Here is a 253,473-nt window from a genome sequence, read left to right as displayed (position 1 = left end):
ATTTGGTACTCTGCTTACTATATGTATGCTAATATCTTTGTTCTCTAAAGTATTAGGCTGGAAATAAATTGGACAGGTATTATTATCCAGACCCATGTTGAAGAAGAAATAAACAGAAGCATAAAATGGAGTAGATAGAACACTGAGCTGACCAAAAAAAAAAATCCTTTCTAGTCCCAAATTTCAAAATATTGTTTATTATGTATATGAGATTGATGAATTGCACATTAAACAATGAGTTTGTTGCCTGAATGCAAAAAACCTCTGCAACAAAGAAGAATCTGAATACTCTCCAGAAGTTTAGCTTGGACGAGATCTTCATCAAGCTGAAGCTCACTTCAGTTTTCTTACCTATGGAACAAAGGAACCAAAGTAGATCCCCATAAGATTGGGAACACCTAAAAATTAAACAATTTTATGAATTGTCCAAGACACGCTGTGATACTGAGGATCCAAAAAACTGCATTCCTCAGAGCTTTTCACTGAGATTTTCTTACCCTGATTAAAGTGACTGGTGATTCTATCTAATAAATAAGTTGTCTGGAGTAATTTATACTTCTCATAATGCTGCTTGTTATTCTATAAGGGCTTGAGTTTGTCTCATATTAGACTTACTGGTTGTCTTAGTTATCTAGTGCTACGGATTGAATTGTGTCCGCAAAAATGTGTGTCAACTTGGCTAAACCATGATCCCCAATGTTGTGTGATTGTCCACCATTTTGTCATCTGATGTGATTTTCCTGTGTTGTAAATTTCGCCTCTATGATGTTAATGAGGCAGGATCAGAGGCTGTTATGCTAGTGAGCAGGACTCGGTCTACTAGATTAGGTTGTGTCTAAAATCAAACTCTTTTGAGATAAAAGAGAGAAGTGAGCAAAGAGGGAGACCTCATACCACCAAGAAAGCAGTGCCAGGAGCAGAGCACGTCCTTTGGACCTGGGATTCATGCGGGGAGAAGCTCCTAGACCAAGAGAAGATTGATGACAAGGAAATTCCTCCAGAACTGACAGAGAGAGAAAGTCTTCACTGGAGCTGGCACCCTGAATTCAGACTTCTAGCTTCCTAGGTTGTAAGACAATAAATTTCTCTTTGTTAAAGCCATCCACGTGTAGTATTATAGCAGCACTAGATGACTAAGACACTAGTGCTTCCGTAACTGAACTAGAACAAATTGTTGGTTTTAAAGAACAGAAATTTATTTTCTCACAATTTTGGAGGCTAAAAGTCTAAATCGGGGTCTTGTCCACGTCAATGCCTTCCGCGAGCCTCTCTCCTAGTTTCTGATGTCTGCATTCTTGGCATTCCTTTGCTTGTAGATGATCCTCACATGTCGTCTGCCTTCCCCTCCGTGTGTGTGCGCGCATGTGTGTGCATTCGTGTGCCTGTGTGTGTGTGTGTCTACTCTGGCCTTTTTATAACTCAGAGTGGTTTATGATCTATCCTACACTGGTATGACCTCAGCTGATTGATCAATTCCATTATATTAGATTGCTTTATAGAAAGCAATTATATCACATGTAAATAATTATATTGCATTATGGAAGGTAATCTACTCCACACAAAGCCAACTGATTTAATTACATGTAACTACTCCATGACAGCAACTAGACAAGCGTTTGGCCAAACAACTGTGAGCCATAACCTAACCAAGCCGAGTATACAGTTAACCAGCACACTGCTCTTTGATTTCTTAGATTATTTAAGAAAAATTTAGAAAAGCATAGGGCTCCATATCCATAACTAGCCCCTTTATCCCAGCCACCACCATCTCGTATCTCAACCTCTGTAATGGACTCCTACTTGGTCTTTTTCCACTTTTGCTTCATTTTGCCTCCTTCTTTACATAGCCCCCAGGGTGATCTTTTAAAACAAGTTAGATTCCATCAGTCCTGGCTTAAAGTCTTCTAGTTACTTCTTTTCACATTTAGAGTAAAATCCAAACCCCTTACTCTTGTCTCTAAGGCCCCCACGATACCTGATCTAGTCCCTAACTTCTGTTCGATTTACTCACCTACCACCCTCCCTCTGATATGATATGCTCCAGCCAGACTGACCTGCTGCTTCTTCCTTGCATGTACCAAACTTATTCCCACCTTGAGTCTTTCACAAGCCATCCCCTCTGCCTGGACTGCTCTGCGTAGCAGGTACAGCAATTGTGTTTAAGTCTAGTAAACTCCATATACATCATTGACACAGCTGTAGGCTTCTGGAAACCGTCACCTTCTAACTGGAAGAGGGCCTGAGAAATGGGAACACCCCTTTTTCTAATCTCTTAGGCTTCATAATTAAAGTTTCACTTGACATTCTTCCCTAGACTTGGAGATAACAGATTAAATTTGTTTGCTTGGCCCAGTTCTTAAAGAGTCTTTGTAAATATTTTGTCCTTTTCTGATATTCCCAATAAACGCTGGCAAGGATGCTGTTTTTTTTGTTGTTGTTTGTTTTTTTTTTTTGATATAAATCCAGGCATAGATCCTGCAAATTCTTTAAAGAGAAGCAAATATGAAGAGAGAAAAGTCATGTTACTTACCGTTACCTCAGAACAGGTGTCCCTTTCTAGAAACTAATCTGAGCCAGCAAACTATTTCAACCCATTCTGATTCAAAAAGAGGATCAAATTAGAGAGGCTACAGGAGAAAATTGATGGGTGAGGAGTTCGAGAAGTTTGTAGGGAGCACTGGTGGTACAAACTATTAAGCTCTTGGCTGGTTGGCAGTTCAAACCCACCCAGCAGCTCTGAGGGAGAAAGACCTAATGATTTGCTTCCATGAAGTTTACAGCTAAGAAAACCCTCTGGGACAGTTCTACTCTATTATATGGGGTCACTATGAGTCGAAAGCAACTCCAGGGCACCTAACAACAACAAAGGTATTTAGGAAAATGTGCCTAAAGGGATTTTTAGCAGAAACCAGGGGGATAGTTCTCTCTTCCACATAAATAAATTTTATCACATATTCTTTTGCTATTGTTGTTGTTGTTAGTTGCCAGCGAGTTGATTCTGACTAAGGGTGATCCCATGCATGTGGAGTAGAACTGGTCCATAGGGTCTTCAAGGCTATGACCTCTTGAAAAACCAGGCCTGTCTTCCAAGGCGTCTCTGGGTAGGTTCAAACTGCCAACCCTTCAGCCAGTAGTCAAGCGTTTCACCATTTGTGCCACCCAGGGACCCCACTAACTTACTGTTGTTATTGGTGGCAAATTTTTGTAAATATCTCTTGACTGAATATTTTGCGATAGCAAGCAAACCAGTTTACCAATATATATTGAGAGTTTAATACACTGCTTAGGAAAATTTGATACCACAGAACCTTAGAGTTGTAGAAATTTTAGAGATTAGTCAATTAGACCTTACGCAGGAATTAATTCTGAAAAGTGGTTATATAGTTAATTCAGGCAACTTACCCCATCACCGGATGCTTTGTATTGTTAGCTGCAATGGCTGGATAAGTATGTAACCCTTTAATGATATGGTTTGATTCAAAGATAAAATTGATTCTACTTTAGTCACCCTCTCCCTGCTCCTCAGTGCCAGCACTTATTGAACTGTATATGCCAGACAGCGTGCTAAAGGCTTTTTCAAAAGTCTCATTTAATCTTCACAAGAACCCTATGAGATAGTTATTAATTTCATCCCAATTTCATAAGTGACAAAGTTGAAGCACAGATAGACTGAGTACTTTGCTTAGGCCATACAATGTATAAATTGTGGAGCTGGCATTCAAAATCAGGTAATCAAAGTCCTAGCTCAGAAGCACTGTACTCTACAGCCTCATCACGCTCTCACCTCTATACCCAGTGCTTCCTTGCTCAGTCCCTGGCACGTGGTGGACACTTCATGAATATTTATCAAGTGAATCAATGATTTGTGGTTATTTCCCTCTGTGTGACACCATTTATCAATTCCCACCTTAAAATGTGATGCCCAGTATTGAAAATGCTTTTCCAATCACGCAACAGTTAATTTTATGTGTCAACTTGACTAGGCTATGGTGCGCATTTGTTTGGTCAAACACTAGTCTAAATGTTGCAATGAGGTATTTACAGAAGTAATTCAATCACTAAAGGACAAGTATTGTACGATTCCACTTACGTGAAATACCTAGAGTAGGTGAGTATATAGAGACCAAAGTTTATTGGTAGTTTCAGAGAAAGGAGGGAGGGGGAAATGGGAAGTCATTGTTTAGGAAGCAGTGAGTATCTGTTTACAGTGATGGATAACTTGGCAACAGATACTGGTGTTGACTGAGCAATACGATGTGATCGATGTCACTAAACTCTATGTGTAAAAAATGTTGAATTGGCAAATGTTATCTTTTGTATATATATATATATAAAACAGCAATAAAAAAAGTGAGGAAAAAATGAAGTATTTACATGTGATTGGCATTTAAGTCAGTTGGCCCTAAGTAAAGCAGATTACTCTCCATAGTGTGGGTGTGTCTCATCCAATCAGTTGAAGGCCTTAAAAGTAAAACCAGAGGATTCCTCTAGAAAGGATTCTGCCTCTAGCCTACAAATACAGTAGAAATCTGCTAGAATCCCCCTTCTTCCTCACTGCCAGATCTACTGATCTGGCACACAAGACTGCTGAAAATTCCAGCTCATCAACAGATAAATAACATACAAAGTCGTTCTAGGGCAGAATCTTAAGGATGAGTTGTCAGAATTGGTTTTTGAGGTTTCTGGAATTGGTTTTCCAATCTAGTTTAGATTTAAAGACACTAATGACTCTATTTCCAGTAGAAGAGGACGCTGTCAGTCCCTGGCATGGTGTAGCAGTACGGAGAAGCAAAATATCACCACTGGATTCTCCTAATCAAATACTTGCAAGAGACAAGGTTCTGGGTGGTCATATATTTGAAACCTTAGAACATTTTTTAATAATGAAGAGTGTAATGACATTGGCTGGTTGCTCCTACTTTCCTGGGCAAAGTAGGGAAACAAAGGATGAGCTCCAGGCTTCAAATTCCCAGCTCAAGCACCACATAAATAACATGAAAGTTGTTATGTGTGCCCCGAAAGAAAGTCTTATATCCTGTAGGCACAGAGCTGAAATTGCTGAAAACCAAACCGAGAGTTTCAACCTATGAATGGCTAAATTATAATACAAACTGAATTCCCAGCCTCACAAGGTGTCTGATGTTGGGTGACATCGAGTGGGAAGAAAAGTGATCTTAAAAATTGGAATGTGGACATATGGGCAGATACTGATGAAGCTGAGGACATTGAACCTCTAAATTCTACTGACTCTTTTTTGCCAGTAGAAGCAATCTTCCACCCCTGACTAACGAAATTAACCCAGGTTTGCCTGAGGAACTTGTAATGATCTCCGCTGGTATACATGGAAGGCCGAATAGTAACCCTCAAAGATGTCCACATCCTATTTCCCTGAACCTTCAAAAATATTGCATTATGTAATAAGAAGCACTTTGCAGATACAGTTAAATTAAGGATTTTGAGATGAGGAGATTATCCAGGATTATCTAGGTAGGCCCAATATAATTGCTAGGATCCTTATAAGTGGGATATAGGAGGGTCACAGTCAGGCAAGGAGAAGTGATGACAGAAACAAAGGTCATAGGCAGAGAGAGAGAAAAATAGATTTAAGATGCTACATTACTAACCTTGAAGATAGAAGAAGGTAGCCATGAGCCAAGGAATGCCAGCAGCCACTAGAAATGAGAAAAGACAAGAAAATGGGTTCTCCCCTAGAGGCTCAAGAAGGAATGCAGCCCTACTGACACCTTGATGCCAGACTTTTGACCTCCAGAACTGTAAGAAAATAAATCTGTATTGTTTTTAAACCATTAGGGTTGTGGTAAGCTGTTACAATAGCAGTAGGAGACTAATATAACATATGGCGTTTTCTACATCTGGTTATTATGTTTCTATTAATAACTCAGCCTCACAGTGTAGCTCTCACCCTATTAGGCATGTTGGGCTGTAGGCTGCTAGTACATACATTGGAAAATATAAATTCTCTCCACTCTCATTTTGGTTTTCTTTTTTAAAGCCTCTTATTTGACATCTGTCCGTTCAGGTTGCTAACTCCTTTTCTTGAATTTTCACCAACATCCTCCTCCTGTTGTTTGCTCTCATTGATGCTACATTAGAAGTCTGCCTCCCAAGATCAAGGAAGGCAGCAGCCTTGAGACCATTCATAAGAAATATCAAATTCTCCCACATCCTTGGAACTGCTTTCCCATCACAGTGGCTTACATTATACTGCTTGTAACAGGCATTATTAGAACTTTTTTTTCAAATCTATATTTCCAAAACATCTGCTTTGAGGAGAGGTGGAAAAAAAGAGTTATTTCAAGTCAAATAATAAAACATCTCAACTCCAAAGTATTAAAAATCCTGATAATCAGTGATAGAAGGAGGTTCCTGCTTCAAGTTAATAGAATCCTGCATTTATAACCAAACCTCCCCCCCCCAAAAAAAACAAACACCAAAAACCAAAACTATTGCCATCAAGTTGATTCTGAATCATGACAACCCATGTGTTACAGAGTAGAACATAGCGTTTTCTTGGGTGTGATTATTATGGAAACAGATCGCCACACCTTTCTTCTGGTGCCACTGGGTGGATTTGAACCACCAACCTTTCAGTTAGTAGTCAAGTGCAAACCATTTGTGTCACCCAGACACCTTGCATTTACAACATGATATGTATATTCTTTTATGTATTTTTGCCTATCTACTTGTATTGTTGCATGTTATTAAAAAAAACCCTGTGCCTTACTATTCCTCCTTGATAATTAACCAGAGAAAACGATCTGTCCCATGGTCATTTAATAATGATTTTAACTTGGGAAGTTGCCCTATTTAATCCCATAAGCTGTGGTTATTAGAGTGTGGGCCCTGGGCCAGCAAACCCTGAAAACGTTGGTGGCAATACAAACTCTCAAGCCACACCCTAGATCTACAGAATCAGAAACTCTGGCGTTGGGCTGTCTGTGTTTTACAATCACCAGGTGGTTCGGTGCACTTTAAAGGCCGAAGAAGACTTGACCTTTGAATTATGGTGTTGGCGAAGAATACTGAATATACATACCATGGACTGCCAGAAGAACGAACAAGTATGTCTTGGAAGAAGTAGAGCCAGAGTGCTCCCTGGAAGCAAGGATGGAGAGACTTCGTCTCCAATACTTTGAGCATGTTATCAGGAGGAACCACTCCCTAGAGAAGGATGTCATACTTGGTAAAGTGGAGGGTCAGAGAAAAAGAGGAAGGCCCTCGATGAGATGGATCGACACCGTGGCTGCAGCAATGAACTCAAACATAGCAATGATTGTGAGGATGATGGGCAGCGTTTTGGTCTGCCATTGTACACAGAGTTGCTCTGAGTTGGAACCAACTCCATGGCACCTAACAACAAGTAAACATGGGTTGGTGCCAAAGAAATTTCTGTTGCACTAAAACTTTGAAAAAATATTTGATGTTGCAACATTTCTATTGCCCAAGCTACTTCTGTGGAGATTAAGAAAAGCCAGTTGGCAAAGAGCAAACTTTTCCAGAAATTAACCTGCATTTTGATGTCTGAACCAAAGCACATACATTTTAAAATAATGACTAATCATATTAACTAGCTATATAATAGAATATAAGGACATTCTGATAATCATATGGTTCCAAAAATAATACGGTGATTATTTTACATTAAGCCTGTCACTGCAAGTTGGCAGCGGCATTTTTTCGAAATATATTTCTAACGAAGAAAGTAATGTCCATTTCCAATCTTTTTGTGTGTGTGTGTGCTTTAGGTGAAAGCTTACAGCACAAATTAGTTTCTCCCATCTCCTGCCTTTTGTATTCATGGTCGATTTAATTAAAAAACAAAACAAAAAACACCAGACTTCAGCTCTTTAAGTAGATATATAGAGAATCAAATCTACAGTAATTTTGTTTTTTGTCTTAACAGACTTTGGAAGATAAAAAAAAAGAGGAGTACGTTTTGATAGCATGTTGAGAAAAGACTTTCCCCCATAAAAATTAGCTTGTTTAACTTTGTTTAGGAGTCCCTGGATGATGCTCAGCTGCTAACCAAAAGGTTGGCGGCTGGGGTCCACCCAGAGGTACGTCAGAAGAAAGGCCTGATGATCTATTTTCAAAATCAGTCATTGAAAATCCTGTGGAACACCATTCCACTCTAATACACATGGGGTCTGTATGAGTCAGAACCCACTGGAAGGCAAGTAGTTCTAAATTTATCTAACCATATTCAATATTCTTCGCCAACACCACAGTTTGAACACATCAGTTCTTCTTCTGTCTTCCTTTTTTTTTTTTTTTTTTGACCAGCTTTTGCATGCATATAAGGCAACTGAGAAACCACGGATTGGGTCAAGCACACCTTAGTCATCAAAGAGATATATTTGCTTTTTAAAACATTAAAGGGATCTTTTGCAGCAGATTTGCCCAATGCAATATGTCGTTTGACTTCTTGACTGCTGCCTCCATGGATGTTGATTGTGGATCTAAGTGGAATGAAATCACTGACAATGTCCATTTCTTCTTCATTTATCATGATGCTGTTTATTGGTCTGGTTGTGAGGATTTTTGTTTTCTTCACATTCAGTTGGAATCCATACTGAAGGCTGTAGTCTTTGACCTTTATCAGTAACTGCTTAAAGACGCCTTCACTTTCAGCAAGCAAGGTTGTGTTATCTACATATTACAGGTTGTTAACGAGTCTCCAGTTCTGATGCTGTGTTCTTCTTCAAAGAGTCCGGCTTCTCTGATTATTCGATCAGCATTACAGGCAGTACAAAAACCAAAACCAAACCTATTGCCCTTGAGTCAAATTCTGACTCATAACAATGCTATAGGATAGAGTAGAACTGCCCCATAGGGTTTCCAAGTCTGTAAATCTTTAAGAAAGCAGACTGTCGCTTCTTACTCCCATGGAGTGTCTTGTGGGTTTGAACCACCGATCTTTCAGTTAGCAGCAGAGTGCTTAACCACTGCACCATCAGGGCTCCTGGTGCTAATAAATACATGTTGAACTGAATGCTCAGCAAGCAGTTGGAGGTACAAGACTGAGATTTAAGAAACAGAGCTAGAAATAGAAGACTCCCAAGTCCCTCTATAAAAGCAGTGGGCGAATTCCTGAGAGATCTCAGAGATAGAGGGAATAAAGAGAGAGAGAGCTAAACTTTAGGGGACATGTACATTTTCTGAAACAATCTGCCAGTGATCCCAGAGTTAAGTAAAATTTAGGGAAAATCTTACAAATGTTTAGCATTGGGGTTTTATTGTTTTCCAGCCTATGAACTTGAATTTGTCTACCTGAGAGATTCTCAATGGCAGGACTCTTAGCTATAAAAGGTGCAGGAATATTCAGTTACAGTTAGTAAAAAAATTACAGCCAGTAAAAATTTTCATTAAACCCAAAAACCTAACTGATTGCCATCGAGTTGATTCTGACTCATGGCAACCCTATGGGACAGAGTAGAACTGTCCCCCAGGGTTTCTAAAGCTAGTGGTTAAGGGCTACGGATGCTAACCCAAAGGTCAGCAGTTTGAATCCCCCCAGGCACTCCTTGGAAACCCTATGGGGGCAGTCCTACTCTGTCCTTTAGGGTCGTTAGGAGTCAGAATCAACTCGAAGGTAATGGGTTTGGTTTTGGGTAAATCTTCATGGAAGCAGTCTGCCACATCTTTTTCTTGTGAAGCAACTGGTAGGTTCAAACCACTGACCTTTCAGTTAGCAGCCGAGTGTTGAACCACTGCACTACCAGGGCTCCACTGAGAAGTTCCATTAGATACACAAAGTTTTGCGGAACTATTCAACTTGGTTAAATGAAGTGGTTAATGGATAAGCACAAAGTCATACAATTAAATCTTGCCAACTCACACCCCACTCTAAGCAAAAACAAAATTATTCATGTCTCCTTTTAGTCCCTGTTATGAATTGAGTTGCATCCAAAACTTTGTGCTTAAATCCTAACCCCTCCTCCTGAACTATGAGAAAATAAATTTCTGTTCTTTAAAGCCACCCACTTGTGATATTTCTGTTACAGCAGCACTAGACTAAGATAGTCCCTTAGGCAGGAATTTAGATGACCTTCCATTTTATGGGATAACAATAAAATCATGAAGATTGAGGATAACAGTATTTATCACTTTTGAAGCCCTGCAGAGCTGCTCGAATGGTCAGTATATCACCAGATAGTTAACACAATGGTCACGGTGAACAGTTACTGTCACGGAGTGCAAGATTTGGAAAAACTGCGGCCAATATGCCACTTGGGGCTTAAAAAAGGGGGGGGGAGGGACTTGTAAAAAGAGACAGTGAAAATAAAATAAAATAAGCTATAAAGCAGATTACAGTCATGCATTGCTTAACTTCCACAACATGTTCTGTGAAATAGGACATTATGTGATTTGGATGTTGTGCGAACACCATATTATATACAGGTAGTCCCCAGGTCATGAACGAGTTCCATTCCTAAATCTGTCTTTACGCCAAATTTGTACATAAGTTGAAACAGGTACGGCTGGTATCTAAGGAATGTTTGTCCTAGTATATAGTGTACATTTCTATGCATAAAAAGCATTAAAGAAACACTTCCAGATTCACTAAAACATCTTTAACATAATAATACAATTATAATAATGTTTTGACGTGCATCACAAAGCAGAACCCTTTTGCATGAATGAGGTATGAACCATTGTATGTACCTCAAATTTTTAATATAATAGGCTTTACGGGCGTTAGTTCATTACGTAAGCCGGACATTTGTAACCTGGGGACTACGGACATATACGGACATGTACGCTGTTGGATGTTGTCCAGCCAAATGTCACATGGCACATGACTGTACTAGTTTAAATCATGGGACACAGTTGCCAAATTTAATTATTAAATTTCCTTCTACTTCAGATATTCATAGGCAATGACTCTGATGAACCTGTTTCTAAGGCTCTTTATTACTGATGCTGGTTCTCTTGTATTTATAATACTCTGTAGTATAACTAACAGTTCCCAATGAGGAGCGGAAAAAAAAAATTTGAAGGACTTACGTGCTCCTGGGAAGCTGTTGGACAGAATGTTTTCTCTATGATGAGTCTGATGTCATCATGGCTATTGCTTCTGCTACTATGGTAATACAAAAAGTGAGTTCAAGTTTGAGAGAGAGAGAGCAGAATCACTGAAGGGGAATGATGACTGGGGTCCCTGGAGAAAGGTTTCACTAACCTGCATTCTATGCGTCCCCCTAGAATACCCTTTGGTATACTCAACGAAGGCTAAAAGGGAGTAAGTTAACAATGGGAACCAGAAACAACTGCAGTTCCGTTTCAGTTGACAGCTTAGTAACCATGCCCAAAACGTTAATTAAGGCTCCACGAGATTCCCACTCAATTTACCGTGATTGTAAACATTTTCCTGAAATGTCACACTTGAGAATAATAGTCACTCATTTTTCTCACATCCTTCATTTCCTAAATTGAAAGGCACCATGTCATGGTTGTTCAAAGAGGGCTTTGGAGTTTAATCATCGTTCAAATTCCAGCTTTGACATGAATAATTGGGCTGTTGGGCAAATTAACTAGCTTCTTTCTGCCTTTGATTCCTCCTGGAGAAGTGGAGATAATCACATTTAGCACACAGTGTTGCTGGGTGTTATAAACAATGTAATCTGTGTAAAACCACTCAGCATCTGACAGGAGTGTAATAACCCTGAGCTCAGCTTGCAGTTCTCTTTTCCCTACCCTCTTGGTGCCCCTTTGCTTCTCTTCAGGTGTGCCGGCAGAAAGCTGGAGAGAGCCCCAACTATGCATAAGCAGTGGTTCCTCGTGGACTGTCCAGCACCAACTTTGTATCCCATTGAATACATGTCACCTGCTTATAAATATCCTTATAGTGATGCGAGAAGTTCTTGCAAGTTCAGGAGTAGATGAATCCCTTTAACTCTGAGGCTGAGAATAATAGAAACCCCAAACACTATCGCTGTCAACCTTCAGGTTATAATGGTGCAGAATCACTCCATTTACAATGTCAGCTTTTGTCGCTCCTTCTCAGAAAACCCATTGAATCTGACCCCTTGGAATGCCTAAGCCCGAACAACTAAAACTAAAGGCGATATGTCTCAAAGCAATTGCACGTAAAAAACTCCTAGAGTATAAAATACTTGAAAATTCCATCTTTTTTTCAGTTACAAAGTTAACAGGTGCTTAGTGTGAAAGTCAAACATTTAGAAATGTGTAATTTAAAAGTAACTCCTTCCCGTGAACACATCCTTCATATACTTTCTATTTGTGCACTAATATAAGTTGCATTATAACTATATTTCTATTATTTTTTATATTTAACAGTAACAGGATCTTACTAGGCCCCTTGTTTTATAATTTGTTTGTTTAAATTTAATTATACTTTGGACACCTTTTCAAGTCAATATATATAGGACCAACTCATGCATTTAGTGACTGTAAAGAATTCTAGCATATACATGTACCCTATAATTTCAATCCCTTACTAATGGCTACTTGTTCTAGTGTCTCTCCATTATAAGCAATATCTCAGACTATAATGCTTACCTACAGTTTTGTACAGCTGTGCAAGAATTTCTTAAAAGAAGTTCTCGATCAGAGGAATTTTTCATGAAAGTTATGTACGTGTTTAAAACAGTGAGAGTTTTTGCTAAAATATCCTCCAAGAAGGCTGTACCAGTTCACACTCCCACCAACAGCGTAGGAGGATGCCCTGAATCTCCATACTGTTTTATTAGTCACGATTTTTGCCAATAAATGAAAATTATACATAATTTTTACCTTCACTTGATTATAGAGGTTAAGCATCTTTCTAATTCAATGTGTTTGGAATGTAAGCTCCATGGGGGAAGGAAATCTTGTCTGTGTCTTTCACTGTTATATACCTAGCGCTTAGAACAGCGACTGGCATCAAGTAGACATTCCATACATATTTGTTTAATTAAGCAATGTTAGTTTTATTTTTCTTTTCAGAGAGCTGCCTTTCATGGCCTTTTGCCTGTTTCTCTGTTGAGTTCTTGGTCTTTCCTAAGAGCTCATTTGCCCCGCGTTGCAAATATTTTTCCCCAGCTTGCCTTTTTAACTCCTTAGTGTGTTTTGCAAGTCAGATTCTACACGTTTTCATGAGGTCAAACATATTGATCTTTTTCTTCCGGCTTCCCTCAGGCCTAGATTTTTCCCACTACGAAAGAGTCACACAAGTTTTCTTTCTACAATGCGCCTCTAAGGTGCATTTGTTTTTTTTTCATATAATATTTGTATTTTGGTCTCTACTTTTTGGGAAAAAGAAAAAAAAAAAAAAGGTTTATCGGATGAAGAGCCCACAGGTATTGGATCACCAAGATAGGGGTATTTATATGGGCTTAATTTACAAATTCATGCCAAAACACATGCATTTTCATTTTGGATTTTTACTCTCCTTTGCCAAACATGTAAATAATACCTTTGTTTGTATCTTTTAAGAAAATGACCAATGTGAATCATGTGCATTGTAAAAAGTTCAAGCTATCAAAATTATTTAGAGTCAAAAGCAAAAATTCTTTTACTTTCTCACCCCGCCCCTATAATTCCACTCTCCAGAAGAAATCTCTGTCAACATTTTGGTATATAGCCTTCTAGATCTTTTCCTATGTATACACAACTATATACACACGTATTTGTGGTCCTTTGTTTTTCTTCTTGATATAAGTGAATCATACAATGTGAGTTATCTAAGTGTAGAACTTTTAAAACCAATATACTATAGCTATTATCACATTAGTGTATGCGTATATACATTTATATTTCTTTTCTTTATAATAGAACCAAACCAAACCCATTGCCATCGAGTCAATTCTGACTCAGAGTGACCCTATAGGACAGAGTAGAACTGCCCCATGGGATTTCCAAGGAGTGGCTGGTGGATTCAAACAGCCAACCTTTTGGTTAGCAGCCAAGCTCTTAATCACTGCACCATCAGGGCTCCTTTCTTTGTAATAGCTGCAGTTAATAGTCTGATACATGTACCCTAATTTAGCCATTTTCTATTGCCAGACACTATGCCCTTGTTTTAAAAATGTTACAATTAATGTTGTTGTGACCATTCCAGATGTATTTTTTGTTCATATGTCAGTAGTTCTGTAGGTTGGAGTCCTAGAAAATGGAATTGTTGGGTTGAAAGATGCACACATTCATGGTAGACTGGGGTTTGAGGAAGGAGTAGAAGCTGTTTGTACCACTCACACACAGCTCATTGGAATGACTCCACCTCTGCCCTGTGCTTCAGGAATGTTTTGAGTGGTTTTTTTGTGTTGTTGTTGGTTGGTTGATTTGTTTTTTTATAGGATGAACGCCTAAAAATGGAATTTCTGGGACATAATATAAGGATATACACACTCAACTATGTTCCTATTTCATATCTTCATTCTCAGAAATACATGCTAAAAACAAAACAAAAACCACTTACTTGCAGTGAAATAGCATGAGTTCAGCTCTCTAAACCACCTAAGATGACAAAGGCGTTAGCTTAAAAATTCCAAGTATAATTAATGTGCTAAGTGTGTGCCCAAAGTTACCTAGTAATACTTAGAATTATAATTCAGAGACTGGAATAGAAATTAGGAGAGGATTCACCTACAGATGGGGTCCCATCAGCTGGGACAGTAGCCCAGGCTTCTAACACTTCTCATGATTGAATGAGAAAAAAAAAAAAAAAAAAAAACCCAAGCCCATTGTGTCAAGTCAATTCCAGCTCATAGTAACCCTATAGGGCAGAGTAGAACCATAGGGTTTCCAAAGAGCAGTTGGTGGATTCAAACTGCTGACCTTTTGGCTGACAACCAAGCTCTTAACCACCGCACCACGAGGGCTCTGAGTAGGTAAGAGCCCTGTGCAAATTGATCTAAGAGGCAGCAGCTTGCTATCCTGCTTCACCACACAACTCTAGCAGGAGGCCCTGCTGGCTCTGCATCTGTTTTGGAAGCTGCTCAGCAACAGGAGTGGCTCCTCCCTGTGCTGACTAGAGCTAGGAGCCAGCTAAGAGATCTTGTGTCTTTTCCCTCCCCCTCTCTTTCCTAGGTCGGGTGCTCACTTAAGGCCAAAAGTCTTTTAAGGAGGAAAGCTGTTCTTTTATTAGTTGCTGTAAAGTCAGCCCTGACTCAAGGAGACCCCATATGTAATAGAACTAAACGTTGCACAGTCCTGCTCCATCTTCATGATTCTTGGTACAGTTGAGAGCATTGTTGGAGCCACTATGTGTTTTGAGTGCCTTCAATGTGGGCCTCATCTTCCAGCACTATATTGGACAATATTCTGTTGTGATCCACAGGGTTTTCATTGGTTAATTTTTTTTTTTTTTTAATTGTGCTTCAGGTGAATGTTTACAGAGCAAGTTAGTTTCTCATTCAACAATTTATACACAAATTGTTTTGTGACATTGGTGGCAATCCCTGCGATGTGTCAACACTCTCCTCTACACTGAGTTCCCCATTTCCATTTATCTTGTTTTCCTGCCCCTTTCTGCCTTTCTCTCCTTGCTTTTGGGCAGGTGTTGCCCTTTTGGTCTCATTTACATGAAGAACTAAAAAGCCCGTTCCGCACGTGTGTTATCGTTTGTTTTATACACCTGTGTAATCTTTGGCTGAAGGGTGAACTTCAGAAGTGACTTCAGTTCTGAGTTACAAGGGTGTTCAGGGGCGTTAGTCTCAGGGTTTCTCCAGTCTCAGTCAGGCCAGTAAGTCTGGTCTTTGTGTGTGTGTGAGTGAGTTTGAATTTTTTCTACATTTTTTTCCGCTCTGTCAGGGACCCTCTATTGTGATCCCTGTCAGAAAGGTCGGTGGTGGTAACAGGACACCATCTAGTTGTCCTGCGCTCAGGCTGGTGGAGGCTGTGGTACTCGTGATGCATTAGTTCTTTGGATTAACATTTCCTATCTTTGGTTTTCTTCACTCTCCCTTGCTCCAGACAGGATAGGACTAATAGATGTATCTTACTTGGCCACTCACAAGCTTTTAAGACTTCAGATGCTACTCACCAAAGTCAGACGTAGAACATTTTCTTCAAGAACTGTGTTATGCCTATTGACCTAGGTGTCCACCAAGACCATGGTCCCCAGACCCCAGCCCAGCAACTCGGTCCCTCAAGGTGTTTGGATGTGTCTGTGAAGCTTCTATGACTTTGCCTTGGTCACATTGTGTTATCTTCCCCTATAATATGCACTGTCATTTCCTTCACCAAAGCTACCACTTCTCTACTATCTAGTTAGTGATTTCCTCTCCCCACCCCATCCATCCCTCCTAACCATCAAATATTGTTTCTTTCTGTGTGTAAACTTTTACTTGAGCTTTTATAATAGTGGTCTCATACAGTATTTGTCCTTTTGTGATTGACTTATTTCAGTCAGCATAATGTCCTCCAGATTCCTCCACGTTGTGAGATACTCCAAGGATTCACCATTATTCTTTATCATTGCCTAGTATTCCACTGTGTGTATGTGCCATAATTTGTTCATCTACTCATCTGCTGATGGGCATTAGGTGGTTTCCATCTTTTTGGTATTGCGAATAATGTTGCAATGAACATGGGTAAGCATATGTCTATTTGCGTGACAGCACTTATTTCTCTAGGATATAGACCTAGGACTGGGGTTGCTGGGTCATATGGTATTTCTATTTCTAGCTTTTTAAGGAGGTGCCATATCATTTTCCATAGTGGTTGTACCATTTTACGTTCCACCAGAAGTCCATAAATATTTCAATCTCCCCACAGCCTCTCCAACATTTGTTATTTTCTGTTTTTTTTATTAGTGCCAGTAATGTTAAAGTGAGATGGTAACCCATCGTAGTTCCGATTTGATTTTTCTAATGGCTAATGATCGAGAGCATTTCCTCATGTGTCTATTAGCTGCCACAATGTCTTCTTTAGTGAAGTATCTGTTTATACCCATTCCCCATTTTTTAATTGGATTATTTGTCTTTTTATTGTTGTGATGTTACAGTATCTTATAGATTTTAGAAATTGGACCCTTGTTGGATATGTTGTAGCCAAAATTTTTTTCCTAGTCTGTTGGTTCTCTTTTTACTCTTTTGGTAAAGTCTTTTGATGAGCATAAGTGTTTAATTTTAGGAGATCCTAGTAATCTAGTTTATCTTCTGGTGTTCGAGCATTGTTAGTTATGGTTTATGAGAAGAACACATTCAGCATTTCTCAAGCTGAAAGAAAAAATTCAACCCCTGAGCTACAATATCAAAGAATTCTATGGGCAAAATATTGAACAACCCAGGAAGCTTGAAAAGAAGATGGAAGGAGTACACGGAGTCGCTGTACCAAAGAGAATTGATTTATGTTCAACTATTTTTTTTTTCTTATTTCAGGATGCAGCATATAATCAAGAACTGATGGTACTCAGTGAAGAAGTCCAAGCTGCACTGAAGGCATTGGTGAAAACAAGGCTCCAGGAATTGAGAGAATACCAATTGGGTTGTTTCAACAAATGGATGCAGTGCTGGAGGTGCTCACTCATATGTGCCAAGAAATTTGGAAGACAGCTACCTGGCCACCAATTGGAAGAGATCCGTATTTGTGCCCATTTCAAAGAAAGGCGATCCAACAGAATGTGGGAATTATCGAGCAATGTCATTAATATCACATGCAAGTAAAATTTTGCTGAAGATCATTCAAAAGTGGTCGAGCAGTACATCAATATGGAGCTATCAGAAATTCAAGCCAGATTCAGAAGAGGATGTGGAACAAAGGATATCGTTGCTGATGTCAAATGGATCTTGACTAAAAGCAGAGAATATCAGAAAGATGCTTATCTGTGTTTTATTGACTATGCAAAGGCATTAGACTGTGTGTATCATAACAAATTATGGATAATGTTGGGAAGAACAGAAATTCCAGAACACTTAATTGTGCTCATGAGGAAACTGTACAAAGACCAAGAAGCAGTCATTTGAACATAACAAGAGGGTACCGTGTGTTTTAAAATTAGGAAAGATGCATGTAATAGTTGTATCTTTCACCATACTTACTCAACCTGTATGCTGAGCAAAAAATCCAAGAAATTGGACTATGTGAAGCAGAACGCGGCATCAGGATTGGAGGAAGACTCATAAATGACCTGCGATATGCAGATGACACAACCTTGCTTGTGGAAAGCAAAGAGGACTTGAAGCACTTACTGATGAAGATCAAACAGACCACAGCCTTCAGTATGGATTACACCTCAATATAAAGAAAACAAAAATCCTCACAACTGGACCAGTAAGCAACATCACGATAAATGGAGAAAATATTAAAGGTGTCAAAGATTTCATTTTACTTAGATCCACAATCAACATCCATGGAGGCAGCAGTCAAGAAATCAAACGACACATTGCATTGGGCAAATCTGCTGCAAAAGGCCTCTTTAAAGTGTTGAAAAGCAAAGATGTCCCTTTGAGGACTAAAGCGCACCTGACCCAAACCATGTTATTTTCATATGCATGTGAAAGCTGAACAATGAATAAGGAAGATCAAAGAAGAATTGATGTTTTTGAGTTATGGTGTTGGCAAAGAACACTGAATGTATCATTGACTGCCAAAAGAATAAACAAATCTGTTTTGGAAGAAGTATAGCCAGGGTGCTCCTTGGAAGTTGGGAGACTTCACCTCGCCAACTTTGGACATGCTATTAGGAGGGACCAAGCCCTTGAGAAGGACATCATGCTTGGTAAGTTAGACGGTCAGCAAAAAAGAGGTAGACCGTCAATGAGATGGATTGGCACAGTGGCTGCAACAATGGCATCAAACACAGCAAGGATTGTGAGTGTGGTGCAGGACCAGGCAGTGTTTTATTCTGTTGTACATGGGGTCACTATGAGTCAGAGTCAACTTCAGGGCACCTAACAACAGAAACAAGAAATTACGGTTTGTACCGTATTTATGCCATGTATTAGGTCCCCCAGTGTTGTTCCTATTTTTAATTCCATGATCTTTATCGTTTCAGGTTTTATATTTAAGTCTTTGATCCATTTTGAGTTAGTGGTTGTATATGGTGTGAGGTATGGGTCTTGCTTCATTTTTTTTACAGATGGACATCCAGTTTTGCCAGCACCGTTTGTTAAATAGACTGTCTTTTTCCCATTTAATAGATTTTGGGCCTTTGTCAAAGGTCGGCAGACTGTAGGTAGATGAATTTTCATCTGGGTTCTCAATTCTATTCCATTGGTCTGTGTGTCTGTCATTATACCATATACATTATATGGTCTGTTTTGACTACCATCACTGTACAGTAGGTTCTGAGATCAGGTAGTGTGAGGCCACCTACTTCGTTCTTTTTCTTCAGTAATGCTTTACTTACCTGGTGCCTCTTTCCCTAGCATATAAAACTGATTATTACTTTTTCCATCTTGTTAAAGAATGCTGTCAAATTTGGATAGGAATTACATTATATCTGTAGATTGCTATGGAGTTGACATTTTTACACTGTTGAGTCTTCCTATTCATTAGCATGGTATGTTTTTCCATTTTGTAGGTCTCTTTTGGTTTCTTGCAATAGTGTTTTGTAGTTTTCTTTGTACAGGTCTTTTATGTCCCTGGTTAGATTTATTTCTAAGTTTTTTGTCTTTTTTTTTAGTGGCTATTATAAATGGCACTGGGTTTATAAATGGCATTGTTTTTCTGATTTTCTTTTCATAGTTTTCTTTGTTGGTGTATAGGAATACAACTGAGTTTTGCATGTTGATTCTATTCTGCTACTCCGCTAAATCTTTCTATTAATTCCAGCAGTTTTCTTGTGGAATCTTTAGAGTTTTCTATTATAGTAACATATCATCTGCAAATAGTGATAGTTTTATTTCTTCCTTACCAATTTGGATGCCCTTTATTTCTTTTTCTTGCCTTATTGCTCTAGCTAGGGTTTCCAGCACAATGTTAAATAGGAGTGGTGATAAAAGACATCCTTGTCTTGTTCCCATTCTCAGGGGGAATGTTTTCGGCCTCTCTCCATAAAGAATGATGTTGGCTGTTGGTTTTGTATAGATGCCTTTTATTGTACTGAGGAATTTCCCTTCTATTCCTATTTTATTGAGAGTTTTTTTAATCAGGAATGGGTGTTGGACTTTATCAAATGCCTTTTCTGCATCGATTGAGAAGATCATGTGATTCTTTTCTTTTGTTCTGTTTATGAGGTGGACTATGTTGATTGATTTTCTAATGTTGAACCGTTCTTGCATACATGGTATGAACCCCATTTGGTCATGGTGTATTTTTTTTTTTTTTTTATAATGCTGAATTCTACGGGCTATAATTTGTTAAGAATTTTTGCATCTATATTCATGAGAGATAAAACCCACTGCCGTCGAGTTGATTCCGACTCATAGCGACCCTACAGGACAGAGAAGAACTGCCCAACAGAGTTTCCAAGAAGCGCCTGGAGGATTCGAACTGCCAACCTCTGGGTTAGCAGCCGTAGCACTTAACCACTATGCCACCAGGGTTTCCTTCGTGAGAGATACTGATCTGTAATTTTCTTTTTTTGCGGTGTCTTTGCCTGGATTGTTGGCTTCATAGAATGAATTCGGGCGTATCTCTTAATTTTCTATGGTTTGAAATAGTTTGATTAGTACTAGTGTGAGCTTCTCTCTGAATGTTTGTTAGAATTCCCCAGTGAAACCATCCAAACCATGGCTTTTTTCTATTTGGAGTTTTTTTATTATTACCTTTTCAAACTTTTGTTACAGGTCTGTCCAGATTTTCTGCTTCAGTTTGTGTTAGTTTAGGTAAGTAGTGTGTTTCTAGAAATTTGTCCATCTCCTCTAGGTTTTCAAATTTGTCGGAGTACAGTTTTTCCTAGTACACTGTTGTGATCCTTTTTATTTCAGTTGGGTCTGTTGTCACGTCCATCATCTCATTTCTTGTTTGGGTTATTTGCTTGCTCTCCTGTTTTTCTTTTGTCAGTTTGGCCAGTGGTTTGTCAATGTTTTTGATCTTTTCAAAGAACCAACTTTTGATTGCATTGATTCTTTCTATTGTTTTTCTCTTCTCTAATTTATTTCTGCTCTGATCTGCACTATTTCCTTTCTTCTGGTGACTATAGGCTTCTGGTGATTGTGGGCTTCTCCTTCTATTTCTTTGAGTTGCAGGACTAATGTTTTGATTTTGTCCCTTTCTTCTTTTTTGATGTATGCATTTACTGCTATAAATTGACCTCTGAGCACTGCCTTTGCTCTGTCCCAAAGGTTTTGATTTGATGTGTTCTCATTCTCATTTGATTCCAGAAGCTTTTATTCTATCTTTGATTTCTTCTATTACCCAGTGGTTTTTAAGCAAGTTGTTATTCGGTTTCCATGTTTTTGATTGCTTTTTTTCTTGCTCTTCCTTTTATTAGTTTTTTTACTTTTATGGTGTTGTGATCAGAGAAAATGCTTTGTATTATTTCAGTGTTTTGGATTTTACTGAGGGTTGCTTTGTGGTCTAAAATGTGGTCTATTCTGGAGAATGTTCGATGTGTGTTGGAAAAAAATGCATATTTTGCTGCTGTTGGGAGGAGTGTTGTATGTATGTCTATGAGGTCAAGTTGGTTGATTGTGGCCTTTAGATCTCCTCTATCTTTGTTGAGTTTGTTTCTAAATGTTCTGTCCTTTACTGAGAGGTAGTGTGTTGAAGTCTCCTACTATTATTATGGAACTGTCTGTTTCTCTTTTCAGTGTTGTTAGAGTTTGTTTTATGTATTTTGGAGCCCTGTCATTGGGTGCATAGATATTTATTAAGATTATGGCTTCTTGGTGGATTGTCCCTTTGATCATTATATAATGTTCTTCTTTGTCTTTTATAGTAGATTTTGCCTTAAAATCTATTTTATCTGAGATTAGTATTGCCACTCCTGCTCTTTTTTGTTTGCTATTTGCTTGATACATATTTTTTCCATCCTTCCGTTTTTAATGTGTTTATGTCTTTATGTCTTAGGTATGTCTCTTGTAGACAGCCTATTGATAAGTCGTGTTTTTTTATTCACTCTCTGCCTCTTTATGGATGAATTTAAGCTGTTTGCGTTCAGTGTGATTATTGATAGTTGTGAGTTTATTGCTGTCATTTTGCTATGCTTCCTTTTGTGGTTTTGATGTTTTCTTTGTTCCTCTTACTTTCCTGTGCTGCGTTCCTTTTGTTTATGGAATTTTTCATTTCTTTCATTATTATGGATACTGCCATTTATTGAGTCTTTATGTTTTTCTTCTTTTTTATTTTAATGAGTAGGTTTGTTACCTATCTTTGTGATCACCTTGAAATTTACACTTATCTTCCTACATTTAAACCAGTCTTTTATTACTTGATATCTCCATTTGAAAGTTCTACACCTACACCATTTGTTCCCCCTTTTCTTGTATTGTCGCTGTCATCATTTACAGATTGACGCCTCTGTTTCCCTGTTTCAAAACTTTTAGTTTTATTATTGAAAGTTCTTTACCTAGTGTTATCTGGTTGACTCATTCACTGTTTTCAAACAATTTCTTCTTTGTAGTGGCTTCCAATCTAGTATTCTATCCCTTCCTTTAAATTTCAGGGTTCCAGGATTGATGTCTACATCTGTTCTACTTGGTTTTTCAGGTCTTTGTTGCAGAGGGATGGCTTGGCTTAGTTTGCCATCTTGGCTATGCCTGTTCATTGGCTAATTTTCAGAAGCAGATTACCAGGCCTTTTTTCCTAGTTGGTCTTAGTCTGGAAGCTCTGCTGAAACCTGTCTACCATGGATGAGTGACCCTGCTGGTATTTGAAAAACCAGTGGCATAGCTTCCAGCATCATAACAACACTTAAGCCAGCACAGTATGACAAACTTACAGATGGGTGGTTGTCTTAGTTATCTAACACTGCTATAACAGAAATACCATAAGTGGATGGCTTCAACAAACAGAGATCTATTCTCTCATAGTCTAGGAGGCTAGAAGTCAGAATTCAAGGTGCTAGCTTCAAGGGCAGGCTTTGTCTGTCAGTTCTGGGGGAAGGTCTTTGTCATCAATCTTTTGCTGGTCTAGGAATTTCTCAGCACAGGGACCCCATGTCCAAAGGACGCATGTGCTCCTGGCTCTTCTTGTTTGGTGATAATGAGGTCCCTCTCCTCTCTGCTTAATTCTCTCTTTCATATCTCAAAAGAGATTGACTCAAGATACAACCTAATCCTATGGACTGAGTCCTGCTTTATTAACATAACTGCCTCTAATTTTGCCTCATTAACATTACAGTTGTTAGGATTTACAACACATAGGATAATTACACCAGATCACAAAATGGTGGACAACCACACAATTCTGGAAACATGGCCTAAGTTGATACACATTTTGGGGGGACACAATGCAATTCATAACATTCCACCCTTTGGCTCCCCAAAATTCATGTCCTTGCCACATGTAAAACACTTTCACCCCATCATATCATTCCAAAAACCTTAAATCAACTCCAGTCTAAATTCCAAAAATTCTTCTTCATCTGTGAAATCTAGAATACAAGTTATCTGTTTCCAAAGTACAAAGGTGTAAGAGGCACAAGCTAGACATTTCTATTACGAATGGGAGAAATTGAAGGGAAAGGAGGGATAACAGGCTCCAAGCAGTCAGCAGAACACAGTACATTAGCTATCAGGCCTTGAAAATAATCCTCTGTTCTCTGAGCCCTCCAGACTCTGGGCGTTGGCCACACTGTCTGGATTCTGGGTGGAGGCCCCTTGGCTCTGGACTTCAGCTCTGCCTTCCGGGCCCACTGGAACAACAACTCTGCTCCTTTGCCTTTGGACAGCCCCATTTTCCTAGTCCATCTGAGTGGTGACCCTACCCACTCAGCCCTGGCAGGCCCTGTTCTGCCCCTTGTGCATGGCAGTCCCACCCCTTTAGCTTTGGATAGTGGATCTGGCCCCATCCTGGTGGCATTCATGAAAGGCATCCCCATACCCTGGAACCAAGTTGGTGAAGATCTGATTCTTTGAAAACCAGGAGGCTGTGGCCCCATCCTTTGAAACCCCAGAGGCCATGGCTCCACCCTTGGAGACCAGAGATGTCATGGCCACACCCTTTGAGACTGAGGCAGCTCTATTTCCTGTGTTCCTTGTCTCTTCAGTTTCTGCTTCCTGGTTCCTTGTCCTCTTGGTCCTCACCAACTGCATCTGCCCTGCTGGGGCAAATGTTCCAAAGCTTTTTAGCTCCAACGATAAGTGCCTAGGGGCATTCCACTCTGCCAGTAAGCTTCGGCTGGAAGGCACTCAACTCTTCTGCTCAATGGGTCAGCACGCCTAGCTCAACCGGTAAGTGCCTGGAGGTATTCCACTCTGCCAGGGAGCCTCCTGTGCAAATTCTTTATATTTTCAGAATATTAACCCATTTTATAATATATTGTAATTGTTTTCTGTCAGTTGTCTTAATTGTGGCTTTCTCCATATAGAGGTTTACAGGTTCATGTGCTTAGAACATGCTTACCATGACTGCTTCCTATCCTCCATGCAGTCCCTCCACTTGAAATCAAGCCACTAAGACCTCTGAACCTCTTCTGGATTGGTAGAATATGGAGACACTCTCATTTACAAGACCCTGTGGGGCAGTTCTACTCTGTGCTATAAGGTCACTAAGCGTCAGAATCGACTCAATGGCAGTGGGTTTGGTTTTGGTTTTTTAGTCATGTACAAAATTGTAGCTTATCTTTCTGGTAGACTTGAATTCCCCTTTTGTGCAGTCACACTACTGGGAAAGTTGCCATATTGGTTATTATTTACATATGCAAATATATAGCCTGACCTTGCTCTGACTGGAGATGCTGGAGGATTTATGCCTCTGCCTAAAAGGACTAAACTGTTTTTTGCTAATACAGTAGTTTTCCACACTGTAGGCAGTTATAGCTGTAAGTTAGGATTTAAAATGCTTGGGCACTGTGGTTTACTCTTTTTGAGATGCACATGTTCTTTAAACAATTGTTTATAGGCTATAAAACCACAAGATAGCTAGACAACCTGCTGGCAGGATTTCTCCCCAGAGTTGGAGGAGGGATTGTATGCAAAAAGGTTTAGCTTGGTTAAATTCCATCTTGAGTCAGATTTTAAGAGTGAACAACTCAAACCTTGAGAAATATTACAAAAAGAAAACTTCTATTATTAACTTATAAGGGCATGTCATAAGAAAGTGGCCTCTTGCAACTTCATGAGTCTCTCAGTCCTGGTGTTCAACAATCTGATGTGACTGTCCTGCTGAGAACACACCCCTATGAATAAGCCTCCCCAGAAATGGCTATACTTGGGACAGGACATAAGAATTCAGAGACAGGCTCTACCTTGGGACTGAGGAAGAAATACAACTTTCTTTGCCCTTACTCTTAGACTGTGGAGACTAAAAAAAACAGTTGCCACTGAGTCAGTTCAGACTCATGGTAACCACCTGTGTCAGAGTAGACCTGTGCTCCATAAAGTTTTTAATGGCTGACTTTTCAGAACTAGATCACCCGGCCTTTTTTCTAAGGTACTTCTGGGTACACTCAACCCTTCAACTTTTTAGTTAATAGCTGAGCACCTTATAGACGCTGAATGCACCCTACGGTAGTGCAGGAAGCCTGACTTCTGTATATTCCTGGGTACGCAGAAGCCCCATTGCCATGAAACGACATAATTTTAATTCAAAGAGATTGCACCATCCATAATTGAAAAACACACCAAGCAAACAGGGCCAGCCCTATATGTATAATGCCTTGATAGTATGACTTCAGGGCTTTTAAAAGGCCCTGCATGTCCTCAAAGCCCTTTCCTACTCCCTGGCCCCTTCCCTTTCATCTTATTAGAATAAATCTTCTACAAGACAGCTGAGTTACAAATCTTTACATTGTGAAGATGTTTTCCCCAAAACAAATACCAAAAACACTGATCCAGAGAGGGTTAAACACCTATAATCTCATCTCCCTGCTTAATACTTTGTCAACATCCACAGAAATCCTCAAATTTTCCACAGTGTCCAATGACGTGCCCATACAATGTGTCCTGCATTCAAAAAAACAAACGTTAACACTGATCAAGTGCCTCCCCCCTCACATACTGACATATTGGTGTGGCATCCTGGAAAGAAAGCTGAGTTTGGTCACATAAGACTTTCATTTGAATCACAGCACCAATAGGTGACATGACCTTGGGCACATTATTTAACCTTCTGAGTCTATTTCTTCATTTCTACCAATTTGCAGGGGGAACAAGAGGAAGAAATTTGATGCATGGAAAACAGCTGACCCATGGTGGACAATGAATAGTACTTAACGTTTAGTTATTATTTTTACAGGCTGTATTAGACTTCTTTGAGTGGATAATTTTATGCCATCTACTGTGCTGCATTCTTTACGTCATCACTATTTTAATCCTTCTAACAACTCTTCAAGATAGGTAGTAAGATCTCATTTTAAGATGACAAAAAGGAAGTACACTGAGGTTAAGTTGCTCAAGTTCTTAAATAGGTCATTGTAGGAGGTTGACTTTGAACCAGCTCAGGTGAAGAGTTGGCTTCATGACCACTATTGAATTGAAGAAGTGCAGAGGTCACCTAACAACAGCAGAAGGCATTATCCTGCCATAGCCTCCCCTCTCAGCTTATGGTTTTGCAGGTTCAAAGAACCTGAGAAGGTCAGAGAGGATGAGGTGTAGCACAGATTTCATTTTGTAGATCACCAACAAGAGGTCAAAAACAAACTCAGGACAAATTAAAAGAGCAAAGTAAGCTTCAAGGAAACTTAGCTCATATAGGCAACTTCCCGAAATACCTTTCATTACCCTGATATCTCACGAGTCATCTAAAATTACGAAATTGGTGTGGGTTAGGTCAAAGGCAAGCTGGGCTATATGAAGAAGAATGCAGTATCAGGATTGGAGGAAGATTCATTAACAACCTCTGATAGGCAGATGACACAACCCTGCTTGCTGAAAGTGAAGAGGACTTGAAGCACTTACTGATGAAGTTCAAAGACTGCGGCCTTCAGTATGGATTATACCTTAACATAAAAAAAAAAAATTGTCACAACTGGACCAATAAGCAACATCATGATAAATGGAGAAAATATTGAAGTTGTCAAGGATTTCATTTTACTTGGATCTACAGTCAACACTCACGGAAAAAAAAAAATTTGCAGTAGTCAAAAAATCAAAAGACACTTTGCGTTGGGCAAATCTGCTCCAAAAGATCTCTTTAAAGTGCTATAAAGCAAAGATGCCACCTTGAGAACTAAGGTGCACCTGACCCAAGCCATGGTGTTTTCAATCACCTTATATGCATGAGAAAGCTGGACAATGAATAAGGAAGATCAAAGAAGAATTGATGCATTTGAATTATAATGTTCGTGAAGAATATTGAATATGCCATGGACTGCCAGAAGAATGAACAAACCTGTCTTGGAAAAGGTACAGCCAGAATGCTCCTTAGAAGCCAGGATGGCAAGACTTCACCTTACTTACTTTGGACATGTTATCAGGAGGGACTAGTCCCTGGAGAAGGACATCATGCTTAGTAAAGTGGAGAGTCACGGAAAAAAGGAAGACCCTCGACCAGACGGATTGACACAATGGCTGCAGCAATGAGCTCAAACATAGCCTCGATTCTGAGTATGGTACAGGACCGGGCAGTCTTTCCTTCTGTTGTGCATGAGGTGGCTATAAGTTGGAACTGGCTCTAGGGCAGGGCACCTAACAACAACAATGTCAACAGCAATTTGTAGAAAGAGCAAAGGATACAGATTTTCTGGCCTTCCCTCTTTTAGCTGAACCCTTTCAGTTTTTTGATTAGGAAAACTGGTAAAATAAAAAAGTGCTACTTTCTAGGGCTGTTATTATAATTAAGGCAACTATCAGGAGGCCCATCACAGATAACGGACTTTATTCTAGTGATTGACACGTGGTGAGCTTTGAATTAGATCCCAGTCTGAGGCTCTCTGGGGTCATCTGATGGCATGTGATTATACTCCTCAGTGCCTACAGGCTGCAGCTATTAACTGAATCTGCTAGACAATGAATTATTTGAACAACTGAAATTGTACAAACTATTCAGAGCTGTCGAAGTATGAGGACACTATTAATGTTTTTTCCCCAGAGAGGGTTACTATTACCAGCGCTACTTTAAAAAGAAAAGAAAGAATGTACGTCCCACATTTGTTCTCCAAAAACCAAAAACACAAACCCATTGCGTGGTGTCGATTCCAATTCATAGCAACCCTGTGGGACTGCCCGATAGCATTTTCAAGGAGCGCCTGGTGGACTCGAACAACTGACCTCTTGGTTAGCAGCCCTAGCTCTTAACCACTACGCCACCAGGGTTACCGAAATGTATTGTTCTTGACCGGCAGAGCCGAGGAATTATGGATCACTCTGAGCACCCCTTTCTTCTGGTAGGAACCAATCGCCTCCTGTCGCACTCCGTCCCTGGTGCGCCAAACCTCTGCGTTTACTTCTGCCACACGCCAGCCCAGGGGGAAGGGATGGTTGGGGCGGGGACTGGGAGCACCCGGGCCGCTTCTCACTTCGCTCCTGCAGCTTTCCAAACAAATCAGGGCGGGATGGCAGGGCAGTGTCTTTTTGGCTAAGCAAATCGATACTCCTACCTTGTCCGGAAGCCACCCGCCGCCTTCCTCGGCCCTCCCTCCCCAGTGATTTTCCTGTCCCGGACGCCCGGCGAGGGCGCGCGCTTGGTGTCCGCCCCCCACCCCGAAAGGTAGGGGCTCAGCTGCGCTCCTGCCTTACGGCCCCGGGGGATGGGGATCCCAGCAGCCTCCCCCGGCATTGCACCTTCCTCCGCGAACTTGAGGAGGCCGCGACCACTGCGCATCTGGCGCCAGCCCCTGAGCAGGAGGAGCTTCCCCGTACTCCCGGGGCGCTCGGCGCAGTCGCCTCGGCTTTGGTCCCGGGTGCGGCGGGCAGCGCGCAGGCTAGTGGGCGCCTCGGGCTGCGGGCGGCGCTGCGCCCTTCCCGTCCCCCTCCCCGCCCTGCCCCAGGTGAATGAATCGTGCCCACGCCGCCCCTGACCCACGCCACCTTCCTCCGGTTCCCGCCAGACCCGGGCTTGGGCGGCCCGATGCGACAAGCGCCGCAGGAGAGGCAGCAGCCGGCTGGAGCGGGCGGGCGGAGAGCGGCGGGCTAGCAGCGCGCAGAAGGCGGCCGTCCTCGGCCGCGGACCCCGGGACGCCTCTGTGGTCTTCACGCCTGGGCCTCGGCGGGTAACTCCCAGCACTGGCTTCGCAACGGGTTTGCATCGCGAGGGTGGAAGGTTGGGGTTCCGGAGCCGGGCCAGGGAGGGTCGGGGTGGCCTGGGGTCTGTGTGCCCAGACCCACGGGCTTTACCGCCTCCGAGGCTGCAGGCTGGCGGGCTGGCAGGGGGCCGCACTAAGCTGCCCGCCGCGCCGCACACCCTTGCAGCCTCAGGAATCGCCCTCTGCGCTCTGCCCCAGCGGCACCCCTGGGTTTAGGAGGTGGAGGGCAGAGGCGGGGGGCGGTGGGACCCTTGTGCCAGCCCGGGTGCGGTGGCTGGAGGTCCCGGAGCCGCCTGGAGGGCCAGAACGAGATGGGGAGCCCCAGTGGGAGCCGACAAGAGCCTGCTCGCGGACCCTCTTAAGTCAAAGAGAAGGCTGCGAGCTGGAGAAACCGACCAGGCTGACGAACTGCAGGCTCCCTCTTGTTTTCTTCTGGAAGGGTCTGTACGCAGGCGAGGGGTCGGGAATGTTCTTGGCTTTTACCGTAGAAAGTTTTCGGAGAACCCCTCTTCCCGCCACCGTAGAACTATACCTAACAAAACAGGCACCGACGCAGTTTGGGGGGAATGTAATGGGTGGCACTAAGAAAATTGCAATGTTTGGGTTGCAGTTAATTTTCAAGATAAAAAAGAAGAAACTTGTCGTTTTGTGGCCGCTGGCTCTGGAGATCAACTCCATTGCTGTGTGCTGTTATTTTAGCGTAAAACAACATCTAGAAAAAGCGGTGTCCAAGAACAAACTCAAAGCACTTTCTCTTAGGGTCTTCAGTAGATCACGGGGGTGGGGGTGAGGGGAGGGTAGGATGGTGGTGGAGATTGCTGTTCAAAGGTAATGTTTAAAAATAGTGAGTGAGAGGTGGAGGGGGGAGGATAACATCCTAAATACCAGAAACCAAACTCCCAAATTCTCAACTAAGCAGTCATATTTGCTTTACGAGGAGCGTCTGAGTACTGCGATTAGATAGGTGGTTAAGGAAACCTTGCAGATGGGCCTCTGTGGCCGAGGGCCCCGGCAGCCTCGTACATGTGCTGGCCACCTCCACCCTGACCTTCTGGTAGCTTAATTCCTCTCCAGGTCTCTGATGGCCACCTCTATTACGCTATTGGGATATTTGACTTTGCCGTCTTCCAACTTCCTCTCCCAGCTACAAACCATGAAACTGTCTTTTTATTTACATGGAGGTGCTAAATATTTGGGACTATCTGGCCAGACTGCCAGGATATTTTCCATTGAAGTCATGCTGATTTGACATTTGTAGATTCATTCCTGTGGCTCCTTAATTGCTCTCACTGAAGATGGCTTTTCATACCAAGATCTCCAAAACAGATACCCTGAGGTAATGTTGGTTAGTTTGTCCTCTCTGACTAAGGCTAAGTTCCTCAGCAGCACTTTAAATAATGGCAACTTTGGTTTATAAGGACAACTTTTCTAGAAAGTGCTTGTATTACCTTGACCTGGCTTCTTAATGTGCTCTTGTTCATTGGTGTGCTGGAGTGTGACTTCATTCACTGCGTGATGGCCCTTTCCTTGAACAGTTATTTTTACTGTAGCCCCTGAGTGTCCTAGTCTCAGATTGTACCATGTGTTGTTCTAATGGCTTGGTAAAATGGATGTGCTGTTTTGATTACATTTCACTAGTTTTGTTGGAAATATCCTATTTGCACTTAGAACCCAAAATTAGTAGCAATCTTGGAAAAATCTTTCAGAAAGGGGCAGACAGTATTGCAGAAGAGTGCCATCCAGACACACAGCGTTAGAAAACATCAGTCGGTCAAGAAAACCCTATGGGGCCATTCTCAAGTTTTCTCACCCCAGAGCTCAGTGTCACAGGACTGAATTTCGCAGCCATTCTCTCCCGTTGGAGATTTCTCAGTGTCTGCATCATGTGGGACCTTTTGGGAGGAGAAGTGAAATAACGCAGTGTTTCCCACATCTCCCTGATAGGCATCATCTGTTAACCATGCGGATTGCCAGATGGCTTTCATAGACTTTATGATTCCATCTGGGCTGGAACCCGGAGATCTAACATGCGTTCTAGGCAATGCTTAACAGGAAGGTGAGGGAACTACAACACATGTGTGGCACCCTTTATGAGCCCGGTGTGTTCACATATGCCATTTCATTTAATCTTCCCAGGGACCCTATGAGACAGATTTTTTTTTTTTTTTTTGCTCCATTTTATAGTTTAAAAAACTGAGACAGCCCTAGTTAGGTGATTTATGATAGATCGTATAATGGTCTGAATCGCCTCTGCTTTATACTATCCCAGGAAGCCTCCCTATCATGCTGTTGTTGGGTGCTGTCCAGTTGATTCTGACTCAGAACGACCCCATGTTACAAAGTCAAACTGCTCTGTAGGGTTTTCTTGGCTGTATTTTCTACAGAAGCAGATCACCAAGTTTTTCTCCCACGCAATGGTTTAACACTCCATAGCATACATTCTTTAAAAAGTCTTCAGTTCCTTATGCACCTCTTTCTCCTTTGCCTTGTGCACTCTCAGTTGATATATACATCTTAATCTGAATATACCTTCCTAATTACCCCTAAGACTGGGTTTTTAAACAGGTAATCAACATTCTTGCCTTTCTTTTCCTTTTTACCCCTTCTGACTTTCACCAATTAGGTGTCTTCTGTCTTCAGATCTTTCATGTAACCAATTACGTGTGCCGTGTCTGACCAAATCCAGGACGTTGTGTTATTTCCGATGTTTTGTATTCCAAAAGTTCTTTTTATTCTGAATATATTGTCACTGAAGTTCTTATTCATCCTCCCAGCTGCACACCATGAAATTGTCTTTTTATTCACAATGGAGATGCTAAATAAGCTCATGTCTTGCCTGGAAGAAGACTTTTCAGGGCCACATCTCCACCCTCACAGTTGAAATTAACCTCTATCTCCTGTCTTTCCCAGCTATAATGTGTAACAGCACACATCACAGTTCCCAAGCTAACCCTTATGGGTTAAAAACATATTTGATTTGCAGTGAGCTTAATGTATAGAATGGAATGTGTTCATAGGCCATGAGAGTGTTCAAGTAGGGAATTCTAAATATGGTTCCATATCAGGGAGTCAGAAGCATCATTCCTGCACCGTGGTGGGGTAGCAGAAGTCACCTGTGTGGTGACTTCTCAGCAATGAATAAGCAGTAATGTCTCCGACTTGGTAAGGAACTCGGCTGTCATCCAGCTGGGCTAAGAAGGAATGAGATTCTGTGAGTAAGGTTATGAGGATAAGTGAGAGGAAGGAACAGTGGGAGCTAGGGTGCCTCCCTATGTCCATGTTTCTTTTTTCCTGGAGAGTGTTTGGTTATCCAGGTGGGAATGGCCAGCTTCTGTTTCTGCTACCACAGCCTTCTGCATCTGACCAGGGACTTTCCCCTTCCTGGACCACTGCAAAAGGGAAGTGTCGTGGATTGAATTATGTCCCTCCCCAAAAATGTGTGTATCAACTTGGTTAGGCCGTGATTCCCAGTATCGTGTGGTTGTCCTCCATTTTGTGATTGTAATTTTATGTCGAGAGGATTAGGGTGGGATTGTAATGCCACCCGCACACTCAGGTCACCTCCCTGATCCAAGGCAAAGGGAGTTTCCCTGGGGTGTGGCCCATACCACCTTTTCTCTCTCAAGGGATGAAAGGGAAGCAAGCAGAGAGTTGGGGACCACATACCACCAAGAAAACAGCACCAGGAGCAGAGCGCCTCCTTTGGACCTGGGGTCCCTGCGCCCGAGAAGCTCCTCGACCATGGGAAAATTGAGGACAACGACCTTCTTCCAGAGCTGACAGAGAGAGAAAGTCTTCGCTGGGAGCTGATGCCTTGAATTTGGACTTTTAGGCTACTTTACTGTGAGGAAATAAATTTCTCTTTGTTAAAGCTGTCCACTTTTGGTGTTTCTGTTTTGGCAGCACTAGATGACTCAGACAGCATTTGGTAGAGAATGGGTTGCTGCTGTAACAGATACCTAAAATGTGGAAGGGGTTTTGAAACTGAATGGATAGAGTTGCGACAGCGGCAGAGTGTCAGCACAGCAGAGAACCTGCAGCCACAGAGAAGTGGCAACAGTAGAGAACTAACAGCAGCAGAACCAGGTGACCAGCGTGAGATGGTGCTGGAGCAGACCCATGGAGCTAGAGAGCTGAGTGCCGCTGCGCAGGAGGCTTCCTAGCGGAGTAGGGTGCCTCTAGGCGCTTATCGGTGGAGCTACAGAGCTTTGGAACACTTGCCCCAGTAGGGCAGATGTGGGCACGAGGCCCCAGGGGCCAAGAGGCCAAGAAACCAGGAAGCAGAATCTGAAGAGACAACACAAGAAGCCTAGCTGCCTCAGTCTCAAAAAGGTATGGTCATGACCTCAGGGGTTTCAAAGGGTGGAGCCATGACCTCTGGTGTTTCTAAGGGTGGAGTTGCCACTCAGATGGACTGGGAGTATAGTGGGTCTAAAGCTGACGGAGCAGAGTTGCTGTCCCAGTGGGCCTGGAAGGCGGAGCTGAAGCCCAGGGCCCCAGGGGCAGGGGAGTGGGATGGGGCTCCACTCAAAATCCAGAGCGTGTGGCCAATACCTAGAGGCTGGAGAGCAGGGTTATTGTGTAAATTGTCTCGGAGAACAAAGGATTATTTTCAAAGCTTGGAGGGCTACTATACGGTGTTCTGCTGACTTGCTTGATGCCTGTTTGGCCTCCTTTCCCTTCAGTTTCTCCCATTTGTAATGGAAATGTCTAGCTTGTGCCTCTTCTACCCTTATTCTAGACTTCACAGATGAGGAAGAATTTTTGGATTTTGGATTCAGAGTTAAGACTTTTGCTATGATATGATGGGGTGAATATATTTTGCATGTTGCAAGGATGTGACTTTTGGGGGGCCAAAGGGTGGAATGTCACGGATTGAATTATGTCCCCCCTAAAAATGTGTGTATCAACGTGGTTAGGCCATGATTCCTGGTATTGTGTGGTTGTCCTCCACTTTTTTTTTTTTTTTTTTTTATTGTTCTTTAGAAGTTTACAGATCAAGTCAGTCTTTCATACAAAAATTCATATACACCTTGCTATATACTCCTAGCTGTTCTCCCCCTCATGAGAGAGCACACTCCTTCTCTCTACCCTCTTTTTCAGTGTCCACTCAGCCAGCTTCTGTCCCCTTCTGCCTTCTCACCTCCCCTCCAGGCAGGAGCTGCCCACATACTCTCATGAGTCTACTTGATCCAAGAAGCCCACTCCTCACCAGTGTCTTTTCCTATCTTATAGTCCAGTCCAATCCCTGTCTGAGGAGTTGGCTTTGGGATTGGTTCCTGTCCTGGGCTAACAGAAGGTCTGGGGAACATACCTCTGGAGTACTTCTAGTCTCAGTCTGGTCTTTATACGAGAATTTGAGGTCTGCATCCCGCTGCTTTCCTGCTCCTTCAAGGGTTCTCTGTTGTGTACCCTGTCAAGGCAGTCATTGGTTGTAGCTGGACACCATCTAGTTCTTCTGGTCTCAGGCTGATGTAGTCTCTGATTTATGTGGCCCTTTTTGTCTTTTGGGCTCATAATTACTTTGTGTCCTTGGTGGTCTTCATTTTCCTTTGCTCCAGGTGGCTTGAGACCAATTGATGCATCTTAGACGGCCGCTTGTTAGCATTTAGGCTAGGTTAGGTTGTTAGCATTTAAGACCCCAGATGCTACTTTCCAGAGCAGGATGCAGAATGTTTTATTAATAGATTTTATTATGCCAAAGGTCTAGCTGTCCCCTGAAACCATGGTCTCCAAACCCCCGCCCTTGGTACGCTGGCCTTCGAAGCGTTCAGTTAATTCAGGAAACTGCTTTTGGTTTAGTCCAGTTGTGCTGACCTCTCCTGTATTGTGTATCGTCTTTCCATTCACCTAAAATAGTTCTTGTCTACCATCTAATTCGTGAATACCCGACTCCCTCCCTACCTCCCTCCCACTCTCGTAACCATAAAAGAATATTTTCTTCTGCGTTTAAACTATTTCTTGAGTTCTTATAATAGTGGTCTCATACAATATTTGTCCTTTTGCAATTGACTAATTTCACTCAGTGTGATGCTTTCCAGATTCCTCCATGTTATCAAATGTTTCACGGATTCATCATTGTTCTTTATCGATGCATAGTATTCATTGTGTGAATATACCGTAATTTATTCATTCATCCATTGATGGGCACCTTGGTTGCTTCCATCTTTTTGCTATTGTAAACAGTGCTGCAGTGAACATGGGTGTGCATATATCTATTAGTGTAAAGGCTCTTATTTCTCTAGGATATATTCCAAGGAGTGGGATTGCTGGATCTTATGGTAGTTCTATTTCTAACTTTTTAAGGAAGTGCCAAATCAATTTCCAAAGTGTTTGTACCATTTTACATTCCCGCCAGCAGTGTTTAAGTGTTCCAGTCTCTCCACAACCTCTCCACCATTTATTATTTTGTGTTTTTTGGATTAATGCCAGCCTTGTTGGAGGGAGATGGAATCTCATTATAGTTTTGATTTGCGTTTCTGTAATGGCTGATGATCGTGAGCATTTCCTCATGTACCTGTTAGCCACCTGAATGTCTTCTTTAGTGAAGTGCCTGTTCATATCCTTTGCCCATTTTTTAATTGGGTTATTTGTCTTTTTGTTGTTGAGCTTTTGCAGTATCACGTATCTTTTAGAGATCCGACGCTGATTGGAAATGTCATAGCTAAAAACTTTATCCCAGTCAGTAGGTAATCTTTTTACTCTTTTGGTGAAGTCTTTGGATGAGCATAGGTGTTTGATTTTTAGGAGCTCCCAGTTACCTAGTTTCCTCTCTGGTGTTTGAGCATTGTTAGTAATGTTTTGTATACTGTTTATGCCATGTGTTAGGGCTCCTAGCATTGTCTCTATTTTTTCTTCAATGACCTTTATTGTTTTAGATTTTATATTTAGATCTTTGATCCATTTTGAGTTAGTTTTTGTGCATGGTGTGAGGTATGGGTCTTGTTTCATTTTTTTGTAGATGGGTATCCAGTTATGCCAGCACCATTTGTTAAAGAGACTGTTTTTTCCCCATTTAACCGATTTTGGGCCTTTGTCAAATATCAGCTGCTCATATGTGGATGGCTTTACATCTGAATTCTCAATTCTGTTCCATTGGTCTATGTATCTGTTGTACCAGTACCAGGCTCTTTTGACTACTGTGGCGATATAATAGGTTCTAAAATCGGGTAGTGTGAGACTCCCCGCTCCGTGTTCTTTTTTTTCAGTAATGCTTTACTTATCCAGGGCCTCTTTCCCTTCCGTATGAAGTTGGTGATTTGTTTCTCTGTCTCATTAAAAAATGTCATTGGAGTTTGGATCGGAATTCCATTGTATCTATAGATCGTTTTGGGAAGAATAGACATTTTTACAATGTTGAGTCTTTCTATCCATGAGTGAGGTACGGTTTTCCACTTATGTGGGTCTCTTTTGATTTCTTGCAGAAGTGTATTGTAGTTTTCTTTGTACAGGTTTTTTACGTCTCTGGTAAGATTTATTCCTATTTTACCTATTTTATCTTCTTGGGGGCTACCGTAAATGGTATTGATTTGGTGATTTCCTCTTCGATGTTCTTTTTGTTGGTGTAGAGGAATCCAACTGATTTTTGTATGTTTACCTTGTATTCTGATACTCTGCTGAACTTTTCTATTAGTTTCAGTGGTTTTCTTGAGGAGTCTTTAGGGTTTTCTGTGTATAAGATCATGTCATCTGCAAATAGAGATACTTTTATTTCTTCCTTGCCAATCTGGATGCCCTTTCTTTCTTTATCTAGCCTAATTACTCTGGCTAGGACCTCCAGCACAATGTTGAATAAGAGCAGTGATAAGGGGCATCCTTGTCTGGTTTCCGTTTTCAAGGGGAATGCTTTCAGACTCTCTCCATTTAGGATGATGTTGGCTTTGTATAAATGCCCTTTATTATGTTGAGGAATTTTCCTTCTATTCCTATTTTGCTGAGAGTTTTTATCATGAATTAGTGTTGGACTTTGTCAAATGCCTTTTCGCATCAATTGATATGATCATGTGGTTCTTGCCATTTGCTTTATTTATATGATAACCCCCCCCCCCAAAAAAACCCCATTTTTCTAATGTTAAACCATTCCTGCATACCTGGTGTGAATCCCACTTGGTTATGGTGAATTATTTTTTTGATATGTTGTTGAATTCTGTTAGCTAGAATTTTGTTGAGGTATTTTGCATCTAAGTTTATGAGGGATATAGGTCTGTAATTTTCTTTTTTTGTGGTGTCTTTACCTGGTTTTGGTATCATGGATATGCTAGCTTCGTAGAATGAGTTTGGGAGTATTCCAACTTTTCTATGCTCTGAAATGCCTTCAATAGTACTGGTGTTAACTCTTCTCTTGAAGTTTGATAGAAGCCTTCTGGGCCAGGGCTTTTTTTTCTTGGGAGTTTTTATATTACCTTTTCAGTCTCTTCTTTTGTTATGGGTTTATTTAGTTGTTCTGCCTCTGTTTGTGTTAGTTTAGGTAGGTAGCGTGTTTCTAGAAATTCATCCTTTTCTTCTGGGTTTTCAAATTTGTTAGAGTACAATTTTTCGTAGTAATTGGATATGATTCTTTTAATTTCATTGGGTCTGTTGTGACATTGCGCATCTCATTTCTTATTCAGGTTGTTTGCATCCTTCATGTTTTTCTTCTGTCAGTTTGTCCAATGGTTTATCAATTTTATTAATTTTTTCAAAGAACCAGCTTTTGGTCTTGTTAACTCTTTCAGTTTTTCTGTTCTCTATTTCATTTAATTTTGCTCTGATTTTTATTATTTACTTTCTTCACATGCCTGAGGTTTTCTTTTGTTGCTGTCTTTCTGTTTGTTCAAGTTATAGGGATAATTCTTTGATTTTGGCTCTTTCTTCATTTTGTACGTGTGTATTTATTGACTCGACGGCATTGGGATTTATTGATATAAATTGACCTGTGAGCACTGCTTTCACTGTGTCCCAAAGGTTCTGATAGGAAGTGTTTTCATTCTCATTGGGTTCTATGAATTTCTTTATTCCTTCCTTAATGTCTTCTATAACCCAGTCTTTTTTGAGCAGGGTGTTGTTCAGTTTCCAAGTGTTTGATTTCTTTTCCCTGCTTTTTCTGATATTGATTTCTACTTTTATGGCCTTATAGTCAGAGAAGATGCTTTGTAATAGTTCAGTGTTTTGGATTCTGTTAAGGCTTGCCGTGTAACCTAATGTATGGCCTATCTAGAGAATGTTTCATATGTGGTGGAAAAGAAAGTATACTTGGCTGCTGTTGGGTAGAATGTTCTATTTATGACTATGAGGTCAAGTTGTTTGATTGTGGCATGTAGATCTTCTGTGTCTTTATTGAGGTTCTTTCTGAATGTTCTGTCCTTCACTGAAAGTGGTGTGTTGAAGTCTCCTACTATTATTGTGGAGGTGTCTATCTCACTTTTCAATGCTGTCAGAGTTTGTTTTATGTATCTTGAAGCCCTATCATTGGGTACATAAATATTTAATATGTTTATATCCTCCTGGTATATTGTTCCTTTAATCACTATATAGTATCCTTTCTTGTCCTTTGTGGTGGATTTAACTTTAAAGTCTCTTTGGTCGGAGATTAATATTACCATTCCTCCTCTTTTTTGATTGTTGTTTGCTTGATATATTTTTTACATCCTTTGAGTTTTAGCTTGTTTGTGTCTAAGTCTAAGGTGTGCCTATTGTAGGCAGCATATAGACAGATCATTTTTTTTTTTTTAATCTATTCTGACCCGTCTGTGTCTTTCTTGGTGCATTTAGTCCATTTACATGCAGCATAATTATGGATAGGTATATTAGTGTACTGCTGTCATTTTGATGTCTTCTTTTGTGTGTTGTTGACAGTTTCTTTTCCCACTTAATTTTTTGTGCCGAGGAGTTTATATATTGTCTTTTCATCTCATTTGTTGTTGTTGATTTTGTTTTTACTGAGTCTTTATTTTTTTCTTGTATTTTATTTTGATAAGTAGGATTGTTAGTCTGCTTTGTGGTTACCTTAATATTTACCCCATTTTTCTACGTTTAAACCTAACTTTTATTTCTTTATATCGCCTTGACGTCCTCTGCATATGAAAGATTTGTGACTACTTAGTCCATCTTTATTGTTTAATTTTGTCTTCGTTTACATAATGACATCACTGTTTCCCTGTTTTGGGCGTTTTTTAAAATCTGGATTTATTTTTGTGATTTCCCTATCTGCGCTGACATCTGGTTGCTCTGTCCTGTGTTCTAGTCTTAGGTCGATATCTGATATTATTGATTTTCTAACCAAAGAACTCCCTTTCGTATTTCTTCTGGTTTTGGTTTGTTTTTTACGAATTCCTAAAATTCTGTTTATACGGAAATCTCCTAATTTCACCTTCATATTTGAGAGATAGTTTTTAAAAAAAAATTTTATTGTGCTTTAAGTGAAAGTTTACAAATCAAGTCAGTCTCTCACACAAAAACTTATGTACACCTTGCTACATACTCCCAATTGCTCTCCCCCTAATGAGATAGCCTGCTCCCTCCCTCCACTCTCTCTTTTCGTGTCCATTTTGCCAGCTTCTAACCCCCTCTACCCTCTCATCTCCCCTCCAGGGAGGAGATGCTAACATACTGTCAAGTGTCCACCTGATCCAAGAAGCTCACGCCTCACCAGCATCCGTCTCCAACCCATTGTCCAGTCTAATCCCTGTCTGAAGAGTTGGCTTCGGGAATGGTTCCTGTCCTGGGCCAACAGAAGCTCAGGGGGGCATATGCTTCTAGCCTCAGTCAGACCATTAAGTCTGGTCTTTTTGTGAGAATTTGGGGTCTGCATCCCACTGCTCTCCTGCTCCCTCGGGGGTTCTCTGTTGCGTTCCCTGTAGGGCAGTCACCAGTTGTAGCCAGGCACCATCTAGCTCTTCTGGTCTCAGGCTGATGTAGTCTCTCGTTTATGTGGCCCTTTCTGTCTCTTGGGCTCGCAGTTACCTTGTGTCCTTGGTGTTCTTCATTCTCCTTTGACCCAGGCGGGTTGAGACCAATTGATGCATCTTAGATGGCCCTTGCTAGCATTTAAGACCCCAGACGCCTATTGAGAGACAGTTTTGCTGGTTATATGATTCTTGGCTGGCAGTTTTTTCCTTCAGTGCTTTATATACGTCATCTCATTTCCTTCTTGCCTTCATGGTTTCTGCTGAGTAGTCCAAGCTTATTCTTACTGACTCTCCTTTGTAGGTGACTTTTTGTTTATTCCTAGCTGCTTTTAAAATTCTCACTTTGATTTTGGCAGGTTTGATTATAATATTTCTTGTTGACTTTCTTTTGAGATCTACCTTATATGGAGTTCGATGAGCATCTTGGATAGATGTCTTCTCATCTTTCACAATATCAGGGAAATTTTCTGCCAACAAATCTTCAACATTTCTCTCTGTATTTCCTGTTATCCCTCCCTGTTGTGGTACTCCAATCACTTGTAAGTTATTTTTCTTGATAGAGTCCCACATGATTCTTAGGGTTTCTTCATTTTTTTTTTAATTCTTTTATCTGATTTTTCTTCAAGTATATTGGTGCCAAGTGTTTTTTCTTCAGTCTCAGTAGCTTTGCTTTCCAGTTCCTCAGTTCTGCTCCTCTGACTTTCTGTTGAGTTATCTAATTCTGTTATTTTATTGTTAATCTTCTGGATTTCTGATTGGTGACTCTATGGAACCTTACAGCTTATTGAATTTTTCTTTATGTTCTTGAATAACCTTTTTAAGTTCTTCAACTGCTTTATCTGTGTTTTCCTTGGCTTGTTCTGCGTTTTGCCTGATCTTGTTCCTGATGTCTTGAGGAGTTCTGTATCTTAATCTTTTGTATCCTACATCTGGTATTTCCAGGAAGATACCTTCATCCAGAAGATTCCTTGATTCTTGGTTTTGAGAGCTTGTTGGAGCAATCGTGGTTTGCTTCTTTATGTGGTCTCATACTGACTGTTGTCTCCAACCCATCTATAAATTATTGTATTAGTTAATTTTATGTTTGCTCATTGTATCCTAGCTTCTTGTTTGTTTTGTTTTGATATACCCAAATAGGCTGCTTGAGTGAGCTAGCTCGATTATTTTTTGCATTTGAAGCTCTAACGTCCTGTCATGAGGTGGCTAGAGGTGTTACCTTGTATGGATTCAGCTCAGGTGTCTAGGTCGTTGGTCATCAAGTGTGTGTGGTACAGGCTCTGTCCTACACTCTTAGAGGGGCAGGGGTGATTGGTGTAGGTACAGGTGTCCGAATGCAGCAGGGTGGTCATGCTGTGAACAAGGCAGGGGGCTGACAACCATCCCCTGAATGTGAGACAAGCTTGTCCCTGTTCCCTAGAGTGCATGGGTGGGTTCTGAAGCTCTACTATAGGCATCCAATGCTTTTGGTTGTAGGGACTGGGAGGCACCTCTTATCTTGGGACCCTGTTTTGGGAGGCTCTGTGACGCACGTAGAGCCACCAGTCCTTAGGCCTGCTATGTGGGTAGATGAGGACCCTGTTTAATAGGCAAAGTGGTGTCAAACTTCAGACATCCACCTCTACACTGCACGGCTGGAACAGTTGCAGTCTGCCAACAAGGGCCTGTTCTGTTCTCCTGAAATGGGCCTACACAGGTCCATCCAAGGGTGAAAGTACATGGACCGTTTGTGCCTAGAGAGGTGCTGTTTCTGTCCTGAGCACTCCAGCTTAGTGGAACTGGCAGATTATCTTTTCCCCCAGCTGTTAATTTATTCCTTCTCCAAGGCTGGAAGAATGGCTCAAGACATGCAGCAGGGCCTATCTCAGGCCCAAGAAAATCGACAGCCACTGAAGACATCTTGGGGGCTGGGGGTGCAGTAAAATAAACCAAGTACTTAGTTTTTGCTGAAAGTGCCGTTCTCTCTGGTTCTGGAGTTGTGAGTAGGCTGTGGGGCTCGCTGTCTCTCCCTGAAGAAACTGTGTCCAGCATGCTACTGCCAGCTCCACCGTGGTTGCTCCACGGAATGGGCCCAGAAGGTTCCCGGTGATTCAAGTCTGGCAACCCCTCACCGCTTCTGAACCGTCTCTCCCTCCCCCTGTAGCTCAGTCTGTTTTCTAACTTTGCCTTTGATGTTCAGGGCTACTAGCTTGTCATATATATAATTATTTAACTCATTTTTTTCAGGTCTTTGTTGTAAGAGGGATAGCCGGAAGTGCCTGACTACTTAGTCGCCTTAGCCCTTCCTCCTGTCCTCTGTTTTGTGAGTGTAATTCTATGTTTAGAGGATTAAGGTGGGATTATAACACCATCCTTACTCAGGTCACCTCTCTAATCCAAGGGAAAGGGAATTTCCCTGGAGTATGGCCTGTACCACCTTTTCTCTCTCAAGACATGAAAGAGAAGCAAGCAGAGACTTAGGGACCTCATACCATCAAGAGAGCAGCACCAGGAGCAGAACATGTCCTTTGACCCAGGGTCCCAGTGCCTGAGAAGCTCCTCAACCATGGGAAGATTGAGGACAAAGACCTTCCATAGCTGACAGAGCAAGAAAACCTTCCCCTGGAGCTAACACCTTGAATTTGAACTTTTAGCCTAATTTACCTTGAGGAAATAAATTTCTCTTTGTTAAAGCCATCCATTCATGGTATTTCTGTTATTGCAGCACTAGAAGACTAAGACAGGAAGAATGAATGTGTCCTCAGCATGTTCCCACTCATTGGTTATTAGGAAAGCACCCAGCCCATGGGGAATTTTCTCATCATAAGCACTGAGAAGCTGTTTATGTGAAAAGGTTCTTTTCCCCATCCCACCCCCACACCTGGATGCAGATGGCATCATTTTGTTCAGTTGCATCTAATGCTGGTCTTTGAAGGATTCTTTAAACATTATTTACTGTTTATTCATTAGGAACGAAAAGCTCTTTAGGAGATAAGAAGACTAAATGCTCTAGATGAGGAGATCGGAAAGAAGTTGAATGTTCCTCCAAAGGTGCTGGGGTCACTCTAACCTTCCACAGGTTGTAGGAGCAGACTTGGAGTTGCTGTGGCTGTGGGCCATGGGTCATTGTGCCCAGGGGACAGAGGCAACAAGGGAGCAGAGAATGATTTGGCAGTGAATGTTTGGTGAGTTCCTGCACGGTCACCCCTAAATTGAGACTTTCAAGTTCAACTAATATTTACTAAGTATCCACCATGTAACAGAAGGTGTTGCATTGAATAGGATGTAGCATTGAACAGGACAAACCCCCTACTGTTTGTTATAGAGCATATGTTTTTGAGGGCAAGACAGTCAATAAACAAGTAAGGACATTTCAGATAGAATAGGTGTTGCAAAGACAATACAACGGGGGTGTGGCAGAGAGGGGAAGGGGGAGACTACTTTAGCTCAGTCAGAGAAAGCTTCTCTGAGGAAGGGATATTTGAACTAAGATATGTGAATGAAAAAGAGCCAGTCAAGTGAAGATCAGGAGGAAGAGTGAATTGAAGATTAGCCAGGAGAGGAAACAGCAGCTGTAAAGACCCTGAGACAGGCATGAATGTGGAGTGTTTAAGACAATGAAGGAAACTCAATGTGAGAAGAGTGTGGTTAGTTGGAAAACTGGTAGTTGGAGAAGAGGGCACGGGGGAGTAGGAGGAGATGAAGTCAGGAGGTAGGCAGGAGGGAGATTATGTAAAGCCTTCAAGTTTTAGAAAGGAGTTTGGATTGCATTTCAATTAGAATGGGATGCCACAGGAGGTTTTTAAGCAAGGAGTAACTTGGTCTTCATGGGGGTAGTGGTAGTTCAGTGGTAGACTCTTCGCCTTCCATTCGGGAGACTGAGTTTGATTCCCAGACAATGCACCTTATGTAGCCACCACCCATCTATCAGGGGAGGCTTGGGTGTTACTGTGATGCAGAACAGACTTAGATGGACTTCCAGACTAAGATGAACTAAGAAAGGCCTGGTGATCTGCTTTTGAAAATCAGCCTATGAAAACCCTATGGATCACAGTGGTCTAATATGCAACCATGAGTCGGGGAACAACTCCATGACAGCTAACAACTCAGCCTTCACTCAGTGGGCAGTAGGATTTCATTCTCTTGGGTGACTGGCCATCCCTGATTTCCCCCACTTTTCCTTAGGCTAGGACACCAACCAGGCCCCACAGAGAGGCAGAACGCAGAGGACCCTAGACAGTATCCCTTTTATTCTCTGAAATAAATCCATATTCTCCTTTATTTTCACCTTTATGAACAAACCTCTTTCCATCAGTAGTTCTGATTTCTCAACCTCTCTTCAGACTGGATATCTAGTGGTCTCTAAGAAGTTTATAAGTTGGCTGGTGATATCCGGAACCAGATATTAAAAGTTAAATTATCTAGTCAAATTAAATCTCAGTTGATAACCTTTTGCAAGGCAATTCTTGTTGTAAGAGGTAATATTCTAAAATAACCCAAAGGTGTTGCCTTTCCTTTCGCTTAGCTTCTCGTGGCCTGCCATCTGTACCGTCTGCTAAGCGGGGGGCTCATGCTGTGTTAGAGTACAGTCTGAGTGAAAATGTACAGAATTCTTATAATGTTTGTCATGGGAATAGACCATGCCTGAGAAAATTCATTTTTATTTGTTTTATATATGATCTTGGAAGTCTTAGAGTAAAGCTGAAATCATAAAAGTTTATGTCCAAGTTGATATTTCCTAGTTTAAAAGAAAAAAACAAAACAAAACTGTTGTATCAGACGTTAACAGAAGGTCCCAGCATTTTATCAGTTATCCTTTGATTCCAGAGTGTTTCATTGCCAGTATATGACTCTCTGTAACTTGACATAATTGTTAAGAGTTTCTTAGTTCCTAGTGCTCCTGTAACACAAATACCGGAAATGGATGGCTTTAAAGAACAGAAATTAATTTTTTCATAGTTCAGGAGGCTAGAAGTCAAAATTCAAGGCTTGGCTCTAGGGGGAGGTCCTTCCTTGTCTGTTTCAGCTTCTTGTAGCTGCCAGCAATCCATCTGTCTCTCTCCTCTGTCTTCCTCTTCTCCTTGTATGTGTGTGTCTCTGTCTGTTTTGCTCTTTCTTTAGCTCAGAAGTGAGTAGATTTAGAACTCAACTACTTGCGTATGATCTGGTTAACATAGCAAAGAAAACCCTATTTCCAAACAGGATTACATCCACGGGTATAGGGGTTAGGATTCCAACACATGTTTTGGGAGGATACAATTTAATCTGTAACAGAGAGAAAATTTTTTGAAATCCTTTAGCCAGATGCTGTGCTTATTTGGTAGTTTACATACTTAACTACAACTCACCCATTTCTCCTTTTGTCTGTTTCTTTATGGTTGATGTATTGGCCTAAAATCTAGAACATATTTCTATTTGCAGGGGCAGCAACTGTGTCTGTACCTGTTAACAGTGTCTAGCATATTATAGATGCATCAAAGATTTGACAAATGACTGTGCACTGATTAAGTCACAGTGTTAATATACTAGCTGAGTTTAAACATCTTTATAACTAATACGATTGATCTTTACAGTGTCATCAGTTTGCCATCTCAAAAGTTTTCCCCAGTGGATAGAATGGGCTAAAGGTGAATTCAACCGTGTGGAATGTTTGTATGTCGTTGTTATTGTGGTTCGTTGCCATTGAGTTGGTTCTGACCCACGGTGACGCCATGTGTGCAGAGGAGAGCTGGTGTGTAAGGTTCTCACGAGTGACCTTTTGGAAGCAGATTGCCAGGTCCATCTTCCGAGGCACTACTGAGTGTGTCTGAACCCTGAACCTTTTGCCTGGTAGTTGAGTGCTTAACACGTGCGCCACCCAGGGACTCCTAATAAAAATGCCCCTTTTTTTCTTTCTAAAAATAGCGTACCTATGCTAACAATGAAGGTACTTGTATACCACTAGATGGATATATTTCTTTTAAATATGTTTTCATTTATAGTAAAATGTTACTAGTGTTTCATAATTCATAATTTATGATAATTTGAGTTGGGCTAATCAGGCCTGTGGCTACATTACTGAGGAAATAAGCATGGCAAGGACTTAATAACAGAAAATCATTTTTCTTTTTAATAGTACAATGTCTTTAATTTTGTTAGTACATTTTTTCTTCTTTTTTTTCGATAGCATGTGTTTTCAGTATTGGAATGCATGTTTACTAATTTGAGTGTATTTAACTTTTGGGTTGGTAATATGGATATTGGAGCCCTGGTGATGAAGTGTTTAAGAGCCGTGACTGTTAACCAAAAGGTCGGCAGCTCAAATCCACCAGTTGCTCCTTGGAAACCCTTTGGAAATCCACCAGTTCTACTCTGTCCTGTAGGGTTACTATGACTCAAAATCAACTTGCGGCAAAAGGTTTGTTTTGTTTTTTTGTTTGTTTTAATCTGGATCTTGAGAAATGTGATCTGGTAATACAAGCCAAAAATGAGGCCAGTGGCACTCTGGCACCACCGACCTGTGGTATGACAATGTAACAATAAGAGCTATATAAATAATTGATCACAGGTGCCTTTCCATTAGGTTACATGGGGAACCTCTCGTTTTCTAAATATGACACAGAAAAACCAAAACAAGCCCTTCAGGCCTCCCTAACTATCACACAGGAAAGCCGGAGTTATGCTTGCAGGCCTTATCTCACAGAAGTAAAGGAAAAAAAGGCAAAAGTTTATAAAACTAACATATCCAGGAATCACTACCTGATAGAATGCTCAACCTACAGGACGGTGAGGCTCCAGCTCCTCCGATGAGCTTTACACATTTCCAAAGGGACCCACCTGATGCTCGATGCCTTAGATCCTGAATAATACACTGCCTCTGAGGGCCAGAGGCATAAAATGTGAGTGGCATACTGTCTATGCCAATGGTAACAAAAGAGTTAAGTCCCCTACTTTAGATGTAGTTTCAAACCCTTGAGTAAACAGAGATTTTAGTGCTTAAATTACACTACTTACTATGATTTTTTTTTAGATTTCCGTTAGGTATCACTTAACCTAGTTTGAGACACAAACAAGTATCCTGGGGGGAAATGCCCTCTTCCTCAAGATTGCCAGAGCTGGGAGGAGAGAGGGAGGAACTCCCAGCAGAGGGAACTGAGAAGGAGGCGTTGGCACAAGGTAGGTGACAGGATGGGCTCCTAGTAACAAAGCTTCTCATAAAGAATGATGTCTACAGTGGGTAGCCCCTTGATTAATAGAGATATTCAGTATTGCAGTGTTTAAAATCTAAAGATATAAAAGTTCTGCCTTTTAGGTTTGTTTTCTCATTTTCCACGAGAACATGATGCTATGTACACACAGCCTTCCTGCCTTTGAGCTGATTTTATGGAGTCCCCTCTCCCCTACCCCCGACAGATTCCTGGGTAGTGCAAACAGTTAATGTGCTAGGCTGCCAAATCAGAGGTTGGAGGTTGAAGTCCACCACGAGGTATCTTGGAAGAAAGGCCTGGTGATCTGCTTCTGGGAAAAAAAAAAAATCAGCCATTGAAAACTCTATGGAGCACAGTTCTACTCTGACACACAGGAAGTCACCATGAGTCAGAATCAACCTGATGACAACTGGTCCTCCCCTCAGCCCTTTCAGATTCTAGTCCTTGGAAAGGTTATCAACCCAGTCTCTGAGAGCTTGGTGGAGTTTGCTTCTTAGGAAATATTGTGTTACAAATGTTTAGGCAAATATCATAACTGAAGGAAGTCACAGGCACATTATTAAAATCTTGTGCAATTCTTTGATATATAAAAGTCCTTGATGGTTTTTTTTTTTTTTTTTTTTTGATGGGTGGAGGGTGTAGAGATAAGGGCTGTGTACATTTTCTATGTTTGGCATAGAGTCAAAGGATAAAAAGAGATCAGAGTTTTTTGTTTTTTAATTCCCTGATTTCTTTTTAAGGATGATTTATGACTGCATCTAAAAATTGCATCTAAATGCATTTAGGTGTAATGAGATGCTAATCCAGGCGTTGGAGTTAGTCTGTGAATGGATTTGTAACTCCTTTTCATCAACAGCAAATCATTTAACCTAGAATTTTATTTAATTGGTAGATTCTGAAAGTTAAACGAGCCTATTTTTTAAAAACATAAATGATCTTTGTGAACCAATATTTCAGGTAAATGTCAAAGTAATTTACCTCATTACCCTCGTTTGACCCCAACTATGCTATAAATAAGGTAGCCCTGATAGCGAAAATGGTTTGCACTCATCGGTGGTTCAAACCCACCCAGTGGCTCTACAGAAAAAAGGCCTGACAATCTACTTCTGAAAAGTCACGCACTGAGAGTCCTATGGAGCACAATTCTACTCTGACATACAACGGGTGGCCGTGGGTCACAGGTGACTCTGCAGCAAATAGTTAAACAGTGGGGGCGGTTCTTATGCTTCAATCACGCCCCGGTGACTTAGGGAAATCTACCCAAGCTCTCCACCCCGACCACCAATATTCTTGTACGTGTACCTTTCATGAAAACATTCCTTAAGCATGGTCTTTGTTATGAAAATTTTCTTCTGCTTAAAAATCCAGGAAATTTCTTTGGATTGATGCTTCCCGCCACCTCATGGTGCTAACTTTTGGTCACTCTCTTATTTGAACCTTTAGCCAAGACGAGCCTCCTGGTGTTTTAGCTTGTGCTGTTCTTTTGGCACCCACGGCCTTTCTTCTTCCATTCCACACTTCTGCATCCAACCGAGGTCATATAACCCGGGCTCATTTTCCAGCTTCATGGCCTGTATCCGTGTGGCTTTGAGCAAGTTGCCTTAACTTCTCTGAACCTCATTTTCCTTATCTATAAATATGAAATAATGTCTACATACAGTTTTTATAACAACAATAAAAACTCACAGATAAATAGTATAGCATGGTTTCTGCCAAATAGCAAACATTTCATAAAATGTTATCTGCCATTATTACAACCCTACGATTGTAGCTATTACTATAACTCTATTCTTTAAATAGATAAAAATTAACTTTCTCTATTTTTTTAGAAGGTCTTTCTGACTGATCTTATCTAGCTTTAGTATCTACTCAAGGCTGTTTCTTACCTGTCTTTGTTTTGGACTGTTTTATTCTATCTATGTTGTTCTATTTCTTTATTTTTCATTGAAAAGGAACACATATTTGGGCATCTATCATGTGCCAGGTGCTGTGCTATTATATAGGGATCTATGGGTACACAATGGAGGGACCCAACCAGTGTGATTATCGGTGAGTGTGAGTGTCTGTGAGTGTGAGTATGCCCATGCACTTGTGTTTTTAGTTCAGTTGGGGCAAGACAGCCTGTTGGTTGAACAGGGCTATGAGTTTTTCAGGATAAACTAGGGCTAAGAGGTAAAATGGAGCCCTGGTGGTGCAGTGGTTAAGAGCATGGCTGCTAGCCAAAAGGTTGGCAGTTCGAATCCACCAACTACTCCTTGGAAACCCTTTGAGGCATTCTACTCTGTCCTACAGGGTCTCTATGAGTCAGAATCAGTTCAATGGAGGTGGATTAAGAAGTAAAAACTACTCTTTCTAGATGTTCATTTAAAAACTTTTAGTCTGGGTCTTTGTGGTTTTAAAATGCCTGTTCTTGAAACAACTTTACATACGCTTTTTTTCTTAGGCTTTCCTCTATCCTCGTCCAAATGCAGGGTGGGGGATAGAAAGGGAAGCTCTCCTTGAAGAGAGATGATTCCAGCTTATTGGGAGGAGGGGGAAAACGGGGAGAGGAAAAGCATTCCAGACAGTAAGAGCAGCGTGATCAAAGGCACCGAGGCATGGAACCGTGTCAGTATGATCGAGGCTGCACAAAGATTGGTGTTAGTAGAGCATAACGTTCAAAAGTCAGTTTGAGGAGATGAGGTGGGAGAGGCCGTAGAAGTCTGTTCCAATAGACTCAGAGGCTTACGGCCTATATAGTTTCATCTCCCTGCAAGGCTGTGCACTTAGGGAGGGAGGTTTGTGTAAATGAATTACAGCAAATACAATCTGCACATTGCTTCCAAGGCTGTGAATCTTTATGGAAGCAGACTGCCACATCTTTCTCCTGTGGGTCGGCTGGTGGGTTAGAACCACGGACCCTTCTAAAGTTAGACTTGGATCTTACATATGGTGTGTAGTACATCTCTTTGATTTGTTCTTTTCATAAGAAAATGATGAAAACATTAGTTAAAGTAATACATAAATGATTATAAGAGCTCTCATTTTTAATAACCCAAGTACCTAAAGGGTAAAAATGTTAAATATCATTTGTGACTTCTGAAGCATAAGATTCTGTATGAAATTTTATAATAGAGCTAGAATTCAGACAGAATGGAGACATCCAGTGGGAAGAGTCAAGAGGATCACTACAAATTCATGGCCGTGGAACTTTTAGTTTCTCCCACATACATTTACCTACTGCCATAGAGTCAATTCTGACTCACAAGGACCCCATAGGGTTTCCAAGGCTGTAAATCTTTATAGAAGCAAACTCCCTCATCTTTCTCTCACAGAGCCACTGGTGATTTGCAACTGCTGACCTTTCAATAGAAAGTCAAGTGCTTCTTCTATTCACAGCTTCATTATCGTGCACTTACGTGTTTTATAATTTGTATGTAAAGTTAGATCACTATTTCATTTTCATTTCTTTGTTTGTATTGCTATTAAGTTTTGACTTCTCCTTTCCACTCACATTTCATACGCACCATTCAGTTCTTAATATATTAATGTTATTCATAGCTTATGTGATATCTGATAGTAGCTGTCTGAAGCACATTTAACTCTAGAAAACCTAATGTGTTTTTGCTCAAGAACTAGGTTTCCCACAAAGTCTAGGAGTTGGCCTGAGATTTTAACTCTGTTTTTCGGTGGTGATTTTCCTTGCTTGGAAACTAAGCAATTGGACCTAAAACATCCTGACCACAGGAGCTTAAAATTCTCAGAGAAGAATTCCATGTGAAAGAAAAAACACTGGAACTTGCTTGAACTGTAATTAGCCTGAAAATGGAATGTGCGGGAGAGGTCTGCAAGGAGGCTGGCAAAACAGAACGTAAAGAAAAGGGTGTCTTGGTGTCTTTGCTGCACTCTGCAGGGAAGAATGTGCCTTTATCACAGGGTCTGTGCTTATCAAACAACTTTTTAAATTATAACCTGTAGACTTGCTTATAGAAGTTGCCAATCTACTGGTTCGGACCTCCTGGCACTGACATTTTTCTAATTATAAATGAATTTCTTTGGCATCTCCATTTATATATCAGCCTTTAAGGAGCTGGGCTCCTGTGAGTCAGGGCTCCAGAGGCTGACCGTCTCAGGTGAACTGACAACTCAGGGCTGAGGCTCCGATTCCTGGCGGTGGGACTCCTCTGGATACTGCCCCTCTCTGGGCTGCTTCCTGAACTGGCAAGACCTCTGTTTCTTGGATAGTTGCATCTTCTCTACTCTTTCTTAAAGTTTCTGTGGAAATGTATCAGACATAGAAGAGTACACAAAGCATGAAAGTACAGCTTGATGTGTTTTCCCACACTGAACATACCCATATAGCCTGCCTTCAAGGATTATCAGACCCCTTAGAAGTACAGTTTGTGATCCTACCCAGTCACCACACCCTCCTCAGCTGTAATCACTAGTCTGCTGTTTACTACCATAGATGATTTTTGTTTCTCTTTAACCTTAATGAGTACCCAGGTATTCTAGATGGCTCTGCAGCATCCAGGTCCTTCTGACTGAGGTTAAGGACTGGGTATCTCAAGAAGGGTCTGTGATGGGACTGGCACTGACCCCCTCCTCTCTGCATACCCCAGAGCACTGTGGCCCTTGGCTCTGGAGTTGCCTGGCTGAGTGGCCATTACCCCCTGTCCAGGATGCTCCTTGCTGCACTGACTCATAGACTGCCCTCTCTTGCTCCTGGTTGCTCTGTCTTTGATGTGCCCCATAAAAAAAAAAAAATAGGTAGACAAAAATTCCCTTACCCTTATGTGGCTTTTTCTTGATTTCTTGACTGTGTTCTTCTCTTGCCCTTTCAGACTATGCCATTTTGGCTTCCTGATATGGCCCAACCCAAGCCTGGTGGGTCGGCCCTTCTGCACCTTGCCATTCTTGCTCATCTGGGTCTCTCCTGAAGTATCCTCACCCATCCTCCCAGACCCAGATGGGGGACACATCCTCTGTGCAGTTTTCCCCAGTTGCTGTGATCTGGAATCATCTTTGGTTAAGAAAAAAAAAAAAAATCAGCTTACTTTGATTTCTCTCTTTCTCAAATCACATAATATATTGCAAATAAATGCTTCATTTTTGCTGTACTTAGGCCCAGCAAAGGTCAGTTCTCACTTGAGAAATTAGAACAAAAAAGCCCTCAGATTGAAAAGCAGCCCAACAATTAGCCTTTAGTTAGTAATAAGGAACTACACAGAGCATACTGGACAACAGAAATGTACTTTTGGCAGCAAACCATTGGTGTGTAAGCTACCTTACAACTTATCCATTTTCTATTCCGGGTTGAGTTTCTGGTGTTTGGGGAATCACAAGGACTGTACTGTCGTCAGGTCCCCAGGATGACTCCACGGACTCAGGCCACTTCCTGCACTCTGCTTTGCGCCCGTGTATCGGGACCTAGGGACTTCACTGGCTGTTTTCCTCTTAAATGCTCTCAGCATTCGGCTTCTGAAGTCCTTAGCCGAGAGTGACCACCGCAGAGTGAATGTACACTCCTCAACTGCTCTGCCTTTCTGTTCAGAAGCCAAGGGAAGTTAACTGCTAGGTTGACACAGAGAAATTTCAAATGTTTATGTAATCTTAGTTTTGTTTTTGTTTTTCTCTTTATGGTTCCTTACTCTCTGGCTAAGCCTATTTCAACTTCTGTTTTCTACTGGTTATGCAGCCTTTTATTTGGCAAGTATTTTGCCCTTTGAGGGGAGGGGAATGCAAAGAAGATGCATGTTTTAGGCTAATCGTATATGTTTAATATGTGTGTTATGTAACAGAAAAATAATAAAATAGTGTATGTTGAGCCGGCAGTTAAGAGGTTACCACCACCACCATGAGCTGCTGTAGCGTTGCCTCTGACTCGTGGAGACCCCATGCGTGTCAGAAGTAGAAGTGGGCTCCATAGGGGTTTCAATGGCTATGATCTTTTGGGAAGCCCTGGTGGTGCAGTGGTTAAGAAGAGCTCAGGCTGCTAACCAAAAGGTCAGCTGTTCAAATCCACCATCCGCTCCTTGGAAACCCTGTGGGGCAGTTCTACTCTGTCCTGTAGGATCGCTATGAGTCAGAATTAACTCGACAGCAACTTTTTTTTTTTTTTTTTAATGGTCTTTTAGAAGTAGTCCAACCTTTTAGTTAGCAGCCAAGCATGCTAAATGTTTGGACCACGCAGTGCTCCATAGTTAAGTCGGAGTTGGACAAAAGTGACTGCTTATATAATGTTTAATTGTTTGTGCTTAAAGGTATGACTGTATGGACTTGCCTTTAGTATGTCCGTGTTCTCTCAACTCAGACAGCCCTCTCACCGTGAGACTCAGTGGAACATGATAAATAGGTAATAAATGTCTGTGTTGGATGGATGGAGAGTGGGTGGATGGATGGAGGGAAAGATTCCATATGCTTGGCCAGTTAACGCACTGAACTACTACTGGGATGAGTTTCAGTTGAGTTTAGGGGTTTCTTGTGAAGCGGGGGAGGGTTTTCCTAAGGGAGGATTCCTTGGGCTTGAACCAGGGATCTAGAAAGAAAAGTGATACCTCCTTTGTTTGCTGATGAAATGTGCTAAACCATTGGCTAGTTGTTTGAGAAAGTGGGGCTCCAGTGAGCTGGAGTTTCTTCTTTCATTGGGAACCCCGCTTTCTTTTTTATTTATCTTCTTGGGGATGGTTTACACTTCTAGGGAAATCTGTTAAGAGAAGAGATCCCCCGCCCCACTCCCCCAGAAGAAAAGGGCCCACTTCAATTTTCTTATTGCATTTTCTAGACTGGGTTATTTATAGTGTGAAGAATGCAGTCATTATTAAGTAGTTTATCGATACATTTTTAGGATCTACCTCCTAAGGTTTTCTCAGACACTCCTTTATAGAAAGAACACTCTAGGTAAAGGGTTCCAGTAGGTTGCCTTCACCATATTTGTGGACTTGACTTCATTTTACACTTGATAATAAACCTTGTTACTATGTCCTTGAGTTAAAAATTGCCTTTAATATAAATGGTCTATAAGTAGACCATTGTTTATAGTCACACTGTTCATGGGTATAACAGCTTCAAGATCAAAGACCAGGCATTTTATATCTTTGTTTAATCATCCATTTTGGCAAACATTGTCTCTGGAAGATAGGCTTTTCACAATCCCTGGATTCTAAAGAAAAATTTGGTTATCATTCTGTAAGTTTGTACCTTGGATTATTTTCTGGCCAGGACATAGAACAAAGCATTCCAGAGAAAATTTAGGTTTATTTATCTAAGTACTTTCTCAAACGCCTTGATTTTTCTGCCCAGTCATTGTGGTTATCAGGAAGAGAGAGTGGTTGTAAGAAGACGGTTTTCTTTTTTTTTTTTCTCTTCTGTGAATTTTGTTTTTATTGGAAGATGGGTTGGGAAGTCACCTTGGGTTTACCCCCCAGGGAATATCCATTGTCCTTTCTAATCTTTCTGGGATGTTTCCTTGAATTTTGTCTCTTTCTTGGAGCTTCCGCTTTTGCTGCTAGTGGCCTCTTCAGGTCCACTGCTGACTGGCTCCTCCTTGGAAGAAGGTTTCTTCTTTTTCCTTGCAACACTCCTGCTGATACCTGCCTCTTCAGGATCACTAGCTGGTTCCTCTTTGGGAAAAGATTTCTGCCTCTTGGGGAAGCTTGTGCTGACAGCCATCTCTTCGAGATCACTACTAACCAACTCCTCCTTGGAAAAAAAGATTTATTTTTTTCTTGGGGTTCAGGAAAACAGAGCTAGATGGGTCTTCCATTCCATTTTCCTGTGGATCCTCCCGGGGTCTTTGCACTTTCTTCCTTTTGGGCCTTTCACCCATCCCTCACACTCTTCAGAGGAGTATACCTGCTGTTTTCTGAGAGGGCCGTTTTCTGCATCTGCTTTCTCTTCAGTGTGTTTATTCAGAATTGACTCGACAGCAAGTAACAACAACAAAAATATTATAAATTCACCTTAATTAGAAGTATTTTCTCATTGAAAATACTAATTACTTTCCTTTTTCAGAGATTGATAACATATGAAATATCTAGGTATTTTTCTATGATTTGAAGTATCAAAGATGTATGTCTTAGAGATAACATTATTTAAAAGTGAAATTTCGATATTAAAGTATTTTTACCAATTTGTATGATTTGCTGATTTTGTAAACTGTTTTACTAGATTGATAAAAAGAGGTTTGGCTCCAAAATTACATTTAGGTAACTAGTTCTCTGAAAACAATGTAAATGTCTAATAGGAGGGAACGGATGACGTTGGGACATATTTGGGTGATGGAATACTCTACAGCATTTAAAGGAAATGAACCAGACCTTTAGGCATCACTATGGATAGACCTCAAAACCAAAAGCATAGCATGAAAAACGCAAATTTCAGAATATTATGTAGGCTATGATAACGTTATGTAAATGTTAAAAAGCACATAAAATAATATCATATGCCATACAGTGTTTATAAATATATCTGTTTGTATCTGTGTGGGGGTGTTTATATTTGTGTATGAATAAAAAGTAGGCTGGCTACCTGTCAAATTTATGATAGTACTTGCCCCTAGGAAAAGAGGAGCAAGGGCAGGGAGGGGGAATATAATGCTATATATTAAAAAAAAAAATCCCTGGGGCAGATAATGACTATTTTGGTTAATGGGTTCATAGGCATTTGTTTTATTAACCTTTGTGCTTTTCTGTGCTAAAAATTTTTGTAGTAAAAAATTCTGTGTAATATTTCCTGAGGAAATAGACTTTCACTAGGAATCATACATTTATCAAACTGAAGCTCTTGTCTAACATGTTTTCATGATATATTCCATGAAAAATGAAAGTTGACAGAATGAATCTTGGACATGAGGAAAACTCCAAGTTGGCCTGGCCCCTGGGAAGCTGTAATAGTTTACAGGTTAAGAACAAAAACTCTGGCATTAGACTGCCTAGGCCCAAACCCTGGCTTCATAGCTACGAGCTTTGAGACCTTGAGCAAGTCACTTAATTTCTCTAAGCCTCACTTATCTGAAGAATGAGAACAAGAGCAGTGCCTATCTCAACACTGTTGTGAGAATTATAGGGGTTCATTCTTGGGATGCCTGGAAGGAACATAGTAGGTGTGCAAAAAAGATTGGGCTATTTTCATCATCACCAGCAGCCTCAGTACTTCCAGTGTGCCATTTCCATTCTCACCTCAGCGTCTTCGCCAATGCTGTTTCCTCTGCCTGTCACGTTCTTCCTCTCAACCCTTGCTTGGTCAGGCTAACTCGTCATCCTTCAGATGAGCTTCCCACTCCTCACAGATTAGGTTAAGTCCGAGTCACAGCACAATTCCAATTCAATAATTACTTGTGAACTACTTGCTGGTATCTACCTCTCCTGCAGGATTGTAAAACTGTTTTCTTTTTCACAACTGAATCTCCTGTACCTAAAACAGTATCTAATAAGAATAGGCACTGAGTAATTATTTACAGAGTAAATCCAGAAAGTAACCCTAGAGAGTGAAAATTTTCAGAAGCTAATTTTATCAGGAATTGAACTTGACTTAATGCACTTTGCCATAAGGATTAAGTAGGAAACCCTGGTGGTATAGTAGTTAATTGCTCCAGCTGCTTACCAAAAGGTCAACGGTTTGAAGCCACCAGGCACTCCTTGGAAACTCTGTGGGGCAGTTCTACTCTGTCCTATAAGGTCACTATGAGTCGGAATGACTCGATGGCAACAGGTTTGGTTTTTTTTTTTTTTAATTAGGAAGTAAGAACCCTGGTGCCACAGTGGTTAAGAGCTCAGCTGCTAACCAAAAGGCCAGTGGTTGGAATTCACTAGCCGCACCTCAGAAACCCTGTGGGGCAGCAGTTCTACTCTGTTCTGTAGGGTTGCTGTGAGTCGGAATTGACTTGACGGCAACGGGTTTGGGTTGTTCTGTTTTGTTTTATTAGGTAGTAAGAGGCCTCTGGGTGACTGCTAACCTAAAGGCTGGTGGTTTGAGCCCACCCAGCGGCACCAAGGAAAAAAAGCCTGGTGATCTGCTTCTGTAAAGATCACAGCCAAGAAAACCCTATGAGCAGCTCTACTCTGCAACACACAGGGTCTCTGTAAGTCAGAATCGACTCTGCAAAAATGGTTTTATTAGGAAGTAAATCCATTATTATGATTTCATTAAAAATATATATCGTATGTACTGGTTTATTTGTAATAATACATTATACAAACAAAAAAATTATAATACACCCAAAATATTCTCATATTTCTAACTTGGCTTTAGGAAATCTACATTGTGAGGATTCTTGGGATGGATACCGTGATGTGTATTGCCACATGTTCATTTGCTGTAAAAGCAGGATGGTTTCCAACACTGTAATCTTTAATACGCTCACCTGATTGTTTGCCCTCAAACTAACTCGATTCTTTCTTTTAAAAACAGGAGAAGAAGTAAAGAAAAAAAAAAAAACTAGCAAACAGGAGGTGATACTTCCCAAGGGCCAGAATAATATAGATTCATTCAGAGTAAGCTGATGTAATAAGTAGTTTGAAAAACGGCATTTGTAACTCAGATGGAATGTAACTTGTAACTTTTAAGCAAACTGGAACAGTCAATCCTTTGGGAAGGGAATTTTCAGAGGCACAGGAAAGACAGGAAACGGGTTCCCCCTTAATTGCTGGTTTATTTACTCTAGGAGAGAAAACTTAAGAATGTTTTCAAATTTGAGGAAGAGTTAAGTATTACAATATCAGGACACTCGTCCAGGAGAGTCATCATCTAGGATTCTGAACTGATTGAAAGTCCCAATTTATTACATCAGTAGAGGAGCAGAGCAAAATGTGAGTAAGCAAGAAACGGAATTTCAAAGCATTGAAGGAATTCTTATGATCCAGATGTGGGTGGTCAGCCTAAACCAAATCCATTGCCATTGAGTTGATTCTCAGATGGGTGGTAAAAAAAAAAAAAAGTAGGGAGGAGAAATTCCAGGGCTAGGAAGATACTGCAAACCCTGCATTGAAAACCAAAGCCCAAATCTGTTGCCGTGGAGTCAGTTCTGACTCGCAGTAACCCTATAGAACAGAGTAGAACTGTCCCATAGGGTTTTCAAGGAGTGGCTGGTGAATTTGAACTGCTGACCTTTTGGTTAGCAGTCGAACGCTTAACCACTGTGCCACCACAGATTAGTAGACTATAAATTGTGGTCTTGGAAGACTTTTGCCCCTTTGGAGACACATAATTTTATAATAAAAATTACTGGAGAAAATTGTTTTTTAGCCTTTTTTTTTTTTTTTTTTTTTGCATGCTACTTTTCCATTAACTGGAGTGTGCCGAAATCATAAAAACCTGCATTTTTTTAAATATTGAGCATATATTCACTCGTTCATTCATTTATTCACTCATCAGAGCACCATTTCTTTTCTGGAAGTGAAACATCTTTAATTATGCAAAATTAATTATTGCTCAAAAGTATGGCTTTGAGAGTGCTGCAAGATATCCCAGAGCCTTCTGCAATATAGAAGAAATAATGAACTGTGCTTGGTACCATTGGTGTTTCATGACTTCTTGATAATAGAGAATATGTGTATGCAAATCCGGTTAAATGAACATTCTGGTCAATACAGTCAAATATATATGAAAAAAAAAAAACATATGGGATGAGAATATTTAAATATCCGGAATACCCTATTTCTTTTCCTGTTTTGTAGAAGAGTAATTATAAAATGTTTATTATGTACTGGCTACTGATAGACACTTTACATCTGTTTTCTCAGTCCCACCACGACTTTGCAAGGAAGGCTAACATATTTACAGAGAGTCATTGTTGGTTTTGTTGGTTACAAAGGGAATTAAATAACAGTGCGGGTAGTTCAGTGATAACATATCACTTGGAAACAAAAGTCAACTCTTCCTGGTATGGGGCCAATAGCATTTTCATATTTTTAAATGTTCTAGACAGCCATATTTCAATTTTTTTTTTTTTTTGCATGTTTATATACTGTAGCCGACTTGCTTTCTTAAACAGTGGACAATTATCTTTGGGAGAATTTGTGCGTGTGTGTGTGTGTGTGTGTGTGTGAGAGAGAGAGAGAGATAGGTAGGCTGAAGGGTTATTTGAGCATATCTGCAGGAAATTATTAGTAGGAAATTTATGCCTAGTATTGTGAACTCAAATTTGACAGCAAGAGATCTAAAGAATCTTAAACTGGGCAGGTGCCCCCGGGTGGCTGCATGTGAGCACCTGGGGGATAGAAAGAATGTTGTCACCTGGGCTAAAAGGGTAATGGGAATAGTGTCTCTGGCGGGGACTTCGTCTTCACAAATAAATGCCAAAGCCTCTTTCACAGATTTTATTCTTCCAGTTTAAGTTGTGGGAGTCATCCTATAGTGTATTTTCTAAAAAGTATTATTGCATTTAATACTGATTTGTTCCTTACTCTAGACTCAATGGCACTGGGTTTTTTTTATATACTAGGCTTTGGTTGGGCTGTGTTTGGAAAATGTCTTAGGTTGGTTCTTTTTTAAAAAGGGGATGGGAGATTGGGGTTTATGATGAGCTAGTGTATGTGAATGTTCCTAGCACGTCAGCATATGGCACGTGCCCCATCAGTGCTGGTGCCTGTAGGCATTGGAAAGCTACCAAAAAAAAAAGAAAAAAATCCGAATCTGGTACCATCAATTCTGACTCATAGCCACCCTGTAGGACAGAGTAGAACTGCCCCATAGAGCTTCCAGGGAACACCTGGTGGATTCAAACTGCCCACCTTTTAGTTAGCAGCCAAGCTCTTAACCAGTGCACCACCAGGGCTCTACTGGAAAGCTAAGGTCCTTTCTAACTTTAAGATTTCATGGTTCTTGAATAAGGAACATAAATTAAAAACAAACAACTTAATGGAATCAAATTAAATATATTGAATGTATGTAATTCTAATACATTGTGTTTTTATTTATTTCCTTATAGTCTTTGTCCACAAATACATGATGTAAAAACATATGGTTGAAATCACAGTGAGAAATTTTCTTAAGGATTTATAAAAATTTTTATCAATCTCTTAAAAATCCTGCCCAAAGTAACTGTTATCAAATGCTTTGTTCTATAAATTATCATTAACAATGTTTTGGGGGTATACATAATAGAAATATGTGTATATATACATATATGTATATATGCATATGTGTGTATATATGTACACACATAATCATCAGAAGACCAAGATTGCTTTGCCAGAGCTCTGTGTTTTGACACAGCCTTTCAATATGTGTGTTACTCATTAGTATTTCTTCCTCTTGCCCCCCACCACACACCCCCACTGCCCTGGCTTCGATTCTGACTCATAGCAACTCTACGGGGCTGAGCAGAACTTCCCCATAGTTTTGATGGCTGTATATCTTTACAGAAACATACTGCCACATCCTTTTCCCAGGGAGCTACTAGTGGGTTCGAACTGCTGACCTTTTTGGTTAGCAGCTGAGTGCTTTAACCACTGTGCCACCAGGGCTCTAAAGTTGGATTTTGAAAGCAGAAGACTTCTCTGGAAACTCCCCAACAGTCATAGGAGTTACAACACTTTTTTGGAAATTTGAATGATGGATTTGCAAAACTCTGTTAAATACCACTCAACCTGTTTCTCAATCATCTGCTCCATCAGCAGAGCTGGAGAGATCTTTCGAGGTCATTTGGTTAGATGACTCTGAGGAGCGACCACACTTTGGGAAAAACTGGGTTAAATAACATTCTAAAGCTCTTATTTGTTCTACAGTTGCCACTCAAAGCGTGGTCCACTGTCAGGTGATTCCAATGGACAATAAAGTTTGTTAAGCACTGTGCTACAAAACCCTGTCAAGTGGTCTGTAGAACCCTGCTTGAATATCTGTGATAACAGTGACTCATTGTCTCAGTCATCTAGGGCTGCTATAACAGAAATACCATAAGTGGATGGCTTTAACAAACAGAAACTTATTTTCTCAGCCTGGGAGTTTAGAAGTCCGAATTTAGGGTGCCAGCTCCAGGGGAAGGCTTTCTCTCTCCATCTGCTCTGGGGAAAGGTCCTTGTCATCAATCTTCCCATGGTCTAGGAGCTTCTCAGTGCAGGGACCCTGGGTCCAAAGGATAAGTTCCCCTCCTGATTCTTCATTCTTGGTGGCCTGAGGTCCCCCTGTCTCTCTGCTGGCTTCTCTCTTTTATGTTTCAAAAGAGAAGGACTCAAGATACAACCTAATCTTATAGATTGAGTCCTGCCTCAATAACATCATAGAGGTAGGATTTATAACACAGGAAAATCACATTGAATGACAAAATGGTGGACAATCACATAATACTGGGAATCTTGGCCTAGCGAAGTTGACACACACTTTTGGGGGACACAATTTAATCCATAACACTCACTATCCAACAATCAACCTACATCACCTTTGTTGTTGTTCGTAGTTGCTGTTGAGTTGGCCCTGACACGTGGCAACCCATTACACAATGGAACAAAACACTGCTGGTGCTGAGTCATTCCCATGATAGTTGAGGATCTGACTGTTGTGATCCATAGCGTTTTCATTGGCTGATTTTCAGAAGTATATCACGAGGCCAGTTTAGTCTGGAAGCTCCGCCGAAACCTGTTCAGCATCATAGCAACATGTAAGCCTCCACTGATGGAGGCGAGGCGGCTGTGCTTGAGGAGCATTGGCCAGGAAAACCTGGTCTCCCACGTGAAAGGCGAGAATTCTACCATTGAACCACACTGCTCCCATATTATCTTTAACCCACTGCCCATCGAGTCGATTCTGACCCATAGCAACCGCATAGGACAGAGTAGAACTGCCCCATAGAGTTCCAAGGAGCGCCTGGCAGATTCAAACTGCCGACCCTTTGGTTAGCAGCCGTGGCACTTAACCACTACGCCACCAGGGCTTCCGTATTATCTTTAGGTAGTTTAAATATTAGTGGGTTCTTCATAGCACTGAGCTCACACCTAACTCCTTGAGTTTTATATTCCCTGGCCTTGGCTGAATCCCCTGGTAGCCTTCAGAACCAGGTTACTTTATCTTTTTCATGAAGGCCCTTCAGACACGTGACTTGGATCTATTGTTTTGTCCCTTGACTGGAGCGTCTTCAGGTTTAACGTAGTCCCCATCCCCTCAGCTGTTCCTGGCATGACATTGGTGGAGCTTTCTTTACCATCCTGTTCAGACTAGACCTTTCCACAATCAACATTGTGATTGATCCTTTACTCCAGCTGGCAACACCTAGTAGTGAGTAGAAGAAGGTAGCAACCCATGACCTGTACTTTCCATGCACTTGGGGAGAATGATTCTGAGGAGCAAATTTATCATCATCTGTAACTTCTTTAGGTTCAAGCTTCTGTCTCGTTGTGGAGACCTCTCCTCTGTTACAACAGTGGCCTCTAACGAGCATCACTTTGCCTTTCTTCAAGTTTGTAAAGGGGTCAACTTCTTAGCATTTTGAAAGTGAGTGTACTTAAGAAGAAATGAAAAAAAGTTTTGTTTCTTTCCAAAACAAGAAAAGAAATTTTAAGACCCATGTACTTTTAGAAACAAATTCCCTGTAACCGACAGCTGAGCACATCAGCTGATTTCATTTTTCTCTGCTGCATTTCAGTAATAGGTTACACATGCGTTCATCCAACACCGAGAAATAACCTTAGCATACTCAACTTTCAAAAGCTTCCTTTCTTTGTAGAATCTAAATATTTTTTCATGTTACTCCTTGATTCTCATAATTCTCATAATTGAGCGTAATTATTTACTTGTTAAAAGACATTGGAGTTCATAAGTGGCTTCTGAAATTAAATAGTCACTTTTTTTTGATAGTTTTTTTTTTTTTTTTGTTACCTAAGAAAACAGAGATCGTGGAGGATTCTTTTATTTTTGTGTCAGCATTTCTCTTACATATATAAAAAAAAAGCCATAGCAGGAGCAGTTTGAGATCTTTTTCAGTATTCTTTTGTCAAAGTGGCCTACAACACATCGTTCAACTAGTTCCTCTTCTAGCTAATTTCCTGTGCATTTTCTTCTATTTTTATTCTTCTCTCTACCTCCTCATTCTCTTCTTCATCTCTTCACTTCCTCTTCTGAGAGTTTTGAGAGCAATAGCATCTTTTCTCACCTCTGCATTTAACAATAGCGCTGTGTGTGTGTGTGTGTGTGTGTGTGTGTGTGTGGAGAGAGAAAAGCTGAAAACTGAGACAGATGATTCTTTCATACCAGATTGCTTTGGGTTGAGCTGGATATGTTATTTTTTTCAAGGAGACTAAACTGGATCCTTTGGATAACCAGTCATGAACTACAGGAATGTAATAGGTGCTACTGGTTTTACTGTTGGATTTTTTTTTGTTTTGTTTTTGTAATTTAATCATCCAGCAGAGGATTTTATGAGGATCAGAACTAAGTTTACTAAAAAAGTGTGTTGGTTAAAATTTTTTAATTGGCTTTAAACTTTCCTTGGTTAGGAGAGCCATTCTTATGAGTGATATCTTTGTGTTTTATTTCAGTACTTGCAAGCAAAGAAGCCTCACAGCCCTCCATCTTGGATTAGTTCTAGTAGAGAGGCCCTAACAATTAAGCAGACAGTCTCCTGAGCCTCCAGTCTCCTGATCCTAATTTACTACATCCTTTCCCTTCAGGAACAGAGGGCCACTGGGAAACAGATCCCTAAAAGTGCAGGTAAGCCAAGGCAACACCCTGTCATCATTGTCTCTGACTCCTTAGATATATGTCTGAACACTTGAAGTTCTTGTACAATGTTTCTATCTCTAACTAGTAGCCTTAAAAATGCCGTCTTCTTCTATGTATAGAACTGTCAATTTCTCCCTTACTAGCCTTACAGGTAGCCATATACCAAAGTCAAGTTAAGGAAGTTTTTATTCTCATTTTGGACAGCCCTTGTTTGGAATGGTTCTAAGCCAGTATGAAACCAAGAGTGAGAAAGTTCGCAAAGTTAAAGCCAGGATGTTGCACACATCAGACATATAGAGGTTCTACTGTTCGTTCTGATGTGCAACATCGTGGCTTTAACTTTGGGAACTTTCTCACTCTTAGTGTCATATTGGCTTAGAACCATTTCTACTGTTCAGGGAAACCCTGGTGGTGTAGTGGTTAAGTGCTGCGGTTGCTAACCAAAGGGTCGGCAGTTCGAGTCCACCAGGCGCTCCTTGGAAACTATGGGGCAGTTCTACTCTGTCCTATAGGGTCGCTATGAGTCGGAATCGACTCGACAGCACTGGGTTTGGGTTTTTTTTGGTTACTGTTTGTTCAGCTGTGTCGCCCTAGGCAAGAGGCTTGCCCTCCCTGGGGCTTACTTCCTCAATAAAATTAATTCTATTTCTCTCTCTGTCTTAATAATATCATTAATAATAATATCATTAAATTACCTTAATATAATGTTTAGAGTAATTCTCTTACTATTCCTGGATCTGATGTACATATTTTAGACACCAACCTCTAACTTCCTTCTGAGAAAGCTCTAGAGATCAAATGTCCACCAGGAATCAGCTACATGTTTTACCCATGAATCCATACAATCTTTCTGATTGGTTAAGGTTCGTCAGAGAACAATTGTTCTGCTAGCACATTTCTTACATTACAGTTTTGTTCAGAGATCTTTTTGTGAAAAACACTTACTTAGAAAACTATTAAGGAACATTAAGGAAGACCTAAGAAGAATTGATGCATTTGAACTGTGGTGTTGGCAAAGAATATTGAATATACCATGGGCTGCCAAAAGAACGAATGAATCTGTCTTGGAAGAAGTGCAACCAGAGTGCTCCTTAGAAGCTAGGATGGCGAGACTGTGTCTTTCATACTTTGGACATGTTGTCAGGAGGGATCAGTCCCTGGAGAAGGACATCATGCTTGGCAAAGTACAGAGTCAGCGGAAAAGAGGAAGACCTTCAATGAGGTGGATTGACACAGAGGCTACAACAATGAGCTCAAGCATAACGACGATTGTAAGGATGGCGCAGGACCGGGCAGTGTTTCGTTCTGTTGTGCACAGGGTCACTGTGAGTTGGAACCAATGCCATGGCACCTAACAGCAACAACAACAACATTATGTTTTAGTGATCCTGGAAAATACGGACATTCACAATCGTTTTGGGATTTAGTCTTTGGGAGTCTCTTGATCCCTTGATTGTTCACACTAAGATTATTCATGGTGGTTAGAGAGCCTGTCATGAGTCCCCAGGTAGTACAAAAGGTTAATGTTCTCAATTGCTAACCAAAGGTTGGAGGTTCAAGTCCACCCTAACGTGTCTTGGAAGAAAGGCCTGGTGATCTACTTTTGAAAAACAGCCGTTGAAAACCCTGTGGTTCTACACTGACACACGTGGGGTCACAGGAACTGAAATCAACTTGCCAATGCCTGGTTTTTTGGTCCCTGTCGTAGTCCTGAGCCACTGGGCTTGGAGAACTCTTAGGTGCTGTGATGCTAGCCTGAAGGTAGGACTAGACCCTCAGGTTTCTTACTGCCCGTAACATTTTAATATAATGTTATCCTCATTTGAATAATCTCGGTGGTTTTTGGCACTATCTTTCCTGGCAGCCTTTAACATTTCCTGGAATTAATAAGGCAGAAAAAATTTGAGAGTCCTTGTAGCGCAATGATGAGGAGCACGGTGGATGCTGGTGTGTGCCTGGGGTCAAATCCCGGCTCTGTCACTTACTGCCTCGGTATCGTTGGGCAAGTTACTTACTTCTCTGTGCTTTAGTGTCTTCACCTGTAATAATAGGATAACAGTAGTACCTATCTCAAAGGGTGGTTATGTATATTTAAGATAATTATACCTCTAGCGCGTTTAGAACATTTTTGCTACATAAATGTCCAGTAAGTATTAACCATCTTTATTGCCATCTGTCATGTGGTGTTTATTTTTCTGCAACCATTCTCTAGTTTAGGACTAACAAATATTCAAGTTTCCATCCTTACCTTGCTGGATATTGCTCATCGACCATAGTATTCTTTGCTTCTGAGCTTAGGACCCAATATCTGAATCCTTTTTCAACACCATAATGGATCCAAATTAGAGTGTAAGATGGAACCTATTTACCAACTCAGATTATTCTCCTGATTTTATTCCTTACCTCAAGACATAAATTTGATACGCTGATCATAAATCTTGTGGATTTTTTTGTTGTTGTTTGTTTTTACTAAGCCACAGTGCAGCTTTATTATGAAAAGCATAAAAAACTTTTGGTTTCTATAGCCAGAAATAGAGTCTCTTCTCAAATTCTGAGATGAATTTTGCTGACTGCTGTTTTGAATTCCTTTACTTTTACATTCGGAAGGAGATGAGTAAGGCTTCCTGTCACTTGTAACTGTGAAATGTTAAAATGAACATAAGGAGTAACTGCTAGCACAGGTTGTTATGAGTTCTTAGGATCTCTGCTGGTATGCTATGAAGTTAGTTCATTCGTGAGGGCTCAGCGTGTGGGCAGCTAATACTTCACTAGCTTTCAAGGAAAAATGACCATATGTCACACACTTCTAAGTGCTTTATATTTACTCCTCACAGTAGCGCTATTAGGTAGGTATCATTATGCCCCATTTTACAGATAAGGAAATTGAGGTATAAAGAGGTTAAACAACTGCCCAAGGACATACAGCTAGTAAAAGGTAGAGCAGAGATTCAAACCCAGGGAGTCTGGTTGCCAAGCAGGCCATCTTGACCCCTAATTATGCTGTCCTGCCACGCACAGAGAATAAATCGGGTAAAGTGAGACGCAGATAGGAAGGACCACATTATAAAAAGTCTCCAATGCCAAGCTAAGCAATTTCATTTTCATCTGTCAGATGATGGAGAGTTTTTTTGTGGAGTGAGTGACCGCATGAGACCTGGACTTTGAGAAGCTGATGTCAGGTACGGCAAATGGGTGGACTTCAAGGGACGGAAGATTAGAGATGCTGGTAGCTGAGGTGAGAAGTAGTGGGAATGTGGGCTTAGGAAACAGGATTAAGAGAAGAGCATGAGGACACCTAACTTAGGTGGCTAGAGGAGGAAGACAGTTGGAAGCGCAGGCAGAGAAGTTAGAGGAACTAAGGAAGCCTAGGACAGTGCAGTGCACACGGCAGGCAGAGGTTCAACAACTAAAAACCACAGAGGTCAGAGAGGATTGGAACCAAACAAAAATGAGTGGATTTAGAGATATTAACTCATTCATTCCTTTATTTACTTGGTCATCATTGAGTACGTTATGTTATTGTGTACCTGTGATGAGACAGGAATAGTGCTGGAGGGGGATTCACAGAAATGTTTTCCTCTGCTACTGACTCAGCTACTTGTTAGCTAGGTGGCCTTTGATAAGTGTTTTTTTTTTTTTTTTTTTTTTTACCGTTTTAAATCCTGGCTGCCTCTTCCATAATTTGATGACATAAGACCTTACTCTAAAAGTCCCGAACTCTTGCGATCTTTCCAGCTCTAAGATCTGGAATTCTTGGGTCCAAGGAAGGTGTGACGAGCAATAATTAGAATCATGGTTTGTCATGGATTGAATTATGTCCCCCTCAAAATGTGTATATCAACTTGATTAAGCCATGATTTCCAGTGCTGTGTGGTTCTCCATTTTGTGGTTGTAATTTTATGTTAGAGAGGATTAGGGTGGGATTGTAACACCCTTACCAGGTCACATCCCTGATCCAATAAAAAGGGAGTTTCCCTAGCGTATGGTCTGCACCACCTTTTCTCTCTCAAGAGATAAAAGGCAAGGGAAGTAAGAAGAGAGTTGGGGACCTCATACCACCAAGAAAGCAGCACTGGGAGCAGCGTGCGTCCTTTGGACCTGGGGTCCCTGCGCCTGAGAAGCTACTTGATCAGGGGAAGAGCTAACAGAGAGAGAAAGCCTTCCCCTGGAGCTGATGCCCTGAATTTGGACTTTTAGTGTACTTTACTGTGAGGAAATAATTTTTTCTTTGTTGAAGCCATCTGCTTGTGGTATTTCTGTTATAGCAGCACTAGATGACTAAGGCACCTTTGTAAGGTGTGGCTGGTGATTCACTTGGCACTTTGAGGGGACCCAGGAGGTGATACAGAATGAAGTGTGTGTGTCCTATAGAAGTAATCTAAAGAGAGGAATTTTATATCCTTCCTCTCAAGAAGGTGGTAAATGGAAGGATAAGACTGAAAACAGTACAGGAGGGAAGGTGTCCAGGGAATTTACGTAGAAAAACACAAACATTCACCAGAATGGTAAGGGAGATTTTTCTCACAGACACTTATTCTCAGAGAAAGTTTTTGTTTATTTTCAAATCCTGTTGATTGGAAAATTTAAAAGATCAAGAGTAGAAGACTTTTAAAAGAGGCAGCAAGAAACTTAGGCTAAGCTTCAAGTTCCCCTCAAACACTGTTTTCTGGGAAGCTCTGATCCTCTCAGTGGGATATAATCCCTAAATCCCTTCTAGAGAAATAAAAAGTCATTTCTCTGCTTTTTACAGTTTTTGCAGTGAGCACACCCAGTGTTCAGGGGAGGCTTGCCATCTGCTTTGGCGGTTAGGACTTAGGTTTAATTTGGCGGAAAGATCCGTCCATGTATGCTAGGGGGAATGTCTGGAAGCCTCTGACCTTCTCCTGCAGTGCTTCTCACTCATATCGCTGGGGATCTTGTTAAAATGCAGATTCTGACTCAGTACAGGGAGGGGTGGGGACCAAGATTTTCCTTTTCTAAAGAGTTCCCAGTCCCTGGATGGCACAAACGGTAAGTGCTATCGACTATTGGCTGAAAGGTTGGTGGTTCGAACCCATCCAGAGGCTTCTCAGAAGTAATGCCTGACAATCTGTTTTCGAAAGGTCACAGCTTTAAAAACGCTATGGAGCAGTCCTGCTCTGCGTACACCGGGTCGCCTGAGTCAGAACTGACACAACGGCAACTAACAACTACGAGTTCCCAAGTGTTTCAAAACTACTGGTCCATGGACCGCACTTTGAGGAGTAAACCTGTTCCTGTCAAGTCAATTCTGACTCATAGTGACTCTATAAGACAGAGTAGAACTGCCCGATAGTGTTGCCAAGGCCGTAAATCTTTATGGAAGCAGACTGCTACATCGTTCTCCTGCAAGTGGCTGGATTCCAACTGCCGACCTTTTGGTTAGCAGCCAAGTACTTAACCACAGTGCCACCAGGGCTCCTGATACGCGCAACCATGTGGGCAGATGTTTCAAAAGCATTATGCTAATGGGAAGCCAGAGATAAGGTACGTACTTTTTTATTCCATTTATATGAAATTTTAGAAAAAGCAAAACTATGATAACAGAAAGCAGATTAGGTCGCTAGAGGTGGGGAGTGAGGGGTGTTGATTGCAAATGAAAATAAAGGAACTTTTTTGGGTTGGTGGTATTTGATATCATGATTTTGGTGGTTGTTACATGACTGTATACATTTTTGAAAATTCATCAAATTATACATTTAAAAGTATTGACTTATTGCATACAATTTTTATCTCAATAAATTTAAAGAATTAGCCATAAAGCCAATTTAAAGAATTAGCTACAATCATGAATCTGTTAACAGTATCGAATACTCCTTGGAGGCTGCAGTCTTATCAGTGGGATCTTAATATAAGGAAATAGAGAAAATTTCCACTCTGGGAAAAGAAATGGGCCCGGGAGAAAATATGAATAAACAGTAGACATATAAAAGGCGTCCTTGTGCTTTTGCAATGGACCCTAGTCTAAAGAAAGAGATCTTGAAAACAGGAACTCCAGCTCATTTATTTTTAGCATCCGGTATAGTATGCTGTTAGCTGAATGACTTCAGTGTGTCTTACTATTTGCTATTAAAAAGCAAAACCCTGCTGAAAAGTCTTTTTTCTCCTTTTTATATTCTTTGCAGTGAGTACACCCAATTTTCAGGGGAGGAATTGCCAGCTGCTTTGGCGCTTAGGCCTTAGCTTTAATTAAGTGAAAAGATCTGTCCACGTATGCTAAGCAGGAAGTCTGGAAAAAGCATCGGCTTCTCCAGGAGGCAGTCCTGAGGTTTTCCTCCGATGTGTTTCTTGAAAGACTAAAAGAGAAGGGTGTGTGTGTGTATGTGCGTGTGTGTCTAGGAACTAGTTACATATCAGAAGAATTGCGGGGTGGGGGAGAAAGATAAATGTAAATGTTCCCTTTCTGCTTTGCCGAAAGAAAAACCTATGCGTTTAGAAATCCACCAGAATTTACACAACTGGCCCAATTTGAAACTACAAGAATGGTTGTTTACTCTGCCCTTTTTGGGGGGGGCGCAGGGTGGGCATAATCGAATTATATTTTTCTACTGCTTTACTGAGTAATTTTTCAAAGCTTTTCTTTTTCTTAATTTGTATAAAGTGGCAAATACTCATAACTTCATATTTAAATTTAATCTTTTCAGGGGTGATTTTGAATGTTGTTTTATTGTGCATGTGTTAGTCTATATTTCTTTAATTATGGCCTGTTGAGAATTGTTCAGGCCTTTCTAGCAGAAAACCTTATTATCCAGACAACTGATTCCTTAAGATTTACCTCTAATTGTGAAAGGAACAGCTTTGCACATTATAAAATTTCTAAATGTGAAGTTTGTAATAAATAAAAAAAAAAATGTTTATTGCTTATCATTCTTTTGCTTTACTATAAAAAACTAGTAAGTTCATATGTTAATAAGTTCACAATGTTATGGTTAAAAATACAGCAATTAGTGTTTTCCATAATGAACAACTTAAAAGGATGGGCCTTGAAATCACACAGATCTGGGTTTGCATCTCGGCCCCTGCTCTGCTTATTAAACATCTCTAACATGGGGGTGATTAATACCCCTGTTTTTATCACCATGTGTGAAAAGGGCTTACCTGTTGCTGTCAAGTTGATTACAACCCATAGTGACCCTATAGGACAGAGTAGAACTGCCCCCACAGAATTTTCAAGGAGTGTCTGGTGAATTCGAACTGCTGACCTTTTGGTTAACAGCCGTAGCTGTTAAGCTGTACGCCACCAGGGTTTCTGAAAAGGGCTTAGGACAGAGCTAATCATTTAGTAAGTGCATAGTAAACTGTGCTGTTATTAACATGATCATCACCTTCAAAGGGTGGAGGTCCTTGGCATGTAAATGAGGATACCCAGACACACTTGGACCGTCCAATTAGCAGTGAGAACCGTACTTAAAAGAGAGTAGAAAAATGAGTTGAGAGGACTGAGGCCTTTACATCTGTCACTGCTGTGTCCTGTGTGTCTCCTGTCAAGGCCTGAGCTACATGGACATGGTCAGGTCTAAAAGTCTAAGGGACACACAGGGCTGGACCAGAAACTCTAGACATTAGCACATGGCTTGAGGTGGAGGGGAGTCCCTGTGAGGTGCAAACAGTTAACATGCTCAGCTGTTAACCAAAAGGTTGGTGGTTTAAGTCTATCCAGAGGTACCTGGGAAGAAAGGCCTGATGGTCTGTGTCCAAAAATCAGCCACTGAAAACCCTATGGAGCACAACTCTACTCTAATACACATGGACATGGGGTTACCATGAGTCAGAATCCACTCGATGGCAGCTGGAGGGCCTGTTGTTCTTCTAGACTTGTTCATGTGGGCAAGTGATTGCAGAGAATGATCCCAAGCTGAGCAGTAAATACAAAGAGGAAGCAAGAACATGCAAGATCTTCTAGTCAATCCCAGACAGCCTCGGTGTGTGCCAGTGAGAGCTGGGGGTTGGTGGAGATCTGAATAGAGTGTCTTCTTAAGGGCTCAGCAGACGTGACTCTCAGCAGGGCCACCTGGTAAGGTCATGAAGGTGAGCCAGGATGAACAAGAGCAGCTGGCTAAGGGGAAAGGTGTGCCTGAAGTCCAGCCACACCAAGCCTTGTGCCCACAAGATTTGCATCCATGGGTCTTTTTCTGATTTTCACAAAGGTACAAGTCATTGGGTATTATTATTGAGTGGTCACATGCTGCACATGAGAGGAGATCCAGTAGCAGAAGAGCAGGACATGTCACTGAGGAAGCAGAGAGCATAAGGGGACTTGGCTTAGGATCCTAGTTACTAGAAAACTGAAAGTTTGGCAGAGCTGCTGAGGTAGCTGAGAAAGAGAAGAATGCAGACACTGGAAAACTAGGGTATAATTCACCAGTGAGAACACTGGTCTGGTAGATGAGATGTCCAAGGTCAGCATGGGACCAGCAGGCACCTGAGCAAGCCGTTGAGCTGCTAGCAGAGTGCTCCTCAGGCCCCCTTCCCTTGGGCCAGGATTAGTCTCAGTGCTTGCGGTGGGGCTCAGTCTACACAGGAAGCATCTGCACCCAGGGCTAAGGGAAACGGGGTGGGGGCAGAGAGGTCAGGCAGGCTGGCTATGCCCATGCTGGAGAAATGAACAATGAAAGTGTTTCTTGGTGTTGAGGGATATTTGTTGAGTAACATATCCACAGAGTTGATGTACTTGGTGAATAGAAGATATTTCCAGAATTATTGCTGAAAATGCTGTTTATCTATCTAGCTGGTTGTGGAAAAACAAGCTCCTTTGGGCTTTAAAAAAAAAAAAACCCACAGTCATCAAGTCGATTCTGACTCATAGCGACCTTATAGGACAGAGTGGAACTGCCCCATACGGTTTCCAAGGAACACCTGGTAGATTCAAACTTTTGATTAGCAGCTGTAGCTCTTAACCACCATGCCACCAGGGTTTCCCCTTTAGGTTGAGAAAGCATTAAACCCAAAAAAAAACCCATTGCCGTCGCTTCACTTTTGACTTCCAGCGACCCTAAAGGACAGAACAGAACTGCTCCATAGAGTTTCCAAGGAGCACCTGGCGAATTCGAACTGCCAACCTTTTGGTTAGCAGCTGTGGCTCTTAACCACTACACCACCAGGGTTTCCAAGAAAACATTAGAAGAGTCTAAAAATAAAGATCTGACCATTTTCCAAGTGTCACCCCATAGGGTTGGTGTTATTATTATAAACAATGCTGGCATGCTTGGGAGGAACGGGGGGTGGGAGGAACAGGGTTTAATTCCAGCAGAGTCTGCATTGCAAAGACTGCAGACTTTCTCTCCAGTTCCCCAGTTTCTAGAACTGATACTGCTTAGGGAACTGGTGGGGCTGATAAGAGAAACAGTCGGTGATGTTCAGTCTCCCATCACGATGCTGGGCCTGTGGCCATTTGTAAGAGCTCGTAACTGCAGAGAGGCAGTACAAGGCCTTACTCTGGTCATAGATAAGCATTTGAGTGCTGGTTCTGCTACTTATCTACCAGCTTGGGAAAGTCGCTGTGCCTCTCAGAGCCTCAGTTTCCCCCTCTGTAAAATAGGGATTGTAAATTTACTGTTCACCTCACATGGTGGTTGTGGGGTGACATGTGATAATGTACCTAAACTATTTATTATTACACGCCTTGGCATGTACTAAGTACCCATATAGAGGGCAGTGGTGGTTCGTTGGTAGAATTCTTGCCTTTCTTATGGGAAACCCTGATTTGATTCTTGGCCAGTGCACTTCACATACAGCCACAGCCTGCCTGTCATTGGAGGCTTGTGTGTTGCTATGATACTGAACAGGTTTCAGTGGACCTTCTAGACTGAGACCAACTAACTTAGAAAGAAAGGCCCAGTGATCTATCTGCTCCTGGAAATCAGCCAGCGAAAACCCTATGGATCACAAAGGTCTGATCTGTAAGCAATCATGGGGATGGTGCAGAACAGGAAAGCCCATGGAAATTGGGCAGTATTTTGTTCAGTTTTGCATGGGGTCACCATGAGTCAGGGGCTGACTCAGCAGCAGCTTAACAAACAACAACAAGCATTCATACATGTTAATGATTATATTGTTTCTGTGTGCCTTCAAGTAGATTAGACTCGTAGAGACCCTACAGGACAGAGTAGAACTGCCCCACAGGGCTTCCTAGGCTCTACTCACTATAAAAGCAGACTTGCAGTTCTTTTCTGCCACAGAGCCTCTGCTGGATTCGAACTGCCGACCTTTCGGTTAACAGCCAAGTGCTTAACCATTGTGCTACCAGGGCTCCGATGATTATAATCAACCATTATTCACTGGGCATTTACCTCGTGTTAAGCATTTAGGAGGAGCCCTGGTGGTCCAGTGGTTAAGTGCTCAGCTGTGAACTGAAAGATTGACGGTTTGAACCTACCAGCACTCTGTGGGAGAAAGATGGGGCAGCCTGTAAAGATTACAGTCTTGGAAACCCTATGGGGCAGTTCTCCTCTGTCCTGTAGGTCACTATGAGTCGGTAGGCATTTGGTTTGGCAGGCATTTAGGACGGAGCCCTGGTGACACAACAGTTAAGCACTTGGCTGCTAACCAAAAGTTTGCAGGTTTGAACCCACCCAGCTGTTCCACGGGAAAAAGAACTGGCAGTCTGCTCCTATAAAGATTTACAGCCTACGAAAACTTATGGGGCAGTTCTGTTTGTCACATGGGGTTGCTATCAGTCAAAAATTGACACAACAGGACCCAACAACAACAGCAACAGGCATTTAGGGTAAAAAATTGACACAAAGCATCCAGTTATGGGATCTATAACTACATTCAACAACTTCTTTGAGCATCTTCTCTGTGACAGGTATTGTTAGAAGTGGTGGAAATGAAGTGATAAGACAGAGGAGATCCCTGTTCTCGTGGAGCTTGCAGTCTAGTCAGGATATCTGCTGTGGAATCTGTTATGGTCAGTATTCAGTAAATCCTTTTTTTTTTTTTTTCCTCTACGGTCTTATTGAGTACCCCTGGAATACCACCAGTTGTCACGAAGTTGGTTCCAACTCATGGCAACCCTGCGTATGTCAGGGTAGAATTGTGCTTCATAAGGTTTTCAGTGGCTGATGTTTCTGGAAGTAGATTGCTACGCCTTTCTTCTGAGGCACTCCTGGGTAGACTTGAACTGCCAACCATTCGGTTAGCAGGTTAGCAGCTGAGCCCTTTGCTTTTGCACCACCCAGGGACTCGCATCCCTAGAATATAAAAAAAATAGCACTTGTTTAATATGTACCTTCGTAAGCCCAAGGGATTCAGGTCAAACGGGCTCAGGAATATGCTGGCTAACCAGCCTCCAGCTGATTCTCATCCTTGGACCTGCTGAGTCACTATGGGACATACTGCCCTAGAGCTACCTCCCCTTTCCGGAACTCTAAACTCCAAAGGAGCACCGAGGGGAAATTTCAGATTAGACTCTCTCTTTGGTGTTCCCCTCATGCCTTTTATCTTAAGAGGCAGGATGTTGCCAGGAATAGAGATCTGAGAAAGAAATGGTTAACCCAAAGTTTGTGACCTCGGGCGAGTCAGAAATCTTCAGTTCTCTTATTTATCAAAAGAAGAAGAATAAGACCTTTGCACCCATTTAACGCGCTTGTTGTGAGCCTTAAACGAAGTGATGCATATACAAGCTTTTTAGGGACTTTAAGGAAAAACGGTCAGCCCAGAGTCTATTTTTGCCAGAGGTTGAGCTCACTTTGGCATAAGTAGCTTACTCATACTGGGTTACATATATACTAGTAATTCAAAAATAAATGAACATTTGATCTCCACCAGTGAGTCCTGTTCTCCTTCACTGCTCTCTCCCCGTACTTTAAATGAATAATTGTTGTGTGTCTTAAGCTTTGTAAAGGATGTTTTAGGGATCCTGGTTTTAAGAGCAGCTATAGTCTGGTGTAGTGGTTAAGAGCTACGGCTGCTAACCAAAAGCTTGGCAGTTCGAATCCACCAGGCACTCCTCGGAACCTCTATAGGGCAGTTCTACTTTGTCCTATAGGGTCACCATGAGTCGAAATTGACTTGATGGCAACGGGTTATAGTCAAAAGGAGCCCTTGTGGTGCAGTGGTTAAACGTTTGGCTGCTAACCAAAAGGTCAGCAGTCCAAATTAACCAGCCAGCCGGCCACTCCTTGGAAACCCTATGGGGCAGTTCTACTCTGTCGTATGGGTTCGCTAGGAGTCAGAATCCACTCAATAGCAACAGGTTTGTTTTGTTTTGTTTTGTTTTGTTTTGTTTTGTTTTGTTTTTTGGCTAATAGTCAAGAAACTGGTGTCTGTTATGTTTAATGTTAAGATCTTGACATTTGTTTGTTTTGGTATTTGAAGCTGTTTTGCAGGCACAAAATGTTAAACACTTGACTACTAGCTGAAAAGTTGGTGGTTTGAACGCACCCAGAAGTTCCTCACAAGTAAAGCCATTAAAGATCTGCTTTCAAAAGGTCACAGCCCTTTCTTGAATCAAGTAGACACATGAGACTATGCGGGCAGCTCCTGTCTGCAGGGGAGATGAGAAGATAGAGGGGGTCAGAAGCTGGCTGAATGGACATGAAAATAGAGGGTGGAGAGAAGGAGTGTGCTGTCTCATTGGGGGGAGAGAAACTAGGAGTATATTGCAAGGTGTATATAAATTTTTGTATGAGAGACTGACTTGATTTGTAAACTTTCACTTAAAGCCCAATAAAAATTAAAAAAAAAAATGCAAACAAAAAAGGTCGCAGCCTTGAAAACCCTATGGAGCAGTTCTACTCTGTACACATGGGGTTGCCTTGAGTCGGAATGGACTCAGTGACAACCAACAATAACAACATGATTTTTTTTTTTTACTGTGTTTAAGTGAAAGTTTACAGTTCAAGTTAGTTTCTCATACAAAAATTTATACACCCATTGTTACCCTAGTTACTCTCTCTATAATGTAACAAAACACTCCTCCTTTCCACCTGGGTTTTCCCGTGTCCATTCAACTCCCTCCTGTCCCTTTCTGCCTTCTCATCTTGCCTCTGGACAGGAGCTGCCCATTTAGTCTCAAGTATCTACTTGAATTAAGAAGCATACTCTTCACAAGTATCATTTTGTATCTTATAGTCTAGTCTAATGTTTGTCTGAAGAGTCAGCTTCGGGGATGGTTTTAGTTTTGGGCTCATAGAGAGTCCAGGGGCCATGTCTTTTGGGGTCCCTCCAGTCTCAGTCAGACAATTAAGTCTGGTCTTTTTACATGAACTTAAATTCTGCACCCCGCTTTTCTCCTGCTCTGTCAGGGACTGTCTGTTGTGTTCTCTGTCAGGGTGGTCATTGGTGGTAGCCAGGCACCATCTAGTTCTTCTGATCTCAGGCTGATGGAGTCTCTGGTTTATATGGCCCTTTCTGTCTGTTGGGCTCATATATTCCTTGTATCTTTGGTTTCCTTCATTATTCCTTGTTCCAGGTGGGTTGGGACCAATTGATGCATCTTAGATGGCCGCTCGCTAGTTTTAAGACCCCAGACGCCACTCACCAAAGTGGGATGCAGAACATTTTCTTAATAAACTTTGTTGTGCCAGTTTACCTAGAAGTCCCCTGAAACCACAGTCCCCAGACCCCTGCCCCTGCTATTTTGTCCCTCAAAGTGTTTTGTTGTATCCAGGAAAACGTCTTAGCTTTTGGTTTAGTCCATTTGTGCTGACATCCCCTTATTGTATGTTGTCCTTCCTGTTACCTAAGATAATTCTTGTCTACTATCTAGTTAGTGAATACCCCTTCCTCCCTCCCCACCCTCATAACCAACAAATAATATTTTCTTCTGTGTTTAAACCTTTCCTTGAGTTCTTATAATAGTGGTCTCATACAATATTCATCCATTTGCTACTGGCTAATTTCACTCAGCATAATGCCTTCTAGATTCCTCCATGTTGTGGTTTGCGGATTTATCCTTGTTTTTTCTCGTTGCATGGTATTCCATTGACAACATGATTTTTAAAAGTTGGTGCCCCAGGGGTTTTCCTTTGAAGGCTTTTGCTCAACGCCTGCATGGTCATTCCATTTATAGAATTAATTAGAGAAATTTGTTTATTTGTGGAAACTTTTTCCTGTGACCAAGCAGAGAAACTCTGCATGTTTATCACAAAGATATTCTGGCTGACCCAGTGTACTTTGCAACTTGAATATGGAAGCTTTGGATTGCCGATGAAATACAAGACAGTGGATAAGCTTCCTGAGTTTGTCTCAGGTGGTGTATAAATTGGCTCTTCAAGAGTGGGTTCATTTTACTTTTTGAAGGGAAAAGAACGTTCTCTCACGCTTCTTTGTTTTCAGCTAAGCCACATATTAGTCAATGAAAAACAACAAAACAATAACAAAAATCTCACTGACGCACACTTCTTGATCTGTAAAATAATTCAGGCAGTCCCCAGGTTACTAATGTCTGATTTACCGTACAACCTGTTAGTTACGAACCATCTCTGTAAAGCCTATTATATTAAAAATTCAAGGTACATACAATGGTTCCTAAATAACAAATAGATGCTATTTTGTGGCTGGCACCAAAACATTATTATTATAATTGCTGTATTATTATATAAAGACCTTTTAGTGTATCTGAAGGTGTTACTTTAATTTTTTATGCATAGAAAGGTACACATGTACTATATACTAAGACAAGCATTTGACTAACTGATGTTAGATATGAACCATACCTAACTGTTCCGATGTATGTACAAATTTGACTTAAAGACAGATTTAGGAATGGAACTCATTTGTAATCCGGGAACTGCCTTACGTAAATTTCTCCAAGAATATGTTCGGGGGATAGACAAGCAAATTGAATTGTAACACTGAGTTCTTTCTCTAGCCCTTCATACACTGTCTTAGCTGAGGTATAAATATATTAAAAAAAAAAAAAATGCTGCCCTGGGTAAGTTACATCCTCGCTGGGTGTTGTTTGCATGGATGATGTTAATTTTTAGTGGAATTTACCTTAAGTATTTAGCAGGTTGCTTCGTAACTGTTTTGGCCCATGACAAACTGCCTTCTAGGACAGTCTCAAACATGGTATCAGCAGTTTCTAAAACTGACTTGGCACAAAACTGACCTGGGATTCCCAGAGCTGCTGAACACTGCTGATGTCTGAGACTGTCAGCTTATAGACCAGAAAAGGCCTAATTACAATGTCTTTCAAAGGATTCACAGGGTATAGAAATAACGCCACTGTGTTTTTAGAGTCCTTTATATTTATCCTAAGGAGCTCTGGTGGCACAATGGTTAAGTGCTCATCTCCTAACTGAAAGGTCAACAGTTTTAGCTCACCAGCCACTCCACAGGAGAAAAGACCTGGCAATCTGCTCCCATAAGGATTACAGCCTAAGAAACCCTACAGGAAAGTTCTACTCTGCCCTGTAGGGTTGCTATGAGTCGAATCAGCTTGATGGCAATGGTTTTTTTTTTTTTTTGATGCCTAACTTCGGCATCAAAACCCAAGCATTTTACTGTGTAGGAAAAAAAGTACAACTGGCTTTAGGTTAAAAAAAAAACCAAAAACAAAATATGTAATAACAGAAAATAAAATACACAAGCTTATTCAGCCTATATTTTTTGCACACGCTGTGCCAGACTTCCATCATTTCGGTTAATCTTTCTAACACCCAATGAAGTAGGTTGTGTGCTCTTGCTTTTAAACACAAAAGGATACTCAGGCCAAAAGAGGTCTTTTGATGTACCCAAGATTCCCCAAAGGCAGGAATTAAGTGGAGCTGGCCTGTGAATCATGTCCTCTGGTATCCGACCAGTGTGACTCTTCGCAGGGATTCTGTATACGAAATTAGAAGTATGTGTAAACTGACCTTTGCTCATTAACTCACTTGTTTATTTTCTTTCAAGTGACATAGCCTTCACTTCTAACTAATTTATAATGGTGGCCTGTAGAGGTGGTGACTGCTTTCACAGCAGTTAGACTGCTTTCACAGCTGACAGCTAATCCTTAGGTTTGAGCCACTGTATACAGTTCATCTGTGCACCAACCTTGCCTCTCTTTTGTACTAGTCTGTGCATCATTTCATTCTTTGTGTTTCAGGTGGGCCAGCCATGAGAGGGTACCTTGTGGCCATATTCCTGAGTGCTGTCTTCCTCTACTATGTGCTGCACTGTATCTTATGGGGAACAAATGTCTATTGGTAAGTTTTGTTTGTGTTATTTAAAAATAACTCCCCACGTCATCTTCCACACCCATAAAATACGATATTAGAGGAACCCCTAAAAAATCCTGAAACATTGTAACATTTTACCTTTTCTGGCTTTCAGTTATAAATTGAGGTTTTACCATTCCAGTATCCTGAAGATTGTATCTCTAACAGTTTAAAAAATAATAAACGACACCCTAGCCTAACCTCAGAGTGTTCTCCTCACTGTTCTTCGAATCACTTCTGGTTCACTAGTCACCTCAGCCTTTTCCCTTGCCTCACAACCATAAAACCTAAAGTGTGTGTAGGATTTGAAAAAAGTACTGTCAAATTTCAGGGGCTGATGACAGATTTTTATTCCCTGACTGTGAAGCTGCTCACTGGAGGCAGAATCCATTGTCAGGGCATTTGTTTCCCTTCAGGTGCGCTACCCAGTTCTGGTTTCTGACTGATGCTATTTTTGTCTTATAGGGTACCACCTGTGGAAATGAAACGGAGGAATAAGATCCAGCCTTGTTTATCAAAGCCAGCTTTTGCCTCTCTCTTGAGGTAAAAAAAAAAAAAAAAGTATATATATAAGAAACTGTGATGTATGAATGTTCAAAATTTGTCTTGTAGCCATTTTCCACACTTGTTTACCTTTTTCATACAAATCTTAGCAGCATAAAGTACTGTATTTAAGGAAGAACTTGAATATCCTGTCTCTTTTTGTGGTTTTAGTCAGAGCCCTGCATATATTTAAAGAAAAGGCTTTGAAGAACTCAATCAAACCGGTGTTCTTTTCACACAGGTGAAATTCAAGAGATCTGTTTGTGTCTGATCATAAAAAAGGGAACTGTTCTTTGGAGTTTTATTTTCCTTCTTATTCCTGTGTTATTTTACGCTTTAATTTTGTAGCTTCTTCTCCCTTGCCTCTAAGTTAGACACTAGGGTTAGAAAATTTCCCCGACTTTCACTGAAATTCATAGAAGGCAAGTAATGATTAGCCTGCCCAAAGGCACCGACAGTGTCCATTATGGTCTCAGGACTTGTAAAGAATTTACTCTCTCATCTACAGATGTCATTTTCCTCTTGTCACCTCGACTTTGACAGACTGTTGGTCAAGGTGCTTCTGGATAAATAGAAATAAGTGAGGGTCTGGTCTGGGCATGTTTAATTGTAAAAAAAACAGGCACAAGCTTTTCAGTGTTTTATCCACGAAGGATCAAGAATTCATATTCTCTTTTATTACATTATTGCACCATTCTATTACTGGTTCTTAATGTTTTGGAGTTGGAGTCCTTTAAAAACAGTCCACTCTCTGGAAAACTGCAGATATATAAAACATTTTTACATGTGATTACAGGTATTTCACGGCCACTTGTAGCCTACCCATGGGTATGTGTCAAGTTAAGAACACTTGCAAAAACAGAAGAGTGTTTTTAAACTTTTTTGACCATATGACCCATGCTAAGAAACACATCTTACGTGAGGACCTAGGACACATGTGTATTTATAGTAAGAAGAAAATAATAATTTTTACGCTTACTATTCCAGATGCGTCATTTTCTGTTCTATGCGCTTTTTTAAGGTCTGCTGATCGTAACTCACAAAACTGATTTTATGAGGCACCTATGAGTTGCAGACCGCAGGTTTAAAATGCTGTTCTGCAAGTTGAATTAAGGTCCTCTTCAACTTTAGCAAAAGAAATATTTTTGCCTTTCTGAGAAAACCCAAAAGGTTAAGGTGCTGAGGTCACGTGCTCAGAAATACAGGAGAGCCAGTAAGTAGTCAGGAGAAGTTCACTTTGCCACACTGGAGGTGTCATCTGTAGTATTGTGAAGAGGACACCTGCTTTAGAGTTGGGCCTAATTGTGGATTTAAGTTTGTCACTTGTGGGTTAGTAATCCTAGACAAGTTACTTCACTTCTTAAAGCTTCAGTTTCTTCATCTAAATTGAAGAATACACCTAGCTTACTTTTCCAGGCTTGTCTAAGAGTAGCAACAAGCAGAAATGCAACACAGTGTAATGTGATACAGTGTATTATAATACAATGTAATATAATAATTATTACAGATAGGAACTGATACTTATTGAGCACCTACTATGCGTGCGGCATGGTGCAAAATTTTAAACAATTATTTCATTTAGAACTAAAATGTAAGTCACGTAGCACAAGGTCTGACTGGCAATGGGTGTTAGTCATAGTATTAATCGCCATCATTTTTATCCCTGCCAACTCCAAACAATAGAGCCCTTTATTGTCTTGCCCTTGGGGTGCAAAGTCAGCCATGGTTCAAACCCTCCAGGGGAGATGAGGAAGATCTTAAGTGTTCTTAAGGCAGCCGACGTGCTACTTTCTCTTCCCCATGGACTTAGGAATCAACCGTGATCTAGAAATGACCCTTGTAGGTTGACTGGACCCTGAGGCTGCTGTCACTGTCAGCCACAGCTGAAACTGGGTCATACATGATATCTCAGGCAGGCAGGGCCGGGCTCTCAAGTCCCTTCCTTAGTCAGAAGGAGGTGAGTTCTCAACTCAGCTCTGGAGATATTAAGCAACTATGACTTGCCCGAGTGCACGTGGCTCCTGAGTTGCAAAGCCAGGCCAACGCTGCAGCTGTTTCACTCCTGTTCTACCGCTTTTTATTTCCATTTTGCCATGCAGCCTCAGAAACCCCCAGGGGCACTCTGGTCTCATTGTAGCTTTTAGGCTAAGGAAGTGCAAAGCTGATCTGGGTCTTCTTCAGAGGCAGGAAGGGCAGGCCACGTTTGGGGCTGAAGTGAGAATTAGTTCCGTTTGCCTGGCAGCGTGTGAACAGCAAGCAGTTCTTTGGGTGGCTGAAAATAGCCTTTTAAGATGAACTTTAAGGCGTATTCCTTTAATAATGATAAAAACTTTTTTTTTTTTTTTAACTTCATAATGGCCTTGTAGAGATTTGGAGTTGAAATACATTGAATCATTTGTTAAATATGTATGGGCTGCCTGCTCTGTGTTACGTGCTGAAAGTGGGAAAAAACAAGAGGCTATTCCTGCTGTTACCCAGCTCTCTTATTTTCCGGGCCTGAGGGTAGGGCAGGGCAGGCAGTAAAAAGATAAATGCCTGTAGTGTAGTTTTTGTTCTTCAGTATATCTTTTTATTTTATTTTTGGTGGCAATATACACAACCAAAGGAGCTCTGGTGGCGCAGCAATTGAACACTTGGCTGCTATGCAAAAGGTTGGTGACTCAAACCCACCAGGCACTCCGCAGGAGAAAGATGTGGCTGTCTGCTTCCACAAAGCTTACCTTAGAAACCCTACAGGGCAGTGCTGCTCTGTCCTATAGAATTGCTATGAGTCAGAATCAACTTGATGGCAGTGGGTTTTGGGTTTGGTTGTCAGTTTACACCCATAAAGATAATTCTTTGCACGAGCGCTATGCTGGAGGCAAACATTCTTTATTAATTGAGCTAAACTGTAGTTCAACAATGGCTTTGTTTAAAATTTATTTAAACATTATTTCTGGGCATTGGATTGGGGGGTTCCCCAGTGTCAATGGATCCAGTAAATTTCTTCAGTAAGTCTTAATCTAACAAAATAATTTAGTCCTACCTGCATCTAACTTTTAATGTATTTTCATTTCTACAGCTAATACACTTTGATACATGGGTACTTTTTAATTTGGAAGTGGCTTAGCATCAACTTTTATTTTTCCGTATTACTTCCTTTGTTTCTTCCTATATATGGCTATCATTTTATCATCTGAGGTTTTATTGTTTTTAAATTTAAATTTTATTTTCACCTCCAAGCTGTAACTTAATTTCAGTTCCAGTACCTGGAAGTTTTTCTATTCTGGCTGTATAGTTCCATTCCATATCCGCTGTATTTCATATTCGAATACTATTTAGAACAACTTTTAAAGAATTTCAAAAATAATTATACAGTTATATATGGTCAGTATAGCAGTATGGATCCTATGCTGCAGTGACTTTCAATTGTGATTTTAAAAGCCTGAACATGTTACAGGCATTTGGCAAATAATTCTTTATCCTTTCCTTCCAGGTATCATCAGTTTCATCCTTTTCTGTGTGCATCGGACTTTAAAAAGATTGCTTCCTTGTATGGTAGCGATAAGTTTGATTTGCCCTATGGGATAAAAACATCAGGTCAGTAGTGCTATTCTATACTAAATTTGAGTGGTGTTTGAGGAGCAGTGCACATTTATATTATTGTTAAGGCCTTTTAATTTTTCTGCTTCATAATGATCCCTGAAGGGTATGATTTTGTGGTGGGATGAGGGGGATTAATTTTCAGAAAGTGAATTTCCAACCCAGGAAATGGACTGTAGGTCTGAATACCTCCAGGAACTACGATGTCCTTTGCCATGCAACCAGAAGAGCAGGATAGTGCCCAGCTACCCTACTGAATGTTTTGATCAAGGACCCAGTAGGTGGACCCTGATCAAAAAGAGAAAAATTATAGCACAGGATTTTAAATGCTTAAAGAAACCAGACTTACAGACCCATTGGGACTGGAGGAACCCCAAACCTATTGCCTTGAGATGATCTTTAAGCCTTGAACTGAAACTATCTCATAAAGTCATCTTTAAACAACAGTTTCTTTCAACTAGTAAAGAATGGTCGCCTTGAGCAGTGTACTCTTTCAAAGAATTATCTATAAGAAATCAGATTGACAACAGTAATTCTAAAATACAGAGGAGAAGTTTGGGGGACAGAGAGTCTAAGTCAATGGTGGCAAGACAGTATGGGTAGAGACGGAGAATGGTAACACAATGTGGAGAATGTAAGCAGTGTGACTGAACGGCACGTCTAGAAAATGTTGCATGGCTGTATGTTTTGTTATGTATATTTTCACACACACACAAAAGTAAATCCCCACCCCTTTTGAAGCAGTGTGAAATAAAAGAATAAAAACAGTAAATTTTTTTTATTGAGAAACTGCTTTTTACTTTTGTTCTGCCACTGTTGATGTAAATGAACTCTCATGACTTACTTTTTTTTTTTATTTAGAATTAACAGGATAACCCTCTGGGTTAACTTCCTCACTCTCTCCCCATTTCACCTTCATACCTGTTAGTTTTATTTCATCAGCAACTTCTAGATCCTTGATCTGTCTTAATTCAAACAATGCATATTTTAGTTTTGCTAAATTTAGAGAGAGTAACTCCATCTGTAATCACAAAACACTTTTGCCTCTGCTGGTTAACAGCAGATTGGCCTTACACCGCTTTCCAGTCTCGATTTTAGAGAGACCTTGAAAACCCAAGAGGTGACAGGTGCACAATATTCTGAATTAGAATTTGTTTGTTCAATTAATCAGTTTTTGTTTTTTCATTTTGAAAATATTTGACAGAAAATTTGGTAGTTTAAGAAGTTTAAACTCATGGAATATTGATTTCTGACTAACATATCAGCTTCAGAACCATCCGATATTGCTAACTTTGGGCTTACTTTTCTAAGATTGTTTTCAGATTAAGCATCCCATTTTCCTAGCATTTTTGGAAAGCGTTCTTGGAGAATTCACCATTTTGAGTTATACCTTTTTGGTAGTGTTGGCTAATTGTAGATATACAGTTAATTAATGTTTCACCTCAGAGTATATTCAGTGTGGCCATACCAGTTGGAAATGGAGGTGGGGAGGAGGGCAAGATGGCTTGCTATGTGTCTCAAAATCCATGATTAGCGTTTTATTCATAATGCTCCATTTGTCTTCTAGGGGAATATTTTCGAGTTGCTCTTTCAAAACTGCAGAGTTGTGATCTCTTTGATGAGTTTGACAAGTGAGTCTATTTCCTTGCTTCTGTCTGACTTTTACCTTTAGCTAAGATGGTTCAAAATATGCCCCCCAGGAAATGTAAAATGTATTTCACCAGGAAAATCCCATAGCATTTGTGTATAACTAAAACTTCTAGGAGTTATTTCTGTTACATTTGAAATAAATGAACTCAGAAATTAATGTAGTATAATTGGCTCCAAAGTTTGCAAAGCCTTGATGATGAGCAAAGCTGGTCCCAAGTTAGCCCATTCTTAACCCACATTCATCTTTTCTAAGTTGTTATCATTACAGTTTAATTACCCCCACTCCCATTAATCAGCTCACAGCCTCTCTTCAAGGGCCGTTTCCCATACCTCTAAACTACTCATGAGGATCCTTTCTGCTTCACTTGTTAAGGACGTTGAATGTTGCTTTTCTGAGGCAGCTCTCTTCATGTTATTTTAGATTTGAGGGAAGCAGCAGCTTGCTTAGATACAAATTTTCTGACTACAAAGGTAATTTAGTGTTTAGAAAATTTTGGTGTCGAGTTAACCCCCTGAGGAATTGAACTGTCAAAGGTAGACTTCTTGGGTCCTTATTTCACGAAGTTTAAGCTACCCTTTAGAATTTGGCCAGCGGTCCAACGGGATGATGTGGGTAGTCTACACACTTCAGGTCTCCATTAAAAAAGAAAATAGCAGAATTTCCCCTCTTGCCCAGTGCAACAGAGGTGCTATCTGGTGGGTATGGAAGGTAGCGGTTGTGGACAGAAGTGAGAAAGCGGAGATAGAGTTTACAGAATGGAGCCAGAGGAAAAGTGTCAAAGATTTTGTCTGAATTTTATCCCATTTCTTTGTCTGGAACCCAGCTTTTTGAAGTACAAACTCTGTAATGGTATGTTGATTCATCATTATAATTTAGAACTATGCCATCAACCTAATCAATTCCTATTTTGATTATATATCCACAGCGACCATATATTTTTTCTAACTTAAAAGTTTGTAGGGCTCTCATTCACAGAGTATTGTTGTATGCAGACATTTACCATATGTGTTTTACCTCAGTTTTCTCTCATTTTTACAACCTCCCTGCAAGGTATGCTCGTTGATCTCAGTCTTACACATGGCAAAATCGAGGCTGGGCAAACATCTGCAATTTGTTACAGCTGGTACTTGCAGCAAGTATCTGCAAGTATTTATAAAGATTCTTGACCCTGTAAATGTGAGCTACTGTTGGGATTGTTGAATATATTTTGCTAGAAGTTTCCTTTTGCCTAGCTTTTATCTTAGAACTAGACTGTGCTTTATTTACCTCTATAACCCTTCCTCGTAGGTGTTCATCCATCTGTATGTGCCTTGGCCAGGCTGTTTCCTCTCTTCTTGCTGACTTAGACTTGCTGTTCCCTATCCTTTCCCGCTTAGAGTGTCGCCATCCCGCACCATCAATCTAGGACAGTTCTTAGCATCACCTGTATTGGGGGAGGCGTAGGGGGTGGCTGGTGAGGGAGGCTTGAAAATCATGCTGACCACACAAGAGTCCTTTAATCTGAAGGTAAAAAGAGACTGATGTAGAGTAAATATAAATCAGAGACCCTATAGCTATAGAGTGAATGAAATTTTCTTTGTAGGGTCCCCGCAAAGTGAGTGCTGCGATGTGTAAGTTTAATAACATCACAGATGGCCAATCAGCATTGCTGAATTTCAAACCTGTTGCCGAGAGACTTCAGAAAGGGTATTAGATAAGAATGTGTACTTATAGCCCTGTTGGCACAGTGGTTAACAGATTGCCTGCTAACCAAAAGTCAGCAGTTCAAATCCACCAGCCACTCCTTGGAAACCCTATGGGGCAGTTCTACTTTGTCTTTTAGGGTTGCTGGAGTCGACTAGACAGCAATGGGTTTGCTTTTTCGGTATGCTGATATGTACTTACGTCACTATTATCTTCTATTTGAATAGCGTTCAACTTTTGGGAGGGGTTCGTATGGAAAGTTTAACTTTATCTATATTCTAAGTAAGTTAGTCTATGTTTGCTGGGTACCCACTGTACAACACAAAGAAGAGGCCAGCCTACGCCTGAACAATGCATTTGAAATAAACTTCAGAAAGGCAGAATATGCTAAAATGCCTTATTGCGGCTCCTGAGTCAACTCAGTTTTTCTTCCAAGTGACCTTATGTGTCTCCCATTTGTTCTCTTGGCCTGGGAAAAATGCACTGGAAGAGAAAGGTCTGGAAATGATCTTTCTTTTTCAAGCAGAGCATTTGGACTACCCTTGGCAGGAGAGTCCTCCCTGAGCCCTGGTCGTGGATTTGGGAGCTGCCCCCATGTACAAGGATCTAGGCTAACTACTTTGTCATGGGCCTGGAGGTCAGAGGGAAGGGACTGACATAGAGAGCAGCCAGCCCAACCCTTCAAGTCCCTTTCTCCCTTTTGCTGCTCTCTTCACTGATAAGTCGGAATCGACTCGACGGCAGTGGGTTTTGGGGGTTTTCACTGATGTTTACCTAGCTGCTGGCCTAGTTCTCTGCTTATTCTTTCCTCACCTGTATTCTGGAAGATAATTGACATATTTTGGGCCATTCATCTTCTCCCTACCTTTTATTCTTCTTCTGTCCTCTTTGTCCTTTCCAGAAAGGTTCAGGCATTTTCTCTTGCTTCCAACCTGAATCCTTTAAGATTCTACCAGATTTAAGTCCTAGTTTTGTTCAGATATCTTGTTTGGCATGAGTGTTACCATCAGTTGGGATGGATTCTGCTGTGAGGAGGAAAACTCAAAATCTTAGTTGCTTTTACAAGACAGAAGTTTTCCTCTTTTTCATAGACATCCCGTAAATGAAGTCTGCAGGCGAACATACCCATGCTGGCACAATGGTGCTGTGATCATAGGTACCAAGGCTGCTTCTTTGTTGCAACTCTGCCATTCCTCATTACGTGGCTTCCTCATTATCGTCCATCGTGTTTGCTTGAGTTCCAACAATCACATCTACTTTTCTGCCAGCAGAGAGGAAGAAGGGGAGAAGGGTCCCCACCGCTTAAGACTTGCCTTCTTCTTTAAGGACGTTCCCAGAAATCCCATATGGTACATCCATTATATCTAGTTATGTACTCGAGTGTGTTTGTGCCAACTTGCGAGAGCAGTAGCTCTTCCCAGCTCTTTGTTCAAGGCCATAAATGTGGCTTGAAATAGCCATGGTGGCAGTATTTATACCATGGAAATTGGCAAACACTATGAACCAGGGCTCCCCCAACCCCTGTCCACTCAGACCCAGTTGTTAAACATTTCCTAGCAACCACCGATACATCCCATTGGCTGGAACTCAGCCAGGGCACACCTTGCTGGAAGGTGGACTGGAAAATGTAGCTTTTATTCCAAATGGCTGTGTGCCCACCTTAAAAAAAAATGGGTCCTATTTTAAGGGACTAAGCAGCATGATTAAAAAAAAAATTTTTTTTTCTTTTTTTCTTTTTTTTTTTTTTTACTGGGGGACAACTCTCTGTATGAGTATTCTCCATCATTTCCTTTGTCACCACCGGTTGTTTCTGTGTCTGGTAACTTCCAGGATTCTGAAGTTAGTTATGTAAGTCTGTTGTATGAGAACCTAGTTCAGTGCTTCACAACTTTAGCACCAACCATGGCTTCTCTTGTGAAAGATCAATATGTGGAAGCTATTGAGGCCTATTGGTCTTATTTCTATCATCTTTTTAGTAATATTAGTAAAGTAATTCTGAAGCAGAGGGAGTCTTTTTCTAAAGTTGCTTACCAACCACTAAATTTTATTCTTTAAAAGGTCTGGAGTGAGAGAGATCTAGACCCAACTGCATTTCTTGTTGGCTGCCTGACTTTGGGCAAATTATTTGACCTCCGTAAGCTTTCAGCGTATACCTTCTCCTCGCTCACTGGTATCTCTTTATCCAACATTTGACATTTACAACAACAGTAAAAAATCTACTATCTGACTAATTTAAGCATTAACGACATACGTATGGCAGTAACAAATGCTGAGGTGCAAGGCAGAGTAACGCTGGCTCTGATAATTAATGTTAGGGGTTAACTTCGCTGGGCCCTGATTCTCAGTGGTTTGAAGTTACATGATGTAAATTAGCAGTTATGTAATAATGTAATTTGGCAGCTATGTAATGATGTAATTTGGAAACTATGTAATGATGTAGTCATTCTCCATTTTGTGATATGTGATCATCCTTCATTTTTGTATAACATGATTTTTGCATAACAACCTGGTCTTTGGAACCTAACCATGTTGATAAGTGAGGAGAGGGTGTAGTATCATCAATACCTGCCTTAGGGCTTGAGAAGATCTGGCAAGCTCACTAATGTAAGGTACCCATGGTTTGGTTTAAACCTCCATCAATTAGAGTGATTTGATCTTCCAAAAGAGCAGATAACTCTGGAGAACTGGGGACTGGTAGTCTTTCGCAGAAGAGTCTGATGGAGCTGAGCTGGATCATTGCTAACGAGAATGGGGGAAATGATGGAAGAGATGAACCGGATAGACACATGTCAAGGTAGGACTGGTAGGGTAGTTACCCAGAATAGGGGCTAAGGTGGCCAATGGGCAGAGGAAGGTAGAGAGGGCTATAGAAAGGACGTAAAAGGCTAAATAGTGTCCATATCCGGTCCTGCACCCAGGGTAAAGAAAGGAAATGGCTTCCTTTTGGGATTAGCATTAGTTGGAATTTCTATTTTATCAACTCACCCCATGAATCTTTTTGCATCAGCTGCTCTTAATATACTGTTATCTGGTTTATAGGAAACAGACCCTTTCTACTCTTTAAGGGTATATAGTTGATCTTGTGTGTTGTTGAGTCGAGTCTGACTCATAGTGACCCATTGTGACAGAGCAGAACTGCTCTCACAGAGTTTCCTAGGATGTAGATATTTATGGAGGCAGATTGCCACATCTTTCTCCCATGAAATGTCTGGTGGGTTTGAACTGCCAACCTTTTGGTTAACAACTGAGCTCTTAACCATTGCACCACCAGGGCTTCTATCTTTAAGGCTATACTGACCTCAAATTGAAAGAACATTTTACACATTGCTATTGTTCTATGTAATTCATTGCAAGTTTAAAAAATTACAGTTGACTTGAAATGGACCCTTCCCCATCCTTCCCTACCTCTCTATTCCAGCTCTCAGAATAAGCCCTGTGAGTCCTAGAGGCCAGAAGCTGTGGGCAAAGCAGGCTTTGTAGGGAAGGCCTGGAGATTCACCACCTTTTCAGCAGGTATTCCTGCTTAGATTTCCCTTAGTACCATTAACTATAGCCTAGGCCTTCCATCCTCTAGGAAGGAAGTCTGGTATCTTTATAAGGATATAATAAAATCCCCACTTACCCACTTCACTGTTCACTTCTGACACCAGCTGCCTTACAACACTATGCAGCACTTCTCTGAACCTAGGGAGCTGGGTCAGATCTCACACGTTAAAAGGACATCGTCCTTCAGGCTGCCAAATGCACACACAGATGCTAACTGCAAGTTTGGGAGTCCGCACAACACCCTCACTTCTGACCTGCTGGCTACAAATTCAGGGGTTCCCTCTAACCCTTTAGGATACCAGTCATACACTCAGAGGTTCCCAACCCCTCTCACTGACCTACTGGCTCCCACAGGTTTGATAATTTCCTGGAATAATTCACAGAACTCATGGAAAAAGAATACAAAGAGACATATAAGCTGAGGTTTGGGAGGGTTCCCAGTGAGAAGCTTCTAAGTCCCAAAAAGGGACACGCTGCCCTCCCAGTACATGGATGTCTTTCACCAACCAAGAAGCCCATGGAGCGGCAGTGTCCAGAGCTAATATTGGGATCTCATTATGTAATGTGAACTCCAGCCCTTCTTTCCTGAAGTCAGGCAATATCATGAAGTAATCATGAGGTGGGTCTTTCTGGCCTGGCCAGCCCCAACCCCAGAGTTACTTTATCACCTTGCTGGCATAACCTGTTAGTTAGGTGTGGTCTGGAGCCCTTACTGAAGATACTTAAATTCCAAGGGTATTTTTGGTGGGATTCTCTCTCAGGAGGAGCCCTGGTGGTACAGTGGTTAAGAACTCAGGCTGCTAACCAAAAGATCAGCAATTCGAATCCTCCAGCCACTCCTTGGAAATCCTATGGGGCCCTTCTACTCCTCTGTCCTATAGGGTTGCTCTGAGTTGGAATCAACTCGACAGCAGTGGGTTAGTTAATTTGTTTGTTTTGGTATATCTCTCAGGAACTGAAGACAAAGACCAAATTCCTTGGATAAAGTTATTGTAAACCCCAGAGGCTTCAAAAGTGTTTTGAGAAACCTGAGGGGACAAATCCACCCCAACTGCTGCCTGTCTTCTCTCAGGCTCCTTCCTTGGGCAACTCTAGCTCCTTTGCAATCCTCTCTATAGGCTGCTGCTATTGATTTCTCCTGGACTCTGGTTCCTCTCCTATTCTCGGCTGCCATGTTTAATAAACTTCATTAAATGATGAGGGTATTTTAAGGAAGTTCCATCAAAGAAAATCAAAAACCAAACCCGTTGCCGTTGAGTTAACCCCAACTCGAGGAATACTTAAAATATGCCCACATTCCAAGGCCCTAGCCCTTCTTGGGGGCCCCTGACTGTTCATGTAGCTCTGAACACTGGCCTGCTCCCTCATCCTGGGACTTGCTCCTCTCTCCTTATTCTTCCACAGCCAGAAGGAGCAAAAATAATGTACAGACAAGCTGCTGGCTCCAACCACCAACGGCATTCCGAAAGCATGCCAGATTTTAGAAGATCATTTTAGTACTGCATGGATGGTTATATAGTTGTTGTTGTTAGTTGCTATCAAGTCAGCTCGGTTATATAGTGTTGTTGTTGTTGTTAGTTGCCATTGAGTTGGTTCCAACTCATAACGACCCTACGTGCAATATAACAAAACATTACCTGGTCCTGCACCATCCTCACAATTGCTGTTATGCTTGAGCCCATTGTTGCAGCTACTGTGTCCCTCCATCTTGTTGAGGGTCTTCCTCTTTTCTTCTGACCCTCTACTCTACCAAGCATAATGTCCTTCTCCAGGGACTGATCCCTTCTAATAGCATGTCCAAAGTATGTAAGACGAAGTCTCATCATCCTCGCTTCTAATGAGCATTCTGGCTATACTTCTTCCAAGACAGATTTGTTCGTTCTTCTGGCAGTCCATAGTATGTTCAATATTCTTCACCAACACCATAATTCAAAGACATCAATTCTTATTCCATCTTTCTTAGTCACTTTCCAGCTTTCATATGCATTTGAGGTGATTGAAAACACCATGGCTTGGGTCAGGCATACTTTAGTCCTTAAAGTGACATCTTTACTTTTTAACACTTTAAAGAGATCATTTACAGCAGATTTGTCCAATGCAATGCATCATTTGATTTCTTGACTGCTGCTTCGACGTGTGTTAATTGTGGATCCAAGTAAAGTGAAATCCTTGACAACTTCAATATTTTTTCCATTTATCATGATGTGTTGCTTATTGGTCAAATTGTGATGATTTTTGTTTTATATTGAGGTGTAATCTATTATGACAGCTGTGGTCTTTGATCTTCATCAGTAACCGTCTCACATCCTCTTCACTTTCAGCAAGCAAGGTTGTATCATCTGCATTTCACGGGTTGTTAATGGGTATATAGTAGCTGCACATAAATATCTCACTCAAAGGAAACACCTGCATCAAGTCAGTTGCTTGCCAAATGGATAGAAATTTGTGAAAGCTGCCTCATTCAAGCAGAATCCATTATGTCAGCACCATCTGAGCTGGGTTAGATTGGCAACCAGTCAGGGCAGGTGCGTGACCTAGAATACTTACAAAAAAAGGAGTTTAGCAGCATATTTATTTAAAAAAAAAAAAAAAACTCCTAACAAATAAGGGATATCAAGGTCTGCATCAGTGTTCTAGACAACCTGCTGTCAGGCAGGATTTCTCTACATTGCAGCCTTTTCAGCGGGGAGATCTTGAACATGAGGAGAAGTTATGACTCTGCATCAACAGATTGAGTCATGTGTGGTAAAGAGCAAGAGGAGTTATGATCTGTTTCATAGCAACTGCTAGGTTCAGATGTTGGGCAGAGATATGGAAATCATGGTAGACATGCCAGAGGAAATGGTCACATGCCACATAGAATAACGATGACATCTTAGCACCAGAGAAGACCTCAGTGATTCTCTCAGGGCTTCAAATGCTGAGAATTTGCATTTCTACCCTAGATAAACTGAGTCAGAATCTACAGTTTGAAAAGATCCCCAGGTGAGTCATGTATAATGAATTTTGAGAACCACTGCTCAGAATTCTCAGAATTGGTTCTCAGAATTGGTCCCTAATCAGTGGTATTAGCATCGCCTGGGAACTTGTTAGAAACGCAAGTTATCAGCGGGAGTTTGAATGGAATGCACTGATGGGAAGCCCTGGATTCTTTTTACCAGGGCTCATGTGCTAAATGGCGGAGTCAGAACTAGTAGTCAGGACCTCACTAACAGTCCATTGCACATGTTTTAGTATTTTCTGGTTGGAAATAACTACTCCTGTTGTTGCTGTTGGTTGCCGTCAGGTCGATGCCGACTCATGGCGACCCCATGTGTGCAGAGTAGAACTGCTCCATAGGATTTTGAAGGTTGTGATCTTTCAGACACAGATCACCAGGCCTGTCTCCCGAGGGTGATTGGGCTCAAACCACCAACCTTTTGGCTAGTAATTGGGCACTTAACCATTTTTTGCTACCAGGAAGTCCTAACAGTCCCTAAGAGTAGTTTAAGCAATGTGGACATTTATCTCTGTAACGACACATTTGTGGCGTCATCTGTAGGTTTGTGGTTCCAGTTTGCAGGGCTGGCTGCTTATGGCTGCACAGACTGTGAATTGCACAAATCCAGGTGTTGCCATTCATACACGTAGCTGTCTGATAGTGCTCCCTGAAGTTGGACAGTGGACAATTGCAGGATTGGATCAGTGGCTTGATGGTGTCAGACCCCTGGGCAGCTTCTCTGTGGATTTTTCTGCTTTTCTCTCTTAGTTGTAAGATGGCTGCAGCTGTTCTTTGTATCATCACATATAAGTGTCCAGTTTCTACACAAAAAGGAATAGGTGGGTGTCATGGATTCAATCATGTCCCCCCAAAGACGTGTGTAATAACTTGGTTTTAGGCCATGATTCCCGGTATTGTGTGACTTTCCTACATGTTGTAAATCCTGCCTCTGTGATGTTGTTGAGGGAGGATGGGTGGCAGTTGTGTTAGTGAAGCAGGACTCAATCTGCAAGATTGGATGGTGTCTTGAGGCAACCTCTTGAGATATAGGAGAGAAGTGAGCAGAGAGACGGGGAACCTCATACCATCAAGAAAGTGGTGCTGAGAGCAGAGCACGTCCTTTGGACCCGGGGTCCTTGTGCAAAGAAGCTCCTAGTCTGGGGGAACATTGTTGAGAATGGCGACAGAGAGAGAAAGCCTTCCCCTGGAGCTGACTTCCTGAACTTGGACTTTCAGCCTACTTTACAGTGAGAAAATAAACTTCTCTTTGTTGAAGCCATCTACTTGTGGTATTTCTGTTATAGCAACACTGGATAACTAGGACAGTGGGTAAAATATTTTTTTTTTTGAAAAAGAGGTGTTTTACTCACATTATTCTCTTGAAAAAAAAAAGTTGCCATTGAGTTGATTCTGACTGCTTGCAACCCCATGTGTTCCTGAGTAGAACTGCTCCATGGGGTTTTCAAGGCTGTGACCATTCAGAAGCAGATTGCTAGGCTTTTCTTCTGAGGTACCTCTGGATGGGTTCAAACCACGGACCTTTCACTTAGTAGTTGAGCACTTAGCCATTTACACCACTATTCTCTTAAAAACCCATTGCCACCAAGTCGATTCCAACTCATAGTGACCCTGTCGGACAGAGTAGAACTGCCCCATAGAGTTGTAAATCTTTATGAAAGCAGACTGCCACATCTTTCTCCCATGGAGTGGCTCGTGGGTTCGAATCACTGACGTTTTGATTAGCAGCTTAGCGCTTTAACCACTGTGCCACCAGGGTCCCTTACTATTCTCTTAAAAAAAAAAATTTTTTTTTTTTTTTCTCTTAAACCAGGGGCAAAATCTTTTCCAGAATCGTTTTAACAGGTTTCTCCCAATATCTTTTTGTCCAAAGATGGGTCACAGGGCCCTCTCTAGACCAATCATCAGCTGAGGGAAATGGCTCAGTATTGTAGGCTTACTAAAGAAGGGCCCCACTAGCAAGGCACCCAGGGTAACAGGTGTTGGGAGTGTCACCAGGAGGGTCTGCCATAGATGGTTACATGGAAGATGGAGTAATATGTTTAAATGTGTATGATGCTGCTGAAGGGAAAAATGAGTGTCAAACAGCGCTCAGAAAAGAAGAAGACACATCACAGATTGTTTGAGAAGGTCAACTGAAGTTTCTTTTCTCTATGTTTATGATGTTGACATTTCCCTCTGCTTAGGGTGTCAACTCTTCTGGCTTTGCCTGGCTTTACAAAAAATATGCGTTTCACGTGGGGTGGTGTAATCTCTCACCACCACTGTTTCAGCAGCTTTCCAGATTTTCTATTAACAGGTTCAGTCAGTCTGGAGTGGTTTTGTTTTCTGGGTGAGCAGCTGGAGGCATGTGCCTTTCCCTACCTTTTTCCAGAGTGGGGGAAGGAATAACAGGTACCTGTTTCTTCAGAAACAAAATAGGAAAATGACCTTCTCCACACTTAAGGCAAAACAGAGCCAACTTCCAAAATGCACAGCCTCTGAATCAGGAAGCGTTTTAGAATGTGGGGATGTAAAATGGTACTTACTCCTGACCTCAAGGGACTCCCAATGACTGAAGCTGTTTATGCATCAAAATTGGGCTAATTAAAGATGGTGAAATTATGTAATCCCCCAAAGGACATTGGAAGCCATTGTTTCACACCTAAGGAAATAGGGGAAGCTGGGAGCCAAGGCCAAGTGGATGAAGCCAAGGCGAGGATGAATCACTCCTTCAGTAGTATGTGGGTGCCTGCTGAGGAGAGAGGAAACCAGTGTTACAAGGTGCTGCCAAGAGTCATGGGGGCACTGTGAGTACTAGCTGTAGATAAGAAGTTATTGCCAAAAAAATAGTCCTAGGAACTCCTCCAAAGAGTTTCTAGTGTTAGATATGATCCTCCAAAAAATGTGTGGACCTTAGCAATATATCTTACTAGGAAGAAAGGTGAATTTTCATTGACAAGATTTCCTTTCAAAAGCATTGATAATCTTTTCCTACGTAAAGCAACTTCCCTCCCTACACCCCCACCCCTACCCCAAACAGGAAGAGAAGAAAAATAGAAAGTGAAATTCTTAAAAATATGGTAACATTGAACTGCTGAATGTTTGAAATTGGCATTCTCTCTTTTTTAAAAAATAATATTGTGTTTTAGGTGAAAGTTTATACAGCAAATTAAGTTCCCATTTAACAAGTTTTATAAAAATTTTTCCGTGCCATTAGGTACAATTTTTGCAATGTGTCAGCATTCTCATTATCTCCATACTGTTTGTTCTGTTTCCATTGATCTATATTCTCTTCTGCTCCTTGCCTTCTCATCTTTGCTTTTGGGTAAATGTTGACTGTTCGGCCTCACAGTTGATTTGTTTAAGGGAGCCAGGGATGAATTACCCAATAAGCAAGGTAAGCATGTACTTAGGGTATCAACGAAACAGGGGCATCAGTTGTCCAAAGCAAAGTCCCATAGATGCCAAGCAGACAGGACACAAGGAAAAGTGAGTGCTGCAGTGGAAGGAAACTGGCAATGCACTAAATGAAATTGATACCAGCTCCAATGCTGGCCGGAAATAAAGGTCATGCAGGTCATATGGGCACCCATATGCAAGGTTGTTTAAGCTATGAGGCCCCTACCACTTCAGCACCTTCATTGACATCTGTCTCCTACCATCCCCTCCTGTGCAATTGAAACTCCTTATCTTGGTGGGTCTCTTGGGAGCATACTATTTCTTTCTAATATACAAGAGGCTTGGGTGGGCTGTCAGGTTTAACTCTTGCTACATTCAGCCAAAATGCAGCTGGATCCAACATGAGCAGTTACTGAGCAGGGACTGACTATATTGGTAGATAACAGGTCTCTGATCCGTCTTGAGAGAACCGTCTTGTACATCCACATCTGCTGATCCAGCAACTCCAGCCAGGAGAGCCGGCAATGCTCTTTGCCATGATACAAACACAAGGGTATGCTGTTGTGCACATCCTGGTAAACAACCAATGGGAACTTCAGTCCCAGATGGTGTGCAAAAGTGAGGGAACTAAAATAAGTCAACCACTGCAATGAATTCAATCAAGTTACTTTTTAACTGTATAGCATATACATATGTCCTATGTTTTATAAACAATAATATTTACCACTTTAATTTTAAAATGTGCTTGGAATACATGCAGATGCAATCTACCATATGTTTAATATAATTTAACTTGGGTAATAATTTAATATAATACTAACATAGCAAACATCCAAAAAATACTGGAAACATTAATATTTATCTAACACAAAAGTTTTAATTTATATATCAAGTGAGTTTTGTTTTTTATCTGTCCTGCAGAACCCAGTGCTTGATGTTACTCTATATATACTAATATGCAAAATTCAATATTTATTTATTGTGCAAAATATGTTTCTGTTTTGCAAGAATGAGTGTGTTTCTAAATTCATCCTCCAAGAAAGCAACAAAGGGCATTTATCAGAGCGTTACATTTATATTTTATCAGAATATGTATCTCTGTGTAAGGAAATTGAACAATTTCTCAAGGAAATGAATATTTAGATAAGAAAAGTTATATAAATGTATTTTATTTTCTATTTCCTTTCAGACTTTTTTTTTTAACTGTGCTTTAGGTGAAAGTTTACAGCTCAAGTTAATTTCTCATACAAAAATTGTTGCATCAATTATGTATGTATCACCAAATATGGGAGTTGAACAATTTCACAAAGAAATAAAATGTACGTTTTATAAATCTTGTATAGAATAACAATTATACTTTCCTTTTCATTTTGGACTGATTGGGTATAACCTCACATTCAGTTCTCTCCTGTCAACCTCATAAGAACGTGCTGGTGACACTATAATCACGTGGCTCATGACGTATCTGATCCTGTACTGGGCAAAGTGAACCGAAGTGCAACTTCGGACTGATCATACCCTTGTATATGTATCATGCTCTTTGTAATCACTTTTCTCCTGTCGAGTGTCAGCAGTAGTCCAACAAACCATGAAGACACAGCATGAAAGGATGGAAAGTGAATGCACAAGTTCTTAAGTATTATTTCAAAATGAAAAACACTCGTGAAGATCTGCGAAAGTGTCTTACAACAAACGAATGAAATTGTTTCTACCATGCTCGTGGATATGTAGACTCAACATTGTGAAAATGACAATTCTACCCAAAGCAATTTACAAATACAATGTAATACCGATCCAAATACCAACAAAATTCTTTAAAGAGATGGAAAAACTTATCATTAACTTTATACGGAAAGGGAAGAAGCCCTGGATAAGTGATGTACTACCGAAGAAGAATAAAGTAGGAAGACTCAAGCTACCTGACCTCAGAACCTACTGCGCAGCTACAGTAGTCAAAACAGCCTGGTATTGGTACAAGGACAGATACAATGACCAACGGAACAGAATTGAGAACCCAGATATAGATTCATCCACCTATGGTCACCTGATCTTTGACAAGGGCCCAAAGTCCATCAAATGGGGAAAAGACAGTCTTTTTAACAAATGGTGCTGGAAAAACTGGATATCCATCTGCAGAACAATGAAACAGGACCCATACATCACACCATATACAAAAACTAACTCAAAATGGATCAAAGACCTAAATATAAAGCCAAAAATTATGAAGTTCATAGAAGAAAAAATAAGATCAACACTAGAGGCCCTAATACATGGCATTAACAGGATAGAAAACACAGCCAACAACACACAAGCTCCCAGAGGATAAACTAGATAACTGGGATCTTCTAAAAATTAAACACTTATGTTCATTAAAAGACTTCACCAAAAGAGTAAAAGGAGAACTTACAGACTGGGGGGGGGGGGGGGGGAGGAATTTTGGCTATTACAAATCAAACAAAGGTCTAATCTCTAAAATCTACAAGAAAATCCAACACCTCTACAACAAAAAGACAATCCAGTTAAGAAATGGGCAAAGGAAATGAACAGACACTTCACCAGAGAAGACATTCAAGCAGCCAACAGACACGTGAGGAAATGCTCACAATCTCTAGCCGTTAGAGAAATGCAAATCAAAACCACAATGAGATACTGTCTCACCCTGGCATTACTGGCACGAATCAATAAAACAGGGGATAACAAATATTGGAGAGGCTTCGGGGAAATTGGAACTCTTATGCACTGCTGGTGGGAGTGCAAAATGATACAACCATTTTGGAAAACAATATGGCACTTCCTTAGAAAGCTAGAAATAGAAATACCATAGGATCCAGCAATCCCACTCCTAGGAATATATCCTACAGAAACAAGAGTTGTCATACGAATAGACATATGCACACCCATGTTCACTGCAGCATTGTTCACGATAGCAAAAGATGGAAAAACCTAGATGCCCATCAACAGATGAATAGATAACAAACTGTAGCACATATACACAATGGAGTATTACACAATGATAAAGAACAACGATAAATCTGTGAAGCATCTCATAACATGGATGCATCTGGAGGGCATTATGCTGAGTGAAATATGTCATTCACAAAAGGACAAATATCGTATGAGGCCACTACTGTAAATATTCAAGAAAAGGTATATATACAAAAAGAAATAATTTTTGATGGTTACAAGGGAGGGGAGAGTGGGGATGGAAAAACACTTAATAGACAATAGATAAGTGGAAACTCTGGTGAAGGGTAAGACAGTACACAATACTGGGGGAGCCAGCACAACCTGTTCAAGGCAAGGCCATGGTAGCTCCATAGACACATCCAAACTCCCTGAGGGACCGGATTGCTGGGCTGAGGGCTTGTGGGGACCATGATCTCAGGGAATATCTAGCTGAATTGGTGTAACATAGTTTATAAAGAAAATGTTTTACATTCTACTTTGGTAGTGTCTGGGGTCTTAAAAGCCTGTGAGCAGCCACATAGGATACTCCACTGGTCTCACCCCTTCAGGAACAAGGAATAATGAAGAAAACTATACATACAGGGGAAAGATTACTTCACAGGACTAATGGACCACATCTACCACGGCCTCCACCAGACTGAGTCTAGTACAACTAGATGGTGCCTGGCCACCACCACTGACTGCTCTGACAGGGATCACAATAAGAGGGTCCCAGACAGAGCTGGAGAAAAAAGTAGAACAAAATTCTAACTAAAAAAGAAAGACCAGACTTGCTGGCCTGACAGAGACTGGAGAAACCCTGAGAGTATGGCCCCCGGACACCCTCTCAGCTCAGTAATGAGGTCATTCCTGAGGTTCACTCTTCAGCGAAACATTGAATAGGCTCATGGAACAGAACAAGACTAAAGGGACACACCAGGCTTGGGGCAGGGACTGGAAGGCAGGAGGGAACAGGAAAGCTGGTAATAGGGAACCGAGGGTTGAGAAAGGATAGTGTTGACATGTTGTGGGGTTGTTAAGCAATGTTACAGGACAATGTTTGTAGTAACTGTCTGATGAGAAACTAGTTTGTTCTGTAAACCTTCATCTAAAGTACAATTAAAAAAAAATTTATTTCCAAAAAAAAAAAATTTTTTTTTATAAGTACTATATCTTTTGACTATCTCAGACCTCAAGAAGAAAATTACATGTTCCAAATCAAGTTGTTTTACTTACTAATTTTCAAATATAAATTTTTGTGTTAACATCCAACTTTGAATGTAAAGTATATTTTATGAATTTTACTTGTTTATAAATTTTACTTTCAGTTATTCAAATTTATTTGCTACAGTAGAACCAAATTTAAAAAGTGACATAATTTTGTATCCAGGTAAAATGACATGGCAACAACTAAGTGGAGCACAAAAATGAAAGCTCACAGAAGACAAAAAGAAAAGGATTTGTGCATCTCTAAGGAGAATTCCAAAATTAACTTTCTTTTTAAAATGTAATGAATCAGAAGAGATTTCTCCTGTTGAACACTTGAGTTGAATGAGTGCAAATTGTTCATTGTACTAGTACCACTAGTGCTGAAATTACTAATAAATAGCAATACAAATATAAGAATTTGTTCCATATTCAGCATCCTTCCTTGCTGTAGTAAGAAAATTAATAGTGGTGTAGAAAGTGAAACTATTTTCGAATCTGAAATTGCTGCATCTGCAGACCACATAAATACCAGAAGTACAGATCCTGCGTTGTGAGATAATTTTTCTTCTGACGATGTAAATTACTGGGTTGAAAGAGGGCCAAGTGATTATCAGCATCGCAGTGGAAAATTTGAAATTCATGTCAAAAATTTCTGGGTGGTAAACAAACAAGGTTCTGTAGCCAAAATATGTTTTTATGATGCAAAGCTAATTGTGAAAATTTTAAGAGGGAGTGACTACTGTATTCTCCATCAGTCCACTCTGTATATTGTTTTGTTTGAAAACTATCCAGTCCTAAATCATTTAATTCTTGATTTGCTATGAATGGGTTTAGTGATTGGCACAACTCAAATATGATTGGTAAACATGAAAACAGTTCAATTCACAGAGTTTGTATGTCATCATATTTAAACCAAAAACGTGGTTTTGGCTAAACTATGAACTGGAAACAGAAACTAATGAAGAACGTCAGTTTTGGAAAGCTATTTTGCAGCATATTGTTGCTCAACATGGACTATCTTTTTGAGGAAGAAATGAAGTGTTTGGGTTTACTTGAACTTGTTCAGTTTGATCCATTTTTAGCAGGGCACATCTCAAAATATGGTAAAACAGGAAAGGCCAACCCATTGGATATGTCTAAAAATTAGACATTAATTTATTATTATTGTTATAATTATTAATAAGCTTAATAAGTGATAAAGTTCAATCAACTATTTTCAGTGAAATAAGTATAGCTCGATATTTCAGTTTGTCTGTAGATTCTACTCCTGAGCTTTCTCATACAGATCAGCTAAGTGTTGTTTTAAGAAACAGACCATCAAGAGGTTTATCACATTTACTAGCTTAAAAAGTCATACAGGGAAGAAATCACAGATCAAGAACTTCACTATGTGAAGTTTGCAAAATTGATTTTTTTGAATGCGGAGGCCAGTCCTATGACAATGCTGCCAATGTGTCAGGGCATTATAAAGGCATGCAACAGAAGATTTTAGAACGGAATGAATATGCAGTCTTCATACCACGTGCTGCACATCCACTTAATCTTGTAGGACATTGCCCAGTAGATAGTTGTCTGGAAGCAGTTGATTTTTTTTCTAGTGCCCAGTTACTCTACACATTTTTTGCCACCTTTACTCACTAATGGGCAGTTCTAAAAACATACTTAGGCAATGATAAAGTATTAAAATGTCTCCCTAATAAACTTTGGGAAATGCATGCTGTAGCAAGGAGTGTAATCCTGAAATTGTACACTCAGATTCTATATGCCTTAGAAAATATTGCTGAAGATCAGATAAAAAAAAGGAGGTACTGAAAGAGAAGCTGAAAACATCACCAAGAAAATGCAAATGCTCGAGTCTGGAACTATATTGGTTATGTGGAATAATATATTGCAGTGTTTTCATGAGTCAAGCGCTCCAAAATTCAGAAACAAATGTAAAGACATGCACAGATCTCTACCAGTCATTAATAATTTATTATTAATAATTTAGGAGAATATTTTGAAATTTTTGAAAACACAACAAAACAAGATACTGCCAAACACTGATTATCAAGCAGTTCACCATCACAGAAGCATTAGAAAGAAACAAGTAAATGACAGAAGTGCTCCAGAACTGTTGAGTGCCAGAGATAAAACTTCGCGTAACGGCATAATACACCATCGTTGACACACTTCAATCTTGCATGAAAAGGAGGGTGAGAGTGTATGAAGTTCTTTCAAATGGATTTTCCTTCTTAAACAATGTGGATACACCTAATGAAGAATGCATGAAGGTATCCAAGAAATTAGTGCAGGCTTATCCCAACGACTTAAATAGAAACCTTTCTGGAGAAGTGTGACAATTTCATTCTTTACTTGAGAATGAAGTTTACAGAATCAGAAAAGACAAATTTTATGCATGTAGATATGTCTGATTCCATAATAGAAAACAAAATACAATGCATATTTCCCAATGTTGAAATTGCTTTACGCATATTCCTGACTAATGATCACAAACTGTACAACAGAATGCTCATTTTTGTTCCCAAAGAGACTCAAAAACCTTCAGTGTACAATGATTCAAGATAGACTTGATTCATTATCCTTATTATGTATGGAAGTAGACATTGTTTGGCAACTTAATTGTGATGAAATCACTGAAGAATTTGTAAGAGCAAAGAGTAGAAAAATGTTTTTAATTATAACATGTTAGAGATGAAAGATCTATCTAAAAATAAAATATGGTAATTTGCTGTAGTATTTGTTTTCTGATCATTAAATTTTCTTTTATGACATCTTTTCATTGTTCATTTATAATTATAGTATTTATTATGAAACAAGCATCAAAATTGAAGTATGAGCCATTTAAAGCAAAATTGGAAATCATCAATTTTTTGTTGTGGGAGATTGACAGAATTTTACATTGATTGTTGAAACGACAGTTCACTGACTCATTTTCTTTATTGTAGGATATATTGGATGTTCTTTTTGTAGAAAATATGGTACACAGTAATAATCGTAGTACCCCGCATCCATGAGAAATTTGATAATTCAGTTCATCTCATTCCATTAAAATGGCATACACCACTTTTGTATTCAATCGCTAATATTATCAAAAAAAAAAAAAAAAAAACCAGACCCAGTGCCGTTGAGTCAATTCCGACTCAGAGAGCCTGTAGGACAGAGTAGAACTGCCCTGTAGAGTTTCCAGGGAGCACCTGGCAGATTCGAACTGCCGACCCTTTGATTAGCAGCCGTAGCACTTAACCACTACACCACCAGGGTTTCTGCTAATATTATAAAAAACTAAAAAACTAGTTGCATTATAAAAATGTTACAACATGGATAGCTGAGACACACTCACACGTATACACACACACATAATACATATATCCTGTTCAAAGGCGTGAATAAGCAGAGGAGGGGGTGCTACAGATTATCAGTGTTTAGGGCTCTCACATGCCTTAATGCAGCCCTGAAGGGAGCACATCACTCATGGGTGATATTGTTTATTCTATAAGCCAATCTATTATTTGGCTGAAAGGTGACCTCCAGAAATAGCTTCAGTTCCAAGTTCAAAGGGTACCGGTCCTCGGCTGGGTTCCTTAGAGGAGTAAAACCAGTGAAGCACATATTCAATAGAGAGAGAGTGATTTACTTCAAGGAAATAGCTCATGCAGTCGTGGAGGCTGGCAAGTTCCAAATCTGTGGGTCAAGCATCAGGCTGGAGGTTTCTTCGGACTCACATGGTTGCAGGGGCTGATGAGCCCAAAATTGACGGGTCGGGCAGCAGGCTGCTGGTTCACGTCCCAAGAACTGGAGGTCAGAGGATGACACGTCAGATGTAGGATTGAGAGTGAGTGAGCTTTGCCAGAACATCCATATATATTGGATGCAGGCCACACCCCCAAGGAAACACCCCTTTCAACTGATTAGCTGCTTACATCAAATCACATAATGGAGCATGATTTACATAATATCTACCAAACCAGTGAGAATCATGGCCTGCCCAACCTTAACCATCACAATATCTTAGGGAGATAGTCTAGGGGGTTCCTCTAGCCTCTGTTGGCCCAGTAGGCCTGACCTTTTTTAGGAATTTGTAATTTGTTCCACATTTTCTCCCATTCTGTCCTGGACCTTCTATTGTGTCCTTGGTCAGAATGGTCAGTATTGGTAGCCAGGCACCATCTAGTTCTTTTGGTCTCAGGTTAGAAGTGGCCATGGTTATTCGTGTGGGCTATTAGTCCTGTGGACTAGTTTCTTCTTTGAGCCTTTGCTTTCTTTCATTCTTTTTTGCTCCATATGACTAGAGACTGGAATTGGCATTCTTTTGAGTGAGGTAATGTCTATATTATTTATTTCCATTGTTTTCGATATGCTTGAACCTGCTGGAACCATAAACAGGAGTCACCTCAGGAGGAGGTTGGAGAGGCTGGGCTCAAGGAATGACTGTCTCTTTGTAGGTAATCCTTGAGGATACTATAGAAGAGATCTACCTGGAGCCTCCATATGCCCCCTTTCTTCTTGGCTGGAAGGCTCAGTAGGAAAAGCTTGCCAATGCCTTTGAAAGGAAATCTCATTAATGAAAATTTGCTTTTCTTCCTAGTAAGGTATATTGCAAAGGTCCACACATTTTTCTAAGGAGCATATATAATACTAGAAAGTCTTTTGGTGGTGTTCCTAGGAGTACTCTTGAGCTTGAATAGGGACCCCTGATATGACATATGTGTATGACACATGGTAGCTATTCTTACCGTGATGCCATTTTGGGTGGCACATGATCTAGGACTTGATGATCAACTGCAATCCAGCCTGATATAGATAACAGGAAATTCCATGAATACTAACTTGTCATTTCATTGCTAATGCTTTTCAGAAGTAGACTGCCAGGTCCTTCTTCCTAGTCTGTCTTAGTCTGGAAGCTCAGCTGAAACCTGTCCTGCATGGGTGACCCTGCTGGTATCTGAATACCGGTGGCATAGCTTACAGCATCACAGCAACACACAAGCCCCCACAGTATGACAAACTGACAGACGCGTGGGGGATGTTCTGCTGCTATTCATAAGGCTTTCACTGGCCAGTGAAAGCCTTATGAATAGCAGCAGAATGTTGTCTGATACAGTGCTGGAAGATGAGCCCCCCAGGTTGGAAGGCACTCAAAAGATGACTGGGGAAGAGCTGCCTCCTCAAAGTAGAGTCGACCTTAATGACGTGGATGGAGTAAAGCTTCCGGGACCTTCATTGGCAGACGTGGCACGACTCAAAATGAGAAGAAACAGCTGCAAACATCCATTAATAATCGGAACCTGGAATGTACGAAGTATGAATCTAGGAAAATTGGAAATCATCAAAAATGAAATGGAACACATAAACACTGATATCCTAGGCATTAGTATAGGGTCGCTATGAGTCGGAATCGACTCGACGGCACTGGGTTTGGTTTTTGGTTAGTGAGCTGAAATGGACTGGTATTGGCCATTTTAAATTGGACAATCATGTAGTATACTATGCTGGGAATGACAACTTGAAGAGGAATGGTGTTGCAGTCATCATCAAAAAGAACGTTTCAAAATCTATCCTGAAGTACAACACTGTCAGTGATAGGATAATATCCATACGCCTACATGGAAGACCAGTTAATACGACTGTTATTCAAATTTACGCACCAACCACTATGGCCAAAGATGAAGAGACAGAAGATTTTTATCAGCTGCTACAGTCTGAAATTGATAGAACATGCAATCAAGATGCATTGATAATTACTGGTGATTGGAATGCGAAAGTTGGAAACGAAGAAGGATCAGTAGTTGGAAAATACGGCCTTAGTGATAGAAACAATGCCAGAGATCAAATGATAGAATTTTGCAAGACCAACAACTTCTTCATTGCAAATATCTTCTTTCACCAACATAAACAGTGACTATACACATGGACCTCGCCAGATGGAACACACAGAAATCAAATTGACTACATCTGTGGAAAGAGACGATGGAAAGGCTCAATATCATCAGTCAGAACAAGGCCAGGGACCGACTGTGGAACACACCATCAATTGCTCATATGCAAGTTCAAGCTGAAACTAAAGAAAATCAGAGTAAGTCCACGAGAGCCAAAATATGACCTTGAGTATATCCCACCTGAATTTAGAGACCATCTCAAGAATAGATTTGACACATTGAACACTAGTGACTGAAGACCAGACGAGTTGTGGAATGACATCAAGGACATCACCCATGAAGAAAGCAAGAGGTCACTGAAAAGACAGGAAAGAAAGAAAAGACCAAGATGGATGTCAGAGGAGACTCTGAAACTTGCTCTTGAGCGTCGAGCACCTAAAGCAAAAGGAAGAATTCATGAAGTAAAAGACCTGAGCAGAAGATTTCAAAGGGCCTCTGGAGAAGACAAAGTAAAGTATTATAATGACATGTGCAAAGAGCTGGAGATGGAAAACCAAAAGGGAACAACATGCTCGGCGTTTCTCAAGCTGAAAGAACTGAAGAAAAAATTAAAGCCTCGAGTTGCAATAGTGAAGGATTCATGGGGAAAATATTAAATGACGCAGGAAGCATCAAAAGAAGATGAAAGGAATACACAGAGTCATTATACCAAAAAGAATTAGTCGATATTCAACCATTTTAAGAGGTGTCATATGATCAGGAACCAATGGTACTGAAGGAAGAAGTCCAAGCTGCTCTGAAGGCATTGGCGAAAAACAAGGCTCCAGAAACTGATGAAATATGAATTGAGATGTTTCAACAAACAGATGCAGCACTGGAGGTGCTTACTCGTCTATGCCAAGAAATACGGAAGACAGCTTCCTGGTCAACTGACTGGAAGAGATCCATATTTATGCCTATTCCCAAGAAGGGTGATCCAACCGAATGTGGAAATTATAGAACAATATCATTAATATCACACACAAGCAAAATTTTGCTGAAGATCATTCAAAAACGGCTGCAGCGGTATATCGACGGGGAACTGCCAGAAATTCAGGCTGGTTTCAGAAGAGGACGTGGAACCAGGGATATCATTGCTGATGTCAGATGGATCCTGGCTGAAAGCAGAGAATACCAGAAGGATGTTTACCTGTGTTTTATTGACTGTGCAAAGGCATTCAACTGTGTGGATCATAACGAACTATGGATAACACTGAGAAGAATGGGAATTCCAGAACACTTAATTGTGCTCGTGAGGAACCTTTACATGGATCAAGAGGCAGTTGTTGGGACAGAACAAGGGGATACTGATTGGTTTAAAGTTAGGAAAGGTGTGCGTCAGGGTTGTATTCTTTCACCATACTTATTTAATCAGTATCCTGAACAAATATTACGAGAAGCTGGACTATATGAAGAAGAACGGGGCATCAGGATTGGAGCAAGACTCATTAACAACCTGTGTTATGCAGACGACACTACCTTGCTTGCTGAAAGTGAAGAGGACTTGAAGCACTTACTAATGAAGATCAAAGACCACAGTCTTCAGTATGGATTACACCTCAACATAAAGAAGACAAAAATCCTCACAACTGGACCAATGAGCAACATCATGATAAACGGAGAAAAGATTGACGTCAAGGATTTCATTTTACTTGGATCCACAATCAACACCCACGGAAGCAGCAGTCAAGAAATCAAAAGACGCATTGCATTGGGCAAATCTGCTGCAAAGGACCTCTTCAAAGTGTGGAAGAGCAAAGATGTCACCCTGAAGACTAAGGTGCGCCTGACCCAAGCCATGGTATTTGCAATCACACCATATGCATGTGAAAGCTGGACAATGAATAAGGAAGACCAAAGAGGAGTTGACACCTTTGAATTGTGGGGTTGGCGAAGAATATTGAATATACTATGGACTGCCAAAGGAACGAACACATCTGTCTTGGAAGAATGCTCCTTAGAGGCAAGGAAGGCGAAACTGCGTCTTACATATTTTGGACATGTTGTCAGGAGGGATCAGTCCCTGGAGAAGGACATCGTGCTTGGTAGAGTAGGGTCATCAGAAAAGAGGAAGACCCTCAACGAGGTGGATTGACACAGTGGCTGCAACAATGAGCTCAAGCATAACAACGATTGTAAGGATGGCGCAGGACCGGGCAGTGTTTCGTTCTGTTGTGCACAGGGTTGCTGAGTCGGAACTGACTTGACAGCACCTAACAACAACAACATTTCATTGCTGAGCAGTGATTATGGAACTGGCTGTGCCTGGGACTGAGCTGAGTTACCTCTTTCTGGGATCCCTTCAGAGATTAGATTTGTGGGTCAGGAGTACTTCGTTGAGGTTCCAGGATGAGAACCTTGGGGACATGGTAGCCTGTCCTCATGGCTCTGCCCCTGCATGTTTTGTGTCCTTGGAGTCAGAGAGCATGGTGTCAGGCTGGGGATCCTGAGCCAGGATGAATGCTGTGGCCCCTGGGGTACCTGGGCTCAGGGCAAGACCACCCCTTCCCTTGACATGGGACTGGCCTCCAGCCTTCATTTGAGGAGGGGTTAGGCTAGGTGTGCTTAAACCAGTTATCATCAGGTACCATAATTATAGATATTCCTCCTTCACCCACATGCAGGTTACGTTGCAGGAGCTGTTATTTCAACTCTGTTTCTAGCCACCCTCTCCCCAGTGCCCAGGCTTGCTTCACGTTCCAGGTGAGGAGATGGAGGTTTAGCCTCTGATTTTTTCGTTAACCTGACCCTGAGGTTATGGAAAGGTCAGGCAAGCTGTGCGTGTGGGTATTGTTCATGTTGTAGAGCATTCATGGGCTGGATCTGGTGAGGATAATGGTAACACATATACCCTGGGAGGAACAGGAAGGACTTTCAGGGTTTTGAATGTTCATCAAGGCACATATCTCGATCATGCTGCCTGGCCCTAAGCAAAGCACCTTTGATAAAGTTGGCTGTTTGGAATTGAGATTGAGGTCAGACTTCCATATAAAAACATCCAAAGATATGTTAGTTTCTTAGTTAAAAATGAAACAAAATAAAAAACAGATGTAAAGAAACCAGCGAAGCCCTTCTAGAACCCATGGTGACATGTCCATGATGTGAGGCTGAGGAGAACATCCTCAGGGAGCATGTGTTGGGCATGGTTCTACTCCAGTCCCTGCCACCCATGCAGCTCTGGTGCTTTTTGTTCTTGTAACACCATGGGCCTCGGTTTAGGTGAGCCTTTTTAATATCTGAGAGCTAAGAACCCCCAATTAAAAAATGTTTTTTTGAGGGTTAAAATGTTTTAAAAAAGTAAACTTCTGAGTACAGACATGTATACATGGTTTCTTCTTAACCTGATGGATGCAGTACTTGGCTTTTTTTTCAGTGCTTCTCATATTCCTGCAATCTCTCTGCTTAACTTTTCTACAGCATTTGCACAATTTTGCTGCTCATTAATTTCCTAAGGGAGTCCCTGGGTGGCGCAAACAGTTAAGTGCTTGACTACTAACCAAAAGGTTGGCGGTTCAAACCTACGCAGAGGCACCTCAGAAGACAGGCCTAGGGATCTGCTTTCAAAAGGTCAGTCTTGAAAACCCTATGGAGCAGTTCTACTCTGCACACACGGGGTCACCATGAGTTGGAATTGACCCCACAGCAACTATCAACAACAGAATTTCCTAAGAGCCTTAAGGTCTTAGTTCATCTGCCTGCTATTTTCTTGGTTCCTAGAGGAAAAACTTTCTTTAGACTTTCCATGTAATGAAGGCCCTGGTGGGACAGCCTACACTGCCTTCCTTTCTGAAGTTTTGTCTCCTAGAGTGGAAGGACACCATTCATTTTCTTACTTCTTCAGGCCTGGCCCAGTGCGTAAGAGCTGAGAGACCATGTTTGGTTCAGGGCCATGTTTGCTGAGAGGTGACTGTGCAAGTTGTTCTAGGCTGATCACAGCCAGCTACAGGGAGTCCACTTTCATGTCCTACCCTAAAGCTCTTTGCTAGAAACAGAGTGAAATTTTTGTTTGTATTAGTTAAGCTCCAAGGACCAGTACATGTTTGTGGGCTTGAAGTAAGCACACCCACCGAATTCCAGCTATCCGGGTCTACACTGACAGAATGCGACAGAGACCCAGATGCAGAATCTCAGGGGAATGGATGACACTGATGAAAAATGTATACATATGTAATATAAAACATACTTGTATCAATATGAGCATGCAGAATTCTCTGTCGGAGGGCATTTTTGTAGTCCAAAGGTCTGGAACCAGATCATAGTTGCACTGTTTTTGGAGTAATGACTTTGAAATGTTACCTAACAGTTTTCTGAACCTCTCTTGTTATTTGTAAAATGTACAGTGAGGGTGATACAGGAGTACTTATCTCGGTGGGTGGCTATGAAAATCAAATGAGAGAATTTACATGGGCTTAAAGAGTTAATAGGCACTGACAATGATGATATACTTTTACTATGGAATGGCATTTCTTGAATCTTATATCTTTCTGATACATACCTAGACCCATAAATCACAGCTAGTTGTTTTTCTACTTGCGCAACAAATGAAATTTGGCATTGAGTTCCTGAAAGAATGAAGTTCTTGGAATGATCCAGTTTTGTAAAAGATAACTCAGTCTCTCACTTGTTTATTTATCCAACAGCGTGCCATGTAAAAGATGTGTGGTGGTTGGTAATGGAGGCATTTTAAAGAATAAGACGTTAGGGGAAAAAATCGACTCCTATGATGTAATAATAAGGTAAATGTATTTCTTACTTTCTAAACTAGAATTGTTTCAAAAGAACGTAGTTTCCTACTGTATTAGAGCTGTGTTTTAAAAGGAAGTTGCTTAGATTTGCTAATATACTTGATTACACAACATTTTCTCTCAGTTGTTGGCTATAGATTTCACGTCATTCATTCAGCAAATATCTTATTAAGCCCCCTTAATATGCCAGGCACAGTTCTAGGCACAGGAGATACAAGGCATAGTAAGAACAATGTTCCTGCTCTCTGTGGAGCTTACATTCTAATACAGGGAAGAAAAGTGATAAATAAGAAAATGTAGTAATAAATGCCATACGAACAATTTAAAAAATGGTATAGAATGATTGAGTGGCCACTTTAGAATGGATGACCACCTTGAGGAGGTATTTAAGCTGGGCCTAAGGGACCATACAGTGCCAGCCAAGTGAAGATTAGAGTGAACAGTCCAGGCAGAGGGAACGTTCACTGCAGTTCCTAAGGAGGACCTGATCCTTGGCTTGAGAGGAGCAGCAAGGACACCTGTGAGGTGGGAGGCGCAGGCTGGGAGAGTAGGGCAGCCTGAAGCTGAACAGGTAGGCAAGCAGCAGGCTGTGCAGTTCTTTGTAAGCCACACGAGAAGCTTGGATTTCATTTCAGGTACAACATGATTTGAAGATTTTTAAGCAAGAGGGGAATGAGATCTGATTTATGTCTTTGAGATATTCTGGCTGAGGTGTGGAGAACGGAATATGAGGGGCAAAAGTGGGAATGCAGAGGCCAGTTAGGTTGCTGTATTCAGGTAGGAGATGATAGTGGCTTGAACAGGTTTGTCATGGCAGAGCAGGAGATACGTGGACAGACTAGAGATGATATTAGAAGGATCGTTAACAGGATTTAATTGATGTATTAGATGTGAGGAGTGTAGGGAATAACAAAACCAGGGTGCTTCTCCCTAGGATTTCAGCTAAAGGGATTGATGGGAGGGCAGTTTCATTTATTGAGTTGAGGAATACTGGGCTGGAGCAGGTTTAGAGGAAAATCATGAATTCTCTATGAACATGTTAAGTTTGAGATACTTATTACACTTGTAGTAGACATGTCAAGTAGGCAGTTGGATAAACAGGTAAAATCTTGATGGTCAACAGTCTATGTGGTATATTAAAGCCATAGAACTAGATCAGATTTCCTATGGAAAGACTCCAAGAGAGAAGAGGGCCCACGACTAAGCCTTGGAGCCTTCAACACTCAGAGGTTGAGCAAAGAAAGAGGTGTAAGAGATGGAGAGGATCCATAAGTAAGGGAGGAAGGAAATCAGGAGGTGATCACAGAAACCAAGAGGACGAAACGTTATAGGACTGAGGAAGAGGTAACTATGTCCAGTGCTGCCGAGAAGTCATTGACGTTAAGGACAGAGCAGTCCCCTTTGGATTGGCAGCCTGAAATGCACTGACACTCTTGAAAAAAGTGGGCTGGGAGACATGCGGGGAGACGGCCAAATGGAGTGAGTGGAGGGGAGAATGGCAGGAGAGGAAGTGGAGAAACTGGTAGAGGTTTCTCGGGAGGTTTTACTGTGAAGTGAAGTTGAGAAATGAGATGGTAGCTGGAGATGGAACAAGGGAAGATTTTTTCTGTTTTGTTTAGTGAAGATAGGAAATGAGACTGGTGTGGTATAGAGAGAAGGGGGTGAAGTCCAGAATCCAAGTGTGGTCCATCCCTCTAAAATGGAAGCAGGGATCGTGGGCACAACTAGAAGGAGTCCTGTAGGTGCAGTGGTGGGAAAATGAGGACATCTCTATCTCTGTTTTCTCAATACCAGTTCGAGGCAAGATCATCTCGGGTAAGTGCGTGTGTTGGGAGTGGTATAGATAACTTTTTTGAAGCATGGGAAAGCTAGCACACTGGGGCAATGCATTAGGATCACCTGACAAGTTTTTGGACTCACTAAGGAGAGGTCTTGCTGGGTTCCAAGCTGCGTAGCATCTCTGCAGAACAAGGCCATTTGCCAGGAATACAGAATTTTCTGTTTATTATCCATTTTGGGAAGGAGCTGTGATAATTTATCCACAAAAAAATTTTGAAGCTATCACAAATTTCTCTACCCATAATTGCCTAAAATCTGATCACTTAGAACCAAAGCAAACCCTTGTGGGAAAACGTCCCTGGTGTAACATTGGGAAAGCCATTTCAAGTATTACTAAGGCTGTCTTAAATTACACAGAGTCAGTGACAAAGGGTAAAACAGTATTTATCCTCCTAGGGGACACAGTTTTGGAAACAAAGCATCCCTTGTTTACAACAAGCCTCCTTGGTGTGTGTATAAATAGTGCATGTCTAACTTTGACTTTGAGCACAGACGAGCCCAACAGTAGATTCTTTGTGGTCCTTTAGTTCACTCTAGCAATAGGATTTCATTTGCTTGTGCTCGAGTCTAACACAGCAATTTTATATTGTTAGTTTATTTTAGAATACAACAATTTTGAATATGTCTGCAAAGCACCTCAAAGGTGATTCTTCTTGCCAGTCAGTCACTTAAACACACATCCGTGTGTTGGCAAGTAATCCTCTCTCTGGACCTCAGGGCCCTTGCTTTAACTTTAGTATTCTGTGGTCCCATTTCTTTTATTTAGTCTTCAGTTTTCCTGGAAATAAGACTGAATTAGCTATCATGGGCTCCCCAATTAACTTTCTAATACAAATGAATGTTTCTCCCTTTGATCAAGCAGCTGTTTCATGAAACGGAATGATTTCACTGGCTAGTATTTGAGAAAGATTGCCCAGTCGCTTTATGGCTTTGAGCACAGGGCTGATACTGGAAAGTCCCACTCTAAACCCTTGAGAATTGTGACGGAAATGGTTCATACTGCACTTGGTCTACATTTCTTGTGTGTTTTACTACCCACAGAATGAATAATGGTCCTGTTTTAGGACACGAAGAGGAAGTTGGGAGAAGGACAACCCTCCGACTTTTTTATCCAGAATCCGTTTTTTCAGATCCCATTCACAATGACCCTAATACTACGGCGATTCTCACCACTTTTAAGCCACTTGATTTAAAATGGCTGTGGGAATTGTTGGCAGGTGGCAAAATAGTAAGTTGGCAAAATTGATCTGCCTTCGGAGTACCTTCAGGTTTTTTTTTTCTTTCCCCCTTAAAAAACAAACCAACCACAATGTACTATTTTCTATATTGTTACTTTATTTCAGAACAGTCACGGTTTTTGGAAGAAACCAGCCTCAAACCTGATCTATAAACCGTATCAAATCAGGATATTAGATCCTTTCATTACCAGAACAGCAGCTTATGAACTGCTTCATTTCCCTAAAGTGTTCCCCAAAAATCAGGTATGTGTGTTTCTTTCCAGTTTCAATATAAAGATGTCATTAGGGGAGGATAGAGGGTCTCTGTCTGGGACTCAGACTGTAAGAAAACCACCACTCCTGAGGTGGCTTCTGAGGGCCACATCAGAGTTAGGGTAGCTAGTTATCTGTGGATATTATCATTGTTTTACAGGTTGCAAGGAAAAGCACCTCAAGTAGACAGGCTTTTTCTGCGTGCCCCCGTAGCCCGTCTTTATGAGCTGCATGAAGCTCGTACCTTTCGCGTTCTGTAGCCAGGAGAGCCTGGCTGGGCGGCTGGGCTGATGGGCAGACTTGTGCTCCCGGTAGAGGGCTGGGTTCAGGACAAATGCATGGCTCTTCAAGCTTAAAAGAACAGTCTGAGAAGCACTCTGTGTAACAAAAACATCAGAGGACAGCCAGAGGGAAAGGGAGGAAGGACACACATTTCTGGGGTTATAGAGTACTTTGGACTAATTTCTCAGGAAATGGTAGTTACAGCAATACTGAGAGTTCTTGAGACCCCACATTAGTTAGTTAAAAGCAGTCTCCTTGACTTTGACCCTTGTAGCCTTGTGTGTGTATACTCCCTAGAAAAGAATACAATCTAGGTCCACAGTGGCATAGAGGTTTTCATTTAGAACTTGAGGAACTGTGTGACATGATCCCACAGCTGAAATAAGGTTTTCACTCGCTGTAATGCAGAGAAAATCCAAAGAAATAAACACACGACATGAGGCTTCTCTTCAGCATGACAAAAATTGTGATTAAAAAATGAGATAGTAGTACAGGCTTGAAATCACAGAACTTAAAAAGGAATGTTTAAGGAAAAGGAAATCCTCCTCCTGCTCTCCCTCCATAATCCATGTCACCTCCTGCCCCTGCTGTCCTCCCGGTCTGTTCTCTAGCCCTTTACAAACCCTTTTGTTAGGTCACTACAATTGGGATTATACCACAGGTGTTTTTCTATTTGCCTTTTCCCTCTGTTTAATGAATTCTTCCTCTATTTATGGATGTTCAGGTTTGTATCCAGCTTTTTCACATCTATAAATAATTCAGCAATGCACACAAATGTAGATTTCCTGAAGTGCAATTCCCAAGTCAAAACCCATAGATATTTTAAATTAAAATCCCCCTTCTTAGTGATTCTGAGGAGAAAGAACAGCTTTAGAACGCAGAGTTTATAACTTTGCAGCTTCTGGTGTTTTTTCCCCTAAGTACGAACAGGTATTTCCCTTGCTTTTTGTTTGGGATAGTATCTTTTATGTGCGTGCATAGGAAGACACTGATCATGCTTGGAGACGATACCAGGCCTGGTTGTAACTAAAGTCTGTAGAACACGGTGTCCCAGAAGCCAAGTGAGGACACTATTTCAGGAGACTCGGTCAGCCATGTTGTATGCTGTCCTGAGGTTGAGCACAAATAAGTAAACCCTGATTTTGGAAACCTGGAAGCCGTATTAGTAATATTGATGAGGACAGGAAAGAGAAAGAAAGCTGACTGAATTGGGTTAAAGAGAATGAGGGGACATGACCAAGCAGAGACAAATCTTTAATGGAGTTTTGCTGTAAACAGCAGAGAAATGGGGCAATAGTTGGAACATAGGATCAAGGAAGCAAGGAAGTTTTTTGTTTTTTTTTTTAAGAGAGATGATATGTGCATGCTGAAGAGAATGATTCAACAGAGGAAAATGTTGATAAGGGGGAGAAACTGGGTAATTGTAGAAGCAAAGTTGCTGAAAGTAGAGATGGGCTAAGATAGTACAACGGTGAAAAGCTTGGCTGTAGGTAGGAAGAGGGACATGCCACCCACTGCAAGGAGTGAACACTGAATATATGGGTGAAGATGCAGGCAGGAAGGTAGATTTGGAGTTGGGAAGATGATATTGTTCATCTGTTTGCTCAGAAAAATAAGGGTTAATTTGTCAATTTCAGCTAGGAAGGAGGCTAGGGTTTTGGGAGATAGGAGACAAAATCATCATCTTGGCAGAGTGGGAATGGACATTCAGTAGGGGACTGTAATTGGATGGCTGGACATACTTAATGCCTATTTGAGACTGAACAGTCATTTAAAGTGCAACCAGGCAGCATGTTGTTCTCTTGCCATATCCTGCTGGTTGGTTACAGGTGCAGAGTAACTAGAGAATTGGGTTCAAGCAGGGTTACGATTCTGCCAGGTAGATATAGATGCTGTGGGTGACGGGTGAAGAAGGTTGAAGGCCTACGTAAGGGAAAGATTGCAGTGATGAATCTTGAAATCTAAGGCGTGAAGTAGTGGACACGATGCAGAGGAAGGACAGGAAAAAGTGACGGAATCAAAGATACTGAATGACTCCTAGGTTTTTAACTTAACCATTAACTTCCTTCTCTAGCAGACTGTAAAGACTTGTGGTGGTCATGATGGGGCATGGGATGAAGAAAAGCTTATGCTAAATGCTGTTATGCTTTCAGACAAGTTTGTACTCCTGGAGTACATTTTATTTTCCTAGAAATAATAACCGTATGTGATTTTCATAGGATTCCTAAGATACATTTAATTGAAAGGAAATTTCCTTGAATTGCTATTACGAAATGTTTAAGATAAATTTTGTGTTTGCCTTTGAAAGCTATCCCAGGGACAATTAAAACTCTGAATGCCAAGACCCTCCTGGCAAACATCTGTTACAGTGGTTTTCAGGAGTGTATATATGACGAGTGTGTTTGGTTTTAACTAATGATCCTGTTGAGATTGTGACATTGCTGTCCATCTAGAATGTTTATTTTTGAGTCAGATACTATTACACTTTATCTCTGAAGATGGTTGATTAAAGATAGTCTTTCCCTGGAGCTACTTTAAATTCCCAGGATTATCATCAGGACAATGGAGCTATTTTAAGGCTGTTCATTTATATGAAGCTTTTTACCAGGATTCTATCCATTGGTGAATTGAGCTGTCTTTGTTTCATACACGTGTTCAAAATTCCTAGGCTTTGCTTTTTCCACAAGGAAGCCTGACTCTGCGTGTGTTTTTAAGCTAGCAAGCATCCTTTTCCTTGAGCCTCACAGTATCTGTTCATTTCATAGTTGTCCACAGGGCTGATCATCAGTACCAGCTGCTGTCGAGTTGACTTCAACTCATGGCAATGCCATGCGTGTCAGAGTAGAACTGTGCTCCATAGGGTTTTCGAAGGCTGATCTTTTGGAAGTAGATCGCCAAGCCTTTCTTCCAAGGCACCTCTGGGCTGACTCGAACCTCCAACCTTTCGGTTAGCAGACAAGTGCTTAAATCTTTGTGCCACCCAAGGATTTCACAGGGCTAATTCCATAGCTAAATTCTATCTGAAAGACTTTCCCATATTTCAGTCACACTATATTCTCTTCAGAGTTGAGGGCATAAAATGTGTACCACGTATCTTGGGCTTGAGCCTTAGGCATGGTGAGGGTTTAATTACATATGATGATTCCACTCAAATATGCACTAGACACAAGTAGCTTGTTTGGAATTTTTTCAGTTTGTTAAAATTTTCTTTTAATTTTTCTTCCCAGAAACCCAAACATCCGACGACAGGAATTATTGCCATCACACTGGCATTTCATATATGTCATGAAGTTCACATAGCTGGTTTTAAATACAATTTTTCTGACCTCAGGAGTCCTTTGCACTATTATGGGAATGCCACCATGTCTTTGATGAATAAGGTAATATATATGTACGTTATATACATACATACATACACACACACACACACACTTTGGAGTGACCTTTGATCTTTAGCGTTGGAAAGCTTATATTCTTTTTGCCCTCTTATTTTACTAAGGAAACAGATTGAGAGATTGATGGCTTGAAAGGGGTTACAGAGCTACTAAGTGCTGGATTAGGACTCAAGTCCAAGGGTCCTTTTACTAGAGCAGCAAGTCCCAATCTGTGGGCCTCAGAACCCTAGGAGAACCCCACTGCCCTCCCACCCCAGAAAAAAAAGAAATGAACATTTGAGTAGTTCAAAAGGAAGATGCCTGGGACGGACTCTTGTTGCGTGCCATCAAGTTAATTCCAACTCATAGTGCCCCTCTAGGGCAGAGTAGAACTGTCCCATATGGGTTCCTAGGCTATAATCTTTATGGGAGCAGAACGCCAGGCCTTTTCTCCTGCAGAGCAGCTGGTGGTTTACAGTCATCAACCTTTTGGTTAGCCAGATGCTTAACCATTGTGCCACCAGGGCTCCTTCTGGGTAGACTCTAGACTGGGCTTATTTCTCCTCAGCCCTGACCTCTCCTTTAGCACTTGTGGTATTTCACATGTCATCGAAACAGAACATTAAAACAACCCTGGGCAGAGCAGTTCCTTTAAATAAGTTAGATGTTAAAGAAAAACAATAAGTGCCTGAGGAAAGTTAGGATAGCCATTGACAGAGCAGAATTATTTTTTTAAAGCACATCTTAAACTGAATCATGCTTTAATAGTAGTTTCTTATCTCCAGGACTTTTTTTTTTTTTTTTTCCCCTCCTAATATAAGAATTTCAGTTACTGCTTTTACAAAAGTGGTCAACCCACTCGGACTTGCAATTTTGGCCTCTAGACTTAGACCGTGATTGAGTAAATGTGATGTCAGGATGATGAGAGCGGTGAGCCTCACGCGCATGGTGGCTTAAGTGGGAAGAGTGGGCTTTAGGGAAAGCTCTGGCCTGAGACTAAGCAAAAGAAATTAGAAAGGTGACAAAAATTAAAAGTCCCATGCCACTTGTTACTTAACATCCTAGTGTTTTCTTGGTAAACTTTTAAGATGCAGCATATTTTCTGTTGCTGGTCTGTCAACATCTTGAGATTGGGGACGATGGTTAATTTTGTTTGTTTTTTTCTTTTTTAGAATGCATATCACAATGTGACCGCAGAGCAGCTCTTTTTGAAGGACATTATAGAAAAGAATTATGTAATCAATTTGACTCAAGAATGACCCTGAAGACTTACGAGATGATGCTAACAGTATTGGTTTTATTTTTATACTCCAATTGTTAGTTTATTTTTAAATACGCTGGACACACTCGTCAAAGAGTATGTATATTGTTTGTTGCTACCTGGTGATTCATAACCAGCAGTTTAATGTCTGTGAATATATTTAATTTATGAAAACCAAGAAAAGTTTAGTTATCAGGGAAATAATTAAACTTTTGACTGCATCATTTTTAAAATAAGCTAGTTTTCTGAGGTATTTTTAAATGTCTTTTTCTAACTATTTTATGTCAGGCTTTTGAAGGGATGTAACTTCCATCATAGTAAGTATGGGGATTGGGTTTATTGCAACCAAGTCTTAGGAGAACCTGCCATTTTGAGATACACATTTGGCGACCATAAACCCGTCTCCTGGGGAACCGGCACGTGGTTGTGCCTTGATCAACAAACTGGAACCGCTTCAGGCTTGTGTTTAGAAAAATGTTTAATTCTTATTTGTTCTACCTGAAGAACCTGATTTGAATCTTAAATCAGCCCTGATTACATTAGGAATATAAAACTATGGAAATCTCAGTTCATACTGGTTTAATTAAGGCTCTTTTCTGTAATTAATTAAACCAAAAGGGTATAATGAGCAATCTGGTAGAATGAAGATAGCTTTTTTAAAATTTGAGTTACAGGACATAGGGTAAATGTGAAATTATCAGTAAACAACCAAATATTCAATTACTAAACTCCGGTTGGCTCTGCATTATTTTAAAGAAATAAAAGTTTAACTTTATACAAGTAAGTGGAACTAAGCTAGCTAAGCTCAAGAAGAAGAGAACCCTTATGCGTTATTTTTTTGTCTGGCTTAATTTATTCATTAAATTTTGGAAGCTGAATACCTGAAGTAAATTAGGAGAGACGAGGAAGACAGCCGAGTAAGTAACCCTTCAGTAGAGTCAGGCTCTGTTTTGGATTTTAAATGGTACTTTTTCATGAAACAAGTTTCAATTTTTCTTATGATTAAATCTAATCTTCAAATGGAAAGCTTAGTTGGCTGCCTTCCTTTAGAGTAGAAGTCGTCTTGGGATCTACCAGAAAGGAACTCTATGTTCCAAACAAGCCAGTTCTACAGATGTGGTGAGCTAGTCTCCCTTCCCAAATATTAAGAAATAAAAACAAAGGATATCTGGAAAGAGATGTGGGATAAAAGACGAAGGAAGAGAAGTGTAGGGTTATAAAAAGGATGGCACCCAAAGCTATCAGCAGCGGTAGGAGTCAAAGAATTAATATATTTCGAATAATAAGTATTATTGGGAGACATGGACGATGGTCCTGACAACCAACCTGCCTCCCTAAAGACAGCGTGTGAAAGGAGAAGCGTTAGGTCAGGGTCAGAAACAGGAATAGGTGAAATACTGGAAAGCGGTGTAAGGGCTATTTAACCTGGCCTACACTCATTCAGGGACGATGTTCTGTTAATACCAGCATACCTTTGCACTGCACTGTGGTTTCATTCGACTGTTTGATTACCCTGAGGTAAAAAGTTTGGTAGTGGACTAGAATCCACATGGGTTCAGTGTGATTGGTGGTTCCTTCACACCCTCAGGGCCACAGGCTGCAGCTGGGCTGCTGAAGTCCCGTTTGACCTAAAGCAAATCGGGCTTCAGAAAGGATAATGCTGACCACAGGAAAACGGAACGTCCAAGTCAAAATCCTTCAGGGACATTTTCAAGTGTTGCTGTAAGCAACTGTAACGTTGGTCATAAAACTTCTGACTGACGTTAAAATTGAGGAGGCTGGCATTTATATAGTATGAGAAAAGGCTACAAACCTCAAGGTTGTTTTATTTAAGCCAAATAATCTGAGCAAGACACTTATATACAATTAAACACATGAAACACATTAAAACTCTATTTATACAATCTAAATTCTAGCAACATATACAAATACTGAGTAACTACAGTACATGCCGAGGTAAGAAAAGTACATTCTGGGAGAATATCACTGACACACAAGCCATTTTATTTCCAATATGTGTTTCAATAAACGTTTTTTTCTGCCATTCTCAGTGCCAAAAAAAAATAAAGAGGAAGAAGAGGGAAATACTAGTTATAAGTTGGACTAAATGAAAATTGGTGCCAGAGTGGACATAAAAAGCATTTTAATAACCATCAAACCCTTATTTATATTTTGCAGTTTAGGGACTTCAAGTTCAGAACTGAAAGGCAGCGCTAATAAGGTACTATTATTTTTTAGGTCGAGCTTCAGGGATTTAAGAGGGTTTGAAAAGCTTTCTATCCCCCCACATAATCTATTGGTTCTTTCTAATTGTATTTATCTGACACGGTGTTTCCATAACCCTCTTGCTCTCCAGGTTACAATGTAGAGTAGTCCAAGGCAAAGAAGTGCGGGCGTTATCACTTTCTATAGCATTGTGACCACATTCGTATTAGATGAACTAGCATTGTACTCTCCCCTAGAAGGCGGGAGAGTAAGCATATCCATAATATCATAATTTCAATTCCTGTATAAATTCTCTACTCGAACCATTTTCATCAGTGAATAAACCCATTGTTAAATGCAAAGTGCAAATAGTGAAATGTGAACTTAAATAACTGGACTAGACCCTGCACATATGATAGGATCGTTTTAGATTTACAGCCTTTGATAAAATATAAATCAGAATTCAAAATATCTTTAACTGTGCTGGTTTATAAGATCAAGTAACGGCAAAGTCAGTGTAATTTTATGAAACCTATAATGGCCACCCTTGCTGCAGCCATAGTCTGATTGTTTCTACAACTGTGTTAACAGGAAAAAAAAAAAAAAAAAAAACACTCTGATAAACCACAGTGACTTAAGGCTTTTCAATGTTTCAAGCAAAGAATAAAAATTCAAGGGAATTTTGTCAAAAACGGTTACTTTCACATTTTCAGTTGTTACTTGATTGTCTCCAAAGCTGTATATGTAACAGATGTATAAACTTAGATCAAAAAAAGAACAACTAAGATGAAAACGAATGAATTAAAAGAAAATAGTACAAAACCAGAAAAACCCTTTGAATCAGGCTCAGCTAGTCATCGGGAAAGTAAAATATACCCAAGTGGTTAAAACTAGATATTTTATAAAAATCATTGGTAGGTCAAGGACAGCACAGAGCAGTGTGAATCAAGTCTTAAAGGATGCATCATTAAGACAACACTCGCCTCTAATCAGAAAGCAAAAAAGTTCCAGCAGAAAAAAACAATAAAAACAATCAGATGTGCACAATTACACAAAAAACAGCAAGCACCTTTGGGAAAATGAAGTCATTATCGACAACCTCTCTCTTAAAGCTTCAGACAGGTGTATGATTTGAGGAAAAGTATATTCTCTGTGTGGGAAGGATGATTAAAACAAATGATCTGTTTACTTTCTTCTCGCCTGAACAGAGATGCCTGCATTCACACATGTGCTTTACCTATTCACGAGTGCTTTAATAGAACGTTCACCATCTGTGCTTTTTGTTTCAAGCGTTTTGAAACAAAACATGGATTGGCTCTCCCCTGAATAAAACTGTGCCTCAAAGTCTGTCTGAAAAGGAAAAGCAAATGAAAAGAAAAACAACTCAAGCTTACCACAGGAGGGCAAGGAGGCCATGGAAATAATTCTACTTGGGAAGCAGTGTTTTGGAATACAGATAGACTTGAGCAATCAAGCAAAATAAATACTGGTCATCTTTATTCAAATTCAGTAAATTTCTGACAGTATCATAATCTGGTGGCACAAGCCAGCAGAAGTGACGACAATGTGATGGGAAAGCTGACAAACTAAGGTGGTATGGAAGAGGGGTTGTCAAATTTATATGTGTCTATCATGATCAACTTCGCAGGTCATCTTGCCAGTCTCAAGGCTTTTAGAGATGTTTTTACACTATGTTGTTGTTGGGTGCAGTCAAGTTGATTTTCGACTCACAGCGACTCTGTGTGACAGAGTAGAACTGCCACATAGGGTTTTCTAGGCTGTAGTCTTTATGGAAGCAGATCACCATGGCTTTCTCCCGCAGAGCCTCTGGGTGGGTTCAAACCGTCAACCTTTCGGACAGCAGCTGAGTACTTAACCATTGCACCACCACTGTAGAGTAATAAATTACAGATGATTTCTATTTCACCCAATCTAAATCTAATTCAGGGGCCAGTCATGAACTGTGACAAAGCAGCCGCTAGGAGGTATCAAACACAAGTCACGACTACTAAAACAGGGTCCTTTTGCCCGGACGCTGTAATCTGTTCCCTTAAAGCATGACGTGACAGACTCCTCGTGCCTCTCGCCACACAGACGTAGGGCAGAATCAGGCAGAACTGAAGAATACATGTTTAATTTATATTCCTTGCAATAGTTTCTGTAGAAAACGGCAATTAAAAATTATTTTATTCAACTAAAAGTTAAAAAACACTCTGAGATTCAAAGAAAACTTTATATATAAAACCAAAGACAGCCAACTCTGGCTGTTATTTTTTCTATTATTTCTGAATGATCTTGGCTTTCATTGTGATAAACATGAATGGGTCATAGTCACAAGCAGTCACTTAATTCACTTTTCACAACTCGTCTAGGAAAAATCCCATTGCAAATAAATTTGGGGTGGGGTGGGGGGAAAATCCCCTTTATGGTGTTTCTAAATTAAATTTGTTCATGTTTTCACATAGAGAAGTATGCTTTAAGATATTACTCAAGACCACTGCCATCGAGTTGACTCCAACTCATAGCGACCCTGTAAGACAGAGTAGGACTGCCTCACAGGAAGCAGATGGCCAGGTCTTCCTCCCACAAAGCCACTGGGTGGGTTCGAACCACCAACCTTTATTAAACCACCAAAAAACCAAACCTGTTGCCGTAGAGTCTATTCTGACTCATAGCGGCCCTAAAAGACAGAGCAGAACTGCCCCATAAGGTTTCCAAGGAGCGCCTGGTGGATTCAAATTGCCGGCCTTTTGGTTAGCAGCTGTAGCTCTTAACCACTGCACCACCAGGGTTAGAGGATCTGAATTCATGAGACTGAGCAAGTTGATAAAATCAAGCATCAATTTCAAAACAAGTATTTTATAAACACATGAATGGTTCTTGCCACCGAGTGCCCCAGGCAGAATGAGCAGGGATGAAACCAGATCATGTACCATGAAGTGTTAAAGCTCTTAAGAGTGTCAAGAAGTGAAAAATCAATCACCCTGCTCATTATAAGCCAGAAGCTCCCAGCTTGTTAATGAAAAATGGAGAATTCTATATGATTGCCGAGAAAACAATGATATCACAAATTCTAGTTCTTTAAAAAAATAAATCCAGAAAGCAATCTAGGAATAGAAAAGGAGAAAATCATGATAGTACCCACCTTTCACAAAGAGCAGAATTTCAAGCCTTTAGATAGTTCAAGAACAGTACCATGCATTACCACCAGACAGGCTTAGCGCCATCTCTGGAGTTCACAACGTACCTGCAGCACTGGTAATAAATACTTTCTCTCAGTGATTCTTAATTTCTTTGAAGTGCATTACAGAGAGCTTTTTCTGTATTAAAAATAATGTTTTACAGTAGTAACAAACATGATGTTTGGAATTTAACAGGCAAGCAGTAACTGTGCCACAGATATACCTTCAAAGCAAGATGGCAAGGTTAGTAGTTTCCTGTACCTCGGTTATCACATTTTCCTTAACCCCTTCAGTGACAGATAACGTGATACATTCTATATATTACTACCACTAATACAAAAAAGGCCATGTGCTTTAAAACGATGCTTTGTAAAAAGCAGCATCACCTTCAAAGGATTTCTTTAAAAACATCACATTCACCCTCCCTCCCTGCTCCTGATACTTCCTGCGTGCTCTGTGGCACCTGGTACACCAACTCATCTGGGGCACTTGGACCTGGCTTCCCACCTTTTGGGGTGTCATACTGGGCCCTGGCAGAGGAGCAGCTGTCCGTCCTGGAGAGAAGGGCGTTGTAAGTTCCCACTAAAGGAGGAGGCTGGTTCCCTGTAGCTTTGAAAGTGGACGTTGAAGGCAGACCAACTGAGGCTGCAGGGTGCCCGGACATATCCATGACAATTGGGGTTGCATACTCGGGCCCAGTAATGGGGAGAGGTTCAGCGTAGGCATGGTAAACCTCTTGCACTGGTGAGTTGTAAGGATCCAGGTCAGCATAGCCTGCTTCCTTCCCTTCTTCTGGTTTAAAGGTAGATCTCTGATGAAGTGTGCCAACTATTCCTCCCACAAGCGGTTGTGCATACTCTGCAGATATCACAAAACACGAGAGAAGGTTATCTTACTAACACACAGATCACACAACTAAGGTGGTAGCTGCGGGCTTACACCAAAAGCAAACACTTCTTTACAGCACTGTTCTTGCTATCAACACAGACGCTATGGATTTCCTAACTGCAAGAACCAACTTCAGAAATTAAAATTATGTCATCTAGTATATGCCAGGAGCTCTGGTGGCACGGTGGCTAAGAGCTCGGCTGCTTACCAACAGGTCAGCAGTTCAAATCCACGGGGCACTCTTTGGAAACCCTATGAGGCAGTTCTACTCTGCCCTACAGGGTCACTCTGAGTCGGAATCGACTTGACAGCAACGGACAGTATATGCTAGAAAGCCTCAGTTGTGTAACTTTGCATAAAGACCTTGTATATGTTCTTCAGGTTTACAGACAGGTTTTCATTAGAAGAGAAATATTCTATTATTGGAATAATCTTAGTCTTGGAAAAATCAGTTTTTTTTTTTTTTTTTCAAATATTAGGAAATGTTTAAAATAAGTAAGTCCTAGGCTAATAAGGTAAATAGTAAGGAACAGCCACTGTATGTCTCTCCTGTTCTCTTCCTAACTTCCTCAAATAAAACTAAAACAGAAAAACACAGGTGAACATCAAAACGCTTGGAGTTTTCACAAACGAATGCTCCAACTTTGTGGACAGAACATCCAAGATGCAGAAATGACTCACTCAAGTTATCTTTTTAAAAAGTGCTTCCACTTTTAGAAATTAGCTCATCTCTTAAACATGAAAAGGAAAAAGTAAACTCCAACACACTTCACAGCAGGCACAGCCTCCCCGGCCCGTGCCCGAGGTAGTGACGGCTCACCTGCGGCGTCGGTCTGCAGCACCGTGGTGACTTCTCTCGGGCTCAAGTGATTAACTTCGCTACTGCTGTAGTGAACTGGGGTTTCCTCGTGTTCCACTGATTTGGCAGGGAGAAACTGCTTCATTCCTTTCCACCATCCTTTATGGGGGTTGCAAGAACAAAAAGGCCAGGAACTAAAAACCTATGTCTCATCAAGGGAGAGAACCTGTTGCATTTAAGCCACTTCTCTAACGAACAAATATCTGGGACAAAGTAGCCTTCACGTTCAAGTTTATTTTCTGCTTTGATGGAAGAGTATCTAGTGCAAAGCAGAACATGGTAGAAATCTCTATCAAAAGGATAGGGAGAAGACAATCCTGCTATTAAGCTGCAGCCAGATACACTTGTCTGTGTAGGGGTAGTTTCTAATAAGTTTTCCTCAAAACATACTGAGTTTCACACTGGGGGACTAGCAGCCCCCATGACCAAGACCACTGCCCATGTCTACCCTGGCCCCAGCAGAGAAGTCTCTTTGCTCCCGACCAGAGTTCCAGAAATGAGGCTGGGAAGTGGGAGGCCTGTGCTGGCTCTGCTGCATTTGTAGCAACTACCACCTGCCAGGGAGTAGGAATTCAGAAGATGCCAACCAGCCACGGAGAGATGGCAGCCCTCACGGATTCCAAACCTGCTGCCCTCCACCTGGTAAAGAACCACAGCAAAGGGGCCACAATCGTTGTTTCTCACGCAGTGTTCACCTACATCAGAACGCTGGTCTCCTTCGGAGAACCAGATACACAGGAGAAAACCAGACACATTTCCCAAAAGTAAAAAGAACAGAATGTGTGCAGTCAGAAATAAATTACTCTCCACTGCGTCACTTATTAACTAGGAGAGATTTTGCAGAAGGGTGAAAATGGTCAGAACAGAGGAGGAACGCCACTTTTCCAAAGGTGTTGGGAGTTCGAATGGGCCTAAGAATGACTTTCTTTCACTACTGCCACCTGGAGGGCAGGGTGACGCTTCCCTCTGATGCAAAAAACATAGAAGTTACCTGCCCGGTCCCAGTAAGGTAAGTCATAGGTGCCTTCAGTTTTTTTCTTTCTGGAAAAATACAGGGGGGAGGGGGGGAGAGTTGGCAAATAGAGTGAATTCACTGGTAAGAGACCTCTAAAACTGCTGAATAAACTCCAAAGTTAATAATTAATCAAGAGTACACATTTCTACTTGCTAATCTACCCAGGGGAGACCTCTATTTCATTTGACTTTCAAAGTTGCCACTGCTTAGGTGCATAAACTCTGGGCTCTTGATAAATATTAAACAACTATCTCCTCAGAAAGTCACTTTACCCACTGACAAGGGATAATGGGGTAAAAAAGGCAAGGTCGATACACTGAAAAGATGGCATCAAACCAGAGACCCAGATCTGAGGTGTGGGTTATTATGGGCAAGCTGGTGAAAACTGTGTTAGGTCTGTTAGTTTTCAAATAAAATCATAAAAATCAATCAATTCACAAAGTTCACAGAAGAAAAACTAACACTTTTTCCTGGTTTTCTATTCTGGACTGTTCTTTTTCCAACTTCCTACCTTTCTGCTCTCCTCTGCCCCAGAGAAGATTAAAGTGTCACGTACTTTAACGGTACAGACTAGCTCTCCCAGCCATCCAGGATAAGGCGATGCTATCGCTAACAGTGACAAATAGCGGAGGGAGGGGAAAACATTATGTTCTAGGCTGAGAAGTGCACCGGAGTCTCTGGTGAGGTGGGAGCCAAGTACGCAACCAAGAGGATTCTCCCCACCCCAATTTCTTAGAATTCTGACACAGCCTCCTCAGGAGAAGTTGCTCTCCCTTGGTGGCACAGTGGTTGAGCACTCGGTCAGCATTTCTAACCCAGCAGTGGCTCTGTTGGAGGAACGGCGGGGTGATCTGCTCCCACAAAGATCACCATAGGAAACCATAGGGGGGAAGTTCTAGTCTGCCCCGTAGGTTGCTCTGAGTCGAATCGACTTGATGACAAGTTTGGTTTTGGTTGGTTTCTGTTAAGAATTACTGTCTAACAACTGCCTTTTACAAAGAAAAAACAAGCCAATGAAAGGACATTTTCCGATTCAAGAGTGTAAATCCAACCTAATTAAAATCAGTGGTTTTCAAAATAAACAGAAAGCAGGCGAATTATTCTCGTCTACCAATGAAGGCAAGATGGCTACGTGGTTTGCTGAAGATGACAAATGTGGCTTCCACAGATAACCCTTAGGAGAACATACTTCTCCAGCATTACAATATGTGTTTAATATCAGTATTAAATGCGCCCTCATTTTAAAGTCTGTACATAAAAAATAACATTTCACTATTTCAAGGTAAAGTATAATGCAAAATCTGTGGAAGATATGGTAAGTTTCAAAGCTGTTAATTAAAAACTGGAATGGAAAAGAAACATAATAAAATGCTGGCTTATTAATTAATAACTACCTTTTCTCCTCCAAGATCTTCTAATTATCATAAGATTTAAAAGTAAAAGCAAATCAATAATCCTTTCAAAACAGAAGATGGATGCTCTATATTGCTAAGACGACAATTTGATGTTATATACTTAGTCTCAAGTGACCAAGCTTTAGGTTATGTATTCGTTACATGTCAAGTGCCTGGCACGGGTTAAGGATTCACCAAGTGGCCACTGTTTTTATGGTTATTCCCTTCCTCCCTACTTTCCACAACCTCTTAATGACATCTCCTCCTCCACTGCTCCTCCTGAAGCCATCGTCAGCAATTTCAACTGCATTCTTAGTGGGAATTCAATTCTCCAGCTCAGACCTTTTTTTCCTGAATGCCAGACACGTATTCCAGCTACCTCTTGGGAGTCTGAATGTCCACAAGGTCCCTGAAATATCAGCCCAAACTGATCTTGGGATGTTACTCCTGCTACCCTCCAACCCTATTCCCTGATCTCCCCCTCACATCCCCGTGCTTTACATGCACTGACTTGTACTTTCAGCTGTAGCAATGGTGGGAGCATGGGCCCTGAAGCCAGACTGCCTGGTCTAGCTCTCCACTCTGCCATTTACTGTTTGGAGCATTAAATGAGTTAATACACATAAAGCATTTAGAATAATGCCTAAAAGTAGCATTTAATTTTCACTCAAAAGTAGCTATTGCTGTTACTCTCATTATTACTATTGTTCAGTTCCCTGAATGCATCATGAACTTTCCTCTCGGGGACTTTCCTAAGGTACTTTTCCCCTCCTCCTTTCCCTATTGCCCTCCTTGGGTCTTTGCTCAGATAGCCAGGAGCCTCCCCCAATGCCATGAGTGTGGGATCCAGGTGCACCTCCAGCTTGCCCCATGGCATATATTCTGTGGTTGGTACCATGGCTTATAGTGCTCTGCTTTGTATCTTCTCCCAGTTTAAGCTTTGAGGTTCAGCAGTGGATTGCCCAGCATATGGCACAGTAGTTGACACCGGGTGGTTGTTGTTGTTAGGTGCCGTTGAGCCAGCTCCAAGTCATAGCTCCTTACCTATCATAGAACAAAACACTGTCTGGCCCTGTGCCATCCTCACAATCATTGCTATGTTTAAGCCCATTGTTGTAGCCAGGATAGGTGCTCAAATATTTGATGAATGGCTGAACAAATGAAATCATTCTTTGTCCACCAAATCTGTTCCTCCTTCTCTGTTATATCAACTCATGACATCTCTACTGGTCCCGTAGCACAAGCCACAACCTCACATCATCCCAGATCCCTCCTTCTCCTTCTTCCTTAGCAGATATCCTGTCTATGTTCTGAAACACCTCCCCCTCCAACTCTTCTCCTTCCACTGGTGTCAGGTGCGTTCAGTTCCTGCCTGGACCTAATATACTATTTCCCAACTCCTCTCACAGCCTCTTCCTGTCTCTCTCCTCTCCAGTCCACCCTTCACACTCCTGCCACTACCTTTCCACAACTATCTGATAATATCACCCTTCTGTTTAACATTCTTCAATGATTTCCCTATCTACAGAATAAAATCTAAATTCTTTTGTCCCAGAAAGCCTCTCCTGACCAGACCTAGACTGCATTTCTGTGGCTATCTCTGTCCCCCATCACGTCACACCCACGTAGGGTGGGCTCACTAGTCTGCCTGCATTCCACGTCTCTGTGCCTTTGCTCACACAAGCCTCCCAGGTCCGGGCCATGCTTAACCTTCTGCTTTCTGGCCAAGTTCAACCTTGAAGATTGCCTTTTCCCTGAAGAAAAGGTCCCTGCATCTATGTTCACTTCATAAACAGCTCATCAAACCATATCACAGTTCTTTATTTTGAGTCAGTCTACTCTGCTAAACTACGAACACTTTGGAGACAGGGATTGTGTCTTTTATTCTTTTAGTAAATAATACTAAGCTCTCATTCCGTGCCAGAAATTTTTATTTATCTATATATACCAGTGCTTGGCACAGAATTTGATACTATAAAAGTACCCAGTAACTGACTGTCAAATTGAACTGACTTGCTTTTCATGGGAATAAAGGATAAATTTGTCATTTTTATTCTAATGACTACTTTAACTTTCCTCAAAAAGGTGAACTGTACTTCATCATCTACATTTAGTCTCTATTCCGCATCTGGTAGTTTTTGAACACGCCCCCTCTATGGCCACTCAGGTGAATGAGCTCTGCACTAACCTGTTTCTCCAATGCCAAGCACACACTAGAATGAGAATGAGAGTGGTGAGCACCATGACTAACACAGGGACAAGGACTGCTGCCAACGCTACATCTGAAAGGATGAAAAAAACGACGTTAACACCAAAGGCAGAAATCACGAGGAAACAGATTCAAAGCTCTTACCATATCATCTCATCATTCAAACTAGATAATATATTTTCTGGTCATATATATAAGCTGGGAAAATACATTTTCTGAGTATGCGATAAAGGATTAATATAACTAATATATCATACAGCTTTATCAGTTAAAAAAAAAAACAACAGAAAAATCAGCAAAGTAGGTGAACCAACAATACATTAAAAAATACACATGAACATGAAACTTACTGGCCTCACTAGTAATATAAAAAAAAAAAAAAAGTTAAAACAAGAATAAGGTGCTGTTTTTGCTGATGAAATAGGTAAATATTAAAAAAGCAACAACAACTAACTGTTAAAGAGGATGTCAGAAAACAAGTGTTTTCATGGGAATATAAGTTGCTACTAATTTTCTGGTTGGCATCTTGGGGAAATATGTATAAAAACCTGTTACTTGGCAATTCCATATCTAAGATTTATTCTTAGGAAAAAATTAAGAAGACATGCAAAGATGTATCTTTAAAATGTTCATATCCTGTACCTGAGTAAATGTGAAAAACCAGAAGTAATCCAAATGCCCAACACTGAGAGGGACTAAATCAATCATGGTGTCCTCCTTACAGTGGAACACAATCTAGCAATGAAAAACGGTGTAGCAACAACTAGTGACAAAATATTTATAGAAATGGGAAGGTTAACAATGTAGGTGTTAAGCATAGAAAGCGGACTGCGAGTGTGTGCCTGCACTGTGTGTGAACAGGTCAGAAATCAACAGGATGCTAGAGCTGTCACAGTCTAAGAAATAATGTACTCCCTACATCTCACTCCACGGATAAGGAATCCTGGGCCCAGGTGTAGAACGTGTCTGCTGAGGTCAATCGTGACAAGAGCTTCTCCTTCATCCCTTCTTCCTACTTCACATTTACAGATAATATCCACGAGGATGGAAAGATCAACGGCTGACATTCACTGGGGCTAAATGCCAGATGCTGCACGATGGGCCTGATCTGCCGCATCTTATTTACCTGCCTGACGATTTTATCGGAAAGACAGGATGACACTATAGCAGAGTAGAGGACAATCAATAACATCAGCCTTCTGAGAAGTTCAATGGGTCAGGAACCAAGCCTCAGGTAGGCAATCGGACTTGGGCAATACAAGGAACCTTCTTTTCCATTGCAGTGGACAAAATAGGAGCCCTGGGGGCACACTAGTTAAAGTGCTCAGTTGCTCACTGAAAGTTTGGCAATTTGAACCCAGTAGCTGCTCCGCAGGAGAAAAATGTAACAGTCTGCTTCCATAAAGATTACAGCCTTGGAAACCTGACAGGGCAGTTCTGCTCTGCCTTTAATAGGTCGCTATGAGTCAGAATCGACTCAACAGCAGTGGGTTTGGTTTTGTGGGACAGAAGGATACAGGTAAGTTTGTAGGCTCCACAGAAATGGGGTTTCCTCCTAATGGTTTCTGCTTTCTTGGTCTGAGAGGTAACTGAGAGTGAGGGAAGGTCTCTGGGTCAAGGGTTTGAAAAATATGGATAAGATTTAAAATAGTTATTGTTGAAACCGCCAGGAGAGCCAACTAGGGAAACACAGAAAGACAGCCAGCCAGGGGTGAGGGCCCCACTGGGGGAGCACCTGGAAATTACAGACATACAAATTTGACCATTACGTGATTTTCACCTGCATCACTCTCAGCCTGGTTGTGAAAATGGAGCAAGAACTGCATAAAAACAAAAATAACAACTCAGGCTAGCACATACACAGAATTCCAAACAGTAAATGTGCTTTTCCCCTAGAATTTATGAGAGTGGAGAGAACAACCAGGTTCAGATGTATGCAGCAAAATTTAATCAGAGGCTTTTAGACAAATGCCTAAACAACTGTTCAGTTATGAAAAATAATAGTCTATACGCCACCATCCCAAAGAAAAGGGCACTGGAGGTTTTCAATCGAAAAGGCCCACATATTCTTTGTTACTCTCTTTTTAAACTTAGAGGAATCCAGCTCTGGAAGAAAAGACTTTAAGAAAATTTTTCAGTCCTGAGATTCTAAGATTCTACAGTCCAATTTTAAGATGAACAATACTTGTAAACGACTGTTCTTCCATCCAGGGATGTGGTCTGAGATTCCGCCCAAACACATGCCTTCTGGTAAGAAGCTTTTTATGGGACACTGAGCCTCCTGCCTCTGAGAACTCCTGCTTCTCTCTAGCTTCTGTTTCTAGCTTCTCCTGCGTCATGTGAAAGAAAGTAGTCTGTTTGGAAATACCTCACAACATAGCAAAGAAATTGATATATGAAAACTTGGAGCAAGTTTCCTGAATCCAGGCAAATTTTCAGTTTTTAAAAGAAACGAAAAGAGCTAAGAGCTGAGAGCTCAGAAAATGAGAATGATTAAAGTTCTACGTGGCACAAGTTATGCTAAATGAATTGCTTTCTCTTCTTTGTGCTTTCCTGAAAGTGAGTGTGCTCTTTACCTGCCAGCATTGACACTAATCCACTGTGACATTGATGCTTTTTTCTGAAAGTAATTAAAATGTTTTTCAGTAACAAGCTGGATGGAAAAGCTACTACGTTTCATATAATTTTACAACTTACTAAACCCACTGCCATGGAGTTGACTCCGACTCCTGGCGACCCCACAGGGCAGAGTAGAACTGCCCCCACAGGATTTCCGGGGAGTGGCTGGCAGAATCGAACTGTCAACCTTTTGTTTACCAGTCTGAGTGCCTAACCCACTGTGCCACCAGGGCTTCAAGTTAACAACTTATTTACCATTAATAACAAAATCTGAAAATAAATTCTATTAATAAATTTGTATTTACAATCTGAAAAAATTATAATTGTAAACATTTAAAAAACAGAGACCAAAGTTTTTATGAGCATGTCAGAGTATTTTGAAAAAAATTTAGTTTCCACTAAAACTTGTTTTCATTTTTTTTCCTCTTCCCTTTTTGCTAACCATAAATTAATATTTATGTCTAGGGGGAAAAAAAAGTTCATTTCCTTCTATGGTTTTTAGTTATTTCTAGAAATAGTCTATTTCTAAGCCTGGGACATCACATGTTTAGCTCCAAGGGTTAAAAAAAAAAATCAGAAGAGGAAGCTTCCTGCAAACCAGTAAGAAGCTCTTTACGAGACACTGAGTCTCTTGCCTCTGAGAACTCTTGCTTCTGCTTCTAGCTTCTCCCACTACGTGTGAAATATCTGAAGAAAAGCCATCTTTAAATATTAGAAGAAGAAAACTTAGATCAGTAAAGTCAGTCTTTTCCCTAAGAGAGTCAATTTTTTTGTTGTTGTTATAATTAAAGAATATAGCAGCACAGTGGTTAAGCGCTTGGCTGCTAACCGAAAGGTCGGCTATTCGAACCCACCATCTGCTCCACAGGATAAAAGACCTGAAAATCTCCTCCCATAATTATTACATCTCGGGAAACCCTATAGGGCAGTTCTACTCTGTCCTATAGGATCTTTACGAGTCGGAATTGACTCGACAGCACCTAACAACAAACACGGTCTGAGGAAAAGAAACCGTAGGTCAAACTGGAAATACACCTGGAAACTCATGTTAGAAAAACCCAAAATACTCCCATGTGACAGGTGTGAGCCTGGGATGTGCATACCTTTGGTTACATTTGGAGTTACAGTAGTGTTTTTGATATCAGGAGTGGCAGTTGTTTGCTCCGTCTGTGCGGGGAATTCGTTGCTACTGCGAGGTTGTAGCGGTTGAGTAAATTTGGGGGCACGACCTTGAAAACAATTTTAAAAACTCTTTATTCTTTCCTCCTCACCAATTTGAGTAAGAAAAACTTAAGATATCGAATTCTCACATTTAAAGCAGGCCCACCTTTGGCTATTTTTGGAGGGGCTGTAGTATTTTTGAGGTCCTTACTGTTCCGAGGAGGTGGAGCTTGAGTAAGTTTTGGTGGACGACCTTGAAAAATGGTTTAGGAAAGTTTACACATTTTGCTGATAAAATCATAATTAAAAATGTAATTTTAAATGTCTTCAAAATTTCCTAGAGTTTTTAGTTCTGCAGAGTAATTTTAAATTTCAGAGAGAAATATACTGGAAGGATAAATATTATATTCTGTAGAAATATACTCAGATTCATTAGTTTTTAAATAATTATGTTGTCTACAAAAATCTCAGGAAGGAGAACAAAGGGGTATGGGATGATGTGGGACTCTAAAACTATAAAGGTGTTGCCACAATTTGATATATTATTCACTCATTTAGCAGGTATTTATGGAGGGTCCATTCTGTATCATGCATTGCGGTAGGCTTCAGTGATACAAGAGTGAACACAGTATTAAAATACTATACAATATTCAACGAAGTTATTCCCTTTTTAACTTATTCAAAATAAAAGGCGCTTAAGCTAAGTTTACTGCTATAATCATCAGTGCTTATATGACACAAACATTATACTAGACACAAACATTATACTAGAGCTGGGAAGCAATCTCATTACATTATCTCCTGAATGATGCTATCCTTTATTCCACTTGTAATTTTGGAAACCACCCTGATACCTGATAACTGTTTTTTTTTTAATCCCTTTAAGAAGATATTGTAACTAGAATTTACACACAAAAAATTCACATTATTCTTAATTATGTTCTCTGAGAACAAAACAATGTTTAATTAACAACCCAGTGAAAATAACATGTCTTAAAAGACGCAGTTGCTTTACCTTTAGGAATAAACTGACATCCAAGCAGTTCCATTTTCATGGCAATTTTCTGCCGCCATTGGGTAGGGTTCACTCTAATAAAACGTGCAATAATTGGTGGCAAAAAGTTATTACGCACATCCTGGTGATAATCTTTGTTTCCTTGAAATATCTTAAAAAAAAAAAAAATTGGTACTTTAAATCAACAGAGGTCAGGATTAAATTCTTTCACTTAATACATTTTTGGTGTTTTTTTTTTTTTTTTCTCGCTCTCGGCCTTAAATGAGATCTGCAAAGAATGCCGATAAGCAAGAAATAATTTTTAAGTAAATAAATTAATCGTAATTTGGAATAACTATTAAGAAGCTGCACATTCTTCATAAAAATTTATAAAAGAAAAATACTGAATATGGAAATAACTGAAGATAATTTAAGAATTTAACAAGAGTGCTAAGTTGGCAGTTTCAGAAGGTTTCAGTTGTAATGAGGCACTGTATTAACAAACTAGTAACTCTAGTCCTGTGGAATTACCAACGATTTAAACGTATTAATTTTCAAAGTACAGCATAACTGAACAGAAGCGGTCTCTAAAGGAAACGCTTTGCTTGCATACTTTTCGTAATTTTTCTCTCAGTAAATAGACTGAAGGTGAACATACACTAATGAACACATAACAGGTATATACCGCCACCTACTGGATATAAACTACATAAAAACAGCTCCTATATTATAACTGGAAACCCTGGTGCCGCAGTGGCTAAGAGCTACGGCAGCTAAGCAAAAAGGTCAGCAGTTCGAATCCGCCAGACGCTCCTTGGAAGTCCGATAGGGCAGTTCTACTTTATCCTATAGAGTCGCTACAGGAGCTACGAGTCAGAACGGACTCAAAAGCAATGTTTTGTTTTTTTTATAACTCCAATTTTATTTGACATTACCCCGCATACATACGACATATTTAACAAGTAATGTATTTCATTCATTGTTGATACGTGAACCAGGAAAGTGAAACAGTGTTCTATGCCTAATTTAATGATTAAATAAGAAGCGCATTATATAAATAATCCCAGGAGCTCTGGTGGCACAGTGGTTAAGTGCTTAGCTGCTAACTGAAAGATTGGTCATTCAAACCCACCAAGCAATCCACAGGAGACAAGGGTGGCAGTCTGCTTCCATAAAGACTACAGCCTAGGGAACCCTATGGGGCAGTTCTACTCTGTCTTACAGGGTCACTGAGCCAGAGTTGACTCAAGGGCAATGGGTTTAGTTTGGGTATAAAGAATCCTTAGGTAACAATATTAAGTGACTATGTCATTCCCTCAACTACTTCAAACAAATACTGAACTGTTCTTCAAAATTTACAAAACATTTTCATGTTAGTTTTGCTCTTCCTAACAACCACATGACATAGCAGAGCACAGGGCTCAGGGAACACAAGTGGAATGCACAGCGAGGTGATGACAGAGTGGGGACACGAATCTGGGTCTTCTGACTTAGTCTAGGGCTCCAGACTAAACCACCTAGGTGGTTTCTGAAGGCCATTAATAAGCAGACACCAGCCTACAATCAAAGTGAATTATTTTTTATCAGCTAAAGTGAGAGTAAGTAAATGTTTAATTTCTCAATCAAGTTATTTCAAATCATTATGGCCATTTTATTCCTGGCTGATTCCCATGACGTTAGATTAGAAATTTCTAAAAACACGTTAATACTCTACATTTTCTAAAAGGCTTGTTTTGAAGTTATAATACTCTCCAAACTAGTAAGCTTCCCTTATTTCTTCAGATATTACACAGAAAATAAATGAAGACAATTTATTTATAATCTTCATTAGTAGAACAGGGAACAACGGCTAAACATCATTTTAGGACATGAAAATGGTCTCTGAGATCTTACTCCCTACTGCAGTCAAACTTTTATAAAAACTTAGCGAAAAAAAAGTTTATAAAAACTGAGTAAAATGATCTGCTATCGTCGGCCTGTGAGCATCTGTGGAGAATCCCTGTGTCCTGGAGGGTCTGCGAGGTGTCAAGAGGACAAAATGAAAGTGGAAGTCAAAGTGTCACTCTCATGGAAGTTCATTTTATGGACATTACCACACAGAAATAAGACGTATTTAACAAGTAATATATAATGAAGCAAGTTGTGTCTGTCCATCCATTCATCCATCTAGCCTGCTTTTGGGCAACAAATCCAAAGCTGTCTCTTTGTGCGTGGGTGTGTGGTCAGTCAGGTATGCATGCTTAGAAATGGTGTGAAAATGGAGACATCAGAGTGTCAGTGGCAATTATCCTTGGGGAGCTGGGGATATATGAGGCACAGATGGGCAAGTATCAATGACGGAAAAGATGTCATTTCATATAATTCAATGCAAAGACTTCTGCTTCTGTCCATGACAGAGTAACTAGCAGGGACTGGACTTACCCTCCTGCCTCAAGCATATGAAAAATCAGATAAAATATATAAAACAATGGCTTTCAGATACCGAACAAAAGGCAGCACAGGACAATAATACCTGAGGGAAGGGAAACAAATGAAGCAAGCCGCATTACTGTCCCCATACTGTCTCTGGAGATAGCTTCCAAGCTGCCATGCAAGAAGATCCCAAACTGAGCTTGGTGACCTCCCTGAGTTAAGGAGATGGAGCTCAGAGATCAGGAATATAAGGCAGCTAGAACTTGCAGGACAGAGTGTAGGAGAAAGAGAGCTAAAGGGAGGGACAGACTGAAACTCTAGAGAGCTGCAGGGGGCTTCCGTTAAATCCTTGGCTGCGTTTAAGATAACTACCTGTGGCTAGAGAAAGAACCACTGGGAGGGAGTCAGTACAACAACTCTCGGAGTTCACACAGGGCTGCGATCAGCTCACAAGTCCAACAACCAGAGTGGAGGAGCCTCATAAAACATGGGACATAGGATTGAGAACTCAGAAGACCACGACTCAGTGGTGGAGGAAAATTAGCCCTATACTACAGGCTGTTCAGGTCCTGCCTAACAAAGCTTGAAAGCAAGCCTTAAAAAGAGTAAAACTGTTCCCAAGTAACTTAATTGCATCCCAGAATAAAAACTAAAATATAAAAAAAAAAAAAAAAGCCAGCACCAAACAACTAACAATGTAAAGTTCACAATGTCTGGCATTCTACCAAAAATTACTAGGCTTGCAAAATATGACCCATAATGAGAACTATCAATCAACAGAAAACACCCAGATTTAACACATATGATAGAATTAGACTGGGACAGCAAAAGAGTTATTATAAACATAATGCATATGCTCCAGAAGATAGAGAAAAGCATGAATATGTGAAGGAGTGATATGGAAAAATTAAAAACAAAAAACCTTAAAACTGAAAATCTACAGGTGAAAAATAACAATATTTGAGACAAAAATACACTTCAAAAAAAAAACACAAACCTGTTGCCATTGAGTCAATTCCAACTCATGGCACCCCATGTATTACAGAGTAAAGCTGCTCCACAGAGTTTTAGCTGTAAATTTACAGAAACAGATTGCAGGACTTTTCCTCTATGGTACCACTAGGTAGGTCTGAACTGCTACCTTTTAGGTGAGTAGTCCAGTGTACACTGTTTGCACCACCCAGGGACTAGATAGTATTAATAGCAGATTAAACATTGCAGAATAGATTACTGAGCTTCAAGACAAAGGAACACAAATTCTAAAAAAAAAAAAAAAAAACAGAGGAAAAAATTGATAAAAACAAAAACAGCATCAGTGAACTTTGGGACATTTTCAACGGTCATAATATTTGTGTAATTAGAATGGGGGGGATATCTGATGAATAAATGGCATAGTTTCCCAAATTGATGAAAACTATAACCCACAGACCCAAGAAGCTAGAAGAACCCCAAGTAGAAGAAACATGAAAGCTATACAAAGGCACATCATAACCGAATTGCTTAAAACAAATGATATAAAGAAAACTTTAAAAGTAGCCTAAGAAAAAAGACACAGTACACAGAAAGGAATGAAGAACAATAGCAGAACTCGTACTGAAAACAATGCAAGCCAGAAAACAATGCACTAACATATTTAAAGTACTGAAAGAAAAAAAACCATCAAGGTAGAATTCTTTATGCAGTGAAATTATCTTTCAAAAAAGGGAAGGAAAAGTTTTCTTCAGAAATACAACTCAATGCTGTTAGACGTTTTTACAATATAAGCATGGATAATTCTTGTAATTTCAAAAAACTAACTGCATTCCAAAAGTGTAACAGATATTATACGAATAAATATTGGTGCACTAAAAATAAAGAGTAGTCAAATCGGGGAGGGGGGATGAAGCAGAAGTAGGCTAGGTATGGAGACAGTATTGTTATTTGCTTCAACAGGTAGAGGCTCACCAAAGATGAAGTTCATGTGAAATCAAGAAGGAAGGAAAGAAGGCCTTGAATAACAGCAGAAGAGTTTAGATCCATATAAAAGATAACAGGGGGCCCCTGGAAAGTTTTGAACAGAGAGATGAAAAAAAGTGGTAACTGAAGATATATTAGCAAATCATACATAACAGAGAAATGACAGTATATTATTAAAACAAAGTTCACAGGGAATTTTCATTGAAAAAAACGTGCCCATAATTACAATTCTACATATGAGGCATCTATCTTGGGGACAGGGACTTCCCTAGTTACAAGATCCTTTGTGGTGGCTCATGGGCCAGGACCTGGTGAAAGGAATAAAGATCAGGATGAGATCCTCCTCTGCCTATCCTCTATCCCTTATCATCCGGTCTGGCTTATTATAGCATCTTCATAATTTTTTGCTAAGTAAAACAATTTCATAATGACCACAGAAAAACAACAAAAAAAAACCCACTGCCGTCGAGTCAATTCCGACTCATGGCGACCCTATAATAATGACCACAGAAGTTAAGGAATTCTTTAGGTAGTAATTTTCTAAGATGGAAGCTGATAGAATAATCTTGAAATGGCATTCCAATTTCATAACATTCTATAACTTACTGTACACTTCAGCCTTTAGTGATTTTGTCCCCCCCTCCGCCGCCCCAACCCGCATTGCCTACAGAGTAAAAAACTGGGCAACAAATTAGGCTCTCTGTTATTCTGTGGGATAAGAAAAGCTTTATAAAGGCAAGAAATTACAAGTTCTGTTTTTAACCTTTAAACTTAATAGAGTGTCTGAACAACCCGTTAAAAATACAGTTAGCAAAAATCAGGAAAATACTACCCCTTAAAATTACCAAAAGGGACCTGTTATCATTGAGAATCTTCTAACTGTAGTTGGAAGGGACTAACACTACCTAAAATAACCAGAAGAGGGCAGAGTTAAGACAAAATGGTTTTTAACTTTTCTATTAGGAATTTTTTTTATTAGGAAACCCTGGTGGCATAATGGTTAAGAGCTACGGCTGCTAACCAAAACATCGGCAGTTCGAATTCACCAGGCGCTCCTTGGAAACTCTACGGGGCAGTTCTACTCTGTCCTATAGGGTCACTGTAAGTTGGTATCGACTTGATGGCATCAGGGTAGGTTAGGTTTACTCAGTCTGTGACCTTTGGAAAAGGTCCATTTTTTGAAAGTTTTGTAAAATACCTTCGTAATCATTTTACCTTATCTTGCTCCACCCCAGGCTCTCTGTACACCGTCCATCTCTGCCCATCATCACTGTAGAGAATTCTGTAGGCAGACACATAGTAATTGTGCTCTACCATGGTGGATCCAGTGGTTATGATGCCTGGGGAAGGAAGAGTTGCTGTCATTAGCCCACAGAGGCCCATCTCCACAACGTGTTCAGCATCAAAGCCTAAATTCCTGAGATGCATTGTTCAAAAATTTCTCTTCATGACACATTTCCATATATAAGTACATGGTTTCATTATAATAGTTGCTAAATCCATGGCTTTCTTCCCTTTCAAAGACAGAAGGAATTACAGGCTCGTATAAGGAAACGGCTATTTCATTTTCGGCAGCCTGTGTTCATATCATTGTGAAATGTATTTCAACTACTAAGAATGGCTTCCCAGGAATTAGCAGATTAAAGGTGGTCACTGGTGTTACCTAAGTACTAAAGCAAAATAGATCTTTTAACAAAATCATCTAAGTGAGTACGAACCAATTATCCTAAAAAAAAAAACCAAACCCAGTGCCGTCGAGTCGATTCCAACTCATAGTGACCCTATAAGACAGAGTAGAACTGCCCCATAGTTTCCAAGGAGCGCCTGGCGGATTCGAACTGCCGACCCTTTGGTTAGCAGCCGTAGCTCTTAACCACTATGCCACCAGGGTTTCCAATCATTTGCTAAGGTCCCCTAAACACGTTTATATTGAGCACATGTGGAACATGACTTATAGCACTTGAAATGACCTCCTCTGAAGATAGACGTCTCTCAATGACTGTTACAGGTGGTTATTTCAGATGCGTCAACACCACTTTACTGAGACACTGCCTTAAAAGATCTTGTTACTATGAAATAAAAAAGTTAGCAAGAATTAAATACCACCTCCGCCCCTTTGTCATGCTGTATCAAACTATCTCTAACAATGGGAATAACAGTGAAGAAAACCTAAAACAATTAAATTTGCAGTGATTTTCTATGGATATCTTAGATGTCACCAGGCTTCAAATAAAATTACAATTACAAATTGTTCTTAACCTGTTATCTTCTTTTCCTTATTCAGATCTATTTGCAGCCACTGATATTCGTCAGTGGCAAAAGAAGCCCAAGGGGGTCCAGGTTTTTTCAGCCTGGCTTTTTCGGGTTTCCAGCTGTTCTCTTGCCCTGTGTGGTCAGTCCACTCCAGCACCGATGATGCAGTGATCTGAGAGTCGGCGATCACACCAGATTCCATCCCCAACGTTCCATAGCAACCTAAAATAAAGAATGTAATCTGGTTTCCAGATATAAATTCAAAATGCATATAAACCTGCCCACTGCAAACTTTCTATGCACTTTTATTTAGTATACCATACTAATAATGGGGTCCTGGCAGCGCAGTGGTTAAGAGCTACAGCTACTAACCAAAAGGTTGGCAATTTGAATCCACCAGCTGCTCCCTGGAAAGCCTATGGGGCAGTTCTACTGCCCTGTAGGGTCTCTATGAATCAGAACTGACCCGACAGCAACGGGTTTATGCTAATAATGTACTGTAACAGAAAAACTTCATAGCTAGGCAAGTGTTTCTTGGACAAGTGTCCATCTCTGTGTCTTGTTTAGGAACCTGCAAACATATTTACCCACAGGCAATATTCATCAGTCAAACGGAGACACACTGTCCCCTCCCGGGAACACACTCCTGCAGGTAAGCAGATGACTCAACTCGCTCCCTCACCTCGGTCACAGTTTTGTTCCCAGGCACACTTGCCATGAGGCCCTCCCTGACTATTTAAAATGTCAGAGCAGGGTCTCCTGCATTCCCTGCAGTTTTTTCCTACGTCTTTTTTTTTTTTTTTATCCTACCGACCCGACCATGAAGAGCACACTGTAAACAATTACTGACTTATTCATTTGGCTCTTGTCAACCTCTCACCACCAGGACACAAGCTCCAGGAGGGCACTATGGAATTTCTAGCACCAGCATGGTGCCTGGCAAATACAAGGCACTCAATGAATACTTTCTATTGAATGCATTAATTACTTCTGACAAATTGCTAAGGAACCTTCCTCCTTCCTTACATGATCATTGTTCGATTACTATAAAAACCTTCAATTTATTCTATTCATTACATGATTAAGGACTTCCCTTACCTCACAGTGCTGTTGTGGTGGCTAAGTGAGTAAGTACAAAGAAAAAAAAAAAAAAGCAACTGGCATAGTGCCTGGCCTACAGTCAGTGTTCAAATAATACGAGCTATTAAACAAATTATATGTTAAAAAGTCTATGAAAGGCTTACCGCTTGTCTTAAACGTAAAAAGACTTGTAGATAAGTGTCCCCTGAAAGAGAGAGAGGATTTTTTGGTGACCTTCACATAATACATGACGGTCCCACAATTGTCTTACAACTCTTGCTTTTGTTTTTATTTTACTACTTAAAGAACTAAGAATATTCCATGGCTGAAAATTAGACAACTGAAATTGATTCTTCCTCAACGCCCCCCCCCCAAAAAGGTCTCATTTCTAGGCAGAACAACTTCTGAAATCAGCATGAACAACTTTCTCTTCAAGTATCTAGTACCCAGCTTCACACTTGACCATGTAAATGTGTCCACAACACCTTTAAAATAAACACTTCTTTTTCATGAAATAAATTAACTCTGTGGCAACTACGTTTGGTGAAAGCACATTAAAAGGTGTAATTCTCAGAGAACAAGGCCCAGGTTTCTTGGGGTCGACAGACAAAAAGCTGTAACAGAGATTACATCTACTCACAGAGACTACATTCGCGTAAAGAGACAACAGAGAAGCTCAGCATCATCAGTCAGAACAAGACCAGGGTCTCACTGCGGAAGAGACCATCAATTGCTCATATTCAAGTTCAAGTTGAAGCTGAAGAAAATTAAAACGAGCCCCGAGAGTCAAAATACAACCTTGAGAATATCCCACCTGAATTTAGAGACAGTCTCAAGAACAGATATCACACACTGAACATTAATGACTGAGAAAGAGCTGTGGCATGACATCAAGGACATCATACACAAAGAAAGCAAAAAGGTCATTAAAAAGACAGGAAAGAGAGCAAAGACTAAAATGCATGTCAGAAGAGACTCTGAAACTTGCTGTGGAACCCAGCACAGCTAAAGCAAATAGAAGAAATGATAGAGTAAAAGAGCTGAACAGATTTCAAAGGGCAACTCGGTAAGACAAAGCATTACAATGAAATGTGCAAATCCCTGGAGTTAGAAAACCAAAAGCTAAGAACACATTTGACATTTTTTAAGCTGAAAGAACTGAAGAAAAAATTCAAGCCTTGAGTTGCAATACTGAAGAATTCTATGGGCAAAATATTGAATGCTGCAGGAAGCATAAAAAGATGGAAGGAATACACACAGTCACTGGAGCAAAAAGAATTGGTCGACATTCATCCATTTCTGGAGGCAGCATATGATAAACAACCAATGGCACTGAAAGAAGAAGTCCAAGCTTCACTAACGGCATTGGCAAAAAACAAGGCTACAAGAATTTACAGAATAACAATTGAGATGTTTCAACAAATGGATGCAACACTGGAACCGCTCACCTGTCTATGCCAAGAAATTCAGAAGGCAGCTACCTGGCCAACCAACTGGAAGAGATTCTTGTGTGCCCATTCCAAAGAAAGGTGACCCAACAGAATGCAGCAATTATCAAACACTAACATTAATATCACACGCAAGTAAAATTTTGCTTATTTCAAAAGCAGTTGCAGCAGTACATGGACAAGGAACTGCCAGAAATTCAATCCGGATTCAGAAGAAGATATGGAATGAGGAATACCATTGCTGATGTCAGAGGGATCTTGGCTGAAAGCAGAGAATGCCAGAAAGATGTTTACCTGTGTTTTATTGACTATGTAAAGCCATTCGACTGTGTGGATCAAAAACAAATAACATTAGAAAAAAAGGGAATTCCGGAATACTTAATTGTGGTCATGAGGAACCTGTACACAGCCCAAGAGGCAATTGTTCAAATAGAACAAAGGGATACTAAAACCACACCAAACCCATTGCCGTCGTTGAGTTGACTTCAAGTTACAGCGAGCCATAGGACAGACGAGAACTTCGCCACAGGGTTTCCAAAGAGCAGCTGGCTGGTGGAATTGAACTGCCTACCTTTTGGTTAGCAGCCAAGCTCTTAACCACTGTGCCACCATGGCTCCAAGGAGATACTGCATGGTTTGAAATCAAAAAAGGTGTGTGTCAGGGTTGTATCCTTTCACCATTCTTATTCAATCAGTATGCTGAGCAAATAATTCCAGAAGCTGGACTATATGAAGAAGAATGTAGCAAATCAGGACTGGAGGAAGACTCATTCACAACCTGCAATGCAGATGACACAACTTTCCTTGCTTAAAGTGAAGAGGACTTGAAGCACTTACTGATGAAGATCAAAGACTACATCCTTCAGTATGGACTACACTTCAACATAAAGAAAACAAAAATCCTCACAACTGGACCAATAAGCAACATAATGATAAACAGAGAAAATATTAAAGTTGTCAAGGATTTCTTCTATTTGGATCCACAATCAACACCCAGGTAGGCAGAAGTCAGGAAATCAAATGATCTATTGCATTGGGCAAATCTGCCACAAAAGACTTCTTTAATGTGTTAAAAAGCAAGGATATCACTTGAGGACTAAGGTGCACCTGACCCAAGCCATGGTATTTTCACACGCATGTGAAAGCTGGACAATGAAGAAGAAACACCAAAGAAGAACTGATGCCTTTGAATTATGGTGGTGGCAAAGAATATTGAATATATCATGGACTGTAAGGAGAAGGAACAAATATGTCTTGGAAAAAGTACAGCCAGAATGCTCCTTGGACGTGAGGATGGCAAAACTTCACCTCATTTATTTTTACATATTATCAGAAGGAACCAGTCCCTGGAGAAGAACATGATGCTTGATAAAGTAGAGGATCAGTGAAAAAGAGGAAGATCCTCAATGAGATGGATCCACACAGTGGCTGCAACAAGGGGCTCAAACACAGCAACAATCGTGAGGATGGCGCAGGGCCACCAGTGTTTCGTTCTATTGTATGTAGGGTCACTAGCAACAACAGAGATTGAATTTTTGAAAGGAAATGAATATTCTGAAAATAAATCTCAGTATTAGAATGAAGCATTGGATTTAGATTTCAAAGTAATGGGTGCAGAGTGTAAGTTGGGCAGAGTGTAGGGGTGGGACAAGGCATAGGACTTCAGGAACTTGACAGAGAATATCCTCAGTGTGTGCTCTTGTCCTTTAGTGCAACACTCACACCAACATAAGAGAATGCAATGTTTTTTTTTTTCTTTTTTAACCTGAAAGAGTGTCCCCTCAAAGTATTTTTTTCCTGAGGCAGAACAGGAGAAAGGAATAAAAGGATTTGCATAAAATCATCTAGAAGAAACCACAAGAAGAAAAGGTAGTTGATTCTACACCAGGGGCAGGCAAACAGCCCGCGCATGGCCTATTTTTCATGGTCAGGGAGTAAAGACTGGTTTTTACAATGCTTAATAGACTGTAAATAAAAAAAGCAGAATAAGTAACACAGACATATGTGGCCTGTAGCCCTTTACAGAGAAAGTGTGCTGAGTCCTGCTTTTCAATGTATAGATCATGTTCTTGTCTTCCCAATGAGAGCTATGAACTATAAACAGAAGCTGGTTTCAAGTAGGTTTAGTACTGTCTTCATGACTTAGCATAGCTAAGAGACAAGGTTTATCAAAAGAGATAGCTAATATCATATTTCTACTTAATGTTTAATGATCTATTATCACGTGTTAAAAAGCAAAGCTATTGCTGGAGGACTAAGGTGCACCTGCTGCTTTTGATGCTCAGTCTACACTTGTAAAACAGAAGGACACCACAGATGCAATAAAAATACATTCTTAAAGTATTCTCTGGGGATGAGAAGGAGATTCATAATACCATTTCTGATATATGTCAAAATTTAATTTATATTCAAAGTATTTCAATTATCCTCAATACATCTCGATCACATGGGCTATAATACAGAACATTTATCTTCTGATCTCTCTACAGGGAAGCATGGATTTAGCTAAAAACTTCTAGGCTCATTCCTCAGGCCTTTGCAACACTTAGAAAAGAAAGGAAAGACATACATTGTCCATCCAAATAACTAGCTTTTTGAAGTAAAAAAATAATGTAGAACACGTTAAAGTTGTACCACACTGCCCATACTCAGAAAACTAACTCTCCAATGGACTCAGGCATTGAGCATACACAAATGTGAATATTTAGTATACACAGCCAGCCCTCTGTATCTGCAGGTTCTACATCCGCAGATTCAACCAACCACTGATCAAAAATATTTGGGGGTGTGCGGGGGGGAGACTTTTCCTGTCATTATGCCTGGAACAATACCACTTAACTAGTAACGTAGCATTTATATTGTATTAAGGCCCTAGTGGCACAACGGTTAAGAGCTCAGCTGCTAACTAAAAAGGTCAGCAGTTTGAATCCACCAGCCACTCCTTGGAAACCCCATGTGGCATTTCTACTCTGTCCTATAGGGTCGCTATGAGCTGAAATTGACTTGATGGCAACGAGTTTGACTTTTTGGTCAAAGATGATTTAAAGTATACAGAAGGATACATGTAGGTTATATGCAAATACTATGCTACTTTATATAAGGGACTTGAGGGTCTGCAGATTTTGGTATGGGGGGGTACCCTGGAACCAACCCCCACAGATACTGAGGGAGGACTGAGTCAGTGCTATTTCATGACCACCATGGACAGTGATATTGGTTATGCCTATCTAGTCCGTAGCCCACCTTTACCCAGCACGCATACTTACACCACAGATGTGACGTTGTTAGCTAAAGAACTTTCATAGTACGGGATGCCTTTACTAATTACAACACTGATCTGACCGCCCAAAACATTCGACACCACTCCTGCGTGCACACCAGCCATGCACAATGGCGATGACTTGAGGGAAGGAAAACAAAGAAAAGATTAGTATGTAATTTTCTTTTGATAATTCATTAAACAAGACACTTATGCTTCCTCTAGAAATTAGTTGATCTGGGCAGTTTTCTCAATGAACATGGGGCAGATTATTAATGCTTTAACATAGAACAGCTTTTTCACAAAAGAAAAAAATATTACATGTTGCTAAAAAGAAACAACTCCTGGAAAATAAAAACCAAGATAAAGATATACAATAGCTATATATATATATATATAAAAATATCTCCTATTCTGGAGCTGGAAACCCTGGTGGTGCAGTGGTTAAGTGCTATAGCTGCTAACCAAAAGGTCAACAGTTCGAATCCACTAGGTGCTCCTTCGAAATTCTATGGGGCAGTTCTACTCTGTCCTATACGGTCACTATGAGTCAGAATTGACTCGATGGCGATGGGTTTAGGTTTTTTTGGGTTTATTCTGGAGTTAAAAAAGTTATATCACAACTTTAACATTAGTCTATATCCAACTTACATCTCTGTAGCCATGAGGAATTGTTCCAGATATCTCAGCAAAAGGAAGCAGACAACCAGCTGGGCAGTACTTACTGAAAGATGAAAACAAGTAAAAGGGGATATAACACTGCTTTCCAGGGAAAAAAGACCAAAAAACATCAGACATCCTTTTTTCAGTTCAAAGTAAATGGCATTTGTGGGCCTGTCTTAAATTTTCTTTACTTCTATTTATAACCTCCTATATAACTCTTTTTTTTTTTTTTATATAACTCATGTCGTGACTTTTACTAAAAATGTGTAAGATAAAATTTAGACTTTTTATTTAGTGCTTTCTGCTGCTCTCCATTACAAAAGTAATCTTAGGAGTTTTTTCCTTCAAATCTCATTTATTGGCTTGTAATTTATAAAAATTCAGATACATTCAGGATACATGAAAAAGTATACATCACCCATAATCTCACCACCCTAAGAACTACTGCTTCTAAAAAGCCCTTTCAGACCTTTTTCCATCTTTTTTCTTTCACAATAAATGGTAGATGCATTTCTACTGCAAGTTCTATTTCATCATTTTTAATAGCTGTATGACCACATGGAGTCTCCATGAATAAGAACCACCTTGATGATGACCAACAACAACCCTTTACTGATCACATTTAAGTTGTATTTAAAAATGTTTGGCATTCATTCGTTCATTCATTTACTCACTCACCCACCTACCCACTCATTCATCCACTCAACGTATTTAGCTGGATGTCTATGTGGTGCGTGTTTAGTGCTGTGACAAGTATTGGGTTCACGAAGGTCCATTAAACAAATATGGCCCTTGTCCTCATTGAGCTTACATTCCAGACGTTAAACGGATACCCACACAAATCATTACCAGTTTAGATACTGTCGTGAAGAACAGGCACTCTATGAAATAACTGGGAGGAATCTAACTCAATAAAAGTAACATAAACCTTCAGTAAACATACTATGCACTAGGCAGTGTTCTAAGTGCTTCAGGTACCACTCACAAGAACTCTATGTGGTACGTACTATTTTTACCTCACTTTACAGATGAGGAAACTGATGCCCAGCTCACACTGATGGCAAGAGGCAGATGGGCACCAGTCTGTGCTCTTACACATGGCTCCACACTGCCTCAGTCAGGAAATAGGGCTGTGAGGAAGGGATGTCTCCATGGAGACCTAACTGCTGTCACTGGACCAAGTGGAGGGAAACACACGCCCATCAGGAAGAAGCGCACGCCCGTGAGGCAGGGTGGTCTGGTGTGAGTCTGGAACTGAAGACAACCGACCAGTGCAGGCAGAGTGCAGTGAGCAAAGAATAAGGTTAGTTTGAGAGGAAGATGGAGAGATGGGTGAGGGCTGGATCACGTAGAGGACTTGTGGGCTATTTCAAGGAGTCTGGATTATATTTCTAAGTGAAACAGGAGGTCACTAATTGATTCTGACAGCTTACACACGTAATTTGATTTATATTTTTAAAAAGATTATTCTGGCTCCTGGGGAGGGAAGAGAGTGTAAGGAAACATGAGTAGATTCTGAGACACCATTAATCAGAGAGTAGAGCAGTCCAGCGAGAGGTGATTAACACTGGAGATGGGGAGTGGAGGGTACAAGACAGTGACCAGGATAGTCCTTCCTCTTGCAGGGCTGTCTGCCATGACCCAATGCCAGGGTTACCTCTGCTGACCTACAGCCACTGTGAGTTCTCCTTCAACCCAACACCTGTCTGAAGAAGGTGCCCTTCCCGGATAGAGAGACCATCCTTAAAGATAAAATTAAGGTTCTTTGTGGAGTGGAAGAAAGTAGGGGGGAGTCTTGAAAGATGAGAATAATTTTGTTAAGGAGAGAGGAGTAAAGGAGATGCCAAAGGTTCTGAAAGCTCAGAGCAGTGGAAATAATCCAGAGCTGCTTCAGCATGGAGCAAGTAAGGGAAAACGGCAAGGGATGAGACTGGAAAAATGGGCCAAGGGCTACCTGTGAAGGATCCTGGAGAGCAGGCTAAAGTATTTAGACTTCTTTTTGCTATAATACGTAGGGAAATGATCAGATACCTATTTAAAAAAAAACTTGACAGCAATGTGAAAGGTAGAATAAAGCCAGCAAAGGTTAGAAATGGAGGCTCAATTAGAAATTAATCCTGGTCTAGACAAGAGACAACGACATGAGGCCAGGAAATAATGGTATAAATGCTACTTGGGAAAGAACAATGAAGAATTCTGTAATAGCCTAAATTGGTCCCCTTTCCTTTTTTTAAGAAAAAATAAATAGCTCTCCTACCTTTACTAGCAGTTTTGCCAGATTTTGAAGAACAACTAGTTTTACTTTTAAAGCTCATTAAAATGATACTTCCATTGTGGAGATGATCCAAATGCTACAATTAAAGCAAACTTTAAACATGGAGACTAAATGGCTTTCAATGGGCTGTAATTTATGGAAGCCTTGGAACAACGATGCGCCACACGATATACACCGATCTTCAGTGAACACAGAATACAACGAGGAAGTAGATGAAAAGTGCGTTCGCTTCCTCAGGATGCTGCCGCAAACATGGCGGCGTAAGATAACAAATCTATTCTCTCACAGTTCTGGATGTTAGAAGTCTGAAATCAAGTTGTCGGCAGGGCCACGCTCCCTCAGGAGGCTCTAGGGGAGACTCCTCCCTTGCTTCTTTCAGTTTCTGGGGCTCCTGGCAACCCTTGGCTTGTGGCAATATAACCAATCGCTGACTCTACCTTCGCATGGCCTTTTCCCCTGTGTCTGTCTCTCTCTCCTTTGTCTCATAGAGAAAACAGTCACTGGAGATAGGGGCAGTCAATCCAGGAAAATCTCACCTCAACGTCCTTAATTACATCTGCAAAGAGTCTATTTCCAAATAAGGTCATGTTTGTTCACAGGCACTGGAGGCTGGGACTTGGACAATCTTTTTGGGTAACACGATTCCATGCTACAGAGTTACATTTAAGCAAAAAAAAAAAAAAAAAAAGCCACAAATATGGTCATACCTGAACTCAGGTTCCAAAAAATTGGATGCAGTGTCCAAACATGTAATTAGATCTAGAAAAACAAACATAAAAACCTGATTCAATATGCACAGATTTACTCTCACTAAAACAGTATTTGTGAATACCAAATCCTACTGTTCTACATTTAAAAATCTCAGTAGCAGATTAAGGCGGTAATCACACCTTTTGACAAATTTTTATTAATCATAATTGCTTCCTCGTTTCAAGTACGTTGATTTCTGGAGCTCTGTCTTCCCAATACTGTTTACCACCACGCCACTTCAGAGCCGGGTATCATATACACAGAAGACACGCAAACGAGCAAAATTTATAACCTTAAAACGCACTCTTGAAATATAGCTTCCAAAATGCAAAGAAAATATTTCTTAGTTATTATGTGAATAAAAATGATCTTTCATTGGTTACACACATGGAAGAAAAATGACACAAGAGAGCTGAGTTAATTCCGTGACTCTGAATAACCTACTCAAAATCTGGTCCACAGCCAGGACCAACACCTTCAGTATCTCCTGAAAACATATTAGAAATTCAAATTCGGCAGCAGCAATAACAACCAAAAAATATGCGCGTGGTTACACAGGTAGCTATGTATACTTATCTATGTACAGACAAGCACATGTATAGGTGTTTCTGTGGCAAATGCATAAACATTTCTGTGGGTGCTGCATGTATACTCATATATAAAATAAAGCTCACGGGCGAACAGTTACGGATACTTTCTAGATAGAACCAAATACCTCGTGGGGCTGGGTTACTGGGTTTGAGGCCTTAGGACCATAGTCTCGTGGGGGTAACTCAGTCAACTGGCATAACAGAGCCCATAAAGATAATGTTCTACATCCTTGTTTGCTAAGTAGCGTCTGGGGTCTTAAAAGCTTGCAAACAGCCACCTAAGATACAACTCTTGGTCTCCAGGCGTCTGGAGCAAAAGAGAAAGAAGAAAACCAAAGACTCAAAGGAGAAACTAGTCTACAGGACTAATAGCCTCATCTACCTTTAGACCGTAAGAACTAGATGATGCCCGGCTACAACTACCGACTGTTCAGACCTGAGACACAACAGATGGTCATTGACAGAATGAGAAAGAGGTAGGACAAAACTCAAATTCCTAAAAAGGCCAGACTTACTGGACCAGCAGAAACTAGAGGAAGCCCCGAGACTATCATCCTGGGATACTCTTTAAACCTGGAACTCAAACCACTCCCAGCGGTCACCTACCAGACAAAAGACAGAGTGGCTCATAAAATAAATAATATAACCCAAAAAGTACTGCGGTCCTCTGAACAATCATCTAAATGAGATGCAAAAGTCAACACTTACCCTAGACCAAAGATGACAGGTAAGGGGTACAAGAAAGCTGATCAATGGAAACAGAACCAGAATGGCAATAATGAGAATGCTGGCACTTCATGAAAAGGGTAACCAATGTCAGTGAATAATATGCACAGAAATTGTTCAATGAGAATCTAATTTGCTATGTAAATTTTGTTCAAAAACACAATAAAATATTTAAAAAAAGAAAGTCAAATCCTTACACCCCACCCAGGCTTTTCAGATCAGAATGTCTAAGGGTGGGGCCCAAACATCTGCTTTAATTAACAAGCCCTCCAAGTGATTCTAACGTACACTAAGTTGGAGAAGCACTGCTCTAGGTAAGACAGAACTGTTAAAATTTAATATCTTCTATGTAGAAATCAACAAATCTTAGTAAGAGATAACCTGCCTCACAGGCTGTGCACAAGATGGCTTTTGGTTAAAACATTTTAATGGCTTCCCTCTGCTCTTAGGTTGGAAATCGAATTCCTCAACATAGCCTACAAGGTCTTGAAGAGCCTGGTCCTGCCTTACTCTCTCACCTCATCCTGAACAGCTCTGGGCTTCCCGCCACACTGGCCTTCCTTCTGTTCCTCTGGCACATGCTGCTCTCTTGGCCTGGAAGCCTTCTGCACTACCTCTCAGCCTCGCTGACTCCTCTCTAGGATCTCAGCCAACCTGTTGCTTCCTCCAGGAGCTGTTCCTGAGCTTCCCAGGTCAAACCACCTTAGAACATAGCAGCCAATAAACTTTGTTTTCGTTTTTAATGAATGAATGACTATTACACATAGTTCCTGACTTACGACGTATTCAAGTTACAACTGACCACACTTAAGAACAATTGGGCTTTTTTTTTTTTTTACATCTTATCATAGTAATATGTACTATATACAATGTTGTAGCATGTAATTTGCTGATGTTACCGTTCTCAGATGGACACTCACAGATATTCAAAGATCAGATTTATAAAGACACTGATAATAAAATGCAATAATAATGACAACTAAAAAAAAAAAAGAACTATTTGACTTATTTAAGAACAAACTTACAATTGAGGCCTCTGAATGGAACCCCGTCGTAAGTCGGAGACTAACTACCTGTATATGTTCTCACAGTACCATGTGTTATGCACGACTGCTCCGTTGTTGCAAGTATGGACTTATTAGTAGCATCATTTCATAATGTCCAGTCCATGGACAACCATTAGGCTGCTTGTCCTCACCTCTGTATTGCCAGCTGCTATCACAGCATGTGCACACAGTAGGCCCTCAAATGGACATTTACTGAATAAAATTTCCTAATGGTTAGCCCGCTTGGTGAAGTCAAGGCGATGAAAAAGGTAACTGATTTCACATACAGATGCTTGGTTAAAAAACTGGGTTGAGGGAAACAGAGTGAAGGAGCTAGAACGCAGCATGTTCCTGGCACAATGAGTATGTTAAATCAGTGACCACCACAGCAAGCTCAGGATGATCAATCATGCCACTTTACAATTCTGAAGAAATTACATATTTATTATTCAAATGGCACATGCCCTGAACAAAATTAGAACTTAAAATAACTGTGGTATACCGACCAGAAAGTGGTATTTTGCGAGTGATTGTATGGATTAGTATTCTCCATACCATAGGTTCAGCTTTTCCATGCGTGCTGGACAACGAATAAGTAAGCCCTAAGAACTGACGAGAAAGGTGCACAATGAATAAGGAAGACCAAAGAAAAAGTGATGCATTTGAGTTATGGTGTTGGTGAAGCATAAGGACTGCCAGAAAAACAGAAAAATCTGTACTTGGAAGAAGTGCAGCCAGAATGCTCCTTAGAAGTGAGGATGTCAAGACTTCATCTCATGTACTTTAGACATGTTGTCAGGAAGGACCAGTCCCTGGAGAAGGGCATCATGCTTGGTAGAGAGTCAGTGAAAAAGAAGAAGACCCTCAACAAGATGGACTGACACAGTGGCTACAACAATGGGATCAGACACAGCCATGACTGTGAAGATGGCTCAGGACCAGGTAGCATTTCGTTCAGTCGTACACAGGGTTGCTATGAGTTGGAATTCACTCAAAAGCACCTAACAAACAACAACATATCACAGGTATTCAATATGTAGTTGAATAAAGATTAAGTTAAATCTCTGTTTTTGGAGTTTAAGAGAATATTTGCCTAGATCGGAGCTCACTCCTACCTGGTTTACTGACTGGGAAAAGGAAACAAAAAACTGAATTACCTACACTCTACTTATCCCTGACCATCTTTACACAGGATCAATAAAAAACTGATTTTCCACTTTCTTGCTGCACCAAAAGAATTTTCAACTTCTAAGACTAGAAGTTGAACTTCTGAGATTAGTAGCCTGGGATATAAAGAAAGGTACTTCTGTGGTCTACCACGGCATTCAAGCCACAGGAGACCACTAGTGACAGCTGGCCACATTATCTTTGGGTCACATGCCAGAAGGCTGCTCAGTTATAGACAGACTTGATCAGAACAAGGCTTTGGTTACAAGTCCACACTATGCTGAAAATCCAAATTACGCCAAGCAAAGGTGTAACTCATTGATCTTGTTCTCAAATTCCATGAGGGCTCAGAAGAGCTCCCTATGAGGAAAACAGAAAGTGAAAATGGACAGTCACAAAGACAGCCAAGAAGACTGAAACCAGAGAAAGAAAGCAATGATTACAGACTTTGACCTTTATAATTGTATGGAAGCAAAGAAAATAAAAGATAAATTGAACAGGGAATTAAGCTTTAATATGTGTCTTTCTTGAAGGCTACTCCCAAGAAAACAGCCTCCCAGCTATTATTGCGAGGCTCTCAGATAAGACCATGAGCTCGGGCAGGATGAACAGTGGTCAGAAGTAACCACCTGCTTCAGACTTATACAGCAATGTATACGACGCTACCACAATCAATGGAATAGAATTGAGAGTCTACAAATAAACCTTCACATTTATAGTTAAGTGATTTTCAAAATTTAATGGAGGAAAGAATAGTCTTTTCAACAAATGTCACCAGGATAACTGGATAGTCACACGCAAAAGAATGAAGTTGCACCCCTACCTCACTTACTATATACAAAAATGAACTCAAAATGGATCTAAATATAAGAGCTAAAACAGAAAACCTTTAGAAGAAAACATAAGAGTAAATCTCTGTGACCTTGGATTAGAGAAATGTTTCTTAGAGAGGACACTAAAAGTACAAGTAACCAAAGAAAAAATAAATTGAAATTTATCAAAATTAAAAAATTGTGCTTCAAAGGACAGTATCAAGAGAGTAAAAGATAACCCACAGAATAGGAGAAAATATTTACGATTAATTTATCTGATAAGAGTCTGTTGTTGTTAGGTGCTGTCAAGTTGGTTTCGACTCATAGCGACCCTATAGGACAGGGCAAAACTGCTCCACAGGGTTTCTAAGGTGCAGCTAGTGGATTTGAACTGCTGGCTTTTTGGTTAGCAGCCAAGCTCGTAATCACTACATTACCAAGGCTCTTGATAAGAGTCCGAATCCAACCCGTGAAACATTTCTTAACATGGAGGAACCTGGAAGACATTATGCTAAGTGAAATTAGTCCGTTGCAAAAGGACAAATATCGTATGAAACCACTATTATAAGAACTCAAAAAATAGTTTAAACAGAGAAGAAAATATTCTTTGACGGTTATGAGAGTGAGGAGGGAGGGAGGGAGTGGGGTATTCACCAATTAGATAGTAGGCAAGAACTATTTTAGGTGATGGGAAAGACAACACACAACACAGGAGGGGTCAGCACAACTGGACTAAGCCAAAAGCAAAGAAGTTTCCTGAATAAACTGAATGCTTCGAAGGCCAGTGTAGCAGAGGCAGGGGTTTGGGGACCATGGTTTCAGGGGACATCTAGATCAAATGGCATAATAAAATCTATTAAGAAAACATCTGCATCACACTTTAGAGAGGGACATCTGGGGTCTTAAACGCTAGCAAGCAGCCATCTAAAATTCATCAATTGGTCTCAACCCACTGGGAGCAAAGGAGAACGAAGAACACCAATGACACAAGATAATTATAAGCCCAAGAGACAGAAAAGGCCACATAAACCAGAGACTACATCAGCCTGAGACCAGAAGAACTAGATGGTGCCTGGCTACAACCGATGACTGCCCTGACAAGGAACACGACAGAGAACCCCTGAGAGAAAAGGGTAACAGTGGGATGCAAACTCAAATTCTTATAAAAAGACCAGACTTAATGGTCTGGCTGAGACTAGAAGGACCCCAGAGGTCATGGTCCCCAGACCTTCTGTTAGCCCAAGACAGGAACCATTCCCAAAACCAACTCTTCAGACAGGGATTGGACTGGACTATCGGATAGAAAATGATACTGGTGAGGAGTGAGCTTCTTCGATCAAGTAGACACATGAGCCTAGGTGGGCAGCTCCTGTCTGGAGGGGAGCTGAAAAGGCAGAGGGGGTCAGAAGCTGGCTGAGTGGACACAGAAATAGAGGGTGGAAAGAAGGAGTGTGCTGTCTCATTAGGGGGAGAACAGCTAGGAATATATAGCAACGTATATATAAATTTTTGTCTGAGGGACTGACTTGATTTGTAAAGTTTCACTTAAAGCATAATAAAAATAAAGAGTCCAGAATCCAGAATACATAATAATTAACAATAAAAAGACAAACAATTCAATCAGAAATGGGCAAAGGATCTGAACATTTTTTTAAAAAAAAAAAAATAAAGAAGATGAAAAAATGCTCAACATCATTAGCCATCAGGATAATGCAAATCAAAACCACAAAGAGCTACCCACTGGGTATCACTGTACCCAGTTCCTTTGTTTATTCATTTGTTCACTCATTCATTGGACAAATATTTAATAAGCATGTATTATGACCAGGTGTTCTCTAGGTGCTAGAGATAAAAGGACAAATCAGATACAAATCCCCGTGTACTGGGAGTGTACTTCCAGTTGGAAGAAAAAAGAAAATATGCATATTAGTAAAAAAATATATATAGAGTATGTTAAAAGGTGACAGGTACAGGAAAATGAAGCAAGGAAGGAAGTTAGGAAAAGTTGGGGGGGTTGCAATTTTAGATGCAGTGGCTAGCATAGGCCTTACTGAGATGGTGACAACTGACTAAAACTCTAAAATACGTACGGGAGCAGGGTACGAGGTGTATGGCACCAACAGTTAATCGCTTGACTACTAACCGAAAGGCTGGCAGTTTGAACCCACCCAGAGGCACCTCAAAACACAGGCCTGGCAATCTGCTTCAGAAAGGTCACAGCTTTGAAAATCCTTCGAAGCAGTTCCATGCTGCACACATGGGGTCGCCATGAGTGGGAGACAAATTGACGGCAACTAACAATACAATACCCGAAAATTGAAGATACACTCAAAGAGCAGGGTAATATTTAATTCACTACATACTTAACTGAGAAGCTACGCACAGGATTTAAAAATTTATTAATCAAACATTTAATACGTATCAAAGAATATTTGTAACACAGATGTTCCAAACCAAAAACTCGTTGCCGTGAAGTCGATTCCGACTCATAGCGACACTATAGGACAGAGTAGAACTGCCCCCATAGAGTTTCCAAGGAGTGCCTGGTGTATTCGAACTGCCAGCCTTCTTAGTTAGCAGCTGTAGCACTTAACCACTACGCCACCAGGGTTTCCAACACAGATGTTACTACCAAAAAACCCAAACCAAACCCACTGCCACTGAGTCGATTCTGACTCATAGCAACCCTAGAGGACAGAGTAGAATTGCCCCATAGTTTCCAAGGAGCACCTGGTGGATCTGAACTGCCGACCTGTTGGTTAGCAGCCGTAGCACTTAACCACTACATCACCAGGGTTTCCAGATGTTACTACACAAAATATTAAACACATGATGTACTTCCTCTGAGGCACTGGTGGTTCAGTGGTGGAACTGTCACACCCCATACATGAGGTCTGGGTTTGACTCCCGGCCAGTGCAGCTCATACACAGCCACCACCCGTCTGTCCGCGGTGGACTGCGTGTTCCTGTGATGCTGAACAGGTTTCGGCAGAGCTTCCAGGCTGGGATAATCTAGGAAGAAAGGCCTGGTGACCTACTTTCAAAAATCAGCCAAGGAAAACCCAGTGGACCACAACGATCTGATCCACAGCTGATCGTGGGGATGTCTTGTTCTGGTGTACGTGGGGTCGCCACAAATCAGGGGTGACTAACATTTACTGAACATGTACTAAGTGGCAGATACTATACTAGGTATTTTTACGTGATCTCCTCGTACATACCAAGAGTGGTGATTACATCTTATGTTTCTCTTAACAAATATGACAAGGTCGTTCATCCATGGAAGCAGCTAACAACAGCCACCAATAACATACGCCATTTGGTGCTGTAAGTAAGACTTACAGAGCAGCAGAGGGCAGCCTGACCAAGCATCCCCTCTTCCTTGTGCAGCCCAAGGTGGAGTCAGCATCTACAGTGTAGACTCTACACTCATCTTAACAGTCAAGTCCAACTCAGAATGAGTGCAATCACAGTCCTTACAAAGAGAACCTCTGTGTTTCTCCAATATCTACCTTCTGGAACCCGCTGGTTTGGTTTTAACCCTAGAAGGCTTTCTAGAGGAGGTAAGCCTCATGAAGGGCCCCGAAGGTAGGAATATACAGAACCCGACAGTGAGGAAAAGTATCAAGAGAATACAAAAAGAAAGGTAAGCCAATCACTGACAACACGGTGAAAGATTTCACGATACTAATGCTGGATTTTCTGAGAGAGCTTAGTCAGCAGTATTACTAGGCACCATAATCGATATCCTATATATATTTTTTCTGTTTTTTAATTTAAGTATAATTTCAAACGTTTCCAGCATATAATAATTCCAAAGGTTGAAGAACTTTATAACTATTTCTCGGAGTATTTATTTAAACATGAAATGTTAGGTAGACCCATACACAATATCATACATAATATAATACTTCATAAGTTAACAAATCGATCAAAAAATATCAGCAAATTGGATGCTAAGATATATTTTCGATTGACAGCACTGGTTATTTCTGAGATCAAAGGAGTGTGAAATATATTATTTTACATGTTCCTCAATACCCTCAACTTTGTGTTTATGACTGAACTGAAGACACTCACACAGCGATAGCACGCATCACTCACGACAGTGGGACACCACTGACTGAACTGAAGACTCTCACACAGCGATAGCACGCATCACTCACGACAGTGGGACACCACTGACTGAACTGAAGACTCTCACACAGCGATAGCACGCATCACTCACGACAGTGGGACACCACTGACTGAACTGAAGACTCTCACACAGTGACAGCACGCATCACTCACGACAGTGGGACACCACTGACTGAACTGAAGACTCTCACACAGTGACAGCACGCATCACTCACGACAGTGGGACACCACTGACTGAACTGAAGACTCTCACACAGTGACAGCACGCATCACTCACGACAGTGGGACACCACTGACTGAACTGAAGACTCTCACACAGCGACAGCACGCATCACTCACGACAGTGGGACACCACTGACTGAACTGAAGACTCTCACACAGTGATAGCACGCATCACTCACGACAGTGGGACACCACTGACTGAACTGAAGACTCTCACACAGTGACAGCACGCATCACTCACGACAGTGGGACACCACTGACTGAACTGAAGACTCTCACACAGTGACAGCACGCATCACTCACGACAGTGGGACACCACTGACTGAACTGAAGACTCTCACACAGTGACAGCACGCATCACTCACAACAGTGGGACACCACTGACTGAACTGAAGACTCTCACACAGTGACAGCACGCATCACTCACGACAGTGGGACACCACTGACTGAACTGAAGACTCTCATACAGCGATAGCACGCATCACTCACGACAGTGGGACACCACTGACTGAACTGAAGACTCTCACACAGTGACAGCACGCATCACTCACGACAGTGGGACACCACTGACTGAATTGAAGACTCTCACACAGCGATAGCACGCATCACTCACGACAGTGGGACACCACTGACTGAACTGAAGACTCTCATACAGCGATAGCACGCATCACTCACGACAGTGGGACACCACTGACTGAACTGAAGACTCTCACACAGCGATAGCACGCATCACTCACGACAGTGGGACACCACTGACTGAACTGAAGACTCTCATACAGCGATAGCACGCATCACTCACGACAGTGGGACACCACTGACTGAACTGAAGACTCTCACACAGCGATAGCACGCATCACTCACGACAGTGGGACACCACTGACTGAACTGAAGACTCTCACACAGCGATAGCACGCATCACTCACGACAATGGGACACCACTGACTGAACTGAAGACTCTCATACAGCGATAGCACGCATCACTCACGACAGTGGGACACCACTGACTGAAGACTCTCACACAGTGACAGCATGCATCACTCACGACAGTGGGACACCACTGACTGAAGACTCTCACACAGTGACAGCACGCATCACTCACGACAGTGGGACACCACTGACTGAACTGAAGACTCTCACACAGTGATAGCACGCATCACTCACGACAGTGGGACACCACTGACTGAACTGAAGACTCTCACACAGTGACAGCACGCATCACTCACGACAGTGGGACACCACTGACTGAACTGAAGACTCTCACACAGTGACAGCACGCATCACTCACGACAGTGGGACACCACTGACTGAACTGAAGACTCTCACACAGTGATAGCACGCATCACTCACGACAGTGGGACACCAATGACTGAACTGAAGACTCTCACACGGTGACAGCACGCATCACTCACGACAGTGGGACACCACTGACTGAACTGAAGACTCTCACACAGTGACAGCACGCATCACTCACGACAGTGGGACACCACTGACTGAACTGAAGACTCTCACACAGTGATAGCACGCATCACTCACGACAGTGGGACACCACTGACTGAACTGAAGACTCTCACACAGTGATAGCACGCATCACTCACGACAGTGGGACACCACTGACTGAACTGAAGACTCTCACACAGTGACAGCACGCATCACTCATGACAGTGGGACACCACTGACTGAAGACTCTCACACAGTGACAGCACGCATCACTCACGACAGTGGGACACCACTGACTGAACTGAAGACTCTCACACAGTGATAGCACGCATCACTCACGACAGTGGGACACCACTGACTGAACTGAAGACTCTCACACAGTGACAGCACGCATCACTCATGACAGTGGGACACCACTGACTGAACTGAAGACTCTCACACAGTGACAGCACGCATCACTCACAACAGTGGGACACCACTGACTGAACTGAAGACTCTCACACAGTGACAGCACGCATCACTCATGACAGTGGGACACCACCTACTGAACTGAAGACTCTCACACAGTGACAGCACGCATCACTCATGACAGTGGGACACCACAGCAGCAGGGTGTAATTTTCACCCAGCTGAAGCCGCCCATTTACTTCTGCAGGAAGCAGAGCCTGAGTGCCTGCACTTATTCTAACTCAGGAAAGTACAAAGCACTACTTCTAAAGGTTACTGTATTTATTTACCAGAAAGAAAAAAACAGGAAGAAGCAAGACAATGGATACCTACAATAAACTCCCCTATTTGTTCTAAATTTCTTTAAATAACCAATTTCCCCGAGCCTAAAGGGGAATGAAGTCTTGTTTCCATAATTCACACCTTGTTTGTAATTTTATGACTGGGTGTGTGGAGAGCTACTCTGTTCAAGTGCTAGAGGATGTGGGATAAGGCTCGTCTTGCTGCCAAATTCTCCTGACAATATTTCTTTGTGACCTTGTTTCCAGGATAGGAACCCAGCATTGATTTATACAGTCAGCCATTTTGTTAAGGGAAATTTACATATATAATGTAATCTGCTGTGATTCAGAGTCAACTAACATTTATTGAACATATACTGACTGGCAGATACTATTCTAGGTATTTTTACATGATCTCCTTTTCCATACTAAGAGTGGATTATGTCTTACACTTCTGTTACTAAGATTACAATGTCATCCATGGAAGCTGAGTACACAGAAGGAGCTCAGGAAATTTCTTCTGAGTGAAAATAAACCAATGCTTTCTTACGGATGGTATAGGTATGGCTCTGTAGCCCCAATAATAAGCTATGAAGTGTGATGGGCTATCAGGTACATGTGGTTAACTAGGTCAAATCAAACCCTCTCTAAGCCTAAATTCCTATATATTAAAATAATGGATATAAGACATAACAACAGATTGCATACTTTGTGACCTACTCAGTATCCAGGACACTAATAAATACATTCACATTAATAAGCAACTGTGAATAAATACAGCCACTGAATAGCACAAGATAACACGAACACAAACCTAGTCCCTTCACAGTATTCCTGAAAACTGAAACCAAACCCGCTGCCACTGAGTCAATTCTGAGTCAACGACCCTATAGGACGGAGTAGAACTGCTCCATAGTTTCTAAGGAGTGCCTGGTGGATTTGAACTGCCAACCTTTCGGTTAACAGCTGTAGCACTTAACCACTATACCACCAGGATTTCCTAAGTAACTAAAAAATTAAACACGAAAATCATTAAGGTGCTCTTCAAGGTTGTTTATCTGCCACCTTGGAAGAAATGCTATCCCATAAAAGTTTAAATGTCTCTTGTGTCAGCCATCTTAACAAGTTAATTTTTTTTTAATACACACCTTCTCTGCAAAACCGGTAACACTCATTAGAACCTTTGTTCTACAAACTGACACCAAATACAGATATTTTTCTGTAGGTATATTATATCACATACACACACATATATATTCATTTTTGTGTGTAAACAAAGATACATCTAGAGATATTAATGTGAACTGAGAATTAATAAAATTCTACTAAATGGCTTAAGACTTGAAAAGTGTTTGCTAGATACAACAATAAGAAAAATCAGGAACACAATACAAAAACTTAAAAAAATCCAAACCTAGACAGTCAAGCACTCGGCTGCTAAACGAAAGGTTAGCGGTTTGAACCCACCGAGTGGCTCTGCAGGAGAAAGATCTGGGGTCTGCTTCTGTAAAGATGACAGCCAAGAAAACCTAATGGGACAGTTTTACTCCTTCACATGAGGTCATATGAGTTGGAATCAACACGATGGCACCCAGCAACAAGAACAACAAAAAAAACGAAACCCGTTGCCATCAAATTGATTCCGACTCATAGTGATGCTACAAGATGGAGTAGAACTGGCCCACAGGGTATACAAGGAGCAGCTGGTGGATTTGAACTGCTGACCTTTTGGTTAGCAGCTGAGCTCTTAAGCACTGTGCCACCAGGGCTTCAAAAAGAACTAAGTGTAAAACAAAACAAAAAGGAGTCTATAAAATTATTGTACAATTTCGGTGGTAAACGATCTCAGGAATTCATGCCCTAATTTCAAAACCAAGAATATTCTCTAGAAAAAAACTAACCAGATACAGAAATTTGGACTTCATTAGAAATGAGTTCTTTATTTTGCCTTGTTTCATTGACAAGTTGATGTACTCGGTATAAACAGAAGCAATGCAAAATATTTGCAAAAAATGTGGTTAAAGAATGTAGCAATCAGAAAAATTTTATACTATTGGTGTTCTTTAATTCCAAAAATAATCTATCATATAGCAATAAGAACCTGTCAAACAGGACTATTTTCCAGGTTCAGCTGTTCGCAGGCCTTAAGCACACTGTTATCAGAGTCTAAGGGGTCAATACGCAAGGAATGAACAAGTGCTTATGAATTTCAGTTAGAAAGCATGTTAACATACACATTTAGTGTTTTTATTTACATGGCATTTTTTTAAATATATTTTTGGTGAAAGCGTACACAGCAAAACAGGTTCCCATTCAACAATTTCTACACATACGTTGCTCGGTGACAATGGTTACAATCTTCACATTGTGTCAACATTCCCATTATTTCCCATCTAGATGTTCCATTCCCAGTAACTTAGCTTCACTGCCCTCCCCCCCCAACCTACTCATCCATGTTTTAGAGTAACGACCATCTGGTCTCACAAGAATAATTTTTTACAAAAGCACAGTACTCAAGGGTGACCTTAACTTTTTGAGCTAACCTATTAAAAAAAAAAAAAAACCCTTTTTTTTTTTTATTTAGTTAAAAGATGACTTCAAGGGATAGTTTCAGTTCAAGTTTCACATGATGTTTTATTTATTATTTTTTCTACACAAAAATAAAGGTAAACTTTAGATCAGGCTGACCATGACAGAATTCTGGATTGGTGAAATCTAAAGTAACGAAGCACAGTATTTCCTAGGAAACAATGATTTATTTTCTACAATATCAGGACAACCACTATCCAACTGCACAGGCACATATACGCACCAGCTTAGGGTACACAGAAAACAGATGCTGCCTCGAAGGGCTGGAAGCTTTCAATGCAAATACAGGTATGGCTTCTGAGCTCAATGTTCTGTAATGAAACTTCCTTAATCAATCAATCAACGCTCAGAATCATCCCAGGAATCTAAGCTCTTCCTAGAAATCAGCCAATTTTTTTTTTTTTTAATGTTCAAGTAGAGACTCAAAACTAGGAATTTAGATTATTCATCTACTTTATTTTTCAGGTCCAAGGGTAAATACTACGGTTTTAATTTACTTTGTAGAATGAAAATATCAGGACCTCTGAATGGCTGGTGTTATGGACTGAACTGCGTCCCCACCCCCCCCAAAATACGTGTTGTAAATCCCAACTTGTATGCCTGCGGTTATAATCCCATTTGAGAATGGGTTGTCTTGTTATGCTAATGAGGCAGGATCAGTGTGGGGTGTTACCTTGAGTCAATCTCTTTTGAGATATAAGAGTTTAAACAAGCAATCAAAGTAGAGATGGGGGAAGAGGGATGGCAAGTCAGGTTAAGATCACCCAGGAACAGAAGCTCAGAGACAAGGACCTTCTTCCACATCTGACAGAGAGAGAAAGCCTTCCCCTGGAGCCAGCACCCTAAATTCAGACTTCTAGCCTCCTAAACTGTGAGAAAACAAATTTCTGTTTATTAAAGCTACCCACTTGTGGTATCTGTTACAGCAGCACTAGATAAGTAAGTCGGTTCTGCCTCTCTCAGTAAGACTAGCAGTAACTTGGGAGTTTCTCTCTGTAGAACTTCTAAACAGATGTTGCTAATATGATGTCCAGGATCCCTGTAGGGTTCACAAACATTTTTTAATTTTTCAGGAAGTCTGGTTGGAATTTACTGGAATTATGCCAGCTCAGAGTAGACTATCAGTCCTCTCACAATGACTGAAGTGTCAGTGTTTATTTATTACTACTCAACAGTAAACTTCTCCTTTCACTGGTAGACACAATCTTTCGAAAATGAGGTACATAGGTAAAAATTAAGAGAGATAAAAAATAGGTAAAAATTAAGAGAGATAGCTGGTAGTAAAAAAAAAAAAAAAAAGGTTGGAAATTACTACGCAAAATCATTAAAAATAACAGAGAGGGATAAAACCATAAAGGTCACAAAAACTAGAAACCACAATGGAAGAGGAACCCATGGGCAGTTCCCTAGATACAGCTGGGGGATTAGTAGTTTAGAGCTTCATCCAAGAGGATTTCCTCATGTCCACAGGCTCCTTGCTACAATTTAAACTCAGGCAGGACAAATCCTAACTTTTTGAAATATTTCCTTTCTGAAGAAATGTCTAATTCTTAAATCTTTAAAAACCGATATAACTCTAGAACTGCATGTGTCAGACCTCATAGTTCAATCATGTCTGATCTGGTCTCCTCTAATCGCCTCTCTACTGGTCTCCCTGCGTTTACTCCTACCTCTCCTCCACCCACTTTCCACAGATCAGGAAAGGGCATAAGCACAAACAAAAATGTAAATCCAGTCATATCACTACTCTCCTTTGACTGCTTCCACGCACGCACTCGTAGGAAAAAGCCCAACCTTCCTATTTTCTCTGAGGCCCTGACTACTGTCACCTACTCACCCACACTCACTCCACTTCAGCTCTGCTGGCTCTTTCTCTAGTTCCCCCGAAGCTTCTTCCCACCAGAAGGCCTTTGCACCTGCCGTTCCCTTCCCTATAATGTCTCTCTTCCTTGTCTACTTGGAATCTCCATCTTATCCTTGAGTTCTCAGCTTAAAGGTGGCTTCCTCAGAAAGCCTTCACTCTTTCTTAATCTCCCATTCCTCATACCCCTCTGGCCTCCTGAACTCTTCCTTTACCGTGCAAATCATAGTTGTAATTAAGTAACCACTTGTTTAATGTCTTTTTTTTACCCCCAGCCCTGAACTATAAACCTCATGAAGTTGGGATTGTGTCTGTTTTATTACCAAATTCTCAGTGCCAGGCAGATAGCAGGAAATAAGGGATTGAAGAGAGTATAATTTTACAATGGGCTCTTTCACAAAGTAACAAAAATTAGTCTATCTCACAAAAAATCATAACTTTACCAGCCAGAGTTTTATAAGGTTAAGAAACTTTCATGAGAGTGTAACAAATAAAGAAGCTGTTGAAGTAAGATTTTTCAATCTTTTCATTCCCAAAATACTCTAAACCTTGAACTAGGTTGCTAAGCTGGTGACAAGGAGTAATGTTCCTTGAAAATATTCAAGGAATTCAGTGTGGCAGCTAAGTTTTCTGGGTGGAACCAAACTGGGACTCTCAACCAAAGCCAACTTAGCCTTCAAATGAATGAATCAATCCAAGAAATTGTGACCGAAAGGCCACCCAAGAAGTAATAAGAAACCCAACCAGTGTTCTCTGGAATATAGTTTAGCCAAATCACTCCATGTCAAAACAAACGCTTGATGGATGAGGCAAAGCCATGCAACAAAGTAAGAACTCAAGAGACTCCTGGGTAACAACCTTGGAAGCTGTTACAACAATGAGGTTGCTGGTTAAAGTCTGGAAGCTACAATTTATCTGAAATAGTGACGTAGCTAATAGAAATTTGGCACAGAAGTATGTAAGTCTACAACATACTGATTCTGCTATCCGAGATCATTGTCAATTCTTAAGTAACTTTAATGCAGGCAATTCGGGCTTCTGTGGATTAGATAGCTCCATAACTTAAATACCCAAATTAGGACTTTTTTTTTTTTTTAATAATTTTTGTTGTGCTTCAAGTGAAAGATTACAAATCAAGCCAGTCTCTCACATATAAGCTTATATACACCTTACTACATACTCCCATTTACTCTCCCCCTAATGAGTCAGTCCGCTCCCTTCTTCCAGTCTCTCCTTTCGTGACCATTTTGCCAGTTTCTAATCCTCTCTACCCTCCCATCTCCCCTCCAGACAGGAGATGCCAACACGGTCTCAAGTGTCCACCTGATACAAGTAGCTCACTCTTCATCAGCATCTCTCTCCAACCCATTGTCCACTCCCTTCCCATGTCTGATGAGTTGTCTTCGGGAATGGTTCTTGTCCTGGGCCAACAGAAGGTTTGGGGACCATGACTGCTGGGATTCTTCTAGTTTCAGTCAGACCATTAAGTCTGGTCTTTTTATGAGAATTTGGGGTCTGCATCCCACTGATCTCCTGCTCCCTCAGGGGTTCTCTGTTCGGCTCCCTGTCAGGGCAGTCATCAGTTGTGGCCAGGCACCATCTAGTTCTTCTAGTCTCAGGATGATGTAAGTCTCTAGTTCATGTGGCCCCTTCTGTCTCGGGCTCATAGTTATCATGTGACCTTGGTGTTCTTCATTCTCCTTTGATCCAGGTGGGTTGAGACCAGTTGATGCATATTAGATGGCCGCTTGTTGGCATTTAAGACCCCAAACGCCACAGTTCAAAGTGGGATGCAGAATGTTTTCATAATAGAGTTTATTATGCCAATTGACTTAGAAGTCCCCTTGAGCCATAGTCCCCAAACCCCCCGCCCTTGCACCACTGACCTTCGAAGCATTCAGTTTATCCCGGAAACTTCTCTGCTTTTGGCCCAGTAGGACTATTTTCTGAAGGGAGGAAAATACTTATTTTCCAGAAACCATGAACTCAATGATTAATAACAAAGACAAAAAGAGGAAAACTATCAATCAAAATAAGTAATTAAACTTGACATTAAGACAAAGAAACGTAAGCAGAGTAAGAAGCAAGTTGTTTATTTTTTACCCTTTCATCATTCAACCTAAGACTTTCAGGAAGTAAAACTGAAAGGATGGTAATCCATCATCATTTCACTTGTGTTCTTTACCTTACTGGTCTCTCCCCCTTTGAGGCTGAGGCTGGGGAAAAATGAGAACACATGCATATGTACCTGGTAATGTCATCTTTAACACAGTACTATGTGACAGTGAGCTGTGGACAATAAAGCTTTAAACTGAGATGATACATTTCAATAATTGACAGATATTTAAAAGTCACTATAAGTTTATGTTCCAATCTTCTAAAAGTAAAGATTCAGTATTTCCACTCCTAAGGAAAGAGAAGTTTATAGATTTTATGTAAACGTTTATACACTTTTAACTTTTGGAATTGTGAAACTGATCTAATTTTGTCAAATTTATGTATGTGTTGTTAATTGGTCAGTCTTTCTGCTCTCTTCAAATCTCAGATAGACAGGTCTTTGGAGAAATATTTCGTTTTAGTTTTCAAAAATAAAAAATGCGGGAAACACTGTAAAATGTAAAAATTACCTTGTTTATCTATAACCGAGTATGAAGCCAAAAATCCTCGTCCAGAAACATGGATTCCACTCATGAATAGCACTGTAATTTCATTGCTTTTTGATTCAATTGTATGGTTCATTTGCAAGCCCAGACCACAATATTTGCCTAGGAAGGAAAGAAAAACAGGTATTTGATGTGATTCTCATGAAATCTATGATAATTAGAATGTAGATAATAACAGAATTAGAATAATATTCCAAATTGGGTATTAAATTCGTATAAAAAGATGGCTAAAATTAGAAACCTAGTAACAATTAAAAATCACATTACTCTGGAGAAAAAAATTAAATGCCAAGTAATAGCTATCCAAGTAACTCAAACAAAAAAACCATACAGGTATCACTGACTTTATGAAGATTCAACTTCCTGTGAAAAATCCATGTAGTCTTTTAAACAAGAAATTTTTACAAAATTACCTTATAAAGCATTTCTAGCAGGCAGGTGACTCACAAGCAAACTGACAGACAACCAGCATTCTTAACATACTTGTCATTGGGCTCCCCTAGATCCCTGATCTCAGGAAGTCCTTTTTCAGAATTCTTGGACTTTTGGCCAACTCTTTTAGGTGACTGTCCAGTACCACAGCTTTAACTATGATCTGAAAACTCACACCTCTATCCAGAGCCTTTTCCTTGAACTTCAGATGCACATATCCACTGCCTATACCATTTCTACCCTATAATGTCTAGTCAAAACCAAACTCACTGCTGTTGATTCCGACTCAAAGCGGCCCTACAGGACAGAGTAGAACTGCCCCCACAGGGTTTTCCCACGGCTATGATCTTTATAAAAGCAGGCTGCCACATCTTTCTCCCACAGAGCAGCTGATGGGTTGAAACTGCTGAACTTTTTGGTTAGCAGCTAAACGCTTAGCCACTATGCCACCAGGGCTTCTTAATGTCTAGTAGGCATGTCAAAACTAACATGGCCCCAGTACAGATCTAAATTTAATAGGATAAAAGGGGAAGAAGAAAAATAGAGTAAGATATCCACTGATAAACAATAAAAATGGATTTTCTTATGTGATTGGTAACTTGTCTGACAAATTCTAAACACGGAATTTCAAAAATATTTTAAGCTGTGGCAGCATCACTTGAATTGTATTGTGGACATTCAGGGGTAATATTTTCAAGGACAATACTTGACCTTGTAAGTAGAAAATTCCAAGGCATGTACAAAAAAACTACCATAACTAGTAAGAGTCTCCATATACTACAAACAATATGAAATGAAACGCCATTTAAAATAGTACCAAAAAGATTAATATACTCAGAGATAAAATTTTAAAAACAAATTCAAAACCAGTACACTAAAAAAATACAAAATACTGCTTAGAAAAATTAAAGAACTAAATAAATTAAGAGATAAACCATGTTCATGGACTGGAAGACTCATTATTGTTAAGATGTCAGTTGTCCCAAATTGACCTATTGGTTAGATGCAATCACTTCCTACAAAAATCTTAGTGCTTTGTTTATAGAAATTGACAAGTTAATCATAAAATTTATAGAGAAATGCAAAGGACCTAGAACTGCCAAAACAATTTGAGTAAAGAAGAAAACTGAAGACTTAGATCACACCTGAGTTTGAAATTACTTAATAAAGCTACAGTAACAATCAAGATAGTATAATATTGTTACATACATGTATAAACATATATAGGAATATATATAAATAAACACAAATATATACATGTATCTCTCAACGGAGCAGGCTAGGGTCCAGAGATAAACCCATGTACACGGTCAACTGATTTTTGACAAAGGTGCCAGGGCTACTCAGTAAGGAAAGGAGAGTCCTTTTCAACTAGACCAACCAGTTATAAGTACGCAAAAAAAAAAAAAAAAGAATCTACGACTTTACTTCATAACATACACAAAAATAAGGTCAAGACTGATCGCAGACCTAAAAGTAAGAGCTAAAATTATAAAACTCTTATAAGATAGGAAAAATTTTTGTGGCTTTGGGTTAAAACAGCAAGATTTCTGTGACTCAACACCAAAAGCAAAATCCATTAAAAAAAAAAAAAAAAGCTGATAATCTGGATTTCACCAAAATTTTGCTCTTCAACAGATACCATTATGAAAATGAAAAGACAAGCCACAGACGGGGAGAAAGCATTTGCAAATAATATTACGGCTATTTTGGGAAAAGTTTAGCAGTTTCTTAAGCTTTTTAAGAAACTGCTAAACTTTTCCCACACGACTCAAAAGCAATGGAGTTAAGGATGCTTCCTACGGGGCTGCAAACAGAAGCGTTTAATGATGGCAGGACCGTCTCTGCCCAGTGAGCGGGAGATCCATGGTAGCACTTGGGGGAGGGGTTCCACCGGGTTAGCAGAAGTCTAGCTGCTCTCTTCCTTTCACAGCTGCAACTACCCTTTCAGTTTCTCTGTCATCATACCACGGGGTGTCTCATGCCCTAACTAAATTAGAAAATATTTCAGTTAGTATTTTGTATTTTGGTATAAATCATCTAGAACTCTTACAGCGCTACTTTTGCCCTCAAATGTTGCTTAAATCTCCGCCATCATCATTTTAAGATAACTATTTGCAGAGACTGACCTGTATTTTTCCACCCACCCTCCAAAACAGGTATTTTTCTTTAAATAGCGAAACTATTTATAATTGAGTCACCATTTCCAAAACATAAAAAATAAATTTTTTTTAATTCAGTCAGAATTTTTTAAGATAAGTGATTCCCTAAAATTATTTTTTTTCTTCCCACTGAAAAAGTACTGTATTTATTTTAAATGTATTTTATATTTTAGGCAGATACATCTGAAACTAAGACTCCCCGGTGGCAGAGTGGTTAAGAGTTCAGCTGCTAATCATAAGGTCGGCAGTTTGCATCCACCAAGCACTCCCTGGAAACCCTATAAGGCAGTTATACTCTGTCCTATGGGGTCACTATGAGTACGAATCAACTCAACAGGAATAGGTTTACACCTAAAATAGCTACTTCTTCCCCCTCCCCAAATAATGAGAATAATTTAACCAGAGCCACAATGACAGCTGTCAGTGAAAGCAAAATCCAGATTCTGAAATGTTCAACACTGTCCATAAGATTTCATACATAAGGCTTTTCTTCCAAGATGTAATTCTCTAAAGCATTATAATTTTCCATTATTAATCAATCTTATGCATAAGTGACAATTCTGTCAGAAAGTTAAGAGTGAAGAAACTATTTCAGTTGAGAATAATTTCAGACCTACATTTCAATTAAATAACATATAGAGATAAAAATTATGTTCTATTCTATGTAACACTGTGTTTCAAACCTTTCTGTTTTTTAAACTCTTCTCTTTAGTATTCTAAGTTCAGTATTTCTGTCCTGCAGTCAGATTGGTCTTACATAAATTGATGGAAAAAAGCCCTTCAAGTTAATTTTTATCCGTATAAGGCACAGAGAACAACTGTTATGCAGAGAACTATATCCATAATCTTAAAATTGACAGTATTACCCTTTGATCATTACAGAAAACTTTTAGGAAAACATTTAAAGAAAAATAATCTAAAAGGATCTTAAGAAACTGTAACGGGTTGTCTTTGTTATGTAAATGAGACAGAATTAGTGTAGAGTGTGTTTTAAGTCAATCTCTTTTGAGATAGAAAAGAGATTAAGCAGACAAGCAAGTGAAGCAGAGATGGGGGAGGAGAGATGCCAAAGCATGTGGAGATTGCTGAAGAAGAGACAGGGACCTTCCTGCAGAGCCCACAGAGAGGGTGTTCCCGTGAGGCCAGCACCCTGAGTTTGGACTTCTAGCCTCCGAAGCTGTGAGAGGATAAATTTCTATTTGTTAAAGCCACCCTCTTATGGTATTTCTGTTACAGCAGCACCAGGTAATTAAAACAGCAATGTACAATTTTAGTGAAATAAAAATCTCAATGCAAAAGCAAAGAACTTATTGATTTATTTAGTATTTAATAAAGAAATACCAAACAAGGCACACACTTGACCTAGGTGCTCAATATAAACTATACGTCTTGCTCATCCTTTTCTTTTTAAAAAATATCTCATATGAAAAAAAGGCACCTTCTATTTCTAAATATTGAATGCAATTTAAATATAACTATCAATATTGTTAACATTCAAGCATACTATCAAAGAACCCTACAACAGCCATTATCTGAATATACAAGAAGAAAGATAATTAAATCCTCAGACTAGTTTCCTGATACTAAGTAACTCAGAAATAACTGGTAAACATAAGAGAAATATTATTCAATACTGTATTATTTACAAATATTAAATATTTAAAAATAGCCTAATATTAAAAACAAGTAATATTTCACATTATTACAAATACTATTTCAAAGATTGAATATATTATCAGAAGCTAAGTAATTTATTAGTTTGTTGTTAGGTGCTGTCAAGTCAGTTCCGACTCACAGCAACCCCACGTACAACAGAACAAAACACTGCCTGGTCCTGCGCCATCCTCACAGTTGTTGTTATGGTTGAGCCCACTGTTGCAGTCACTGTGTCCATCCATCTCATTGGGGAACTTCCTCTTTTTCGCTGACCTTCCACTTTACCAAGCATGGTGACCTTCTCCAGGGACTGGTCCCTCCTGATAACATGTCCAAAGTATATGCGAAGCCCAAATGCATGCAGAGCCACTGTCTATTACATTAAATCTTCAGGCCATTGGGGATAGGTAATGGCAAGAGAAAATATATAAAGAAAATATTTACACGAGCCAGTTGACTTAAAAAAGTGAATAACAGTTTCATCTGGGTTCATCAGCACTAGCTGTGCTTTGCCATTTAAGGATCTACATGTGTGATTTTATTATAAGCCCAAATAAGGTGCTTAGTACAAATACTGTCTTTTCAGACACTTTTAGGTACAAATCGAAAAGATCATTTTTAAAGACTACTTACCATGCCATTCAAAGGGGTTTTTACTTTATAAATGTTCACCATGTACACTGATACTAGGGAATTCCAAATTATTAGACTGAAAAGGTACTCTAACAAAATAAGTAATTTGACAAAAATACATTCTTGAAGTGAAACAAATCTCTAAGTTGGCTTTTTTTATCTTTTCAATAGGTAAAGAAACAAAGTATTTTCTATTGGCATTGTAATTTCACTTCGTATTTATTGGCTTATTTGGAGTTACCTTGCCCTCTAAAATATGAATAAAACGCAATCTATGGAAGAAACACCACCCCCCCCCCAAACACACACAACTACTCTTCTGTGAAACTAAAAAGGCAGTGCTAAAGCCTGGGTCATCTTTCAAAAGAGAGACAGAAAACAAGAAATGAACGAAAGGACCGAGTGAAGGGGAGAGAAGAAGGCAGGAAGGAAAGAAAAACAGTAAAGTGCAATACAGCTGACCTTTCCTAGGTGCTTGGGTGAATTCAATCTGTATTATATACGTATCTGTCCTCTGCCTTATTTCCAACCAAGATGACTGGCCTTCTCCTCCCCTGGTTCTTCTTTCAGCAAAGTTTCCCCTCCCCCCATTATATAAGTAATGAAGCACTTGGCAAAAAAAAAAAAAATGGGGGAAATAAAGGAAAAATAATCCTAATCTAGGCAACGCACTAATTTGTTAATCTCATTTCCCCAGTTTGGCCATTGAAAGGTACTAATAAATCAACATAAAGCATTTAATTGCCAACAACTACCAGTGCCACAGTGGCTAAAGGGATAGACTGTTAAATGAAAGGTCGGCAGTTCTATACCACCATTGGCTCCACCGAAGGAAGATGTGGCAGTCTGCTTCCATAGAGATTTACAGCCTTGGAAACCCTACAGGGTTGCTATGAGTCGGCATCAACTAGATGGCGGTGGGTTTGGCTTTTGGTCTTTTATATAGGCTCTGAGAGAAATCCTGGGTGATGCAAAGGGTTAAGCGATTGACTCCCAGCAAAAGGCTGCTGGTTAAACCCACCCAGCGGTCCTTGGAAGAAAGGCCTGATGATTTACTTCTGAAAGGTCACAGCCTCGAAAACCCTATGGAGCAGTTCTACTCTGTACACATGGGGTCATAAGTTGGAATCTACTCAAAAGCAACTAACAACAACTGGCTCTGATGCTGGCTCTCAGAGACAGCTAAAATCACTAACGGATTCTTATGAATAAACAAAAGAGCTTTCCAGAAAATAGTGTATGGGGAGACAGCCCGAGATGGTGGCTTAGTCACACACACCATTACCCAAAACCCAGTGCCGTCGAGTCGATTCCGACTCATAGCGACCCTATAGGACAGAGTAGAACTACCCATAGAGTTTCCACAGAGCACCTGGCGGATTCGAACTTCTGACCCTTTGGTTTAGCAGTCATAGCACTTAACCACTACGCCACCAGGGTTTCCACACACACCATTAAGTCCCCCTATAAGCAAAGAGCCGAGAAACCAAGTGAAACAGATACAGATAATCTGGGAACCCAGAACAACAAATGGAAGGATGAAGAATTTCACTGAACACTGAAGAGAGGGAGAAACTGAATGAAAACAGTGAACAAGGAGACTTACAGACCATATATGCCCTGCCAGCGGGCCTGGCGCAGTGTGGCCATCTTGAGACAACGTGAGCAGTGTTCCTGGGTCAGGAGCACAAGAAGGTAACTTCACGGAATCCCCAAGAGGAGACAGGGAAACCGTGTACACAAACCCGGAGCTAAGCAAGGTGAGCAGACTATGAACTGAGCCTGAGGAGAAAAAGTGCAGGAAGGCAGGCAAGAGCCCTAGGGATCCAAGCGATCGTAGAGCAGGGATGGAGCTAGAAAAACGGGGACAAAACTACTCACCAGCAGCAGTCCCTGATCATTTGGGTAGTGGCACTCGAGGAGTGGAGGCTCCTTGGAGTGATGGCTAGAGATTCTCCAACCAACCAGACTCTGGACAGTCCCCCCCTCTCATATTTGGTTGGAACCAGGTGCTGACTGTTGACTACACTCTGGGCAGTACCCTGGTACCCATGCCAGAGACTGGGGGTACATGCTCCCCCCTCCCCCCTTCACCTTCCAAGTGACCAGCAACATGCTCCCCTCACCCTTGCCCAATGATCCACCGTGCATGCTCCCATGCCATCAAACCGGCGACTGAAGGTTTGTGCCCACCCTGCCCACCTCCATGCCACCCCACTCACTCGTCAATTCATGGTACACCACCCCACACCATTGGGACCTGTGGTCAGAGGCTCGTGCCTACACCACTCACCACCGCCTGATGATGGGTGACATGTACTCCCACCACCAGATCTGCGACTGGAGGTGCAAGACCTCCCCTCCTGCACCTACCTGGCGACCATCAGTGCGAACTCCAATGTCACCCACTCAGCAACTGGTGACTTGTGCACCCTCATCCCAATCACCCAGCAACTGGCAGTGCACACACAGAGGCCAATACAGTGACCAGCGAGAACACTCCCTGCACCCTCACCCAGACACTAGCTGGACAGACACACATCACCTCATCAGCAACACCAGCCACATCCTGACAGGTGCCATCTGGACCTCTGCCAAAAGACGAGCACGAGATCCTAGTGCCCTCATGCAACCTCCACCAGGCTACGATGTCATACACCCCACACCCAGACGGTTCCTGCAAGCCATCTACACATGCACCGAAACCCCGTGATACCCAACCACTTACTGAGATGCAAATTTGTGCACAGACAGCAGGCTTATTCCATCCATTTGGGCAGCTTTCCCTCACAGCTGATATGAGGGTGCCCTGCCCTGACCTCCAGAGAACATACCAACTGCTAGCACCAACCTGGAAGGACCTCATGGTCCCACAGGTCTGAGAGGGACCCTGACCACCCAACACTTGCCACCCAATATCAGGGAAAGAACCTGCTCTCTCACCTCCAGGAAGACATATAAGCCTAACCACAGAGGACTCATACATGGGTGTTACCCAGCATACCCACTAGTGAGAGGGAATCACGCCCAGCCAAGAGACACCACCAAAGTGACACACAGACCAGAGCCACAAAACAATTAAAATAATACAAAGGAAGAAAGATATTCTAAGGACAAAGAGACGAACCAAAGCTTCTGATACATTAAAACAAAACAAAAAAATCAGCCAATGTACACAAAATCAATAGATATATAAATGAATTAACACTTTAATGCCTCAGAGACAACAGACAGTAACAAATCATGTGAAGAAACAGGATAAGATGGATGAAATAAGTGGTCAAAATAAGGAGGCAGAAAACCTTCCTGAGGAAGAAATGGTAATAGAACTACCTGATACAGAATTCAAAAGGCATACATAGGGTCCTCAAAGAGATCAAGGAAAACACAGACAAAACCCTAGAAGAATTTAGGAAAACAACACCAGAACAAAATGATAAATTAAATAGACAATTAGAAATCACATAAAAACAGCAACTACAAATCCAGAAGATTAACAATATCAGAAATAGATAGTTCAGTGGAAGGACACAGAAGAAGAACTGAATGAACAGAAGAAAGGAGCAAAATAGAAGACAAATTCCTTGATAGTAATTTGTTTGAGGAGCAATCAGAAAAAAGAATTAAAAAAAAAATGGTGAAAGCCTAAGAGTTACATGGGACACTATTTACACATAATAGGAATAATTCACACACACTAGGAATAATTTATGTATAACAGTAATTCCGGAACATGAACAGAAAAAATTTTTAAAAAGTACAAAGAGAATTTTTGAAGACTTACTGGCAGAAAACTTCCCTAATATCATGAAAGAAAAGGTTTCTATCCAAGAAGCTCAACAAATCCCATACAGGATAGATCCCAAAAGAAAGTCACCAAGACATATAATCAAATTTTCCAAAACCAAAGACAAAGAATTCTAACAGCAGCTCCTGAAAAATGAAATATCACTTAAAAGGGGGCAGCAGTAAGACTAACTACTGATTTCTTGGCAGAAACCATGCAGGTAAGAAAGCAATGGGATGGCATATAAAACACTATGAAAGAACTGCTAACCAAGAATCACATATCCAGCAAAATTGTCCTTCAAGTATAATAGCAAAACTAGGACATTCTCAAATAAACAGAAATTAAGGGAATTTGTAAAAACCACACCAACCTTACAAGAAAATATTAAAGGGAGCCCTTCGGAAAGAGAACCTATGACATCAGAGTTTAAGACATGTGACAGCATCTCCCAGATACTATCCCAGATAAAGAATGATCAAAAGTAAAATAAAGCCACCAAACTGAAAACAGGGAAACAGAGATGTCAATCTGTAAATGATGACAACTTCAAATCAAAAAGCAGGAATAAACATACTTACAGAACTTACATATGGAGAGGAAGTCAAAGCAATATCAAGATATAACAGACTGTTTTCAACAGGAAGATGAAGGTAAATTTCAGAGTAAACACAAAGAAAATTAATAAATCTACTCACCAAAATGGAGCCCTGGTGGCACAGTGGTTAAGAGCTTGGCTGCTAACGAAAAGGTCAGCAGTTTGAATCCACCAGCCACTCCTTGGAAACACTATGGGACAGTCCTATTCTGTCCTATAGAGTCACTATGAGTCGGAATCAACTTAACGGCAACAGGTTTGGTTTGTGGTTTTTAGTCACCAAAATGAAGAAAAAATAAACTCAGTAAATACAAAATCAACAACGAATGATACAAAAAGAAATTCCAGGAAAAAAACTCTCAGCAACGAAAATTAAACAGAACAAAGAAATCATTAACACCACACACACACACACACACACAAAGTATAACAAAATGGCAGCAGTAAATTCACGTCTACTGATAATCACACTGAACGTAAACGGTTTAATTACACCAGTCAAGAGGCAGAGAGTGGCAGAATGGATTAAAAAACATAACCCATCAAGATGTTGCATAAAGGAGATGCACTTTAGACACAGAAATATAAATAGGTTAAAAATCAAAGAATGGAAAAATATATAAATATCAATTAGTAACCAAAAGAGAACACGGTTGGCAAAAATAATCTCTGAAAACATACACTTTAAGTCAAAGTCCATTGTAAGAGACAAAGAAGGGCACTATATAACGGTTAAAGGCTCAGCTCACCAAGAGGACATACCTGTGGCCATCAGGTCCACGCAGACTCACAGCAACCCTACAGGACAGAGAAGGGCTGCCCCATACAGCTTCCAAGGGGTACCTGGTGTATTTGAACTGCTGACCTTTTGGTTAGGAGCCAAAGCTCTTAACCACTACACTACCAGGGTTGCCAAAAGGGCATAACCATAATAAATATTTACACACCCAATGGCAGAGGTCCAAAGTACATAAAACGAACTCTATCAGAACTGAAAAAAGAAAAAATTTCTACAATAATAATAATAGAAATCCTATAATAAAATAATAGTAATATAAAGCATTGGTGAAAAACAAGGCTCCAGGATTGATGAAATACAAATTGAGATGTTTCAACAAACGGATGCAGTGCTGGAAGAGCTCTCTCGTCTATGCCAAGAAATCTGGAAGACAGCTACCTGGCCAGTTGACTGGAACAGATCCATATCTGTACGCATCCCAAAGAAAGGTGATCCAACAGAATGTGGAAATTACTGAACAATATCATTAATATCACACACACGTAAAATTTGCTGAAGATCATTCAAAAGCGGTTGCAGCAGTACATCGACAGGGAACTGCCGGGAATTAAGCTGGATTCAGAAGAGGACTTGAAACAAGGGAAATCGTTGCTGATGTCAGATGGATCCCGGGTGAAATTAGAGAATACCAGGGAGAGATTTACCTGTGTTTTGCTGACTGTGCAAAAGCATCGAACTATGTGAATCATAACAAATTACAGATAACATTGTGAAGAATGGGAATTTCAAAACACTTAATTTTGTTCATGAGGAACTTGTGCTTAGACCAAGAAGCAGTTGCAAGAATAGAACAAGGCGATACTGCATGGTTCAAAGTCAGGAAAGGTGTGTGTCAGGGTTGGCTCATTTCACCATACTCATTCAACGTGTATGCTGAGTAAATAGTCCAAGAAGCTGGACTATATGAACAAGAATGGAGCAATCAGGATTGGGGAAGACTCACTGACAACCTGCGATAAGCAGATGACACAAATTTGCTTGCTGAAAGTGAAGAGAGCTTGAAGCACTTACTGATGAAGATCAGAGACCACAGCCTTCAGTATGTATATATTCAGTATACCTCAATACAAAGAAAACAAAAATCCTCAAAACTGGACCAATTAGCAACATCATGATAAATAAAGAAAAAGTTTAAACTGTCAAGGATTTCATTTTACTTGGATCCACAATCAACACCCATGGAAGCAGGAGCCCAGAAATCAAAGACACATTGTATTGGGCAAATCTGATGTGAAAAAATCTCTTTAAAAGTATGAAAAAGCAAAGATGTCACTTTATGGACTAAGGTGCACCTGACCCAAGCCATGGTGTTTTCAATTGCCTCATATGCATGGGAAACCTGGACAATGAATAAGGAAGACAGAAAGAGATTTGATGCCTTTGAATTATGGTATTAGTGAAGAATATTGACTATATCATGGGCTGCGAGAAGAATGAACAAATCTATCTTGGAAGAAGCACAGCCAGAATGCTCCACTTCATCTCATGTACTCTGTACATGTTTTCAAGAAGTACCAGTCCCTGGATTGGAGGGCCAGCGAAAAAGAGTAGGCCTTCAACCACATGGACTGACACAGTGACTGCAACAATGGGCTCAAGCATAACAACAATTGTGAGGATGGCGCAGGACTGGGCAGTGTCTTGTTCTGTTGTACACAGGGTCACTATGAGTCAGAACTGATTCGATGGTACCTAACAACAACAACATATTATAGTAGGAGACTTTAGCACACCATTTTCAATGCTAAACAGAACTAGAAAGAAACTCAAAAAATACACAGAAGATCTAAATAACACAATCAACCAATTTGACCTCACAGAGCACGCCACCCAGTAGCAGCGCAGTACACCTTCTTCCCCAGGGCACACGGGTCATTCTCCAGAACAGACCATATTTTAGACCACAAAGCAAGCCTCATTTCAAAAATATTGAAATAATATAAGGCATGTTCTCTGATGATAATACTATAAAATTAAAAATCAGTAACAGAAAGGACAAGGAAAAAAGTCAAGTACCTGGAAACTCAAAAAAAAAAAAAAAAAACCTTATTTTAAAACTACTGGGTAAGTGAAGAAATTGAATACGAAATTTTTAAAAATTCTTAGAATCAAATAAGAATCGAAACACAACATACCAAAAGCTTTGTAATACAGCAAAAGCAGTGCTCAGGGGAGAATTTATAGCAATAAATGCACACATCTACAAAGAAAAAAAGGCCAAAATCAACAGCTTAACCCAACAGCAAACAGGAGAAAGGAAATAATAAAGATCAGAGCAGAAATACATGAAATAGAAAACAGAAAAATAATTCAAAGTATTAACAAGACTAGAAGTCAGCTCTTTGAGAGGATCAATAAAATTGACAAACCACTGGCCAAAGTGACAGAGGAAAAAAATGAGAAAATGCAAATAACCAAAATAAGAAATGAGATGGATGATATTACAACAGAATCAACTTACATAAAAGGATTATAATAGAATATTATGAAGAACTGTACTCTAACAAATTTGAAAACCCAGAAGAAATGGACAAATTTCAAGAAACACACTATCTACATAAACTAACACAAATAAAGGTAGAAAATGTGAACAGACCCATAACAAAAGAAGACAATGAAGAGGTCATTAAAAAAAAAAAAAAAAACTCCCAACAAAAAGAAGCCCAGGCCCAGGAGGCTTCACTGGAGAATTCTACCAAACATTCAGAGAACAGTTGACACCAATTCTACTCAAATTACTTTAGAACACAGAATAATTACCTCATTCTGTGAAGCCAGCATAACCCTGATACCAAAGCTAGGCAAAGATGCCACTAAAAAGAAAATTACAGACCAATATCCCTCATGAATACAGTCACAAAAATTCTAGCCGCAGCAGCATATCAAAAAAAAAAAACAGTGCATCATGATCAAGTGAGATACATTATCAGGGTTGCAAGGATGGTTCAACATTAGAAAATCAATCAACATAATTCACCACATAAATAAAACAAAAGGAAAAGAATCACACCATCACCTCAAACAACACAGAAAAGGCATTTGATAAAATCCAACACTCTTTTCCTGATAAAACCTCTCAAGAGAATAGGAATAGAAGGGAAATTCTCCAACATAATTAAGGGCATACATGCAAAACCAACAGCCACATCATTCCCAACACAGAAAGATTGAGAGCGATCCCCTTGAGAACAGGAATGAGACAAAGGTGTTCTTTCTCACCATCCTTATTCAATACTGTGCTGGAAGTCTCAGCTAGGACAATAAGGCAAGAAATGGAAATAAAAGGTGGGCAAATCTGCTGCAAAAGACCTCTTTAAAGTGTTGAAAAGTGAAGATCGTCATTTTGAGGACTAAAGTGTGCCTGACCCAAACCCACTGCCATCAAGTGGGGTCCAACTCATAGCGACCCTATAGGACAGAGCAGAACTGCCCTTATAGGGTTTCCAAGCAATGCCTGGTGTTCAAACTGCTGACTTTTTGGTTAACAGCTGTAGCACTTAACCATTGTACCACCAGGGCGCCACAGAGTCCAAATCAGGGGACCTGATTTTTGGCATAGTCTATCAAACAAAACTTCAGTTGCATAAACAACAGTAGATAAATTAAATAACTGGGATCTCCTAAAAATTAAATACTTGTGCCCATCAAAAGACTCTACCAAGAGAATAAAAAGAGAACCTACAGACTGGGAAAAAAAAATTTAGCAATGACATAGCGGGTAAAAGGTCTAATCTCTAAAATATGTAGGAAAATTCAACAACTCAACAACAAAAAGGCAAACAATCCATTCAAAAAATGGGCAAAGGACATGAACAGTCACGTCACCAAAGAGGACATTCAGGAGGCCAACAAATAACTTGAAAAGATCCTCACAATTATTAGCCATTAGAGAGATGCAAATCAAAACTACAACAAGATACCATCTTACCCTGCAAAAATGGCAATGATCAAAAAAAACAAACTAAAAAAATGCTGGTGAGGCTGTTGGGGGATTGGAACTCTTACACATTGCTGGTCGGATTGTAAAATGGTACAACCACTATGGAAAATGATATGTCGCTTCCTAAAAAATCTAGAAATAGAAATATTTTATGATCTAACAATCCCATACCTACGTATGTATCCTAAAGATATGAGTAGTGACACAAATAGACATATGCACACCTATGTTCACTGCAGCATTATTCGTAATAGCAAAAAGATGGAAACAACCTAAGTGCCCATCAACAGACAAATGGATAAACAAATTGTGGTACACACAAACAATGAAATACTATGCAGCTAGAAAGAACAATGAGGAGTCTGCGGAGCATCTTGTAACATGGATGAATCTGCAGGATATAATGCTGAGTGAAATAAGTCAATCACAAAAAGACAAATACTGCATAGCCCCACTACCATAAAAAGTCAAGACCAGATATACGTACAGAAAGCAAAGTTCTTTGATGGTTACCAGGGATGGAAGGAAGAGGAATGGACAATCGCTTGTTACTTTTGGTGATGGGAAAGGCAATCCCAAATATGGGTGAAGTCAGCACAACGTGACGAATATAAATAAAGACACTAAGAAGTACATGAGAAAAAGGGACAATTTTCATAAATATACCATTTTGCAACAAAAGTGAAAACAAGCAAAAACTATGGGTATGGTTACATAAATGTGTAAAGAAAAGCATATGTGAGTAAATGTATGCGCACATATTCGTCTATCTGTAGGCATATGTACATACACGTTTGTGTGAGCTGCATATATATCCACATATATAACAACTCACATGGGGGCACAGTTATGGAGGCTTCCGAGACATCCAAACAACTTGCAGGACTGGCTTACTGGGTTAAAAGGCTTGGGACTATAGTCTCAGGGGACAACTTAATTGGCATAACATAGTTTACAAAGATAATGTTTTACATCCTAGTTTAGTGAGTAGCATCCAGGGTCTTAAAAGCTTGCGAGCGCCCATCTAAGATATAACTACTGGTCTCTACTCACATGGAGCAAAAGAGAATGAAGGAAATTGAAGGCTCAAAGAAAAACCAGTCCACGGGACTAATAGCCTACAAGACCCACAGCCTCTTCTAACCTGAGGCCAGAAGAGCTAGATGGTGCCCGACTACCAATGCCAACCATTCTGACCAGGGACACAAGAGAAGGTGTTGGATCCAAAACCAAAACCAAACTCGTCATTGAGTCAATTCTGACTCACATCGATTGTATAGGAGAGAGTAGAACTGCCTCATAAGGTTTCCAAGGAGTGGATGGTGGATTTGAACTGTCAACCTTCTGATCAGCAACCGAGTTCTTAACCACTGTATCACCATGGGAAAAAAATGTAAAACAAAACTCAAATTCCTAAAAAAAGGCCAGACCTACTGGACCAATAGAGACTAGAGGCGCCCGGAGAATACTGCCCTAAGATACCCTTTGAACTTGGAAGTGAAGCTATTTCTGCATGTCACATTTCAGCCAAATAATAGATTGGCATATAAAATAAAACAATATCAACCATAATTAATGTACTTCCTTGAATAATGAACAACATTTACGGAAAAGCAAAGATGAGAAGGCAAGAAGGGGAAGTCAAAGTTCGATCAACAGAAAGGGAAGAAACAGAATGCTGATGTGTTGTAAAAACTGTAACCAATGGCATGAAACAATTTGTATAAAAATTTTTAAAGGGGAACCTCATTTGTTGTGTAAACTTTCACCTAAAGCACAATAAAACATTATTAAAATAAAAAATAGTGTATGGGTACAAGTAGAAATTTACAAATCAAGTATTGCAATTACCATGAAACCCATGAAACACTGGTTTAGAGTCTAAAAGAATCCATGCTCCAGGCAAATAACAATGTTTTAAAAAATCCTTAGCCATCAGGGAAACGCAAATCAAAACCACCATGAGATACCACTTCACAGCCACTAGGATGGCTAGAATCAAAAAGATAACATGCATTGGCAAAGATGTGGAGAAACTGTAACTCTCACACACTGCAGGTGGGACTGTAAAACGGTGCAGTCAATTTAGAAAGCAGGCTGGCCTTCCTCAAAAGGTTAAAAATAGGATTACTATAAACCGGTTGCAGTCGAGTTGATTCTGACTCACAGCGACCCTATAGGGCAGAGTGGAAATGGTTCGAACTGCCCACTTTTTTGGTTAGCAGTCAAAGGCTTAACCACTGTATCACCGGGGGACCCAGTAATTTCATTCCTTGATATACACCCAAGAAGAATGAACACTAATGTCCACTGGAAAACTTGTATATGAATGCTCACAGCAGCATTACTCATAATAGCCCAAGAGTGCAAAGAACCCAAAGGTCCATCAACTGACAAATGGATAAATAAAATATGGTAGGTATGTCCTTGCAAGGGAATATTATTAGTCCATAAAAAGCAATGAAGTACCAACAGATGCTACAATAGGGATGAACCTTGAAAACATGTTAAGCGGAAGAATCCAGGCACAAATGACCAGATATTGTATAATTCCATTTATATGAAAAGCCCAAAACAGGTAAATCTATAGACCAGAAAATAGGTCAGTGGTTGTCTGTGGCTGAGAGTGGCGGGTAGGGATGATGGGGAGTGGCTGATAACGGGTATGGAGTTTCTTAGCAGGGTGATGAAAACGTTTTCAAATTAGATCATGATCATCTGTGAATCGACTAAAAACCACTGAACTGTATGGTGAATTTTACAGTATATGAATTGTCTCAGTAAAGCCATTAAAAAAAATTAAGGACATGATAAAGAGGTAACTTGCACCTCCTGCTTTTCTAAGGAGCTAGGATCAACACGGCACCTCATCTGCAAATGTTCTTCAGAAGCTCTGGGATGTCAAGTTGGCAGCCAGAGATCCCTAGGCGTCCCTGAGGAAACCTGAAAGAGGCTCACAGGCTCATGCTCGGTTTCCTGGACACCAGTAACAAGAGTTAAAGGAGGAAAATACAGCCTGTCATTCAACCACGGAAAAAACATGCCCCCATCCAGCAGGAAATCGACCTGCAAGTGAGGAATTCAATGCTCAGTACCCTGCTTCAGGAGAACGGCTGAAACGACCGTAGAAGGGTTCAAGCTTGCCATGGGGAGATGCCAGGCTAACAATTTACCAGCCTGCATCCTGGGGGACCAGGCGTACATGCCTACCGAGAAGGCGATCAACCTGAAAGTACGATACTATCTTCTGGAAACAGCGAAAGGAGTGAGAACCAAGAAGATGGCCTACTCATAGTCGGCTAAAAGAGGAAACACAAGTCTCTTGCCATTTGGGGAAGGAAAGACCGTAACTCTCCATGAGAAGCGATACAAAATATAGCTGTGTCAACTGGAGAGGTGGTATGCAGGGTTGTCAATAACACAGGAGACTTGAAGAGTGTCTACCTCAAAGGCAGCCTTATTACCATTTTTGTTTGTTTATAAATAAATGCTTTTAAAAATCTATAACTTTTATAAAAACTATAACCTTTAGAAAAAAAATCTATAACCTTTACAAGCAACTAGGGTCACATAACAATGTGTATATAAGTTTTTGGATGAGAAACCGATTTGAATTGTAAACTTTTACTTAGAACATAATACAAAATCTATTAACTTTAAAAAAATTTAGAAAACAATAATCATTTTTACGGAATTTCATAAGAGCCCTGGTGGCACAATGGTTAAAACGTTCAGATGCTAACCAAAAGGTCAGTGGTTCAAATCCAACAGCTACTTCAAAACATGTGGCAGTCTGCTCCAGTAGAGATTTACAGCCTTGGAAACTATATGGGGCAGTTCTACTCTGTCCTGTAGGATCGCTATGAGTTGGAATCCACTCAACAGCAATGGGTTATAGGATTTCCATTACATGGAAATAACCACTATATGTCACTCATGGGGGAACCTCTCTGTGCTGAGCTCCTTTTAGCTGTAAAATGAGAATAACAGTATTTACCTGACGGGACTGCAGTCATCACTCAATGAATGCACACACATACATACACATAAAGTGCTCAGAACAGGGTTAGACACCACCCACTGCCGGAGAGTCGATTCCAACTCATAGCGACCCTATGGGACAGAGTAGGACTGCCCCACAGAGTTTCTAAGGAGCACCTGGCGGATTCAAACCGCCGACCTCTTGGTTAACAGCCATAGCATTTAACCACTATGCCACCAGAGTTTCCAACACACAGTAGCGCTCATTATCTGATCATTCATCCACTCATACACACCCTCTCTCTGACTTGACATATAAGCTACTAAACTGCTTAGAAAGGCTGCACCAATTTACCCTCTCCTGGCAGTAACCAAAAAAAAAAAAAAAAAACCTGTTGCCGTCTAATCGATTCTGACTCATAGCGACCCTATAGGCCAGAGTAGAACTACCCTATAGAGTTTCCAAGGAGCACCCAGTGGATTTAAACTGCTGACCTTTTGGTTAGCAGCTGTAGCACTTAACCACTACGCCAGCAGGGTTGTCTCCCCCGCCCTCCCCAAGCAGTACTGGAGACATAAGAAGCTAGTAACTTGTTTTCTTAATTAGTGAAGTTGAACTTTTCTAAAGTGTGTTAACCTCCAAAATTCCCTCTGATATGGAATCTTCTTATGTCTTCTGAGTATTTCCTTCCCAGGACCTCCTGTTTTTTGTTTTGTTTTTTAAACTACTTGTATGTTACATATGAGGAGCCCTGGTGGCACGGTGATTAAGCACTTGGTTGCTAACCGAAAGGTCAGTGGTTCTAACCCACCAGCCGCTCTTCAGGAGAAAGACATGGCAATCTGCTTCTGTAAAGATTACAGCCTTGGAAACCCCATGGGGCAGTTCTACTCTGTCCTATAGGGTCGCTATGAGCCGGAACCAAGTCGACGGGCGACGGGTTTGGTTTTGGTTTTTTTGGATGTTACACATACGGCAAAGGGAGACCTCCTTGGATGATCCTGGGTTAATCAGGTGATCCTTTTAATTAAGACAGAGAGCTTTCTCCTATTTGTCCCCCCCCCACCCCGCCCCCCCGAAAAAAAAAGGAAATCGGAGAGACACTAGTTGCCCTGGGAGAATGCAAACACCGGTGTTGTGAAATGCCTATCCGGGCCACTGCAGGTGGCCTCTAGGAATGAACTAAGAGCAGTCCCAGGACAACAGTTAGTGGGAAAATGGGGCCCTCAGTCTTACAACAGCAAGGAAATGAATTCTGTCAACAATCAGTGAGCTCAGAAGAGAATCCTGAGTCTCAGAAGAGAATCCTGATTCTCTGACGAGAACCATAGTCAGTGCTGACACCTTGATTTCAGCCTGGTGAGACCTTGAGCAGAGAAGCCAACCGTGCTATGCCCAGATATCTGGTCTACAGAAAATGTGAAGCAATAAATTTGTGTTGTTTTAAACTGCTAAGTTTGTGGTGGTCTGTTATGAAGCAACAGAAAACTAATATAACCAGAAATTTAGTGTATAATAAAAACACCCCATTTCTGGAAAATCGAATCTGATATAAGTACAGAGCAGAAGTTGGAAACTATGGTTTAGGGCCTGCATCTACCCATAGATGCATTTTACCTGGCCCCTTGGCCCATACAGTTTAAGCTATATTCTATTTCAAAAATGTCTGAATTAGTGGCCATGATTTAAAAAATTTGGAAAGTTGACATAAATCCTGAATTTCTGGCTTCTCTTGAAAATTGTAAGATAATGAAAAATAGGCCAGTTTCCCGTATGGTTCTAGGTAAGAAGTGGTTGGCTTCTTTAAAGGAGAAAGTCACACTTCAGTTTGCCACAAGCTCCACCACTCCCTAATGTCTCCAATTCTGAAAGTCAGTTACCATTCATCATCATGGTCACGCTCTTATTTTGTTTATGCTCAGTCCATTTCACTCATTTGTTTTACCTGTCTGGCCCCTGTTGACAGGGAGTTTGTAATCACTTATATAGAGCTCAGAGGCCTTAAAGTTATCATGCTTCTTCTCATGTCCACATCAACCATAATTTTTTGCTAGATGAACAGCAATAGATAAAACTCTAGAAGATGTTAAATGGAAATATCACATCTTTATGCAAATACCGCGTACCTTCTACGTTTGTTTGCCAACCTCGCCTTCTCCCCATGAGGTAGTTACATGATGATATAAGAAAAATTAGCATAGTGCATTTACAAAAATACCTTGTGGGGGAAGGGCGCAATTGGCAAACAAACATAGAAAGTGAGCATTATTTGCATAAAAAATGGTATTCTGTATTTTAAAGAGATGAGAGATCTATGTTATTCAGATAAACAAGAAGTAATTTTAGTACTGTCATGAAATTGAAGAAACCTGATTTATGTTCTCAACTCAATGAAAGATCATTCCGCCTGTCGAGACACGAGCTATGGAACAACGCTCCTCTTAGAAATTTGTAACTTACAAAGATTGGGTAGGGGTGGGGAGCTGGGTGCTGGAGTAAAAGCATACTGACTCTGTCCACCGCCAATAAATAGAGGTGGAGGTTGATTAGAAAGCATCGCTTTTAATTCATGCACACAAAAAATTAAGAGCAGTTTTTTAGAACCTAAGTACAGGAGCACTTCCGATCTCAAAAACAAAGCATGGAATTCTCAAAGGAATTTACACACTGAACATACATTATGGAGCCCCTGGATATTCAGGCACTGAGCTAAACAGTTGCTGGGAATACAGTGATGGAGCAGACAGGCACAGTGTTGCCCTTAGGAAGCATGGTGTCATGCGACAGGGAAAAATCGTAACTGAAATGTCTAACGTACAGAATAGGCCATTATAGTGGCGGAAAAACTTCAGAGTAGATGCTTATCATAAAATAACCCACCAAAACCCACCGCCGTCGAGTCGATTCCAACTCATAGCAACTCTGTAGGACAGGGTGGAACTGCACCATAGAGTTTCCAAGGAGCGCCTGGTGGATGTGAACTGCTGACCTCTTGGTTAGCAGCTGTAGCTCTTAACCACTATGCCACCAGGGTTTCCAGCATAAAGTAACATCCAGCAATACAGTTTCTTTAGAAAGTCAGGTTTTGAGGCTCATTGCCTTATGCTTGGTGGGCCAGAGTGAGCTGCAGTTGTAAAATTTAACCTCCTGACTTGGAATGATCCAGCGCTCTCTTTCTGAATGACTAACATGTCTTTTCAGAATGATTAACAGGATGTCCATAGCAGGCTATTATAAAAGCCGTAAACTGGGTATATGGTGAATGTACCGTGATTTACTCACCCATGCCCTTACTGCTGGAAACTTAGATTGCTTCCAACTCCTCTCTATAGTGAATAATGTTGCATAAACATCGTCCTAACACAGCTTCTATCTTCTGAAACATTTCCTCAGGGGTCATTTTCTTTAACAGCATTAGGAGGTCAATTAAAATGAACATTCTCATGATTTTTAATACTTCCAGACTACCACCCAAGTGAGCTATACCAAGTAATGTATCCTAAATTTTTAAAAAGAACCAGTTTCACCATATCCATGCCAAGCCCCATCCCCATCCACTGCCATCGAGTCAGTTCTGACTCCTAGCCACCCTACAGGACAAAGCACAACTGCCCCATCGGGTTTCCCAGGCTGTAAATCTTTACAGAAGCAGACTGCTACAGGTTCTCTCACGGCGCGGCCGATGGGCTCCAACTGCCGACCTTCGGTTAGCAGCCAAGTGCTTTAACCACTGTACCACAAGGGCTCCTTCACACCAAGACAAAACATTACAAATTTTATATTTTTTTACTAATCGAAACATCAGGGAGGGAAAGTACTTAAGTTTTAAAAATTTACATTTCTTTGGTATAATAAGCATAGTTCCCTTCTCCAATACCCTTTTTCAGGATAGCAGCTTGAACAAAATAGTACGTAAGCTCTTATCACTGTCCATGATGGTGACCAAAGAGTCTTGAATTAAAAATATTAAATAACATTCATATGGAGCAAAATACCTACAAAGTAATACAAACCCTTCCCATCAAATCTTTCTGAGTGGGCTTTCCTTCTCTCTGTCATAAGTGAAACTTCTTTTTTAATTGAGACTTATCTTCTGGAAAACCAGAAAATTTTCTGGGTAGAAGACAGCTTCATATTTTGCTCATATTTCTTAATAAAACCTCTTGAAAAGGTGGTGATTCAAGGTTCTGGCTCTTATTAACTTGACAGCTTCTTTCAGGACAGCTGGCAAGGTCTCGGATGCCAAGTATGCTGATGTAAAAAGCAATGAGTCACAACAGTACGTGTAGACTTCAGCAAAACAGTAAAACCAGATGTGTTGCCAAGCATCACAGGTGTGCCATACATAGCATACTAAGATCTTCCTTTCAAAGCTTTTGTGGAAAAAATAAACTTTTCACCATTTAGGAGATGCCAAAGGCTTTTAATACTTTCTATAACGGCTCACAAACAGGAATTCATTGATGGTAGCTGGATCACGTAGTATAGAGAGTTTCAACAAGTTGCATGCTGATGAGAAATAGGACAACTGTCAATTTCTCACTGACCTGCCTCAAAACATTCAGAGGAAACATTTTGGAGCAATGACATCATTCAACAGAGACAAAACTTCAATATTCTTTCTCTGTTCTGGCCACAAACCAGCCCGACCATTCCTGCTCAACCATTCCAAGACACAAAGATTTACCAAGGTCTATCAAATTGTGTGTGTTAAATTTTCATAATGAACAGGTTTCAGAGACTCCTTCAGCCTTCCCGGCTTCATGTTTTAATAACTAAGACCTTATCTCGCATCAAACTTTGGCTCTTGCATCCCATCACACAAGATACCTATCATCATTAAGATCAGGTAAAAAAATTAATTTTTTTTTTTTTACATTTGTTTAATTCCTACCTAAGGAAAATTACTCTAAATGTAAAATGTTAACAATGATGATCATACTGTAATATCCTTTACTTCATTTAATGAAACAATAATTTGATATAAAATAATTATTTTACACAAAGATAAGTTTAAAACAAACAAGAAGAAATCTGAAGAACAAAAATCTATTTTGTTTTTACCCAGTTCACAGATCCCTAAGACATATCGACAGAATTCATGGTGTCTAAGCATCACTTATGTGTTACAAGTTAATGAAAGACCCATTAGGCCGGAGACAGACGATCAAGATGTCCAGGGCACAGCCAGAAAATACAGAAAAAATCCACTGGTAGATGACAGCACTGACTATACGGGAGAATATAAAGGAGTACACAGGACCTGAGTGCAGCAATTTGGAAAGGAAACTCTTCAGTGAGAGAAAGGAATTAAAACTAATAGAGAGGCATACCTTAGAAACTGCAAGGTGAAAAAAAAAATAAGTAACATGGAAATTTAGAATTCTGCAAAGCAATAAAGAAAAAAAAAGGACACACACACACACACAAACCCCAAATAGTAAAGATACCATACTTCACTGCACTGACAGGAGAACCATCACAAACTGCAACACTTGGAAAGTGCCGCTAATCGCCAGCCTTGTCCACAGAAATTCAGGAGTGTAATAGTCATCTGTTTTTAAAAAAGTATACAAAATACTCAAAATATGAGAATCCCAACCATTCAGTTTATGACCCACCTCCCCCCAACAAAAAAAACAAAAAACAGCAGCGCAGAAGAAAATTGTAGCACAACGCTCCAAACATAATGAAATATCCAAAAATAAGCATTTGGGAATATGCTAAAATACTTTAAATCAGAAATTCAAAAACTAAGAGTAGAAAAGGACAAAAAAGCAGAAAGAAATGAAATGAGAGTTGGTAGATTTCAGAAACGAAACACAAGTAAAACACAAGATCACATCAGAAATGAAGACCCCATTACAAGGTCCCCAAGGAGTAATAAATCCTAATGAAAACGCAATAGGGAAAGCTGAAGAAAAAGATGAAAATGATCAAGAGAATGAAAAAGAAAGCAGAAAGCAAAAAGGATCGGACAAAGGTTGAACTGAAAGTGAGTGGAATGGCATAGAAGATCCAACTTACGTACAGGTTGCTATGAGTTGGAATCACCTTAACAGTGATGGGTTGAGTGGTCTGAAGGAGCCCTGGTGGTGCAGTGGTTAAAGCACTCAGCTGCTAAGCGAAAGGTCGGTGTTTCCAACCCACCAGCCACTCCGAGGGAGAAAGATGTGACTGTCTGCTTCTGTAAAGATATACCTTTAGCTTCAGAAATCCTATGGGGGCAGTTCTCCTCTGTCCTACAGGGTTACTACGAGTCAGAATCGACTCAACAGCAATGGGTTTGGTTTTATTTTTTTGGTTTAAGGAGTCTGAAAAGAATACGCAGAACAGTAAAACAGGAACAATATTTAAAACTATAATCTAAGAAAATTTTCTGGAATAAAGGCAGACCTGAATTTACAAAACTGGGAATCTACATACTAGGGAAAACTAACCCACAGCTATCTCATAAAACTATTAGACTTTAAAAATAAAGAAAAAATCCTTACGGGATCAAATACCTTATAAGAGCAAGAGAATTCAATTAGCATCAGGCTTTTCAGAGACAACATAAAAAGCAAGGCAACACTGGAGAAGCATTAAAACAAAAACTCAAAGAACACGGGGACCAAGGATTTATATCCAATCAAGCTATCCCCCAAATATTAAGGCCAAAAAATAAAATAAAAAAACAGTTTTAAATGTGTAAGAAACTTTACACCCATAAGACCGTCTTAAGGAATTGATCTATTCAAAGATGAGCTTCATCCAATTGAGACATAACTTTTTATATATTTTATATAAGTTATGAGTTATTGCATATTTTTATATCTGATACTGGCTATAAGTTATGGGGAGCCCTGGTGGCACACTGGTTAAAAGCTTGGCTGCTAACCAAAAGGTCAGCAGTTCAAATTCACCAGTCACTCCTTGGAAACCCTATGGGGCAGTTGTACACTGTACCGGGTCACTATGACTTGGAATCAACTTGACGGTAACAGGTTTGCTTTTTGGTTTTGGTGTACTTTACGAGTTTATGTTCTAACAGTAGACATGAGAAAGAAAAGGAAGAGGAAAGTAAAGTAGTTCACTGACTCCTATGAAGGCAACAGATAGGAGTTAAAGGACACTATTAAACATGAACAAATAAGATAGGAAAAGATTAAACAATAGAGGATGACAGGCGTTAAAGCAAAATGGTATATCCCTTGTGGAAAACAGTGTCGCAGTACCTCAAAAAACTAAAAACAGAACCACCACAAATCCATTGCTGTCAAGCCGATTCCAACTCATAGTGACCCTATAGGACAGAGCAGAATGCCCCCCGGGGTTTCCAAGCAGTGGCTGATGGATCCAAAACGCTGACCCTTCAATTAGCTCTTAACCACTACACCGCCAGGGCTCCAGAACTACCCTATGATCCAGCAATTCCACTGGCAGGTGTATGCCAAAGCAGCAATGTGAACAGACATACATACACCAGCGTTCACTGCAGCACCATTTACAACAGCCCTAAGGTAGAAACAACCTAACTGCCCATCAATGAATGAAAGGACAAATAAAATGTGGTGGTACGTAAACACAATGGAATACTACTCAGCGAGAAAGTGTAATGAAGTCCTGATACATGCTTCAAAATGGATGCTGCTTAAAGACATTATGCTACATGAAATAAGTCAATCACAAAAAGCAAATATTCTATGGCCTCACATAAAAAAGACAAGAAAAGGCAGATGTATAGACACCAAGGTTTATTAGTGGTTACCAGGGGCAGGTGAGAGGTGGAAAGGGGAAGTTATTATTTATGGAACACTGACTTTTTGTTTACGGTGATGGAAAATCTGCATTGATTAAGAGGAATGGTTGCACAGCCAATTAATGTAATTAATTCACTAACTTATACACCTGTAAAAAGCTGAACTGGCAAATGCTGTGATATATATTTTTACAACAATAATAAGAACAACAAAAAAGAACATAAGGTTACTTATGTACAACTGAACACCTCAAGGGATTAGGTTTTTTGGTTTGGAGGTTTAGAGTCATGGTTTCGTGGGACACTCCAGTTAACTGGCCTAATAAAATTTTTAGTGCTTTTGTTCTACCTCCTAGTTCACTGTGTAATAGCTAGTGTCTTAAAAGCTTGGCAAAGCAGTCAATAAAGGTACAACAAATGGTCTCTACTCACCCAGAGCAGAAGAGGAAGGAGAGTTGGAAACTGGAGAAAATGGAAATGTGAGGCTAATTGCCTGCAGGAACAACTGTCTCCTTTGCCATGAGCTCAGAAGAACTAGATGGTGCCCAGCTACCAATACTGAAAGTCTGACTGACGATTCTATAGAAGAATCCTGATTAAAACAGGGAAACTGCAGAACAGAATTTCACATTTTCATGGAGTCCAGACTTTCTGGAGCAATTGAGGCTGTATGAACCCCTAAACTATTGCCCAGAGGTAATCTTTAAACCTTAAACCAAAATATCCCTTGAAGTCTTATTTAAATCAAACAATATTTTAGCTCAACTGGTTTTTTTTTTTTTTTAGTAAAGAATATTTGCTTTGAGTATCATGCTCTTTTAAGAACTATCTATATGAGATCAAACTGACAACAGCAACTTTAATGTTTATTAAAATTGAACCCACTAGATAGAAAGACTAAACAGACCAATTTCCCTAGAATGAATAAAGTTATTAAGGAACTGCCCTGTCAAAATAGCACCGGATCCACCAAAGCAAAGCAAAGCGAAAGCTAATAAGTCTCCTGGACACATCCAAACACTTTGAGGGACAGAGTAGCTAGGGCTGGGGCTTGGGGACCATAGAAAAAAGAAAAAGAAAAAAAAAAAAGCACCAGACCCAGACGGTTTCATGGAGTGAAATCTTCAAAGTTCCAATGTTTCATAAATTGTTCCGAAGAATTGAAAAGGAAGGAAAGCCTCCTAATTCTTTTTATAAATCAAGTATAATATCGTTTAAGTAAAACCTGCTAAAAGACAATGCAAGAAAACTTAGACTAGGAAACAGAACCAATGACACACATTGACAGAACGATCCAGTACGACCATGCAGTATTTGTTGCAGAAATGCAGAGTTGACTCAATATTAGAGAATCCACTAATATACCATACTACCAGATGTAAGGAGAAAAATCATTTATCTCCACAGATGCTCAAACAGTCTTCCAACAAAATTCAACACCCCTTCCTGATGAAATGACTCACGAATACAGAAGCCTTAGATTGTCTTCTAAGGAAGAAAGTAGATAACATTTCCACTAAGATCAGAAACAAGAAAAGGATGCCAATAACTATACTACTGGACTGGAAGTATTAGCCAACACAATTAGATTTTTTTTTTAAAAATCAACCACAGGCCTAACAATTGGAAAAGAAGAAAGTAAAACAACTTCTATTTGCAGATGTGATTGTGTATCTGGAAATCCCTAGAAAGTTAATGGCAAAACTAACTGAAATACTAATAAATTAAAAAGAACTCAGCAATGTAGCAATGTAAAGTCAACATACAGAGATCAATCATCTTCATTTTCAAACTAGTAACCAGCTAGAGGATAAAAAGGTTAAAAAAAAAGTCTCCACTTCACTTAGCAACAACAGCAACAAAGAAGATACTTAGAAACAATCTGAATAACAATAAAAAAAAGTAAAACCTGTATGAGAAAAGTTAAAAAAGCTCCTGAAAGACATCAAAAATAGATTCGAATAAATTTTTGTTCTTGAACAGGATGACTCAATGTCATAAAATTAATTTATAAACTTAACACAATTACAATAGAAATACCAATAAGCTTTTTTATGACGCTAAACAAGTCAATACTAAACTCCATATGGATAAATAAACAGGCACGAATAGCCAGAAAAGTACTAACAAACCTACAAGGGCAGACTGGCTCTATCAGACACTGAAACACTACACCCAATCCTCACTTATCAACATGGTTAGTTTCCAAAGACCAGGTTGTTACATGAAAATTAGCATTATGTGAAATGGAGAATGATTACATCAGATCACAAAAATGGAGGATGACTACATCATTACATAACCACTAAATTACATCATTACACAACTGCCAAACCACTGAGAATCATGGGCTAGTCAAGGTGACACACAACCTTAACCATCACGGCCAGCGTTATTCTCAACTTGCACCTTGGTGTTCCGTACTACCAGATGTGTACTATTAATGCACAAAACAAGAGGATAGTAGATTTTTTTATTATTGTCATAAATGTGAAATGTCAGATAACGAGATAGTCAAGTAAGGAGTAGGTGTATAACCAAACCAAACCCTGCCATCCAGGCAATCCCAACTCATAGCAACGCTGTAAGACAGAGTAGAGCTGCCTCATAGAGTTTCCAAGGCTATAATCTTTACAGAAACAGATTGCCACGCCTTTCTACTGTGGAGCAGACTGTGGTTTGAACTGCCGACTTTTTGGTTAGCAGCTGAGCACTTAACCACTGTACCATCAGCATTCCCTAACATACTATAAAGCCTCCATAATTTAAACCATGTGGTTCTGATACATGAATAGCACTAATGCATGAAAAAAGCAACGGAATAAAATACAAGACCAAGAGATAGACCCAGGTACCATAAAGAGCTTTGGTGTATGATAAAGGCAGTAATTCAAATTACTGGCGCAAAAACAGGCTTTAAAATGCATAGTGCTGGGATACTATGCATTTTATTCTGCATGGTTTAAACGGGGATACACATAGGAGGATACAGCGTTGCCTAAAGTCAGAAAAGATGTATGTCAGGGTCATATCCTTTCACCAAACTTATTCGATCTGTATATTGAACAAATAATCGAGAAGCTGGACTATATGAAAAAGAAGGCAGCATCAGGACTGGAGGAAGACTCATTAATGACCTGCCACATGCAGATGACACAATCTTGCTTGCTGAAAGTAAAGACGACTTGAAGCACGTGCTGATGAAGATCAAAGACAACAATATGGATTACACCTTAATAGAAAGAAAACAAAACTCCTCACAGCTGGATCAATAAGCAACATCATGCTGAACTGAGAAAACACTGAAGCTGTCAAGGACTTCATTTTACTTGGATGCACAATCAATGCCCATGGAAGCAATACTCAAGAAATCAAACGACGTATCGAACTGGGCAAATCTACGGCAAAAGACCTCTTTAAAGTGTTACAAAGCAAAGATGCCACTTTGAGGACCAAGGTGCACCTGACTCAAGCCATGATAGTTTTAACCACCTCATATGCATGCAAAAGCTGAACAATGAATAAGGAAGAGCAAAGAAGAATTGATGCCTTTGAATTATGGTGTTGGAGAAGAATATTGAATATACCATGGACTGTCAGAAGAATCTATTAATCTGCCTTGGACAAAGTACAGCCAGAACGCTCCTCAGAAGTAAGGATGCTGAGACCTCATCTCACTTACTTTGGACATGTTATCTGGAGGGGCTGGTCTCTGCAGAAGAGCATCATGCTTGGCAAGTAGAAGGTCAGTGAAAGAGAGGAAGACCCTTAGAGGAGATGCACTGACACTGTGACTGCAACGGTGGGCTCAAGCATAACAACGATGGTGAGGATGGCACAGGACTGGCAGTGTTTCATTCTGTTGCACACAGGGTAGCTATATGGGTCAGGAGTGACTCGAGCACACCTAACAACAACAACAGTGCTGGAACAAGTGGTTATTCACCCAGAAAAGGTACAATCAAATTCACACTTCATGCCATACAAAAGAGTAAATCCCAAAAGGACCAAGTACAGAAATGTAAAAAAAGAAATCACAAATATGTACTAAAAGAAAACATGGGCACAGAAAAAAAGCATTTTTCATGTTCACAAGGGTGGGGGAGGGGGCAGGGGAAATCATTAATCAGATAGTAGACAAGGGTCAACTTCAGTGGAGGGAAGGACAACACACAAGACAGGGAAAATCAGCACAACTGGACCAAAGCGAAAGCAAAGCAGCTTCCTAGACACATCCAAACACCTTGAAGGACAGAGTATCTGTAACTGGGGCCCAAGGACCACAGTTTCAGGGGACATCTAGGTCAATCGGTACAGCATAGGTTATCAAGTGTATGTTCTACATCCCACTCTGGTGAGTAGCGTCTGGGGTCTTAAAAGCTTGGGAGCAACCATCCAAGGTACATCTGTTGGCCCCATCCCACTCGGAGCAAAGGAAAATGAAGAAAACCAAAGACACAAGGAAAATACTAGCCCAAAGGACTAAAAGGACCAAATGAACCAGAGACTCCACCAGTCTGAGACCAGAAGAACTAGATGGTGCCCACTACCACCAATGACTGCCCTGACAGGGAACACAACAGAGTCCCAGACAGAGCACGAAAAAATGTAGAACAGAACTCAAATTCATGTAAAAAGATCAGACTTAATGGTCAGAGACTGGAGGAACCCCCGAAACTATGGCCCCCTGACACTCTGCTAAACTAGAACTAAAACCATTCCCAAAGCCCACTCTTCAGTCAAAGATTACACAGGCCTATAAAATAAACAAACAAATACATGTGAGGAATGATCAATCAAATATATGAAACCTGGAAGACACACCCTAGCCAAGAGATCAAAGTTAACATCACCTATGATAGGACAACTGGTATCACGAGCCTCCTGAGACGATGCAATGAGAACTCAACATCACTTCTGTGGTGTTCCTGACTACAGTCCATAACCTGAATCTAATCACAAGGAAACAACGAACAAAACCAAATAAAGAGTTTTCTACAAAAATAACTGGCCCATCTTATATACCTCAAAAGGAAAAAAGTCTTGGTGATCTACTTCCAAAAATCAGCCAGTGAAAACCCTATGGATCATAATGGTCCAATCCACAACTGCGTATGAGGATGGTGCAGGACTAACCGCAATTGTGCATGAGGTCACCTTGAGTCAGGAACCGACTTGATGGCAGTGAACAAAAACGAGACACTTCCAAAATATCTCTACCGTGAAACAAAAAGACAGACCAAGGAACTGTCCTCTCTTTTACTTCCCAGAGTAATGGAACACTGGAGGAATTTGAAGAAGCTCCATAACTCAATGCTGTATCAACATGAATATCTTTTAGTTTGATAACTACTCTGTGGTCATGTAAAAAAGAATGTCCTTATTTTTAGGAAAAAATAAATCATGTCTGTAACTTACTTTTTAAAAGTTTAAGGAAAAAAACATGTGTGTGTGTGTCATCTGCGTGAGAGGGGGAAGAAAAAAGGAGAAGGGATAAAACCAAGTGGTAAAATGTTAACACTGGGGAAATCCAGGTGAAATTTATATGGAAATTCTCTATACCATTCTTGCAAGTTTTTTATAAATCTGAAACTATGTCAAAATAAACAGCTAAAGTAAAAAAGTTAAGTTTACTAAAAAGTTGCCAGTTTCAACAGTTCGGGGTGGGGGCAGGGCCAGATTAAGGCACTTGAGGGCCCTAAACACTGATAAGTTGCGGTGCCCCCTCCTCTGCTTACTCACGCATTTGAACAGGATATGAGTTATACACATACACGTATACATATACGTATGTGTGTGTATTAGCTAGCCATGATGTAACTTCTTTTTAAATGACTATAATATTAGTCATTGTCATGGACTGAATTATGTCCCCCAAAAAATATGTATATCAACTTGGTTAGGACATGATACCCAGTATTCTGTGATTGTCCTCCATTTTGTGACTGTAATTTTATGTTAGAGTGGGATTGTAACACCTTACGAGGTCAAATCCCTGATCCAACGTACAGGGAGTTTCCCTAGGGTGTGGTCTGCACCACCTCTTATATCTCAAGAGATAAAAGATAATGAAGCAAGCAGAGAGTTAGGGACCTCATACCACCAAGAAAGAAGCACCAGGAACAGAGCGCGTCCTTTAGGTCCCTGAGCCTGAGAAGCTCCTTGACCAGGGAAGACTTGAGGACAAGAACCTTCCTTCAGAGCTGACAGAGAAAGAAAGCCTTCTTCCCTGGAGTCAAGGCCCTGAATTTGAACTTGTAACCTACTAGACTGTGAGAAAATAAATTTCTCTTTGTTAAAGCCATCTACTTGTGGTATTTCCGTTATGGTAGCTCTAGATAACCAAGACAGTCACTGAATGCAGAAGTATGCTATTGTAGCAGAATGAAATGAACTGAATTATAAATTTTGCGTGGATTCACGGTACTAAGATTTTTACTGTGTACCACATTTTCCACAAAAGGAATACTCCACATATTCTACAACTAAGAAAATGAGCCAGTGAATTTAGTTGTTTCATCAATGTAAAATTCTACTGTAAAACAGAAACATATTTTGCACCATAAATACTGAATTTTGAGTTCTCAATGTGTCTAAGGCATCGTTTATTAGCATATATAGAGTAATATCAAGCACTGTGTTCCCCACGCAACAAACGACCTTCCGCATGTGTGTCTTTGTGACCCTGCGTGAACTTTACTTCCGGCCGGCACATTCTCACTCACTGGAGCTGGTATCAGTTCCACTTAGTGCCCTGCCAGTTCTCTTCTACTGTGGCACTTGTTTTTCCTTGTATCCTGTCTCCTTAGCATCTACGGGTCTTTGCTTTGGACAACTGGTACTCCTGTTTTGTTGATGCCTTAAGCACGTGCTTACCTTGCTTACTGGGTAATCCATCCCTGGGTGGGGGAAACATATTGGAAGAGATTAAGAAATAAGGAGCTGTTCACCCAGTTGTCATTCAGTCAGTCCTGAACCATGGCAACCCCACGTCTGTCAGAGTAGAGCTGTGTTCCACAGGGTTTTCAATAGCTGATTTTTTTGGAAGTAGATCGCTAGGCCTTTCTTCCAGGATGCTTCTAGCTGGACTAGAACTGCCAACCTTGCAGTGTTTGTACCACTCAGGGACTCCAAATAGCTAGTAATGTATTTATTACTCTATGAGGCCTGGTAGTTAAGATTATGAATTTTGCTATTGACCAGAGTTCAGTTCAAGTCCCAGCTTTGCCTACATGACTTTGGGCAATTGCTTATCTTCTCTGATCTTTTGTTTCTTTATCATTTTATGGAAATAATCTGTAGCATTCAATGAAATCAAGCACATCAAGGACTTCAACTGAGGGACACCAATTCTGGAGCTAGACTGCTTAGGTGTGAATCTCAGCTTAACCATTTTACTAGCTGGGTGACCTTGGGCAAGCTACTTAACCTCTCTGTGCCTCAGTTTTCTCACCATTTCTCAGTGAAAGGCAGTAATACGTCAAGGATTCTTAGAAGGACTAAATAAGGGATAAAAGTAGTTTCGATCGTACCTGGCACATATGTAAGAAGCACTGCATGTGTATTAGTTGTTTTTATTATTAGCTAGAGCCTCTACAGGCTATCATCATTACTTATGAAATATTATTATCACTACAGCTTGTTCAAGAGATTTTCTGGTAGAGAAAAAAAAATTTTTTCTCTTAAAATAGGAAGATGATAAATTATTTAAAAGGGTACCGTGGACAATGGTACAAGACAATGTCTTTCTTTAACTGTAACTTTGAACATACATACACATACACACACGTACACACTACATTTTTCTCCTATAGAATGCATTTTCCTATAATAACTACTTGGCTTTAAAATACTTAGCTTCCTCTTTAGAAACTTACAGGTAACCTTCCTCCTCCTCCCAAAAAAGTTCATTTAAAATGGAAATTTTAAGTGAAAAGCAGGAAAAAAAGTATACAGAGTAGAAAAAATTACAAATAAGCACGGTTTTTTTTTTTTTTTTCCTTTTAATTGCTTGCTTTTGCTTCAACTGAAATAATTAGCAATAATAGCCACAGGGGAAAGATGCTGGTGACTGTCTATGGATGAATATGGACAGATAACTAAATACTGAGAGAGAGAGAGAGAGGAAAAAACAGCAGCAACAAGAACCAAAAAAAAAAAAAAAAAAACAGCAGTAAAGTTAAGGTTAATAATAAACACATTTTTAACTTCAATTTCTACCTTTATAGAACACTACTATGCCTCAGGTACAAGGGATTAAACACTAACAAAAAGGTAGAGTAAAAGCCAAGTCACAAAGGGATGCTTTCATTCCAAGACTATCAGCCGGAAAAGGCAGAAGATTCAGAATTAGGGAGTCAACGTAACAATATCGTCACACACATCCGCTCTGTCAGTGTCTCCAGGTGAAATGAGCACTGCTACACAGTTCTCTCACAAAAATTTCTGGGCAGTTTAGTAATTTAGAAAGCAAAGTTATATAAAACCATAATAAACTGATACTATTAATATATTATATGTTATTATCCCTTTCTAAAAAAATTTTTTTTTTTAAGAGAACAGGAAGTAACTGTCCTACTGCCAAGTAAACCAAGTGCCTCAATGGTTAAGACACATGCTAATAAGTTTATGAAAGACAAAGAAAATAGCTCTTTAGAAACCATTCTCCCTTTCATTTCCACTGATTATTCCATAATATCACTCAGGGAAAAAGTCCCTAATTATTATTAACACCTACATACATAAAACCAAAAAAGCTAAGATTTATAACAAAATAGGAATTATTTTTATACGGAAATGCAGGTCTATTTGGGTCGGGGTTTTTTTTCTGAAGGGGAAAAGATGATACAGGAAAAAGGGATTCTATACCTTTATCACTGAAAACCTGATGCCCGTACTCAGCTGGGACTAGAACCCAGTGAGTGATTTAAAACTTGAGCGCAAACATTGTCCCATGTTACTCTTGCTCTCTAGCAACACTGTCGTGATTTATTGAACTAACAAATAGTGCTTTTACCTTCTTTCATGAAAAAAAAAAAACCTTTCATTATGGAAAATTTCAAAGACACATAAAAGTAGAGAGAAGACGGTGTAACAATTTCCACATGTCCATTACTCAACACCACTAATATGCCATTGGCAATCTGTCAATAAGCCATTTGCCTATCCCTCTCCTCACCTTTTTTCCTGAAATATTTTAAAATATCTCCTAGACATCATTTAAATGAACTTCAGAATGAATAGCTAAAAAAATCAGCACTTACAAAAAAAATTAGAGTAACATTACCACACCTAAAACAATCATTCTTTACTATCACTGAATGCCCTATTTCTGTTAAAATTTCTCTGATTGTCCTGAAAAATCAGTCTTTTTTATAGTCAGTTAGTTTGAATTGAGATCTAAACAAGGTCCACACATTTCAAAATATATCTCTTAATCTGTAACAGTTCCCTCCTCCGCCTCCTTTTTTCTACCCAGTGCTATTCATATGTTGAAGAAACTAGGTCATTTGTTCTGTAGTGTCTCACATTCTTAACATGGCTCACTGAGTCCTTCTGGCTCATGTAATGTGTTTATCGCCTTTACTTCCTGTGACTTGCTAGAGGCTTGATGTGACTGTGGGTCACCTTATTTTTGCTGTTGGGTGAACGCTCAACAGGTGGTGCTCTCTACTGCCTACTGCATCACTGCAGGGACCACTCAATACCCAGTTTCCTCTATCAGAGTAACAGTGATTCTACATCCTCAGGAGTTTTGAGTTCCTGTAAGTTTCTCTGGCACAATATATTCATGGCAGGATGCGCGTGGTGATCAAGCTACCAGGTTAATCAAGAGCTGATTGAGAGACACCAATCAGCAGCCAGGACAGCAGGCCAGGGATCTGTCCTGTGGTAGATAAGGGGCCAAAAAACAGAGACAGGGCAACGGTTTGGCTAAAGCATGGAGAGGAGACCAGAGGATGAAAAGAGTATGGTACTTAGTTAAATACAGGTAGTTCTCGACTTAAGATGGGGTTCCATTCTGAGGACTCCATTGTAAATCGGTTCTGACGTAAGTAGAATACCTTTTTTTTTTTTTTAGTTTTTATTATTATTACCTTTTATTATCAGTATCATCATAAATCATAACATTGAACATCTGCAAGTGAACATCTGAGAATGATAACATCAGCAAATCACGTGCTGCAGCACTGCAGTACATATTACTAACGATGAGATGTACAAAAAAGAAAAAAACAGACGGTCGTTAAGTACAGTTCCACCTAACTCGAACACGTCCTAAGTCAAGGGCTGCCTTAACAGGATAATGGGTTCTGATTATAGTCCTGAAAGATGCTGTGTGCAGTAGTGCCAATAAATGTTTCCAAACGAATTCTGACAGAATTCCAGAGTTCTTCATTTTATGGCGTTAGCTCACCAGAACAGTCTTTTTCCCCCTAAGTTTTCCATCTTTCTTGTTTAACAGAAAGGTGCTGATTTCTAAAGGTTCTCAGCCTTCAGTGCACTACAGATTCTCCTGCGAAGCTTTTAAATTAATGAGGCCTGCGTTATACCCAATCAAGCTTGATTCAACTGGTCCAGTACAGGGACCAGGTATAGCATTTTTTAAAACTCTTTCTAGGTAACTCTAATACACAGCCACAGTTGGGAACCACGGCTCTCTATAACCACCACCTATCTGTCAGTGTGTTGTACCATGGTGACTTTCATATTGCTATGATACTGGAAGCTATGCCACTGGTATTTCAGATGCCAGCAGGGTCACCCATCATGAACAGGTTTCATCAGAGCTTGCAGACTAAGACAGACTAGGAAGAAAGGCCTGGTGACCTGCTTCTAAAAATTAGCCAATGAACATCCTATGGATGACAACAGAATAACATCTGATATGGTGCTGGAAGATGAGCCCCTGGGTTGGAAGGCACCCAAAATACACAGTGGTTACAATAACGGACTCGAGTATATGATTCAGAAGATGGTGCAGGACCAGGTAACATTTTGTTCTGTTGTACATGGGGTCGCATGAATCGAGTCAACTCGACGGCCACTAACAACAAGCTCTTGCAAAGAATAACTGCAGTAGCAGTTAACATTTACTGAACATACATCACGTGTCGGTATAGTTCTACACATCCTACCCATACCAGTTCATTCCCTATTTTACAAATGATGAGACATAAAACCTGATAACCTGCCCTAGGTCACACAGCAAGCTAACAGTAGAGCTGGGATTCAATCCGAGGCAGTATAAATCCAGAGCCTACGTTCTTACTCACCACGCTACACTGCCTTCTAAGCATAAATTATTCTTGTATTCTTCAAATGAAATACAATAAGCAAAGTACAAAAAATAAGATACTTAACTTCTTCCTCTTTAGAAGTTCAGTAGTACTATGACAAAACAGGTTTATTTGAAAAGTCAATAAAATAAACAGACAACATTCTCTTCCTGAGTCAAATTCGAAATTCTCACATTTTCAATAATTTCCCACATATCACTTTATATGGCAGAGTTATTAAATGTTAAGTATCAAAAACTGCTTTAGTTTTAAAATTCAGGGCAATGACGTATCATGTGTATTTATAAAGAAAGAAATCTCCTACCTATTTCAGTCCTGCCGACTCCGATTCCATTATAAATTCTTAAGTAATTAAAGTGACAAGAATCAGAATCTTCAATGTCAAAGTCACCGAATTTGATGCGCACTCTCTCTCCCACCTTTACGCGGATCTCCCATTCACAAACGGTGCTGTTGGGATAGGTCTGCGGGTAGTTTATAGACGTAAGGGTTCCACTTTCCGCGCCTAGTATGGTGTATCCACAGCCATCACCTTAAAAAAAGTTTAAAAAATGATAAACTGCTCTTATATCTTTAACTCATACTGTAAGTAATCAGGATGTTTTTCTGAAGGTTTTTAAATACATAGGACATCTGATATTTTAGGCCAGTATTTTCCCTACACGAGGTCAGACAGATGAAATAGTTCTTTTTGGTACATGTACTCACATAAGTCACGAAGCCAAGTTAAGTCAAAATAACCAATTATTACCTTTCTAAGTTCAAAGACCTTTCCAATCTGTATAAACAGAAGTAAAACATACCTTAGCAGTACTTAATCATATATGCATATTCATAATAAATCCAATCTTTAAGAGTATTAATTTATAAAAATTTGTTCAAAAGTAAATGTAAATGATAAAAATAAAAGTATGTGATCAGCTTCATTTATTTACTTATAAATGTCACAACTCCCTCCTAAAATCTCTGTAGGAATCTGAATGATTTCTACAAAACACTTAATAAGTCCTAGAGCTCACACAGATTACAGACCGGAAGGCAATCCTTCACGAAGGCGTGAAAGCAACGCTCCTGAGGTTTAGCTTTACATTCTACTGCAATTTGACTTTTATCAGTCCCTCTCCAAAAGCCTCATTTTTTTCCCTATGGAATAAAGAGAAAAAAGGAACAGTTGAAAGGCTTATTAAAAATGACCTTAATATCTTGGTAGCAGCCTTATTTGCTCCAGAAATTTCTTCAGCAACAGGATATGGAAGCTCAGGTAACTTAACATAATGTGTGTAAAAATCAAACATTTGCTTCCTTCCCTTTATGATGAAGTTGGCTCTTTTACAGAAGGCGCCTCATCTAGGAGCTGCAGCTGCCGCAATGCTACAGTTCAGCGTTCCATGATGATGGGTGGGATTCAAATGAACCTCTTTCCAATAGGATGATGAGAACATCCTTTTAAAATGATAGCATTTTCTCCTTCAAAAGAGAGATTTATAATCACTTTTGGGATAGTTCAGTACTTACACCAAAAAAAAAAAAAACAACATTAAAAGTGACACTGTTAGATTCTAATACAGATGGCTGTATTAGAATTTTCTATTATCTTGATTTATTATTTTTATGAAAACGTCCTGCTGACATCATTTACTAGAACAGATGAAAGCTTTAAAAAGCCTGTAAGAACTTAACATAGTACCTAGCAAGTAGTAGCTACTAAATAAATGTTCATTAATTGAATGAGGAAGGAAACTGTGTATTAACCTTCGAAAAAGTAATTTCTTACTAGTCTCAGAAGTAACCAGTGAAGGAGACACCAATTCTGTACCTAGATTCTTATGACAGTGCTTAAAAATCATATTCTTTGCTGATAAATTTATTCTCAAATACAGACTGGTAGAGCCCTGGTGGCGCAGTGGTTAAGCGCTCAGTTGCCAGCTGAAGGGTGGGCCGTTGGAACCCACCAGCAGCTCTGCGGGACAAAGCTGTGGCAGGCTGCTCCCGTGAAGATCCCAGCCTTGGAAACCACGTGAGGCAGTTCTATTCTGTCCTATAGGGTTGCTATGAGTTGGAACTGACAGGATTTTTTTTTTTTAATTGCTTCTTAATCTACTTTTAAAAGTCAGTGCTAGAAATCTGGCTTTCTAAACAAATATCTTTCTTATAAAGGTCAGCTTTTAATTAACATTGAACTTTAGCTATCTTCCACACCTGCTTTCAGTCCATACCCAACAACTACGCACAGCAGTTTATCAACAGGATAATACATATGGGCAACATGAAAAAAACATGTGGGTTTTGTATAATGTACCCACTGATCTTTTACAAATATAAACCTTAAAATGTAACACAACTCAGAAAAAAAATAAATAACCACATAATTTTCCTGGAACTACCATGAAAATAACTTGACTATCTCTGCTGGATATCATCTAAATTAAAAACATAGGGCTATAAAAACCCCCCACTGGGAAGATAAATCAATCAAAATCAAAAGAACTTTTGAACAATCTTTAATATTTTTCCTTAGAGAAAAAAAACAACTATCCTAATACAGAGTTTTTAACATGAAATGTTCTCTTACTAGTGAAAGGATGAAAACATGCTTTATGGAGGTGTTTCAATCTTTAAAAAAAGTAACCACTGAATAAATCAAATACTTAACTCAAAATATAAATTTATCTTCTTTAATAAATAGGAACTAAAGTAGCTTTTCAAATGACTGAAAGTGCTGATGGATTGCAGAAAGCCAAAAATGTCCTATAAACAGGCTGAATACACAACTTAGTAACAGATGGATTGTGACATTTAATATATTCCCCATAGGGTATTTTTTAACCTAAGTTCATTGTTTTAAAATGAATTTTACAAAAAGAGTACAAACAGAATGTTAGGAGTAATTTTTAGAAGTCTTTATGCTCATGTTTATGTTTGATCATCAATAAACACACAAAATGTTTCTTGTCCTTTCTTTCATAAGGCATAATTTCCACAAAAGTTAACAAAATAAACATTAACTGATGAAAAACAGGACTTTTGCATGCATGGTGATGAAGAAAACAATTAAAATGGAGCTGTCTTTTTCAGAATCTTGGCGGGGGGGGGGGAGGCGGGCATGAACAGCCCACAAGTAACATGCCAAGAATGTTCTAAAATATGTGATGGAGTTCAGAGCTTCCTCCTCTTGCAAACAAGATGATATATACCAGAACGCGAAGTAAAAAGAAAGTCTCAAATCTATTACAACGTACAAATTAGAATGCTTTGTATTTCAAAAAGTATTTGACAAAGTTTAACCTGAGCAGATAAAAGGCTTAACTGGCTGTTACAGATTGAACTGTGTCCCCCAAAAATGTGTGTTGTAAACCCTAACCTCTGTGCCTGTGGTTATAATCCTATTCGGGAATGGATTCATTTTGTTACGTTAATTAGATAGTATCAGGGTAGGGTATGTCTTAAGTCAATCTCTTTTGAGATATAAAAGAGATTAAACAAACAATTGAAAGAAGCAGAGATGGGGGAAGAGAGATGCCAAGCCACATGAAGCAGGAGCAGAAGCTCAAAGACAGAAAGACCTTCCTCCAGAGCGGACAGAGAGACAACTCCTTCCCCTAGAGCCAGCACTCTGAATTCAGACTTCTAGCCTTCTAAACTGTAAAAAAATAAACTTCTGTTTGTTAAAGCCACCCACTTGTATTATTTCTGTTACAGTAGCGCTAGATAACTGAGACACCGACAACCTAGCCAAGAATGAACTGCTATGCAGTATACGTTTGGGATATACACATACATATTACAGTCTGAAAGGAAAGGCTGTTATACACATTCAACGTCAGCAGCCTTCAATTTTTTTTTTTTTTTTTTTTTGCTATACCAGAGTAAGAAATACATTTTACCCTGTGACCCTATACAGTCTTGCATGAATTTTCCTGGCCCACTAAGCTGATTTCATGACCTACTAATAGGTCCCCACCTGATGTCCAAAGGTCATAATGTTGAATTCTCAACTCAAGGAAAGACCCCGTCTTCACTTTCATCCCCAAATTAGTTAATGGGTTTCCAGATTATTTCACAGTTCTTAAAATTAAAGCATATTCTATACCAAGGTAATTAAAATGTGACAAAATACTTAAAAGTTAACTAAAATCTGAAAACTACTCTTTCTCCACAACGAATTACCTAGCATATTGAGAGCAGTGACTCTGAAAACATGCGCTGGAGCAATTTTATTTCCCACTTGGCAACGTCTAGAGACATTTTTAGTTGTCACAACTTGGGACGGCGGGGGGTGCTACTGGCATCTACTGGGTAGAAGCCAGGGGTGCTGTTAAACTTCCTATGAAGAGCCAGACAGCCCAAAAGAACAAAGAGTGATCAGCCCAAAACGTGAACAGTGCTGAGGTTGAGAAACGCTGACTTACAGCTAAGGCTAGGAAATCTCATACTGCAGGTCTGCTTTAGTTCTTGGCTGGGTTTCACATGGCCCAAAGGCAATGCTCTCTAAGGGTACAAGCTCTCTAGGGGTACAAGCTCTCTAAGGGTACAAGCTCTCTAGGGGTACAAGCTCTCTAGGGGTACAAGCTCTCTAAGGGTACAAGCTCTCTAGGGGTACAAGCTCTCTAGGGGTACAAGCTCTCTAAGGGTACAAGCTCTCTAGGGGTACAAGCTCTCTAAGGGTACAAGCTCTCTAGGGGTACAAGCTCTCTAGGGGTACAAGCTCTCTAGGGGTACAAGCTCTCTAAGGGTACAAGCTCTCTAGGGGTACAAGCTCTCTAGGGGTACAAGCTCTCTAGGGGTACAAGCTCTCTAAGGGTACAAGCTCTCTAGGGGTACAAGCTCTCTAGGGGTACAAGCTCTCTAAGGGTACAAGCTCTCTAGGGGTACAAGCTCTCTAAGGGTACAAGCTCTCTAGGGGTACAAGCTCTCTAAGGGTACAAGCTCTCTAGGGGTACAAGCTCTCTAGGGGTACAAGCTCTCTAAGGGTACAAGCTCTCTAGGGGTACAAGCTCTCTAAGGGTACAAGCTCTCTAGGGGTACAAGCTCTCTAGGGGTACAAGCTCTCTAGGGGTACAAGCTCTCTAAGGGTACAAGCTCTCTAGGGGTACAAGCTCTCTAGGGGTACAAGCTCTCTAAGGGTACAAGCTCTCTAAGGGTACAAGCTCTCTAGGGGTACAAGCTCTCTAGGGGTACAAGCTCTCTAAGGGTACAAGCTCTCTAGGGGTACAAGCTCTCTAAGGGTACAAGCTCTCTAGGGGTACAAGCTCTCTAGGGGTACAAGCTCTCTAAGGGTACAAGCTCTCTAAGGGTACAAGCTCTCTAGGGGTACAAGCTCTCTAGGGGTACAAGCTCTCTAGGGGTACAAGCTCTCTAAGGGTACAAGCTCTCTAGGGGTACAAGCTCTCTAAGGGTACAAGCTCTCTAGGGGTACAAGCTCTCTAGGGGTACAAGCTCTCTAAGGGTACAAGCTCTCTAAGGGTACAAGCTCTCTAGGGGTACAAGCTCTCTAGGGGTACAAGCTCTCTAGGGGTACAAGCTCTCTAAGGGTACAAGCTCTCTAGGGGTACAAGCTCTCTAAGGGTACAAGCTCTCTAGGGGTACAAGCTCTCTAGGGGTACAAGCTCTCTAAGGGTACAAGCTCTCTAAGGGTACAAGCTCTCTAGGGGTACAAGCTCTCTAGGGGTACAAGCTCTCTAGGGGTACAAGCTCTCTAAGGATACAAGCTCTCTAGGGGTACAAGCTCTCTAGGGGTACAAGCTCTCTAAGGGTACAAGCTCTCTAAGGGTACAAGCTCTCTAGGGGTACAAGCTCTCTAGGGGTACAAGCTCTCTAGGGGTACAAGCTAAGGGTACAAGCTCTCTAGGGGTACAAGCTCTCTAGGGGTACAAGCTCTCTAGGGGTACAAGCTCTCTAGGGGTACAAGCTCTCTAAGGGTACAAGCTCTCTAAGGGTACAAGCTCTCTAGGGGTACAAGCTCTCTAGGGGTACAAGCTCTCTAAGGGTACAAGCTCTCTAAGGGTACAAGCTCTCTAGGGGTACAAGCTCTCTAGGGGTACAAGCTCTCTAGGGGTACAAGCTCTCTAAGGGTACAAGCTCTCTAGGGGTACAAGCTCTCTAAGGGTACAAGCTCTCTAGGGGTACAAGCTCTCTAAGGGTACAAGCTCTCTAGGGGTACAAGCTCTCTAGGGGTACAAGCTCTCTAAGGGCACAAGCTCTCTAAGGGTACAAGCTCTCTAGGGGTACAAGCTCTCTAGGGGTACAAGCTCTCTAGGGGTACAAGCTCTCTAAGGGTACAAGCTCTCTAGGGGTACAAGCTCTCTAGGGGTACAAGCTCTCTAAGGGTACAAGCTCTCTAAGGGTACAAGCTCTCTAGGGGTACAAGCTCTCTAGGGGTACAAGCTCTCTAGGGGTACAAGCTCTCTAGGGGTACAAGCTCTCTAAGGGTACAAGCTCTCTAGGGGTACAAGCTCTCTAGGGGTACAAGCTCTCTAGGGTACAAGCTCTCTAGGGTACAAGCTCTCTAAGGGTACAAGCTCTCTAAGGGTACAAGCTCTCTAAGGGTACAAGCTCTCTAAGGGTACAAGCTCTCTAGGGGTACAAGCTCTCTAGGGGTACAAGCTCTCTAAGGGTACAAGCTCTCTAGGGGTACAAGCTCTCTAGGGGTACAAGCTCTCTAGGGGTACAAGCTCTCTAAGGGTACAAGCTCTCTAGGGGTACAAGCTCTCTAGGGGTACAAGCTCTCTAAGGGTACAAGCTCTCTAGGGGTACAAGCTCTCTAAGGGTACAAGCTCTCTAGGGGTACAAGCTCTCTAAGGGTACAAGCTCTCTAGGGGTACAAGCTCTCTAGGGGTACAAGCTCTCTAAGGGTACAAGCTCTCTAGGGGTACAAGCTCTCTAGGGGTACAAGCTCTCTAGGGGTACAAGCTCTCTAGGGGTACAAGCTCTCTAAGGGTACAAGCTCTCTAGGGGTACAAGCTCTCTAGGGGTACAAGCTCTCTAGGGGTACAAGCTCTCTAGGGGTACAAGCTCTCTAGGGGTACAAGCTCTCTAAGGGTACAAGCTCTCTAAGGGTACAAGCTCTCTAGGGGTACAAGCTCTCTAGGGGTACAAGCTCTCTAGGGGTACAAGCTCTCTAAGGGTACAAGCTCTCTAGGGGTACAAGCTCTCTAGGGGTACAAGCTCTCTAAGGGTACAAGCTCTCTAAGGGTACAAGCTCTCTAAGGGTACAAGCTCTCTAAGGGTACAAGCTCTCTAAGGGTACAAGCTCTCTAGGGGTACAAGCTCTCTAGGGGTACAAGCTCTCTAGGGGTACAAGCTCTCTAAGGGTACAAGCTCTCTAGGGGTACAAGCTCTCTAGGGGTACAAGCTCTCTAGGGGTACAAGCTCTCTAAGGGTACAAGCTCTCTAAGGGTACAAGCTCTCTAAGGGTACAAGCTCTCTAAGGGTACAAGCTCTCTAGGGGTACAAGCTCTCTAGGGGTACAAGCTCTCTAGGGGTACAAGCTCTCTAAGGGTACAAGCAAGGGATAATTCTCCTGCAAAGGTTACCAGTTATACTGAAGAGTTGCATGTTTCCACTTCCCTACTTTTAAAGTAAATGAGAGGCTTTATTCTTCTGTAAATTAAATAATAAAGTGTCCTTTTTATTAGGTAGCACAAATGGTTCTTGCCACTGAGCTGCTAACCTACAGGTTGGCTGTTGGAACCCACTCAGCAGAAGCACAGAAGACAGGCTTGGGGATCTGCTTCCGTTAAGAATACAGTCACGAAAACCCCACGGGACAGTTCCACTCTGTAACACATGGGGTTGCCATGAGCACAATCGACTCTACGGCAATTAACAACAACAGACATCACATAATTTTCTTCCTGTGCGTTAAAAGCTGTTAACATTAGGAGGAAACAGGTCCTAACCGGATCAAGAGTGATGGTCCTCAAATTTCCCGTTCAGCTTTACACACTGGGATGAACGATCATCTGTAACCAGCTACACCACTAACTACACACTTTCACAAGGCAGAACTGACAAAGAGCCCAACACCTACTGGAATAATACCTGCAAGGTAGATCATATTCTATGATCAATCCATATACTCCCACTAACAACTTGAACCCTAACAATTCTTTCTCCTACTCCAATTCTATCACTGCCACCACCATCAACTTCTCCTCCTCTTCCAGATAGTCTCCACCAGGCTGTGACTGACCATAAAGGGTAGAAGCTTGTTGACGGAATTTTTTAATTTTAACTTTCTCTCAATAGAGAAAAAACATTGGAATTTGATCTTACTGCTCCTTCGTTTGGCTGCAGATTTATCTAGGGGTTTACTCAGAGGGCATGTGTTCACTTCCTCTGAAGAGTATAAGATCAGATGTGTTAAGTCAGATATAAATTCTGATATTTCTCCAGGGAAAGAACTGAGTAATTTTTTATTACTTATCCCTAGAGAACACAACAGAAAGAACATTAAACAGATTTAAATGACAATGAACTAATGCAAGAAGGAATGCATGCTTATTTTAGGCTGCTCCAAACTCCTAATCTGCGTTTTGGATAAGTATGTGCTCTTGATGTTGATTATATATGACCCTGCAGTCATCTCTAGATTTTAGTAGATTACCACTCATATAAATCATCTTATTACTTATTCTGAATAATATGAATACTCTGATGACCTCTAAAAAAGACTTCCTTTAACAATAATAAAGTCAAATGCAGGAAGCTTGCACAAGTGTGCCAAAAATGGAGAGCAATATAACTTTCATGACAGTCATTATAAAGCGTGAAAGGTTTATACTTTTCCAGTGACTTCCTCTGACTCACTGTCACTTCTGTCACATCTTATATCTGTTAGATCTAACAATAAGCTTAAAAAAAGGGTGGGGAATTTAGGGAGTCGAGAAGTGTTCAAAAAGGTTGCAACTGTTAACATAGTCTATTTTATTCGGATATGAAATGAAGATTTTTAATGTATTATTTAACACTGAATTTTAGGATCCGAAGTACTGTATCAGACATATTGCTTACTGTAAGGTTTCTTAAGTTGTACCACTACAAATCTCAAACAGATAATTCAAGGTAATGCTTTAATTTCACTGTTTATATATACATATACACACACACTGATAAAATGGATATGTATTTAGAGTCTAAAGAAAGTCAGTGTGGCAATTTTTAGAATAAGGAATTGCCCCAGTTTCTTTCATTTTTAGGATCCAACTCATCTCTGCTTAAATTTACAAAACTGAACTATATGAAGGCATGTGAAATGTATAAATCCTCTTCGGCCCCTCTCCCCCACCACCAAGTACTCACTCCGACTAGAACATTAAGCCAAAGAGCTCTGGAGTCAGACAATGAATTTAAGTGCCCTATCTTTTTTTTTTTTATCTACCACTCAAGGAGTCCTGGTGGTGCAGTGGTTAAGCACTCAACTGCCAACCAAAAAATTCACAGTTTGAATTCACCAGCCACTCCACCGGAAAAAAATGTGGCAGTTGGTTTCCATAAAGATTACAACCTTGGAAACCCTACGGGGCAGTTCTACTCTGTCCTACAGGGTCGCTATGAGTTGGAATGGACTCGATGGCACACAACAATAATCCACCACTCACTGTGACCTTGAAAAAGCTACTTATCTCTGCTGAACTTCAGTTCTGCCATTTGTAAATTTGTAAGAACAAAATAATGTGCAAAAACACCTACTACCGAGCAGCTAACCCATATAATATGTGCTCGATAAATGTCGGTGGGTGCTTCTACCCCTAAAAGATGAGAAAAGCATTTGCCCATCCTAAGCTTAACCAGTGCATCTGACTACAACCGGGCTGAACAATGTCCAGTTTACTTTAGAAAATTCATAGCAGCTCTAAAGTTTCAAGTGCGGAGGCTTGTGAAAAGTATAAATTCCTGAGAAAGTAATTCTCACTTCTCTCTTCTCCAGTGACATCTACTCCACATTAGTAACTCACGCTCTGAACCACAACTGGACTCTTTCTGCCATTATAGGAGATGATTCCCACCTGTGAGATCTTAAAATCTTTAATGTCTCACTGTTCTGGTCAGAGTCTCCTGACCTTTCAGCTCTCCTACACCCACTGCAGACTTTCTGTAAACTTGACTCCTCTCTTTTCCCCCAATCTATGAATCTCCTCTTGGCCTGATTTCTTTCCCTACTCATCTCCCATGCAATGCATTAACTACACTCTACCTGGCACCTTCACTTTCTAGCCCCCATGCCCTTCCCAAGCATCTACCTGGTAACCTCCCCCGCCAACCTCCCCTGCATCAAATGATGTCTCTTTCTCAAGGATCTGAGTACTGCTGGCAAAAGGAAAAGTCATAAAACCCAGGGGACAGGTTTCATTAGAGCTAATTCCACCACCTGTCTGTCAGTTTATCATACTATGGTGGCTTGCGTGTTGCTGTGATACAAGAAGCTATTCCACCGGTATTTCATACCAGCAGGGTCAACTACGAAGGACAGGTTTCAGTGGAGCTTCCAGACTAAGGTAGACTAGGAAGAAGGACCTGGCGGTCTACTGCTGAAAATATGGGCCAGTGAAAACTGCGTGAACTGTAAAAGAACACTGTCTGACATAGTAACGGAAGACGAGCTCTTCAGCTTGGAAGGCACTCAAAATACGACTGGGGAGGAGCTGCCTCCTCAGAGTAGAGTAGATCTTAATGATGTGAATGGAGTGAAGCTTTTGGGACCTTCATCTGCTGATGTGGCATAACTCAAAATGAGAAGAAACAGCTGCAAACATCCACTAATAATCAGAACATGGAATGTAAGAAGTTATGAATCTAGGAAAATTGGAAGTTGTCAAAAATTAAATGGAATGCATAAAAATCAATATCCTAGACATCAACGAGCTGAAATGGATTGGTATTGACCATTCTGAATTGGACAATCATATGGTCTACTATGCCAGGTATGACAAATTGAAGACAAACAGTGTTGCATTCATAATCAGAAAGAATATTTCAAGATCTATCCTGAAGGACAACACTGTCAGCATAATATCCATATGCCTACAGGGAAGACCCCTTAATACAGCTGTTATTCAAATTTACATACCAACCACTAAGGCCAAAGATGAAGAAACAAGATATTTATCAACTTCTGCAGTCTGAAACTGATCAAGCATGCAATCAAGAGGCATTGATAATTACTGGTCACTGGAACGTGAAAGGTGGAAACGAAGATCAGCAGTTCGAAAACATGGCCTTGGTGACAGAACTGATGCCAGAGATCGCATGACCAACAACTTATTCAGTACAAATACCTTTTTCAACAACATAAATGGTGACTATGCATGTGGACCTCACCGAATGGAATAAACAGGAATCAAATCGACTACATCTGTTAAGAGAGACAATGGAGAAGCCCTTTATCATCAGTCAGAACACCAGCAGGGGCCAACTGAGAAACAGGCCATCAACTACTCATACAGACATTCAAATTGGGAGCTGAAAAAATTAAAACAAGTCCACGAGAGACAAAGTTAGACCTTGAATATATTCCTCCTGAACTTAGAGACCATCTCAAGAATGACAACAAGGACATAATAATGAAAAAAACAAAAGGTCATTAAAAAGACAGGAAAAAAAGAAAAGACCAAAATGGATGTTAGAAGAGACTCTGAAACTTGCTCTTGAATGTAGAGCAGCTAAAATGAATGGAGGAAACGAGAAAGTAAAAGAGCTGATCAGAAGATTTCGAAGGGCAGCTTAAGAACACAAAGTATCATAATGAAATGTGCAAAGACCTGGAGTTAGAAAACCAAAAGGTAAGAACGCACCCAGCATTTCTCAAGCTGAAACAACTGAAGAAAAAATTCAGGCCTCAAGTTCCAATACTGAGGATTCTGTGGGCAAAAAACTGAATGACGCAGGAAGCATCAAAAGAAGATAAAAGGAATACACAGAATGACTGTATCAAAAAGTACTGGTTGACATTCAACCATTTCAGGAGGTAGCATATGATCAAGAACCAATGGTGCTGAGGGAAGAAGTCCAAGCTACACTGAAGGCATTGGCAAAAAACAAGGCTACAGGAATTGACAGAATATTAACTGAGATATTTCAACAAACAGATTCAGCACTGCAGGTGCTCGCTCGTCTATGGGAAGAATTTGGAAGATGGCTACCTGGCCTACCAACTGGAAGAAATCCATATTTATGTCTATTCCAAAGAAACGTGATCCAACCGAATGCAAAAGTTATCGAACAATATCATTAATATCACATACACCTAAAATTTTGCTGAAGACCACTCAAAAATGGTTGCAGTAGTACATTGACAAGGAACTACCAGAAATTCAAGCCAGAATCAAAAAAGGACATGGAAGAAGGGATACCACCGCTGATGTCAAATGGATCTTTGCTGAAAGCAGAGAATACTAGAAAGATGTTTATCTATGTTTTATTGACTATGTAAAGGCATTTGATTGTGTGGATCACAACAAATTATGGAGGACAATGTGAAGAATAGGAATTCCAGAACACTTAATTGCGCTCATAAAGAACCTGTACGTGGACAAAAAGTCAGTCCTTCGAACAGAACAAGGGGATACTGTGTGGTTTAAAATCAGGAAAGGTGTGCGTCAGGGTTGCATCCTTCTACCACATTGGTTTAATCTGTATGATGACCAAATAATCAGAGAAACTGGACTATATGAAGAACACAGGATCAGGACTGGAGGAAGACTCAGCTGATACAACCTTACTTGCTGAGAGCTAAGACGACTCGACTACAGCCTTCAGTATGGATTACACCTCAACACGTAACAAAAATTTTCATGACTGGACCAGTAAGCAACATGGTGATAAATGGAGAAAATATTGACGTTACTTAGAATCCACAACCAGATTCACAATCAACATCCATGGAAACAAAAAATCAAACGATATATTTCATTGGGCAAACCTGCTGCAAAAGACCTCTTCAAAGTGTTAAAAAGCACAGATGTCACCTTAAGGGCTCAGGCGCACCTGACCCAAGTCATGGTATTTTCAATTACCTCATATGCATGTGAAAGCTGGACAATAAATAAGGAAGGCCAAAAAGGAATTGATACATTTGAATTACAGTGTTGGCAAAGAATACTGTAATATACCATGGACTGCCAGAAGAACAAAAAAAAAAACTGTCTTGGAAGAAGTACAGCCAGAATGCTCCTTAAAAGAAAACGTGGTAAGACTTCATCTCACACTCTCTGGACACGTTATCAGGAAGGACCAGTCCCTGCAGAAAGACGTTATGCTTGGTAAAGCAGAGGGTCAGCAAAAAACAGGAAGACCCTCAATGAGATGTACTGACATGGTAGCTGCAACAATGGGCTCAAACACAGCAATGACTGTGAGGATGACACAGGACCAGGCAGTGTGTACGTTCTGTTGTAGACAGGGTCGCCATGAGTTGGAACTGACTGGAAGGCATCTAACAAAAACACCGGCGCTAATTAAAGGAAGGAGTCTCTGGCCCCATCTTCACAGATTCTAATAATGTCAGAAAAATTATACAAAATTTAGAAATAAGTTTTAAAAAAGTAAGCAGCATGTCCTTTAAAAGTAGTATGTCACAAAGCCACCCAAAGATAATAGAGCAAAATAGTTTAACTTGCCATTTTACTGATTAAAGGTGCCAGTGTTAGCGATACTGCAAGTTAGTGTCTAGGTTTTTGTCTGGTAGAGACACAGATAATTTCTCTGTGGTTGAAGAGGTAGTCCCAAACGTTACAATTTACGACCCTGTTGGTCATGAACTAGTTTTGGCCCTCTGATCAAGCAATCATATCATATCACTTTCTATATAAACACCTAGTTCTCAAATACTTATTGGACCAGTTTTAACATCTTACTGGCTTTGTCGTTAATTAATTGAATAAAATCTTTGACATGTATTCATTTTATATTTGCATGAGAATCACGATTTTGCCTTTTTTGTAAACCATAACCTATAAGGTGCATCTCCAGTGGGGCTTCGGATCTATGCTTTAACAAATCTTACAACAATAAGCATTAACAACAAAAAATCACAAAAAACCTCCTTCCACTGGGTGTGCTCCTAAGTCTACCACCTTCTTTCTCACTTATTCTTTCTTTTATAGCAATGTTTCTTCAAAGAGTAGTCTATCCTAAATGTCTCTTATTCTAGCTTCAATGTACTGCAATTCTGTTTCCAGACCTACCTCCTTTCCAATGAAATGATTCACTAAAGCAGTTGGTTTCCAAGCTGCCAAAGTCAATGGATACTTTTCCACCCTTGTCTTTTGTGAACTTTCTATAGCATCTGGCATTGCTGGTCCTTCTCTCCTTGCCATCCTCCCTTACTTCCTTTTTATCTTCTCTCTCTCCTTAAAACTCTCCTTTTGTCTTATTTCTTCCTTTAACCCTTAAGCTTCTACTTCTCAAGTACCTTATCTGGCTTACATTTCTACCACTCATTGTTAATACTGCTGTTCTTCCGAGATCTTTTCCTACTCTATGTACTTTACCTGGACAGTCTCACCTACTCCTGTAACATCAGTTACTGCCCAAATGGAGAAAGCTCCAAAGTGTAAAGCTTTACCTCCAACCTCTCTCCTAATCCTCGAACCTAGTATCCAATTACATATTAAACACCTCTGCTCAGAGGTTCCACAGAATTTCAAACTCAATGTATCCCAAGCATTCTATGAACGTCTTCCATGCGTCATGTACTATACTAAGGCAACAGTAAAAATGACAGACATGGCCCCTGTCCTTACAGGGTTTAAGGGTTAAGACAGACACAGCAAGTAATTTCAGTGATGATAACTGCTACAGGGAAGTAACGGGTGCTTTATGGTTGTGTGTATGTGTCTGTGTGTCAAATAAAGAGCAGTAAGCTTGGCAGAAATCTTGGAGGATGAGAGGCGTAGAGCAGGAAGAAGAAAATTCCACAAAGAAAAAACAGGATTTAACTGACTCCTTGCTCTCTTTTTCAAGTAACAAATTTAATTGGTCATTAAGTTTTATATTTTCTATCTCCTTAATATCTCTAAATTTAGACCCTCTGAACAAATACAGACCCTGACACTTACTGTCTAGGCTACTGCAGTAGTTCTCTAACAGGCTCCTATCTTTCTTCTAATTCACTGTCCACACTTATCTTATTCATTTAATGCTGCTGTAACAGAAAATCCACAAGTGGATGGCTTTAACAAAGAGAAATTTATTCTCTCACAGTTTAGGAGGCTAGAAGTCCAAATTTAGGGTGTCAGCACCAGGCGAAGGCCCTCTCTCTCCATTGGCTCTGGGGGGAGGTCCTTGTTATCAATCTTCCCCGGGTGAGGGAGCTTCTCAGCACAGGAACCTCAGGTACAAAGAACGCACTCTGCTCCTGGTGCTGCTTTCTTGGTGGCATAAGGTCCCCCTGTCTCTCTGTTTGATTCTCTCTTTTATATCTCAAAAGAGGTTGGCTTAAGTCACAGCCTAATCTTGTAGGCTGAGTCTTACTTCATTAACATAACTGCTGCTAATCCCACCTCATTAACATAATAGAGATAGAATTTACAACACATAGGAAAATCATACCAGTTGACAAAATGCTGGACAGTCACACAATACTGGGAATCATGGACTAGCCAAGGTGACACCCCGTTTTGGGAGACACGATTCAATTCATAAGAACAATCTTGCCGGTGTCCTTCTTAAACACCAACTGGGTTATGCAGGTCCATTACTTAAAAATACTTCAGCTGTTCTCCACTGATGATACTTAAAGCTTAAACTCCTCAGCAAGGCATACAAAGTCCGTTATAATCTGGCCCCTGATTCCCCTTCCAGTCTCATCTCCTGACTTGCTCCCACAATCTCTTTGTTCCAGCTGTGGAAATATGGGTGAGTCCCCACATACTCCACATTCTCTCACCTGTGCCACCACACATGCTCTCTCACTCTGCCAATTCATGCTGCCTCCTTCATAAAACCTTTCTGAACCCCCTGATCTTCCTCCCCATTCCCACTACCATAATCTCTCTACTGTACCTAAAAAAAAAACTATTGTCGTCAATTCCAACTCATATGCACAGAAATGAAAAATACTAGCCTCTTAATGTGTACTGCTGAATTTAAAATAATAAACCCAAACAAACCTTACATTATGGTAAGCAAGTGAAACAGTAGAAAGTACAGAGGCTCTGGAGTCAGAAAGCCATGCCAGCTTTTGAGATTCTGGGCACCTAACTTCTATAAACCTCCATTTCTTCACCTGTACATGGAAATAATTCTACTCATCTTCCTAGGTAAAGATAAAGGTTCAACAAGAATTTATGTAAATTATAGCAGATACTTTATAAGTGTGAATACTCTTTACCCTCGTAAAGGACACCTCTGTCTAGTGCCCCCCTCATTACTCTGCTGTTTCCCCACAGGTTTTATATTACCTCACACTCCTTGGCTAGTTGGCTGGTCCACAGTGGGTACTCACAGTGGGCCAATGAGTCCCTTCGATCCAATTTACGGACCTTGTACAATAGGGAAAATCCCAGAATCTCTCAGGTGTTGAAGCTGCAAACCTTAAGGTTTGCTGAGAGCAATGATTCCTAACATGTAGAAAAGGCCAGATTGAAGGAAGAGACAAAAATTAAGCAGAGCTTGTGGCGCCTGAGGTCCAGCTGCATTCATGCTCTCTCCTTGGCTTGGGTTAGTTCAGCTCTTAGGAAGACTCCACAAGTTATCTCATATTTTCATCTCTTTCCCTTCTGCCTTAGCACATCTGGATTTCTGTTTTCCACAACCTCAAGACCCACTGCCATCAAGTTGATTCCAAGTTACAGCGACCTTACAGGACAGGGTAGAACTGCCCCGTAGGGCTTCCGAGACTATAATCTCTAGGGAAGCAGAGTGCTACATCTTTTTCCCATGAAGTCGCCAGCAGGTTTGAATTACCGGCCTTCCGGTTAGAACCCAAGTGCCACCAGAGCTCCGCACAACCTCAAGATTCCTAATTAAAACATTCTTCTCAATTATGAGCCTAAGAGACAGAAAGAGCCACATGAACCAGAGACTACATCATCCTGAGACCAGGAGAACTAGATGGTGCCCGGCTACAACCGATGACTGCCCTGACAGGGAACACAACAGAGAACCCCTGAGGGAGCAGGAGAGCAGTGGGATGCAGACCTCAAATTCTCATAAGATCAGACTTAATCGTCTGACTGAGACTAGAAGGACCCCAGTGGTCATGGTCCCCAGACCTTCTGTTGGCCCAGGATGGGAACCATTCCCAAAGCCAACTCTTCAGATATGGATTGGACTGGACAATGGGTTGGAGAGGGATGCTGGTGAGAAGTGAGCTTCTTGGATCAGGTGGACACTTGAGACTATGTTGGCATCTCCTGCCTGCAGGGGAGATGAGAGGGTGGAGGGGGTTAGAAGCTGGCCAAAAGGACATGAAAAGTGAGTGGAGGGAGAGAGTGGGCTGTCTCATTAGCAGGAGAGTAATTCCGAGTGTGTAGCAAGGTGTATATGGGTTTTTGTGTGAGAGACTGACTTGATTTGTAAACTTTCACTTAAAGCACAATAAAAATTACAAAAAAACAAAAAAAAATCCTTCTCTCCATCCATGCAACAGAATGCCAACCTCACATCCAGACCTATGAATTAGCTTCCAAGACCTAAAGAAAACCAGAAACAAGGGCACGCCAGGAGAGAAGAGGTATGACCATGAACCTGAGAATGGTCTGAGACTGTGGAGAGCAAAGAAAGTAGAAACAATTGAAAAGGTATTAAGTTGGAGAGACAGAGTGGAGGTTAAAAGGGAGGTGAGAAAAGGCAACACTAAGGTTTGGGTGGGCTGAAGGCCAGCAAAGGACAAATAATGTGAAAATCAGCCTCCTACTGCATGGTCTGCTACCTCTCATGGAGCTAGGGGTAGGCCCTTAAAGCAGAGCTCCCCTAAACGATAAGTGGGATGAGGACAGGGCACAGAAAGATGGAAAGGAGATTTTAAATGCAAAGCAGGGGAAAGAGAAACAATTTTTATCAGTTAACATACTGAGTCACTCATTTAAGAAAAATTCACTTACCACCCAAACAGATTTTTTCCCAGCCCTTACACATTCTAAAAAGAGAGGAGTTGTATATTTAAAAACATTTAGAGTGATTTAAGTGCATCCCAAAAGTCAACATGGCTAGGATTTAAACACAGGTATGTCTGACTCCGTACTTTCAATGACCACTGGGACAGAAAAGAATAACAAGAGACAAAGTACCCCGATTTTGCAGAGTAAAAAACAAAAACAAAACTGACAGTAGAAAAAAACAGTTTCAGTAGAGCAGAACCTTGACTACAAGGGTTTAAAAATAAATTCATCATTTAACAAATATTTGCTGTGTGCCAGACACAAAGAAAATGTACGGCAGAGACGAAGGCTACTTTTTAGGAAGTATGTCACTGAACAAAAGCAGAAAAATATAATGTACCTGGGAAGCAAAGAGTTGAAAAGAAAGATGCATAAACCAGTGGCCTTCTGAGTGTGTTTCCAGATACAGGGTAAGAGGTACCATAGGAGCTAAAAGTATACTAAAGCAAAGCTCATATTCCCTGATGGAGCAAGCTCTGGACAAGGTGGAAGAGATGGCTTCAGGAAGTAGGGAAAGTGAGGCAGGAGGCAGTCATGTGATAAGGGGATGAGGAACAGGGCAGGAGTTCAGCTCTACAAATCAGCTCTATTAAAAAGGGATCGTCAAAATGCTGCTACTGAGCAGCCATCCTCCTTTCAGATCTGATTAACCAACGGCTAGTTGCCGTTGAGTCAATCCCAAGACATGATGCATGATCCCGTGCATGTCAGAGTACAGCTGTGCTCCATAGGGTTTTCAATGGCTAGTTTTTTGGAAGTAGATCACCAGGCTTTTCTTCAGAGGTGCCTCTGGGTGGAATTGAACCTCCAACCTCTTGCTTAGCAGTTGTGTACACCTAATTTGTAGTTGGAAACCCTGATGGCGTAGTGATTAAATGTTACGGCTGCTAACCAAGAGGTCAGCAGTTCGAATCTGCCAGGCACTCTTTGGAAACTCTATGGGGCAGTTCTATTCTGTTCTGAAAGTTTGCTATGAGTCGCAATCAACTTGAAGGCAATGGGTTTTGGGTTTGGGAAGCATAGTGGCCACGTGACTATCTCCAGTAACTGAGCTATCCAGAGCCAAAGAAAACAGACAATGAGGACTGGCACCTAGGCCCAGTTTGGAAACTGTCAGGGACCAGGGGAAGAACATCACTGAGATGATGGGCAAGGAAAGAAGACAAGGGCATTCCAAGTACAGAAAACCGTATATAAGTAAAGATCAGTAGATGCAACAAGGCAAAAAGGCATGAAATGACAGTGTTATCAGAGGAACCAAAAGTACTGTAGCTCAGTCTAACATCTGAGGTATAAACTGTGAGGCGCCCTGACATAAGATTAGGTCAGAGAGGAAGGGAGGAACCAGATTGTGAAAAATAGCACATAAATTACATACAAAGAAGTTTGGACTGCATCTTTTAGGTACTGAGGGGCTGCTGGCCATACCATGGAAGTCATTAACACAGCCCCAAGAAAGCGGTTTTCCAGTGTCTAGAACCCTAGCTGGCCCACAATAACTAGTCAACAAATATCTGCCCAATGACTGGGCAGGGGTGCAGGGTGCAGGGCTGAAGGAGGATACAGGGGGCAGAAGCAGAGCCTGAAAGGCTTGCTGTCCCTGAAGTAAGACAGCATTCACGCTCTCCTGCTTCCTGACTCTCTGCCACTCTCAGATTGTGCTCTTTACCCCTCGAATGTCTGCCCTCCCTGTGGTCTAGAAACCTGGCAATCTTTCAAAGCCCATCCACCTAAAACCAGTTTATCCACAAGGCTGCTCCTGCTTCTCTGGGTGTTGTGAGCTCGCCCTCCCTCACCAGCCCACAGCCCTGTGCACATTTCCTGGGTTATTTTTACACACTGTATATATTCCAACTAGGAGGTAATTATTTCCCCAATTAGGCTGTAGGTTTTCTAAAGATAATGCCAACCAACATTCCACTCTTCTCCGAATGTTCCAGGACTTACTGACATATGTGCACACTCCCCGGGAGCTTACAGTCGGTAGCCCTTTACACTGATAGTTCTTAACGAGAGAATGATACGGGTATCTTCTCTTTGCTCCCAAGCAGTTCAGCTCTGACTGCAAATGTGCAGGCATCCTGCTCAACAAAAGCCCTGCACTGAACTTTGGGCCCACTCTCCTTAGGAAGCAGTTGATGGGAGCCTGCACCTTGGAGGCTTCCCCATAATTTCAGTAGCTAATCAAAGTTCTTCCAATGCCTACCTTTCAGAGTGGAGAGAGAGATGATACACACTTGATGTTTTTAGCAGCCCTCAGAGATCAGCCTAGGATCCTGTCTGCTTGGTATGCAGTAAATACTAGTTTATTTGAATATCTGCATTTGTCTTCATGGATTACAAGAATTTAACCTACATAATGATCTGCGGAATTAGAATGACTTAGGTCTCTAAGATAACATACGGAAGTGACACACTTTCTGAAAAGATTCTATGCAGAATGAAGAATTTAATCAAATGAAATAAAGAAAACAGTGCAACAGCAGCTCTGAATGATAAAGTAATTACTTCATAAATAACGAATGTCTTGCGACCAATTTTTACATTTTTGAAATTTCTGCCTTGCTGTATGTCACAGGGATGCTTGTATGTGCTGAACTGGACTATAAACTGTTTAACATGATATGTCTACAGAATGTAACAAACCAGTACTAAAATTATGACTATGTGACTATGGAGTAGAAAAGAACATAAAAAAATTTAAGTTGATAGGTTATGGCGTAGAATTGTGGATAATTACCATCTAAGTTACTGGTTTTGGGTAACTGTCATTGTCATCGGAACAATATTTTTAAAATAAATACAAAGTGCTATGGCCACAAGGTTGTTATAAATCAAATCCACATGCCACACAAGAAAAATTGCCAAGCTGTCTCCCATCATATGTCAACATTCACGTTTATCAAAATCACTATCTCTATGAAGCTTTTCCCAATCCTTTTAATCTTATGTCATCATTCCACGTTCTTCCAACTAATGAAGAAGTGGAAGTAGAAACTCTACCTGCATACATTCAATTAATGCCCAATATTACTACCTGAGGGGCCCTGGTGGCACAGTGGTTAAGCATTTGGCTGCTAACTAAAAACATCAGCAGTTCGAATCCAACAGCCGATCTTTGGAAACTTTGCAGGGCAGTTTTACTCTGTCCCATAGGGTTGCAATGAGCTGGAATCGACTCGACGGCAACAGGCTTGGTTTTTTTGGTTTATAACTACCTCAGTGTTCATACCTCAGCCCATTTTGTTAAGTATAGTCCTTAAACGGAAAATCTACCCCCATGTAAATCAACCTTTCCTCGTCCATCTTCACTCAAATTCTAGTACCGGTACTGTCACTTACAGCAATTTCACCACTTAAGTTTTTTCCCCATGATGTTGTTCTAGACTAAAGCACAGATGTTCAAACAGAATTACTAACTATGTCCAGAGGAAAATAATGTTTTGTGTTTGCTTGTAACATAGGGGGATATACCCAAAAAAACAACTGACACATAACTTTACTATTAGTCTTTCATTTACATGTTTCAAAAATGTGGATCTTAAATTTCATCATTAGCACATGTGGAATGTGTGCTGTCTGTAATTTCCACTGGGCAAAATTAATCAGATATACAGCCAAAAAAGGATGCCTTGATTCCGCCTCTGAATAAAACTACAGGAAAGAGCTCTAATGTTTTATCAGACCAAGAAAAGACGATGGAAATTCTAAATTAACCAGTGTCAATATGAGATAAGCTCTTCATTTCTGACAGTTTACAACTATTGTTCAAAAAATATTTCCCTGCATCACAGGCAAATAAAGGCATTACTTCACAGAATCCAAACTTTTTTTCACACATTAGTTCCAAATTTTACTGTGGAAATGAATGATTATTTTAAAGTGAGAACCTACTTTGTTTCACGTTTTTATTAAATTCACAAACAAAAATCAATGCCTTCACGAACACTTAATGAATGGATTTCTAAAATTAATTCTCTGTGTTTTATCATGTACAGGTCATATTCTAACCCAGAAGGTAGATAAGCCCTTCTTGATACAAATGAGAAAGCTGAGTTTATGAGAGCTCAAACTCCTAGTCATAATGAAAACCAGAGACAGAAATTCATTCATAGTAGACTACCGACCTCGTATTAAGTAGACTTATTACAGTAGGAAATATGCCATCAGCATAAGTTTCCACCATTTAAGGTTTTTAGAAAGACATACATTTTATAGAATAAAAAAAAAGATTTTGAAGATAAACTTTTCTTGGTATCAAACTTAGAACTCAAAAGTGTATGATTATAAGCCATATTTAAAACATCAATATAATAAATGTGAATAAATAGAATCCATAAATTTATTAGCAAAATAAGATTGGTTAAAATACATCTTTGCTGTGAAAGGTCTTCAGGCCACAGATAAATTTTATTCTGAGCCAGATAAAGAGAAAAAGCTTGCTCAGGAATAGCAAAGCACGGCATTAATGGGAATGAGGCTAATATCTTTTGCTATCTATTTCAAAACGATGTCTGCAAGATCAAAAATCCCTGAGGCAGAGCTCTATCTCAAAATACCTATTAAATACATTTCTACCGAGGCTGGCTGAAAAAAAAAAAGTCTACGTGTCAAAAACCATTTTTCCACATTTTTTATTCTATCTGCAAACTATACACGCAAATTATAGAAAAAATGGAAAAGTGTAAAGAAGAAATTACTCAAAATCCTACCACCAAAAGACAGTAACTGTTGACGTTTTATTACCATTTTCCTCCTAAGGCTTCTTACAGAAAAGAGTAAAAACTCCAGCTTATAACTTCACATTACAGTAAGTGTACACTCCCATTCATAAATATTCTACAGGTCTTGAAATGCATTACTTCTCATTCTCAAACGTGACCTGTTTTCAGGTCACGTGAGGGAATACCAGTGGTCACTGAAGCATGTGTCACGTTGCTAAGACCCTGGTTTAAAAGCCATCCTACCACAGACCGCACCAGGTTCTCTCGGGAGCAAAAAACAATTTTAAAGTTAGGGAATTCAAATCTCACACAAATCCTGAGCTTGCAAATGAGGTACACCTAATTGGCCCTCTATCAATTTAGAAGCTCAGGATTAATAGTAATCATTTATAAATATATTATGCTTTCCCCTTGACACTATTACAAAGCTCCTTGACACCATCATTTCATCTTCATTAAAGCTACGAGAAAGGTATGAGATAGGATACTTCTCAGATCACCAATACAGAAAACCAAGGTACAAAGAGATTAAATGACTTAAAATTTATCCAATCAGCTTAAAATATAAGAACTAGAAATCAGGCCTTTTAATGAACAGCATCATTTTCTATTTGCGTTAATCTACACTGAAATCTATGTAAGACGACACTATGAAGGAGAAAAAAATTGTTAAATATTAGACTGGGCTTGAGAAATTCTAAAATCAAGGCATGATTCTGGGGGGAAGGCATGTAACTCATTCTATACCATAACAAGATTTTTAACAATAATACGAACACCTGCAGGTGTAAAATAAGCAAAAACATTTGGAACATTCTGCTTATAGAAACATTCCTTTCAGTATCAAGGTAACTTAAATTCTTTGTTTCAGTTTCTTTATCTTTGAAATGGGATGTTGTTGTTAGTTGCCACTGAGTCAATTCCAAATGGGGCTGGCGAGACTTATCTCACGGTTGCGGTGCAGACTGAGTTGGTGTACATAAACCTCTTAGAACTGTGCCTGGCACAAAGTAAAGCTTAAATAAGTGTTTGGCTACAAGAGGGAAGGCCAGAAAATTCACATCCCCCTTCTACGAATTGCCATTGGCGTTGTTGTCAGGTGCTGAGCTGCTTAGTTGGCTCCAACTTATAGGCACCTCTTGAACAACAGAAGGAAACACTGCCCAGTCCTGCATGATCCTCACAATCGTTGTTCTGTTTGCTCCCACTGCTGCAGCCACTGTGTCAATCCATCTCGTTAACTGTCGTCTTCTTTTTCACTGACCCTCTGCTTTACCAAGCATGATGTCCTTCTCCAGGGACTAGTCCCTCCTGATAAGGTGTCCAAAGTAAGTGAGACGGAGTCTCGCCACGCTCTCTTCTAAGGCGCATTCTGGCTGTACTTCTTCTAAGACAGATTTGTTCGTTCTTCTGGCAGTCCTCCACGGTATATTCGATATTGTTCACCAATACCAAAATTCAAAGGCAGGAACTCTTCTTCGGTCTTCCTTATTCACTGTCCAGCTTTCACATGCATATGAGGTGCATGGCTTAGGTCACACGTGCCTTAGTCCTCAAGCAGACATCTTCACTTTTTAACATTTTAAAGAGGTCTTTTGTAGTAGATCTGCCCAATACATCCTTGAATTTCTTAACTGCTGCTTCCATGGGCAAATAAGTGTTAGTCATGTAAAACCTTGTGGGTTCCTTATTTGTTTGTTTTTTCAACCAGGAGCTAAACACAGAGGCTCTAAAACTTCAAGGAAGGAAAGCATTTCATACTCTCTTGAATTTATTAAGTACTGATGTTCACCAGGAGCCCTAAGTGGCCCAGTGGTTAAGAGCTTTGCTACTAACCAAAAGATCGGCAGTTCAAATCCAGCAGGTGCTCCCTGGAAACCCTATGGGGCAGTTCTACGCTGTCCACAGGGTCGCTGTGAGTTGGAATCAACTCGACAGCAACAAGTTTAGTTTAACGGGTTTGATGTTCAATAATTCATTTCAGAGGATAATACCACTAAAACCTGAATATGAGGTATTTAGGTATATTTCTACCCACAAAATTTTAAACTATATTGCCTAGAAACGAGCCTACATCTAAAGAGGTCAGTTTACCAAATACGTTTTCTGGTCATAATCAGATAGATCACACTTGCACATGCCTGTCAAAGTTTCAGCACCTTCACAATGACAGGCTTATGGCCACGATTCCATACCCGGCTGAAAACCATGTTAGAGCAACAGTAAGCTGGACTTAAAGCTGAAGATGAATTTGAAAAAGAAAAAATTCATCCCAGTCAATACATAACAATTATTATCCTTCTCATTCCAATTAAGTAGGTAACGCAGTGGGAAAGCGTGTTCTGTGTTACCAAAGTGATTTCAAAACTGTGGTAGTACTACAAGGGGGAAAAATTAGTCCTGCATTCTCTTTCCATTATGATGATTATTCAGTAAACAGTTCTACTTGCTTCCGGGATAGATTTTTCGAGGATTATAGGTGGAAAAAAAGTTTTGTCATTTTCTGGAAAGGTTTACCCTTTAACATGGAACGCTCCATTGGGGCAACATAACACTTTAACTTGGCTCAGACCCAGTGACCCAGATAATCTAGACGACCATCCTTATGGACAAGCAGGGACTGTAAAGGACATGTTCTGAATTCAAGGCTTAAAGACTGCCAGAATCGATTTCATTCGCTTTAGAAGCTGAGCACTTTCACAAAGGATAACTATCACTACTTGTCTTTAATCCGTTCACGATGCCATTTAACTTTCTTGCCTTTTTACTCAGTCCATCCATTCACCTGGCCTAACTTTAAAAGTCACATCGCCACACATTCTCTCCTCCCAAAGGCTCTCCCCAGCAGCAGAATCCAACACTAAAGAAGTGGCCAAAACAGCAGGGTCCCATTTTCCTCTTTTGAGAGAAATGAATGGCCTTGTCAAAAAGTAAAGCCGCGCCGACTTGGGGAACAGGCGGACAGAGCCCACCTTTTCAACTCAAGCCCGCCGCTGGCCCGCCAGCCTGGCCGCGCACCCGGGCGCACGCACCTCCCCGGCGCCGCCTGCAGGTCCGGCTCCAGGCCGGGAGAGGTGCGCCCCGAGCTGCCCCGCACTCCCCCGGGACCACTCACCTTGCTGGGCACCGGCGTCCTCGAGCAGCAGGAGAATGAGTACGAGCAGGAGGAACAGGGGCATGGAGGAGGACGAGGAGGAGGAGTTGGAGCCGGGAGGAAGGGAGCGGGAGCTGGAGAGCGAGAGCGCGGCCCGGGCGGGGGCGGCGGCCGCGGCCCGAACTCCGGGGCGCTGCGGGCTGCGCCCGGCTCTCAGCACAGCCCGGCGCGCCATCGCCGCTGCCGGCAGTCCGCCTGCATAGTGGGCGCCCCGGGGCCACGGCAGCCAGCGAGGCGGCGGCGGCGGCGGGAGAGCAAGGGGCAGCGCGCGCCTCGCCCCGCGCCGGGACCCCCTCCGCCCCTCACCCCGCTTTCGCCTCCTCGTTCGTCCCTTCCCTCCGCTCCCCGCCCCGAGAGCCCAGGCGGAGCGCAGGGGAGGGGAGGGAAGGAAGCCGGGAGGTTGAGCCGCTAAGGACCGCCGCGGCGGAGCTGGGGGACGCACCTCCCGGGCCGCACTCTCGCCCGAACCCCGGCTCGCCGCGCTCGCCCGCGGCTTTGGCTAGCAAGCTGGCAGGCGGGCTGCCAGCTCCCTCGCGCTCCCTCTCGCGCGCGCAGGCCACGCCTCCTCAGCCCGCCAAGGCCAATCCGCAGTCGGCTTTGGTCCGTCGGCCTCCGCGCCACCCAATCAACACGCTCCCTCTTCGGTCGGCCCGCTAGCTCCCCGACCCACCGTTGGAGCTCCACCGCCCCTCATCTCTCTCCTCCAATCCCCTTTGGTCTTGGGAAGCGTCCCACCCTCCTACTCCAGCCCCGGTCCCGCCCCGCGCCCTGGCCCCCGAGGCCCCCGCCGGCTCGCGCGCCTGTTATTGTTGGGACCGCTGCCCAAGCTGGTCCCGCCGAGGCCGTCGCTCGCTCCGGTCAATGACTTCCGGGACTTCCCCTCATCCTGCTCTCCCTGCTCCTCCGGCCCAGCTTGCTCATCGCTCCACCCCGCTGCACATCAGGCCACTGGAGGGGGTGGGAAACCTGGATCCTGAATAGTTTTAGCTGGGAGCTGAGACTAAAAGACTTTTTTTTTTTTAAGCAGAACGTGTTTTTTATTGAAACTACAGTTGCACACATAATACAGAAATCTTGCAGGATCTACTGTGGGGACAGAGATGGAGATACATCATGCAAGTCAGAATGAACTAAGTGCTAGTTAGACCAAACCCAAACCCATTACCATCCAGTCGATTCCAACTCATGGGGACTCCATGTGTTTCAGAGCAGAACTGTGCCCCAGAGTGTTTTCAATGGCTGTGATCTTACGGAAGTAGATTACCAGGCCTTTCTTCTGCAGTGCTCCAGATGGGTTCAAACTGCCAACCTTAAGTACTCCAGCATTTAGGAATTTGATGGAGATGTGTAAGGAGATCGAGTGACCAAATGAAAGGGTCTTTTGGGGAAGGAAAAACCCGAAGGACTAGGCAGTGATTTGTTTTAGAGGGGAGAGAGGTGTCATCCGGGATATTTTAACTTCAGCCCTTGGAAGGAGGATGGTGTCATTAACAAAGTCAGGAAACTGGAAGGGTGGATGGAGTAGGTAGTGTGAGAAAGTGAGTTAATTTTGGGCATGTTGAACTTTAGATGTCGGTTCGACTAATATGTGAAGCTGTAGGCAGGTGGACATTTTGGTCTAAAGCTCAATTTGATTAATGCACTGCAGTTACGGGTCTGGGAGTCATGGATAGATGTAATATTTAAAACCATGGAAGGGACTGACATCCTCAAATGAAAATCTGAGAGTTGGAAGGTACTTTGGAGGTCATGTTTTTCAACTTCCCTGCATACCTCTCATGCGATAAACCCTCCTACTAAGTTACTTTAATATGCATTTATTGGATGCTTTGTAAACCCTACAATGCTTCAGGTCTAGCAGGCATTAGGCATACAAAGTTAAATCCCAGCCAGTAACCCAGTGCCCTCAAGTTGATTCCGACTCATAGCAACCCTATATGACAGAGTAGAACTGCCCCATAGAGTTTCCAAGGAGCACCTAGCAGATTCAAACTGCCGACTCTTTGGTTAGCAGCCGTAGAAAGTTAAATCAGAGGAGCTTAAAGCCTGATGGGGAAGATGAACACATAAAGGAATTCATTATCAGTGCCATGCTGAAGGTATGGATTGTGAACCCACACTGGAGTGGAAGGAGTTCAAGGAACCTGTCATGGCAATTATGAAGCTCCAGCTGAGTCTTGAAGTGGACAAAGTGAGGAAAAACCATTGCTGTCGAGGCGATTCCAAGTCATAGTGACCCTATAGGACAGAGTAGAACTACCCCATAGGGTTTCCAAGGAGCGGCTGATGGATTCGAACTGCCAACCTCTTGGTTAGCAGTCTGAGCTCTTAACCACTGCACCACCAGGGCTCCAAAGTGAGGAAGGCCAGGAACAAGATAGGCTGGAGCAAAGACACAGCAGTAAATAGTGTTGGTGGAGTGGAATCATTTTGGCAGCTGCTGCCTTAATGACAGAACTAGAGATTAGTCTGGAAAAACTGGTAGGGGAAAGATCTAAGCCAGTCTTAGGACTAAGGAGTTAATACTTCATTTTGGAACCTCGAGAAACAAATAAAGGGTTCTGAGCAAGAGAGTGGCATTATCAGATTTTTATTGTAGAAAATAGAATTGGACAGAAGGGCAAGCAATGGATTGAGCAAGAGCAAGACTGGAAACCAGGAAAAGCTAGTCCAAAGACTGTTCCAATAATCTGTATGCTTAGTCTTGGTTTAAGGGAGTGTAGGTGTGTCTGAACTGCTGGTAGCAGTGGGCTTGGGAAGGGGCAGCGGGGACTAGCTGGAGGAATATTTATGAACTTAATGATGAGTTGTGAAGTAAGGAGGAGTTGAGGAAGATGCTTAGGTTCTGGGTAGGAGGTGGTGCTATTCCCAGAGCAAGGGACTGCCAGAAGGGGAGCTGGTTTGGTTGAAAAAGGAAGAAGATGAGATCATGAGTTCCATATTGGACATAACCTTGAGGTCACAGAGGTGGGGTCAGAGGAAGGCCTTATGAATCTCAGGCTGGCGCTCTCTTGGCTTTGTAGAACTGTTTGAGAAGCAGAAACCTCACCTGTAAACTAGCACAGTTATGGAAGTTTTTCTGGAAGAGGCAAAACCTGGACTATAGCTACCCCTCCTCTTGCTAACCCAGCATGGAAAGGTTCAAATTTACATGTGCCTAGAGCAAGAGATGGGGGCACTTATATTTTCTTATCCCTGTTGTACTTACTGTCCAGTATTTTAAAGGGTTATTAAAAATGGAGAATAGAGAGGTGATGAGACTCTGAACGCAGTCAGTGGCAGGGAAGGGAGGAGGGAGGGAGGAGCAGATTGGAGTTATATATAAAGCGGTAAAATCAAAAAAAATCTTAGTGATCAGTACTATTTTAACAAGTCCTTCTACCTATGTTTCAGTTTTTGGTTTTGCTTTGGAAATACAGTTTTGCTATGTGTAAAGAGAGAATTACAGGTGTGGCACCAATGTGGTTCTGCCCTGCTTTCTCCCCATATCTCCTGATCATTGTCACATTATTAAGTTGCAAAAAATGTTGTTAGATGACTGCTCTGTGATGACCACAAACTCCTCATTTGACTCACACCAAAAAAACCTAACATGTGTTTGCTTCTAGGGCAGTGCCTGGACAGAGTAGAACTCTTTTGTATATTACCTCCCTCACTCCCTGCATGCTCTAGCCAACTTTGTCATCATCCTTGCCTCTGGGACTTGCATGTGTGGAGGTTGACATCTACCGAGGCAGCGGGAACAATACTTGTCCAGGACCATTTCACCCACATGACCCAGATGACAATGGCTGGATCAGAAGTGAGGATTCAAGGTGGGGCAAAGATGGCGAAGTAGTCAGATGCTTCCAGTGATCCCTCTTACAACAAAGAGCTGAAAAAAACAAGTGGAACAATTATACTTAGGACAAGTTAGGAACCCTGAACATCAAAGGCAAAGCTATAAAACAGACAGAGCAGCAGGGGGAGGGAGACGTGGTTCAGAAGCAACAAGGAGTTGTTGGACCTGAATAGCCAGGAACCTTCAGGCACCATTCCCTGGAGCAACTGCAGTGGGGGTGGCGGTAGTGTTCCAGACGCAGTTTCCTCAGGGAGAGACAATTAGCCAAACAGCCTACTCACACCTCCAGAACCAGAGAAAAATAGTGCTCTCGGCAAAAGCTAAGTATTTGCATTTATTTTACCACGTCCCCAGCCCCCAAGCCAGCTTCAGTGGCTGGCAATATCCCTGGGACTGGGATAGGCCCTGCTGCAAGCCCTGAGCCATTCTCCGGGCCTTGGAGAAGGAATAAATTCATGATTGGGGGAAAAGATAATCTCCCAGCTCCACTAAGCTGCAGAGCTCAGGACAGAAGCAGCTCCTGTCCAGGTATAAATGGTCCATGGCCTTTGAATACCTTTCACCTCTGCATGGACTTGTGTGGGCCTGTTTCAGGAGAATAGGCCCTTGTTGGCAGACTGCAACTGTTTCAGCTGTGCAGTGGAGAAGTGGGTGTTTGATGTTTGACACCACTTTGCCTATTAAACAGGGTCCTCACCGACCCACATCAGGGTCCTAAGGACTGGTGGCTCCACACATGTAACCTAGCCACCCACAACAGGGGTCCAAGGATAAGTGATACCTCCCAGTGCTTACAACCAAAATCACTGGGTGCCCATGGTCCCTCTGCAGAGCTCATCCACCTGTGCACTGTAGGGAACAGGGATGCGCTTTCCTCACAGACACTTGGGGAACGGTTGTCAGCCCTCTGCCTTGTTAAGAGCATGACCCTCTGCTGCAACCAGATACTGGTACCTACACCTATCACCCTTGCCCCTCTAAGACTGTAGGACAGAGCCTGTACTGCACACTTGATGACCAACTACCTGGACACCTGAGCTGAATCCACACAAGAAAAGTGAATGGACTCCTAAGCTCATATACCTGATAACAGCTCTAGCTATCTGGTGACAGGACATTAGAGCTTCAAAGGTGAAAATAATTAAGCCAGCTCACTCAAACAACCTATTTGGGCATATCAAAACAAAACAAAACTAGAAGCTACAATGCAGTAAGCAAACGTAAACTAATACAATAACTTATAGATGGCTTGGAGACAACAGTTAATACCAAATCACACGGCTTCAACAAGCTTTCAAAGCAAGGAATCTTCTGGATGAAGCTACATTCCTGGAATTACCAGATGCAGAAGACGAAATATTAATATACAGAACTCTTCAAGACATCAGGAAGGAGATCAGCCAAAAAGCAGAACCACCCAAAGAACAAACAGATAAAACAGTTGAAGAAATTAAAAAGGTTATTCAAGAACATAATGAAAAATTTAATAAGCTGTAAGAATCCATAGAAAGACAGCCATCAGAAATTTAGAACCTTAACCATAAAATTACAGAAGTAGACAACTCAGTGTAAGTCAGAGGAGCAGAATTGAGCAAGTGGAAGGCAGAATTAGAGAGATTGAAGATAAAACACTTGGCACCAAAATATTCAAAGAAAAATCAGATAGAAGATTTAAAACAACGAAGAAACCCTAAGAATCATGTGGGACTCTACCAAGAGAAGTAACCTAGGAGTGATTGGAGTACCAGAACAGGGAGGGAGAACAGAAGATACAAAGAGAGTTGTTGAACATTTGTTGGCAGAAATATCATAAAAGATGAGAAGATACCTATCCAAGATGCTCATTGAACTGCACATAAGGTAGATTTTAAAAGAAAGCCACCAAAACATACTATAATCAAACTTGTCAAAACCAAAGATAATGAGAGAGTTTTAAGAGTGGCTAGGGATAAACGAAAAGTCACCTACAAAGGAGAGTCAATAAGAATAAGCTCGGACTACTCAGCAAAAACCATGCAGGCAAGGAGGTAATGGGATGACTTATATAAAGCATTGAAGGAAAAAAAAATGCCAACCAAGAATCATATATCCAGCAAAACTGTCTCTCAAATATGAAGGCAAAATTAGGACATTTGCAGATAAGCAGAAGTTTAGGGAATTCATAAAAACCAAACCAAAACTACAAGAAATACTAAAGGGAGGTCTCTGGTTAGAAAATCAATATCAGGTATCAACACAAGGCTAGAACACAGAACAGAGCAACCAGATGTCAACCTAGACAGGGAAGTCATCAAAATAAATCCAGATAAAAAAGAAATGCTCAAAACAGGGAAACAGCAATGTCGTCATGTAAAAGAAGACAACATTAAAACAATAAAGAGGGACTAAGAAATGTAGTCATAGATCTTTCATATGGAGAGGAAGTCAAAGCGATATAATGAAGTAAAAGCTGGGTTTAAACTTAGAAAAATAGGGGTAAATATTAAGGTGACCACAAAGGAAACTAACAATCCTATTCATCAAAATAAAATACAAGAAAAAAATACTCAGGAGAAAAAAATCAACAACAACAAATGAGAGGAAAAGACAGTATATGAGATAAACTCCTCAGCACAAAAAATTAAGTGGGGAAAAAGAACCTGTCAACAACACACAAAAAAAAGACATCAAAATGACAGCACTAAACTCATACCTATCCATAATTATGCTAAATGTAAATGGACTAAATGCACCAATAAAGAGACAGAGAATGGCAGAATGGATAAAAAAACATGATCCGTCTATATGCTGCCTACAAGAGACACACTGCAGACTTAGAGACACAGACAAACTAAAACTCAAAAGATGGAAAAAAACATATCAAGCAAACAACAATCAAAAAAGAGCAGGAGTGGCAATATTTATTTCTGACAAAATAGACTTTGAATTGAAATCCACCACAAAGGATAAGGAAGGACGCTGTATAATGATTAAAGGGACAATATACTAGGAGGATATAACCATATTAAATATTTATGCACCCAATGACAGGGCTGCAAGATACATAAAACAAACTCTAACAGCTTTGAAAAGTGCGATAGACAGCTTCACAATTATAGTAGGAGACTTCAACACACCACTGTCACTGAAGACAGAACATCCAAAAAGAAGCTCAGTAAAGACGCAGAAGATCTAAATGCCACAATCAACCAACTTGACCTCATAGACATATACAGGACAGTCCACCCAACAGCAGGCAAGCATACTTTCTTTTCTAGCACACACGGAACATCCTCTAGAATAGACCACATATTAGGTCATAAAGCAAACCTTAGCAGAATCCAAAACGTCGAAATATTACAAAGCATCTTCTCTGATCATAAGGCTATAAAAGTAGAAATCAATAACAGAAAAAGCAGGAAAAAAAAATCAAACACTTGGAAACTGAACAATACCCTGCTCCAAAACGACTAGGTTATAGAAGACATTAAAGATGGAATAAAGAAATTCATAGAATCCAATGAGAATGAAAGCACTTCCTATCAGAACTTTTGGGACACAGCTAAAGCAGTGCTCAAAGGTCAATTTCTATAAATAAGTGCACACATACAAAAAGAAGAAAGGGCCAAAATCAAATAATTATCCCTACAACTTGAACAAATAGAAAGGGAGTGACAAACGAAACCCTCAGGCACCAGAAGAAAGCAAATAATAGAAATTAGGGCAGAATTAAATGAAATAGAGAACAGAAAAACAATTGAAAGAGTTAACAAGACGAAAAGCTGATTCTTTGAAAAAATTAACAAAGTTGATAAACCATTGGACAAACTAACAACAGAAAAACAGGAATGGAAGCAAATACCCTGAGTAAGAAATGAGATGGGTGATAATATAACAGACCCAAATTAAATTAAAAGAATCGTATCAAACTACTACGAAAATTGTACTCTAACAAATTTGAAAACCCCAGAAGAAATGGATGATTTCCTAGAAACACACTACCTACCTAAACTAACACAAGCAGAGGTAAAACCCATCTATAAAACAAGCAGAGGTAGAACAACTAAATAGACCCGTAACAAAAGAAGAGATCCAAAAAATAATTTAAAAACTCCCAACAAAAAATAAAAGCCCTAGCATGGACGGCTTCACTGCAGAGTTCTAGAAACTTTCAGAGAAGAGTTAACACCACTACTACTAAAGGTATTTCACAGCATAGAAAAGGACAGAATACTACCAAACTCATTCTATGAGGCCAGCATATCCCTGATACCAAAACCAGGTAAAGACAACACAAAAAAAGAAAATTACAGACCTATATCCCTCCTGATCTTAGATGCAAAAACCCTCAACAAAATTCTAGCCAATAGAATTCAACAACGTATCAAAAAAATAATTCACCATCACCAAGTGGGATTCATACCAGGTATGCATGGATGGAAAACCCTGGTGGTAAAATTTTTTTTTTTTTTTTATCGTGGTTAAGTGCTATGGCTGGTGACTTAAAGGTCGGCAGTTTAAATCCACCAGGTGCTCCTTGGAAACTCTATGGGGCATTTCTGCTCTGTCCCATAGGGTCACTATGAGTTGGAATTGACTAGACGGCAATGGGTTTGGTTTTTTGGGTTCACACAGGGATGGTTCAACATTAGAAAAACAATTAATGTAATCCATCATATAAATAAAACAAAAGACAAGAAAGACATGATCTTATCAATTGATGCAGAAAAGGCATCTGACAAAGTTCGACACCCATTCATGATAAAAACCCTCAGCAAAATAGGAATAGAAGGAAAATTCCCCAACTTAATAAAGGACATTTACACAAAGCCAACAGCCAACATCATCCTAAATGGAGAGATTCTGAAAGCATCCCCCTTGAGATGGGGAACCAGACAAAGGTGCCCTTTATCACCACTCTTATTCAACATTGTGCTGGAGGTCCTTGTCAGAGCAATTAAGCTAGATAAAGAAATAAAGCACATCCAGATCGGTAAGAAAGAAGTAAAAGTATCTCTATCTGCAGATGACATGATCTTATACACAGAAAACCCTAAAGAATCCTCAAGAAAACTACTGAAACGTATAGGAGAGTTTGGCAGATTATCAGGATACTAGGTAAACATACAAAAATCAGTTGGATTCCTCTACAACAAAAAGAACATCAAAGAGGAAATCACCAAATCAATGCCATTTACAGTAGCCCCCAAGAGGATAAAATACTTAGGAATAAATCTTACCAGAGATGTAAAAAACCTATACAAAGAAAATTCCAAGAAACCAAAAGAGACCTACAGAAGTAGAAAAGCATACCTTGCTCATGAATAGGAAGACTCAACATTGTAAAAATGTTTGTACTACCCAAAGTGATCTATAGATACAATGCAATTCCAATGCAAATTCCAATGACATTTTTTAATGAGATGGAGAAACAAATCACCAACTTCATATGGAAGGGAGAGAGGCCTCAGATAAGTGAGCAGTAACAAAAAAAAAGAACAAAATGGGAAGCCTCACATTACTATATTAGAACTTACTATACCACCACAGTAGACAAGACAGCTTGGTACTGGTACATCAACAGATACGTGGGCCAATGGAACAGAATTGAGAATCCAGATGTAAATCCATCCACATATTAGGAGCTGATATTTGACAAAGGGCCAAAGTCAGTTAAATGGGGAAAAGACAGTCTCTTTAACAAAAGATGCTGGCATAACTGGATATCCATCTGCAAAAAGATGAAACAAGACCCATACCTCACACAATGCATAAAAACTAACTCAAAATGGATCAAAGACCTAAATACAAAATCTAAAACAATAAAGATCATGGAAGAAAAAATAGGGACAACATTAGGAGCCCTAATACATGGAATAAACAGTATAGAAAACATTACTAACAATGCACAAACACCAAAGAGAAACTAGATAGCTGGGATCTCCTAGAAATCAAACACCTATGCTCATCCAAAGATTTCACCAAAAGATTACCTACAGACTGGGAAAAAGTTTTTAGCTATGACATTTCCAATCAGCGTCTGAGCTCTAAAATCTACATGATACTGCGAAAACTCAACTACCAAAAGACAAATAACCCAGTTATGAATGGACAAAGAATATGAACAGCTACTTCACTAAAGATGACATGAGGATACATGAGGAAATGCTCACGATCATTAGCCATTAGAGAAATGCAGATCAAATCTAAAATGAGATTCCATCTCACTCCAACAAGGCTGGCATTAATCCAAAAAACAGATAATAATAAATGTTGGAGAAGCTGTGGAGAGATTGGAACGCTTATACACTGCTGGTGGGGATGTAAAATGGTACAACCACTTTGGAAATCTATTTGGTGCTTCCTTAAAAAGCTAGAAATCGTACTACCATACGATCCAGCAATCCCACTCCTTGGAATATATCCTAGAGAAATAAGAGCCTTTACAGGAACAGATATATGCACACCCATGTTCATTGCAGCATTGTTTACAATAGCAAAAAGATGGAAGCAACCAAGGTGCCCATCAACAGATGAATGGATAAATAAATTCACTCAATGGAATACTACGCATTGATAAAGAACAATGATGAATCTGTGAAACATTTCATAACATGGAGGAATCTGGAAGGCATTACGCTGAGTGAAATCAGCAGTTGCAAAAGGACAAATATTTTATGAGACCACTATTTTAAGAGCTTGAAAAATAGTTTTAATAAAGAAGAAAACATTCGTTGATGGTTATGAGAGTGGGGAGGGAGGGAGGGAGAGGGGTATTCACTAATTCCATAGTAGACAAGATCTATTCTAGGTGAAGGGAAAGACAACACACAGTATAGGAGAGGTCAGCACAACTGGACTAAACCAAAAGCAAAGAAGTTCCCTGAATAAACTGAATAGTTCAAAGGCCAGCATAGCAGGGGCAGGGGTTTGGGGACCATGGTTTCAGTCTAGGTCAGTTGGCATAATAAAATCTATTAAGAAAACATCCTGCATCCCACTTTGGAAAGTGGCATCTGGGGTCTTAAATGCTATCAAGCAGCCATCTAAAATGCATCAATTGGTCTCAACCCACTTGGAGCAAAGGACAACGAAGAAGACCAAAGACACAAAGTAATTATGAGCCCATGAGACAGGAAGGGCCACATAAACCACAGACTACATCAGCCTGAGACCAGAAGAACTAGATGGTACCCGGCTACAACTGATGACTGCCCTGACAGGGAACGCAAGAGAGAACCTCTGAGGAAGCAGGAGAGCAGCGGGATGCAGATCTCAAATTCTTATAAAAAGACGAGACTCAATGGTCTGTCTGAGACTAGAAGGACCCTGGAGGTCATGGTCCCCAGACCTTCTGTCAGCCCAAGACAAGAACCATTCCCAAACCAACTCTTCAGACAGGGATTGGACTGGACTATAAGAAAATGATATTGGTGAAGAGTGAGCTTTTTGGATCAAGTAGACACTTGAGACTCTGTGGGCAGCTCCTGTCTGGAGGGGAGATGAGAAGGCAGAGGGGGACAGAAGCTGACTGAATGGACACGGAAATAGAGGGTGGAGAGAAGGAGTGTGCTGTCTCATTGGTGGAGAGCAACTAGGAGTATATAGCAAGGTGTGTGTAAATTTTTGTATGAGAGACTGACTTGATCTGTTAACTTTCACTTAAAGCGCAGTAAAAATTAAAAAAAAAAAAAGTGAGGATTCTGATCGGGACCCCAAGTGGATAAGTTCATAGGAGGCCATTATCATAGCAGCCAGAGGCCCCAAGAAGCTAAAATGACTCTAAAAGCCAAGCCAGGTCCCACCTCCTTTTCCTAGAGTCTCAAATAAATATGGGCTTTAAAGGCTCCCTTAGGGACAAGACCGAGAGAGTACCCTCAAACTGAGCAGTGTCTTCATTGTACCTGAGTTCATTGATGTGGCCTGGGACTTGTACATTCATAGTCAACTCCATTCATTGACTGATAAATGAAATAATTCTTTAGATGAAGGTTCTGGGGAAGACCGGGGCCTCAGGAAAAGAACATGTGGATAATAATATATGAAATATCAGAAAATGAAAATATGCATCATTTTAATATAGTTATGACTTTTTACTTCATGTTAAGATATTTAAAATGAATATAGATCCTCCATCTAAATTTTAATTCACCAGACTTTCCTTGTCTTTTTTCTTCCCCCTTGCTCATTTTTCCCCCTTCTTTTAATGGATAAGAAGTAGAGACGTAGAGAAAATGAAATTGATCTATAGAGAAAAGGGAAAATACGAAAGGAATGATGACACTCTACTTTTTCTACTTATAAACGAATCCAGCGCAATCACTGCTAAGGAAATGCGAATAGGGGATAGAACCTGGGGATCAGTGCCTTTGCTCTGACGGTACAGAAACATCTGGGTTTTAATGATATGATACATAATAATTATTGGCACCACCGTTGCTATTAAATGTCTGGTAAGCATTAATAAAACAGAAGAGGCTCATTTAAAATGGCATTTATAAAGGAGAGCTTGTGGATGATGGTATGTAGTGAATCACTGGTGGGGTTTCTCAGTGAGTGTGTATTTTTGGCAGGATAATAGAAAAAGGGAACAAAAGAGAATTTATGTTTGTGATCTTTCAATAGAATGGGAGTGAAAGAAGACCATGGTAGTTCTGGAGAAATATTTCCGACTACAAAGACCAGGGCCATAAGATCTGGTTGCTATTCTCCCAGGAGCACTTTCATGGTCCTGTTGATTGTTTGGACAAATGTCCACAGCCAAGTTTGTTTCTAAATGTCTGAATTCTGCTGAGGAGACTTTCTTCCTTTCCGTCAATGGAAGTGGTTTGGATACATTTTTCTTTATCTTATAAGCTTCTTTCTGTTAGTCTTTTCAGTCAAATCTAGGGTTATTTCCCAAATTCTATTAACATTTATGAACTATTTAGTTCTTACAGCATATTTTAGATAGAAGTGCTGCAAAGTGAATTTATTATTGAAGATATTTACTTTCCACTAGTTTACTGGATAATGACATTAAATATTTTTTATTGTAAGAGTCACATTGGCATTTTTCACTAGCACAACTGGCTTTCATTATTTTCTGTTTGCTTCTTCCTACACTACAACACACTCTCTTTCCCTTTCTCTCCCTGTTACACACACACAGACACACACAGACACACACTCACACACACACACACTTGGTTTCCTAATAACAGAAGAAATTGAACCAATCCGCTACTATGGGTCACAACAAGATGGTTTAAGCCTAGCATTCTATTTCTGGCAGAATGTCTTTTTTTTTTTTTTTTTTTTAATATTAGAACAAAATTTATTTTCAACTTGTGTAGCTTATTGCAAAATCTTGTGGAGGGAGAAGGACAAGCATTGTACTCTTCCTGATAGACATGTAAGAAAACAGGCTTGGAGAGATTACATGATTTTCTCAGTGTCACACAGCTATACTAGAGTCAACATTCAAAGTACATGTGTGGAGAGGAAGGGTATGACTTTTATATCCATCAGTCTTTTTATATCTTTAGAGAATCTTCATTTAAATGAATTCTTTGGAAAGTTAGGAATTTCATATAACTGAACTCCCAGAAAATAAACTTTTATTCCTTTATACTACCTCCTTCAAATCTTTAATTTTGATTCTTAGAAGAAAGTTTACTAAAAATGAATTTAATAGTTTCTTTACCTCTTCCTAGATGGCTTGGTGTCACTGTCATGAAGGTCAGTGGGCTGCAGTTCAATAATGTCTTCAGAATTACATGGCAAGTGGAGGTTGTTTGCCCCTACAATAAATAGTTGGCTTGAGTTTTTGTTTGTATATTTCCACTGCTAGGGTTTTAGTTGTCCACTTTCCCATATGTCTATTTTAGAAAGTAACATTTCTCTTTTCTTTCATTTTTTTTTTATGGAGGTTACATTTTTTTTTATTAACTTTTATTGAGGTTCAAGTGAACGTTTACAAATCAAGTCAGACTGTCACATATAAGTTTATATACACCTTACTCCGTACTCCCACTTGCTCTCCCCCTAATGAGTCAGCCCTTCCAGTCTCTCCTTTTGTGACAATTTTGCCAGCTTCCAACTCTCTCTATCCTCCCAACCCCCCTCCAGACAGGAGATGCCAACACAGTCTCAAGTGTCCACCTGATATCATTAGCTCACTCTTCATCAGCATCTTTCTCCTACCCACTGTCCAGTCCCTTTCATTGCTGATGAGTTGTCTTCGGGAATGGTTCCTGTCCTGGGCCAACAGAAGGTTTGGGGACCATGACCGCCGGGATTCCTCTAGTCTCAGTCAGACCATTAAGTATGGTCTTTTTGTGAGAATTTGGGGTCTGCATCCCACTGATCTCCTGCTCCCTCAGGGGTTCTCTGTCGTGCTCCCTGACAGGGCAGTCATCGATTGAGGCCGGGCACCAACTAGTTCTTCTGGTCTCAGGATGATGTAGGTCTCTGGTTCATGTGGCCCTTTCTGTCTGTCTCTTGGGCTCTTAGTTATTGTGTGACCTTGGTGTTCTTCATTCTCCTTTGATCCAGGTGGGCTGAGACCAACTGATGCGTCTTAGATGGCCGCTTGTTAGCATTTAAGACCCCAGATGCTACATTTCAAAGTGGGATGCAGAATGTTTTCATAATAGAATTATTTTGTCTGGCAGAATTTTTAGTAAACTTTAGTAAAAGCATGCGAAAACTGCCCTCTGTAACATCAGTGTCATGACTAGAAATTAGAGAATTAACTCTACATGAATGGTTAACAGGGGACTAAAATACAGTGGACATACCTGACTCTGAGGTAATATGATCTAAGTGTGCCTCTCCTGCTATACACCTGTATCCTTTCCTGTGGACTTTTGCTGGCAGCACAGTGAAGAATTAAGTGTACAGAGCTGAGATTCTGTTTGGCTTCTCAGAAACTGAGCTGTTTCATGGAACATGGAAACAGCCCTGAACCAGACTCATGTATCCACCTTCCACAAGGAAGAGCTGTATAACCTACAGCAAGGGTCATAAGCTTTCTACGCCTTGGTTTCCTTGTCTAAAACAGTGGTTGATTGTGTTATGGTTGGGATGGTTGACAATTTTTCCAAATTCTCACTATCTGCTGCTCTCTTTTATCTCACAGCCAAATTCTAAGTCCTTAATCCCTAAATTGCTACCCAATGTAAAAACAAAAAATGCTGACTACGGAGTTCCTCTCTGAAAGAGAGCTGTCTTTGCTGAGCAGGAGCACACCATAAGTGTGTGTGGGGGGAGGCGTTGGTTTGGAAGAGAAACCCCATCTTTTCACCTCCACCCCAGCAGAGCCTTTGTGAGCTGGGACTAGATGAATAGCCCAGTTCTGTTCTGAGAAAAAATCGAACAGGACCTTGAAGTGGCAGGTGCGGGGCATAGCCCTATCAGGAAGGAGACTGGGGAGGAGGTGAAGGACTTCAGGAATGTGGCAGGAAATTGGAGTCAAGGACAGGTGAAAAATGGTGAAAACTCTCTAGTGGTTCAAATGACAAGATACTTTTAAAGATATCAAAACCCATTGCTGTCGAGTGGATCCCGACTCACAGCAACCCTAAACAAGAGAGTAGAACTGTCCCATTGGGTTTCCAAGGAGCACCTGGTGGATTTGAACTCTCAGCCTTTTTGTTAGCAGCTGTAGCTTTTAACCCCTAGCCACCAGGGTTTCCTTTAAAGAGGAAATATGTAATAAATAATTTCAAGTAGCTTTCCGTACAGGCCATATTGTAAACTTCCTTCTGCCTTCCTCGGAAACTCTCCATTTTCTACAGTCACAGTCTTGACTGGGTGGAATTTTGGGGAAGCAGGAGAGCAATCAGGTTGGCACCCACCTTATGGATTCTCTGTGGAAGGGACCAGCATACTCAGAAGATGAAAGAAAGTAGAGATCGGATTTCAGAGGAAGCAGGATGCTACTAGTCACCAGAGAACCCTAAACCTCCATGCTACTCCCTGCCCTCATGACAAAAACCTGTGGGAGATCCGGGGGCAGAAACTAGGTTTCCATCCCTAAGTGAGTCTCCATGTTTGGGCAATTTTACGGGAATATTAGAGGACAAGGTGACCATAACAGACTAGTGGATTTGGGATCCTCCTGGCAGCTGACATTGGTTATGCTAAGACAAGCAAATTGTAATAAACTAATTCTATTTTCTGAAAACCAAGAGAATGGGAATAAAAATTAGGACTTTTTATGTGCAAATTACTTCTTTCAACTCTTCCTTTTGAATCCTTTAATTAAAATTTAATTTATATCTTTTTAAATTTAAATAGGTCAACAAATAGGAAGTAATATTTTAAAATTATAGCAAGCCTTTGCAAATGTAGTGTTTAAGAAGAATACCTAAGGTTTTAAATCAAAGAAGTTAAAAAAATTTAAATTGAGCGAGAAATGCTATTCAACAAACAGCCTCATAATAAATCAGTGGCAATTTAGAAAAATTAAACACTAAATCCTCACTCTCACACCATTTCATGAAAAAGAAATTCTAAAAGATGATTAAAAGAAAAAGAAGTATATCATTTTCTTCATATCACATTCTCACACTAGCTAATATTAGGCTGCCTTTTAACACGATAAGGTATAAATGAGATGCAGAATACATTATACATTTTCATTTAAACAGAGCTTTTTATTTTTGGCATTCTATCAACCCTGGATTGTGAAATGACACATTGTGGACTAAAAGGAAATAATATATTATTCAAATTAACCTTACTTTCTAGGGGCTTCTGCATTAATAATCAGATTTTAATGCCAACATGAGTAATACTTTACATTTGACTGACACACACTATCATTTTGTTCGTAGTTAACATGCTGCACAAAAATGAATATGTGAGAGATGTCTTCTGAAGGGTTGATTGCAGACCAAGATAACTCCTAGGCCAGAAACAAAGCAGAACATGAATTCTCTGACCTAGCTTTTTTTTAAATATTGGAGGACTATACTTGCCTAGTGCTCATAAAAAAAAAAAAGTGCTCATAGGATTTTGAATAAATAGGACTATTTTCTCATCACATATCCGGCATTATTTACTCATGATCCCTCTAAGGCAGTGCTTAGCTCTCATTTACAGACTGGATATATGTAGATATATTTTTGATGAATATAATCAGTGTATTTGATTCATATTGCTTATAATACTAACTCGACTAAGATAGAGGGTGAGAGTATGACCTTGGTAAAAGACATGATTATTTAGTAACAAAAAAGTCATGTAGTGACAAAAACCCGTGGATTTCCCATTTGTTTAGGAATCATTTGGAAAACACCCTGGTATTAACAGCCTAATCAAATGACAAAATCTAACTTTTTGTTTAGCTATTTGATTTGAAACAGCAAAAGTGTTTTTTTTTTCCCTGAAGAATCAATTACAGATGTAATCAATGTCACTGAATTGTATACGTAGAGACTGTTGAGATGGCATATGTTTTGTTATGTATATTTTTACCGCAACAGAATTTTAAAGAATCAATTACGAGACGTAAGGTAATTCAGTAATCATTCTTTTTGTCATCTGCTATTATTCTCATATTTTTTTTTTATTATTCTCATATTGGTAAGTAACTCATACTAAGTACATCACTATCACAACATAAAGATATTCACCCAAGCTAGGTACTGTTTGAGAGTCACATAGCATACATTTAATAAATCACCTATGAAATAACGTTCCCACCAGAAAGGCATGCTGAATCAGCCCCCAGATTTTATTTTAATAGTAACTGCAACAGTCTGCATAATTTGCTTAAAATTCTCTCCAAAGTGAACAAACTAATATGGCCATCCTTTTAGAGAAAATGGCGGCCATCCATTTAGAGATACTTTATACATGGCCCAGAATGAAAATTTTAATACCATCTGTGGCCTAATGGAAAACAAAATGAAACAACAAGCCATGTTTGAAGATATGTTAAAATATTTTACTAAAATCCCATCTGTAGGGCATACATTTTCTTGTGAAAGTTATTTCCCAACTTTTATATCTATCTATTCTTCATGTAGAGAATTTAAGTTCTTCTTTACCAATGGAGATTTTTTGGTGGTCCTGGGATCATTTTTCATAATTGTCAGTCTAGTACCCCTTTGGAAGCTCTCGTGGTGCAGAGATTCAGAGCTCGGCTGCTAACTAAAAGGTCAGCAGTTCGAATCCACCAGCTGCCCCTTGGAAACTCTACGGAGCAGTTCTACTCTGAGTCGAACTATGAATCAGAATCAACTTGACAGCAATGGGTTTAGTCTTTTCATTTGGTTTTGTTAATGCCCTTTTATCATATCCTCACCTTTGTTTTCCCAACCCAAATGGGTATGAGAAGTAGCTAATACTCATGAAAGGAGGAATGACTAGCCTCTAAACATCTTCTTTTAAAAATTGCCTTCACGGACTAATGTGGCTAATAAATGATACCAGTCCAGTTGCTGTCAAATCGATTCCAACATGGCAACCCCATGTATTTCAGAGTAGAACTGTGTGCCATAGGGTTTTCAATGACTGATTTTTTGGGGTAGATTAGCAGTCCTTTCTTCTGAAATGCCTCTAGATGGACTCCAATCTTCAACCTTTCGATTAGCAGACAAACATGTTAACTGCACCACGCAGGGATACCAATAAATGATAAGAAAACTGTATTTAGGAGAAAACAATATGAATTGCCACTGAAAACATCTTGAGAATGTAAAATGTTCTTGGAAAAAAAAAAAATTCAAAGCTTAAAATCTACTCAATAAATGTTAAAATTTTTTCCATCAGGTTTCCAAATGTATTTAAAAACAAAAAAAATATCTACCTATAAATTATGGCACTTGTTTTATGGGCTACGGACTAAAATGAACTACTGTACTGAAATGGTATATACTAATAGCATTGCCTGGTAGGATCTTTGCAAGTCCTGAGAGCCCCAGTGGTAACTTGTAGCCTCCTTTGAGTAGCAGTGAAAAAAATATGAGTCCTTCATTTAGAAGATTTAATTATGACAACCAGGACGTGTGAGTTCATTAGGCTTTGGCTTCTTAAGATTTACATGTAAAAATCCTTACGTGTCTGTGTCTGCCAACTAAACTTGTGCTCATCCTAGGCTGTGTATCTTCTATAGCCCTTCTCTGTTGCTGGAAGATTCTAAATGAAACACTTTGATCCATTAATGGAATGTAGTTGACCCAGTGCCCTCTCTGTCACAGTGATGATTCACAGCCACAAGGAGTAATGGGCAGCAAGCCAGGCTCCAGATCACATGAAACAGCCCCCCTCCCCACCACAGCAGGTCAAAATGGCGCTCGCTTAATGGGTCCCTCTGTCTTGGGCAAGCAGATCCCCTGTCATGGTAGGTTTGGCTTTCCTATTGTAGGAATTAGTTGCACACGATTTCCTGTCACCAAGCCTCCTCAGAAGGCTGTTTGTGACCAAGATGAGATATTTTTCTGTATCAGCTGAAGAATCATGTACTCTACTACTGGGTCACCTCCCAAGTTCAGTGACCTCTGCCACGGTGGGAGAAAGGGAAAGGGATTCGTGTTCAGAGAGCATCTATCTCATCTCTGGCTC

At 40.6% G+C, this 253,473-nt stretch overlaps 2 protein-coding genes across 30 annotated transcripts; one reads left to right on the top strand and one right to left on the bottom strand.

The window, feature by feature from the left end:
* The first annotated feature begins 24,052 nt into the window (after positions 1-24,052).
* Positions 24,053-144,809, top strand: ST3GAL6 (ST3 beta-galactoside alpha-2,3-sialyltransferase 6). 28 transcript variants are annotated; one of them, XR_010318691.1, is made up of 18 exons: positions 24,053-24,245; positions 63,695-63,866; positions 66,991-67,057; positions 74,704-74,805; positions 79,930-80,029; positions 80,507-80,584; positions 84,060-84,163; positions 85,734-85,797; positions 90,166-90,294; positions 112,139-112,234; positions 115,124-115,310; positions 115,426-115,563; positions 119,082-119,234; positions 120,401-122,710; positions 123,903-128,632; positions 133,271-133,475; positions 134,336-134,491; positions 144,230-144,809. XR_010318691.1 is itself a non-coding variant. In XM_064273075.1 (16 exons), the coding sequence occupies exons 7-16, from the start codon at positions 79,941-79,943 to the stop codon at positions 120,485-120,487; spliced, it is 1,125 nt and encodes a 374-aa protein (XP_064129145.1). In that variant the 5' UTR covers positions 24,053-24,245; positions 63,695-63,866; positions 66,991-67,057; positions 69,286-69,383; positions 70,022-70,205; positions 74,704-74,805; positions 79,930-79,940; the 3' UTR covers positions 120,488-123,384. The 28 variants fall into 28 exon arrangements, 25 of the variants coding, with proteins under 25 accessions (XP_064129145.1, XP_064129141.1, XP_023414805.1 ...); XR_010318692.1 differs by having other exon boundaries at positions 144,204-144,809; XR_010318693.1 differs by lacking the exons at positions 123,903-128,632; positions 144,230-144,809 and having other exon boundaries at positions 120,401-120,585; positions 134,336-135,210.
* DCBLD2 (discoidin, CUB and LCCL domain containing 2) lies at positions 124,170-234,286 on the bottom strand. Of its 2 annotated transcripts, XM_023559024.2 has the most exons (16): positions 234,060-234,286; positions 208,424-208,651; positions 171,054-171,191; positions 153,069-153,120; positions 150,075-150,147; positions 149,431-149,564; positions 144,881-144,921; positions 143,643-143,858; positions 142,599-142,723; positions 137,037-137,187; positions 136,188-136,274; positions 135,964-136,089; positions 132,221-132,314; positions 128,615-128,664; positions 127,585-127,722; positions 124,170-126,734 (listed from the first exon to the last, which is right to left on the bottom strand). In XM_023559024.2, exons 1-16 carry the CDS (start codon positions 234,271-234,273, stop codon positions 126,265-126,267), a joined length of 2,337 nt encoding a protein of 778 aa, XP_023414792.2. In that variant the 5' UTR covers positions 234,274-234,286; the 3' UTR covers positions 124,170-126,264. The 2 variants fall into 2 exon arrangements, with proteins under 2 accessions (XP_023414792.2, XP_064129125.1); XM_064273055.1 differs by lacking the exon at positions 208,424-208,651.
* Between the last annotated feature and the right edge of the window lie 19,187 nt (positions 234,287-253,473).

This window comes from Loxodonta africana, chromosome 20 (genome assembly GCF_030014295.1).
Source record: "Loxodonta africana isolate mLoxAfr1 chromosome 20, mLoxAfr1.hap2, whole genome shotgun sequence".
NCBI classification, from domain to species: Eukaryota; Metazoa; Chordata; class Mammalia; order Proboscidea; family Elephantidae; genus Loxodonta; species Loxodonta africana.
This window is presented reverse-complemented; position numbering and strand designations above follow the sequence as displayed.

Coding starts and splice junctions, on each gene's coding strand:
- DCBLD2 (XM_023559024.2), bottom strand. CDS start 234,273: ATGGCGCGCCGGGCTGTGCTGAGAGCCGGGCGCAGCCCGCAGCGCCCC. Junction 137,188..142,598: donor CTGGGGTGGAGCAAGATAAG/GTAAAATGATTA, acceptor TTTTTTTTTAAG/ATATTTCAAGGAAACAAAGA. Junction 127,723..128,614: donor ACCTTACTGGGACCGGGCAG/GTAACTTCTATG, acceptor ACCCCCATAAAG/GATGGTGGAAAGGAATGAAG.
- ST3GAL6 (XM_064273056.1), top strand. Junction 74,806..79,929: donor CTGCTGTGGAATCTGTTATG/GTCAGTATTCAG, acceptor TTTGTGTTTCAG/GTGGGCCAGCCATGAGAGGG. Junction 80,585..84,059: donor GCTTTTGCCTCTCTCTTGAG/GTAAAAAAAAAA, acceptor CTTTCCTTCCAG/GTATCATCAGTTTCATCCTT.